A 288,358-nucleotide genomic window follows, 5' to 3' on the forward strand; every position below is an offset into this window, starting at 1 on the left:
AGATGGCAACTGACTGCAAGTGGTTTTAAACCTGGTCTCCATCTTCAAAACAATCATTTTATTTGAAACAAGACTGAAAGTTCATTGCACACGGTCACAACAATTTCAGTCCTGCTACCGCTGCATTTCCTTTCGTGACTGTAACATAAGAGATGATTGAGTGTAATGGAGTTATCCTCAAGTCAATGTAGGGAGCAGATTGGAATTGGACATAATTTTTTTCCTTTTTGTTTTAATCAGAAAGCCATGACAGTGGAAACCATCCTCATAGTAAACTTAGCAAACAAGTGAATATGTACATCGAACCTTTAAGCCAAATATTCTTTTCTGGAGGGGTTTTCAGACTATACTGCTTCAGCTTAGAAGTGACAGGTTGTTAGCAAATATCTATGAGATATTGCAGTGTAACTTTTAAAGTAATCTGTCTCATGGGGGATGAGCCAAAACAGACAGATGTGCTGGGCAAATTTCAAAAGATTTATACCAAAGGGGGGAAAAAAACAACACTGTCCTCCTTTTTAGGTTGTGACTTTGCAGCACACACTCCAATTTGTATTCTCCTCTGCTCTGAAGAGACATTCTTGGAAGAGAGGATGTTACTGAATCACAAGCCCAGCATGAGCATTTTGACAGCTTCTTAAAACTTTTCTTGGATTTTAAGCTTCTTTCTTATTATAAGTACTGATGTCAATGCAGCATAGCATGAGATAAGTTCAGCTGAACACATGATTAACTCAAAATATAGTGCATTGTATTTCAGCTTTTCAACAGGACACTGTAAGTCGGTCGAGATGAAGAAAGAGAAGGAAGAAAAAAATCCTAATAAAAAGAATTTAATCAAAGAGGAAACGTGGAGAGCGAGATGGTCCACGCGCTGTCTTCTCCATGTTCCACGGTTTCCTCTCTTCTCTTAAAAATAGAAAGGGAATTTTTCTCAGAATAATGGATAAGCTCATTGCAAGCTCCTGCCTCAGAAGTCTGCCCGGTTTATAAAGCTGCGAGGCGATTGACATGAACCACCCAAGAATGAACCTCAGGTGGCGAGGTGTTAGGCGAGCCTTTTAAAGCCATCGCCTGTGATAATGAGGCCATCTCCCACTGTCACGTTAGCTTAGCCCCACAGACAGGGAGACACAGAAAATTCATTCTTTAGATTATTTGCTCTGTTTGAAATTAATAAAGCGCTCCCATTTTTTATAACACCTAGCACACGCCCACTTTTATTCAGAGACATCACGTCAGCCATGAAGCCTGGAGTGAGACTAATGTGGAAGCACAAGAACGCCTACAAGACTCACAGTTGTCTCCTGCCTTGAGCTATTCCTTCTGGTTCAAATTCAGGGTCTCTTGTGGGGAAGAATTGAAGCTTTTCACAGGAAATCATGCCTGAAATTTTTAAACAAAAAAGGTTCTTTGATTTTGGTGAAAAAAAAAAAAGAAAAGAAAAGAAAAAAAGAAGCTAAATCATGATGTCATGCTTTGGGATAAACAGTGTAGAGAACGCATGTCATCCCCGCTCATTTCCACTATCATGAACCATTCTATAGAATCTGTCCCTCGCTGTCCTTTTTCAGTCAACTAAACAATTTCAGTGTCTTCTCTCTTGTCAGCATTTATCAGTGGCTTAACTCTCCTATACCCCTCGTCTGGATCTCTGTATGTGGGGCACTAAAACACGCGTCAGGGGCTGAAAGATATAAAGCCGATTCTTTCCAAGTGATGTCAGAGGACTGTATCCAAACCGTCTGGCAGAGTACACTAATATCCCCGTGCTGAGCAGCGTGGAGCTATTGAGCGCGACCATGCACATCGGTTTCACTCCAGTGCACTCAATGAGGCAAACCCACAGAACTGATGGGCAATGGGAGGGAAAGAGGGGAGAGGAAAGGAGTGTGAATGATTTGCTGCTCTTGCTAATGCACATTATTCATCATATAAACATAAAGTTTCTTTGAAAGAAAATCAGGGGGAGATTTGGCTTTGCTCGCCGATTCTCAGTCCTGAATGGGAATTGCGAAACGTGTTGCTGTCGAGGTAGCCAGTTGCAGCTGGATCACCTCTACCTGCAGGAATTTGTTCATTACTGGCCACACAAACCTCCTATCTAACGGTGTTCTCTTCCCCACAAACCCATTCTCTGGCTTTGAAAAACCATAAAAGTGTGTGTGAATCATCAGCCCCCAGTAACATTTGATGGACTGTTGGATTAAAGCCGGTGCAAGTGTCTGGAGGGACAAAGTAGAAATGGCAGGAGTGAGAAGCCAGTGTACCCAGTCATGATGCAATGTTCTCTCTCCTGCCACATTAACATCAGCTTGACTTACATGCAGTAAAAATGCAGCGCTGCAGCTTTCATTAGCACACTGAGGAAAGATTATGGCTCAGTGCAGAGCTATGAATTATGCAAGGGCTATGCACTGTGGTGCAGTTTACTGCGCACCCCCCCCCCCAATTTTCCCTGTTCATCTTAACATTAGGAACACACCCACTGAGTATTGTTCAAGCACACGCACAATGAATGCACAAGCATGCAAATTAAGCAAACAGGCTGCCACACAAACGCGAATGGAGTCATAATTTTGTTCTGAAAAGTGCAATAAAAGCAGTCACTGGTTCACACTCGATCCTAAAACAAGAACTGCTCATTCATGCTGTGAACTCTGGACTATAGAATCTGGTTAGGTAGGCAGGAAGACAGATAGTATTTTAGCTACAGCTGAGACCACAAGCATTTGGTCAACTTTAGGTTACTTTGCCTCTGATCGGTCATCTTTTATTCAGCTGGGTTAACAACAGTGTTCAGTTAATATTTAGAAATTCCAACAAATTTTCTACATAGACCCAAATCTTTCGGGATTCAAAATTTTACTGCAAATCTTTTTTTGTGTCAATGTGAGGCCCGTTCCCTGTAGATAAAGCAGAAAAAATGGAGTGGTACTTATATAACACTTTTCTACTCTAACCGAAAACTTTTTTTCTATATAACTCATTCACCCAATCATGAAAACATCCTCTTATTGCTTTTTATTCTGTGCCTAAACACTTTTTGTAACACTGATACAAATACATCAGGGTAACTGGATAGGATACTTTAACACCCAACATGGAGGAGCTGGTGATCAAACCACCCACTTTTCGTCTGATAGAAAACCTGCTCTACGTCCCGAGGTACAAACTCTCCTCCTGAGTTGTTCACTGCAACTCTCAGAATGAGGTCCAAAGAGATGTCGAGTCAAGTGAAGGAGGGCATCATTAGGCTGAAAAACTATAATAAATCTGATTGATCAACAATCTGGACCTGACTGTACAACCATTAGGGACATAACACCTCTGTAACGCACTGAATTCATGCTTGTTTGTAGTTTGCTACAGAATTATTACTTCTTTACTACTGGGAACAACTTGCAGACAAGTTTGCCAATTGCAACCAAAGCAAGAGCTTTGGGTTTTTTGGTGTATTGTGCAAGATTTTTTATAAGTTAAATAAGTTTATATACCTCTTTGCAACCAGTTTCACCTAGCAACTACCAGAAACCTCCAGCAACCACTCTCCAACCAGTTTGGGAATAGGCAGTTTTTCCTTGGTTGCCATGGGCTCACCTTCTGGTCTCTAAAGGTTTTATTTTTAAGTTCCACATACAAAGAATAACAGAACATCTCTGATAACTAATATACTGATCTCGATATAACCATTTAAGTCGTTTTGTCAACACAACATGTATAAGAGCACATGTTTATTCAGAGTTTATTAGTTTATTGTATCATTATAATACTGTAATACTTGTTCTGAACCGCTTCAATCTGTTCCAGAAACAGTGACCAAATTGTAATATTTAAAAGAAATAAAAATACTACTGAACTAATAAACTTAATGCATGATTACATGATATAAATAATATATATAAGGCTGAAACTCATTGAAAACCAAACAAAAATAATGAGAAATACAAAACTAACTCTCCCAGAACAGAGCCATGCCAACAAATATAAATGACAGAAACAACATTAATCTTTCTTTGTCTTCTGTTTGATAAGTATCTTATAACATCCATTGATTATTCTACATTAGATTTTTATTATTATTATTTTTCATTCACTAAAACTTGGATCATGATCTCAGAGGTTGTCTGACTGCTGCTGCAAACAGCACTGCGAGCAAATGGTTAGAAATCTGACTGCAGCTGGAGGTCTGTCTGTTCATAATATTTAGAGCTACACAGCAGATGGTGGACATGGCAGAACCAGCGATAAATAATATGATTAAAATCCAAAAACACCAACAACAGTGGCCATAACTGTTTAAAGTCATAAATTACAAACAATTAATGGGTGAAGAAATTTGTTTAGAACTTGCTATGTGCTTTATTTTCCAGCAGTGAAAAGAAAAGAATGATTGAATATGTACGTCTTTACCCACATAAGGTCGATCGGATGGATCAGGCAGTGTTTATTTGAATGCGTGGCCTCTGTGATCAAACATGCCATAATCCACCGCTGATGGACTAAACCCAATGAACCATAATCCTAAAAAGATGCACAAATACCTGCACGAACATATGAACCTTTTAGGTTAATGAATGTTGAGGATAATCAGCATGTATGGAAACTGTGGTGACTGAAGTGTCACAGCTGTACCTAAACCCTAACCAGGCCCTGCAATTACTGAATAAAATGGCTTGATTGCTAATGGCAGCTTCTTGTAAAATAATAGGAGAAACTCAGTGATAGTGTGCCACTGCAGGAATTATTTCATGATTTTTTTAAAAAGTCAAGGTATCTGCTCGTTTTTATGTAGAAGATGGTGGTGCTGCAGTGAGACTGGAGGTGGGTGAGCCCGACCTACACAATGTGCTGCTGCTGAAGTCAATGATGATGGAGAGAGGAAGGCCAAGATGCGTTGGGGAAGGTGAGGAGGAGAAGGTCTGAGAATAGCTTGCAGGCAGGAAATATTTTCTTGAGTCACAACTCATTTTTACTATTCTATGCTCTACTGTTTTACTTTATGTGTGTGAAAATGTGAAATAAGTGCAGCGATTTTTTGTAAATGTGCAAACATACATGGAAATACATAATGTAAGGCAGAGTTTGTACCATTCTAAAAAGCCTGAAAGTCAATAGTTGTTATTTTATAGTAACTTTCTGGCAGCCATCTTTCCACTGAGACTACTATGAGGCGTCAGTGAACAGTAGATGGATCAGCTTAACAGCCAGATCCATCTCTGAAAGCCCCGTATCAGATCTTTCTCCTTATTGTTAAAGGACACGACTTTTAGATACGGTTCATCTTTTGTGCGCCACTTGTCCAGTTTCCTCAAAAATGCTATTTAATGGCTGTCAACCTGTATTATCATTGACATCTTTTGTAGATTTACTAAAAGAGATTCTGGGTTTACTCAAAGTCCCTCAAGATAAAATGATACATAGTCCCATAAGAAACAATAATTGCTTCTTTGCTAAGTTGTTAGTAATATGTAGACACAACATCCTTGAATTAAGTGCCCTTGTTATGCTCAAAACTTTGAATTATCTCATGAAAGCATGGCAAGCTACTGCCCAAGACTATAAAAATACAGTGAAGTCTAGCTGCTGGAAAGGCAAATATAAAGGAATGTAGTGTGACTCAAGACTTTTGCACAGTACTGTAGTTACAGGAGAAAATTTGACTACTTGTCCATGCACAGAAAAACAACACAGGAGCCCAAATCCTCCAAAATCACAGGGTTAAAAAGAAGTGTTTTTAAAGAATTGCACCCTCTACTTTCTTGCACTCTGCTTTTCCTGTGCAATCACAGTTTGTGTAAGCGGGCATGGTTTTGAATGATGAGTTCTTCTTTTAATCAGTCCCTCTGTAAACCAGCAGTGAGTTGTTTACCCCTCTTTTAAGCCCTTGATACTAAATTAAAAACTGATTGTATTTTTCTTCTTAACAGCCTGCAAAGCTCTTGCTCTTTGTCCATCAGTCTTGTCGGTGCCTACTAAAAACCCTCAGGATCCTGTGTGACATGCATGTAAAATCATACTCATACATATAGAACACATGTGACTTGGCCGAGATAACCAGCAGGCTTCAAGCTGCTCATGATGTTGCTGCCACCATCATTTCCCATCACATATCGTCCTGATCTGCAGAAAGCATTGACAGGCTTCCTCAGATTTATCGCTCAGTCTGTTTCCATTGCAATTTTGTCATTTTCAGCAAATTTAACTGTGTTTTATGACTGCAGTTGTGATGGCAATAGAAAATAGAAACATAAAATAACTTGGTACCCCCCCCCCCCCCATTTACTTTGTCATGTCCTGCTGACCCCTCAGCTTCTGGCAGGCTGGCTGGTGTTGATTTTAGCCTGCAATCAATTCATTTTAATCACAATGGGCAGCGCAGGGAGCACGGGGAGCAACGCGCTAATTGATTGGCAGGTATTTGCATATACAGTACGCAACAAAATGTCACGACCGGCCTTGGTGATGACCTGTGTGGGCTGTTGGCAAAACAAACTGATGAAGGTAATTTATCATGCTGCTTGTGCTTTACTGAGCAGGGGCAGCCGCGCCCACTATTGTTAGCGTCGTCAGTCACCTGTCACGCTGTGGTGGCCACGGGGACAGGAAAGACGAGAGGAGTCAACAGAAGGGTGGGGGGTAGAGATGGAGATATAGAAGCTGAGAGGGAAGAGATGATGTGCTGTAAATAATACACACAGCTCCTTTATAGCTAGATGTAGCTTCAGTTTGAAAGCTATAGCCCAAATTAACATCTTCAGGGCCCCAGGTAAAAAAAAACAATCACTAACATAATTTAAGGATGTCCACTGTATTACTACAATATCAAATAAAAGATTGCCAGTCAGCATAGAAAAAAAGTGTTATGTGACAGGGTCTACTTATGGTTTTCATCAGAGAATTTAAATGATGAAACTACATAAACTCAGGGACGCTTCAGTCGACACCCCGTTTTATTCTTATGTTTATATTTTGATAAACATGTCACATACCACAAAGGTGGGTCACTTCTTACTTATCATTGTATTTGCAAACATAACCTGATGCTGACATTTGATCTACCAGATCAGTGTGTGCAGGTAGAAGAGATCACTTCCAGGTTGCTTAATGTAGCTAAAGGTGTGCCCCAGGGTTCAGTTCTAGGACCACTGCTATTTACCATTATATTTAAGCAATCTTGGTGATAATATTACAAGATGAAGCTTTCATTTTTATGCAGATAATATGGTAATGTACTCCTCTATCTTTTATAGCCAGGCTTTCTGTCAGCTGCAACCAGAGTTTAATGCATTTGTTTTAAATGCTGACAAAAATAAACTGGTAGTGTTTTTAAATTTAAAATAAAACCACTGAACCTTTTAATTATCATAGCTTTTAGACTGACCTAGTATCCCCAAATAAGTTAGGAATAAAAATTCCTAATTTACAGTGAAAAAGATTAACTTGAAACTGGGTATTTATTTTAGAATCACATCTATCCTTTGAGGCAAGAAAGATACATTTTGTTTCTACCTTTATGTCAGCCCTGAGAATTATTACAAACCTTCAAACCCTTACCCACAATTGTACTTTCTATGCTTAAGTTGAATGTTACTCGTTTTTATTTACAAAGGACATTCTTGGTCTGTTCCCATTTAAATTGTTGACTTTCATTCATCCAAAAAGTGGAAAGTTATTGTCTTTCCCAAAAATCGCCAATGTTTACGGCAAATCTGGAAAAACAGCACTTAAATTTACAACTCCATTCTTCTGCAATCAACTGCAACTTGTACATTTGTATTCTTATTTCGTATATCATTGCCATTTGTATTCAGACATGTGTTATTAGTCTATTCAAATACCAGTGATGATATTGCTGCCTGTCTTGGCCAAGACACACTGGTAAAAGACATTTTTAATCTTAATAATCATATTATCCTGGCTAAATAAAAGTTAAAAAACAAAAAGAAAATGCAATATGTATTGATTAGTTAGTTCCCTGGACAAATAGTATCCAGTGAACCCCATGACACTAGAACTGTTCCTTGTTTTTAGAGACAGTGTAACACTTCATCTTTTGTTGACAAGCGTCCATGAGAGATGCAGATTTTCAGCAGAAGAAATGTTATTCCCTCCTTCATTTCTTATAGGCTGCAAGAAATTTCAAAGCCATGTCTCTGTTCTATAGGCCTTTAAATAGCAGCACTAACCTAAAAGAAATAGCACAAATGCCTTGTAGGCTACTAGTTGACCTTATTTAACTCTGTGAGAGCTGCAGCTAAAGAATAAAGCTAAAAATGTCAAAAGAATACATGTAAGCAAAATATTATTTTAATGAAATGCATAAAGCTATAAAGATACATAGTTGTAAATACCACCTTCTACCATGCTTTAATTGTGCTTTAATTGTGGGGCAGGGATGTTGTTATGGATATTAAGTCCAAATATACATTTGGACTTAATATTAGTCCAATTAGGATAATTTGTGATTGTTCTAACCTTGGATAGCACTTTGGCTTTCCAAGATGTCTAAAGTACTATGTGAATATGTGTGAAAATGTGTGAAAAGGTGAATGTGGCTTGTAGTGTAAAGGACTATGAGTGGTCAGTAACAAAAGAAAATCTCTACGTGCTTCTGTTCTTTTTTTTGCTACCTTCCTTTGCTTGCTTTCACTGCAGCAACTCTGTAACATTGAGTTTTGTTATTGTGTTATTTCACTCCAAATTTATTTCACTGTTTAAATTAGCGGTGTGACTGAAACTAGTCCATATTTGAAAATATCATCTGGTTCAAACCCCATCCCTTTTTCACTGAACATGCTCTAAACTAGATTTGGTTTAAGCAAGCCTGGATTAAAATTATAATGAAACACTTAGCTTGACTGTTATTGTCAGGTGTAGTGAAGCCAGATAATTAAAAGAATGTGTTGAACCTGCTTTTCCCAGGTGAAATGGCTTATCAGATAAATAGATAGTAATATGTTTTGATACAGGCGTCATGTGCAACTGGAGAAAACCCAAATAACAAAGTAAAATCTTTTGGGTCTCTTGGTGGCCTGGGGTCCAATAATGGTTACCCACTTTTCACCAGTGGTAATCCCGCTTGGACCAAAGACCTGTCCAGTAAAAAACAGGAGGATGTTTTTATGAATATTGTTTTTGATCTTGAAGCTTAAACAGGTAAAATGCTGCTTCTTTGTGGGATCCTCGTGGAGTCAGCTAGTTTTGTAGTTATTATCAGAGTTATATCTTTGTCTGAGGATCGATACCACATTCTTAAAAGTGTTAAATGACTGATTGAGCAACTGGAATTTTCCAGTACAAATTTTCTCATTATGATGGCTTTCAGTGTCTTTTATCAGTTTTTGTGAATTTTTAGTTTTAAAACATAAAAAGTTGCAGTCCACTTGCTTACAAAGTGACATCGGCCTTTATAATTGTGTTTCAGGTTGCTAATTAAGAAACAGCAAAAATGATTATTTTCTACTTTGCAAAGCTCAAAGGTGCCTTGAACATCAAAGCCACATGTAAGCAGCCAGTTGCACCTCTGGCAACTAATCAGAATGTGATCTTAACAAGATTAATTGTGTGGCTCTATTCTGCTCTAAAAAGAAATAACTGCATGCTGTGACTCTGTTTAATGACAGTTAAGCACTAAATGCTACAATTTACTGAACTGGAAACATTTTTTTCTCCATATGTTCAGGTGAATGCGAAATTTTTGGCTGGTCTGCTGTGAGTCCAGCTGAGATTGTGTCCGCATCATTATTCTCCGTGTTATTACAACTGTACGGCGTCTGCTGAAATGCTCCAGTGTTCACTCTGCTTATAAGGTAAACATTTGGTCATCATCACCATAATTATGCCCAAATACAATTCCCCATGCGCAGCCTGAGCAGAAATATAGTTAGGGGGCTAACGGGAGCCAGTGCAACTCATTAATAGTGTGCCAGACTCACGGTGATAACACTGGACCCAATTCCTGAGAGAGGTTTTATTTTTTGACCAATTAGCTGCCTGAGCAACCTATTGGCCATGAAGTGATCTCTGCAGGGACTTTATCAGACCATGCTCTATTAAATCAGCTCTCTGGCTGAGCAGTTATGTACCATCACAGTGCTTAGAATGGCCGGATCTGATTGATGTCACTGCCAAATGCCAAGTAATAACGGCTGTTATTGTACATCTCCATTCTGCTGTTTCCTTATGGATGCAGCCATTGCTTTGTGCCATCTATGTGTACTTTCAGAAAAAGATACAATGGGTGCTTTTTGTGCATGCCTGTGTGATGGGCATTTTTCATTGATATGGCTAGTTGGAAAGATTATCATAATGCCCAAGGGTGGAAGCTGCTCTGAATTTGAAATACAATGTTAGAGTATTCAGAGTATGTCTTCAGGTGGGTCAAAAGGCCTGGCAATAAGTGCTGTATAATTTAGGCATGTGGGTAAGTAATCATAATGACTTTGCAAACCCGAGATGAACACATCCACTGACACAACTGAGTACCTGGAGGTTTGAGGAATTATTTTCTAAAGCACAATGAATGCTGTGAATACGCTTTGCATACACTCATTTAATCATTGAGTTCATCTTGTTTTAAACACAGGTCAGTTATATCTTTGGAAACAAAAGTGCTTTTGTTTTTGTGTTGTGTAGAAACAGAAAAGTGTTAGAAAGTGTCCTGAAAGGCCTGTTTGACTCAAATGCCTCTGAATTTAAGTATTTTCTTGAAATTACAGTTTACAATATAATAAGAGAAGACTTTAGCAGATATTTTCATTTGAGGAAGTCATTTTGAGTTACAAATTTTGCTGTATTTTTGTAGTTGGTACTGATTGACATTGAGTTTTAATTCAAGGGTGTCCACTTATCATCCCTTTATAAGACGAGACACTGAAGGTGAACTGTAGAGTTTTTGTTTTTTAAAAATATTAATTTAGAGTACAGTCAAGCTTTAACATGTGAATAGCATTTTTCTAAAGTTTTCTGAGTTGTATCTTTTAAATATAAAAATACAGAATTATCTAAATAAGTACATTTGTGCAACTTTTCAAACATTTTATGAATAGATATGCAAATCTTGGTGATAATATTGGGTTTTTTCACATGTTAGAGTCAAAGAATTTTAGAGAGGGAAATTTTGAAAATCTCTTTTTTTTATCACTCCAACTCAGACAATACTGTTCGCAGCCAGAAAAAGTTAGAATTCCCTCATGTTTTTTAGGAGAAAAATGTTCTACACTTCAGATTCTGAATGAGATCTGAACGGATCCCATTGCAAAAACTAAATCAAAATATAACCAGAAAATAGATTGAAGTGGAGCTGTGTGGCTCAGATTATGAGGAAAACTCATTTTCAAAGAATGCTCTTCAAATCTTTGTATTGCAAACACTGGGAATAAAAAAAAAAGATCCCTAGTTGATTACTCATATTAAGCCAATTATCTTTTCAAATGTAAACCTTTAAAATTGTATTTTTATACATGCAAATGAGGGATTGAGGGATGAGCAGAATCATCTGCAGCTCAACGTGGCAAAGACCAAGGAACTGATCGTGGACTTCAGGAAGACCAGGAAACACTTGACCCCTGTTTCAATCCAGGGGGTCAGTGTGGACATTGTGGAGGACTATAAATACCTTGGAGTACACATTGACAATAAACTGGACTGGGCTAAAAACACCACAGCACTTTACAGGAAGGGCCAGAGTCGTCTCTATTTTTTGAGGCGACTGAGGTCCTTCAACATCTGCCAGAAAATGCTGAGGATTTTCTATGAGTCTGTTGTGGCCAGTGCGATCCTCTATGCTGTTGCATGCTGGGGGAGCAGGCTGAGGGTCGCAGATGCCAACAGACTTAATAAACTAATCTGTAAGGCCAGCAATGTTGTGGGGATGGAGCTGGACTCCCTCAAGGTGGTGTCGGAGAGGCGGATGCTGTCCAAGATAAAGACAATGTTGGATAACACCTCCCACCCACTCCATGACATGCTGGTCAGTCACAGGAGCACGTTCAGTGAGAGACTGAGATTACCGAAAAGCACCACTGAACCACACAGGAAATCATTCCTGCCTGTGGCCATCTCCCTGTACAACGCATCCACTTAACACACTGTTTGCTGCTACAGCTACACATGTTTCTTTTCCAAATATTTATTTATAAGTGACTTATGTATGTATGTATGTATGTATATGTATATATTGTACTATTCTTAGTTAGCGTATTGTCTGTCTTGTCTTAATGTTGGTTTATAATGGAGCACTGTAACAAAAAATAATTTCCCCCAGGGATCAATAAAGTATTCTGATTCTGATTCTGATTCTGATTATGTCATTAAAACTGTACAAATTTGAACAAAATGTCCTGTGGAAGAAGAAAATAAACACATTCTTATCTGTTATGGGGATGTTAAGACAAAATAGCCCAAAATCTCAAACGTGTCCAGTGTATAAAATAGAATGTTTTTTCACTGTTGTGTCTGTACAGGATATTTTTAATCTGCCTATATAAATCCAATGTTTATGTTCATACACTAACAACTTTTTTTTAAACTTTCTAAGTTGTTGCAGCTATCACTGATGAACTGTCTTCATGCAGCTAGTGCTCATCATTTTTTTTTTTTATCTAACCTGATCAAGATTTGCTTCAATACATTTTTTTAATTCTTGGAATTTTCTTTATATGCTACATCGCAAAGTCATTTAAGTGAAGCTTAATTTGTAGTATTACATAAAATCTGTATCATAGTTAGGGTGTAGTTACATACTCTGTGCTGTAGCCTAAATGTAAGGTGAAAAGAAAGCCTTCCCAGAAATATAACTACACAGCCCACAACAACAGGGATTGGCCCCATTATTATTATTAGGCCGTGTAAATGTATATCTGTTAACAAAAAGGTAATGACTCTATTATCTATACCTATAACATGTTTTTTACATTTTCATGACTCTGAAAATCCCTGTATATGTTTATTCAAACAATTATGTCGGCAGCTAAAGTGAACGCAGGATTATGAATCAGATTTTAAGTTTTTAAGTATATATTTGAGTATTTAGTAACGCAAATATTTTAATCATACACTCCTTAGACTATGATGACCTGGATGACTGAGAACCTTCACAGACATATTGCGAATGTTTATCCTAAGTGTCAGTTTATGATATTTCAGTCATCTTAGATTGATCTCTAACTCTGATGATCTGTGTACCACACTTACTGGTGTTGCTCCTGCAGGTAACCAGAGCAGGGTACCAGCTGAAATGTAAAGAATTTAAAAAGTAATGTTAAACACAGACATCCAGGTGTTTATTTCTGCAATACAAACTTCACAGAGTTACTAAAAGCCGTGCTCACATTTTATGTTATGCCCATGGAAGTGTAATCAATGAAGAATGCTCGTGTACTTTGCAGCAGAGCTATTCCAAGTCTGGATAAATACCTTAAAGCTGCACTCTTCCCATTTTGTGTACAAGAGGTGATATTTTGGTCATTCGGTTCCTGTGTTGCATTAGTGGTTTTCTCACTCAGTCTGAATCACCTCAGCTCTTTGGTCAGAATCCAAAGCCAACACCAAAGCCAGTTCTTCTGGCTGCACAAACAACAAGCCAGCCTTGATCCTTCCATATGAAATGTTTTGCTGGCCGTACGAGGGCTTGGATGGGGTAAACATGTTAACACTGAGGCACAAATCGCACTGAGGGGAAAAGAGGTGTCTATATAACACATGTCAGATCTCATTTGCATTCGTAACCCACACTTGCTGTGGTTTGTGTCATGTGTAAGGCTGGACTTGGCACTTCTGAGGACAGGCAGTTCTAAACTGCTATCATTGTTGTGTTGGTCGTGTGAAAGCACACTGATCCCTCTGAGCAGGATGATAAAAATCTGTCACAGTTCCCTGCACGGAGGAGCCCATTGTTTTGAGGATTAAGGGGATTAAAGGCGGATGCTGGTGACTGAGGGGCTTGAGCTGTGTGACCCTTTCACTAATCATTACGAGACAGATACAGAGCACTCGAACTTTTAAAGCTCAAGATTGCATTGGATTATTAATTATTCATTGCTGCAGGAACAGTGTTAGAATTAAATAAATGTGGCAACAATTGGAAAAGTCCCTTAGCAAAGTGCAATGAGTGTCCAGAGTGGCTTTGCATAAAATTTATGAATGACTCATGAATGGGGCTCTTAATTTCCTCATATTAGCACCCAGTTTGTGTCATCAATAGTAGCTTCAGTCTGATCAACATGCTGACTTGTAACATGCCTCCCAAAGGGTCAGTGTGCATTGATGCTCAGCTGTAAGCCTACTTGCAATCTCATAATAAAAGTTTAGCACTGTGCTGTTGTGTTGCAGCCAGAATCACATGATTAGTTCATTACCAGGTCTCTGGAGAACTTCAAGACATGTTGAAGAGGTAATTTCTCCATTTAAATCAGCTGTGATGGATCAAGGACACATCTAAACCCTGCAGGGACACCGGCCCTCGTCGACTGGGATTGGGGACCCCTGGCTTATAGATACATACACTCTGTCATTTAATAAACCATCATCAGAAATACAGTGCTCGGATTCAAAAGATAGGGAGATAAGCATATTAATATAACTATAAATAGTATTTCATGTTGGAAATAGATGTGACAATCACTCTATCTGTACTTTTCATTATGCTAATACTGCGCCCTTGACTTGCATCTTGGCTCCTCCCAGCAAGGATATGAGAGAGATACAAAGAATAGAAGCAAAGAAGGAGGAACTGAAATTCAGGAATCGTTGCTAAGTGCTATGTGTGTGTGTATATATATGCCTGTAAAATGCAACAGGTATTTGTTCCTATAGATAAGACTAATTGCTACGTGTGAGACTGGGCCTTTGATATAATTTGACCTTTCCTCTGGAGGAAACGCATTCGTCAGTTCCTTTTGATTTGAGTCTGTCTGAGCCAGTATTTGTGTTTTAATGAAGAACATCAATGTGTTCAGCTTCAGTTATAAATCACTGAAGACCATCATAGACATAAAAATCTCTGTGAACAAAGTGGCTTGGATCACTGCCATAGTTGCCCTCTTGGGCTTCCTGTATCAAGTTAGCAGTTGAATTTTCAGTTCAGTTATTAATTTGTAGTTTTAATATGGTGCTTTAAAACCATGCATACATACATACAGCGCTCTGGATCTTCAGTAAGAGAAATGCTTTAAAATGGAAGTCTATTTAAACCTGGAACACTGAACCAGGCGATAAAACCCACCTACAAACTTGTACTTTGGTTTTCTCTGCAAGGTTTTGGGAACTAAGATGCACGACACGACAGAGCTCACTACTCACTAGCAACTAAACTATAAGCAGGACAGAGATTTCATCTGGTCACTCTTTTTTTTGCACCGCTACCTGATAAAATATCTTCTGGTATGTGTGGCACAGCAGAGAGGGAAACAAAATTACTTTGGCTCGGAAGTTTGGAGCCAGTGAACCATGTACAGGGAAGCAATTACACAGCTATAGAAAATGGCTAACCTTGGCCAATGAAGCACAGTGATACACAGACACCCCTACTGTAAATGACTGCTTGACAGTTGGGGCTGCTTTTAATTTTTCTAGCCTCTGCCATGTAAATGTTGGTAGTGGAAACCACCAGTTTAAAATTACTTGCTTTTCTCTTCTCAAAGAAACGCACATTTATATTATTGATATTTCTCGCCTCACTTTATGGCTGGTGAGGCAGAATTTTCACTCCTTTTCAGGCCAAACCAAGTTTCCTTTAAGCATTGCATTGTAATATTAGGTATGATCAATCATACCTAATATTATGTAATAAGATCATATTATTGTCTGAAAGAAATTCTACACAGCAGTGTGCTCCCTCATTCTCAGAGGTGGCAATATTAGTGTGTCTGCTATACTTATTAAAGCCTCGTGTGATTCAGGAACAATGTGGGACTGACTATCCAAACAGGAGAGATTATTGTGTTTTCTAACAAATCTATCATACCTTCTGTGTGACTTATAAGATTGATAGGAAATGAATCCCATCAGCTGGTTTTTGTGATTATAAGAGCATAGAGAAATCAAACCACACTCCTCTTGTATTTTCTGGCATTCTTCAACTAAAAACCCAGTAATAACCCAATGGTTATTATTAACTGTCTAATAAAAACTGTAAAATATCTGGAGCAGACACCTTTTTTTTTCTTTAGTCATTAAATAAAAACAAATGCACATAATAAAAAATTCTGAATTATAAAAAGGTTGTTAGAATGCCAAAGTAAATTTAACCTTCTTTAGACACATCCAGTTACAGGACACTCTCTCTTTTGAAGAGCTATAGAGTCAGTTTTAGAGCCACTGTGAGAAATCTGGTAAGTTTTTGGCAAATAAAATGATACAATTCAAAGCTATGCAATCAATCAGAATAAAAGAAAGAACAACAGAGTCGCCTCAGATGATTCTACTTTTACTGATATATTCATGAACGTTAACACAGGTAAGTTTTAATGACAAATTAACAATATTTAGCATAAACATAATGTAAAAAAGTATTTGTTTCATAAAGAATACAACATTTTAAGAGAAAACATCCTCACTTTGTTAAGCATGTGAAACATTTCCTGAACATGTTGGTCAGGCTATCCTGTCAAGTTAGGAGTCATAGTAAAACCTTCCCCAGCACTTATTAAAAGATTTACATAAATGAATGTTTGTATATATTTGAGTCTGTGTGTACTTTTTGTATTTCTGCCCTGTGCAGATTAGAGAAAATACAAAAACATTTCAAACTTAAACAAATAAACTTCAAAGATTTCATTAAAAGGCCCAAATTACCATGACTTTCATGCTCAAGTGTATGTAAACCTCTGACAACAACAGCATTTACATGCTGAAGTACTGTGAACAGAACTTTATTGACATCTGAATATCTGAACACATGACAAGGATTACCTAGACCATATACTTTCTTCTTAGCATTGGGATGGACCACTGTAGGACTGATTTGACAAATGAATACACTTGACATTATGTTGTACTAAACTGTCTATTAGATTTCACTAACAGAACACCAGACTGCTCCAGCAGGCAAAGTCACTACAGAATCAACTCAGCTTTATGTTCAGGAAGCAGATGCTCTATCTAATCTAGATTATGCTTTCTTTTTTTTTAAAATTGCATTTAAAGGTGCCCTGGGTGATCCTGAATTTTTCCTTAATATTTGCTGGTACAGACACTGAGTACCTCTCTGCTTGGCGTGTCCTACATTCTCCATATATTAATACCACTCCTGCATGCCATGAATCTTGTGTCCTTTGTCCTATAGTTTGATTCCAAAGATGAACATTCCAGGTCTGCTGTTACTAGCCAAGACAGATCACGTGCTGCTTAAAAGAGAATAAAACCTGGCTTTCAGCCAAACACATCAGCTACGCAGCCACTGACGTACATCATTTCCCTCTCTCAGGGCACATTGCTTACATGCATAACCTTCAGATTTACATTTCCTCACCGAAGGATTACTCGAAATAAACATGTCTCATGCGGCAGGGTGGGAAAACTCTATAAGCTACCTCTATTTGGTATCACAATATGTCATAAGTGAGCCAAAATTTCTTTCCATTGTCTGTCAGCAAGGAGGATGACAGTGATTTTAGATGATGATCATGTAACATAATGGACTCATATCAACAGCAGATGTGTTTTTTCAGAGTAATGGCTTTGTTCTTTTTCTGTTTGAAAGATGAAAAACTATCTAAAAGTCACTTTGATCAGTGCATGCTACACTCTCCCACATTGTCAGGATTGGTTATGGTTCCATTGTAGAAGCACTGCTGGGTAAAGATGACATGGGGCATGACTGATGGTTGGCATGACATGCAGACAGCTCGGAAGCTATCTGGAAAGATGTTTCTGAGGTAAGCGGGCTTTGAGCTTTAGTACAGTGATTTACTTTGTTTGGAATCAGCAGGGTGACAAAGGAGAGGGGACACTTGGCTGATCAAAAGTTATGGCAGACTGCATCAGTTGATGCATTTGTTTAAATAACTATCAGACTAGAAGCTACGGTCCACTTCTCAGCACTGATACCACTACGGAAACTCACTCCACATTTATGTGTAGTTTTACATTTTCATTTTTAGATTTTCTTATCCTCTTAAGAAGCTGTGAGGTTTTCATAATATGCTTGCCTGAGTAACAATGTAATACACTTATCTAAGCACTGTGTGTTTCTGTAGGACTATCAGTCTCTTGTTGTGGAGGGATTTTGGACCACTTTTCTTTACAATCTTTACAAGATTGATTTAGTTCATTGAGGCCCTGCCACAGCATTTCAGGCAGGTTGAGGTCTGGACTTTGGACCATTGCAACACTTTGATTCTTTTCTTTTTCAGCCGTTCTGTTGTATATGTATTGGCATGCTTGGGATCATTATTCACTGCTGAGTAATTGTTGGGATAGGACCCTGTTTCAGACAAGCTTTAACACTCAGTCAGATGGTTTCACATGTGACTCTAAAACACTACAGAGGACTTCATGGTTGACTACAAGGTGACTACAAGGTCCCATGGCTGCAAATCATTACCCCTCTACCATTGTGCTTGATAACTGGTATGAGGTGTTTGTGCTAATGTGCTGTCAAAGGCGATTTCCAACAGGGTAATCAGGACCCAGGAAACAGAATGGAGGAGGGGTCCAGTCTTCATCACTGGGCCTCTCCACCTTATTCACTGGGTTTGGTTAAAGTTGGACACAGGACTGCATACACTCATGTAAAAACGTTCTTCTCCACATGAGTGTATAAGTGTTCTCAAAAGAAGATGCTGAAATAGTAATTTGGCCTAAGAGGTTATCAGGAGCAGAGCAGAACACTAGTTAACCTTTGTCAGCCTGCATTTTTTCAGAAACCTTACCAAGTACAATTCTTGGGGCTTTGCATTAATAATATATTTACTATTAGCGTTCGTATAAAAATAAATGTAGATAGATGTGGCATTAAAGCAGGCCTTTTTTCAGAGAATCATATTGACTTTGATACAGTAAGAAAAGGACCACATCAAAAAAAACATAGGAAATCGGAAGATCAACTGACTGCTGTGAGAGTGCTGTGACTGTCAGCCCTTTGTCCGACAGACTCCAGCTCCTGCACGTTGGATGGCAGCTGCTGATGATAGTTCTGGTTCTGTTCTGGGGACCCTGTCTGACCTGGTGTGTCACTCTAACAAGAACCTGCAGCAGGTGGAGGACTGGTTCATGTGCTGAGTCTCCAATGTCTACAGAGCAAAACAAGGACTGCCAGCTTCAGCACACAGTGGTGTAGTTTTAGTTTGATGATGGGGATGAGAAACTCCATGGAGAGACAGCTGATTTTTGCTCCATTATTTATTTTCATAAAGTATATATGCTATGATTTATTAATGTATATAAGAACATGTGGGTGTGCCTTCATTTGTGGTCATACCCTCATGCAAATGGATTACTGTGTTTTCTTTTTAAGACATCAGAGGACCTGATTGAGATGGTGGGCGAGGCGGTTCTGGCACATCTACAGCTGCTCGCTAGCTGGAAGAAGTCCTTACCCTTGAGCTACCTGAATAAGAATTAACGTGTAATTTAACAAAAGGATTAACGAATACTTAGCTGTCATCAAGCTGCAGTTACTCTCTATTTTGAAGATGTCCAATAAGAGCAGCTATTACTGATTAAAGACTGAAAATCATGTAATAGGAACTCTTTGGCAAAAATGTTGTTTTTCACCCATTTGGCAAGAGAGGTATGGCTAATTCACTGCCACATTAATAATAGTTTTTAATAAAATAAATTAAAGAGAGAAAAATCTGTGCTTGTAGAAAAAAAGCTTTTTTAGTTTCAAAAAGAATTGACTGAAAAATGATCAAATTATTTAAATTCTGTGACCTGAATTTCTTGATACTTCACATCTGCTTATTTGGCTTTCATTTGCAAAGCCATTGTTGTCACAAGCACATGCCACTGTGGTTGGCATGGCTGTTTAAAAAGATAAAACATGATATATGTGAGTGAATAAACAACATTTTTAAGCATCGTGTGCATGGATGCAATTGAATTTAATGCCTGCTTGGAATCAGGAATTGTTGAAGTAAAATGTAACTGTCTTTAAAGAGTTTTAGATGCACTTTCACCTCTACTTTGAGGGCACGGAGTCCTTCAGGTGGTGTCATTGTGACTAGCACCACCAGCAGCCCTGCTGTGAATTGTGTTGTTGGAGGGTCATGTCCTCCTTTAGGTCTCCCAGCATCCTCCCAGCGCGAATTCCCCTCCTTCTTGTGTGAAGCTGTTAGTGTGCTAATCGCTTCAGCCACACTCTATTATCAAGGTGCAGTGTGCCTCTAGTAAATGCAGTCCCTCACTTATCACCTGGTCTTTTGGGATAGTTTGAATAAGTTGATGACAGCTGCAGAAAAGTATAAAGGAGTTGTGGTCTCCATCATACATAGACGCTACACTGATGAATCAGCAAACAGTGAGCACACATCAAATATTTTTACTCATACCAAACAACATTTTTGTTTTGTCTCAGTAGACAAAAGATGTGACACCAGTTTGCTATTGGTGTCCTTCTAATGTAAAGGATGTACGACTATAACCTCTGTCTTTTAGAAAAACAAAACATGTTCCAAACTTTATCAAAAGCTGAAATGTAACAGTCAAAGACCCATCATTGAATCATATCTGACCTGCTGCTGGGCCCCACCTTTTCCCTTTTTTATGCTGCTGGGATTGTGGTTACAGAGCATATCAATTAGCGCTTCATACTGTATTTGAAGGGCTACTTGGCCATCAAAATGGTTCACCTTACAATACAAACATGCTAAATATACAAGGAAGCACAGAGAATTGGAGAAAACAGAGGGGGAAAGCTTCAATATCTCACCTGAAATAGCAATCTACGCCAAGCCATTGTTTTTGGAAGCTCTAGTCATGTCAGAGTTGTTGTCTGTGGTTGATAAAAATTGTGCAGACTTGTGGGTCTGGGTTCGAGATTCCTTCAAGGTGTACCTAGCTATACCTGCCAGGCTTAGGTCTCTCAGCTTCAAGCTGGATACAGCTATAAGCTAGCCCCATGTCATCCCACTCCAATACCTTAGTTCCTCAACTTTCACAGTTTAAAGAGTGGGCCTACTAAGCCTCCAATGCAAGAGCCATAAGAACTTCCCAGCCTATAACAGCATCTGTGTTGGCTAGCCTCTGGTCTGTGTTAGCCTCTGTCGCTTTCTACTCCTAAGTTATACCTCTTGGCTGACATTCACAAAAATATGTTTTTGTCCCTTTTGGCTAGTCTGTGCCAGACGGGTTCAGAAGTCCCAGCCTCCATCGCCAGCTCCTTGCTCCATCCCGAAAGAGCTGTTTGTACCAGCCACCTTCCTTGATCCTGGAGGGTCTTTACCTTCACCACCTCTGGATGAGGTCCATCTGCTCAACTCATCTCTTTTTGGCCAAAGAGGGTTTCTGCTTATACTGGTGCCCCCAGTCCTGCCTCTAGTCTGTCTTACGGAGAGGCAATACTTGCTGTCTACCTGAATTCTTCAACACACCAGCAAAAATCACATAAAAGCCTCTGGGCTTTACACCCAAGATGTAAATTTCTTCTGTACTCCAGCTGGTTGTTCACTACTGAAACACCATCCAAGCAAATCTGTTCCGAAAACACTGATTTGCGACGACAATTTATTTACATCGCATTTCACATACATTTGTATTTTGTTTATATTCACGTGCATGTTTGTTAGGATTATTATGAATACAGTGCTTGGATTCATCGACTTCTAACTGAAGATTAAAAAAAGCCCAGCTAACCTGCCTGCTCTCCTTTCCTTTCACTGCATATATGAAAAACCATAAATGACATTTGAAGAACATGCAGGCCTTGCTCTGCTCTGCCTTATTGCTTTAGCCAAATGGAATTACAGTCATATAATCATAAAAAAAGAAGGCAATCAGAAGTCAAAGTGACTGAAAAGTACACATCTGGGCAGATAAGAAAAACATTTTACATATAGGCCTGAGATTTCCTATATTGCTACCAGACTGCAGCAGAGATATTATGGTGATCGTTGTGATATTGGATCTCTGTGCACTGTTATTTTGTCAAATGAACACTCCAAGCCCTGTGACTTTCTCCTATCGAATTAGACTAAAACACATATATTACACTGAATGAACAGTCAACTATTGTCCAAAATGTCCTTAGGATGGAGAACTTGGGGCTTCACTCAAACAGTCACAAAAAATTTACAGCATTAATGACGAATATGAAATTTCATGCACCAAAAAACAAATGAAGAAACGTATGTGGGATTGCAAAGAGGAATCTCAAAGAGGAACACAGACGGCCTGTCATTCTCACAGCAGATACAAAGCAGCCATTAAAGTTTGCCTGATGGGCTGCTCTTTTCCATAAGCTATTTAAAACAAAATGTAGGCAATCACTTCTGTGCAGTGACATAAGACTTAGCATGGAAATGACGAGATCATGCAAGAATGTTCTTTTGAAGTAATTATGGTGGTGAAATGCTGAAATAGAGTTGTCAAGCTCCTGACCCCATTATGGCTTCAAATTTCTTAACAAAGTTTCAGCCCTTTGAAATGCACTGAATAATAATGACGCTGTGATTTAAAGTGCTTTGCCTTTGCTCTTGGGACTATTGACAGTTGTAGAAGCAGAATTTACAGACTTCTAGTGAAGCAAAGAGCTCACACTGCAGCCCTGGGTCTGTTTTTATTGAGCTATTCCCTCCATTTTTACATTTGTGTTCCTGCCCATGTGTAAAGTAACATGTTTTTAATCATAAAAAATGATTACACACCTGTGCGTGTGCATGTGTGCACAAAAACAGACAATGTATGTGTTTATTGTGTAACTGAAACATTTCTAAATGTCTAGTCTTTCCACCAATGATAATTTTGTGACAGTGCTGCAGATATTAAAGAAATTACAACTTGCACTGTTTATGAATGCTAGCCATCTAATGAGGTTCAATTAGAACAATATTTAATCATGTCACCTTTAAGAACATGTTTTTAGATGACTGTCTGAGTCATACCTCATTTGATTGTCATTCACGCGGTAATTGTGAAATTTAAGTTATGTATTCGTAAATCGTAGTATTTCCATCAATCCATTTTCTTCCACTTACGCAATTCAGGATCGAGGTTAGGCATGCTCTGGACCGTTCTCCAGTCTGTTGCAGATCTAACACAAAGAAACAGAAAACCATTCACACTCATATTTTCACCTATGGCCAATCAATAATCACCAGTTAGCCTAACATGTATGCATGTCTCTGGGAGGAAGAAAGAACACATCATCTCAACACAGAAAGGCCTCAACCAGTGCATTTGAAGCCAGGAACTTGTGACTGTGAGGCAACAGTGCTGACAAATACACCACTGCACTACCTGGTAGTGGTTATGTTTGTAAAAATATATTACAGTTATTTAATATAAAAACTAATTTCAATACTGAAATCAGCCTTTAGTCAGCCTCCACAGGTCCCATGCCTTGTGCTCCTGCTCAGCACCAACATATGGTGCCAGAAAATGCTGTTTTCCCTTTTTATTTGAACTTATTAAGACCAGGTAATTTAGTCCGGATGGACGAGCAGAAGGTGAGGGCACAGGGAGTCATGGCAATGTGGACAAAGGCTGTTTTGCCACAGGTTGGGAGTATGGAATTCAGATCACTATAGTTAGCCTGATAAATATTCAGTCAGGACTCAGAACCTGAATTAAACTTTAACCTGATCATAATTTATATTCTAAGGACTTGGTGGATATAGGGTTTTAGTATTTATAACTATGTATGAGTTTGCAGAGTTATATAACTGAAGACCATTATTTTTATTTAACAATGTTTAGAACACAGCTTAAAGACTTTTTTCCTCTTAGACAGTGTAGAATATATGAATACAATTAAACTTCAACTGTAACTTTACTAAACCATGTCCACATGAAATGACATTGTGGAAATGTCAATCAATTTGATATTGCTAAATGATATCACCACTTAATATAATTGCATACAGGGACGGTAGAAAAATGTTTACATCCTCTTTAAATTCTAAGGTCATATCAGGCCATCATAAAACTCATCAGGTCCTTAGCAGGTCTTAAAATTAAGTAAATACAACTTCTGAGTCAACTTCAGACTAACAGCAGAACATGACATGCCATATTACAGCATTTCATTATTTATTTAACAAAAATTAAGCCAAAGTGCAGAAACACTGTTTAAAAAACAAATTGCAGCCATACTGCTGGGCACCTTGCAGTCACTGAGTTGATGATGAACACGTCTGTATACCAAAGTATTCTAGACTCAAATGTGAGACCATCTGTCAAACCGCTAAAGCTTGGCTCAAACTGGTTTTTCAGGACAAATACAGGACAATAACCCCAAGTACAGCAGCAATTCCACTACAGAGTGGCTGAAATGGGAAAGAATCAACGTGCTGCAGTGGTCCAGTCAAAAATTCAAAATATGTTCCCTCTCATATCCCAAAAGGTTGATTCTGTTCATCTGGAGACTTCTTCAAGCTGAGATTGATCTCACAGCCCATTTTTCATTCAGTGGGCCAGTTTTAGTCATTGTGCAAATGTACTGTTTATAAGGTTGGGGAAACCTGCAGTCAGCTGAGACTGAAGAAGTCGCTTGGATGACTGATGAAACGTTTCTCCCACTGAAAACACTACATCCAGATGAACAGAATCAACCTTTTGGGATTTACTTACCTGGATGATTATGCATGCATCAAGACATTTCCTCATACCTTTTGAATTATATTGTGCTCAAAGATAATTTGGAATATTTACAAAAAGTACTCCAAGCATATTTATATTTCTCAGATTTAAGCAATATTGTCATATTTGTTTTCTTTTCTTTCTGTGAGTGGGCAATTACTGTTCATCCTGAAAGATGGCATTTTCAGCAAGCAAAGTGTGCCTCCGGAAACATTATCTACATTAACAGTTTATTTTAGTGGCAGTGCTTCTAGTTAAAATAAGTTTTTTTTTTCTCTAGCTTAGTTTTTATCTAACAATCCAGACCATATATAAAATATATTATGAAAAACTAATAAAAAGTCAAGATACCTGAATTATCCTAATATTAGAGAGGGAACTTTCCCATGTTCCACCAGACTTACATGTTACATGTTAATAAGTAATAACAAAGCTGACAGTTTTAAACCAGGAACCCTCTTGCTCTGATGTGAAACCACTAACCACTTGCCCAGTATGCAACATGTAAATTCCATCAGAACATTAAACTTATAATAAACCTTTTTTCATTTAACCTTTTCATATTCTTGACTTCCTGTGCAACAAATTTGAAGTAGCATGCTTATCTTCCCTCCTCATAATTTACACACTGTGTTGCCATTTTCATACTATTCAGACCTGAGATTAGAGGATTGTGCTGCAAATGTGTGTATATTTTGTCTCTTTAGTTTAATTTTAGTGTAGTTTAAAATGTATGTGTGACAAAATTGCGTGGTTGTTAGCTACCTTAATACTTCAATTTCACATGTTACACTTAGGCTTTTAAATGAAAACAATGTAAGTTTAAAACAAACAACAGAATTAGAATGAAAACAACGGAATTAACATGAAAACGATGGAATTAGAATGTACAGAACAGAGTTTGAATCAAAACAATGGAATTTGAATGAAAACAACAGAATTTGAATGAAAACAATGGAAGTTTAAAACAAACAACAGAATTACAATGAAAATGACGGAATTTTAATGAAAAAAACAGAATTTGAAAAAAAAGAGTAGAATTAGAATGAAAACAAAGCATTTGAATGAAAACTACGGAATTTCAATAAAAAGAACGGAATTAGAATGGAATGAATAGAATTTTTTTTTTTTTTTTTTTTTTTTTTTTCTAAATGACATCAGAAACAGCAGTATGCGACATTACGTGATGGCAGAGCTTCAGTTCATCCTTTGTCATTTTTTTTTTTTTTTTTTTTAAATAAATAGGACAGGGGGAATGAATGAGAGAGAGAGGGGGAGAGAAAGAAAGAAAACCAAAGGGGAGAAGAGACGGTGAGAAGGGGGGGGAAGAGAGAGAAAAAAAAAACTCCTGGGTCACCTGTATGGAGAAAAAAAACAAACAAACAAACAAACAAAAACAAACAGAGGAGACAGCAAACAACAAAGAGCAACATCATAATAGAGAAAACAAAGCACCATCACAATAAACTAGCTAGTCATAGATATCAGTATTTACTAAGTAATAAACGATATTGTGCAGCACGCAAGATAGACAGCGCACAGTGTGCTTTGAGGCAGCAGCCAAGAAAGCTTTAGTCCGCGTCTGTGAATACCCATGTGTGCATACCTGTGTGGATCAGCATGCTTGCATTCCAAAGGTTTCTCCATGTAATGATCTGCTAGGGAGTGTGGGGGGGCCACAGCCCCGTCCTCCAGGGTGTGAAGCGGGTATGGAGGAGATCAAAACTCCAGACATCCAGAGGCCCCCAGAACACAAGAGACCATGGAAGACCAACAGAGGGGCAGCCGCGCCACTGTCCCAGTAAGAGCTGAGGAGAGTCCCAGATGAGGGCTCGCCCAGCAGCCGCGGAGCAGAAGTCAGGGGGAGTTGCAGTGACGCGCCCGTGAGCTCCGCCGGCCCCCAGCTGCGCCTGAGTGACCGAGCCCTAGGCCGAGAGGCCGGGGGCACCCCACCTCCAAAGGGGCCCGAGCGAGCCCCAGGCCCCAGGCCCCGACAAGCGGCCGCCAAGGAGTGAGCCGGTGTGTACCCGGGCGCCCACCCCCAGACACAAAGAACCACCAACACACCGACACCTGAGGGAGTCCGCCACCGGCAGGGGAAGTGGTGGTGGGTGGAGATAGGCCTCCAAACCTTGGAGGGCCTGAGGTGAATAGAATTTGAATGAAAACAATGGAATTAGAATGAACAGAACAGAATTTGAATGAAAACAATGGAATTTAAATAAAAAGAACGGAATTTGAATGAAATGAATAGAATTTGAATGAAAACAACGGAATTTGAATGTACAGAACAGAGTTTGAATGAAAACAATGGAATTTGAATGAAAACAACAGAATTTGAATGTAAACAACAGAGATTGAATGAAAACAATGGAATTTGAATGAAAACAACAGAATTTGAATGAAAACAATGGAAGTTTAAAACAAACAACAGAATTACAATGAAAATGACGGAATTTTAATGAAAAAAACAGAATTTGAATAAAAAGAGTAGAATTAGAATGAAAACAAAAGCATTTGAATGAAAACTACGGAATTTCAATAAAAAGAACGGAATTAGAATGGAATGAATAGAATTTGAATGAAAACAATGGAATTAGAATGAACAGAACAGAATTTGAATGAAAACAATGGAATTTGAATGAAAACAACAGAATTTGAATGAAAACAATGGAATTTAAATAAAAAGAACGGAATTAGAATGAAATGAATAGAATTTGAATGAAAACAACGGAATTAGAATGTACAGAACAGAGTTTGAATGAAAACAATGGAATTTGAATGAAAACAACGGAATTTGAATGTACAGAACAGAGATTGAATGAAAACAACGGAATTAGAATGTACAGAACAGAGTTTGAATGAAAACAATGGAATTTGAATGAAAACAACAGAATTTGAATAAAAAGAGTAGAATTAGAATGAAAACAAAAGCATTTGAATGAAAACAATGGAATTTAAATAAAAAGAACGTAATTAGAATGAAATGAATAGAATTTGAATGAAAACAATGGAATTAGAATGAACAGAACAGAATTTGAATGAAAACAATGGAATTAGAATGTACAGAACAGAGTTTGAATGAAAACAATGGAATTTGAATGAAAACAACAGAATTTGAATGAAAACAATGGCATTAACATGAAAATGACGGAATTTTAATGAAAACAACAGAATTTGAATAAAAAGAGTAGAATTAGACTGAAAACAACGGAATTAGAATGTACAGAACAGAGTTTGAATGAAAACAACGGAATTAGAATGTACAGAACAGAGTTTGAATGAAAACAAAAGCATTTGAATGAAAACAACAGAATTTCAATAAAACGAATGGAATTAGAATGAAATGAATAGAATTTGAATGAAAACAATGGAATTAGAATGAAAACAATGGAAGTTTAAAACAAACAACAGAATTAGAATGAAAACAACGGAATTAACATGAAAACGATGGAATTTTAATGAAAACAACAGAATTTGAATAAAAAGAATAGAATTAGAATGAAAACAAAAGCATTTGAATGAAAACAACGGAATTTCAATAAAAAGAACGGAATTAGAATTAAATGAATAGAATTTGAATGAAAACAACGGAATTAGAATGAACAGAACAGAGTTTGAATGAAAACAATGGAATTTGAATGAAAACAACAGAATTTGAATGTACAGAACAGAGATTGAATGAAAACAACAGAATTTGAATGAAAACAATGGAATTTGAATGAAAACAACAGAATTTGAATGTACAGAACAGAGATTGAATGAAAACAACGGAATTAGAATGTACAGAACAGAGTTTGAATGAAAACAATGGAATTTGAATGAAAACAACAGAATTTGAATGAAAACAATGGAATTAGAATGAACAGAACAGAATTTGAATGAAAACAATGGAATTTGAATGAAAACAACAGAATTTGAATGAAAACAATGGAATTTAAATAAAAAGAACGGAATTAGAATGAAATGAATAGAATTTGAATGAAAACAACGGAATTAGAATGTACAGAACAGAGTTTGAATGAAAACAATGGAATTTGAATGAAAACAACGGAATTTGAATGTACAGAACAGAGATTGAATGAAAACAACGGAATTAGAATGTACAGAACAGAGTTTGAATGAAAACAATGGAATTTGAATGAAAACAACAGAATTTGAATAAAAAGAGTAGAATTAGAATGAAAACAAAAGCATTTGAATGAAAACAATGGAATTTAAATAAAAAGAACGTAATTAGAATGAAATGAATAGAATTAGAATGAAAACAATGGAATTAGAATGAACAGAACAGAATTTGAATGAAAACAACGAAATTAGAATGTACAGAACAGAGTTTGAATGAAAACAATGGAATTTGAATGAAAACAACAGAATTTGAATGAAAACAATGGCATTAACATGAAAATGACGGAATTTTAATGAAAACAACAGAATTTGAATAAAAAGAGTAGAATTAGACTGAAAACAACGGAATTAGAATGTACAGAACAGAGTTTGAATGAAAACAACGGAATTAGAATGTACAGAACAGAGTTTGAATGAAAACAAAAGCATTTGAATGAAAACAACAGAATTTCAATAAAACGAATGGAATTAGAGTGAAATGAATAGAATTTGAATGAAAACAACGGAATTAGAATGAAAACAATGGAAGTTTAAAACAAACAACAGAATTAGAATGAAAACAACGGAATTAACATGAAAACGATGGAATTTTAATGAAAACAACAGAATTTGAATAAAAAGAATAGAATTAGAATGAAAACAAAAGCATTTGAATGAAAACAACGGAATTTCAATAAAAAGAACGGAATTAGAATTAAATGAATAGAATTTGAATGAAAACAACGGAATTAGAATGAACAGAACAGAGTTTGAATGAAAACAACAGAATGTGAATGAAAACAATGGAATTTGAATGAAAACAACAGAATTTGAATGTACAGAACAGAGATTGAATGAAAACAACGGAATTAGAATGTACAGAACAGAGTTTGAATGAAAACAATGGAATTTGAATGAAAACAACAGAATTTGAATGAAAACAATGGAATTAACATGAAAACGACGGAATTTTAATGAAAACAACAGAATTTGAATAAAAAGAGTAGAATTAGAATGAAAACAACGGAATTAGAATGAACAGAACAGAATTTGAATCAAAACAATGGAATTTGAATGAAAACAACAGAATTTAAAGTGGGCTGGAACAATCTGGAACATGCCATCACCTTTAGTTAATGAGTAATTACATCTGATAGGCAGGCTAATGTCACGGTCCGCTGTGACAGACCGTGCGGTGGTGTGTATGGTGGACCCAGGTGCGAACACAGGTGAGCAGGCGGGAGTGAACTTTAAACAAAAGCGAGCCTTTATTGTGGCTGATGACAAGGTATACAAATACAGCAGGGATAGCGTGGCTAAACGGAAACCTAAACTGGGAATAACTAAGGTAAAGCTACGACTAAGAATACAATAGACCAGGCGTGGAAACACAGAGGGTGGAAACACAGACGACGCGACGCAGACTACATGAAACACAGAGACTAAATACACATGAGGAATGATCAGGGGAAGTGGCCACACATGGGAACGCAGCTGACACACATGAACTTAACGACAGGACAGGAGGAGTGAAACTGAATACACTGACAGTGAATGCAGGCCTACAAAGTAAAACAGGAAACATGGAAATTAGACATAACAAGAACTAAACACAACCACGCAGACAGGACTCATGACCCAGGGAAACTTAGTACAGGGGAGATGACATAACTGACAGCAAGAACTTGACAGTACAAGACGCACAGACATAAACACACGAAGGGCAAGGGAGACTTAATGCAAGGGTAATAAATACAAATGGCTGGACTACCTTAAAGAACCTAAACAAACAATAAACATCAAAATAGGCTAAACATAACACACTGGGTCACACGACCCAGGACCATGACAGCTAATGCATTTTACTAGCAAATTTGTTATTTTCTGTATCTCGCATTGCTGCCAGAGACGGAATGGCAATACTTGACAGGTAATAAGAAAATAGCAACACCCCACTGCCAGCTTACACCTTGAACACATCTGTTTTCTTTACATTCCTGTGATCTGTTTGTTGTGCAGATGTATATAAAGTTTCAGTGTCAGTACTTCAGCATCTAGCTAGCTACAGAAGCAAATTGAACATAAATAGTAATGTTTATTAAGTGACAGATAAGCCTAATGTAATTACTACATTTACCAAGGAGTAAAAAAAATGTTACTGGACACCCTGATTGACATGAAAATACTAGGCATGCTAGATAAATGCTAGAGCAGGGTTAACCGCTTAGTTTGCTGTATTGTGATAAAGTTTCCGATATCAATCCATTCATGATGCTGAATAGGTTCTCTCAATGAATTTTGCATTTTTAAACCAGCTTTATAGTGTCTAGCAGCTGGAAATCATACATAAAGCATGCAGAACATCTGCTTATATCTTGTTGAATTCAAATCGCTAAATCCACAAAGAGCAGCAGCGCAGATCATCTGTACACAAAGAAGACTCTACTGAAGCTCACTGAACAAATGATTATGTGACACCAGATAAGTCTTTACCTCACACTGCACTGCTACACCTGCTCTTAGGGTTTTCCCACCTACCCCTGGTTACGTTACTGCTTCACACACAAATATAAAGTGAATCCAGAAACAGATTAGTTTTTTAAAGCATTACCCGCAGCTCTGTTTGCCTTTATGTTCGTTTTTATTGTTTTGTTTTCCCAGCATCACTTTGCATTATTGACATTTATTCCATGAATGTTAAACTGTAAGGCTGGCAATATGTTTTCTGCTTTTGCCATTAGTAAACCTTGCATTTCTATCTTCTAGTGGTATACATTATAGTGACAACTGATCACAATTGAAAGACCAAATGAAGAGGCTATACTCATCCTGAAATTTAATACAGTATGCATTGAAAAACAGCAGGTGATTTTACTTACATTGAAGTGGTGATAAATCGTCTGCTGCTGCCACCGGCAAATGTTGTCTTGAGCCAATAAAATAATCCAAATTTGATTATTTCTCTGACTTTGAGTAATATAGTTTATATTGGTTGCAGTTTTGCAGTGATCAGTAATACAACCAAGGCAATTTAGAAGAAGAAGTTTCAGGACAAATCTATTGTTCCTAGAAAAAGGAGAGCCGGCGCTGTGACATTATTTACGATGGAGCTGCTCTGCAATGTGACGTGCTAGATGTTTTAAATAACCAGACAACTGAACGACTCTAATAACCAAATAAAAAGCCGACTGTTATCTTGAGTTATGTTGAAGGATGGAGCCTCGTGCCCCTCTACTATTATGTCTGGGCTCCATGTCATCAATCCTGCCCATAGCATTAAATCCTGGCCAGGATCTATGAACCCCTATTGGTATTGGATTTCAGGTCAGCTATGAAACCCTCAGTCAAAGCTTTAAAACATCATCTTTGTCTTAATCCACTGATCGATCGGTCTGACAGGTTGAAATAACACAATAAAGTAGATTTAGTGGTCAAACAATCGGGGGCACGTCATACTTCAGAATAAAGGATGGCGCGTGGTGAATTGGAAAAAGGAGTAAAACTCTATCCCGAACAAAAGGGAATGCCCCAAATTAGTCCACAGCACCACTGAAAACTGCAATGCACAATGTTTACTAGGAAAGCAATTAATAAAAGAAAAAACAAGATCTAATGCAGCAAAAGCAACAAAAGATTGTGAGTCCTAGAGACACAACAAAAATGTGTTTTTACAAAACCCCGATACTGATTTTTTTCTTTCTAATAGTGTATCCTCATTTGTCCTGAGCAGATGACAGTAAATACATTTCCAGAATAGGTGTTCCATCACATCTATAGCCAATTATGTTAAAAATGTGTTGTATTATAGAGGGATTAATAAATAATTCTGTATAAGACTTACTTTACATAATTTGCAGTCGTGTTTTTTAGCTGATTAATGCCAGCACACTTCAATTCAATTTGGAATTTACAGAAATCTACTGTATGTATCATTTTCCTCTAAAGAAGGGGTGTGAATGGGTCGGGGCAATATTGAAGGAGCGGCTCTTTTTTTATTCAGTGGTGGGTAAGAGTATATTTGTGCCCTAAGGTCACACAGAGTGGCACTTGGGCTGATCAAAGAGAAAATTGGACCAACCAATAGGGGCTTTTTGGACCACTCCAGTGCCCATCTGGTGTGACATTCAAAAATGAGGCATGGAAGTGTTCCACTGGGGCACAGACATATCCCCCAAAAAAAGGCAGTTTGGCAGTCATTTTAAAAAGCAGTGGCTGCTGTGATGAGTCCATTATGCTTACTACGTTAAATGAACTTGGGGCCTGGAGTAGTTAATCTCAGACTTCCAGCTTGGTCCAGTGTGTCCAACCAGTGCCAGATAGCCAGAAACAAACATCTTAGAGCACTCTGCAATATGGACCATGTGAGAAATGACAGAAGTAAAAGGCTTTTAAACAGGTCGACAGGCCTTTATTTCTATTTTGCACCTGTATTTCCCACAGCAGAGGAGTAATTGACCATAGTTACATTACAAATTAGTTGGCCAATTTAATGAAAACTCAAGTTGAGCAAAGAATTTAACAAGAGAACAAAATAAGACAAATAACTGATTATCTCCAGCTTAGACATAATGATCCAAAACTAAATACAGTGAGGAAACAGTTATGCATTGAGGCAATATAGCAGAGCCCCTGACAGCATAGTCTCTATAGTCGGCTCATCACCATGGGTGAAAATACACTGCTCATTATCAGGAACAGCAACTCTTGCCTATATATTCAGTAGCTCTTTCCACCCCAATGAAATGACAGATTGAGCGCCGCTATGTTCATTTAATACTGAATTGGTGTTATATAATAGTTTTTTCTATAAAAGTGTGAAAATAAATGTAGATATATTAAGAGAATGCATCTGCCCTCTATTTAAAATCAATATATCCTTCAATGTATCCTTGAAATATCAGGCAAAACTCCCTTTCGTAATACCACACTTGGCACTTTCCCCCAGGATCTTGACCGTAAAAGGAGTTCAAAAGGATTTTTAATGGTTTGGAAGACAGGGGTAAAATGCAGTCTAGGGGGTGAGAAATAAATTAGTAAATCATGGCTTAGCTGAGGTTTAGCAGGTTTATTCTGTAGCATTCTAAAGTAAGTATTCACTATTAATACTGATTTTATTTATATTATTTGTATTTGACAAATATTATTTTCTCATTCTACTGTTATTTGATTGATATCAGAACAAGTTTTCAATAAGTTTATTAGATGTTAAAGAAACTCGTCAGCATCATGGACAATCCATACCACCCCATGTATGCCTCACAGTTTGGTCACCATAGCACACACAGCAAAAGGCTCAGTCCCCCAAGGTGCAGACTTACACACTACAGGGGGTCTTTTCTGCCTGTGGCTATTAGACTGTACATCTCCTCCCTGTTCTGTAAGGGGTCAGAGCGACATTTAAATACAGTTTAAACCTCGACACACGCATAACACCATTTCACAACACTGTACTGTTACCATCTGTTGTTTACCACACAGGAGGATTACATTATCATCAGTAATTTGTTCGTTTTCTTTCACCCACCTCATCGGGTGAAATTAATATCGTTATTAATGTCGTGCAATTTTCTTCGTATTTGCACTATTATTCTCACATGTGAGATACTGTACATACTGGCCTTTACATTTAGATTCTTACTGTTTTCTTTTATAATCTGCATCATGTTATTGAATAGTTTTACTATATTCTGTTGTTTTAAATTTATTTTCTTCTATAAGTCAGAGGTCAAGCTTCTCAGCTTGAGAAGGATGGAGTGCCCACTCCAGGGTATCGCAGTGTCATTTTCATGAACGAGGGAAGGAAGGAGTGCCAGAGTGACAGGCAGATTGGTGCAGCGACTCCAGTGAGCAAATGCTGCACCGGTCTGTTGTGGTGAAGTGAGGTGGGTGTTCAAGCAAAGTTGCTTGCTTACCGGTTGCTCTATGATCGCACCACGAGTTCTGTTTAGTGACCAACAGAATAAGATGGATACAAGTGGCAGAAAAGAGTTTCTGCCGAATGGAGTCTGGGCTTTCTTTAACAGCAAAGGTGAGGAACTTGGTCAATCGGGAGCGACTCAAAGTAAAGCCGCTGCTCATCTTTTTCAAAAGGAGCCAATTGATATAGTTGAGCTCTTTCAGGCATGTCCCACTGGGGGGGGCAGACTCAGGACACACGGGGGAGATTATGCCTCTCAGTTTGCTTAGGAGCACCTCAGTGTCCCTAACAGAAGAGTTGGAGAGAGGGCTGGGGAGACCGCACTGAGGGCATCTCTGCTTAGAATCCTTCCAAACCAACCTGGAACCGCATAAGTGACAAAAGATGGATGGATGGACAGACGGATGGAGCAAGCTCCAGAGGTACAGCGCTACCAATTAGAAGGTTGTTGGTTCAATCGCCAGCTGCTGCAGTCTGGATATCCTTAGGGAAGAAGACACTAACTCCATGTTACTCTCTTATGCATCCATTTGAGAGTGTGAGTATGTGTGAATGTTCCATAAAAAGCACTTAAGCAGTGAATGAAGCTTGTTGTACAAAGCATTTTGAGTGCTCAGGTAGTGTAGAAAGGCAATACATGAGAACCAGTCATTTACCATTTACCTGTCAATGGATGGATAGACATTGTGCCAAAGGCTGCTTTGATTCTAGTTGCTTTTACTGTTGCTCAAAGCCTCCTTGAATTACCAGCAGCAATGCTGTCAGCTTAATTTGAAATAATCCCACAAACAGTATTGTTAAACATTTCACACTCAACAAAGCGTTTTACCTGTGAAAGAACACAAACAAGATTATCTGAGGAGTAAGTCTACTGTTAACAGTAAAAAGCTATCGCTCTTCTGTGCCGACTCGATGGCTTCCAGGTAAAATTACCTTGACACGTAAGCTGGCATAGATGTACTGCCCAGGGAGACATATTGAAACTGTAACCCAAATGTTTCTTTGTATAAATTACACTTCATGACAAACTGCCACTGCTGATAAAGACCCATTTAAATGTATAGAGGGACATCATGGGGGAAAAAAATGCCACTGGGAGGTTAGAAAACTTGTGCTATCAGGATGGTTCCCCTGAGGCCAGTAAGAAGCTGAACCACGGTGTTCTCTCCATGAAGCCTATTGTTAGTCTAATGAACAGACAGAACTTGATTAAAACATTTCAAACATCATTTGGCCCACAATGCAGTGTCGAGAGGCTCCCCCGCAGAGCACACTTAACACCCCGATGATCTGAGGCAGGAGGCCTCTTACCCTCACTCAAAGGTGAGCCCACAAATCACTGTAATGCATTCAGCAGGGGTCTCTCTCGTCTTCTCTGGTTCCCCTTCTCCTTCTCTTTGCCGCTCGCAACGCTCGTCGTTAAAAATTCATTAGACACTGTTTGTATCGCCTCCTCAAGGATGTCACCCTTGATGGCCAACTGTGTAGGAAAAGGTAGTTTCCGCAGGCCGGAGGGGATTGATGGAGCTCCCAGTGTGCGCCGAGGTACACTCCGTGGCTTTGATGTATGCGTCAGATCACCGTGTTAGAGACATGCTCAGCGTTTGAATGAGACACACAAGAGGTTTAGAGCATGACCACAGACTGTGACCTCTGCGAGTTTAACTGCTGTTAGAGCTCTTATACCCAAAGTGCACTTGTGGAATGTTTGAATAGCTGTCATTTTTGAATTACTTACTTGCAGTTGTTGTGGCGTGCAGTGTCGTATGTATTGTGAACTTCCAGGTAAGTAACTGACAGTTCTAAAAATGATAATAATAAAAATAACGGCAAATATGAAATGTTTGCGAATTAATGCAGAGGCAGGGAAAGTAAGTCGAGGAGTTGTGGGGATGAGAGCAGCGTGAAGTAGAACAGATGGGTAGCAGAGTGAATGACGGGGAGATTGACAAACTATTTTAAAAATAACCCGAAAGCATCCTTTTCTTAAACTCAAAAACAAATCTCATCTGCTTCTCCACAGCCTCACACTTTGTATAAATGACCTTTTAGTTAATTGATGAGAATTGCAATGAGCTTTCATGCACAACCATGCACTATATTAAGATATTTATTAACTTTCCTATAATGGGGTTATAGCTTATAATCTATTGGCCATTTGTGATTTGACACAAATAATTTGATCAGAATAGATGCTAATAAGTGCATTGGTGCAAACAATGAATGTGGCACCACTAGAGATGTTTGAAATGATCATCAGCACAACTTTCCTTCAGCAACAACTTTATTAATATTTATTAAATAATAATAATAATAGCAATAATGGCATACACATATTTTCCTAGAATGGTCAGCCCTTTTGTGTTATTGAGATTGTCCTTTCAGTTTCAGAGTTAATGATGACACTTTTAGTCCCCCACACTTACTTTGATAGCATCTAAATTTTCCACATAATTTTCTTACATGGGTATAATGTAAAATGTTAAATTCAATGGAATCTAATTAAAGGACATTTACTTGATTGGTACAGCTTTAGTTTATACTAAGCATATTTTCCAAAATGATTAATTATCTGAAAAATAGTTGCATTTTATTTAAGATTATTGCTTCCTCTTAATGAGGGGCAAAGAGTCTATGTTTTAGTGTGGCATTGCTCTTGTTTAAAGCCATTGAATTTACAATATAACTAAACACTTATCATGCTTTTAAACTAGGGGTGTCAAACTCATTTTAGATCGTGGGCCATATGCAGCTCATTTTGACTTTCAGTGGGACTAGTAAAATCACACCACAAATGTGTAAAGAAAAAAAAGTTCTGGTACTTCAAAATATAAAGTTTTTGTTAATTTACAGAAAATATCAGTGGGTCAGATTGAAGTCTTTACGAGGTTGATTCTGATCCCTTGTGTTTGACACCCCTGTTCAAAACGTTAATGCTAGTATAAACCTGTGGGCCAGTTTGGAATGCATTTTCTATTCTCAAAACTTTTTTTTTCTATTTCAACTTTTCTTCCAACTGGCAAGTTGTCATTTGACAGATGTCAAAAATTGTCAGCCCTGACATAAAAGTTCTGTAGTATGTATTTTATTTTGAGAAGCTGAATTTACCTGCTTTACAGTTCCCTTCCCTCCTGTTCCCGCTTTCATTTATTGCCACCCCTTAGCATATAATTTATTCAAGGCTCAGCATTTAGCAAACGTAATCCTCTCTGCTGATGCTTTTAGGACTGCATACTGTACAGTAATTGTATAAAAGAGCAAAAGCGGGGTTTCAGGCACTCTGATAATCACCTACTCTTTGCCAAGAGCACACCAAAGGTAGTGTGGAAAATGGACGGGGAGAAAAAAGAAGTAAAGAAGCCAAAAAACCTTGACACAGGAGAATCAGCTGTCTATTGGACCGGTGAGCCGGGTCAGGCCGATAGGAGCTTGGCCAGCACGGTCGGTGCACTCAGACTCAGTCCTGTCCTGCAGCTCTGTTGCAGGTCCCCAGCCATAATGGAATCTGACAGGATGTAAATGAGTTTTTAAAAGAGCTGGTGAAAGCTGGTCATTTTTCTCATTTAGTGGTCCAGTGTGTTGGCTAGGTCCCCAGCTGTCACCCTGCATCCCTGCCTTTCCATGGATACGGAGAAGCACTCAGCGTACAGTAGCAAACCTGGATCACTCAAACCAAAGAGAGCGTTAGAAGGATGCATTTCACACTTTTCAGGTCTTTTTTTTCTTTCTTTCTTTTTGCTCCTGAATAGAAAGTTGCACAGCATGATGGTTTACAACTTTTTTTTTTTTTTGTGGCTTAACTCCAGCTTTTATCCAAAGAAATGTTCCTTTAAACCACTGATTGCGAGCAAGAGATTTAAAAATTCACTTTTGTAAAATAGCATTAGCTTGAAAAAAGCTAACACTTACTAAAGTAAAAATACTAATAAACACTAATAATAATACTCTAGGAAAAAAAAATGTCAATAAATGTTTTATTCATTAGTTTATTTTAAGCTGTTAGTTTTTGCTCATTTTAGTATTTGTCTTTAGCTATTTACAATTCTTGATCACTTTAAGCTAACTAAACTATCAGTTTTGGTTTTTTGACCTAATATTTGATTTCAATAACTTAATTACTTTGTAATTCATTAATGTAATATAAATTTTGTTTTGATATAAATCCCTATAGCTCATGTCAAAGCATCATAATCAGATTTGAATCTGGACTTTGATTAGTGTGGTCTACTTGCAGGTGTGTTTTTGGTTTCATTGTACCGCTGCAGCTGAAGTGTGCTTGAGCTTTGCAGCAAAAACTGATGACTGGACATTTTCCTTCTCCCAGAATTTTCTTTTAGAGAGCAGAATTCATGTTTCCATCAGTTGCAAGTCAGGCATATCCTGAAGCAGCAGACCAGCTCCATACCATCTCCATGTTTGACTGTTGGTATGATTTTTTTTAATGCTGTTTTAGTTTTAGATTAATTGGACATTTTAGCTGTTTTTATGTAGCTATTTCAAGGAAATTACACCATTACGCTAAATTACTTTAACATTAATAACGTATTTCAACCATTATTTAGATCTTCCACCCCTATTAAATACAGAAGAATCCCCTTAGGACCAAGTACTTGGGAGACACTGGCATAGCGGACTTTGTTAGAGACTTCAAAGATTTCCTCACATCCTATGAAGTCAGACGTAAACATTGCTTCTAAGATGATTACAGGTGTCTGCATTTTAATGAGGAATTATATTACCAAACATGTTTATGCAATTAACTGTGCCACAACAAAATGATCAAAAAACAACTTCTGTAAGGTCTTCACATTAATACATAGTGCAGCCACTTTACGCAGATGCTCTCAGGGCTGCTCAGCAACACCACTGCAGCATTAATGAACAGTGATAAGGACTACAGGCAGTTAGTTAGAGTTAAATGGAGCTTGAACACCCAGCTGACAATGAACCATCTACCACAGAGAGGTTGATCGGGGGGCGTAACAGCAGAGCTCGGGCCCGAAGCACCGGAGCTTAACCTCAGACTATACATGTCAAACTCCACACAGGGGCAAGGCGGTCAATGCGGCAAAAGGTGAGAGGAGCACTACTGCTGGATAGATACACTAATTAAGGTTCTGACGTGAAATGTGTCAGGCTTGGTTCTTCTTCTGGTAAGTGAGCTGATTTTAGAAGCAGTTTCGTGTTTCATACAAGGCTTTTTGAATGAAGGGCCTCAATTATTAGTTGCATTGATTCCACAGGAAATGATTGATGTGATTGCACAAGCTTAACATTAATGCTGTGCATCTTCTTTTCACCTACACTTCTACAAGCTGGGCACTAGCTTTGCCTTCCTGCTGTTTGGTGCAAAGCAGATGGTGGACAGTGTGTTTATCTGAGCTTCTTCAGTGACAACAGCTGCTTGCTGTGGCAGGAAATGGAGGTGCTGTAGTTTAAAGAATAAAAGACACAATCTTTGTATTTTTCTTCTGTACAGGGAAGTTTATATTTTTTTTACAGGTCCTTCATTTTCAGAGACTCACATGTGGGTGGACAAAATAGAATAATCTTTTAAGTTATTTTTAATGCTTCAATGAGAATAATTTGAAATTAATGACTGCCTAAAGTCGAGAACACACATTCTAGACTTCCTTCCTTCCTTGTGTCTTTCCTTGAGGTGCTCTCCCAGGTCTTTACTGAAGCCAGCTTCATTTGATGCTTGTTTGTAGGTTTTTGTGCATTCAGTTTTGTCTTTAGTAACTAAAAAAATCATGCTCTACTGATCTGAGATCGGACGATGGACTTGGCCATTGAATAATATCCAATGTCTTGAGAAACACTTGGGTTTCTTTTGAAGGGTGGTTTAGGTGATTGTCCATTTGCACTATGAACCGTCATGCAATACGTTTTGCAACATTTGGCTAAATCTTTACCTGTACACTTCAGAATTCATCCTGGTACTCTTATCAGCTTCACATCATCAATAAACATTGCCAGCCATATATGCCCATGCAGTATGGGCATGTATGGCTGTTTCAAATCATGAGCTGTTACTTTCCTTTTTCAGTAATCTGCTATTACTGTCATTCTGGTACAAGTTAATCTTAGTTTCATCTGTCCAAGAATTTTTTTCTTCCAGAACTGTGCAGTCTCTTTTAGCTGTTTTCTACCAAAGTCTGATCTGGCCTTTCTGTTCTGAGTGTAAGCAGTATTGTTGTAAATCCTATGTATTTCTATTAATGGCTGTGTCTCTTGATTGCAAACTTTGACAAAGATGCACCTACCTCGAGTTTTCTTAGCTTAGTTAAATGTACAGAGGTCATTTTTTCCACTTTAGTTGTCTTCAATAGTCCTCCAGGTGTACAGGGAGTGCAGAATTATTAGGCAAATGAGTATTTTTTCCAGTTCATCCTCTTCATGCATGTTGTCTTACTCCAAGCTGTATAGGCTCGAAAGCCTACTACCAATTAAGCATATTAGGTGATGTGCATCTCTGTAATGAGAAGGGGTGTGGTCTAATGACATCAACACCCTATATCAGGTGTGCATAATTATTAGGCAACGTCCTTTCCTTTGGCAAAATGGGTCAAAAGAAGGACTTGACAGGCTCAGAAAAGTCAAAACTAGTGAGATATCTTGCAGAGGGATGCAGCAGTCTCAAAATTGCAAAGCTTCTGAAGCGTGATCATCGAACAATCAAGCGTTTCATTCAAAATAGTCAACAGGGTCGCAAGAAGCGTGTGGAAAAACCAAGGCGCAAAATAACTGCCCATGAACTGAGAAAAGTCAAGCATGCAGCTGCCAAGATGCCACTTGCCACCAGTTTGGCCATATTTCAGAGCTGCAACATCACTGGAGTGCCCAAAAACACAAGGTGTGCAATACTCAGAGACATGGCCAAGGTAAGAAAGGCTGAAAGACGACCACCACTGAACAAGACACACAAGCTGAAACGTCAAGACTGGGCCAAGAAATATCTCAAGACTGGTTTTTCTAAGGTTTTATGGACTGATGAAATGAGAGTGAGTCTTGATGGGCCAGATGGATGGGCCCGTGGCTGGATTGGTAAAGGGCAGAGAGCTCCAGTCCGACTCAGACACCAGCAAGGTGGAGGTGGAGTACTGGTTTGGGCTGGTATCATCAAAGATGAGCTTGTGGGGCCTTTTCGGGTTGAGGATGGAGTCAAGCTCAACTCCCAGTCCTACTGCCAGTTTCTGGAAGACACCTTCTTCAAGCAGTGGTACAGGAAGAAGTCTGCATCCTTCAAGAAAAACATGATTTTCATGCAGGACAAGGCTCCATCACACGCGTCCAAGTACTCCACAGCGTGGCTGGCAAGAAAGGGTATAAAAGAAGAAAAACTAATGACATGGCCTCCTTGTTCACCTGATCTGAACCCCATTGAGAACCTGTGGTCCATCATCAAATGTGAGATTTACAAGGAGGGAAAACAGTACACCTCTCTGAACAGTGTCTGGGAGGCTTGGGTTGCTGCTGCACGCAATGTTGATGGTGAACAGATCAAAACACTGACAGAATCCATGGATGGCAGGCTTTTGAGTGTCCTTGCAAAGAAAGGTGGCTATATTGGTCGCTGATTTGTTTTTGTTTTGTTTTTGAATGTCAGAAATGTATATTTGTGAATGTGGAGATGTTATATTGGTTTCACTGGTAAAAATAAATAATTGAAATGGGTATATATTTGTTTTTTGTTAAGTTGCCTAATAATTATGCACAGTAATAGTCACCTGCACACACAGATATCCCCCTAAAATAGCTAAAACTAAAAACAAACTAAAAACTACTTCCAAAAACATTCAGCTTTGATATTAATGAGTTTTTTGGGTTCATTGAGAACATGGTTGTTGTTCAATAATAAAATTATTCCTCAAAAATACAACTTGCCTAATAATTCTGCACTCCCTGTATTTGTATTGCTGATCTGGACAGTGTCTTTGTTCTTTTTAAAAATGAACTAGATTTTTGGTTTGGTTTGGTTTCCATAATTTGGTTGTACTTGTACATTGATGGCTTCCCTGACTTGCATCAACATCGTTTTGGACCTCATATCCAGTGAACAGTTATTAAATGTTCAATACTTAGAATCAACTTTAGATCTTGTATCAGCTTCTCTGAAATAACAAGGGAACAGGACTCACCTGACTATGGAACTGTTTGCCAGTGCATTGTTGAATTGCTCTAAAAAATGGAGTTAAAGATGAATTCAATTCCTAAACTGTTAAGTAATTTTACCTTGAATAAAGCTGAAAGTCTTCAATCAAATCTTGATTGTTGGATTTTAAATGCATTAATTAATTACCTAAAAGAGGTTAAAAGACTAGAGACATACAGAAAACTGACTTTGAACTAACACTATGACTTAGATCACATTTCTTTAAAAAAAACCAGCAGCTTTACAGTATTAACGCTAAATATGTTGTGCTTCCAATTAACAACATTTTTCTCAATTACCGAGGCAATAAAAAAGGAAAAACCTCCATAAACTGGCTATTAAATAAAAGGAAATTACAGATTAATTATCTTATACCCACATGGCTCTCGTTTAATCGTTTTCTTTATGTAGCAAATATGTCACCTACGGAGGTAATGTTATGTCTCTTGTTGCTCTAACCTTGACAGATTATTGGCCAAGCTGAGAAAACGCAAACTGTTTTATGGGTTGAAAATATTGGCAGGGGAAAGCATCCTTGTGAGGTAAGCAGCTGTGTTGGCCATATTGTGTATTGATCTGCCCTGTGCTGTGAGAGCTGCACTTAATTAGATTTATATTGTAAACAAAGACTCACAGTATGAAATTTGAATTAGCAGGTAAATGTTATCCATCAAAGCAAATAATAATATTTTGTGCTGTGCGATGCAGTATTGGTATTTAGAAGATTTATCTGTGCTGTAAAAGGAGGGAGAATCTTTTACCCTGAGGGTTTACTGCAGGCTGTGGAGCGGCATGTAGCCCACATACTCTTTCCCTCTTCTCTGCAGGCGTTGCTCTCCGAAGAAACTACTGCTTGACATCAACTGACAAACAGTAGCGTGCAGGAATTCAAACAAAGTGGCACGTGTTCTCATATTCAACGAGAAAAAAAGCACATGCACATATTTGAAGCTAAAAAAGTGGGCCGACTTACCTAAGGCATGGATACACTCACTCTATAATATTTGCCCCAATTTGACTCACTAATTGTGTTTTTATACTCCGACGAGCTCTTTTGTGACAGTACCTGCTTATAGTTGTTGCTCCAGGAAACCCCACATTGTCCTGTCTTAATCAAATTAAACCATGTAAAGGCATGACTCCAAATGGTGTCAAAAAAAAGAAGAAACAACAACAACAAAAACCCCTCAAGGATATGGAGCAGATTATTGGAATTCAATCTTGTGTAATTGTACACATCTCCCCCACCAGTTGAGAATTTTTTTTAAATAGTCCCTTTGAGGTCTTGATTCCTGCTCCTGGTATTCCTCTTTGCAATGAGTCACACAGTGTGGTGCACAGGATGATCCAGCCAGATCACTGCCTTAACTCTCAGAGTAAAAGTCAAGTATGGGGGTGCCGAATGGTTCAAAGTCGGATTTAACGAGTAAAGACCTTCCCTTCTCCCTGTTTATCTTGGAATCAAAAGACTTTGTTTCCTGCATGAAGTCTGAAAGGATTCTGATGGATTTACGCTTCTTGTTTGAGGAGATTCCCGCACATTCCCAGAGGCGCACTGTAGGATGCAACAGATACTTGAACCAAATACCTTCATATACCTAAAGTTTCTTATAGTCCCTCTATTTATATTTACATCTGAAGAGCCGTTGATGTATATCTGCTTCTAACATCACTGCAGAAGCGACATGTTGTGCACAGTATAGCTTAGCTTGCAGTGTTTTCAATCTTTGCCAGGTTGCAGAGAGGTAATGAGCAACTTCCAAGTAGCTTGACAATAGTGTGGCAAATGGTAGGCCTGTTGAACCCTTTTCACTACTAGAAGACCTTTTATAATTAACCTCATCTTCATTGATTTTGTTTAGTAAAATCACATTGTTTAAGATTTAGATTTCACCTTTTGCAATAAAACATTATTTCCATGTATTGAACTATTAACTATTAAATTAAACTTAATAGTTTAGATTAAGATATTTTCAGAATCAAATGCATTATTATTTTGTTATGCTTTTAAGGAAAAATTATGTTATCTCTGCAGTTTGTGTTTTTCATATATGCAAAAGAAACATTTTAACTTTAAGCACATAAACATTAGAAAGCATTAGAGGTACAACACATTGTTTTCAGAGGACAGAGAGATCTTATTTGGACCTTTAAATGTGCTATAGTTTTACCACAGGGAACCATAAATTGTACAAAAACCCATATTGAACATGCATCATGTTGCTGTGCAAATTGCTATTTCCAATCGAAACCTAACAAAGCCACAACCTTAGATCATAATAATGCTGTCAATATTACTGTGTCAACAGCCCCTTGAGCCCTAATCATCATTGTACAAAGCAATTTTCTGGAATTGCGTTAATTGCTCGCTCAAATATTGCCTCAAAGTCACATTTTCTGTCTTTCTTAAAACCTATTGCATCAATCATGTTAAAAGGTCTTTAAAGCTGAATAAATGATATAACTGTTAACTGATTGTATTTGTATATTAACATTATTAGAAAAATTCTCAACTTTTTCTTGAGGTTCCTCAAACAGTTTTAAAGGGGACAGTGGAGATCTTACTTACCTCCAACATGATAAATGTAAAGTGACTGTTCAAAATGTTTTTTTTTTTCAAACATGTGTTTCACTTTCATTTTCAACAGCAAATACTGTATGTGTATAGATGTATATATATTGTATATATAAGTGGTCAAAGCCTTTAATGGTCCACATTACATTTTGTGTTGGTGATGGCTTGTTGAAAACATGGTTGTAATTAACCGTCAGTAACTAAGAGGATGTTTGTGATGCACTTTAAAGGGTAGTGTAGTGTGGTTTCAAGGGGATCCTGATAGATATTTCATTGATATAAACAAGTTCTACCAGTTGATTGAGATGCTAATTAATTTTTATCTGCTGGCTTGAGAGATGTGGATACCCAAGTTTGTGAACGTGATAACTCGAGAAAGAAAGGACGTAGGAGTTTCAAATTGATACCAAAGGTGTACCTACTGAAACTCTCAGACGGGTTTGAATATCAATAACCACGACCTCCAGGTCAAGCTCAGAGGTCAAGCTTTCTGAAAATCTTCTGAATGCATAACTCATGAAGGAAGTCACCTAGGATTTTGAAATTGATACCAAAGGTGTATCTATTAGGAGGCTAAGGGTACCAATATTTGAAAAAATGTTTCTTTAAACAATTATTTTTACAGGTTCTTGAACTGTGCACTATTTTTTATAGAGCTAAATATTTTTTAAAAAGAACTATCAACCCGCAGCTTGATAGTTACACAGTAAGCATCTGATCAGCTGAAACTCCTGTTAGTTGAAACTATTTTTTATGCTTTATTTAGGCTACACAATATCAGTGATACTGTGGCCTATGAAGTGTAAATTTAAATATAGACACCACAGTGCATGGGGCATAGGCTAATGTGCATCACAGTCCATTGTTATATCTCAAAATGAACGAAAGCCAGTGCTGAATTAGGGATGTCTCACAACATCCTTACAGAAAGACTGCCATACCAGAATTTGGGGGGGATTTACCAGTATGAGCACAGAACATACCACCATTCTGTCAGAGTTTTTTCTACCTCCGAGCTGTGTACAACTGTAGACATGGCAAGCCGAAGAAGAAACGATATTGCCAGCGCAGCTAGATGGAAGTGTGAATTGGAGTAAAACAAGACAGTTTGTGCCTCCTTCCTGATGACATCCCACATGTCTTATAATATGGCAGGCATGATTAATCTGAGAACAATATGTGGTGTGTTATGTCTCACAGTCGGCGAAAAGGCAACATTGCATGACTCTATAATCACCTGGTTTTGACACAGTGTCCATGGTAGCACACAAAAATATTCTGTAGTCTAAAGCTATCATTAGAAGCACCGGTGACTTAACTCTAACCTAGGTTAGAGTTAATATATGACATTATAATATACAACATTAATATATATCTCACAAGCAGAAGGTACCCAAGAGGTACTGAGCTTCAGCGGCTCAGACTGCATTCATGGATCAGGTCAACCTCAACCCCAAACCATGCTCACTTAGTGCCTGTTTACCCGGGCCAATCATCACCCCATATGTGGCATACAGAAAAGGTGTTCAGTATCATAGTCTTCAACCTCTGCAGTATCCATCCCCAGTCTCTGCTCAATCTTTTTTTAATGAAATGAAATGAAAGTGGCTCTGGGCAAATGCTAGTATTGTTGGTTCTGAAATAAGGCCTTCATTTTAAATTACTTTTTTTCACTTCTCAAACGCTGAACTTCTTATTTTTAGTAGAATTTCGTCTGCGATGTGATGATTTGAGTTTATTCTCAGATCTATGCTTCACACACTGTACTTTTTTTTTTTTTTTTAACCACAGGCTACCGGAAGTAGGATTTAAATGGTCATCCATCTCTACGAAAAAACTATATTTGAATCACTTATTCTTAACATTGAACCTTTTTCATTTTCAGATCTTTTATCCTCCTATACTTTATGACTGCATTTGATTTTGGACTTTATATCCATGTATGCTGTCCTAACAAGGCTATGGTAGCTTGTACACTCTCATCCTGTGGTCTCCAGAACTGCTGAATGTTTGTGCAGAAAACACGGCCCTACCACAGCTTCCTCGCTTTTCATTTGCCTGCTCTAACTCTGTGTCTTCTGCTGCTTCCAAGCTTGGGGTTGAAGAGCTCACCGCTTCCTTCAGCACATCCTTTTCATATATATCGGACTTGGCTTCACGGCTTAAAATTAGATGCCCTACTGTAGGTTTAAAGTCAGGCCTTGTAGAGTGATTCTGTTAGGAGCGTCAGGAAATCTGAGTCAGATGGAGGAAGGATAAGCTCCAAGTATAATGGAGATTTTAAAACCTTGCTTTCTTAGATTTCTAGATGGATCTGCAAAGCTGGGATTTTTTTTTACAGGTTCGGTTTAAAAAAGTTAACATAAACCAAAGTTTTTGTTTCATACGACAAATTCTATCCTAAGTCATAATCCTAAAAAAAATCCTGAAATATACATATTAAAAAAAGAATTTGGGGATTTCTTTCTTAATAAGGTTTAAAGTATTAAAGCAACTGCTTTAACCTATTGAGTTAATCCCTTTGTTTATCAGCTGGGTACTGAGGATTTTGAAGCTGTTTCCTTTTCCCATTTCTTAGACTTGGTTTCTCACATGACATTTTCCACTTTGGTAAAAGATTCTCTTCCATTTTGGTCTGTTAAAGAAACTTTTGACATGAAAGGCTGTGATGTTCTCACAAATGCAAGCTTAGCTCCTATGTGTGTTAAGCATGCAGTAGTCCAGCCAAGCCTAATTTGGAAGTGAATGTTCTGAGCAGTTATCGCCCTCTATCAAAACTTTTGGCTGAAGTTCTAGAAAAAGTCATTTTTAATCAACCATCCTTTCTAGACAAGTACAATATCTGTGAGTCCTTTCAATTAGGTTTCAGGGCCTTTCACAGTTCTGAGTCTGTTCTTTTCAAAGCAACAAAGGCTATTCTGCTTGATGCTGATTCTAGTGGTTGTTACATCTTAGTTCTGATTTGACACTGCTGATCACGATTTACTCATTAAGCGCCTGGAACACTATGTAGGAGTCAAGAGTTTGGCGCTTAACTGGTTTTAATCTTATATGGAACTCACGACTTTTGCAGTTAACTTTGGAAAGTCACTGCTTCAGAATCTGGGTCTATCTGTGGGCCTGTTCTTTATTTCCTTGTACATGCTCCTGCATCAAGATAACATATTTTTTCATTGCCATGCAGATGATTTGCAACTGGATTTACCTTTGAATCTTATAAATCACGGTTGCATGTGAAGGCTCAATGCATCTTGGATATAAAAAGTCCAAAACAGACGTCATATTGTTTGGCCCTCTATTATTAACCGAGAGGTTGAAAGATAACTGGGTATCTTTAGTTTTATTAAAATGTAGGTTAACAACCCTGGGATTATCATTGACACCAATTTGAAATTGAACAACCAAGTCAATGCTGTGGTCAAGAGCAGACTATAATCTTCTTTAGATCTGGAAAGGCTCATGCATGCACTTTTTTTTTCATTTAGTCTGTGTTACGGCAGACTAGCAGCCTAGCAGGGTCTCCTCCTGAAATTGCCCATGTGGGTGTGTCCTACTATCTCCCGCTGCCTTAAATGCCATCTTCTTTTTGCACATCTGACTCCCATCAGCAATTAAAAGCACTTAAGGCCAGAGAAAGGTGAGCTCTAGTGCCAGAGAGCAATGTTAGTGGTTGCAGAATGGTTGGGAATATAACAGTCTGGACCATTGTAATACACTGTATACTCTTGTTAGTCAATTATCTCTAGCTTCTTAACAGAAGGAAACTTCAACTGATTGTTGAACTGTTGCTGAACGATAGTTTGTTGTGTTGTGAAATTTTCAGAAACACTTGTTTTTTAAAATTATAAAGCACTTTGGTTTTAAATGTGCTATAAAAAAATATTTACTTACTTTCTTACAATAACATGATGTGTGTAAAATCTGCAGTTTAATATTAGGAAAAGATATAAATCTCTGGTAGGATTATGCTAGGAAGAGGATGTGAGTGTAAAAAAAAAATATTGCAAGTCTAAATAAAGATGTATCTGCTGTGGTGACCTGTTGTGAATCAGTGTGGGTCTTAAAAAACTAGCTAACAATGGAAATACATAAATAGTCACTTGTAGCACCTCAGTGAGTGACTGAACTTCTGATTAAAAACTTAACAATGTTTACAAGAAACTATGAGTTATTTACAATGCACACTGTATTATCAGCTCAGACTAAATTCTACTGTTGGATTGGCCAGGTCACTGGGCTATATGGGAGCTTTCCCTCATGACTGACAAGTTTGGTGGACAAAGCAGCGTGCTTTTTATTTGCAGTCTAAGCATCTGAAACTGTTTCATAAACTACATTTTTCAGACATGCTGTAGTTCTTTAGAGAGATATTTGGAGACTTGCAAAGTTAAGATAACAAACACTGGAAAAACTGGAAAGTTTGGCTGATTGCTTTGGGGTTTTTTGTGGCTTTGCAAACAAAAATGATGAGCATGCGTTACACTGGAGAGCAGGAAAATTAGATCCAAGCACAAGAGCTCACTTGAGCATTTGGAAAAACATTGAGGTGTGAACAGAAGACGTGATTACTTGTCCACTTTTGGCTGGCTCATCTGAAACCCATGTTAACGCCAGGCGAGAGCTGGCTTTGACTCCCTTTGTTGTTTATACTGAATTTCTTAGGACTTTACCCTGGAAACAATCTAACTATAAATCCTCTGAATCACCTGGGAAGGAAAAGGAAACTTTAATTTTTTTCATACCTTCTCTGGTGCCAGAAACAAATACATTCATTAGAAAAGACCAGAATAAGATCAATTAAAGTTCTTGTTGATGACCTTGAACATCAAGAGCATCTAAGTTTGCAGGGGACATTTCTTGTCATATATTTATTCTTAAAATATTTCATGATATAAAATGTATGTAAATGACCGATACTCCTGCAGTGCTTCCTCTTTCCTTCTCTCCTCACCGTATTCATCGCCATCGGAGAGAAGCTGGATTTGTGCAAAAAAAGAAAAAGAAAGAAAAAATAAAAACAAAAAGAAACACAGGCACAAAATAAATTAAGAGATCAGAACCCATAGAGAGGAAATGAGTCAGTATTCCACACCGTGTACAATACAATATCATAGCAAATTAGCAGATTTCAATGGCTTCCACTGACTACCATAGATTTACAATGTTCAGTTGGCTGCACATCAGTCCTTAATAAATTGTGTCACTTTCCTTTTTTTTCATTAATGGTTCGGATAGATAGTGACTTGTAGATGACCATGAAAAGAAAGCGGCTACTGAGGTGTGAACAGAAAACCTGGGACTACGAGCCAGCAGTAATGAGAACAACAGCATTTGTTCACATCCTACTAAACTGCCATTGTGATCACATTTTAAGTCCAATAAGCTTCTCTACAAAGGTACAACATATAAAACTGTTAAATATATAACTTTTTAGGGCCTTTCAAAATACATTTAATGACTTTTCTTTACGCCTTCTTTTCAGACTTAACAGCATTTAATACTCTCTGTAGATAATTATCATTTCTCTGGTAATGATTTGCACTCCGTATCCATGATCAACACGACAATTCTTCCTGTAAGCTGTCCCAACTGTAGCTACTGAAAAATGCAAATCAGATTTTTTTTTTTCTGTTTTTTTTGTTGTTGTTTTTTTTTTTTTTGATACACAGTTATACGTATGTAGTACCTATATCTCCAGTTCCAAAATACAGTGGTGAGCTTAGTCTGCGAAAAAATGTCCGTAAAGTTTGAAAAGTACTCCTTTGATTGTGTTCGGCACATACGCCGCCAGCTGCAAAGGTTCGTTTGTGCACTGAGTCTCTGTGGGGGCAGTCGTTGGTCGGTGGCGACACTCAAAGCATGTTAACAACGTTTCCGTGTGTCTTTGCCAGATGGTCCTCTCTGTCATAATGATCATATTTGTTGTTTTGCTCTTTGGTCTATAAAAATATGGGAGGTTTACTCCAGCAGAAGGCCTATTCACAGCAGAGTGCGCTCGGTTCGGTTTTTACGGCCTCGCGAGCTGGTCTGAGAAGCGTCACATTGTGTTCTGTAATGACCCCGTCTTCACCCTGGAACTCCTGCACTAGAGTCTAGGAGAGAGATGTGGGAAATCCCGTATTAAAAGCAGTTAGCAGCTCCAAACAGTGGACTTCCAGTGAGGCAAAAAAAAACAAAACATTCATGGGATTTTAAGGTGTCCGAACCTCCGTGGCATGAGCATGTGCTGCTAAATTCACAGAGCAGGCAGATAACAGTGGAGAGGAGGTGGATACAACGTGTTGACCCAACGACAGATAGCAGGAGGGAGCAGTCAGAAACCCGCGGTGGCCAGTCACAGGAAACAGGAAGTGTTTTATAGTAAGTTTGCCCAGTGTCACAGGGAGAGATGACTCCCTCAAACAATCACTCCCTGGTTTTCCCGTCTCTGGCTGTGTTACGAGACCTGTGAATCAACAAGAACAAAGCAAACATGAGAGAACTGTTTTAGCACTCAGTCACAGTCATGCTCAGCTCCACAGAGAAATGTCTGAGGATGTGTTGTATCAAAAACATTTTGGCTCAAATATTTTCACTTCTATAGCCAGCAGAAAGAAAATGACAGAAAATATATTGTCTTTTTAAATACAATTCACATATGTGACGTTGGCTTTTTATTTGCAACAGGAATGTTCTTTTTCATTCAAATAAGCACTGTCATCTCATTTTAAAGTTTGCAATCTGCTTATTCACTTGTTTGCCAAGAGTTGCATGACAAGACTGATAATACTTGTGTATATAGAGTACTGTGCACAAGTCTTAAGTCAGATCTTAATTCTATATATTTTGCCAGGAAAACATGTGCAGACAAACATGGAAATACTGTATTCAAAGCCAAAACTCTGCAATCTTAAAAGTCAATATTTGGTATCACCCTCTTTATTCTTCAACCTGAGTGCTGTTATGCAAGCTTCCTTGTCAATTCTTTAAATAGTTTTCAGGAATAGTTCTCCAGGATTCTTGAAGGACATTCAAAGGTTTTCTCTGGATGTTGGCTGCCTTTTGTTCCTATGAAAATGATCCCAAACTACTTCAGTAATTTTGAGGTCTGGGCTCTAGGGAGGCCAATTCATGACTGATGCCGTTCTATTGCATGTTGTTCTATCCAGGTATGGCTTCTTGCATGGTCTGTGTCTTTGTGATCGTATTCATGCTGAAAAGAGTCTGGTTCTTGTGTAATTTTCTTAAGTTGGAAAAACAAAAAACATTCCTTTGAAAATGGTCAGGTCCAAGGGCTGGGCTGAAAATGTCTTAAAAAGCAGCCAATATCCAAAGAAAATCCTTCAGAAATGCTGGAGAACTATTGCTCGAGACCACTTTCAAAAATCACAAGAAAGTTGGTTTCTTTGGGAGCAAAATATGGAGAAATAAGGGCTGTAGCTTGGTTTACGATTAATTCAGCTTATCAAAAAGACTACGCAGAATTAAATGATTAGCCTTGCAGTTTCCAAATATTAACGGTCACATACAAACATCTCAAAATCTCATTAATTAATAAATATATAAAAATGACATTCTACCATTTGGAGCTATTTCATTATTATAGTGATCTTTAGGGACATTTGACATAATTGTTTTCTTTCTAAGATAAGCTAGCAAGGCTTACATTTGGTCCATTCGAAAAACAGAGCAGAGCAAACTGTTCCTTTCCTTCTCCGCCATAATGTTAAAAATAAAACAACGCTAAGTGGCTACTCTTGAAGCACCCTTTAACAAAACCATACGAGAGAGGCATCTCACTGAAATTTCAGCAGCAAAGCTGATAGGGATCATTCTCAGTATGCCAGTCTATTCTCCTAAAGAAAAAAAATATTTTTTTGCAGCCATTGTGTTGACATAAGCATCACACATGACTATTGCTCCATGCCAGACTTAGATGTTAATTACAGGATTGTATGAGAGCTTTACGAGTCAAATATTTAGAACTCTTCAGGGGATATAACCCAGTAACAAAACAAGTCTCACAGTGCAGACACTGAAAAACAATTAATCTAGCAGCAGAAAGACAAATCTCGGAGCCTCCTCACCATCTGGCCCCCGCCAGTCACACAGCCAACTTGATAGAGGTGCTGATGCCTTCCAAGACATTGCCACTGAAGCTTAATTCATAATAATGAACTCTTGATGATTTCACAGGGTGCAAATTACCATGAAAGGGGCAGGTGTTGAACGGGGTTCTAGCATGTATCACAGATGACAATGTCTTATGCTCTGGGAATAATAAACATCTCAGTGAGCTCGGGCTTTAATGGAGATAATGTCGTGGTTTTGTTGGAGCTGGGCATGGAATGACCCAAAGGTTTACTTGGTTAAAGCAGGGCCATGACTTTGCTAACTGCTTGACTGTGATGCCTGGCCAAAACAGGTGTTTAATCCTAGCATAATAAGCACAGTTTCTCTCTGTGCCTCCTAGAGGGCACACAGAGACTACAGCTCAGTAGTAAAAAGCCACAGGTAAAATGGAAGGAGGATAAATTAGTCGCACAAAGATGTGGAAGAAAAGAAATACAATGCAAGTGATTTCAAGCAGACACAGCATATAGACACGGTCTTGTTTTATTCAAGCCACATAGTGTGTGTCTACCATGGTGGATTTTTGTTTTTTAATATCGTCTTTATGTTTTGTTTTGTTTTTTGCTCCCTCTTTTTCTTTCACAGCCACACTGTTGCGAACAGCTTCTCATAAATCTCCCGCGCAAATCTCGTCTCAGGGAAACGCAAGCCTTCCCATTTAAAAACAGCAGCGAATGTCAGACGAATATGAGATGAATCTGCCCCGTGAATAACATTCACAGGCCTTGGGTGATTATTACTTAGAGTTTATCAGGAAGCAGCTACGCAGACAGCGAGCAAATACTTTACACTCTGGTGCAGAGTAGAGGGAAACATTATGCAGCGGTTCTCTGGCTATTGAACATGCCGGGCAAACGTTTAGGACGGTGGCCTTGCTCTTCGAGTAAGAACGAGAATTGGACTTTCGATTGAGACTGATAACTGCTGGGGGTGTCATAGTAACAGAAGGGAGCATCGTGCACTGAATCCATCTGTGTTAATGTGTAATTTGTGCAGCATTTCTCTTCTTATGGAGCAAGCGGACAAACCACTCGATACTTATCGATACGCGCCCGGCAGCTTTTGATCGAGGATGCGGAAAACATTTGATTTCAGGGACGGTACAGACTGCTTCCTGTCTCGAGGCCACAGCTGAAGCACTTTAATGCAACAAAAATGAGAATGTGCATACATGTGGCAGTGGTTTTCGTTTGCGTCGCACTGCTCTAAATAAAAGCATTTTTGCGAGTTGGAAGTATTGAAAGCGAATGCACCTGGACATACGGCCCTGGCTTGACATTTCTTCTCTGTCTGAACTCTTGCTGACTTTCCTCGAAATGTCACGGCCATGTGACCCACGAGGGAACAAGTCGGTGGGTGCACATGAAAGAAAATTGATCCACTTTGCCTATCCGCACTCTTCATCGAGGCGCTGTTTGCTGGGAATAATGCAAAATCTCAAGAGGACCCAGCGGATTAATTGATGTGTTTTTGTACATTCGCTCGTTCCACAGTGCATCTGCTTTTGGATCTCCTGCTCGTTTCTAACGCTCGTCTCTGCGCTCACCCTTTAACGTTAAGTCTTGTGCAGCTGAGCCCGCGCTCTCTCTTCAGATTTTAGCAGGCGAGCGGCACAACATGATTCCAGATGAATATTCATAAGTGAACTTGTTGGCTAGGAATGATCCACAGGTTAATAAGGGATGGGAAATCGCTCATTACATGCTGTGAAGTTGGATAATGCCTGAAGCAGATGCTGAGATCAAAATACATGAACATGTATGCATGCGCCTCCAGACACTAGGCCCCATTCCACATTAGGAAAGAGTTCAAAGCTATGTGTTATGTCATTATCAGCCCTTTCATACAGCATTTCTTCAGAACATCAAAGCAAACACAGTTCACTATCGGCATTCTACAATATGATCAGAACTTAATGCTCAAGAGTGGAGTATTAGAACAGATTTAACCACGGTGGCATCAGGCTGGTGACAATGTTGCCAACGTGTTCTTCAATACTTTTATGCATCGACTACAGCTGCTCATAAAGCTACTGCGTTGCGTGGCTCTGTGTGAGATCAGCTGCTTGCAGGCAATGCAGAATCGCCTTCCTTCAGAATATATATTAAAGGATCAAATGTTTAAATCCAATCTCAGATGGCCTCTTCTGTGAGTAAATAGACAATAATCTCTTTGATGCACTGTGCAGAGACCCAAGTTCACCACACACATTCCACCCCTTTTCTATTTATAGCTCCAAATCTACTGAAGACTTGCTGTCTGGAGTGAAAAGCAGCAGGATCACATTTTCCCTCAAAAGCAAATTATAGCATGGGCCATAAACACTGACAGTATTGACCAAAAGAAGAGCCTGTTTCTCAAAGACTCCACAAAAGTGGCCGTTTTTATGACTTTGGCCTTATCCCTTTTTTATATTGCTGTACCTTAAATTTATTACATGGCCACTCTCTATTTCCCGATCACTATTTATTAATATCAGAGTCTGTCTGGCGCCTTGTTTTATTTAAGTGCACAGCCACCATCTGACACAAGACTTTAAAACAATATACAAGGCATGCCAATAAAGCAGGCTGAGAATACACTGAGGGGGGTTTGCTGCACACATGGATTTTCTCTGGTTAAACACACACCAGGGAAATTGTCAGCTTATGGTAAAATACATAAGCCAAACAAGGATATCAAACAAGCAGACGCTCGCTTAAATTGTATCAGGATTTATGAGAGTCTATGCTTCCTGCTGTTTGTGTGTTCTGCTAAAGCTGAAAGATGCGGTCTTAGTGTTGTAATGAGTTCATAATGTTGGTTGTAATGACTTTCATACACTTTTAAGACATTTGACCGTGAGCAACAGGCAAGATCAGTTTCCTCTGTAAGGTCATGTGGAAAGTTACCTTCATTACAAGATGTTATAAAACAGAGCCCGACAGATATATCAGCAGGACTGACACATCGGCCGATATTTTTATTTGCCGATACGTTGGTATCGGCATTTGTAGCTGTTGATTGGGCAGTTATAATGTACAAATGATATATATTTAAGCTTGTACACATTAGATCCTCACTTTGACTCTGGGATGAGACACATTCAGTATGGGGTTGGATTAAGAAGGCCATCTGATTTAAGAAATCTCCTCAATCGAATATGCACAGCTAATAATAGTTTTTATTTTTATTAAGGACTCATAAATAACTGTACCAAATATATGACAAATGTGTGTATATATGTGTGTCTGTTTATATTTAATGATGTGAATGTGGAAAAAAAGATGAAAATATAAACGAGTATATCAGATCTTTATCTTTTTTCTAATCACCAAGTCTCAGTATCGGTCTCAAAAATCCTATATCAGTCAGGCTCTAGTCATACATTTAAGGATTTCTTGATTCTAATTCAAGGGATTTGTCTTGTACCTTACTGCCTTCACAAGGCTCTTGGTGCTCTGTAGCTGCTTGTGTTGCTTCCTGCCTTTGAGGCCAAGGTAAGGGCGGAGCTGTTGTAATGGTGGTGGTGGTGGTAGCTGGAAATTGGCTGTCTGTCAAGGGGTCATCAATGCTTTCCATAGTGCAAGAGTGTCGAGGGGGACTCTTGTCACGTCATAGAGCCTGAGGGGAGAAAGGGACAGGGGAAGGCGGTATGGTTATAAAGCTCAGTTTCATTTCTATTTCTGTTTTTTTCTAGATTTAGACACAGTCACAGTACCGCCACCACCACTACCACCATTACCAAATTTATCTTTTTAAGGTGTCGCGGAAATGTGCCCGTTTGGATTTGTCTAAACATGGAGAGCTATTCTGTGAATGTGCTGGGCACTGATGCTGTGTTACTTGTGTTCCAGTTAAATATAGGAGTGTGGGAGTTGAATAGGGTCTGATTCTGCGTAACAGTAGCCCACATGGAAGGAAAATAGAAAACAGCCCTGTGTTTCTCCAGTGACTTCTTAAATATGCTATAAATGTAAAGCACTGATTCATTCATGATTCATTTTTCTGAAATAATTTGTAAATTGTTGTCCTTTACTTAAAATAATAAGCTGGATAGGAATTTATAAGTATCAGGCCTGCTGCAGCGTTTCCACCACTTTAGTCCAGATTAAAGTATCTCAGAAACTATTGCATACATTATTGTTTATTCTGGTGTAAATTCTTACAGTCCCAGAGTTAGGAGACTGGTGATTATGGTAAACAACTGTTTTATTCCTGCAATGCAAGTTCGTTCCTTTTCCAAGGGCATCAAATATCTTTTTTATAAATAAGCCTGTGGTATCTAATAGTTAGAAATTGCTTGCTCAAATACACATGGTTACAAAACGACCCCTGGGATCACATTTAAATGCAACATAACCAAGTAGATTTTGGAGTTTTAGTGTGTAAACCTTACACTGAGTAAAACAGCAGTGTTGGGTAAGTTACTTTAAATTAGTAACTTAGTTACATTACTAGTTACTTCTATCAAAAGTAACTCAGTTACTTCAAGTTACTCGTTACTTTCAGAGTAACTAGTTACTAGGGAAAGTAACTTTGGTTTTACTCAGAATTCTCTTGTTAATGTGTTGCTTCCATAACTTTGCCAGTCTTCTAGCTTGCTTACTTGCCACAAGTGCACTGTGCCACCTACCAATAGAAAGGAAAAAATAATGTGCACATTTCCACGAGAGAAATCCCACACCTGATTCTATCCTAGCCTGCTTTTTACATCCAACACAAAAACTGCAGTCATGGTGCTTTCGATTGTACTCAGAACTCGGAAATTCTGCCTTCTGAATAGGAAGATGTAGGTAACACCAGACTGCAGATGAGCTGCATACAGAGCTGGACTGGGACAAAAAAATCGCCCCGGCATTTTGACTAGAGACCGGCCGCCATTATAGGAAAAATCATAAAGCGTATTTCCTTGTGCCCCCCTTTCCCTTTTAATGCCCTACATGGACCCCTGGCAACACTTTGCTAGATCCGCCCCTGCACAGTTACCAGCTGTCAGCTACTTAGAAAAGGATCCTGGTGTTATTTGTCTCTCAGAAACAGTTCATAACTTCCCTTCAACTCATTCATGTCACCTAAAAGGTAAACCTGTTTCTCCATCACAGCTCTGATGATTCAGTAAGGACATCTCCTGGTTTCATCTTCATGTTTCCCTCTCATCACATAACCAAACCGACATCATGACCAGCTGTTGGACCAGCAGGTTTACAGCTGTGGCTCCAGCAAACATCAGCTGATAGTAGAAAGTAATATTAAATAAATTCTAACAACAGCTGATCAAGCTTAAAAGTGCTGCTGTTGTTTCGCGCGACATCTGCTGGTTTCCTCTTTCTGGCGCAAAGTGGGCGATAAATAAACAAGAGAGAAAAGCCGATCAGCTGATCATTGATCAGTTTCATGATTGAAGTAGAATCAGGAGAGAGAGAGGGTGAGAGGATGAGAGAAGAAGAGGCAGCTGTGCAGCGTAAACACAGAATAACTCCAGCTTTGTGTCTTTTTCATTGTAGCTGAAATCCAGGACAAACTGTTCCTTTTCACCTAAATACGAAACGCATGATATTTTCTCTGAATACAAGACGATTCTGTTTTTTATGGGACGGTTGGCAACTCTAATAATTAACCTTATGAACAAAATAAAGTTCAACATCAGTAACATAGCACCCACCCAGCTTTATAGAAACTCCGTCATGCTAGCTAGCACGCAGTACGAAAAAGTCAGCACAACGAAAATAAACTCCAACTAAACTTGGTTCATATCTGACCCAGATGGACTGCAGGTTATAACTTCTTACCTGAAGTTCAGTTCACCTGACTCTCTCGGACCAGCGGCTGCTTCGGGTCTCTGCTCCTGCCTCCCTTTTCCTTCATCCACCTGCTGGCCTCCACCACTTGCTAATGTTACTGAATCTGTGGAAGCTCCGCAATGCCGCCACACAAAGTAACGAATAACGAGCCTATTTAAATCCCAGTAACGAGTAACGCGTTCCCGGTTTTGGCATAATAACTAGTTACCGTGCTCGTTACCACAATAATAACGTAGTTACTGTAACGCATTACTTAATAACGCGTTAGTCCCAACACTGTAAAACAGTGAGTGGAGACTGTGACACAGCCAAAATTACTGCAACTTGGTGCCTTTGAAATTATTGCTTTGAAAATGGGGACCAGGTCTGTGACCGTCCAATGACAGCTTTAAAGAAACAGTGCTATCAGTCAGGGAATGAATTAGGTCAAGTTGGTAGTTACATGCAATCTGTTTGTGATTAACTGTGACAAATTGGCAAAATTTTCAAATATATTGTTGTCTACATAAACAGAAATTTATAAAAACTACATTACATTCAGAGTCCAGAATACAACTGAGTGAGATGATTTTTCTTTTGTAAAGAGACGTGTTCAATTCCATTCAATACCATTGGGGCGATCGTGGCTCAAGAGTTGGGAGTTCCCCTTGTAATCGGAAGGTTGCCGGTTCGAGCCCCGGCTCAGACAGTCTCGGTCGTTGTGTCCTTGGGCAAGACACTTCACCCGTTGCCTACTGGTGGTGGTCAGAGGGCCCGGTGGCGTCAGTGTCCGGCAGCCTCGCCTCTGTCAGTGCGCCCCAGGGTGGCTGTGGCTACAATGTAGCTTGCCATCACCAGTGTGTGAATGTGTGTGTGAATGGGTGGATGACTGGATATGTAAAGCGCTTTGGGGTCCTTAGGGACTAGTAAAAGCGCTATATAAATACAGGCCATTTACCATTTTATTTATATAACAGATCCCTCAATATGTTTTTTATTGTAAGGTGAAGACCCTACAATAATACAGAAAAAATCCCAACAATCAAACGACACTGATCCTCTCTGAGCAAACACTTGGCGAGAGTGGAAAGGAAAAACTCCCTTTTACCACAAAGAAACGTCCAACAGAACCAGGCTCAGGGAGGGGCAGCCATCTATCAGGGGTGTGGGGAGGAAGACATGATAAAACACTAATTGCAAGATTGTGCATTTCTTTGAGTTGCCAGGGACTCTGACATGACATACGTTAACAATGGATGTACTGCTTGGCCCTGATAACCTAAATCTGCATCATTTCTAATGGGCAGCAGGGGGCCACGTTTTAATTTTTCTTGTACTGTTGGCAAAAAGACTACCGGCTTACTGGATCTGCAACCTCATTAAACAGTTCTCTGATAAATTCATGGAATTAGTTGCAAATTTTTTTGAAAATAACACCATTTCAGCTTGTCATGTCCAGTTTCAAGATACCGAGATTGTGACAGCTCACCTTGAAGATTCCACAATTAACAGAATTTAATTAACCAGCAGGTATATTATAGCACCCTTAGTTAAGAAGATATTGGCAGTTCAAGCAGGTTAAAGCTTTCACAGGTAATATCTCACTGAGAGGACTGATGAAGCTTACACTGCTTTCAGTAATCTCCAGTAACAACTGCTTATCTTGACAGTTTAAAAAAGAACAAAATTCTCCCATAGCCTTATTTGGTAAATGCTTTGCCTCAAAGCTGAAAACATGAATAAGTTTCTCTTTCACTGTTTGAAAAGGAGAAACATGCTTTTCTGAGATCAGAGGTAATACACTATACTTGACTTGGGTGTGAGTGTGCCCATGTTTTGTCCTTGTATGAGTGCGTTTGTTGTTTCCTTCATTTCGGAATACACCTGCACCTCTTGGGACTTGAAACTGTTTGGAGTGCAAACATAAGCCAGCTATCACGCTGCGCTTCATGGAATCAGTTTCCACTTTTGGCCACATGGAAATGTTGGAAACTATAGAAAAGGGAGCAGGGTTGAAATTCAGAATGAAATAAAACAGGTAATCTTTCACTGGGCAGCAGAGGCTTTGGGTTTAGGCAACAGTGGGTCAGATCAATCCCACAAGCTCACAGGGAGTTGATAAGAACAGAGAAAGAGAGACTTTCTTGTTCTTTAAGTCAGTTCCTCTTGCCTCTCACTGTTTATAGTCCCAACATTATTCCCAGCTTCCCAAAATGGAGGATTTAGTATTCTCCAAGCCAATGCAATGTGCTGACTTGGCTCCCTCCAGAAGGAAGTTGGCAGACAGAGCTAATGGTTAGCAGCAACAGAGTTTCTTTCTCTTTCTCTCTTTCTTTTGGCCTGTCTGTGGTGGCCAAGCAGCTGTCTTCTTAGTGGTGATTCTGTTCAACTCACTGTTGGATGTGGCTGGAGGGCCCAGAGGGATCAATTACCACGGTCGATACCAACCCAGAACCACAGGGGGATGGGGTGAGGGGGGACATGGTGATGGTGGAGGCGTTGGGGGATACCTTAAGGCCCGGCTTGAACTGCATCCACAGAAAGATTGAGAAGAAGGAGATGGAAAAGAAGTGATGGCGGGGGCAAAGCACCAGTCGAAAAAGCTTTTTCATACTCAACTGAACACACTTGCCATCACTGGCAGGAATACAAATGTGTAAATACAGAGGACGCTTACAGGCGTCCTGTGTAAGCGTCCTTACTGGGAGATCAACTAGTGCAAACCCACCCATTTGTAGCCGGAGATATTTATGGCAGGATGTCCTAAACCACGTATGCATTTGAATTTCCCACGCAGAACCCTGACGAAGTTCAAAAAATATGCACACGCAAGAGCTCATATTATCAAATATTGTGATATTCTCTCTTTCCTTGAAGAGGCTGAAGTAACTGCTCTTCCCAACTGTGTTTTGTCTCCTCTCCTCTCCCCAGTGAAAAAGTCTTGATTACAGTAATCACAGTCTTTCTCTCAGTAGGTGCCACTTGTGCTCATAGCTCTCTGCTCAACGCCTAAATACCCCAATCAGGATCGTCCTAATGAAACATATGATTAAGACTTAGTTAGACAACTGAGGATTTTTAGCCATTCCAGTTTTTTTTTTTTTCACTGCTTCCTGCAATGTCTGAAATTGTGGCGCTCTTTAGTCCTTTTTCACGATAACAAGAGCTCTTTTTGTGACTTGCTGTGTAATATTCACTTGAAAATACCGGCTAAGCGGCCTGGCTGTTGGATTTTGTGCAATTATAACCTTCCAAAGCTACTTTGGAAGTGACTGTCCCTGTGTGTGAACTTAACGGGTACTCGAGGGTTTAACAAGAGCATCCGCTTGACTCAAACCAACTTAAAATGACTTAATGTTCTACGATTCTTTACGTCTGACTGGCTCAAATCTCTCTCTCTCTCTCTTTCACTCATGCTGCTCTTTTCTTCTCCTGCGCTGCTTTTCTGCCTCTGTTTTGAATTGTTCCTCTTATCAGGCTGTCACAAAAGCTGGCAGATAACCTGAGGTGATTTTGCTTTTCTCCTCTAACAGCGTACTCGCTCTGCCTCGTTCTCGCCGAGCTCCCCGCGTCGGCACACGCAGAGAGAGATAGCTCCTTGCGCTGATTCATCTGCCAGTCTAAAATGGTGGAGGGCATGATGCAGAGCATCCTCCTCTCTGGAGAGAGACAGCAGTAGGCCTTTCAGCGAGAGAAGAAGGTATGGAAGATGACTGCTGAGACTACATATCGTTCCGCTAAAAGAGAGGCCCTTTGCAAAGACAGCATTTCACTGTGGTAACTGTGATAAAATGTATGTTCAAACCTTTTAGCATCATGCAGTGTGGAAAGTATTCCGGTACAGTCAAATTAACCCCTCACTGCTGCTAAAGCGTTTCTTTATCTAGCCATTTTTCCCCAGCCCTTTCTTGATACCACGGAAAGCTATGACCAGGATACTGCACACAGAATGAGATCTTTGCAGTACACTAAAGCTAAAATTGAATTTATTGGTTAATATCTTACATGTGCCAGATCTTTTTACACATCTGGCTAAATTGAGAATAAAATAAAAGACAATTAATGTTAATAGGATGGTTTCATACATGACTGACAGAAGCAATATGCCTCATTAAAAAGTCAGCAGCTGGTGATTGATGTATAAACCATTAAAAACCATGAAAAAAGCATGGTTTATAATTTGAATTAGAGTTGTATGCAGTGTCATGTACAACCTCCGTTCCAAAAAAGCATAGGCGGAGCCATATTTACCACTGCGGACAAAAGTCTGTAAATGTCTGCGAACTGAAGAGACCAATTGCTGAACCTCTGGTACACGAACGTTGTCATATTATTGTCTGATACAGGATTCTAACAGCTCAACAGTCCTTTCATTTTCAATTAGTGAAAGGTTTGGACTGCAGGCACCCGAGTTCAGCACCCAGATTCTTGCCATGCTGTTGTAATAGATGTGGTTTAACATTGTCTTCTGGATGGAAGTAATATGTTGCCTAAAACCCATATATATACTTTTCAGGATATTCTTGGAACTGTAGCTGTAATTCAAATTGTGATTGGAATAGTACTCTTTCTAACATAACTAACTTAAATGTTTAGTAATGAAAAACATATTATTTGAACAAGTAGCAGAATGGGTAGATTTACACTGGATTTGTATTTTCTGTATTATCAATTGTTACAAAACCATTTTCACCCAGGAGCTCTGCACCGTATCAGGAGAATGAAGTCAGCACATTGTCCGAATGTTTACTTTCTCGGCACATAACATGAGCAATGCTCTGTTCAGGTAAGGCTAGAGTGCTGCGTGGATAGAGCATGCAGGAGGGAGCACGTGAGCACACAGTAGCTTGTTGTAATTCTCTGCACGGTTACTCGCTGTAACCTTACCTGGACACAAATGTACATCACACGGACAAGGGAGACTGCAGATTTAACAGTATGACAATACGGTTATTAGATAAGAAAACTGAATTAAATGCCCTGTGCTGCTATTTATATTCTAAACTTTGTTGGCAAGTGTGTGAGGCCAATCAGCAGGGAGATGTGTATAAACTCAGCCATATTAAAAAGCCAGTGCACAGAATGAATGAGCTAGTCATTTGCCAGCACAGTAAAACATTTTGTCACATCAGTTATGTTTTGGCAGATCATTCTCAACTAAAGCTGATGTAAGTGCATATTTATCGCCTTACATTCGTGTGGATATGCTACATATATTGGCAGATGCAATAATATCCTGAGGTAACAGGAAAAAAAAACAAGGTGATGACGAATATGCGGCTCATCAGTGCAGTCGAGTAAATCTCCGGGGAGCTTGTTTACAGTCTTAGAGCTTATTTTTGTAGAATTTCATATTCTGTTAGGTCACTCCTTCAGAGGAGAAACTTGTCATTGTTATCAATGAGAAACCTGATTCTGAAATAAATGATATGCTGGAGCTTCACAGCTCTACCTCTGCTTGATATGCGTCCTATTCAGCTGTGGTTAGAGTGCAACGCTGCTAAAAGTAACCTCCCTCAAAAAACGTCACTGTCAACACCGAGCTACGCACATATCAATCTTCATACGTTTCATCTGGAGCCGGCCTCTGAGAAATCCATACTGTAGTTTTATTGACAGGAACAACTGTGTACTCTCCAAAGCAGGGTCAGAGTAAGATAAATGCCTGGAGAGAGAGGGGATGAGGGGGAGGATGAGAGGAAAAACCGAAAAGAGAAAACGCCTGAATGCCTGGGAACGAGACAGGCGGCAGGCGAGGAAGTTATTTTTACTCCGAAGCACATCAAACGGTGACCGCTGAGATGAGTGACGTTGTGTAGGTCGAGAGAGGACGCGCGGCATTACGTCTAATCTTCCTTGCAACTCACGCTGCTGTGTTGCCGAGTAAAGTTAGAGAGGAGGTCAGCGGCGTCACCCTGAACAACAAGCCCCTCCCTCCCCCAAACCCTCTGGTTGACAGAGAAAACACAAACTCCCAAACATTTGACCAATACACGCAAACTGCCTTTTGACATTTGTTCAAAATAACCCTTTATGGGGTTACGGGGGCTGAGTCAGATTGACTTGGCTTAGTCAAATACCCATGAGGGATATGTCTGTTTGTCTGCATTGATGTTTTGGGGTTTTTTCGCACAAACACCTGATGGACAGGTCAGACATGCTCACTGGACCGTGCACAGCTAACAGTCAACCTTGGGCAACAGTGGGGCGGCTGTAGTTTGGGTTTAACCTTGAAAAGCCTCAGGGAAGGCGCTATTTGTTCAAAGTTAAACATGGAAGGGAGTAAATGGTTTTTATTTTTGTGAGTGATTCCCCTTTGGGTGAGCAGATAACAAGAGGTTATTGTCATTTTTGGGCTTGCTAGAATTGCCCTTAAACTTAAGCCTGAGAAGTAAAGGTAATTTTAGAGATTTCTCCATGTGACTGAGTTTGAAGGTGTTGAAAAAATTCATACATTTTAAGAAGAGTTTTAAACAATGACCTGAGTCTGCTTGTTGCCAGTTATTATACTCCCTGACAGTGAAAGCTGGTAGAACCCACGTAAACACACACACACACACACGCGGACTGGCACAGATGAGTGCGCATAGCTGTCCAGCCATTTGACTGGCTGTCACCAAGTTTAAAGTAGCCAATGAAGCACGCACGAAATACCTGTCACATCCTGCAGATGAGAACTACATTGAGTGACATCCTGAGCAGGATAAGAAAAGTACATGTAGGCCAGAGCATGCAGGGCTACCCTGTGCAACAAAGTAGGGGTACATGGTCACGGATACCAGTATGGAAAACCCACAATAGCAGTCATCAGTTAGAGCCCGTTAGCATGCAAGCCTGAATGCACATGCCATTAGCCTTTTGGTCACACTGTGAGCACCAAGATTTGCAACACCTCATACAATATTTTATCTGACACGTATAATAAATGTTACAGCTACAGTGTGTGCATGCAGCATGTGTGTGGGATAACCTGCCCAGATAACAAGCTGCACTGTAGCTGGAACTTGTAACGGCTGTCACCGCAGTCTCCGCAACTGGGTTAACGTTCGGGTTTGTGTCTGGGCACGGGGAGACGCACATGACTCACAACACAGGAAGGAAACCTGATAGCAAACCATGCAGCATTTTTATATTTTATGCATTCTGTATTTACATGTTTGTTTTCTCGACAGGAAGGAATAAACAAGTTAGTCAGCTGATGACTAAATCATGACAGATGCATTAATGATACACCACTGGTCCTCAGTGTTCACGCATTGACATTCACAGATAGGGCAGTTATGTGTGTGTGTACGAGTGTGTGTGTGTTGCGTAACATGTTTCTCAAGCGAGACCTCTTTAATTGCCACAGTATAGACTCCGTGCATACAGGCGGGAGAGCAACAGTGTTTATGCTTCTTGTAAAGCAGATGTGGGGGTTGAAATCAATGGGAGGATGGTGTTTGTTGGGTAAGGAGGAGAAAGGAGGGGTGGAATAGAGGGTGAAGTGGAGAGGAGGAGACTTGGAGAGCTGGATGCAGTGGTGTAGAGGACAGGCGGGTGAATGAATTGGTGTCATCTTAGCTAGTAGAAGCCGTGGCTTCCCATCTGCTGCCATCATTAACAGTAAGAGCGTCCCTAATTTAAGCTAATTGCTGACATCGAGGAAGTAAACAAAGCGCGTTCAGTTTGGAGATGAGCTGAAGACAAGGAGGGTGAAAAGAAACATTTTCAGGAGGCTGTGAAATGGTTCCAGACTGCACTTGAAATCTTGTCAAGTACAGTCTTGAAAGAGGTGCTGAAACAGAGCTTAAATGGCTATGCTAAACAGGGCTACATCATTTTTTTCAAATAAGCAACAAGGATGATAAATTCATTTTCTTGCATTACCTAAGTGCGTTGTTTAGAGCTGCACTAATGAATATTTATATAATGTATACAATATATTATGAACGGTCCGTTTATAATACAAAAGATTGTTGCCTGTAATGACTATCTATCTTGCCTCCCTGCAATTTTTTCCTTAGCTTAATGTATCATTTTAGCATCTTTCAACTCAGTGTTCAGAGACCATAGTGTTGGGTAACATTTATAGTATATTCCAGTTACCTACTCTGTATAAATATATTAAATGTTTTCCACATTAATTTAAAATATGCCAAAATGACTGTATGAATACAAGTTATTGTTTATCTGCCATTTGAAAGAGCTATGAAACTATGAAATAATACTGTTTTTTGAAAAACATTTTTGTCATTCCATGAGCTAGCTGAAAGTGAACAAAAAAGGCTAACAAATATGAAATTGCAAAGATATGTTAGTATTTTTTTTATATAATGTTTATCTGTGCAGACAGTACAAAAAATCTGATAAGGCAATATATGTTTAGAAACTTCCTTTACTTTAGCCAACATGGCTTAAGTAAAGCATGGTTTCAGTATCCTTTGCTAATGTTAGCTGTATTGTATTTTGTAGTATGTTAATTTCTCAGGGACCATGTACAAGAACTGCTTCTTGTAATCTTCTACAAGAAGACATGCCTTGTACTACATTTAACTATTAGCTGATTTTAATCCTACTAGCTAATTTTCTTCCTACTTGCTAATCGTACTAGTAAGTTACTGTAGTTAGCGATGCAAAATTACTCTCTTTTTTTTCTGAGTGATTTGTATTTTACTTTAATGCAACCTGCATTCTGTCAAAATGCTTCAGCTTTATTTATAGAAATATGGTAGAGTAAAACATCTGGGTATCTCACTTCCGACAAATGCTTGCACCACAGTAACTACTGCTATCACTTTACCGGTGTCCATACATGTGTCCATAGGTCAGTTTTCTATTCAGCAGCTTATGTAAACTCAGTTCTAAGCTGTACAGGTAGCATCTTTGAATGCTTTTTCTTTTCTTCATTTTTTTGTTTGTTTTCTTGCACAAACAACTGACACAGTGCACAGTCAATAGAGAAACTTAAAATGTGTCTGTAACTGTAAAATCCAAAGGAATACTCTTATTGGCCACTTTATTAGCTATCCCTGTTATATTGCTCGCTAATGCAAATATCTAATCTACTAATCATATATTAGCAATTCAATGCATTTAGGTAGGTAGGTGGACACTGTATAGACCACCTGTTGGAGCATCAGATTGTGGAAGAAAGGTGATTTAAGAGGCTTTGAACTTGTTTGTTTGCTGTTTTGTTGGTGCTGGCACTTTCTAATGCAACCATCTCTAGGATTTACAGAAAATCCCAAAATGATGAGACAAAAAAATCTAGTGAGCAGCAGTTCTCTGGGTTAAGCTTTTCTGGGTTAAGGCAGCAGTTACTCAAAAAACCAGTTGTTACAACCGAGGTATGTACATCACACAACATGTTGAACCCTGAACCAGATGGGCTGCAAGCAGCAGAGGACTACACCAGTTTTTGTGTTAAGTAGATTGACTGACAGAATGTATAACATTATATAACATTTTTTTATATTCTTTAAATCCATGAAAAAGCGTTGTAAAATTGAAACTTCAAGTGTTTCACATTGAAAATCCAGATTCTTAAAGGGTTCTGAAGTAGCCCAATCACTGTCTAATGTCAATAACAGTAAAAATGTTTCAAGCCAAATAACTGAGGCTGAAAACAGTGATTTGAAATGGCTTTGCTATGCTTGCAGATCAGAGCTTTTATTGAGAACAAAGCTGTACTGTACAGGGTGGGCCATTTATATGGATACACCGTAATAAAATGGGAATGGTTGGTGATGTTAAAGTCCTGTTTGTGGCACATTAGTATATGTGAGGGGCAAACTCCTCAAGATGGGTGGTGACCATGGTGGCCATTTAGAAGTCGGCCATCTTGGATACAACTTTTGTTTTTTCAATAGGAAGAAGGCCATGTGACACATCAAACTTATTGGTAATGTCACAAGAAAAACAATGGTGTGCTTGGTTTCAATGTAACTTTATTCTTTCATGAGTTATTTACAAGTTTCTCTTTGTTCACAGCCATTGACATGTCGAAGAGGTTAACACGTGAGGACGTCAGGTGCGGATCGAAATTGTGTTGATATCTGGTGAACGCAGTAACCGGGTTATTGCAGCAGATTTCCATGCAAGACACCCTACGAGACCACCGATCTCCCATGCTACAGTTAGCAAACTGCTTGCTGAGTTTCGTGAAACTGGCTCAGTGTTGGATTTGTCAAAATGTGGACGCAAGAAAACTGTCACTAATGAAGAAACATCAGTGGCTGTCCTAGCTTCATTCAGCAAGAGCCCACAGCGTAGCACTTGCCGCATGTCACTGGAGAGTGGCATTAGTCGAACATCCCTTCGGCGGGTATTAGCTATTCACAAATGGCACCCTTACAAACTCCAGCTACTGCAGCATCTCAACGAGGATGACCCAGATCGGCGCACAGCATTTGCAGAATGGGCAAAACAAAAATTGGAACAGGACCCTCAGTTCACACAGAAGATTTTGTTCAGTGATGAGGCAAACTTTTATGTGAATGGTGAAGTTAACAAACAAAACCACCGCTATTGGTCTGACACTAATCCACATTGGATGGATCCCTCCAAGACTGTTGGAACAACAAAAGTGATGGTTTGGTGTGGTATATGGGGTACAAAGATAGTGGGTCCATTCTTCATCAATGGAAACCTCAAGGTTGCTGGATATTTGAAATTGCTACATGATGATGTGTTTCCCTCTTTATGCACCTAAGCTGGCACGTTCCCTGAGTTTTTCCAGCAAGACGGTGCACCACCACATTGTGGGTGCCAGGTCCGAGCATTCCTAGATGAACAGTTTCCTGGAAAGTGGATTGGTCGTCGTGGGCCAGTTGAATGGCCCCCAAGGTCTCCCGATCTGACCCCCTTAGACTTTTATCTTTGGGGTCATCTGAAGACAATTGTCTATGGTGTGAAGATACGAGATGTGCGGCTCCTGAAACTACAGATAATTGATGCCTGTGCTGGCATTTCTCCAACGGTGTTGCGATTAGTGTGTCAAGAGAGGGAGAAGAGGGTTGCATTGACAATCCAACACAATGGGCAGCACATTGAACACATTTTACAAGTGGTCAGAAACTTGTAAATAACTCATGAAAGAATAAAGTTACGTTGAAAACAAGCACACCATTGCTTTTCTTGTGACATTACCAATACGTTTGATGTGTCACATGGCCCTCTTCCTATTGAAAAAACAAAAGTTGTATCCAAGATGGCCGACTTCTAAATGGCCACCATGGTCACCACCCATCATGAGGAGTTTGTCCCCTCACATATACTAATGTGCCACAAACAGGACTTTAATACCACCAACCATTCCCAAGTTATTACGGTGTTATTACGGTAAATGGCCCACCCTGTACAATGAGTCAGCTTGTCAAAAAGCTCTCTTAACCTTTACTTTTTAATTACTGTTATTTTGTTTTAAAAAAGCATCCTTGGTTTGGTTGTACACTTCAGTTGGTTTTCTAAGCACATCGACCAGCTTGTGAGTGGTTTTGTGTAACCTGAGACACTAAAAGAGAGCCTGAACTCACCGTAGTGGTTTTAACTCGGCCTCCGGGCTGCGTACAAGTCCAGCCAGATCTATTGACTAACAGGTCGCAACCCTCGTCCTCCAAACATGGCACCATCTCACACCATTGCTTTTTCCGAACAATACCAGCTGCGGAGGAGACACAGAGAGAAAAAGAGTGATTAGGAGAGTGACCTGGGGGGGTTGGGGGGTGAAATAAACAGATGAAGAGAAATGATAGGGAGAAGTCAATGCAAAGATGTAACGATTAAGACAGAAGAAGAGCGGGTCGGGGAATGACAGATGGAGGAAGACAGATACGGGCAAAGTTATAACAGGATTGAAAAATGATGGAAAAGCAGAGATGTGAAAAAAATGTAGAAATATAAATGGAAAAAAGAAGGAGCAATGTGGTGGTGGTGGGGTGAGAGATGAGATGTGGAGGTAGATGAAGAGCAATGAAGTAAAGGGACAATTGAGAGGTATGAACGCAGACGATGACAGTGAGAGATGAGGGAAAGATGGGGAGAATCAGACAGATGGAGTGAAATGGAGAGAGCTGTGATCAGTCAGGTAAATAAAATCAAACATCTCAAATGATATTTAGGAGGCTTTACAGCCATCTTGCCTTCAGCAACATTTCAACCAGGATGATATATTTTGTTAGCACGCCACCTAAATTTTTACCACAAGGGATTTAAAAAACAAAATAAAAACAATTCATATGTTAAATACAGTTGGAACAATCTGGGACATTCAGTGCACATTTTGTCATAGCTGTATGACAAATGTTTTTCCAGCACTGCTCTGCTTTATTGAAGTTTCAGACTCCAGTTAGTTAGTTTCTACTCGTCTCTCAAAAGCAATAGGATTCAGCCCATTACATAGAGGCTGAACACGTACTAGGCTTCACTGACAGACTGAGACACAGTGACAAGACTGATAAATGTATTGACAACTGAAGCAGGCTTCTGTCAATTCAAAGAGAGTGTTGTTGGAGGTGCAATGTATTCTTTCACCTGCACTTACGCTGGCATAGGTTCCCAGTCATCCCTGTCTTTAGTGCTTGAGTTGAAGGCAAATAGCATCTTATTTTAATTCTACTTTTTCTAGTGAATATTGGAGATTTTTTGTTTGTTTTGGACATTCTTAATATATTTTGTGTCCCAAAAAGGGGCAGTACTGCTGCTCACTGCTTTGAGCAGGTCCTTGTTGCATTGCAGGCATTGTGTGTTACACTGTCACACTATTTGGCTATCTATCCACAGTAATGTGAAAAGAAATGTTGTGTTTTTTTGCTTGGAAAATACAAGACAAATACAGAGTTTGTTCAATTCTAATAGTCAACACTCAGTGTGACCACCTGTTTTTCAGTTTTATTGTCTTTTCCTTTAAATAGTCTTCAGAATATTTCTCCAGGCTTCTTAAAAGACATTCAAAGCTCTTCTTTGGATGTTGGCTACCTTTTGTTCTGTTCTCTGTCAAGATGATCCCACAATGCTTCAACAATGTTGAAATCCCGGCTCTAGGAAGACCAATCAATGATTGACTATTTAAATTTGTGTTTTATTATCCAGGCTGAAATGCAGCCCCAAACATGACGGCACCTCCACCGTGTTTTGCAGATGATTGTAGACACTCACTGGTGTTACTCTCTTGAGCTCCTCCGTACATACTGATGAAGGTATGTGGATTTATCACTCTATAAGACCTGTTTCCAACAATTTTCAGATCAGTCCTTGTATAATTTTGCATATTTTAGATTTTTCATGAATGGCTGCTTGGCAGCCACCTTACACTGAGGTCATTTCTTATGAGGCTGACAAGCTGAAGGGCCAGATGTGTCTCTCAGATCCTGTGTCAGGTCTTTGCTGGATATTTTTTCCCTTTTCTTAAGGACATGGCTTTCAGGTCCAGTTCATCTGCTGTAGATAGTACTATATCACTTTTGTCCTCCACTTGTTCAGTTTCCTCAGATTTCTTTTATTAAGGGCACATTGCACACCATACTGAGTTATGCCAAGTTTTGGAATCACCTTGTTGGAGCTAAAATATTATTATTATGCCTGTCAAACTGTGTTATCATCGGTATCATTTTCTGTAGATTTAAATAAAGAAATCAGAAACAAATTATGTGATTTTGCCACAGACTGGTTGTAACAAAGTATCTAAAGATACAATTTGGAATTGGTTCTTTGCTCAGTTTTTCTGTTATGTATGGATGCGTCTCTTTTTTGTGCTTGAATAGGTCAGTTTTATGTAGCTTAAAGATTAAAAATACATTCCTCTGAAAATGTTCAAAAAAGCAGATAATGTCCAAAGAAAAAGTTTAGAAAGCTGGAGAAGTGTTGCTCAAAACCACTTTAAGATATTGCACGACAGTCTGACTCACTGGAAGGAAAACATAATGAAATGGGTGGCTAGAGATATTTGCGCAGTACTTTTAAAATTCGGATTAAATGGTTTTTCATCACAAAAGAACCCCGTAATTGTATTTATCCTGACGTACAAACACGGCCATCCAATAGGTAATTTTAATATCTGCAGTTTTCAATTGTAAATAAGCTTCCGTTCAGGGGTTCAGCCTATTTCTTACTGAGTTTTCGACTGTAAGTCATCCATCATATAGCCCCACTAAGTTATCAGGAGTCTTTATTGTCTTCAGCTGCAGCAGAAGTTTGTGAGTTATAGAAAATCAGACAAGATATATGCAGCTAGCTGCTTTCTGTGACAGGCCATGCTGCAGAATGAATCATCAATAAGCATCATCAAAGGATCACAAATTTACATTAAACTCGTGGCTTTGGAAAAGAGCCTCTATGATAACATATTAGCACCAGATTGCATAATAGCAGCCCGGATGAATTTACTGAATATTAAATGAGTAAATGAATGAATATTTCATTTTCATGTCTGGCATTTACATGTCCCATCCCTTACTAATGTGTTATTCAGACACGTTACCTAACAACAAACCAAACATGACATGTTAACCACCATCGTGCAACATCGGAATCACCCAGACATGCACATAAATGTAAACAAATGTAAACATAAACAAAAGGCTACCACAGATAACGCTCTAGGAGATATTTCATTATGGAAATCCAACAAATATACATGCACATAAACACAGGCCCCTAAACCTAAAGCATAATACATGTGACATCTGCATGTACTCGTGACAACCATTTCAACCATTTGTGTGTGTGTGTGTATATATATATATATATATATATATATATTAGGGGTGCAACGATATTCGTATCGATATTGAACCGTTCGATACGATATATGTATCGAACAATACAACATTTGTAATTTATTTTATCAACTTTCCTTCTGACGATGCTGTCTGTGTTGAGCGCTCAGCGAATCTGCGTTCGACTACTCCGCCTAGGCTGCACTGTCGAGCGCAGATCCACTGAGCGCTCAACACAGACAGCATAGTCAGGAGGAAGAGCGCAGGGCAAGCTAGCGAGACAGAAGTTAAGCTCTCCTTGCAAGATGGACCTCCCCCACCCTCATTCAGATCTGGCGTTTGGAATTATTTTGGTTTTCATGTGACGTATGACCCTGAAGGTAAGCGAGTCATGGACTAAAGTAAAACAGTATGTTGGATGTGCCATGCAATGCTTAATTACATTGGTGTGAACTAGTGTGTTAGCGCAGTTAGCTCGTTAACGTGTTGGCCGTCTAGCCCCATGCACGGGGCGATCGGCGGTAGCTCGTTAACGGAGATTTGCCGTGTTGTGGCGTTAAGGTCATTTCAACGAGATTAACCTGAAAGCACTAGTGGGAACACAACGAATATGACTGCACATTTACGCCGACATCATCCTAGTGCAAAGACAAAAACAACAAGCATGCTACTAACTTTAGCCGAGTCATTTAGACAGCTGTTAGCACGTGATTCTCCTTATGCTGCTGAGAATATAGCCCAGAAGAAGCGGATAGTATAGCTTTTATTTTGGAAAGAGACATTTCTCTGTAATAAACTCTCTTTTCCAAAGATGAGTGATTCCTCAATCAGATACAGGGCTCGCAATATCGCTAGCCCGACGTCCTGGGGCTAGCGATCTTTCCAGTCGGGCTACAAAAATCTCTCTGCCCTGCCCGTCGGGCTATTGTAGGAAAAATATATGTCAATGCTTTTGCATTCTTTCAGAAATGTAGCTGGGTAATTATGTCATTGGCATTGGTGAGCCACTGTCAATATGTGACATATTGAAATCGCGTTTGAATTTGCGCTTGTTTTTTTGCTTTCACTTTGCAATGACAGCACTGATCTGTGAGTGATGATAATTTGTGCACCAATTCCTCTGACATCGTCTTATTAATCGTTAGCTTACTATGCAAACATGACAAGTGAAATCTCCCGCAGCAAGCTTAAACATGTGAGAGGTTGATCGCGCAGAGAATCGCTGAGCTTATGTGAGTCCGTGTGTAAAAGTAGCAGTATATATATTTTAGTTCTGCTGAGCCAAATAAGACAGGTCGGGGTGAAGAAGTGACAGCCAAAGAAAAGCTTACCACAAAACGGAGAAGTTATGACAAATGAGACTATAAGGCAAAAAGAAAGTGCAGCTTTATGGTTTCATGGACAAAAGAATTTCTGTGGCTGCAATATGACGAGCTAAATAACCAGGGCTGCACATAAGTGGTCCGCAGGTGCGCATTCGCTGTCAAAATAAAAAACGCGCACAAGGGTTAGGGTTAAATTTAAAAACTGTACTTTTGAGTTAAAATATATATTTATAATTTTAATAAATGACAAATTAAAAAGGCATGAACATTTTTTTGTATCGAAAAAATATCGAACCGTGACACCAAAGTATCGAACCGAACCGTGAATTTTGTGTATCGTTGCACCCCTATATATATATATATATATATATATATATATATATATATATATATATATATATATATATATATATGATATTCTGTAACTCTGTAACTTCTGTCGGTGCTGTGCTTTTGGAAACCGAATTTCCCAGAGGAACCCACCCGAGGGATTACCGTAATAAAGTCTTATCTTATCTTATCTTATCTTATCTTCAAATTTCATCCATCTACGCAACATCGTCGGAAGCATGTTTCCTTTCCTGTGTTTTAGAAAGATATTAAGAAAGTGGAAAAACGCAGTCAAAATGACATCAAATTGAAGCTGCATTCCCAATCGCAACTCCAATCAGGAACATGAACTTTTTAAACAACATTTGTCATAAACTGTGATGTAAAGGACAATTTGAAATCTGTTTAACTCAAAACGTGAAAATATCCGGTGACATTAAACGTGCCCCGTGCGGATTTCCTTATAAACAAACATTATTATTGTAAACAAAAGCTTGACAAGATTTCTCAAAAATAATGGCTGCTGGAGGAAAAATAGATAATAAAAGAAAAAAACAAACAAACTAAGGGTCATTATGTATGTGGTGCAATAGGTTGCTTTTACAAACCCCTTTAAAGATAAGGTGTTTAATCAAGGCCTCGTGGTTTGGCTTGGCTCTCAATCTTTACAACTGAAAAACTGTGTTTGAGAAAAAATATTAAAGGATGAAAACCATGCAACACACATCCACATGAACATGTAAATCAGAGCCACAAAAATGAAAAGGAGATGAACTGAGACAGATAGATGAGAATGGATGAAGACAAAGTAGAGGAAGAGCGTATCTAGATAACATTCTTGACCATTACAGGATATGGGCGAGATAAAGTAAGAAGGATACATTCATACTCATATCAGTATGCATTTATGGATTGAAAATTGTATTCTTTAATGGGTAACAGTGAAACCTAGAATGAATTGTAGTGCAAACATACATCATATTTTTTTCACGGCGTATTCGCTGTCTTATAAAACGGGTGGGAATTGTGCTCGCTTCCATATCTATAAATTTTCCCGAAGGGCACCTTCAGTAGCTGTAATAACCTCGCATGCAAATCATCGGCAAGCATGCTTCTCGATGTTAATACCTTATCGCCATAAACAATATTTATATAGCAATCAATCTATAGAATATGCATACCTTATCGAGCACTACATTGCCAAATAACGCAAGTACCGTGAACAAGGTGTCAGCTCAGTAAAACGGGAGCTTCAAATTGACATCCGTGTGAAGCATTGTTATTATTGAGTGCGTTTTGCTGACATGCTGCTTCAGGTTGAATTACTTGGCGCTACTGCATTTCGCCTCAAGGCTAGCTGCACCCAAGGAATATAATCTATGTTTAACTTCACTATTTTTACTTCAGGGACAAAGTTTCACAAGGCAAAAGAAAGCAATTTCAAACAGTTCAAAATCTGAAACCTATTAAAAACTGTCAGCATATGTGCATAAGCGCATTGCCCTGTCATTCTGCGGAAGATGCATTTCAAAAGTTATTGTTGCAGTTTGCCTGTTAAACAGTTCACTGGCTATCAATCTCTAGACATCTAGAAGTGCTAAGTATCTGTAAGATCAGTATTGTTGATCCTCCTTAAAGCCTCCCTGCATCCCTGCCCAGTTCAGTAGGCTTTGAAATGAAGTGCTTGTCATATGGTGTCTGAAACCACACTATCCTGATTATTTCTCATGTCACAAGTGGACAGTGGTGACTGACAATGTTGGTCATTTTTGGTTGGTCATAATCTCTGCATCAGGCATAAGCTGAACTTTTCTGTTTTTTCAAACACCATTTCTTAGTTCTTAATTCCATCACTGTTCACATGTACAAATGAGCGAAGAACCCGGAGTCCCTTTATGTAAAGCTTTTCCAAAGGTTTGTGCTGTTATTCCCACTGGAACAATTACTGAATCTCAGCTTGTCACAAAATAAGCTATAAAAACGGACGTGATTAGAGGAACACTTCTTACAAACTAGTAACTTTGAAGAATTCCCTGGCCTTCACATCTTCTCTAACAAGCTTTTCCTTACAGGTGTTCCTAAGAGATGTAATTTATATCCTTTATGTTTTACATGCACATAGTTCACATGAACTGCAACAGGTGTCGTCTCTCCATTTTGCACATTGATATTATACTATTACTCATATTTTGGGGGCAGCGGTGGCTCAGGTGATAGAGCTGGTCATCAACCAATCGGAAGGTCAGTGGCTTGAATTTTGGCTTTGCCTGCCCGTTTGCCACAGCATCCTCGCGCACAATACTGTACCCTAAGTTGTGTCTGATGCTTTCAGAGTGTCAGTTTATGTGTAAATGTTAGATAAAAGTGTTTAGGTATAGATACAAGATATGAATGTGTGTATAATATTGGTTACCTGAGACTTCCAGTAGAAAGAGCTTTGAGTGCTACTATTGCTGGATATTTCAAAATCTTTTCTTTTAGATCTATTTTGACATGTTTTAAATTTGGTTTTGGCTGTCCGATTCCAAAAGTTTCTTCTTTTTTTCAGCTATTCCTCGATGGACATGCGAAAGTTGGGTTCAAGTTCATATAATATTAAAATGTCCACTCCAGCTTCAGCTTGCTGGCAGATGGGCTCATATAATCTTTCATTTAATGAAAGATTCATTGTTGACTCCGACCTCCCTAGTCCCCGAGGCAGCAAAGCAACCCCAAACCATAGCATTTTTAACTACCATCCTTCACAGTCTCCACAGGCATCCTCAGCTTCTTTCTTCTGTTTTTCTGAAGGCCTGAGAGAGCTCTTTAGATCATGGTAGAGCACAAACTTCAATAGGAAAAAGGGTACAAAATCCTGGATTGTAATAAATCAGACAGGTTCCACCTGTTACTCTGTAAAAGAGCTCAAATATTATGAATGTAATAAATAGATGGGTGTGCTAACTCTGTCCATGTGTTTATTTGGTTTTGTGTAATTATACTGAAGACGCCATCTTTATATGTTGACAGCGTTCCAAAGATAAATGGCGACAAGCTTTTGTCTCAGCTACCTGTTGCCGTGACCCTACAATAGTCTGAATTAGCATCCCAGCCGCTCCTTTTAACAGCTGCATTCTTCAAGTTCAAAGTTCAAGGAAATTCTTGAGTCTAACAAGTATTTTCAACATTTTTCTCAAGAAAACCTCCAAAACAAACATTCTAAATTGCATTGTACTTCCATGCGTGGGCAATAAAAAGTTTTCTATTTCTACCCTAACATGCTCTGTCCGAAATACAAAACATTTGTTTTCCTTTTAATACTACTAACCTAATCTGTTTAAGATTTTTAAATATAGTCTTTTGTGGAATAATGTCCTTGTGTGATGTTTTTGTACTCACAGTTTATGTGTGAGTACAAAAACTTCTGAACTATAAACAGAACTACTCGGCAGCAGTAAGTGTAATGTAGCAGAAATGATGTAAAGCAAGCCTTTGAAGATGCAAAGGGGAAAATTAAAGGACATATTGTAAACAAACTATTCACTTGGGTGAAGCGAAAATCATGTCAGATGTAATAGCTCGAGGCCTGGCAGTGCTCTCAAGAGTTTCTTTTTTCTTCTTCCTTTTGTTATTTAATCCATTACTGTGAATCTGTCTAATGAATGTTGTCATCAAGGTCACTAAACAATTCACAAACAGGTTTTGTTTAACTTCTGAATTACCATCCAGTAGGGTGACCCTCAGCTGATGAAGATGTATCGTGATGTCTGGTAAATATCAGTAATGAGGGAATGAGTGCTGTTATATATGCGCGTGTACAAGTGGTATATTACAAGTGTCATTTTTGACAGCAAGAACTATAAAACAGCTCCATCAGTGATGACAGTCGACAGATAAGTTATCACACTTGTGTCAGATGAATGATGTTAAGATTTAATAATGAAGCCACAGAGACATTTCAGGTTGACATAACAGATTTCCAGCTGGTTTTGAAGTGTGATTAATGGAGATTTGTCCTATTGACTTTTTAAGTGAAAATAATCACCATTTAACATCCTTTTTGCATTTTTTAAAAATATTACCAGTAGGTCAAAAAGCCAAAAAACTCCACCAAATATCACCGGTTTTCATTAATTACAGTCACTAACGTTTAGCATTATAACTTGCAGGTTCCTGTGATTCGGAATTAAAAATTGTAAAAGCCCTTTTGTATGACTTTGAGCAGCTGGACTTGAACAGTTACGCATAAATGTTTGTAACCCGAACCTCTCTAGATGCTGTGAGATGTATTTGACCTAAACTTCTTCAGCTACATCCTTATTCTTAAGATAAGACAACCTTTGTTAGTACCAGTATCTATCTACACAAAAAATAGCAATAATGCTATCAGTTAACTTTGTCTATAAGTAAATTTATCTCTATTTATGTATTTTGTGTATAAGCGCCATCAAATGGCAAGAAAGTTTTTAACGGTAACTGATACAAAATAATACAAAAAGAAAAAGCAGCTGAACAATTGTTTGCAATGTTATCAGAAGTGCCTCAATGATACATGATCACTATTTTATTTTTAAATGCCAAAGGTATCATTAGTACAGTTACCATGACACCCTAAAATTTGAGATGCACCAGTTCAGTTCCACTGCGATAATGATACCACAGCTTTAGCTATATGTGGACACTGAACACCAGCTTTAATAAGATGCATTCCTCACTGTGAGGAAGACACTGAGAATATTTTTTATGTGCAAAGCAAAATTAGGATTGGCCTAAATCACTGCTTTCCTGACAATCAATGACAACGGGTCTAAAAAAACCATTACCTGTGAAAACCCTGTGTATTCCACCCAGGGTTTTGAGTTTTCTCGTGTTTTTGTCATTTTGTATTATTAATTATGTTTAAGACTTTGTTAGTCTTAAGTTTATTCTATAGTACCTAGGTTGTTCTGTTTAGCTTTTGTTTATTAGATTCCCCTTGTGCCCTCTGCGTGCCTGTGTTTATGTGCTTGTACTGTATGAGTTCTTGTGCCTTGTTTCCCCTCCTTGTGTTTTATTCCGTCATGTTTATCCATGTTTCCCCCGCCCGTCATGTCTGCTCTCTCTCCCTCGTGTTCCCGCTCCCTCTCATCTGCCTCTCCTCCACTCCTCCATCATGATCCTCCATGTCCTGTCTTATTGTGAAGGTCTCGTTTTTTCATGTTCATTCTGTTCAGTTTTGCTTCCCCTCTCTTGTTATGGTTATTCGTGTAAGATGTGCTATCCTTCTGTGTATTTATGTCAGCGTCTTCCTCTGTCCTGTGTCGCAATCTCCCTCATACCCATCTGTGTGTTCTGGTCCTAGTTTAGTCTCTAGTGTTCCCAGTTTAGTTTTCTGATTTTCCTTCTGTCCAGCCATAAAACTGATTTAGAGTTTACTTTTTGCCTGCCTGTCGAGTCTGCATTTGTGTCCAATCCTGCCGGATCCACACACAGATCAGTTATTTAAATTGTTTCACTTCAGCTCATTGTGAAAGTCATTGCTGCATATCGTTGTAATTTATGTTTGTGTTGCTTTCTGTTATCCTTGTCAGTGCACCTCGCCATACTTGCGCCAATGATATGGAGCATATCAAGAGGAACAGTTGGTGTAGCAAGCATGAAAAACCTCCAAACTGATGACTCACTGCTGCTTCCATTGCTGATGTATTGTATAGAGAAGACAGAACATCATAGTCTATATTGACAAAAGAACTGTGCCACCTGCGCATTACACCTACGTGGAAACCTGTGCCATAAAGCTCCAGGCTCTCGGTGTTAGTGCTGATGTTAATGCCAGAGATTTGTTACTCTGTAGTTATTATAATTATTGAGAAGAGCGCTGCCATTCTGTTACTTTGCACAGTCTGCTACTTCATGGCTGAGTTGCTAAACCACAGGAAACAGATTTGTTGCAATTGTGCCATCCTATTAGAGTACCACACTCAGGTTCACAAAACTCTTTAAAATGAACCATTCTTTGACAAATGTATATAAAGGCAGACTGCATGGCTAGGTGTTTGATGGCAAGGAGACAGAAAATACCTGAAATCAAAATTAAGAGGAGTCGCTCAACAATTTTGTTCGTAAATGGCCTGTGGCGCTTTAAAAAGTGTAGAACAGAATTGAATAAATCAGCTCCAGCTGTCACTGATACCTGTCAGCTTTTTGAATTTCAAAGGCAGAGTTAGTGCAAGATGCATCAGCATTTATTTTCAATTTTGAGTTTTAAAGAAAAACTATAAAGAAAAACATCCAGCAACCATTTATAATGAGAAATCATAAACCATAAAGTTGGGTGAAAAAACGTTCTTCACATTTGGTCTTGCATGACTAACTAAACTGATCTCCCTTGCATAGTGACCCTGTTACCATTCAACCATATTACTGCTCTGATATGGCGCTGGTGTGAGGGCAGTGGCTTATGTTGAAACTTATTAGATTCAGGGGTGATAAAAACATCCCACACATGAAAAGCGGGCAGGCATGGACAGAAATAAATACACACATAAAGGTTTCAAGCTATGCACATGTCAGGGAACATATCAGCCTCGGTTTCATCAGCGGAAGATAAGACGTAGAGAGGGGAGAACATTATTAAACCCTCCATAGGACACTTATCTTCCCACCAAATGGTAGATCACACTCATGTCAACAGCCAGCATCTTGCCCTAATAAATTCTGTCTAACGCCAAGCCTGAGATGACAGGAGAAAGATGGGCTTGTGTCTGTGTATGTCAGAGAGAGAGAGAGAGAGAGTGGGAGAGAGGGGAAAGAAATACAGCAAGAAAAATGACGAAAAAGAAAGAAGACCTAAAGACACATCCAGTCGGATATAATAAATGTAGTTCAGCATGCTATGGTACTAAGATAAGAAGATGGACTAAGATAATTGCAAGCTGTACAGATCAGATATGGTCTGAGGGGGTAGCAGAATCAGCAGAGTGTCAAAGGCTGCTGATGCTGGACACCAGATATGGCTGGGCTGCACTTTACTATTATTTTTTTTTAGAAAAGTGGAATTTCCAAAACATTTAAACACATGTATGTGGAAAAAATAAACATAACATAGTTACTGTGGCTGGTAGCAGAGGACACAAACCTCTACCCTGTTTGCCACATAACTGTAGTTCTTCTTATTCTTATGAGTTGATTTGGTGTGAGTTGCCCAGTTTTTGAGCTGTTGGCCATAGAGATGTCTGACCTCTGTTGAATATAAAGGAAGTAATTGGCACTTGCCTTTGTGGTGTTCAAAGTACCAAAAAACCCTACATATGAAAAATTCTGTAGTAATATCTCGCAAGACCCAGTTACTCCAAAAACATAAAATCCACAAAGCACTTGTGGAAACACCATCAAAGATGAGATCTTGTTACAATGTCAGGACTACAGGAAACATTACCTTCTACATGGACATATGGCTGCTGTGGCTAATTTGGTGGAAACAAGATTTTAACATGAAACTGCTCACTAGAGTCCCAGTTTTTTTAAATTTGGAAATTGGAATATATTGTTGATATTTTGAGCACCACATTTACTTCCATTATATTCAAGAGAAGGCAGACAGACAGTTCTAGAGCTATCACCAACTTTCTGACAAGGCAATTGAATGTTATCGAGACCTGCCACAACACCAACCTGAAACCTGTGCGAGTGCATTTTTTTAAACTTGTTAGCATCAACTGACATATCAAAATAAGAGCAAGATCTTTTGCCACCTAGTAAAGGAACTGCAGGTTGTGATGTGAAACCCTCATTGTAAGCATTTCGACCATCATCTTATGCGCTCATTGGTGCTTATCTTATTATCAAAGTGGGTTGCTTACTTTTGTTCAGGTTATATGAATATGTAAAAGCAAGGTTGCTAAGCACTTGTCTGGATTCTGAGTGTAAGCACTAAAACTGAACTTCTGTGTATATAGATAACAACAGATTTGTGATTTTCACTGTTTTAATCGCTGTATTATCACAAACAGATTGCACGCAATTACCAAATTTACCCCATTAAATTGCAGACTAACTCTTACTGATCTTGTTTTAACACTGTTTTGATGTCAATTGGCTGCAAATGGTTGCAGTCCTGCTCCCTCTCTTCGAAGAGGAAACGAGATTTCAAGTTCATTGCAAGAATGTAGTATCTTATTATGGTTTTGTATTTCTCTATAATGTAAAACAGTCTACCTCTAACATTATTTCTCAGCTCTGTACTCAAAGCCTTTTTAATGCCTCCTTCCACTGCAAAAATGCATATACAGAGTGTATCAAAAAGAATTACTCGATTTCAAAGTGCTTTCATTCCACAGCTGTTCCCTAGTAACAATCAAAAAATGTACTGTTAGAAAGACCGGATTTGTGAGTTTCATGTGGTTGCTGGTAGGTAGTGTAACAGCGTCCAGAGGGCGACACATGAGTGCTTGATAACATTCAAAGTTTTGTATGTAAAACTTTATATTCAGTCATGTATCTTAATCTTTATCTTATTACTGCAAGCTTCTATGCCCATTACTTAAAAAAAAAAAAAAAAAAAAAAAAAAAAATATATATATATATATATATATATATATATATATACATATAAATATACATATACACACATACAGTGGGGCAAAAAAGTATTTAGTCAGCCACCGATTGTGCAAGTTCCCCCACTTAAAATGATGACAGAGGTCAGTAATTTGCACCAGAGGTACACTTCAACTGTGAGAGACAGAATGTGAAAAAAAATCCATGAATCCACATGGTAGGATTTGTAAAGAATTTATTCGTAAATCAGGGTGGAAAATAAGTATTTGGTCACCTCAAACAAGGAAAATCTCTGGCTCTCACAGACCTGTAACGTCTTCTGTAAGAAGCTTTTCTGTCCCCCACTCGTTACCTGTATGAATGGCACCTGTTTGAACTCATCATCTGTATAAAAGACACCTGTCCACAGCCTCAAACAGTCAGACTCCAAACTCCGCCATGGCCAAGACCAAAGAGCTTTCGAAGGACACCAGGAAAAGTATTGTAGACCTGCACCAGACTGGAAAGAGTGAATCTACAATAGGCAAGCAGCTTGGTGTGAAAAAATCAACTGTGGGAGCAATCATCAGAAAATGGAAGACATACAAGACCACTGATAATCTCCCTCGATCTGGGGCTCCACGCAAGATCTCATCCCGTGGGGTCAAAATGATCATGAGAACGGTGAGCAAAGATCCCAGAACCACACGGGGGCACCTGGTGAATGACCTGCAGAGAGCTGGGACCAAAGTAACAAAGCTCACCATCAGTAACACACTACAACGGCAGGGAATCAAATCCCGCAGTGCCAGACGTGTTCCGCTGCTGAAGCCAGTGCATGTCCAGGCCCGTCTGAAGTTTGCCAGAGAGCACATGGATGATACAGCAGGGGATTGGGAGAATGTCATGTGGTCAGATGAAACCAAAGTAGAACTTTTTGATATAAACTCAACTCGTCGTGTTTGGAGGAAGAAGAATACTGAGTTGCATCCCAAGAACACCATACCTACTGTGAAGCATGGGGGTGGAAACATCATGCTATGGGGCTGTTTTTCTGCCAAGGGGACAGGACGACTGATCCGTGTTAAGGACAGAATGAATGGGGCCATGTATCGTGAGATTTTGAGCCAAAACCTCCTTCCATCAGTGAGAACTTTGAAGATGAAACGAGGCTGGGTCTTCCAACATGACAATGATCCAAAACACACCGCCCGGGCAACAAAGGAGTGGCTCCGTAAGAAGCATTTGAAAGTCCTGGAGTGGCCTAGCCAGTCTCCAGACCTCAACCCCATAGAAAATCTGTGGCGGGAGTTGAAAGTCCGTGTTGCTCGGCGACAGCCCCAAAACATCACTGCTCTCGAGAAGATCTGCATGGAGGAATGGGCCAAAATACCAGCTACTGTATGTGCAAACCTGGTAAAGACCTATAGTAAACGTTTGACCTCTGTTATTGCCAACAAAGGTTATGTTACAAAGTATTGAGTTGTATTTTTGTTATTGACCAAATACTTATTTTCCACCCTGATTTACGAATAAATTCTTTACAAATCCTACCATGTGGATTCATGGATTTTTTTTTTCACATTCTGTCTCTCACAGTTGAAGTGTACCTCTGGTGCAAATTACTGACCTGTCATCATTTTAGGTGGGGGAACTTGCACAATCGGTGGCTGACTAAATACTTTTTTGCCCCACTGTATATGTATATATATATGTATAGCCCTTTAAAATCGGATTATTCTTTTTGATACACCTTGCATATTGAAATAATTGCCACACACTTGCCATGACTATTGCCTTCTAACTGCTTGAACTAACAACCACTACTCAGGTAGTTAAATCTCCTGCTTGCTCTTAGACAGAAACAAATCAACATCAGCACTACAATGAGGTGTTTGCAAAATAGAGCTCTGACACTTTCTCTGTCAACTGGCTGCCATTTCTGCTCACCTTTGCCACTCTAATGCATCAGCACACAGCCCAGGCCTCCCTATACTCTGTAATGGTAAGTCAAGTAGCCCTTTAAGCAAATTCACTGTGTCTTCATTTCACAGAGGAGTGCTGGGAATCTGTCAAGGGTTTCTCCTTGTGTACCTTTTCTCACGGCAAGTGTGTGAATTTCTCTATGGCACATGAAAGCACCCGAGCACGTGGGCACACATAAAAGCAAGGCTGATCCAGGTATCTTAAAACCAACAATTTAAGATAACTCTGTGTTGCGCTTCATTTGAATTTCCACCGTGTACGTATGCAAGCTCGCCCACAGAGACACACAACCCCACACAGTAATCTCTTTGCTGACATGTCAGGCAACAAAGTCAAACAAAAGATGGCTGGAAGAAGCCCAACTGAGCGCCATTAAAACTCTGAGATTTGCTTTCATCATGGAAATCCCCTCCTGTGTCTCCTTTTACAGTGGATCATCTATCTGGATAATTAACTGTACTATCTGACCTGCCGTGGTAGGCAGACGTTCCTTAAAACTGAATCGAGCCTAGCTGGAATTAGGAGGTGGCCCAGCAGCATGTGAGAGAAAAACCCAATGCAAAGAAAATAAATCCCTGCGCTTTGTAATTAGCCACCATCTCTTTATCTGCCTTTTCTTCTGCTCACAACTGTTCTCCTCTCGGCTAATTTTCCCTCGTCTTGTCTTTTTCCCTTCCGCCCTCCTTCACCCTCATCTGTACCTTCCTCACAACCTTTGTTTTCTCTTTTTTGCACTTTATAGCTGCCCTCTTTTTATGCTTTTTTTATACCCCCCATCTCATCTCTTCCTCCTCTCTTTTTTTCTCCCTTCACCTCCTTTCCTTCCTTAGCTTGTTCTTTTCCAGTCTATTGCCTTGCCTGATTTTCATAAGATTATTCCACCCGTTTGGCTGCCTTGATGAGTATCTGCGCACTAAAAGCTGTCAAGCCCTTTTTAAAAAGCCAGAGTTTTTTTTTCTCCCCCCTCTTTTTTCAATGAAGTGAATTTGTGTCCCAAATAGCTCCTCTGCACTCATGAAACTTCAAGAGGCAGAAATAATGAGATAGCATGCTGACTGACATTTCCAGACCTTGGCCCTGTGTCTGTGTGCACGCATGTATGTCTGTGTGGGTGTCTTGAATTTTTTTTCCCCCATGTATTTGTGTGCGTAACAGAAATTCACCTAATAATCGCCGACCACCACAAATACAGCCTACAGTCGTCTGATGTGCTTCTTTTTTGTGCACTTGAGACAAACGTATGAAACAGACCTTTTAATTTTTTTGAGCGGGGCAGGGTAAAAAAGACAAAGAAAAATGAAACTGAAGTTTAAATGACATATTCACTGCTCAAATTTCAAAAACTGAGATAGCTGCTTCCTCTGTCGTTTAATGTGCTAAATGAACATCTTTAATGCGAAAAGATATTACCCTGTTACAACTGGATTCTCTTTAATAGACTGGGATGCTCTGAAATTAATGTTAGATTCTCAGTTTTAAAATGAAAGTCATTTTTTTTCTGTGTTTTACCACCCTCACCAAAAAGCTGCCTTTGGGTAACTAAAAACACAAAAGTTTGGCTTAGAAGTCTGCTTCAATTAAGTGAGATAAATTCAGCAAAGGAATTTTTCGCCTTTGTGGGGAAAATACTTGTAGCTAATTGCCAAGACTTGGATGAAAAGAGAGAAACTGTTCTCATGTCTAACCTTTACGTAGAGAGATTGGATTCTCATAACTGAGCTTAGCAAAAAGACTTCAAAAGGAAGGAAACTGCTAGCCCAACTGTTTAAAGGTAATAAAACCCAGAATTGAATGAAAGCGTCGCCAACATTTTAATATAACATGTTTGCTCCGCTCTATTAAGGAAGTCATATCACCTGGTCAAGAAGTAACTCTTCTTATAACCTTTGGTAAGGCCACAAAGGTTTGGATGTATTGACACTGTACTGTGTTTAGATTACGCTAATTTCCAAGGTTCATGCTAACATAATACATCTGGAATCTGGTGGAGTTTTTCTGCTATATCTATCTATCTCAATAAATAGAGATATGATATAATATCGCATGACGCCAATGCCAAATAATAATAATAATAATAATGGATACTTTATTGATCCCCATGGGGAAATTACTTGTTTTTCTCTGCATTTGACCCATTCACTCAGTGAAGCAGTGGGCAGCCCACTAAGCAGTGTGTAGGGACAGTACCTTGCTCAGGGGTACCTCAGGGTAGCCGTTAAGTGGATTCGAACCGCCGACCTTCCGATCATGGGGCGACCACTTTACCTACTGAGCTATCCCTGTGCTATCCCTGCCCCCATCCCCCCAAATATGGTCACTAGTAGATTGTCCCGGTCTCCTGTAGTTTGCTTGAAAAACACTCACTGTTCATTCACTGTTTCCATACCACTATCAACAAGCAGCTGGCAAGTGTTTGCATACATGTCAAACTTTTCTAGCAAACTTTGGGCAACTGCATTAATCTGCTAGTGGCCAAAACAATTGCAAGGTTTTTGATGCAGAACCATATACCTCCTTGTTACCAATTTCCCTTAGCAACAACTTGGAGAACATGTACTTTTGCCTAATGACCTGTGACTGCCGGGGGTCACTGACCCATTTCTAGCTCTGTGTGAATGGGCCTTTAGTAGACAAGTCCCATGCATACAGCTGAGGAGCACACATTTCATTAATGAAAATACTGTACAGTATTTCTCTAAATTCTGCTAGAATGTAAAACAAAAATGTGGATATAAATATGTGTTTTTTTGTAACTATGAAATTCATACATCTTGAAGTATATTTTATATCTGTCAGTTTATTTATTGGGCTATATGATATTACATTTCATTTATATACCACATAAACAACAAGCAGATTTTTATACTAAATGTGCTTCACAAACACAGACAAACAGTACACACAGAGGTATATTTGTATAACAGACTCTGAAGACAAAATTTAAAAATGGAAACAAGTTCAAACACAGTTTAAAACCTGAGAATCATGACACTGAGAAACTTTCTTTGTTTCCCTCATGTCCAAATGTCTCAACTGTCTGGTTGCCACATTGTTGCTTCCAGCTTCATTCTGCTTTCCATGCATACTATTTATGCTAGGTACCATTGTTGTGCATAACTGGCAGGTTGTGCGGCGTACCATTGCTCGGGGCTTTTTTTCTCCTGTGCATGTGTGTGTGTGTGTGTGTGTGTGTGTGTGTGTGTGTGTGTGTGTGTGTGTGTGTGTGTGTGTGTACTGGCCACCAGGTACTGCCGATATCGTTCTTTCACAGATGTACTCTGACATTTCCTCACAGCTGAACGCCAACGGCAACCCAAGATTTGTGGACACACACACACAAAGAAGGAGAGCCCAAAGGCACTGCGAGCCAGAGGAGAAAATGTCAATGTGAACAGGATCTGTGTGAAAGAGATCATTTAACACCACTGTCTACAGAGACACCGGTACATCAGCTGTGAACTGTAAACGCCTGACACGCACACACCTGGAAGCAGCTTATGATCACAAACTACTTATTCAATATAGCCAGTAATTCCATTGCATTTCATATTTAGGCCAAAAGTGACCAAAAATAATCAGACAGACAAGCAAAAACACAGAAAGCTGTGTATTTGATTCACACGGTTTAGTTATCATTTCAAGTTCCATTATTAGAAAGAAAAAACTGTGGTTACAAGAAGGAAGAATGGAAGAGAAGACACATTTAGTCTACGTGGGGCCTCCTGTAAGAGAAGTGAAATTTGGGTTTTGTCTTATGCCTTTAGATTTAGAAAGCTTCAAAGCAGGGATGTCAAACTCTTTTCATATTGTGGGACACATACATTTTGATCTCGTGTGTGCCAGACCAGTGAAACTCTTCTTTCTGTCAGCATGAAGAAGTTTAACTACATATTTAATACCTGAGATATTTTAATATCAGAAAAATAAGTGCTATTTCAAAAATACATCTAAGTTTTTCTACATGATTATGAAAATCTGCTTTGGGCTTAAATTATAGGAAATAAAAGTGTAAAATTACAGAAAAAGTTCTGTTAGCTCCTGTAATTATAAAAAGAAATTTTTGTCCATTGGCAGAATATGGGTTTAAAATTTTTTTTTTCTTTTACTGTTAATGTTCTGTAAAAATTTTACATTTCTTCAATAGAAACTTCAAACTTTCTGTTTTTTAATTGCTCATCTATTAGTTTTTTACTTTGGTTCATTATGAATGACCATGGTTTTACCATGTTATGGTCTAACATTTATGTCCTCCAAAACCATCAAGTGAGCCAGACTGTAATCTTCGGCGGGCCATTTCTGGCCACTGGGCTTTATGTTTGACACCCCTGCTTCAAAGAGTTGCTAAACCCACTTTTATGAGGTGTCAGTTCAAGTGTGTCAAGGAGTGCTTGAATATACCACAGAGGTGAGGATGATGGCAGTAATGTAGCCAGTACCGTAGCCGAGTGGCTTCTGTGACTAAACTTTAAAGCATTTTTATGAATATGTAAACAAAGCAAGATTTGTTCAAGTTAAAATGGAGTGTTAAATTACTCTTTGTGTTACAAGAAACCAATATGTTTTGCTCTTCACACAATGCAGAATAAACCCTTCATTATTCTCATTCTTTTTTATTATCTCAGCTGCCTGCTGTTTGTTTTTTGGATGCTCGCTTCCTTGCATGATGTACCAACACTGAACTGCTGTCTGACAGAAGCAACTTAAAGCAAAGTGGAGGGAAAAGAAAAGAAAAAAACACTGTTTGCTTATACTGCCATTATCAGCAGCTGAGTGAACAGGTCGTAAACAATGCAAAGAGCACGGAGATTGTGACAAACACACAAGCGCGTCAGCACCGTGGCACAGCGCTGTAATGACGGGTTATGATGACAGTCGTGATGGTGATGTGGCCGACGGTAATGAAGGTGACTACGTTGAAGCTGATGATGAATGACATCGTGGCATACTTAGTCTAAAGTAGAACAATGGCTCGGGGCTGCAAGCAGAAATAAACATACTGACATAATTAGTTTGCACACGTATAGTATGCCTGCTGTTAACCGCTCATGTGTGTGCTGATGTATGAGAAAGGTGCATGTATGAGTATGTTAATGGGAGCTAATGCATGCTCCAGGATTCATATGAGGAGGCCTTAAAGTCTTGTAACACAGAGTTTGTTCAGCTGGTGGAGGCCCCGGACCCTCATGATGCCTCTTCTCCTTCCTGGATGTTGATGATTCTTGTCTATTTAGCCTTATTGACCTCTACATCCAAACTAATCCGCCTGAAATTATGCATAACCTTTTACTTGGCAGAGCTCCCCATAAATCTGTTTATTCCCTGTTTGCTCCCTTACAAAAGCCCACTAAACAAATTCCAATTAAGCAAAACAGCAATACAGCATGAATGATAATTCAACTCAGTGCAGTCCCCAAAGCAGATAAAAGCATAATAATTGCTGTTATGTGTAAGTCAGCTTACAAAGACTGTCGAATTTCCCTTGAATGTGGTTAGTCTAATTATTTTAGGTCATTTGCTTTTTCTTTTTTTTTTTGCCTTTTTCGTGACTAGTGATATCACACTAATGTGTGGCCCTTTTGTGCATCCTTGTGCATGTATGAATAATACTTGTGCCGCATGGTCGTATTGCAAGCTCACGCACACACGGTTCTTTCTCTTTCATGCCTTCTTACAAATGTACTCCACTTACATATGAAAATAATGTGTTTCTATAGTAATATATTGTAGTCGGGTTTGCTGTCATGCCGCTGAATGAATCCGAGCCCCCAGCGGACACCTAAGGTGATGAATGAGAAGCAAAACAAATGCGAGCAGTAGCTTATGATGTACGAAAAAAAATGTAATTTAACAAAGTATGAGAATAAAAGCCACCTTTGTTTCTAGTTGGATGTTTTTATTGTTGAGCATCAGGAGGAAGTGCTTGCATTGGTATTAAGTTTCCAAAGATGATGCGGCATAAGGAGAAGAGAGAGTCAACGTAAAGCTGGTATCACTTACACACAGCTACAGCGTGGGGCTGAATCAAACGAGCATCCTGCCAATCCCGTGTGCGTAGGAAGTTAAATCTGAATTCAGCATGTGAAGTGCAGCAGCGCAGGAAAATTACTGCTGAGCAAAAATAATTAGAACATGCGCACTGACTGCATTTTTACTACTTTAGAGCACTTTATGTATCTGGTTGTATACATCACGTTTTACAGGGAAAGAAAATTCATGCTGATGATGTAGAGCTCTCAAAAACTCATTTATCAAATGTGATATAAATGGCATTACAGGGTTAAGTCATTACCTGCAACTCTTTTATCCTTTTTTTTAAAAGTAAAGTTTAAAAACTTTAAGAATCAAGATACTTCCATTACTTTTTTTTGCCACCAGCTAAGATCTCATTGCTTATTCAGCTTCTACATTGTATGATAATTTAGTAATTAGAGCAAGGAAACAAAATAAAATAATAATGGATTATGCAATGTGTTGAGCCAGAAATACTTCCCCCTTCTTAAGATAAGGGAAACTGGAAATGTGTCAGGCATTAATCTTAAAGCTTTGATTTTGGAAGGTAAAATAAAAAGACAAACTGGAGGAGGAACGACTTTAAATGTTATCAGCAAAATGTAAAAACAGGTAACACAGGTCGTTTGAGTCAATTTGACACCACTAGCCATTGTTTGGGTTTCCTTCTTCCATTTCTATTGCTGAACTATTCCTTTTTTCATGTCAAAAGGACTGAAAATTACCTTCATTTTCCCAAACTCTGTGTAAGAGAAGCACTTTTTCGATGTATTTCCCAGCACTTGTTGTTGTTATTGTTATTTAATTTATTTAATGCTGCCTCTGAGTGTACTCTTGCTCGTTGTTCTGATGATTAATTTCATTTTTTTTAAAGGCACTTTTCTTTCTGCAGTAACAAAGACTAATCAGGCTTCATTATCCTACCTACTTTCAAAGCTGTATTTTTCCCCCCACCTCACTCTCTTTCATAAGAGGGTTTCACTCAATAAGGCAGTCTGTGTTATTAATTTCTTTTGACAAACGGGAAGAAAAAAAGGAGTTCTTTTACTCACAGAGCACGTAAAATGAGGGGAAAAAAATGTAAGAAACAGGAGCATTTTTTTATATTTTGTTTCCATACAATTAAAATGTGTTGGCTTAAATCTATGAGATTTTTCTCTATGTTAAATATTAAAACACACATTCGTTTTTTTAAACTTCGCATTATACAACAAAGTAACGTAGACATCGGCTGGTTACTCCAGTTGATCCAGTGTGCACCAGGTGTCCTTCACTTGGTCGCACATGTGCATTTCAAAGGATAAACGCTCCAAATATATCTGTCCTGGTGCTCTGAATTTCTAAGACCTTCTCCATTAAGTGTGAGCGATAACAGGGCCCCAGCTGTGCATTCTGCCACCACCACCACCACCGCTCCAAAGACACAGGGAGAAAGTGAGGAGGAGGGGGTTGAACTGATTGTTCCCCCCTTCTCCATCCCCACCCCAGCGGTCTTGACCCAGTTAAGATGGTTCTGTGACTGATAACCGATGTAGAGGCCGTCAGACAAGCTTTATTGAGACAATAAATGAGCCGGGACTCTAGTTGCACCGCAAGGAACATTAGTTATGTATTTAGAGTACTGCTTGGCTGAGCCCTGTATCCATCCTCCTCTCTGTTCCATCCTCCCTCTCTCTCTCCTTCCCGCTCCCTATTCTCCACTCCTCTTCTGTCCTCTGATGTCTGATGTCATTTCCTCCCAACCTGGCATGGCAGCTTCATCAGGAAGCAATCTAGTTCTCACTCCTACACAATTCCTCCACCCCCGCACCCTCGCCCTCACTCCTTGCCAGAAAAGTGCTGAGTTACAGATCAAAATCTGGCCAATCTGCCTCTCCTCTTGATTCTATCTTTCTTTTTCTTCTTTTTTTTCCCGTTTTTTTGTATCAAACTGCCAAGTTTAGATTAACACCAGAACTTTCCAACTTCAATTTTTGATGCATTTCTACCTCACATTCCCTCCGTCATTGTCTCTCTACAGCAGGTCGGTGAAAGTGATAACTGGTATGGTGCAGTTTTGGGCTAAAAGGAAGAGGTTATGCCTGCAGTGGCGGAAACTCTGTGGCTAGAGAAAAGTCTGATATCCACGCACCCATGTCTGAAGCTGTATCCACAGAGGAAGCGAGTCCCTCGTTGTGCATTGCTTTGAAGCTGACAGTTGGTCACTAGTGGACATTCCAGCCGCCTTGCCTATAATGTATTTAATACTCTGCCATATGTCAGTCATCTGCATCCTGTGCTCCCAGTGGTAGTCTCTACAATTGCCCGCTTTGAAGTTGAGAAAAGTTAGGATCTGTAGTCACTTGAAGTTGGAGAATTAGCCTTCTGGTGGTCATCATGTTGCTGCGAATCACTTCCTGTGCGAATCCAGGTTTACTCTAGGCTTTTTGTACTAAGTTACTTCAAAAATGTGTACCAATGAGGTACATTTAAGATATTTTTATATAACTTTACTGAATTATCATCAATGATTTGAGAAAAATCCCAATCTTTCCAGTTTACACTGTTGAATTGTTAACCAAGTATTATTTACCTATATGCAACTGAACAAAAAATAATAATAAATAACCCAAAAAGCATCTCCTCATAAAACTCTTGTTTCTTGAAAAAAATGTTTTTGCAAGTCTGCAAAACTGCTCAGGCAAAGCATATTTCATGTGTTTCATGTGCTCCTCGAATAGCCAGCTGTTCTTTCAATAGTATAGGTTTCTATAGAGCAACCTACTAATAGGACCCTAAAAAATCCTCTAAAACACATCTTTCTATCTTAGCTTTTAATTAGTGTAACAATACTGTGATTTCCTTTGTTTTTTTATTCATTCAGATTTTTGTTGCTGTTCTTTTTCTTTGTTTAAAATTAGTGTTAGTATTCAAAAATACACTTTTGTTCCTCATTTTTTCCTCACTCCTGTGAGTGCTTTAATCAGTCCTATTAACCAGCTTGAATTACTCCCACTTCATAACTTGTGCTCTATTGATACATTTTGATTAACTGATTTTGGTCATATTTCCTCTGACAGATGGAAACATCAAATCTTTAAGCACCAGTATGAACACTGTTCCATTTCCCCGTTTCTACTTGCTCCTCTGATTAACACATTAAAACAAAAAGGCAATCCAACCTATCTCCTACTAATAATGCATAATGGTGAAGAACACCACACAGTGCAATTCCCTATTTAGATACCCATACACATACGAGGGGATGTTTTGTGTGTGCAGGAATGCATACAGTACATAAACACAACAACCCTATTTTAACCGTCTTGTGTGTGAAACGGCCAATAAAGTAATCTCCTTTACAAAAGCTCATTGATGTTAATGAGCAGTGTTATAAAGACATGAAAGAATACAGTGGTGATTGCGGGGCTTGTGCATTTTGTCATTTCTCTGGACATACAATCCACCAGTAACTATCACAATTAAACGCACTTGTTAGACAATGTTGTCTTATAATTGCATTTCACAATGAAATTAGGTTATAGAATCACCCTCTTGTTCCGGCCGCACAAAGTAGGTTCTTGTAATGTTTGTGTGCGGGCAACTGCATTTAGTAAGCGTGGCTAAGGGTTGTGGAGTTTCTAACTTGACATTTCCAAAGGATCAGCGAGGATCAATCGCAAAGGTCAGTGAAACAATAACCTCCGGCTTGTTGTGACGACTGGTAGAGGAATTGTGCCCGTGTCTGCACTGCTGAGCTCCTGATGCTGTAACAGTATATTTTCCATCTGCATCGATCAAGAACTGAGCTGCAAGCTGTGGCCATTATATTATGAAACAAATGCACCTCGAACTTAAATAATCCCACTTTGTTCAAGCGCAACCAACGGATACACATCCAGGATTAAGAATTAGAACTGTATCCTACAGTAGATTCGACCTATCGCTGTATTTTGTCTTGTCTTCCTCCTCTCAGCCCCTCCCTCCTTCTGCTGGACATTTCTTCCTGTTAAAAGGGAGTTATTCCTTCCCACTGTCCCCAAATTGCATGCTCGTAGGGGGGTCATCTGATTGTTGGAGTCTCTTTATTACTGGAAGGTCTTTACCTTACAATAATAAGCACCGTGAGGTTACTGTTGTTGTGATTTGGCGCTATATAAATAAAATTGAATTGAACTGAATTGAATCTTTCTTCATTCAAGTTCAGTTCCTCCCAGACTCACCGTTTTTTGTAGCATTACGTGGAACCAAGCAGAGCATCAAAGCACTCAACCTAACAACAGGGTTGCACTTGGAGTACTGTAGTGGGCGTTGAGCAGCCAGGAGAGCTGCCAGTTAGCGGCAAGCGGCAACAGTAAACCTTGGAGACCCCAGCCATTATGAAGTCCATCATGCACGCTGAGGGGGCATTGTGCACCTCAGATTGTAAACAACAAATCGATAGCTCATTTGTCATTTTGTTTGGAAGGAAACATGTTTCTTTCTTCTTCTTTTTTTTTTCTTTTTTTTTTGCAGGGAGATATCCACTTTTCCAATCCAAATGAACCAATCAATCTCAGCTCTCCCCTGAGGCCTCCCTGCCACTGAGCAGGGTGAGGATGGAGCAAGAAAACCACTCCGTCTCCCTTTCCTCACTCACTTCTTTCCCCGTGTCTTATCTCCTCCCTCTGTTCATTTCCTTCCCTCTCTTGCTAATACTTGCTCGGGCTCAAACGCATCTTTCTGTCTGTTTTTGCTCTCTGAGTGTGTTTCTTCGGTCTTTCTACACCACCACCCACGTTGTGTTCTCGTGCTGCATTTGTAATGCAGAGAGAAGAGGAGGAGGAGAAAGATTGGAGAGGAGAATGGGTTCTACTGTTCCGCACTGATGGTATTTTGTGTTTAAGTGGGGGGGCAGAATGTTCCTGCCAGAGTGCTGCTGATGCTGAACGGGACTGGCAGGTGGATTATACCTTGTGCTGCTTTGTCCCTGGACAAATTTAAAGGCAGCCCAACAACTAGGCACCATGGGAGAATGTAGGTACAAGGGAGGTTTAGACTCTCTTTCTCCCCCTCTGCTTTTTTTCCTTTCTTTTTTCCCCTATGACCATTCCCCTTTTATTACAAGCTCTCTGGCAGCTTTATTTTATTTCACACAATTTTTCACACATATATAATAACACCCATTTTGGCCCTTTAGCTTCACTTCTTCCAATGCTAAATGACATTCCACTTACAGTCCTGAGCATCTGCTTGGCTATCTACAAAAGAGTGTGCGGGGGCTGAGATCAAGTGGCAGTATATGAACTGATAGTGATGAGCAGCAATGAGCAAGCTGAAACACTCACTCCAAAGCGAGCGCAATGCATCAAGTGTTAAACATTTCATAAATCCATACTCACAAAATGCCTGCCAACATGGTTTACATAAATCTATTTGTGTTATGAAACTACATGAAATTACCCAATAAAAAGTAGCAAAATACCACAAATTAACTGTAAATAAAGCATTCAATAGTTCACTAACGCACTGATGTCCCTTACTTATATTAGGACTTAATCTCACATGCCTAAAGACTCGTCTGTGGCCCTCTGGCAGCCATAGTTCTCTCGGGAAAAATGTGTTCCAGATGGTTTGCTAGGAGTTGTGCGACAGTGTTCGGTGTTGTTACGTAATTCAAATTAGTCGCAAGGAGGGTGCTGCCCCAAAATCTCTTTGCGGTCATGGTCACCGACTTAACTGCAGACACATGCCAACTACTTGGCAGAGAGTAGGGAAACTAAAAAGCGTGACAGAAACCTGGGTCGGAGAACACTAGCTTTCAAAGTAAAGTTTGAAATGTGTTTGTTTAGAAGTAAATGCACAACTTTTACTTTGACGGCATCACACATTTTACAGTTTAAACTACCTTTTGGTGATTAGCAGATTTGCAGATAAATTTCACCAAGTGACTCCCAGCAACTTTCAGCAAACACTCACCAACTGGTTGGGGAACATTTGGGAACAAGTTGGTTTCTAGGTCTATGTGACTGAGGCCTTTTACTGGGCAGGCTCTTGGCATATCTACTGCTCTGTTCTCTTTATGGCCACAATCCCATTAAGCCAACTTTCCCCTGACTGACTGCCCCTCATAAACAGAGGGTTGCCATTTATAGACTGCCATGTTCACTACACGACTGCAGTATGATTTTTGCAGTATGATGTTTCTCCAAATAAAATCCTATTAAAAAATAATTGAGAAGAGAAGGGTATGTAGATGAAGTGAATTCCTGGCAGTCTCCTAAATCTCGTAAATAAGTAGCAAGAAGTTTGAATAAAAGAATACAGTTGAACAAAGGAACACAACTGTAAAAACCACTAACACAAACATTTTACCGAGACAAGGAGTGATACTTAAGGTCAGCGGTTTGCTGAGCGTGAAAATTGTTAACTAAATTATGACTTTTGGAATTTTCACTGAATTTGGGAAGGATTCAGCTGCTTATCTACAAGAACGGATGACATCATGAGAACGGTTGTCTGAACTAATAATTTCCCCAGAGCTTTCAGATTCAAGCTCTGGGGAATCAGTCTGAATCATTGTGTTCCAAATGACAAGTACATTACCCATAGTCTGCCACATCACACCAAAGTAAGGTGCTTCTGTCAGTAACGGCTGTTTTGTTTCTTTCTAATGACAGCAGACTCAATATGGAAAAACTGAGTCTAATTGTTAAAATTGCACATATTTCTGAATACCTCCCAGCTTTTCATCTGTTTTGAAAATGTCTGGTTCCCCTAAATGTGAATGCTGTCAGCATGTGCATGTGCTTCTTTGCACAAAAGAAAGGATGGAAAATGGGATGTTTTTAAAAAAAATTAAATAAAAGTATATATATATATATATATATATATATATATATATATATATATATAATGGATTTGTTTTTACTGGTCAAACTGGGCAATCATCAATTATTAGAATCCATAATTTGATAGACATCTATGAAAATAAATCAGCAACATAAAAATAGATTTCCAGTCATTAACGAACTATTTTTTCTAACTTTAATATCTTAGGTTAACTTCAGCAAAAGTTATTTTCTTATCTTATTTATCATTATTTTTATTTGTCTTATTCTTACCAGTATTAAAGTGACATGCTAATGGGTTAGGTAATTATTTTTCTTCTTCTCCTTAACAAGCTGCAAAGAGATTGCTTTAAGTGCATCTAAATCATGAGATAAATAAAAAGCCCGCTACGTTTTAATAATGCTTTTACTTTAAAAGCCAAACTTTTAATTTAATTAATGAGAAAGTGCTAATGTATTTTTCAAATTTCTATTTATGAATCTACAGATCTGCTTTGATAAATTAAAAGGAAAACCTAATGGCAATGAGTGACGCATAGCTGGCAGCTTCTGTCGTGAGTATTCTGGAAAAGGTAAGCGCTTTCAGAAAACCTGAACTCAAAAGTGTACTGAAACTTTATTTTTTTAATGACACCTATACTTTTCTTGCTGTTAGTCCTGTCTATCACTGCTCATGTCCTGTACATATGCAGCAACACACACACACACACACACACACACACACACACACACACACACACACACACACACACACACACACACACACACACACACACACACACACACACACACCAGCTGTAATGAAATCTTTCCAAAAAGTCAGTTCCCAGTAGGTAACAGAGGTTATGGAAAAAGGACAGCTTCAAATGTGTGATTAAATACATGACGACCAAACACCAAAGGACGATTTATCACTTCATACCTGAGTCTGTGCTGGCTTTAATGTGAGCCAACAGCTGTGTTCACCAGATTTATTGTAAACAAAATAATTTCTACCCTGCTCTCCTTTACTTTGATTTGCTCTCTTGCCCTTGATTTCTCTCTTTCAAACAAACACACAGACACACACACACTGCAAAATTTTCCCTCTCCATCTTTATCAGTCAGTGTAAGTCCAGCCTCTGGTGACTTGCTCCCTCTGGGCTTTGTGTAACTCTCCATATTGACTTTGTCCTGTCTCAGGAGATGATCTTGTCTCCCATAGGAATCCCACTTCTCATGCACATGCAACCTTGCGCATATCGCAGACACATACACATATAAACACACTAAGTGTACGTCTGTGTAAATTCACCATATCAATGATCAAAATAGCCTTTTAACTGTGTGAGGCTATAGTTATAGTAATAACCTGCATCATAGCATCAGCACTTAACGGTAAATTTAAATGCAAAAATAAATAGCCATACTATATTGGTCATCTGAGCACAGTTTACATCAGTGGCACAATTTTCTAACATGATCCTGTAAGTACTATATATATATGTATATACTGTATATCAACCAACAAAGTAAAGCAATAAAAAAATAACTAAAAATTACATTTGAAATGATCTGCATTTACAATCGTCCTTTGTGCATTTGAGAAAATTACTCAGAATAATTTTCACTAACATATAGAAACGAGTATTTTGTTCAGGTGCAAGTGGCTATCATCTCTAAATCTCCTTTATATTTTTTTTATATTTAATAAAAATAAGTAACTGAAAAAAGATTTCAAAACTCCAAAAGCAAACAAGGAAGCTCATTAGCATTGCTGAGTCATTAGCAAGCTGAGAAGTTTTCCCTTCACTGTGCCTATTTCCACCTGACATTTAAGTCTCCGTGCACACCATCATGTCCAATAAATAACACTACTAAGAGCAAAAACTAAAGAATAAAGCTCTGTTAGTAAATTATCTAGCTAGCAGTCACTTAGTAATCTCATTAGTGTACCTCTGTCACTAATGGGACAATAGGTTCAATCGTTTCATTCTAAACGTGTCCATTTCTGGCTTAGAACTCTCTGGAAAATGAAAAAGGTTAAACAAAAATTAAAAGCTGCAACACAGTTAATAAGCTAAGGCCAGATACTGCGGCAAGGTCAGCTCGTCAACGCTTCGTCAACAAGCTATTTATTCGAACAGAGCACAGCTGTGGTCAGAACTGTATTTTATAACCCCAAATAAAGAAGGAATGGATATAAGAGGCCACTGTGTCCCAATGTGTGCAATTTATTTATTTATTTTTCATTTCACTGACATTGCTGCTATCGCCTCCACCACCTCCAGCGTGGACACAAAGCTCATCATCAGCATATATCCCATCGCTATGCAAATGAGTTTATTAATATAAATGAGTGTAATTAGTGCCAGTGATGAGGAGGTGGAGCTTTTGTTACACTCATTAACTCCATCCTACACAGCTGGACTCCATATGATAATATAAGACCTGCTTAACCATACCCCTTTTTGTGACTTTATTCCTGTGCTCTTGTACTATTGAATGAATAATTCCTGTCCTTAAATAAAACACTATAATTATTGTAATGTGTTAGGCTACTTTCAAAGCAGCCCATCTCAAATTAAATCACAATTAACAGTATTTGTTGGCTAGTTTTTTAATCAGTGCATGAAAAGAGGGTAATTAATGAGCTACAAAGTTTCAAACAAGGTATTTCTTTTCATTCAGGGTATATTGTTAGCTATTCTAACATTTAAAAGTCTTGCAAATCGTATGTTGGACAGAGCAAAGAAAAGCATAGTGAAGGTCACTCTCTCAAAAAGTGAAAGGGCAAGGAGATTTAAAAGATAGAAGTACGAGAAGACTGTACATGTTTTAGTATTCCCCGTGTGCGATGTAGGGTGTAGGTGTTGGATGTGAAGCCATTTTGGATAGATAAGAAAAGATGCAAGCGATATTGATCAATTCTCCAACAGTGCTCAGTGAATAGTCTGAGCTGTCCTGGTGCTGTTGAAGCTGAAAACAGTTACATAGTTTAATTCCCTTCCCTGTATCCCGAAACCTGTTAATATGTGACTGCTTTTAAGGCGCTTGGTTTGAATAGCAATGCTGATATTCCTTGTGTGAAAGAAAAGAAAATACAAAATGCACACTGAAATTTCAGCTAGCCAAGTTAATTACATCAAAATACTTGTTCAACCTATTAACTGAAATGCTTTTGGTCTCATTCAAAAATCTCTGTGGGTATTTTAGTTTCTCCAAACATTTGTTTGCTAATGTTCATTTTGAGTAGCTAGCATAAATAAATGTCTCATAACTTTTTATAAATTGGTGTGATTACCAAAACCTTGTAATATGATACTAGCTACTGATCACAGCTAGAATTTTAAGAAGGCTCTGTCAACTTCATAGGAATTATGGCTTTTATTTCTTCCCTTCACAACTAAGAGTAGTGAGGATTTTCTATGATACAGTAATTCAGGTGTAGTCTGCAGGTGTAAACAGTCACTGAAGGATGTCTGGAATTAAAAACCGGCAGGACTCTGTTTCCTGAGGCCTGCAATTTTATATTACAGCTCTTCTCCAATCAACAAAAACTTTGGTTTAGGCAGAACAAAAGCAAAGCCTGTGAGAACGTTCAGACAAAATGCAATGAAAGTAATAGGCAATTTTGAAGTAGTATCAAGGAATGGCCAGACTGGGGACAGAAAACTTCATAACTTCATACAGAAGGGCACTTTGATAAGTTCATAACTTATCATCACTTTCACAACTGTAGCCTGTTGATCACCAGAGTACATAAAACCAACTTTTGGCAAAAACCCATCTTGGTACACAACACTTCTCAGCAGCCCTGGCCTTTAAAGTGCTATAGCCACGCTAAAGTGCTCATACAAAGTGTTGTTCCCCTTGGGACCAAACCTCTGGCCTCAGTCTAGACTCAGAAAGATTTGCAGGGAGAAAGGTTTGCTTGCCTGCGGGCATGCTTGCAACACACAATAACCTGATGTGAGCCTTTACCTCTTCCTCTTCCATCTATCAATCGGGACGTGCCCTCTGCTCCCTCAAATCAGTCTAGCCTGGTCCCATTACGCCAGAGTTTATCCATTTTTCAAGGAAAAAGTAGCAGTTGCTGTTTTTGTTTGTTTAGAGAGGAAACTTTGGTTTGCAACCTGTAACCTTGAGAGTGAAAAATATTTTCAAGTAATTACAGTTTCAATCTTCATTTAAACTATTTCTCATGCTTACTTCTTTTTAGTAAGGGTTACGAAAATGCACTTCTCCAAAGCGAGAGGTGTGAACATCAAGTCAACAAAGTGACAACAAATTAGCTGATGTACTATGAAATGGGCAACTTGTCCAGGTCTACATGACACCAATTAACTATTTTAACTTTTTATAATGATAATACTATGTTTACTGTACATTGCCACGTGCAACACACACACACACACACACACACCTGTTGTCTTCTTCCATTCTCATTCTATCTCTCTGTCTCTGTTTTCCTGGCGATCACCTCCTCCTTTTCCTCCTTTCAGTGCCTATTAGCAGTACACAGCAGCACAGTTTTGCTCCCAGATGAGTGTTGAAGCACTAATGAAGTAGAGCTCAGAGAGCTTTTCTCAGAAAAAAGCACTTGTGGGATGTGTCCACTTAGAAAAGGAATACATATTTTTCTATCTCAAAAAAAAAAAAAAATAATGAAAGTAAGAAATTCCCTGAATACTCGCTTCGTCAGTTGTGAAGGGTAGTGGGCCCTCCACTGGTGGGGACAGCCTGGCTTCTTTTAGCTCCAACCAAAGTTTAGCTCATAAATTCGCTGTGACTGTGTGCGGCTGCTACAGGTAACCTTCAGACTACCTTAAGACGATCTGCAATTTTTTAATGTTCAATCTGCTTAACAATGGCCATGGTCATCCCATCTTTTTCATTTTCCTCCATCATGCCTGTCATTCATTTTTGAAGTACCCCATCCACCAGCTAGCTTACTTTGGGAGAGACTATTAGCCCCAGCAACAAGGGGAGAAAGGGTGAGATGGAATACAGACTACTATATTCTACCAATTATATTATTTTCTTATGATAAATCAAAATGGGCTTCTGTACACATTTTCTAATGGAAATGGTAGAACAGACACATATGTCTGTTCTACCTTATGAATCCTCTTTTCTATACTAGCTTGTTTGTCAGTTGGCAAAGTGGCTATTTTGTCCTTGGAAATCATCACAGCTGTTTACTCACCAGTTTGAATTTGTTGGCTTAGCTCCACATCCACATGTTAAAAGTGATGTCAGGAGATTTTTAATCCACACTAACATCAAGACGGACAACTGAATAAAAATAACAGAATTAGTCAAAGTAATGCATATGGATACGGGGAATCATGTGGATTACTGGATGGAATAGAGTGCCAAGATGGGAACATCAAAGCAGTTCGCGTATGCCAAAATACATAATGGCAAATAAAGTTGGCTTGTATAAATTATTCTAATAGAAGAAAGATTAGGAGCTACAGAAGTTAACAAAAAGAAATAAGAATATATAAGATGAGAATATAGTCTGAGTTTGGCGTATGCTCTGAGCTCATCATTCATTTAAAACAGCATCCAAACATTTTTTTCTTTGTTTCCTAAATTTTCAAATGTTCTAGAGTAATATGCATTTACTGGTCTTTCATTAGTTTTTTATTAATTTTGAGCTCAAAGGTGTCAAACTGTTGTTTAGCAACAATGCAAGTAGATTCAGACTTTCGTCACATTCGTAAATAATCAAACTTCTGATAAAAATTCCAGTAAGGTTATAAGAAACCACCCATCAATCACAATCCACACAGCATTACTGCTACACAGCATTAGGCCAAAGATAAACAATCACTAAAGGCGCAATGGCTCACTGGCCAGGTCGCAGCCCCAGGAGAGAGGTCTGCTGAATGAGCGAGTGTGTTATTCACTGGCAGAAATTTTAGTGTCATCTGAAAGTCAGACATAGATTTGAGAGACATTTGCAGACAGTAAAGTTAAGACAACAAACACTGGAAATATTGGAAAGCCTGATTTTTCTTGATTGCATCGCTGCTTGGCCATTTTTAAGCACAGCTGGGATTCTCGGCCTGCATCTTTGGCCGGCTTTTCCCCTGCTGCATCACACATGTTGGGAAGTGATGAGTACATATTCCCTGGAGCCTCCAGGTGGATGCTGGGGTGCTGGAGATAGTTTTAGATCGCAAAAGGAAGGTGTGTTTGGTATATTACATGAGGAGGATTTGTGTATGTGTGTTGGCGAGATGCAGTGCAGCTTGGGTTGCGTGAGTGACCTAGCTCACACCATTCATTAGTTTTACTCCTGATGTGCCCTCCAGATATACTCTATGAGAGTCAAAACAAAGTGTACGCTAGATGTCAGGTTAGAAAAGCAGCTCTGTTGTTAAAAGAGAGACTGCTGCTTCAATTAGTCTAAAAAGCACAATTACACCAGCGCAAATGTACTGCTACAGAGGAGAAGAGCACTTCAAAAGACACTAGTGATTTGAGCTTATTCTTTAGTCACGAATGGAGTGTATAAGTAAACAGAAAATGTAAAGTACATTTCACATCACACACAAGCGTCCCCCTCAATGAGATGGCGAAGTCTGCTGTATTTCTGCACAATGACATTCTGACACCTACATACGGTAAATACCTCAGCTCTTGCCCTTACCTCTCTGAGCGGATTATTAATACAGAAGGACACTTTGTAGCTAACTTAATCAGATGAAGTGAGGCAGGGAATGAAAGGCAACGAAAAAGAGGTGGAGAGAGCGAGAACGCTTGTGAGATGGCGAAAAAGTGTCAGAGAGGGAGAGAGCGCACAACACATTAGTCCACATATGATTTATTCCCCCCTCTAGGTGAAGGAGACACCATTTGTTTTCATTTGCCTTTATTTTTATCCCAGATTCATCTTGCCTTCACATGCCTGTCACCACTGCACTAATATTATTTTGACCATGTGATGTCCCATAACTGGCTCTTATAAAAATTGCCCCCACGCGACAGCAGAGGATGACGCATGGAGAGAGAAAGGGGGGAGGGGTTTCCGTTTTAATTTGTTGATCTGATTTCATTCTTTGTGGTTTTTTGCACAGAGATTAAAAGGTTCGCTGGACAGGAATGTGTGAAGGGTGGGGATAATAATATCTGTCCCCCAGAACATCCGCACAAATGCACACAGACACACATTTGAAATGTGTTTGCATTTAACAGAAGCCCTGGCTTTTTCTTTTTTTTATTATTATTACTGGCAAGGTGAGCCAGTTGTGCTCCAACCCAAGGACAAAGACAACTGTGACCACAGTCCCCTCCTCGCGGGGCTTTGCAGAACAATTAGAAGAGCGTGGAGGGTGACTGCAGCTGTATTTCAGGACAGCATACACACACACAAGAACACACACACACACACAAGAACACAGTGCATGTATAAGCGCAGGTACAACGTTGATGCAAGTTAAAAGGTGTGATAAGTAAAATTCCTAATACGTATGAATTAAAATTAATCTCTATTAATCAATATGGGGGCAGGTAACATTTTAACAGGAATGTTTATTTTAATAATAACAAACCTTATTTTTAAAAGAACAACACACCATGGATGTATTCAAAGAGCCGTAGTGAAAAAAACTTCCACGGGTCATCACAATGCTAAACTAAAATAGTACTCCTCTGTCACACAGATAACCAAGTCTGTCATATTTCTGTAATGTGTCAAAAAGTGGTGAGGCTATAAAGATAAGGGGATACAGCAAGGAACGTGGAATGTCCTAACCTGAAGCAATTTAGGGAAAGGAAGGTTCATGTAGCTCCAGTACTTGTACGAGAGCAGCCTAGTTGTAGGGATCCAATGGTAACAATGACTCTTTTTCACTGGAGGGTCTCTAGCGAGGTGTTCGTACCGCTGCCAACGAGTGGAAAAGGGAGAAATCTACAATTTAAGAATTAATAAGCAAGACTGAGTGATGCAACAGCAAGACATTCTACATACAAATAATATATTATTTTCAGCAACGATAAATCATTCCTATCCATACATGATGTGCTATAGTTAGATTCTCTTAATAAACAGTGCGTTGTTCTCAAATGTCAGATTGTTACAGGACACTTTGGTGTCCAGTTTGCTGTTCCAACTGAAATCATCAGAGACAAATTTGGCTTCAGTTTGTACATTAACTTTATAAATACAAAGATATTACTGTGGGTGTATTTTCTGTGTATACATTTATGCGCAATATACTATTATTGAATTCATTTTGTGTTTGATCTTTGAAATGTTAATTACATTTGTAGATGATAAGTCTGTTCTTTTTTTTTTGGGGGGGGGGGAACATTTTTCATGCTGGCTGGGTAACTTTGAGAATCTCAAGTTTCAATATTGAATATCCAGCAGTCAGAACAGGCAACGCTGAATCCAACTAAAACTGGTGGCAAAAGACAAAAGTAGATGTAGTGACACTGTGATTAATGATGGCAGTAATAACACCAGCTTGCATCAATTAGTAAATCCTGTTGTTGCTCTAACGGTAGAGCCCAGCTGTTTTATCAGCGGGCTGATATTAGCTATTTTCCAATATCGATATCACTGAAATGAATGAGAATATCTGAGGTGTAAATCAGCAATTATCTCTACCCATGGGGTGGCTGTAGCTCAGGCAGTAGGGCAGGTCATCTACTGATTGGAAGGTTGGTGGTTTGATTCCTGGCTTCCCCTAGTCTGCATGCCAAATATCCTTGGGCAAGATATTAACCCCAAATTGCTCTCCGATGCATCCATCAGAGTATGAATGTGTGTGAATGTTACTTAGAAAGCACTTAGAACAATGTGCTTGTGCGAATGGGTGAATGCACAAGTTGTGTAAAGCGCTTTGAGTGCTCAGAAGAGTAGAAAAGCGCTGTATAAGAACCAGTCCATTTACCATGTTGTAAAAATCCTAATATCATCCTATCATCTAATATTTAACGCTGAAAGGGGGAATACATTTTCTAAAACAATACTGTACTAGTTTTTTTCTGGTCCCCTCCCAACATGACATATATGTCCATTAAATAGCAACTCACTAGGTGATGTCCAGAAGACAATGTATGTGGTTTAAAAAAATTCTGCCATGTTTCTGGAAAATTAACCAATGTGACTGCCTAGAGCTGAGACCATGAAGCAGACTTCCTGTAGATTTGCTTCTACTGCCATCGCCCCCAAAAACCTTTTTCCTAGACCAGGGGTGGGGAGCTCCAGGCCTCAAGGGCCAGTGTCCTACAGGCTTTAGATATCACCCTGGGACAACACACCTGAATCAAATGATTAGAGAACTTCAACACATGTTTAGGAGGTAATTTAGCCATTTAAATCAGCTGTGTTGGATCAAGGACACATCTAAAACCTGCAGGACACCGGCCTGTGAGGCCTGGAGATGGACACCCCTGATCTAATTTAAACAAACCAAAAAATAAGAATCAAATAGTGCTGTTGTCTAACAATTTGGGGTCTTTTAACTTGTATTGAACTTTAATTGGATACATGGAATATAGACAAATGATTACAAATGTTGTGAAAATATTATCATAGATAATTAAGATGATTTGGGTGTGACTTAAACTGTTTTTATACAAACAATGCTACCCCAAAGGGCCTAACTCCCATTGTAACAAAAACAAGCAATGTTCTTAATATGCTAATATTTCTGTTTTGGCCAGCCAAGTATCCAGCAGGGACTCCAACAAGTTAATGGTCCCCACCAAAAAGTATTCGGGGCACAAAACCCCAATGCAAAACAGAGTGTTAAGATTAAACAAACACCATATGTTAATTAGTGAGCTTAAGAAGTGCTGATGGGCAGATTTTGTTCGCTTTACACAGATCTAGACTAGCTGTGTCGCTTTTATCCCCTTTGTCTTAAGCTAAGCTAACCGGCTGCTGAGACCATATTAACCTTGCCGGCATAAGATGGTCTTCTTATCCGACTCTTGGTAAAGAAGTAGATTAAATGCTCAGAAATTTCAAACATGGTTTAAAAGGGAAGAAAACTATGCATGTGGAAACTGTTTGCTTTTCTAGTAACAGTAAGTCATTGTCTTCATGCCTTCCATACCGAGTCCTTGCATTCAGATTGTGCGCCCATCCAGCAGAGTGCACCCAGCTGCACAGCAATTACAGGTGGGTTTGAAACGGTACACAACGAGACGCATACATTATTAAATGAACCCGTGTTCAGATGAAATTGCTAAGCCAGCCAATAAAGGTAAATTACCAAAGACAAAACGCGGCGGCGAGGAAGAGCGAGGGCCCTCCCCGAAATTGCATTGCATTAATGAACAACATCATTTCTGAAAATGGAGAGGAAACACACAGTTTCACCTATCAGCATGAGACAGAGCAAGGGAAAGAGGGGGAAGAGAGAGTGAGATGGAACACAACATTGACTACCTAATTATGCATTTTATCATTTCAGTCACAATAGAGTGCCTCCTTTCTTTAGTTGCCCAGTGTACTCGTGCAGCTGTTCCTTCACTGCTTTAATGAGGAAGATAAAGAACAATCACAACCGTGTTATATTAACATCCACTGACCACCAAATTGCTTCCTGCTGCAGCATCTCATACACACAAACACATCACTTCCCAATCATGTACAGGCCGCATAGTCACAGTCCCCTCATTTGAGCATAAACCGAATTTGGTTCATGTTGTTTTTGTCCATCAGTAAAGCCTGTGAGAGACAAAAATTACCCACACGAGTTTAATAATATTATATAAGGCAGAGGGTATTTGCTTTCCCTCTGTGGTTGTTTGTGTTTTGACACTGTAGGAATACAGGCTGTTACACATGACCTCCTGTTTTTCTTCTTCCATTGGCTTTCCCTTCACGTCCCTGACAGTCAAAGCTAGCACAGATCCTTGACTCTCTGGTGGAGCTGTAATATCATGTTGCCGGTCTATCAGATTGTGTCCATCCATCCGCTCATCCATCTGCCCAACCATCCATTCATCCAGGAAGACAATCACCCTTTTCCTTTTGGCTCTTAAAAAGAAAAGAATAAAAAAATAATAACTGTAATCACAAGGTAGAGCTGAAAGGAAGATAAGTGGCTGCAGGAGGGAGGAGGAGATGTACACTGCAGGGCTCTGACACCCGTCATATGGAATCAGCACCTCATGAGTAATGGGGGTTAAAAAGGGAAAAGCGCTTTCTCTCTCAGTGCCAGATGGGCTCGTGTGTGCTGAGTGAGAGCTGTGAGTGACTGAGGGAGTGAATGAGTGAGTGAACAGTTGCATCCCTTCTTAGCAGTCCTTCTCCGTCAACAGCAGAAATCAAATAGCACGGGGGACGCGAAGGCTGACCGGCCCTACCTCGTCTGAGCTTCCGTCGAGAACTGGCAGGAAAAGACGCTTTACAATCCAGCAAGAGAATTACTGAAGAACAAGCTGTCTTTTTACATAGTGTATCTTAATGTTTGCCAAAAAGCGGGGGGGAAATTAACATCTGCTTATGAGAGATTGTGGCATTTGCTGGAGTTCTTGATGATGTCTAAAATGCTCGTAGATGACAAAGTGGTTTGTTTTTCTCCCTGAGACGGTTTCAGGTAAATAACTAAACACCTTTTTAACCCATGTAGATTTAGGAAAATTAAGTACACTGAATTTATTACATTTTTCTCTTGAGGCAACTTCTAAAGAATTCCAGTTCCTATCTTGTTAGTTTATAGGATTGTTTCCCAACCGCTGTGCCGCAGCACGTAGGTGTGCCGTGAGAAATGATCAGGTGTGGAAGATTATCTGGTTCCACCTGATTAGTACTCTAGCGACCTACGTGAGTAACGGGCAGACCAATTACATTCTCTTCCACTAGAGGGCAGTACAACTATCTGCTCTAATTAAATGGGTTGCCAATTGCCAGTAAAACAGAAGACTAAGAAGAAATTAAATAATAGTCATGCTGTGAGTGAGACAAGGAAAATTAGTCAATCTGACCTGAGTCCTGGAGAAAATTCCGACCCAGATGAAGAAAGCAAAAAAGGTATACCGTGGACAAACTGAGCTAATTCCGCTCTGCCTGATGCGCGGGGAAAAGTTATCAATATGCTTTTTGTGACATTTTTGTTTGGTGCTGTGCCATGTGATTTTTCTAATGTGAAATATGTGCTGTGGCTCCAAAAGATTGGGAAACACTGGTTTATAATACATTATCAAGAGCTCATCCCCCATGACCCTGAATTGGCTAAATAAAAGAGAATGGATAGATCAAAATTTCATATTTACAAAATCCATATCCATACAAAATATCTCATGAAAACATGTTATGTATGCATATAGCAAGAAAAATCTTATCACTTAAAGACATGCTATACTTGTTTATTCTATCCAGAAGCCAAAGATCTTTGGTTACTGAGACTCAGACCTTGTGCAGGAATACAGCAGAATATAAGAACCAAGTATAATGTAAAAAAAAGTTAGAGTTGTTAACTCTGAGTTTTTTTCAATTTGTCTCATGGCCTAAACTTTTTTTTTTTTTAATTGCAGTAAAATATATGTATATGTTTTGACAGTTTGATGTTGCTAATAAAGATCTATAGTCATATAAACGTCAAAGCATTTTCAAATTTGTGATGCATTTTTGCATCATATTTATATATTTTTGACACTTTTTACAGCTAATACATTATTATATCTCATATTTCATACTTTGTTCAAGGTTGCATTATAAAAAATATAAAACAAATGATGACCGTCTCATGCTCTGTTTTTTAACAGTGTTCCTGAGAGGCCCATCACATGCAAAATCATGGGAAAACCCCCCAAACATAGGTGCTTAACCATTATTCACAGTGTTTCAGCAGTAGTTAAGTCTACAGACTCGTTTTAACACCCTCACCATCCTGTAAATGTGGCATGTGCCCCAAGAGGGTCTGTAGAAGCAGTAATTATTTATTAATTGTTCATAGCCTGAGCAGGCATAGCCCCTTGGACATGCGTTCACAGCGGGGGGAACTTTTCTCTTCCAATTAGCCCAGTGAGGTGGAGATGGTGAGAGCACGGGCCATCAACCACGATGGTGCCCGTGCACAGACTTGTGGGAGATGTGAAGGAGAGGCGGCGAGCGTTTAGGAAGGCACACCATGTTGTGTGCAGCCAAAAGAATACATCAGTGTCCTCGCCATCCTTTGGTGTTATGACTAGCGTCAGGGCTCAAGGTGTAAAGAAAAAATAGACTGAAAATGGCGGCAAAAGAGCAGAAGCAGACTGTATTAATCCATGCATCTGTGTGCTTTTATACATATAAGTGAAGTTACTGTATGTGAGGTCTGTGTTAGTCTGTGTTCCATGTGTGTGTTCTCAGAGGATGTAAAAGACAAGGTGGGAGTGAGTTACAGCGGAGGCTGAGACATATTAGCTCTTGAGGATTTATGAGGCTGAGATGTTAGGATGACTCTGATGGGCTCACCAAGTGATTGGTGTGCTGGCCTTGCTAAGAATTCGCTTTATGAAGAGCTCTGTAATACTTCAACACAAGAGCCTGATGGCTCATTTGAAAGCCAGACAGAGCACATGAAGGCAATCCACCAAGCCAACATCCCTCTTCATGAACACTTAGCGCAGAGTTGATCTTCAGCTGAATGATTTGGCATCAAATCAGCATAGACCTTAACAAGAGTTATTTTTTTCTCCCCTCATCCTGAACCAAAATTAATGGTGACTCACTGTTGCTTGGGTAACATAAGATTTCTGCGTCAAAAATGCCACGAGACGAGGAAAAAAAAAGAGTTGAAATTATGGATGGTTTTAGGTGATTGCGAGTTACATTTTTAATGTGGCTACCTTTCATTTCACACGTACATGCTTATCAAGCATTTTAAACCAATCTTCACTGTCTTCTTTCTTTTGACCTGGATTAATTATAATAAAACACAGAGACTGCAGCCCATGGTGTCCAACAATAGGGCATCAATAATGCCTGACGTTATCAACATCTCAGAACCTTGGAACACCTGGGTCCACTTGATCACACTGAAGGCGTAGATTTATGAACGCAGAGTGCAATGGGTTCTGGGCAGAAGGGATACATGGATAATGCAGCTTCATCAGGAGAGACCGTAATGGCTTGCAAGAATGCATTATGGCATCAGCATAAGCTATATCATCTGGGATATTGAAGATATGCAATCGATGTAATTATACATGCCCACGCACACACATCTAGTGCACTACTTTTTTATGTTTGGCTGCATTAATATCCATCATCTGCAATAACAAAAACAAACTACACATCTGTTTATGCAAAAGTTTAAAGGCTTTGCTGTAAATGTGGCAAAAATTTTGAAATGACATTACACGAATTTTACCTGCTTATGTTGATTCATGTAAAAATGACTTTTATAATAACATGTGACCCTTTTATGATTCCATAAAAAGCTAACAAAGACATTCTGTCTGCTTAAAAGGTTTTTATTTTAAAAATACTGCTAATGTACACGATCATATCACACATTCATAATATGTGAGTGTGTCATCATTTATTAAGAAATACAAAACCAGGACATTTTTTAAATAACTGTGAAAAATGAATGCGCCTTATTGGGCAATTCAACAGGGAAGAGGCTACAAAGCGACATAATGCAAGGTTAATAGATGGGAAACTTACTGTAACTATGCCACAGAATGAAAGCCAGAGCTCAACACTTTGCATTATTTTTATGCTAATGTTCGCCACTCGTCAGCTTTTTCACCCCACGGGGGAAAACACAAGCTTTCTTTGTATTATATTTCTGCTTGTCATACTGCAAAACACAAACCAGTTCATGATGTGTGTGTGTGTGCGCGTGCATAAACTCACAAAGAAGCTGTTTTGATAGCAGTCGCTCTTGGGGGAAGAGAGCTCCGCAGTAATATTTTCCAAAAATTCAGAGTGCCCAAGAAACGGGAAAAACAGGAGGAAAGTATTAAACAAAACAAAAAAAAAGGACAATGCTCATTTGGGAATTTTTTTGTTCTCGTTCTCTTTTATAGCCTGCAAAACCGATGGCTTGACAGTTGGAGCAACTTGCTTGGATAATGTTTGAAGAGTGTTGGGGAAGAAAGATGCTGCTATTTTTAGCTCTCACTCAATACTTTTCATTCTGAGTTTCTTAGAGTTCCTGTCCCATGAACAAAAAAAGCAGTGAGAATATAGAATTCACAACAATGGTCAGTGTCAAAGTGCCTCATTATTGCAGAAAAGAAAACTGTAGCAGCTGATGTAAGTAACACTTGCAGTTTTACCTTCAGTATAAAACTCAGAAATCAGTCAGATGTGGCCATTTGTGTTTCTTTGCCATTTTTCTCACGTTCCCTTTTATTTTCTCCGTTTTTCATTATTCAGTTGTATCTTTTTCAGTAGTTGTTGTTTGGTGAATGCATTTTCCAGTATTACAGGCCACGAGATGCTAATGGGTCCTTCACAATGGACAGTGTTGGGAAGGTTACTTTTAAAATGTATTCCATTACAGAATACAGAATACATGCCCCAAAATGTATTCTGTAACGTATTCCGTTACGTTACTCAATGACAGTAACGTATTCTGAATACTTTGGATTACTTAATATATTATCATGCTGTTTACAACAACGTGAATGTACTATTGCTGTGTGATTTATTACTATTACTGAAGGTCCGCGACTCCGAACTGTAGTAAAGGGACCTCTGACTAATACAGCGGGGTCCCTGTCGGCTCGTAGCCGAAAAATAGCTTTACTTTGTTGTGTGGGTCAACTTTTCTTGCGAGAGACAGAGAGAGGCGTTGAAAGGCTGCTCCAACGGAACTTATTGTTTTCGGAGGAAAACACGAACACGGTGTACAGTCGAGTCTTAATAGCTTGGCTGAAGTGGTTATTATTATATTTACATGCTTCCAGCTCCCGTTTTTCCTCGATGACAACTCCTACCTTTTCACTCCCCTTTTTCTCTCTCCCTCCTCGCGCTCACAGACCCATAACGTGCAACACGGACTACACTGCCCATGATGCTACATTCTTTAGAGCTATGCTTGTAGCATTCTGCCTGTTAGCTTAGCACAACAACAACAACAACAACAACAACGAAAAGGCGCTCTCTCACCCAGGAAACACACAGTCGCAGAGAGAGAGAGAGAGAGCGTCGCCCTGTAACCATGGCAACCGTAACGCTGCCGCCTGGAACAAAAGAACGTAGCTGTCAAACAAAACCCAAACAGTCCTGACAAAATGAAACAGGAAAGTACCGCAGTGTAATCCATTTATTTCAACAAAGTAACTGTATTCTGAATACCACCTTTTTAAACGGTAACTGTAACGGAATGCAGTTACTCATATTTTGTATTTTAAATACGTAACGGCGGTACATGTATTCCGTTACTCCCCAACACTGACAATGGATTCACACCACATATGATACATGATACAGAGTGGCTCAGTATACAAAAGACTGATGTCAAAATGAAAATATACAATGTGGATGTACTGTTTTTCTCCTTTCTTTTTTAATAAAAAATGAAAGTGTCAGCAAGGAAAACTGTGGATTCTGTATATCCATTACTATAGTATTGTTATTTGAAGTTAATATTTTAGTGCATATTGGATGATGAATGGGAGATTTCTGCAAAAGAAAAATACATTTTGTTAATAGCACCAATACTGTCAATAAGAAAATCCAGGAAGCAAACGGGAAGCAGACTGGAGGGTTTGCATGTACTGGGTATTATTGGTACATAAAAAGAATCATGCAGTTCGTGTCCCACTGCAGTTAGTAGGCTACAGCCTCTAAGCCAGCACACCCAAGGAGAAGCATCCCACCCCAGGCTGCAGTCCCCATCTGCCTGCCCTTTTTCACTCCTCTCCCTTTGACAAGACTGCAGCCCATGGTGTTCAGTCGTTGCTATACTTGTGCACATCAGAAACAGAAAATTAAAAAAAAGGGAAAAATAGAAAGAGTGATATTACAATTGCACTGCTGGGCCATTCCAGTCTCTGTGCCCCTAGACAGTACTGTGGTAGTGGCTAGCTTGCTAACTGGCTACAGGAGATGACATGACATGTTTTCCCAACAGACTGTGATTCCCTCCTTTCCTCTCTGGATCAAATCAAACCAGTGTGCTGATGCAGTATGATTGGAGCTGTGGTACTATTTAATAGCCCAGAGACTGAGTCTGACGCATACTGTTGTCTCTATCACTGACTGATTCACTGGAACAATTCCTCATATGCAAGCTACCCGGGGAAGTGAGTCTAGTGGGAAGAGTCATTTTTGAAGCTTGCAATGCAGCTTAGTGAAATGACAATGCAACCTGTATTTTAGAAGTGGTGGAAAAAGTATTTATTTAGATTAAAAACAGTAGTACAAAAAAATAGGAACAGTATTTTTAAAAAATGATTGTAGTTTAATCTGTCTTAACACATTTACATTTCTTAATATAACATATATATAAAGTTAATTAGAACATTCAATAATGTTTTTTTAAAAAATGTGTCTTTAATCAATCTGGAAAAAAAACGGACTCTATCCTAACACTACCATTAACACTATCCAGAATTCGAAGCCAGCCAGAAGCCAGCAGCCTCGGTATTAGCAAAAGCTCAGATGAGTTAAAATTCAGTGACTGGAATTAATAAACAGACTGGGAAAAATGTGAGTAAATGACATTTATTTTGTCATATAAATCTTTTCCACCTGCTTTTGATTTTTGAGGTAAAATATGTTAGGTAACAGTGAAGCACATAGCATCTTTTTATTATCCGTACCTCTTTCAATCGGCAGAGTGCTTTATTTTCAGTTGACAGAAAATCCTGCAGTCTTTGCAGAGTTTCATAATTTCTTTTATTAAGAAAATAAAATTTTTCATGAAAGAAAAGGTTATTTTTACTTGTAAATGCTGCCAGTTACAGTTCTTGGAATCTGCAAAAACCAGTATTTCCAAGGCAATACTGAAAAAACTGGAAATCGGAATGAGTCAAGAAAATTAGTGCATCTCTATAAAACAGTGGAGACATCTGACCAGTGTGCAAAGTAATGTTGCTCTTTAACTATATATAGCAAGGTAATGTGTCCACAGTCGAGTCACAGTTTACATTAAATCCATTATGTGAATTTAACAATTACAGTAAGTAAGTAGACATAAAAAAACGTGAATGTTACAGGTAATTTTAAAAAATCTTCTGGGATTAATAAAATATTCTGAAATACAAAACCACCAAAAAAAAAATTTATTATTCCAGGTCATTCATCAAAAGTGCACTTTTTATGAAATATTTTAGCTGTGCGCTGTGTTGTTGAACAACCCTGTCGCCAATACACTGGAACCTGAAAAAGTAGATTTTAAAAAGTGTTTCTTGTTGTGTTCTAATACATTTTTGACCATTAAATTGAAACTACTCACTCCTAAGAAACATAAGACTTCACTCACACTAATGTCAAGCAACTTTTAAAATCAGGGTGGAATGTAAAATGGCTTGTGAAACTCAACGATGATGTAGTTATATAGAAATAAGGACAGAAATTTTGAAGTTTTTCTTGTACTGGTTAGTGGGACACGCTCATTCTAGTCTGAAAAGATTGGAAAAAATGTCAGCTTATATCAAAGAGGACTGACGTTTGGTCTAGCCATGATGTTAGCACACGGCTCGATCATGTCACTCACTGTTTCTGCAATTCCAGGCTAAATAGGTTTCCGAAAGAGGTTTGCACATTTATTGTTGGACATAACAGTATATGCTTGAATTGAATCAATGTCATCATTTCAGCCAAACAAAATCAAACACAAGCACATTCACCTGAGGCAGGGGCTCCCTGCTGAGCTACCACTGTTACCACCACCACACTCCACCTGTAACAAGCTCCTCCAAGTCTCTGGCTCACTCTGTAGCCCCCTCACGCCTGCAGCAAGTCTGGGTAGGTAACATTGTTTCTCTCTAATAGTATCTCTTGGTCTCTCAGCCTCATAAAAAGAATTATTATCAGCTCTCTTAAAAATCATCAAGCACAGATGTAAAAAGGCTCAAGAGCATGAAATTGTAGCTACTAAAGGGTGTACTTATGCAACACTAGGGTGTGATTCAGGCCTCAAATAGCCAGAGCCATTGAAGAAAGACACTATTGCAGAGCGTGACAGAGACAATTGAAAAAAAAAGCAAAGAGGAGAAGAAGAGGGAAAGAACAAAATGTGAAATGGAAAGGGTCAGAGAAAGACAGCATTTTATGCCACATATGTAATTCTGCAGGGTTTTGTTTTATTTTCTCAAAGCACGTTCCCTTACTGACTCGTGCATCAAACAGCGCGACAACAGAAAGCTTATCATGTTGACGGCTTATCTCCTACTTTCACCTCCTCAAAGCAATAAACACACACAGAGCAAGTGGAAGATGGGAAATGCACAACAACAGAGGATGGCTCTTCAGGATCAATGCCACTACAGCTTTCCCTGTCTTTTTTTTTTTTAATCTTCCAGGTCCCGTCCGAGAAACAGAAACAGTCTAAGGCTGTTGACGGAGCTATGGATTATCCTGTATGCATGGAATGACCGATGTGAACAGAGTCTGAAGCATGAAGGACACCGATCGTGTCAGCCAAGGCAAAGGCATATTACAACAGAGCGCAGACCTCAAGGACTCAAGTAGATTAAAACTGATTGAAATCCCATTTGTGGCATTTGTGGTCTGTTCTGTCAGCATCCCTCCCCGCCCGTCACCCTCCACCCGCTCTCTTTTTCAATGTTCCCAAAGTGAGCCGAGTGTGAGTCTGAATATAAAACAAATAAGATTGCATTTGTGGAGACAAGCGCCTCAAATTTGCATGGCAATAATATCAAGCTGTGAGATTTTGTAATATGAACAGCAATAAAGAAGTGTGTGTTTGTGTGTGCTTGAGCGCTTGTGTGTCTGTGTATGGGTGTCAGTTTTTTGACAGGAAACAACGTGACATTATGGAAGGAAACTGATAAATCACTATCTGACAGAAAAATATGTACACAGATGTGCATCTGCGTACGGGCATGCTCGAAACCAAACATTCAATTCAGTCACACGTGCATGTACACACACCTTTAACCAAATACAAAAACGCACCATCATGCGTTTAAAATGCTTGATGCTTTTATTTTAGTTAGCAGAAGATTTCAAATCTGAGGTTATTTAGGGGATTTAGGGATTATTATGTAGGCTGTTTTATTATGTTGTTTAAAGCTTTATAATGGCTTGCAGGAGGCACTGCCTGCAAAGTCCCCTGTGTGCAGCAATTGCCACATATTGCATGCAAAATCATCAGCTGTGTGTTAATTTTAATTATTTTAAGATCATAGTAAAATCCTCCTGCACAGATGCGGGTATATGCTGTTTACCTGCAAAATGAACCACTAAACCTACATGCAGATACATACCTTGCTTTTGTGGATTTACTATAAGTTGTTACATTTACTGCAGGCCTATCCTCTCTAATTTGTGGAGGAGGATAGATCTGAGTCTACAGTACATAACACTGATTGCAGAATTTTTACATCTATAGCTACAGTATGAAGAAGAAACAGGAAGACTGAGGGGAAAATCATCACACTTTACATAGGTAGGAATTCTAGTTTATTTTAGTTGCAAAAGCAAAAATGCAGTAAAGCCTAGAGCTTTCAACAGAGTACTTAATTGCTTAATGGTTAAATAAATTATGCATATAGGATAAGTAATTACACACCTAAAAACAATGGTAAAAACAGCTTCTTCATGCTTTGTGTTGAGCACTTCGAATTGAAATGTGCTTTGAAAAGAAAAAAAGTTCCATGACACAGTGTTCCCTGTTAATGTATGTAGCGCATATGCACACTATCGGTCTTCTTTTTTTTTTTTCAGTAGTTGGTTATACCTGGCATCCACCTCCACGGGTCTCTTGAGGCAAGCTGATAAGCTTAAGCTCTCTTCAATAAGAGTCATATCTAGCCTACACAAAATGCCACCATGCGCCATGGAGTCCACGTTGTGACAAATACTTCCTGATGTTATCAAGATACTGAGGATTTATGAAACATGCATACCGCTTATTTAATGGCAAAAGTGAAGTGCCTCCACAGCGCGAGCGGTTATGTCAATAAGATCGGAACTTCCTTGAAACGAAACACGCGCAGCTCAGTGTGAAGCAGTTTAGCCACAGGAAGAAAATGATTTTGGAGAAAGACCAGATTTCGAATGTCATGTTGACTCCTGTCTGCTGAACAAATTGGTATTAACGTTCAGTTCATTTAAACACGGTTCAAAGCCGTCTCTTCATGAGATCAGCAGGTAAAAAACAGTCAAACAGAGCACTGAGGATATGTAGCTCCTCTAACCAGGCATACAACTGTGAAGGCACAGTTGAAAAACAGGCAAAACAAGACATCCACAGTTACAGTTCACTGCAGGTCTTTCTTGATAATAGAGCCATTTGTTCTGCCTTCACCTGAGCACACAACCTCCCCTCCCTCAATGTGTAGAGGCCACATCATGAGAGAGAGTAAAAGGCCATGGGGCTGCAGTGAAGATACCTCATTTCTTAAAATTCTTTGAGATGTAATGGAGCCAGAATGGTGATAACGAGAAAAAGCTTCGAGATGACCAAGCTCAAGCTTCCCCTCGTTAAATAAATGTATGCGAAGATGTCTGGGCAACAACTAATGAGCCCTTTTCTACTGTAAACAACCATTAAGTTTCTTTTCTTTGTAATGATCATTTCTCTCCCTTTTGGCTGTCCATTGAAAACTATGCATTTACCATCTGAAAACACATTGTGAGCACTTAGCATTTAGGGGATGTTTTAGTTTAGTTATGCTGATATTTTGGAGAGCTTTTTGCAAGGTGAGGATTCTTAATCTTTTATTCAGGAAATGCAGAGATTATGTGTTGTATCTCAGTAATAAAAAGTTCAGTTATGTCAAGATTTGTAATAACAACGCTTACAGTGATGACTTCCCACTTGAAATATGAATGTTAGCATTTTTCTTCGTGTAATTGCTGCAGCTGACTTTGCTATTTCTATGCTACTGAGCTCAGTGAAACACAGTTGGCTTTTTACTCAACTGGATAAGGAAACTACTGCCCGACTATATAGGATTGTAAGGACCAATATCTGGTGATGTAAAAATCTGATGTATCAGCCAAACTTCTTTTCTTCAGAAACACAAAATATTAAAACATTTCTCCAACATTTGTATGCATAGTTATTTATGGGTCCTTACTAAGATGATTTAACAATGCAGTTCATATTTGATGTCAACATGAAAGTTGCAGACGATCTTCTGGCAGACAAAATATGCAAAATCAACACTTGTAACATTGTTAACCAATGTTTCTAACATCTTTTTATATTTTTATTAATCAGCTATTGCAAATTGCTTGTCAAATAGCTAATATCGGTTCTGCTTATATCATGTAGCTACTTGTATTTGTTTAGAATAACTGTCTCTAAGTCTCTGACAGTCAACATTAAGAATTCCTTCATCTGCAAGATGTCTGCACGTATTACACTCTCCCAGAACATTTCAGTGTATTTAGATTTTTGCATCACCGTAGAGTGACAGAAATTTACATGACCACTAAATAGCCTCCACTCGGGGCATTTTCCAGAGTTTGGCTTTATCTTGTGCAACTGTATAAAATGTTCTCTTTTTTTGAAATTGCAGCTCATATCAGCAGATAACCACAGATGCCGACTTCAAATTGCTTGATCTAAAGATGACAGTCTTATTATTTTGGATCTTATTATTAGGATAAAGCAGCCTGAGAAATTAAGCAAGCACTCACATTTAGAGAGCTTAAAGCAGCTTTCATTTTTGCTTCCAAATGACAAATGTTGCTTTTCTTCTCTATTAATAATATCAATAACAATAAGAACTCTGGTTGGACTAAAACTGACATTATTACACAGGAAGTGCCACTCTTCCATGAAAAATAAGTCCATCTGTTGGTGAGGGATTTAGAAACACCCCTGGAGCTTCTTCTTCTTTTTTTTTTTTTTAAAGATGAAACAGAAAAAAAGATTTAGTGCAGGTTTTACTAACATAAAGAAAGCCCTGTGATCCACTTTGCTCCACACTGTAGGTTTATCCACCTTAAGCCCTAACTAAAAAACAGCGAAAATCTAGCTGCCCCGAGACTGTTGATGCAGTTTTCTACGCTTGGATATGGCTTAATTTTACATTCAATTTTCTTTACATGCTTCAAGGAAAACACAATTCAATGTAAAAGCCAAACAACCCGGAGGAAAATCGTGTTCATGTCTGAGTAGTTTTCACTCTTAATGACAGCAAAGCTAAGTCAGAATCTACCCCTGCCCCTCTCTCTTACCGTCCACACAGGCGGGTCTAGCTCTTGTAGTTCCAGCGATCTGGCCCTTCTTACAGGCACAGCGGGCCGTCTGCCTGGCGATGGTCCGCCGTGGTTGGCTGCTGTCCCTGTCCAGCGTCACAATCTCACATGTCCCCGCTGCCAGCTGGCCTGGAAATGACATTGCACCACAGGACACGAGGTCAGAAAGATGAAATCATAAACAGGGCAAAATAAATGACTCTGTCTCTTCTGTTAAATTTGTGTTATGTTGTATGTTCAGCAGTGTAGAACTTTTTTTTAAATCCTTGGTAGCTCAGCTGACAGGGCAGCAGGTTAACAATAGCTAATTTGTAGTGTCAGGTCTTATGAGAACAACTAGTGCATGTGTGCATTCTGAAATGTCCTTATCTTTAGCAAAGACTCTAGACACATTAATATGCATGCTAAGATCATTTAACCTCAGAAAGGTAAGACTCATTGTGCTGTACCGGTTGTATCCTGGAAAGTAGATGCTTTATTCCCCTGCTGAAGTACAGGCAGGTGTGATTTCAGTGCTGGGTTTAATAAAAGCTAGAGAGGAGTAAGAGCAAGGTTCAATGATGGAGCACATCCAGGTTCTTCTATTTACATTTACAAGACAGAGCACCGGCCTTGGTGAAAGTGTGCACCTCTTGATGTCCTTTTAATTGCTCACGAATTCAACTTTCTTTTTCTAAGAGACGCTGCGGTGTCTAACTTGAATAAACAGATTGGAGATGTGAAAGGGCTAGATGAAAAATCTACTTTCCTTTAACTGATTTTAACCACATCAGCAGGAATACCATTTTTGCCTCTTTCACCGTGAAAGCGATTTGCGTTCATTAAGGTTTGACAGGCCTGAGATCCTTAGCCCTCGACATCTCCACTGGAACCGCTCACAAGCCAGCAGAGGGACACTGTAATGGGGCTGACTTTAAAAGACAATGGTGGAGAAATTACTTTTAAATTTCAGCCACCTAAAGACTACCCATGAGCTATTTCCCATTAAGGGCCACATCCAATCAGTGCACCTCTTTGAAGGTAATGTTCCCATTACCCATGAATAAAACGCATGAATACTGATGAACTTTGTAATTGCTGCCAAGCCCCACTGTCTTACACACAGACATATCCTTCCATGTATTCAATCAGGCGACCTTTGGCCTTGTAGCTGGGCCCTTGCTGCTCGCAAATTAACCTTTGTCTGTGTGTGGAGGCCCTCGGATGCCATCTTGGAGAGGCTTATCGGGATCTAATTGTGATTGGCAAGAGGATGGAAGTTGTGATTAAATCTGGACTTGAGTCGCGAACACTTGGGTGGCTAGCTTAATGAACTGAGCGGCGAGGGGTCACACCCAGGGTAATGGGGATCTATCAGGATTCATCCACATGCAGGTACCTGCGGTGGCCATGGTCACACACACTGAGAACACGGCTGTGTGCATATAATATTTAGCTTGCTATACTCTTACATGTGCTATTTGAATAATATGTCTATGGATATAGGTTTGCATGTGTTCAGTACCTTCAAACGTTGATTAAGTAGCATTATGCTGCACTTTAATTAATATATTTATATAAGAAGACAGATATTCAAAAATTAATTGATGTAACAAAACGTTGTCTCTGAGAATTAGACAGAGCTGTAGTGTTTTAGCAATGGGTAAGGGTTCAGACACATGGATCCGTTACTCAAGCAAATTCCTGGAATTAATCTTCTCACTGGTGATACCTGAAACAACACACCCCTACCAGTCACGGACATTCTTCAGTTTAATAGTTTAACCTTTTAATAATTTAATTATTCTTCTTTTGTTTCACATTTTTGTGTGTTTTGCTGACACCAAAAAATTATATCCCAAACGAGTGAAAACAAGCTTAAAACATCTCCTGACATATTTTCTGCTGAAACAGGCCAAATTATTTTGGCAGAAGTGCTACTTCTGTCCAAAATGTCAGAAACACAGTGTGAAAAATGCTTTGCAAAACTACTGCGACTGCTTCCAAGGAGCTGGCAGGTCACTGATAAACGAATGCAGAATTAGCTAACCCACTTGGAAAAGTAACACAAATTTGGTATTTGCCCAGGCAGATGCATTTGATGGTTCACTTGTCAAATATAGGGTCAAAGTAAAAGTACTGTACTCCAATAAATGTCAAATTAAGTACCAGATCAAAGTGGCCAATTATTTCAACTACTTTATCGATGTAATTAAGAACAGCACCCATCATTACCCATGTCCACCTATATTGTCTGTGTGTCTGCTTGTGTGTGCATGCAGCCAGTTACCAGGCGTTATTGGTATACAATTTATTATATCTATAAATACAACTCTACAAAGAAGACAGGAGACGTGATTAGAGATGTGCAGAAAGATAAATTAACACAAGATGCCTTTGCTCAGAAAGGCATGCCAACAAAATTCACTGTCTGAAATGTTTTGCAGTGAGATGAAGCGCCCCTTCCCCATCGAAACACATACACACACACACACACACACACACACACACACACACACACACACACACACACACACACACACACACACTTGCTCTTCTTCTCTTTCATGCCTTCTTACTTAACATACCTCTTGCATCTATTCTATCTTTAATGCCTGATGTCGGATAATGATGTCTGAACTGCTGTATGTGTATTTACATCTATGCGCATCTTAATGCTACTCACTGCCTTCTTCCTGCTTCCTCTTTTGGAACTCTTCCATCGCAAGACGCTGGACAGACTGTTTAGATCTGTCTTATGCAATCTTGTGAATCACTGTGCCACCGAGTTACCATGTGCGAAGTCAACAAGTTCAGAGACTGTGGCTGATTTGACGCTGCGATCCTCTGTTGTTGGTCTATTTTGAGTCGATGGAGCTCATTAATTGACTATGTTTCATCAAACAGGGGTCTTGCTCTTGCCGCCACAGCTGTAGCTGTCAGGAAACTGAATTAATATCTGTTTTATGTTGTTGTCTTGCCGTGTAAAGTATACTACTTCTTGGTATGACGATGAATCTTCACATTTTAAACTGAGGTTAAAACGAAACAGTTCCTTACTCACATTATGAAGCTAAATAGGACAGAGAAAAATATTTCATGTTTTATTTAAATGTATATTTTTGAGCTGCTGACACTGATCTTAACTGTTGGATTATATACCTTTAAAACTTTGAAACAGACCTTTAAACTGGTCAGGAATTGCTTGGCAACAACTGGTCGCTAGGATAAAATGAGTAGTCCTTGAGCAGCTTCAAGGACTTCAAGTGTTTGCTGGAGGTTGCTAAAACTGATGACTAAAGCTTGATTTAGACTTCCCACTTAGACTGTGGCAAACCAACTTACATACTAACTGCAAGCTCTTTTTATTCCTACAGTGCAACTTTCCACACCATTTAATTTGTTGTGGTATGCGTCGACGAGACGTGTAGTTACATTTCTCAGGAGGTGCATTTCAGGTTGCATAGAAGCTTGCAGCATAAATTTAAAGGGGTTAAAGCGTAAGTTACAACTTAGATCTGACACATTCATATGTAAGCCCCAATCACACATGGAGTAAAGACCGGTCAGTAACTCCACGGTAACCACTGGTTGCCAAGAAAAAAATGTGTATCCCCCAAATCTAAAATTCTTTGCTGTTGCTAGGTGACATTGGCCAAAACGAGCTAGTTGAAGTTGCTAGTTGTACTGAAAACCTTGCAATTGTTTTGGTTGCTAGCAGTTTGTCATGGTCAGCCTTAGTTTATATGGAAGACGCAGGCTTGTCTCCAAACTCTTGCCAACTACGAACCGCTAACAGTCCAGCACAAATCAGAAACACACACTGCTCACTTTCTAAAACATTTTGGTTTCAACGTAAGGCACAACCTTTACTTTGAAGATTAATGGTTTCCATTATCAAATTGTGTTGCAGTTTGTTCAAGTTTCATTACAGCTCACTGGTTAGTTAGCAAATCTATGTAGACAAGTTGCCATTTTCAATCCAACAATAGGCACCCCAGCAATCTGCTTGCGACCAAAGCAATCACAAGGATGTTTTTGTGCGCAGTACCTTTTATGTGACAAGCAAACATTCACCAACTGACCGGGAAATACACATTTTTCCAGGGGGTAGTTGATGAGTATCTAGGCTTGTGTGACTGAGGCCTTGAATTGAAATTGTCAAATTATTCAACGGGTTGAATTTCTGTGCACGTTTGAACACATTTTATGGCTGTAAAACTCAAAAACAATTTCACTTTTAAATTGAAGTGTAACAAATGTGTTTCATGGAGTTTGGTCAATGTTAAGATAATTCATCCATGCCAGCTGACGCAAGACTTTAATGAGAAGAGTTAAAAGCCATTATACACACGCTAACATGCTTAGAAAGCAGTTTGATGTTGGCCAGGTATTATATTCACCTTCTTCATTCATCATATTAGATGTTAACCAGTTAGCACTAACACCAGAAACACAGCTCCACAGGTATGTCCACAGTAAGTAATTAATCCTTAATAATAACAAATATCTTCCTCAGATTTCACAGCAGTCCATAACTAAACCAGTAATAAAATGTAAAAATATGGTCCAACTTTCGAATTCTTGCAATAAATTCTAAATCAAATTTCCGCAAGCATCCTTAATATGCTACTAAAAATGATAATAAAAAGTTAATACTAAAAATGTATCTGGGTTGCCATCCTGAGGAATTTGTTTCTGCAGACAGTTTTACAGACAGAAAGATATTTGTTTGATAGTTGGGGGGAATCTCACAGAAGTCTTTAGGGAAATGCCAAAACAAGTTCTAAATGCAAGTGTTCTAGGTGTTTCAGTTTTTCCAGATAATATGTAAGAGAACTTGAAGACAAGCTGGTCTCTATCTCCCAATAACGTGGGAGTTGACTTCATTGCTTCTTTTCTAAAACAAATTGCTCCAAGCGTCCCTGTGGCTCTGCCTCCAGAACACAGTGCCAAGGATAGGACAGACTCTGCCACTGTGAAACACAGCAAAGCTAAACAAACAAAGAATAAAAAAAATGAACCGAACCAAATCTCCCCAACACAACAAAGTATCCCTCCTCCCACTGGTCCTGGGGGATCTGCAGAAAAAGTTGAAATGTTAGAGGATACACAGCTCCGATAAGGCTCTCTCACCACAGCATAACTGCACATTTGGTCCACAACACAAACTCTGTATTTCTCAGAATTAATATGAAATATCATTGTTCATTTACAATTTATTACATGCACTGATGCAGTCTTTTCACAATCATCCCATGAAGAAAATGGACCGTGACGAGAGGAAGCTGTAATCCCCTTTTTGGGGATAGCCACATAAACAGTGGAGAAAAAAAATCAGAAACTGGAAGGAATCCTTAGAAAGAAGCCCAAAGCTTGTACTAGTAGTGCTATGATTCATCATCAACCTTATCGGCTCCTGTTGTTGAGCAGTTGTCAACTTGGCCAGCCAAATGCCTGATTAAAATGTATGTGTGGCCACCCTAGAGTGAAATGAAGGCTCTGACTGTGGCAGAAGATGAATGTGACACAGTGTATGACTTAATGCAATGTAATGTTATTGACATGCTCCTGTGTCTTATTATTCCTTTTCCCGCTATTCAGCACATTAAAATTGCACAGCCATACAGGGCTATTTGACAAATGTCCAGCATGGCATTGCAGGAAGACTTGACTCGACCCCTGCTGCTTGCATCTTTTGCTTTGCGTCTTTTTCAGAAGGTGCTTTTTCATTCATTTTTTAAAAATATATTATTTTTTGTCTTGTTTTCCTGCTCAAGAGACCCAAACGCAAGAAAAAGCTACTTCTAAGAATCTGCTGATCTGAATGTCTAAGATATTTATAAATGTGTGGTTAAGGCTTGCTATGAACGGTTGGTATAGTTTGGTTGCTGTTTTTTTTCTCTTCTTCTTCTTCTTTCTTGGTCCTTTGAAAATCTAAAGTGTGTTAGACTCATGCTGAGATTGCATACTGTGCTAAACAAGAAGCTGCTATTACTGAACCATTTTTGAGTGTCCTCGTAAATGCAGCACAAAAACACATTCTGACATGACATTTACTGAGATACTGAAGTGCGGTCTAACCGAATGAGTTTTTAATTAGCCCTCATTTTCCAGTAATACTTATGGCAGCGTACATAAGAAAGATGAGTCCTCCCATGCAAAAAATAGTTGCAAAATGTCTCTGGATGGTAAATGAACACCACGGCACACATTTGAAGTAGTAAATGAAATTCAGCCATTTAACAATGGCGGTGCAACAAACAAATTATAAATGGGATGTACATGGGGATAAAACCTTAACTGCTCACAGTGGCATATGAGAAAAGATGGTCCCATCAATTACTAATGCAAACACAATTAGCATTTTTTTTAATCATTATTATTACTATTATTATTATTATTGGGATTTTTTTTAAAGCAAACTAATACATGCTGCCTCAAATAACATGCTGCATCATGTTTCAGGTATTATAAACTGATTGTAAATTATATATAGCACCTTTCAAGATAAATATCATAAAGTGCCTTACAGCACAAAAATATTAGTCTACAGAGTTTGCATATTTATATCCAAATATCTGTTTATAAAGAAGGTATAATTAGCTTAGGAACCAGAATAATTTGATCTCATTTTAAGCGCTGATTGACTGGAAGGTAGGCTTGTGATTGTACTATAATAACAGGATACAGGAACAGATAGATATAATTGGAAGCCCACTTTTTAATGCACAAAATATGTAAAGCTTATCCTTAAAAATATTTAGTCACATTTAAATTTCAAAGACAATCATTGGGACGATGTTATTGGACACATTTAGCGGCAAAGCAATAGTCTTGAAAACTGTATTAGGAGGAGATAACAGGAGCATTGTAGTTCTTTAGAGTCGCCACACATTTGCTGTCATTTGAACCAACCAAGTGACTACCATCAGCATCTGTGGAGCCCTGTGATCTCACTAGCATGGCTAAAATTATGCTGTGTAAGGGGAAGAACCTTAAATGCTGAAATATATACATGCAGTATTGATTTGTGTATTAAGCAAACATTGTTGTAATTGTGTCTCCAAGGAGCCAAGTCACTTGTGTATATTGTGCAGCTGTGAAGCAATTACAACAGTGCTAACACGCAGATATGCAATACATGTAATGTTTAAACAAAAAATTATTTTTCACATACTCATCATTTAAGCTAGTTGGAGACTGCCATTTCTGTTCGGAGAACTCACAGTGTGAGTGTGAAACATTGCCAGGCTTAAATACTATATCACTACAGCTGTTTGGATCGAGACAAAAGAGTCCAGCGCCAACATTGCAAGTCTATACGCTGTTTTAGCCAAATGTAGCATTAGTAGAACCTTGGTGTCATCATCCTACCCTAAAGCCTGATGGGCTAGCTTTTAAACAAATCCTTTTAACAAGCCTAATCAAGGCTTGAAGAGCAAGTTGAACAGCATGTGGTGTGACGGGAAGGAGAGCAGAGCAGACGATATTACAGCTTCAGGTAAAAAGCAGAAAGCTGATGGAGTGTCAGAATGAAAGACATATTTAAAAAAATAAAAATAAAAAAACAACAATCATTTTATGTTTTAAGTGAAAGGGTTTTAGCTTAGCAAGCATAACATAACGCATCTGCTCAGCTAACATGTTTAGCTAAGCTAGTTAGCTTGGCTCAACAAACATACAAGATCAAGGCATACAGCCTGATCCTCTCCAAAATCGTCCAGCAACTTCCACCTTACTAACCAGCATGACACATGCTGTATTTCCTCTAAAACAATCCACTGTCTTTAGAATCTAAATAATCTATTCTAAATTATTACCTATTATCAATTCTAAAAACAATACTGTAAACCATAGTTTCTGATTGGCGTGGAGCATATTAGCATAGTAGTCAATTAACTTTAATAAAAACAGAGATACACTTACTATTATTTTATTTGATTAATAGAATATAATTGTTGGAAGGTAGATTTCATTATCTTTTATAAAAACAAATCTTGTTAGGTTGCTCCATCTCCGGTTAAACTAATCTAAACTAATCTCCTAGTTTCTTTTTACTTTTTCCTAAGGGCAGCTGATATCTTGAACTACTTTTTGACTTGCTCTGGATACTTAATTAAAATAAACTCAGAAAAATCTAACTGATTGACACACACACACACACACACACACACACACACACACACACTAGACTAGAGTGACCAAAAACTCATAAAAAGTTAGCCTTGGAATTATTAATACCTCGTCTATGCTGCCATGAGTCAGAGAAAGTTCTGGAGACAATTCTCATCGGAGCGCTTCTTCATCATGCAGAGAGAGAGTGAGGGAGAAAAAGAACTGTAGCTTGGCCGATCTATTTTGGGTGAAGCAAGCTTGTATGAGTGCTTCACTTGCTTTGAGGAAGTGGAAGTGATTTGATTTTTCTTTGCTGCGTTTTCCCCTAAAATGTTCAGGCAAAGAAGCAGTCGCACTGAGGCACAAACACACACACTAAAACATACAATTATGCATGAAAGAATATAAGCAGATAATGCAGCACACAAACTATTGCCAAGGATATAACCATGAGACAGACTTCTATCGTCCTCTCTGTCTTTCTTACATACAGTATGTGCACTCAGACATACTTAACTGAATATTGCCATGCAACCATAACGAAAATTTAAGTAAGTCGAGCCTCTGCTCTGCACAAATCTCATGAAGATAAATTTTCTGCTCCTAGTTCTCAATTTCTAAAATTTCCAGCACAAGATAATAAGCATAAAAAGAGCTGCTTTTAATTCCAGTCAGTCTCTCAGTGATGACCCATGTGCTAATCAGTACAAGTTAGTATATTAATTTACAAAAGTGAAATGGCAAACATGGTCCACATTATACTAGGTAAATATTAACAGTTAACATTTACACTGGGAATGTGTCACACAGATGTCACATCAGAGCTGCCTCTCTCCTGCATAGGGTGGCTGATTAGAAGTTGTGACCCATTTCTCTTAAAAAAGAAAAAAGCCATACATTTGTCATGCTTTTCGATATTCACATATAAGAAATATTAAAAATAAGCAACACAAAAAATGTTTCTCTCTGACAAAAAAAGCTATAACATCTGCCGCATATATTAAAACAACCCAGTACAAGAAGGTTTATAAGATTTGCAAACCACTGCATTCTTTTCATTTAAGTTTTACACAATGTTTCCACACAAAGGGTGTGGGCTCAAATCCACAATCTGGCTGTGTTGTGTTTACATGTTCTTCCTGTGTCTATGTGGGTTCTCTCTGAGGAACTCTCACTTGTTTTTCTCACAGTTCAAAGACATGCAGATACAGGAGTTAGGTTAATTTGTGACTTTGAATTGCCCACGAGTCTGAATAGTTTTCTGTGAGAGCCTGGAAACGGTTTCTCATAGGGTGATCCTGAATTGGATAAGCAGAAGAAAAGTGGTGGATGGACAAAGTTCCAACTGCTTTGGAATTGGGTCTGTATAATTTAAATTAAAAAAAAAAAAAGTTAAAAAAAAAAAAGCAACTGTGGCTTGTGGGGACATGAGTTTTAGACCCGCACAATGGAGAACGTTTGGCTGAAATGGTTTCTCACTTTGTTCAAGAAAACTAACAGTAGCACCAGCTACCCTGAGCAACCGGAAGACATTGGAAGCTAATGATATCCCTTGAATTAGCTCACCTAAGTAAACCTTACAAAGGCTCTCTTTCTCTCATCTTGTCTCTAGCTTCACCAAACAGTGAATGACTTTGAGCTTTTAGGAAGAGGCGAATGTGTACTGAAAAGGAAAAGAAAAAAAAGGAAGATTTGTAATGAAAATGAATACAAAAAATACAACTAGTTTAATTCTGACTATATTTTATGGACTAAAGTACTGTAAATAGGCAGGGCCACAACTCTTAATCTTTCAGTTCAGGTGTTTTCAGTCCCACCGTGTCACTGGTGTATTAAACTCAAGGTTCTAGCCATGAAGTTTGCCTTTACAGTAGGGCTGGGCTATATGATCTAAAATCAAAATCACATTCACATGGACATTTTCCCTTGATTTCAGTGCATGTGTATTATTATCACACGTACACACATATATTTTTCTTGCACTCAGGGTTCACTAGGTACAGTATGCTAAAATACTAAAGCTGGAATTTTTATTATTTATTTATTGGTAATATGATTGGGCTCAAAGCTTTTTAACAGCTTAGTAGTATTGATTTCAGTTACTGAAACTATTAATCACACAGTTGTTTGTTGTCCGTTTTTGTCTTTCTGTTTGATGTTGTCTTTACTAAAACCAAAAACAGTGTCCAAATAATGGACACAGGATTTGTATTTGCTCCAGTTGCTACCTAGACCATGTATGTAACATCATATACAGTAATACATTTAAAGGGAACAGTGCATAATGGTAAGTACATAACTTTTGTCTATATACTGTAATTTAATGCTGTTTAAAATTTGATTACTCATTATGGCAAATGAGGCTTGCCTCCATCATATTTGGGTTCAAATACACCCTTTCATAACATTACAAATTATTAAAAGTCAGACATTTGAGTAGAATTTAGTAGAAAAACTGCTTAAATCTACCACTATTTCCACTCTCGCTCCATGACCTTCTTCCACGCAGTAATCACAGCTTTTCCAAAATGGCTTCCAGAGTGTGTCAATGTAAAAATGCTACCTTGGTTTTATGGTTTATGTGGAGATAGAAGTACACTATGATAATAAAGTAGAAGTCTTGATGACAGTTTTGTTTATTTTGTTTGTTTGTTTTTACCCCTTTTAACATTTTTTTCTAAATTCAGCAAAAAGTGGTAATTTATTTTTACAAAACAAAGATGTGATAAATCAGTTTATTGCTAGAAAAAATCAGACATTTCACAATCTTACTGAGGTCCCATTCCAAGTACAGTAAGATACAAATGAAATGCTTTTCTTCTATTAACTACATAATGAAGCAGGGACCCCCTTTTCCTACTGTGACCTTGTGTAAAGCCCATAAAGAATGGTGTTTCCCTAGAGGCACCCTCTTTTCCCCAGTGTTAGTGTTTAAGAATAATGAACTCTGCTTAATAACAGGTTGTTGGTGCGAAACAATGAATGACCATCAATTAAAATGGAGGGGGGGAAAAAGTAAAACAAATAAGACACTGTAAGCCTCGATATCACCGGAAAGTTCATGTGCTTACACACATGCTGCTACTTCACTAAAGCAGTAAAGCACATTTTTTCTCGCCCTGAGGATACGTCACAACAGGGCAATGATGTTCAGGTGAAATCCCTTAAATCTTGCTATGGTTTAGCAGACTATAGACCCAGAACATGTCAAAGTCCAATCATTTCTGTCGTTCTGTTCCCCTCGGGGAAGCATCTAATGTCAGACAGCGTTAGTCTCCTGATTAGATCTGGAATGTATGCTTTAATATAGTATCTATAACTAAGTGTGTTTGGTAAGAGCTTATATACATTTTGCACATGCATGTATTCCATGGACTACAGTTGTCATATTACTGGGTCGTCTTTGTTACTGCACTTCATTTTCCTATATAAAAATGTTCTCTAGCCCCCTTATTTATATTCTCTCACTGACATGGACAGAGGCCCTCGCTAGGGCGCTAGGGATATTCACGATTTATAACCTGTCTTCCCCAACAAAATATCAGTTGAACAAAAGCCCTTTTTTGAAAAACTCTTTATCCAAACTTCAAAAAGGTGCACTCGTGCAGATGTTTTGCATTCCGTACAAAGCACCGACACATTTTTGAACGTGACGTGAAGAAGAATGTGGACCTACAGTGAAAGGAGAAAACAAAAACTAACCTTCTGAGTCACAGTCACAACATACGAAAAAGTAATGGATTCATGTTTCTGCATCAGGGTGCCACAAAGTCTTTGTAGTGCTGCTGGAAGTGCTTCCAGTGCTGTGATGCAACTCAAAAATGTAACTGCAGAACAGAAAGTATGATTAGTCAACTGGAGGTGTTTGTATTTGCCCCTTTATGTCTCTAATTCAGACAAAAACTCTATTTGTTGTGGATTAAAACGCAACACAAAGTGAGCTAATGTCTGCTGCTCTTGATAATCTTAGACAATGTTATATTTTGTGATCTCGCAAAGCCATTTCGAGGGCTTCTCAGTGATTGTCACAACCATTAAGTGGCTACAAAACTGGAAGCACAATTATTTCAAGTAGGCTTTATAATTAATGTGAAGGACTTCTTGGCATAATCTGTTAATGTCTGCGAAGGAAAGAAAATGTGTGAAGTCAGGAATTTTTGGCATTTATGTGCTTGCATTTCTGTCTTGGGCTATATATATGGAATACACTTAAACAAACGTGCCATAACTAAATAATGCTTGAACTTAGCTTTAATTGTCATAATATAACTATAAACACTTTTACTATTGGTGTATTACACACATGCTAAAAAGACAGTTGAGAGTTAGCTAGAAATTAGCTGTAAGTATGTGCAGCACTACATGCTGATATTATGGATGTCACTAGAACCAATGCTTATGGCAGTTTTTGATACTAAAATTCTGTGAATGCAGTGATACTTGTCTTATGCTCCCTACTTGGAACATAGGCAAAATAACTAGGTCTCAGAAATATTCGTAACATCCATCTTTCCTTAATCAGGGCCGGATATCCAGTCTCAGCAGAGAAGCCCAGACCTCCCTCACTCCAGCCACCTCCTCCAGCTTGCCTGGCGTTCTCAGGCCAGCCTAGAGGTATAATCTCTCCAGCATGTCCTGGGTCTGCCCCGGGGCCTTCTGCCAGTGGGACATGCCTGCAACACCTCAACTGGCTCCTTTCGATGTTGAGGAGCAGCGGCTCTACTCTGGCTGAACTTCTCCCCCTATCTCTAAGGGAGAGGCCAGCCACCCTTCGGAGGAAGCTAATTTTTGCCGCTTGTATCCGCGCTCTCGTTCTTTCAGTCACTACCCACAGCTTGTGACCAAAGGTGAGGGCAGGGATGTAGATCGACCGTTTTCCCCTCAGCGAATCGCTACCTTATCGTGGTGGTAGGGGTTTGTGTGTCCCAGGGATCACAGGGGCTATATTGTCAGGGGTCTTCTGCCCCCTGGTAGGGTCTCCCATGGCAAATTGGTCCTGGGTGAGGGACCAGACAAAGAGTGATTCAGAAGACCCCTATGAGTAGAACATCAAGGGAACAGTTCACCCTGCCCTGGATAGGGTTACCAGTGCCTCGCCCTGGACCCAGGCCCAGCCCGACACAGCCCGGAAAAGGGACATAGGCCCATTCTCCTGCAAATATTGGTACTTGGATACTAATTAATATTAAAAATTAATATTGGATTAGCTACTCATTTGAAGGGCAGGCACACAGGCCCTCCACTCACTAGTAGCTGAATACACATTAGTAGCACAGTGAACTTGGTAAAATGACTTAAAAACGGAGACCCTTGTCCTTATGAAGAATTTCATACGGTCAGCAAATCTCCAATTTCAGCAAAACTAAACTTTTAAACAATTATTTAAACATGTATTAACCTGGCCGATGCACATGGCAACGTTGGTTAATGTTGAAGCTAGCCAGCAAGTTTTACCAATTCTGCAAATCCATAAGATAGCTAATGTTAATTTAACAGGATAACATGATTACTTATGTCTCAGACTGAAGCAGCCTACCATACAACTCTTATTTGATCAGCACTGAACACAAAGTACCAAGTCACCAGAAATACAGGAAATAAACACTGACATAGCTCAATACGCTTGTACCAACTACGTACTTTTTTTTACAGCACATCTTTATTTTGCATTTTTCTTCACTCTGTGGTTTTGAAAATGATATTGAGTATCATATATGTCCTGTGTATAGGTATCAAGTTTAAAATTCTAGTGTTGTAATAACCCTACTGGATATTGCAGTTTAATCTTCAATTACACATACCACCACATCTAAAGCTTTAAAAGTGGAATCACCATTTTACCAACAAATAATATAACATAATCTAATAATTATGTTATATCAAGTGAAAAGAATGTAATTTTATATATTATCAGCCCAAGGTCACCTCCTTGTTGTTACATTATGTCAAAACTCAAAGCTAAACTTCATTGTTTGAAAAAAAAATCAAAAATTCAAAGTGACTTATGTTTCCAGGGAAGTAGAAGTTTCAGAACAAAAATGTTTAATCTCACATGAATCATCCATCTACTGCACACTGCGGTGGCGATCAACAGGTGACACTCAGCTATAAATAACTCCCTTCCTACAGGGGAATCTAAAGCAGAAGCAACCTCGACAAAGACACATAAATATAAATGAACTTGGAGTTTGTTAAGTGAAAAGTGAAACAGGCTGGTCACACATCCACATTCGCTCCTATGGATCCCATCCATTCCTAATCCCCCACCTGAACTACAGTATTCAGCTCAGTTATCTCAATTCTCTGAGGCTTTATAGGCTGCTTAAGTATTAACGAGAAAGCACGGTTCTTTCCACAACGTTTTATCTTCTTTCAGTTAAATTGAAGATGTAAAGATGATCAATCATGTAATATCTTTCACAGCACACTGAGACAACCTAAAAATGATATAATGGTAATATAATAATAAAATCTGTTTTATATAGTGTGATGGTATTGATGTTAATTGAAAAGTTAAAGTCGCATTTCATGACGGCAGGAGTGTGCAGTCTGGGCACTGGTGTATGGGAGTGGCAGGGTGCATGGCTCCTTTCACTTCGGCTTGATCAGCATGCAGGCTGGGATGTTGGGGAGAGCGGTGATTGAATACAGAGGCTGCAGGCCTCAGCACTGCCTTTAATCTCTACTCCCCATTTAAGTTGGCCTCTGTGTTGCCGCTCTGCTGAGGCTCAGCTGGAGCATAAAGACACCAACGCGCACAAACAAACACATACACACTGCCACATCTGCCAGCCCTCTCTCAGTCCCATCTGTCTTCTGGTATGTCCATCTTTGTGTTTTCGCGTGTCCCTATCTCTGATCAACTGTTTCTCTTTTTTCATCCACCTTTTGGTACTCTGACTGTGTTTGCCCTCCATTTTCAGTTTGTAAGTTAATCAGAATATATATATAGATACCAAACTGTTGCGGAGTCCCTAGTGTAATAATTTACCTTCCAGGTCTTATGTGTTAGTCCATGTGAACTAACACATAATACCTGGAGCACCATGCATTTTATTTTATTGCCCAATAGGGAACACAACAGACTGTATTTAATAAGTGGTGTAACCATACTGAATGAGTTTAGTTACAGTTATCTGTAACAGTAAACCAGTACTCCCGTGTCCTCATCATTTTTACTGTGTGTGTTGGGGGATGGGGGGGGGGTGTTATGAGCAAGGTAGGCATGTGTTGCGATTGCAGTCGGCATTATACTGAACAAGGAAGTAAAAGCTGCAGAAAACAGGACTTGTTAAAAAAATGGCTTGTTTGTGAGTTCTTATTAATTCTGTTCCTGTATTTCAGGGTGAGCAGAGAAAACAGAAAAGTCAGGTCGGTAGATCCGCAAAAACCCTATTTATCATGACTAGTTATCAGTGAAAAAACAGCCAGAGCGCTCTTTTGTTTGTTTCTACCTCCTTTTTTTTGGCATACCAAATCTCCGACATTGGAACAACTGGCATTTTTTTCAGGTTTCATGAAAAGGCTATTTTACCATGTGATGAACACATTTATCCATATTTGCAAGTATTGTTGAAGGCACTGACAATTTGGAGAAAAAAATTATTTAACAGGCCTTGGAAAATATTGTTCACAAACCCTTAAAAGCAAAAAAATCAAATCAAATAAATCCATATTTTGTATTAGCTAGTGTAGTGCCAGAGCCTGTTTGAGGTGCATGTGAAAATCCAGTTTGCTGAAGATGGTGACCGAAGCAAGCATTGGGAGAGGATAACTGTTCTTGAGCATTTTTAATTATTTAGCAGAGAGTCAATATATGAAGAGGCAACGCTGTACTTCTTTCACAAAAGGAAGGAAACGACCCCAGGGAGTACAACACTACAGTATAGTGCAACACGGGGAATGGAACAGTGTCCTCATGTTTAGACAGACAAAAAATAAAATAACAAGCTTGCAAAACCAGTAAAGTGAAGACCTGGCAATATATTGCTTCTTGCTGAGGAATCTCCACAAAATAATATCAACAAAACAAATAAGAAAAAACAGATGGAGAAAATGCAAAGTTTGGGCTCGGAGAACTCAGAAGATACTCATCCAAAGTAGCCCCTGTGATGGACAGGATATGCCGTTAGCTGCAGGAAGTTGGCAGCCGCACCAGGCTGAAAGTTAATATTTTTGTCTCCCTGAGGGAAAAAAAACGAGACTGTAAGCACAACTTGGGATAAAGGAGACGAAAACAGAGGGGCGCAACCCATCAGAGCCTCCACTCTCACTGATGGGTCCCAGCTTTTGGCTGCTTTTCAGGTGAACTGCTCCAGCATCAATAAGCAATGAAAGTGAGGCTGAAGGTGATTGCCGCATGAAAATTTCAGAACGGGCCCGCTTTTTTGACATGGTTTGAATGAAACTGTGTGGAGAATCAAAATGAAAATCAGTGAGAAATCTACTTCAAAGTATTTGCAGAGTGGTGCGTCTTCTGCATTTACGTGCTTAAATATAGCCTCAGGCGTAAATGTTGGAATGTCTGCCGACCAGCCGGAGTATTACCTAGAGTGAAACAAACAAACAAACAACGGCTCTACAACTCCGTTTATGACTAACACAAGCATTTCCAGGTAATATTTTTTGTGCAAGTCGTTTTTGCTGTTGGTATTTAGGGAAACCGTATTATCGAGATACAAGCACAAATATTCATTGTACTCACAGCCAATAAACACAATACTTTTTTAAATGCAAGTGTGAAAGTAGTAGACTTTCTATTGTCTGTGTTAATCTTGAATATGAGGGAGTAGAGTTTTATTGGAGCAGTTGTGTTAATGTTAACAACATCCACCAAGATCTTCAAGGTCAACTTAATGATTTATTGGTTGAAAATTGACAGAAATCCTTATAATGTGGACACTATGATTCTTGCAAGTAGGGTGTGTATTGTCAACGTATAGAGGGTAATGTATGAAGATTTAAAATATTATCTCACATTTGACCTCTGACATGTCCTTCAAGGTCAGAAGTCTGGTCTAAAGGACAAAGTGATAATAATTCCACATGAAGTTATTTAAGACTATGTTTCTTACTGCCATTGTTTGTATTGTCAACATTTAGGCATATAGGGAGTGGTATATGGGGATTCTAAATATCATGTGATTTTGGATCCCTAGGTCGAACTTTCATAAATTGTTTTTAATTTTTAAAATCAAAATGTGTTATATCTACAAACAGTCAAGAGAGGAATGCTGCCTAGTTACTTAGAAACAAACTGTAACATAATAAACTCACCATATTCATGTCTATTTACATATCAATACTTGTTATTCATCACCTACTCCTACATAATGTCTGTGTCATCAAAGTTAACAACTGTCATACAATCCCTTATCTGATTTTTACTGCACTACAAACTTTTTAAAATAGGCTTAAACAGAACAGAGAATACAACATGAATATATAAAAAATACAGAACTATTGCTTTTTTATTGCAAGTTGGGGTTTTTTGAACAAAGAAAAACTCTTTTAGGTCTAGGGAATGATCATTTTCCAAACTGCATACTGCAAATTACACTTGCCCCTAAAATTTATTTTGATGCTAGGGGGTCTTTTACAATCAAACATTGTTTTATGAGTTTGGAGAGCCTATCCTGGCTACCATGGGGCGACAGGCGGGGTACACCCTGGACAGGTTGCCAGTCTGACAGTCTGCAGGGATAACACAAAGAGATAGACATGGCCCCAGCCATACCACCATGGTGCCCTGTGTCAGGTACAAATGCTGGAAAACATGTATCTAAAAGGTGTTGTGGCAGATCAGCAGTATTTGACCCATGGGGGGGAAAAAGACAATTCAACAAATGTTGCGATTGTATGTAAAAGCCAATTTTAAAGGTTTTCCTGCTGAAACGCTGGAAGATTATAGCATTTTCAACCAGCACATGAAACTAGTGTTAGCTCAATAAATAATTAACTACAGCACTGCAGCTGGCAGAGTCTGATGCTGCTGATTTGAAAATGGACTGTTTTGGCTACATCTGTCTGAAATCAATGGACCGTAGTTTCAGAGTGTGAAGATTTTCAAGTAATAAAAGCCATTCTACAATGCACAGGCATAGAAAGAGACCTGGGAACGGGGGGAGTGGGGAAGTTGGGAAAATGTCAGTTGCCAGATGTCTCCAACTGTTTCATTATGTACCAAGAAACCCCCTATATGTTGTGCCTGATTAGCAGCTCACCCAATTATCACTGTGCAACATTAGGGTGCCAATAAGTGCCAGGAAGCCGTTAAATAAGCCTACAGCTTTCACTTTATTCAGCCCTCAAAGTTTGCAATTTGCATTTTTCGGTGCATGTCACCATGTCTGGGTGTAAGAGCAGGAGGGAAACGAGAGAAAGTTGATGAACAGAGAGGGAAGGCAAGTGAGAGATGCTGAGAAGAAAAAAGCAGCAGATGAAAATGAGAGTACAATCAAGTAAAAATCACAAAAGAGAGACTGAAAATAGGTAAAAGAAAATAACTGAGTGATTTGTGCCATGACCTAAGTTATTCAGTGAGATTTATCTCTCCTCGCCACTCCACCGTACCTCCCTACCAGATGAGCCGAATAAAGACAATTCCCTCAGCTGAACAAAAGGTCTTTTCTTAATCATCCCAATAATGCTGCTGACAGCTGACTGACTGACAATGAGACAAATACACAGAACATGAAGCTCGTCTCATGTCGGACCATTGTAAAGAGGGGCTTTCATTCATGTACACACATGCTACATTTCCCCAGAGCTGCTCGTGAGTGACTGCAACAGTTTTTGGCGTGTTGGAAAGTGGAAAACCCGGTGTCAGAAATGTCATCTGAATGAAAGACAAAGAAAAAAAGAAGAAGAAAGTAATTTGTCCCTCCAACTTTTCTCTTCATTTCAAATGTTTTTCAGATGAATAATTTGGTGTCCTTGTGATGATTGCTGAGAAGAGTTTTGTGTGATTGATGCTTTCAGATGCAGGGACAAGCTGTCATTTTGTCATAGTCTCACAACACGTCCGTATCATGCTGGTACAATAGAAAATCAGGCCATGAGGACTAGCTCTTTGAGTGACTGTTAAGTGATTTTCTTTTACACAGAAAAACCTGCACATTGATGAAAAGAGCAAGAGATAACATTTTAAAATAAAAAGGAATTTAAATGCACTGACTAAAAGAGTGAAAAAGTGTCATTTCACATCACTAGATGCTGCATGATTTTTATTTGAAAGGCTGATAATAATAATAGGTTTTGAGAAAGAAGAAATTACTTTATCGTAGCTCAGTAAAGTAATGCCACTAGTATATGCTGAAACACACAATTTAACTGGGCATCTGAGTAGGCATTATTTAATTTTGTGTTACAGCAGGTCTGTAAATCGTCACAGAGTCCCTGGGTAATTAGCACATACAATGATAACTAACAATAATCATGTGATCAGTTCACCAGAACTCATACTTATGATACCTTTCATATCGAAATTCTGAAAAAAACAATGGCATTTGTTTTGTTTCAGTAACATTGGTAACATAGACGTCATGTGTACCAAGGTTGCAGTTCTGACGGGCACAGCATACACATACTCGGGATGGGCAGATTGATTCAAATATCAATAGTATTGATGCCAACACTGGTACAGGTGTTAAACCGATACTAGAATGATAGAACTGATATTTTAGTTTTTATTTTATTGATTGTAGTTTTCGATTTTCAAATTTGCCTCATATATGAACTATAAAGAATACATTTTAAAAATGTCTTAACGAAATGTTTATAGCATATTTAAAAAGCAGAAGTTGAACCAAACTCTTTAACACATTTAAAAAACCTAGTTTCAAAATAAATAAAAAGCTGAAAGTTCCTTTTTTTTGTGTGTTAATTGTGTGAAAAGTAAAAACCACAGTGATTTAGTTAGGTATTGAATTGTTCAAATTTGGCTAATTAAATATGCTTCTCATACATCATGACACTGCTCTCCTGTATCGGGATCAGCAATACTGGCCCTACATTTACTGGGTGTAAAATCGATACTAAAATTTGCAGTACTGCACATTTAGCATACTGAAAAAGGACTTAGGATGGCCACAAATACAGGAGTTATTGATAAGAAAGGCAATATAAGGTGAGTATGGAAGCTCTTTGCATTTCAGTCAGATGACCAAGGGGTGATAATCGATTCACAAAAGGAAATATCCAAACACTGCTATCATACTTTTCAGACCAAGGGAGAAAATACAAATACATAAAAGCGCTATACAAATGCAGGCCATTTACCATTTACCATTACTGTGTGACGTATCATTACTTTCAAAGAACTCAAGTTAAGTAAGTTTCACGATGCAGCAGCAACATTCAAATTCTTATTCTTATCATGTTATCCTGAAAAACAACTGATAAGTTTTTTTAAGACAACTGGTATTACAGGTATTCTATTCGATTCGATTCAATTAACTACTTAAGCTAACATCATGTAACTCCTGTAAACCATGTAGAATGATGTCCGTAAGCTACTTGGCAACCATCCTAATAATTCAGTCTGTGTTCTGTTAACAAAACATAATATGAATATTTTCTGTTTGTTATTTAGAGAAATCCCATTTTTGTAATGTTACTTTTTTCTTTTTTAAATAAAGGAATTCTTTGCCCTGTGATCTTTTACCTTTGCTTTCTTTTGGTATTTGTAACTGCTGAATTTATGGTATCGTGACATCCCAAGCTACAGCTACATTGTCATTGGCTGCCCTTATTCAAGTCTGAGCACGGGTTAAAACACAAGGTCCCAAAACTACATCTCTATGAGACTGGTAGAAGCTCCAGGGCCATCAGCCAGTGACAGAGCCAAGATACAAATATTGTAATATGTCCTAGTATATGCACCGATAGAGATCAAATGAAGGAATGATTTGGCCTCTGTCTATAATCAAAGAAAGTGATGGGCTCAAGTTGACCTAATGGCTCTACAGATAAATAAGCCCTTAAGCCTCCAAAATTATCTGTAACACTGCTGCTTATGCAGATCAAGCATATCACCCCCATTAAAACCCTGCAGCACTTCCAGAGCAGCAGTACTTGTGCTAACGATTTCCACTAATGTTTGCACTTATCATATATTGTATGTATCACAACATTTCATTTTCACTGTATGTGCACATTCTTCTAAATTGCAAGTCACATCTTAACTGTTACATAGTACAAGTAACATGCAATGAGAAGGACGCTGCTATCTTCGGTGCATTTGTGTATTTAAGGTCTCTGGTGTAAAAGATTCATTTGTAACATATAAAAGCTAAAATGTTTCTATTAAAATGTGTTATGGACATGTAATTATACTTTATGGCTCATAAACATGGCAAATGACTGCGTAGTACATAATACTTTCTATGTTAGAGACTGGGGTAACATAGAAGTGCAAGAATGAAATCTAACAGCATATTAACCATCACGAGGGAAAAAGACCATTAATAGAGGAATTCTCCCAAGGCCATTTTTTGCACAGCATATATAATTGGGTTACTTAGCAGTTACCGCAACCTCATAAGCCCAGCCATTTTGTTCAGCTAAGCTTGAGTCATCAGGTTTTCTAAAAGGGGCTCATTTGTCTGGGATATAACTGTCCCCACATGTTGTGAGAGTTTAAATAAAAAGTTTGATGCCAAAAGAATGATAGGGTGTTGTAATATCCAAGTGGTGCTTAGCACATGGGTATAAATGCCCTGAGTCATAAGGTCCAGATTTTCAAAACCCTTAAAACATGGGATTCCTCTACTCTCTTTAAGAGTGTTTTCTCTCACTCTTTGTGTAAAAAAAAAAAAAAAAGAAAAGTGGACCAGTGGCTTATAGTTGTAGTTTTCTATCTCTACAGGACTATCTGAAGTGCTGCGAGTTGGCTTCTTGATAACACACTTTACACCATGTAGTGATCATTACTCTAAAAGACAAAGACATGAAGATAAAGGTTAAAAGTGGAGCATTGCTTAATATAAGGTTTTAAATGTCACTTTGGGTGTCATATTTAAATGCCATGTGAATGTCTGTGCAGTAAGGCGGAATTCACTGTATACTTTTGAAAATATACTGTAGCAAACACTTGTAAGTAATGAAAAAATGACAAGATCCTGACAACCTCTTCTTGTGTCTGACAACCTAACATTCCTCTAATGCTGCTTTCTGCATCTGCCATCAATCTGCCATCAAATTATTCATCTAGAGAATAACTGAAGTGAATAAAAGAAAGGAACAAAAGGAAAAACAACCCTCACCTTTTGTTTTTTAATCTCATGATGCATCCAAACATACTTTTCCCCCCTTCTGTCTAATTTCCATAAGAATCAGAGGAGAAGGTGTCAGACAGGCCAATGTGAATGCTACGTTTTCACTGCACCACATTTGACTGCGCAAAAATAAATCTGATAGAGGTTTATAGTCGAATGCACACGCGACTGGTAACAAAAAACTAAATTTGACATACGTAATGCTGATCAACAAAAGCTGTTAAAAGTTATTACAGAGCTCGTGACTTCACCCCATGAAATACAATAAGTTTTGTTTTGGTTGTAAAAAATAAAAAATAAAGCAAAGGTGATGTATATCTTATTTGCATGGTAATATGTCATTTATTGCTCTGTAATCATGATGTATGTGTGCCATCTCTGGAAAATAAACCTATCAAAAGTTCTTACTCTGCTCATTTTTCATTTTCAACTACACGCCTCTGGACAATTTTTGAACGAAAGAAAGAAAAAAATCTCGACTGGGAACTACCTCAGTGAAGGCCGCCGCATTGTCGGAGGGAAACTTCTGTTCCCATAATTCTCCTTCAAGACATGCAAATACATCATCTTTTCCAAAACTCCCCACCCATTGCCACAAACTGCAGCAAAAAACAAGCACATAAAAAGGCAAACTGTGTCTTATATTTCACTATTCTGGCAGGGGAAGCTGTTTGGCCAGACATTTGCTCATGAATATTTAGGTGGTGGTGTTATGAATATGCATTAGAATGCCGGAGGAGCACTATCAGCACACAGATTTATGAGCTAGTGTAAGAGATAATGATAAAGGAGGAGCTAACCTGGCTACTGGTATGACAAACAGAATGCACATGGAGAAACACAGGGAACCGTATCCGTGTTTAAGGACAGAAACAGATCTGCCTCACAGTGATTAGGGAAAAAAAGAAAATAACAATAATAGTAATTTAATAAGACATATTACAGCAAAACGTCTGAAGCTAATGGCCTAAATATGTATTACAGGTATATTACAGGTTTTAAAGGTCTGTGTAAATACACGAGTAAGGCAATTTTTTATCATTTGCTAATGTGTATACTTTTTTTTGGAAAGTATACACATTAAAGTGAGGTTCAAATATTTTTCTTCTTTTTTGATTAAAGAATTTTTACAGCCTCAATCAATCAGTAAATTCATCAACAAAAAGTCAAGATTGCACATGATTTTAGAAATATAAATGGAAAGTTTTGTTTGTGTAAGTGCTACTGAAGTTGATAATCTCATTTTGAGAAAATTGCATTTGCATATTACATAAATATATATAATTTTATGGGGGGAGGGTTATTATAACATCTAAGAAAATGATTATTTTCATAATTACATTACATTTTGTGTGTGTATTTAAATGTTAAGGTTTCATATATTCAAATTAATTTGTATAAATGTTTAATAGAAAAAGAGGAAAATAAACAATTGAAGCTGTATTTTCCTGTTAGCATTACAGAATTTATACACTTTTACTGTAAAATGTATAAATCCAGTTAACTGAGCTAAACTGTCACTAGGATAAAAATGTAAAATGGCATTTCTGTTATTTCAGGTTGCAACTGAGAAGTTTGTTTCTTCTCTGCCCCTGGGGTATATACTTAGAAGCATAGCATTGCAATCTTTTTTTTTAATCTGTGCAATGCTGTACCTGCATGTGGTGCTTCTTAGAAAGCATCGCCTGATAACACCCCATACTGGCCACCCAGTGGTTGCAGAGATACCGCAATCTTTTGCCTCGGGTGCAGAAAGGCCAGGAAAAAAGAGAAAGGATGCATACAGAAGAATTCAGAAACAGCTAGAAATGTTCCCTGCAGAACTGAGGTGAAGATTGGCATGGACGCCATACTGGAACCTGCACGATACTATTTCAGAGTAGAAAGAAGGCCTTCTTGCGTGCAGTTATAATCTTATTTGGGCAGTGAAAGCACAGCAGTTAATTGCAAATATATTCCTTGCACTATTACTGAGCACGCTGGGTCATTGTAAAATAAACAAAATGCAAATTTTATAACCATTTTTATGACAATTCTTTGGCAACATTACAAGCAATCCTGACTTAATATTAACTTTGAATATTGAGGTTATGCGTTTCAATAAACTCCATAGGGACACAATAAAAATCATCAGAAAATGTGTGACATAGCTAATTAAAATATTGCTCTGAAGGGGAAAAGAACTTAATTTCTCATGCATGTGAGTCACTGTGAAATTATTTTACTGAACTTATGTAACCTTGTCAGAGGCAGCTCATTTAAACCCACCACCTCCACGACCGTTACACTGTCAGAGGAATTAAGATTTGCTTTGCACAGAAAAAACCCAATCTTTTTAAAGAATGCTGACTAATCATGAGAGCAATATAAAATAAAATAGTACTATAGCACTCAAGTCCAGTCTGAGTTCTCTAACATTTTTGTCTATCATCACAGACTTTGATTCCTCTTTAGTGTTTTTGGCCTTGGATTTCATCGGTTTAAATGAAAAACATGTAACAGTATCCTAAAATATTACAAATGCATCACATAATGGGTTAATTGATGACCCTACCCTGAAAACATCAGTGATAAACAAATAAATAAACAGGACGTCACATGCATTTATTGAACATCCCGCCAGGCAAGGGCTAAAGGTTAGCCACAGCCCAGCCTGTGTTATGATTCAGACTTGACCTTATTGGGAACTGGTTATGATTTGACCTCATAGCTGTTTGTATTTGGAAAGTTCCTCCAGCCATATCAGAAATTTACCCTTACATTTATTGTTTGCTAATAGGTACACTTAAAAAATGAGCAGCTTTGTGGTTTAAAAGCTAACACATTTGCCCTACATGAGTCAAAGCTTGGGTTTAAGTGGGGGAGCAGACACAATCCCATTGTGCAAAATCAAACATGACAATTTACCTGCTGTGGCCACTCACTGGAAAATAAGAGGCCAGCTTAAAGTACTTTGATACTATTTTAAATTCAGAATTAAGATTATCCACAAATTCCTCTAAGTACCAATTTCTACAACACAGTGTGAAGACCGTGAAAGCTCCATAAAGCTCCACCAATTGTTCCACTCTTACTACAAAAATCAAAGAAATAAAATCTTGTTTTTAGACATGTTTAGGGTGTGTGGAAAGCAAATTTTTAATATTTCATATTTCTTGAAGTTTAAAAGTCAAACATGAGGTGAGCCACATATTTGTGTGGGGACCAATTTACTAGTTACTCAAAATATTTTGTGTTACGCTAACTTATGATACATTTAAATTTGATGCATAATACTACTGTATATGCTACATGATTTTCTTTTTATCAATGTATTTGTTTTTATTGGTATACTTTATTTCTATGGGAGATCACCTCCAAAATATGAAATTACCTCAGCATAAAGAGATAATTCTGATTTTAAATGACAGCGCTTGGAAACGAGTTTGATCACTTCAGTTCCCTTCCCCACAGAAAGACAAAGATCGCCAGTGAAGCGGTACAATCTGATTATAGTATCATCATGATACTGCTGCATTATGACAAAAAAAATTAGTTTGCCTTGAATTTAGTGATGGATTGGAGAGATTTAAGTGTAGCAATCAGGTGTTTTTAGTAGCTCTTTATAGAAATCAGACACTTATATATGCAGCTTTCTCTACCGTACATATTTTACACTTTTAAATGGCCCATTATTTATAGTGGGGGGGGGGGGGGAAACCCCTCTGATAACCACTGGCAGACTCACAGTGTTATCATATAGGTGATTGGCTAACTCCCATGTGTAGACACAAAGTTACTGTGTAAACCTGCATACTGCAGAAAAATACATAATTTTCTTCAACAAAACCCAGAGTCCTAAATGCACATACAAATAAGATACGAGGAGGACAATAACTTCCATTGCAGCATGGAGCTGTGTTCCCTGCAGACGCGCAGCCTTCCACAATAAGTGGATGAGGAAGAGCTGATAGTTTGGCACAGTTGCTGCTTTTCAAAGCTAACAAAGTCTTTGTGGCAGTCACAAAGGTAGTGCCTGGCAATTGACTCCTGCAAAAAAAAAAAAGTATTTAAAAAAAAACTGCCTTTGAGAGTAGAAAGTAGGAGAGATACAGGAAGGGAAAGAAAAAATGCATTGTATATCACAGCAAGTGGTGACACATTGTTGGGGCTTTGGGAGTTTAAGAGTGCACTGCCTCCTTTGTTGTAGCTCTTCTCGGAGGACTTGAACATATCGACGTCCGGGGTTTTTTTCCCCTCGTTGCAACCTGAATTCTCATCCTGCACTCTGCTCCTGCAGAAGAAACTGAACTGCTTCCTGTACAATGACAGCTCTTTGCATGACAAAGGAGAAGCAAATGGGGGAACCTGGAAAAAGGAGGGAAAAAAGATGGAAGCGTGTCAAGTACGTAGAGGAAGTTTTTGCCTTTGTGAAAATGTGCGAGCGTTCGTGCATCTGCATGTCCACACGTGTGCGCGTCGGTACAAAAGCCAGCGAGCCAGAGCTGAAGCACAGACAGTCAATGTGCTTTAATGGAGACTATGTGCTCACTGCGGCACGGCGTATGTGATAAATTATTCATTGGCTACAACACCAGAGCTATCATCGGCTCTGTTATTATCACAAACCGATGGTCAGCTGTTGCTTTAAAAGGCAATGGAGAGGGGGGGAAAGTTTAACTTTGTAGAAAATGCTCCACGACAGTACAGGACAGGGGGGTTACACCTTGTTAGGCTGTGTTGATCAGCTTACAGGGTATGAAAAGTTGTGAACAGAGGGAGTGATGATAGGGTTACAGCTCCCCTGATCTCTCACAGATGTCTTGTTTCCCTCCTTTTATCCCTCTCTTCTTAATCATTCCCAGACACATGCAAGGCTCGCCCTGCAGTTTTCTCTCTGTCCATTTCATTTTATATGGCGTCCCTCTGTCCTTGCATTCATCTCACCCTACATCCCTTCTCTGGATGTCCCTTTCTGTCACCACAGCCACCCCACCCCCTGCCAATGCTCCTTCTTGCTCCCACAACCCCTATTTCTGTCTCTATCTCCACGGAGGAGGTGCCAGAGCAGCGTAATTGGTATTCAGGCTCTGTCAGAGTCAATGCAGAGCCCTGTTAGCAGAATAAGAGAGGAAACATCCTTATCTGGATTTCCACAGTAACCAGAGGGTGGGTGGATGGGTGGGTGGGGGGGGGTTCAGCTTCACTCGCTGCTCTTATTATATTTTATTTCTATATTCCTTTTTTTTTTGTTGTTGTTGTTTTCCATCTTGTTTTCTCTCATCGTCCTCCCCCTGCTGTCTGTGCTAATTATTGACTGGCTGTGTTGCAGGCTCCTAAGCGCACACGCACGCACGTACACCCTTAATAGGAATTCACACATTGACTGGAGTTTGTAATCGCACACAACTGCACAGAGGAAGCACAGAAGAACTACAACCTGTGTGTGCAGACACACTTGCACAGACATTACACAACCCTGATACAGCCCGCTGGCACAACCACATCTGCATCTACTACACTTATTACACACACAGACTCTCCCTCTCTCTCTACTCTCACTGTGTCCTCTCTGTCTCCTCTCAATTCCAGAGGGCTACACTACAAGACACATGTACTTGCACAGCACCATTATGGGGCTATTTTGAGGATGCTGAGTGAGTGCACCGAGCTCTTGAACTACACAAACGACTGCATCTCTCTGCACACTGTAAAATGTAACTGTAGCTTAAATGAGTAAGGAAATAATATTTATAATGTGTTTATAATGATTATGAAAACAAAATCATGAAATCAAATCAGCTCAGGGTGTGAAAGCCAGTTTTGGCGACTGAAATTTGAGTTTTACTGAAGACTCAAAATAAATAATTGAATAAAAGAAAATAAATACATGCCCAAGCTTCTTTTTACAGACAGTGTTGTTAGTTTGTATGTCACTTAGAGTGTCTGATCAGGTTTTGAGACTGATGAAAATGCAGACAGACACCGGGATCGATGCAGTGTTAACGTGTTTCACCTTTGACCTTAGTGGAAAGATGACGTCACACAGGCTGGTTAGCGGTACATTCATTCTCTTTTGAGTGCTTTCTTAAAATTTAGTCCTATCATTGAATCATGGACTTAACGACAAAGAAATCAACTGCCACCTCGCAAACACATTTTCATAGAAAGAATTCAAATCTTAATTCTGACCAAATTTCACACAAATGTCTGACAGGATATAAACTGATGTGGTACTTTTAGCTGCTCCCTTAATTCCCAAGATTTAACCCTAACCCTCTGAGGACAGATCCACATGTTTGATTTGGCATAGACTTCATGCCAGATGCCCTTCCTGATAAAATAGCTAGACTTGGGACCAGCGTTAGTACACTAGCTACCTCCCCCGGGTATCTTTCACATGCAAATGTGTTAACCACTACACCGCGAAGCCACCATTTTTTGCAAAAAGCACTTATTTGACCTTTATTCAACCCCAAAACTCAGGAAAAGAAGAGGAAATTCAGAATATATTTCTTATTTGGTCTAACATGACACTAAGTTTGGGTGCCATCTAAGACTTTGGACAAACATGGTTGGAAACTGCACCTTGACTAGTTTGACAGAGGCAGTAATTCTAGCTTTTCCCATGGTGATCACTAAGGATTATTTAAAAGTGTAGCTCACATTGAGTTCAAGAAAAGAGCTGTTCGACTTGAATGTACTACTCACAAAGAATCAATACAAAATACTATTAATCAGATTGTTTTCTTTGATCTACCTTTTAACAGCTGATTTCTAAACAATGGCATTGCCAACAGTGTCCAGTGCCTCAATCGCGACCTCAAATTTGATAGTAGTCTTACTATTGCTTTATTTTACTGAAACTTACTGACTACTGTTGTCCTGCTCAACCATGTGTACCAGCAGAATGCAGGTTTTTCAAGTTGTTTGTAAAGTAAAGCTGTTTATTTGGCCTTGCACCATATATCTCCTTTCTCTACCTGTAGCAAAATGTTTAGTTTGTCTTTCTGAAGCAAGAACTGTTTCTCTCTCTGCTACTTCGCTTCCCCCTTACACACAAACCCAACAGAGTTTCTTTGTTTTGCTTTGCCAAGAAATAAGTGGGCACAATATAGAAAAGATGGGAAAAAAAGGAGGAGAAAGGATTAAAAGACTGGATTCAGCCTCAGTGGGAGACTATTCAAAGCCAGTGTGCAGATTCTCTAAGTGTGAAAGAGTGGACACCATGCAGACTATGTTCAACATGCAGTGATAAAAAAAGAAACAAAAAAGAGACAAGTGAGCGAAATACAACAACCTGCAGAGCCCGTCTCACATCCAATAGTTGTTGTGAGCATCTCAACAAATTAATTGGATCTACTTGTGATAAAAAAAAAAAATCAGAGGGCAACAGAACATATGTTTTGTTCCTTATAATCAAAAGCTGCGTATTGCTATAAGAGAAGACCAACTAGCCTAAATGAAGAATAAACAATTCCCGAACAAATGTATATATAGATACATTAAAACTGGTATGAAATCTATGTACAACATTAGTGACTTACATACCAAATAAGAAAACTAAAGTACATCAGTATTCAGTTTATTAACTTTATATTTATTTTGTATATTATTACAGCATAAAAGAACTGCAGTTCAATCATTGTTTTCGGTTTTCCTACCGTCTCTTTTCAGTGGCCTAATCCGACCTCTAGAAGCTCCACTGTTTCTTTGATGTAGTGATTTGAGTTGCTTTCCAGTTACTCAAAAAAACAATAAGGAAAGTAGAAGATCTGCACTGCGTTGTTCTCATTTTTCACGGAAGCAGCCAAATGCAATAAGACTACATTGATGGAAGAATCATTTTAAGAATACTAAAATGTTATCGATTACACACATAGTAACTGTGAAAGATGACACACTAACCGATATTAAGACATATAAGGAATGTTGTTACACCCTAAGTATCATTTAGCAAATAATCCACATACATAAATTCATTATATAATGCAAAATGCTACAACACATGCGAATATGTCGGGACTTCCAGTGCTGAATACCAAAATGTACCGATGACAAATCTTAATTTTACCAATTTATTTTTACATGACGGTTGACATACCTCGTTTTTAGCCCATCTGCAGTGACTCCCTGGGGCATTGACAGAAAACAAATAATCTATTTAAAAAGCCTACACATTGAATTTAAAAAAAATTTAAGTTTATGTCTACCCCTCTTCACTTTACAATTATAATTTTGACTTCATAATTGTTCTGTTTTTTTAGATATGTAAGTATGAGTAAATAACGCAAAATGTCCTTCCTTTTTTTGTTCTATAATGTCATAAATGTAATAAAAACACGACATCGCTGTCATAAAAATGCAAAGTTAAGGTAAAAAATTATCCCAAATGTATTTTATATGTTTTATACTCAAAAGGCTGTGCAAGCTTCAGTAGATTCAAGATTCAACTCTCTTTACCGTCATTATGCAAGCTCGATGAAATTATGGCAATATTTCCTCACATAATAAATAATATAATCAAACCAACATAAATATGAATACAAAATGCAATATACTAATATGTGTATATATCAAAAGTATAACGTTTTTACCCATTATGCCCAGCAATACTGAACCTAAGAATATTGGAGGGTAATGGATACTTTATGGTTCTATATGGATGTTTTTGGTCCAAACTTGGCCTTTCAATACAGAAGGTTCCTGATCCCTGGGTTATGATTTACTTTTTCCAGTATCTTTGGAGATTAATTGATTGTACTTTTACTAATGTGCTATTTTAATTGCAATACTTTTGTATTTTTAATATTACTTGAAAGATCTGAACACTTCCACTTTGTTTAATAACAAGATACAAACTTTTTAAAAACATTTTTTATTATTATTATTCCAATGTTCCAGTTTGTCTTTTCAAAATGTTCCAGGGTACAGCTTTTGACTCTTTCTGTTGTCAGAAAGTTTAAATTGTGCACATCAAACTTCAACGCACGGTAAGGTGTGACATGTTTTCTCCTAAAGTTAGGACAGGGACAAATCTCTTAAATGACAAACCTCGGTGCTCTCTGTTGACAGAAAACAGAACTCTCAGACATCATTGAGAAAATTAATTAATCCTCAGCTGTGTTGAGGCAAACGTTGGGAGAGAAACTACATATAATTTGGATGATATCCTCTCTCTCTCTTAGCATTGGTGCAGGTTACTAGCACAACCAATCCCTGTCTGCCATTACCTGAGTTGCCATGGTAACCCTCCCCCAAAAAGAATTTATTTCAGGAAGCAACCCATCGGCAACAACCTGTGACTCTCTCTCTGTCGCTCTCATTCTTTCTCTCCTCCTCCTCCGTCTCGTCATCGCGCTACCCTTTTTACTCCTTTCACACACTTCCTGCTCCTCTCCTCTCAAGCTGTCTGTCTACATATGGTGTCCTATACTTTCTTCCTCCGCCTCGCTCCCTTTCTGCATTTTATCTGACTGTCCCCTTCCTCCTCATTTGCTGTCATAGTCTGTCCATATTCAGCCACTGGGTTAGTTCATTTGTAGCTACCACCAGAGGAAATGGTGCATCAGGCTCCTTCACTAGGTTGTTATCTGTACTCATGGCTGGAGCTCCGTGTGTTTGAGGGAAAAGTACAGCGTCTGTACACGCGTGTGTTTTGCATGCATTCAGAAGTGCAACTGTGTGTGTGTGTGTGTGTGTGTGTGTGTGTGTGTGTGTGTGTGTGTGTGTGTGTGTGTGTGTGCGTGCATGGGTGCTCGTGTGTGTAACCGTTTGTGCCAATTATTTCATTACCGGCTGACAGATTTCTCTTTCCACTATTACCGCTCCCCTAGCCACAGGCACCAGCACAAACCCCAGCAGTCACAGACACACAAACACACACACACACACAAGCTAGCACACAGCAACCAGTTAAAGTCCATCAATTAAGAAGGCAATTTGCTCAAGTGGTTCCACCTGGGCTAAAAGGCAGGTGGGTGGCTATGCTCTGTTTACCTATCAGACACTATTAGGGCCGGGATGTTGCTGGTTTTACTTCTGTCCTGCTTCCATGATGTCAGCTCTGCCTTTTTTTTTTTTGGTCTGCCTTTATGTCTTATAGGCTGTGTATGTTTGTGTGTGTGTGTGTATGACTGAACGGGAGATTATGTCAAGTGTTCGTGATAACTGGAATGCACTGTATCTGTCAATGAGTGGCAACCAAATGACAGATGATGCTAACATTTTGTGGATGCGGTGCGCGTGTGTGTATGCATGTTATGTGTCAGGTTATGAAGCCGCTGACATCTAGAAGTGGTAGCTGACGCCGCTCTGTCCACACACATCCCCCGTCTTTGACAAGATTTCATCAGCAATACCTCGAAGTGTGTGTGTGTGTGTGTGTGCTGTTATTTTTGTGAGTGCTTCATTGTGGACTGTGTGCGTGCGTGTGTGTGGCCTCTGCAGCAATATTTCATCCTTTCTGGAGTCCCCTAAGAACCTGCGGCACTCTGTGTGAGTGTGTGTGTTTGTGGCGGTGTATGCATATGTATTCATGGCTACCTCTGTGTCTTTGTGGGTGTGTGGGTGTGCATGTGTGTGCGTGCGCACATCTACACTCGCTCCAAGCATTTATTCACTATCATGGAGAACAGCACGTGTGTGTGCGTTCTGAATGTATGATGAAACTTCACACGCACAGAGGCACACACGCACCATGCCACACACTCACACAGTCTGTTTGATAAATTAGACTTGGAGCTACAGGAATTTGCTTTGCAATGAACTAAGGCAGCCACGAGATAGTCCATACAGTCTGTCAAGCTCCGGTGTATACTTGCAGCCCCTGCGTATGCATATGCTTGCGTTTGTATTTGTCACCCTACCTCTGCATGTTAACTTAACATGTGCCGATGCCTGTGGCCTCGACGTTTATCTGCAAGAAACGGAGAGACCGCGTGTTTACATACCGACCTCGCCATACAAAGCGCTCAGAGGCACAACAGAAAGCACGCTCAGGAGGTAAACCGCACCGACAGGACCTACATGTCAATGCTTCCTCTCTCCGTTCATTTGATTTCAGGCAAGGGCGTTCTGTTTCCTGCATCCCACAAGCCCCATTTCCTTTCTCATTGGATGTGGTATTATCCTTGGGCTTATGTGGCAGAGTACAAGATATAATTTATTGTCTGTTCAGCAAGGCAAATGTGCAAACCTGGCATATTTCATTTGCTGAACATATCATTATTAAAATATGATTCCCCCCCACCTCCTTTTTTTTGTTTCGCACTGTGTGGAGAAATGATATCTGGGGGAGATCTGATTCTTGGCCTCACTGTGAATTTCTTGCCACTAATATATATAAAACATCGGAGGATGGGCAACCTCTGTGTGAGGAGGGGAGACTGGCGAAGTCAGTGTTACGAAAGGGGAAAGCACAGTGGTAAAAGAGTCAGACACATCGATGGATATCAATGCATACCAAGTAGAAAAATGTGCATTACTTCTCAGATGATGAAACACCAGGTTTGGGAAAGCAGTGAACCTCCTTGCCCTGCTTAATACATACATACAATCTGAGTTCAGACAGCTACGAAGTCCAGGCTGCTTTAGCACCCATAGCAGCAAATACCCAGCATGCCTTGTAAATGACTGTGTACACAGCGTGTATACTATATATGCATTATTTTTACGTGAAGAATGCGCCTTTAAACATTCCCCAGCAGCAGCACTGTAAAGCAACAACACGCCATGGAAGAAAGCTTTCTGTATTCATGAGTTTGGTTTTAACAGTCCCTGCAGGTACAATAATGAAGTTCCTTTCTCCCATGTGGAATGGACCGTAATGATTGTGATGAAGCAGAATTGCTGGCTGGTTTCCTTTTTTTTTTCTTTCTCCCCCCCTCGCTGCTGTTGTATTGACAGAGCTGTAAACATAAGCATAAAACTATATGTCGCAACGATGTAACTGTAAAAAAGAACTATTAACAGATGCAAAGAGCAAGGCCAAGCCTGGAAAAAGATGCAAAAACAGGCTTCAGTGGTTGTTTGAGTGCCCTATTTGAAGTCTATTCTCTGATATACAACACCTTTGCAAAAAGGTTCAAACATAAAAACGGAAAATGTGAATAAAAACAGAAACATTTTGTGAACTGTTATTAGATTTAGGTATTTATGTAGAAGGAACACATAAAAAGTTGAAATTGAGACATTTTACTGTGTTTTTTTAATAGAAGGGCAAAAGGCTGAAAAAGTTATGTAACGTTTAAAAATACCTGGTGCAACATGTCACAACAAGTTAGCTTAATTAGTAATACAATTAGGCAAATAAACAGCTTCCCAGAGGCTGAATCTTTCAGAGGATAGGGTTTTACAATGCTGTGAAAGACTGTGTGGGTCAGTTCCACAAACACTTCCTTTCTGGACCTTGCCTCTTTTCGGATGGCCTGAAATGAAGTAGAAGTCTGTCCTGTGGTCGGAATAATCAAAATGTGAAATTCTGTTTGAAAATCATGCATGCTACATCCTCCAGCACAGAATCTGCCTTTTTACTATATGATACATACAGGTTTTGGAGTGCCACATGCTGCCATCCAGACGTCGTTTTGAGTGTTGGGCATGGTTTACTAAGCTCAGTGGGACAACTTTGAAATACATTCTGCTTCACTAGTGTGGTAGATGTTGTTTATATGCTAAAAATGGGTCAATTTTGCCTGTTACTAGGTGGTTGCCAGGCATGTATAATTCAGATTTTGTGAATATGAGATGTTGTTGTCATGAAATAAAATGACACAATGCTATTAGAAGGTTTTAAAGGTGCATAAGTGCTAAAAACAGGCTAAGTCTCTTGATAGGTGGCTGATTGCTCAACTCCTGATAGCGTAGGCGGAGCTTGTAGACAAAGTAACAAACACACAGGCAGAGAGAGATTTATTGTGTAATAGTAAGATATCCTAAATGAAACAGCGGAGGCTATGAACAACTAAACAAGAGTGGGGACATTGAAGTTTCTCAACTACAGAAATTGTTCTGATTTTCCAAATAAGAAAACCCAGAGAAGGTTGTTTTAAAAAGACATGTTGAGAAACTATGGTAAATGTGCACCCAAATGAAAAACAGATCTATTTGTTCAAAAACCAGCAACTTCCTGATTACATTATTTGATACAGTTTCTGTTTACTATTATCTAAATATGGTTTTAAATATTATATATTATATTTTAATTATATTTTTGTTTTATTGTATTATTATTATTGACATTTTACTACTTAAAAAATCAGGATTACAATTGAAAAAGCCCAAATTGTTTAATTTTTATCAGCTGAAGATAATTCTCTTTATAAGTTATAAGTTAGCTACACTGTGTAATGGAGTGGCAACAGGTTCCTTCTGCATTTAAAATGCTTCACAACTGGAACAACAAAGACAGTTCCAATGAGTAAACAAGCTAAAGCATGCAATGATTTGAATAATGTTATTCAAGCAACCTGCTGGATTACAGTTTGACACCGCAATGCTTGCCCGCTACATCAATTATGTCAATGATGATCACCGTACGAGCAGAAAACCTGATGACTTATCTTGCTTCGTTGCATGACTAACATCCATGTCAGCACCTTTTTCGCCGCATGCTTTAATGCCATTAGAAGATAAATGAGTGGCGCTGCTTGTTATGACCCGTAATGATATGGTTTGTCCTTTACAGTGAGCTAAACCCATTTTCTTCTACTGCGTAAGAACGGGAATAGGAATTGGAACCCCACAAGCAATCTATTCAAGGGTGCAACAAGCTAAGGGGATGTGACGTGCCAATGTTTTTTAGTGATTTTCATTATGTGTCATTCTATTCTAATTCATTTTCAATTGGACCATAAGAGCTGCTGCCGTAAGCAGTATAAAAAGCAAGAATGAACGAGGGAGGATCTTGTTTAGCTGCAAGACATCCTGAGAAAGAAAATAATGATCTTTATGAAATTGCTTTAGACACAATCTGACAGCCGAGACAAAGCAAGTGGCTGGCCCTGTTCGAATCGATAAAGCCTCCATTAGTTTTCTAAAGAGTAACATGCAATTTGTTTCGGTGGAGCAGCATAGCATCAGTAATATTCTGCCCCTTTGACACAAAAAGCTAATGCACTATAGCCCGCCTAATGTCAGATTAAACCTACATTTCTGTCAGATGGAAATGGAAAAACGGTTAGAACGCAGCGGATCCATAAAGCATGACCAAGTCTGTTATCGCAGACACCAAATTTGTGTCACAATGGCCTTGGGGGCCAAGCTTTCGTGAAGACAGAAAAAAACCCTAGTTTCACAATCCATTGACTGAATGACTGTGATCTCACGCACACAGAAGATCAAACTTCTTAAGCAGCTATCGATCGACTAGATGAACAGAGGCACGGTGATTGATCCAACCTCGGGATGACCTCATCGCTACCTTTGACACAGCAGGAAGGCACAAATAGAAAAGGCAGAAGGGTAAGCACACTTCTCACCCATCATTTCCTAAAGAATGTGTGGATGTATCACTCTCAAGCACCCTGGTGGTCAGGGAATCAATAGTCTGGAGAGTTGGCCTATGAATAAAATGGACAGGCTCAGTTCCCCTAAATCAGCACTCTTTCAGCTCGCACAGTATATCCTGATGAATCCACTGACTCGGGTTAGATCATCCAAGGGGCGGGACCAGCTTCTCTTTGAGAGATGATCATGATGGACATGTTGCCAGTGTTGCAAGAACAGACCCACAGGAATCCGCCCTCCTCTAAGGAAAATGCTGATCTGAGAGGATAGACAAATGGCTCTGCTTGCCTCTAACGTCTCAAACTACTGGCCCTCCTTCTTCTTGTCCTACTCCTCAGTTTGGGTGTCTACTGCCAAACACTCCACCATTTACTTTCATTTTATGCGCGTGCAAATGCACCCATGATTAATTTATACAGCCAAGCTCTATCAGATCGAAGTGACCAGGAGACATTCTGGACGAGGTTTTAATCAAAGACGCAGCCACAGTTATTTAAACTGCTCAGCTCCTTTATGCTGTTTGCCACTTTTTACAGCCAAGAGGAGCACAACCTAACAATCTGTGCTCTGTGGCTTCCTGATCTGTGCCACAATTTAATATGTGTGGCACACTTTTTTTTAAATCACCATCATCTTTATTACACTAATGTGCTTGGAAGATGTCGCATTGCATGTCCTTGCTGATCCAAGGTTTTACAGAATAGCTCAAATCTATGTCTTCAAGCTTGGTTTGGTAGGGCCTTGGGGAGTTTTATACGGCACTTCATGGGTGGAAGGGCACGAATGAAGTGTGTAAGGGTGATGTCTTTCTGACATCGCTATTTCCAAAGGCCGCTGAGTGTTTCCAGTAAAAAATAACGGAACACTAGGAGGATCCCCACAGCCAGCTTTTTATTAGAAAAGCCAACGCCAATCGTCCCACAGCTCTGCCAAAAGGCAATCAATAGGACTTTTGGAAAACTGGGTGCAATAGTGCACACTTTTTACTGTCCCACAATCAATAGGAACTGTGAAGAACAGTGCCATGAGCAAACACACAAACAGATGAAAAGTGGCCCTGGACACAAGGCACAAGGGGCTTGTTTGGGACCAGGCTTAGATTACCTTGAAAAAACCACCACAGGCTTCTGCTGCAACTGTGATTGACTCACAGAAGTGATTTAATTAACAAACCCCTTAACTAATGAATCAATTAAGCAATTGATTAATGCGTGCCACCCCTATGGATTACAGCTGATACTGACCATTAAAGATAAATTGTGTTCAATTTAGAGCAGTTTACAGCAGATTACATTCAGACAGACTTTTACCTACGTACCCCTTGGCTGTGAGGGATTTGAAATCACCGAGGATTTGCCAAGTAAAACACGGTGATTGTGACATTGCTTCTGTATGCTGAAGGAGTATTACTGCAGCATTAAATACATGCATATTATCTTTATCTCAGTTGAGTCCTAAAGCTGTGCTGCAGGGCTAAGTTCCCTAAAATCCTTCCTTTCTGCAGATTAATAATAGATGCTTAAAAAAAGGAAGAAATACTTAATGACTGCACCTCTGCTGCTGGATCTCAAAATCACATTCGAGTGGGAGCTCGTGCAGCAGTTCGCCCTGGCCTCCACTCTAATTAGACCATCGGCAGGTTTTAGATGCAGGTGATAGCTGGAAAAGCGGCTACGCCTCTTAAAGGCCGTGCCTAGCACGCATTGTGCATTCTGCTACAGTGGCACAAACAGAATTAATATTCAGATGGAGAAATGAGACACGACATCCGCAGATGGCACGACGAAATTGAATACTTGTACTGAAATCTCTGCAGTGATAGGAGGAAACTGGAGGACAAAATAGTACGAAAAGTGGAGGGAAAAATAATAACTGCCGATATAAACAGCAGTTGTGGAGCAGATCTTTAGTATGTTACATAACCATCTACTGTTTGACAACTCTGGCACATAAAACCGATCACGCTAGGATTTCTTTTAGTCATGCAATCAGTTTAATTTGAGCAAAAGAGCTCGACGTAAGAGACAGCGATGTCCTGTGTTTCAGGCAGTGACGTGAGTTTTGAGCACATAACCCCCGACTGCAGACTCCCGGTTTGTTCATATGTTTATTATTACACTATTACACCCTCTCTTTTTCATCTGGTGTCCTAAGTGACAGGGCTCCCCTTCCTTCATGGGCCACGTGCGTGCATGACACTGCGAGTTTGCCACCACTTGACCCGAATCTGCCTGAGGCTGCTCCGAGCTGAGCCTCCACAGCACAGGATGTCATTCTAATCCACATCTTTTTGTTTGGAAAAAAAAGAGGATACCCTGCACTGTGCTTTTTAGAGCACCTGCTGTAAATGATTTTGGTTGTCTGACATTGAGTGCAGTGCATTCACACAGACACACACACACTGTATATCTGTCACTTTGGTCCATTATGGCTCACTCTGTGGTTTTACCTGAAGATCAATAACTGCAGTTGTTAGGCAGCCTGGTGGTCTGTCTGAGGGAGGTGGAGGACGGAGAGAGGCCACTGGGCTGTGCAGACATGAGGTTTTTGGGAGCGCTTCACCTACTCAGCTCCTCAGTGTCACAGAGACGTTTAATATTTCATCTTTTCAAGACGTATTCATTTAAAAAAAAGATTAAATAAAAATAAATGGTTCATGTGGGTATGCTTGCAAACGAATGCGCATCTAAGATCATTCCAATCAGAGGTCTCAAACATAAGGTCCGGGGACCAGAATTGGCCAACCTGACGCACATCTTTGGAAAATGCGACATCAATTTCTGAATTTCATAGCTTTCATAGTTTTTCCCTCCTGGTGAAGATCCACTGCCATTCATACTACACCAAGGCACTTAAGTGATAGATAAGCAATAACAGTTAAAATGCAGAAAAGTTCCTGTTTTTTTTCACTGTGTGCTGCAGATTTTTTGTTTTTACAATGAAGCCACAGAAAAAGCAAAAGGATAGGACATTTTTTGCCAATTAATGTGAAGTACTCTCTTATACCTGTAATAACCATACATTTTTCTGCAATTTTATAAATTCATGCTGACAAACTTCTTTCATTTAGCACTGCAGCATTTCTTTATCATGTAGAAAACCACACAATGAAAGCTACTGTTAAAACTGCACTTCTTCATATGTTTTTAATTAAATGGAATTAAATGATGTGTAATCAAACGTCTTTCTCCTGACAGACGCTGGTTTGGCCAACTTGAAATCAGAGTGGGATGCATGTGTCCCACGATGCTTATAAGTTTTGGGAAAACAACCTTCTATATGGCGCCATCCATGACATAGTTACAACGATGAGAAAATGCAAACTAATCATTCAAGATTATTCAAATTTGTCTTTAAGGTTTTATTGACTCTTAAAGCATCCTCATGAACACTTGAGAGAATTTTCAATAAAGCCACTAAGCTGCGTTCTGGTACACCTTCACAATGTTACTCCAATATTGAGAGCGAACAGGCCACTGGTGTTTTAAAGATGCTGCTCTTTTTAGCTTTAAAAGCACACCAAAGATATAACCGTAGCATATTATGCAGGCCATTTTATTACAGTGACTAACGCGTTATTTCCAGAACAAAACCTTTCACGTGCCTCGATGGTCCCAGACTCGCCGGGGGATTTCTGCACCAGGAGCTGTTCTGCGAACCTGTCGGACCCTCTATTGCCATGTGACAAATATCTCAGCCAATAAAGAGCGAAACGGGATTCGCTTCATTGTGTGAATTATTGAAGTGGACAGTGTGAGAAATTTATGGCCCAAAATTCATCCACATTCCGAGCGCAAAATACGTTTCCAATCCCAAACCCAAGCCTCTCTGCGAGCCGAGATCCTGTGCCACATTATGCAAGAGGGCTGACGCAACGGGGTGTACAACCCCCCAACCTCAAATGCATATTTCTGCTCATAGTGTGTTCAGCTTCCTAACAAGCTGACACAGAGCTGACGTATTCTTTCTCCATGAGCCCAAATCACCATCTTCAATCTGTAGTTTGCAAGCTCACAATCACTGATATGAAAATAACTCTCTTGTTGACAGGCTACCTTAAATAATATACCACCTGCATGCACATCTGTACCGCCAGCTTCAGCGTCCTCACGCACTGAAGCACAGAGGAGGCGATCAATCCGGCACATGATAGAGAGGAGACTAAAAATACTTCTCCACCCCCCCACCCCCCTGCTTTCTTTTGTTCTAATTCACACTAAAAGATGGTAGTGTTGGACAACCCCAATGTTCTTAATGAAAGAATATGCAGGCTGAGACTAAACGGCCTCTGTTCTTTTTTAGGTCCCTTGTGCATGCCTTTCATTATCCTCATTCCCAAAAGACTGTCGCTAATGCACTCCTTTGAATTCATTTTATCAGTTCGTATTATTAGGCCTCAGAGCAGGGTTTGACCTTGGCCATTCTTGTAGCCTAAAGTGAGCATATTCTCACCACTTCTCTCCCTCCGTCTCTCTGTGCCACATTTCAATAAAGCCCAAACCGAAATTAAATGTGGCCTCTTGCCAGAGAGTGACCAGCAGACTTCTCCCCCCCGAAAACTTAAAAGCTATTCTGTGTCAAGTTAGAAAGCACAGAAAAACACGGGCTTAAGGGAACAACACCTCAGCGTAAAAAGCACAACATGATACCGGCAAACAACTCGGCAGTGAAGGTCAAAAATATTGTCTTGCCAGTCAACAAGCTTAACAATGCTGATGGCCCGAATCTAATAAGATCCCATCGCATCAACACGGCCGCAAGCAGCACTTTTTTGTACTGTTAGGTGGCCACACAATCCTCTTTTTGACCTCTCTGTAAGGCCAGTGTGCCACAGTAAATTAAAACTACAAAGGGTGGCTTTGGGACATGTGCCAGTACAGAATCCTCAACTCCCCTTGCTTCAAATTTTTTGGCTGACAGACCTATTTCTCACCCCTCGCTCCCTTTACTTCACTATGGCTGGACATACTCCTACCCAGAAGCAGTCATGGACTCACCACGGTGAGGGAAGTGCTTGCTACTGCTTGACCCGAATATCTGCCCTGGGCTGGAGGCAGCGAGGGCATGGCGAGCCATTCCAAGCCTTCGCTTTTCAACAATCACCACAAAGGAAAACTCGTGACCGTTCCTAAGTGCCAAACAGACCCTGCTCGCCCCGGGGTATACATGTGTAAGGGTAGTATTAAGAGCTGTTTTACGTGCCAGCTTTATGCAGTGCAGTAATTCCCCCAGCTTACACCATTTGACTTTCATAAGGAGTTTGAGCAGTAAGTGTGCTCAACCTCTGCATGAAAGTCTCCCCGCAGACAGATGTGATTTGTGTATATCGCGGTGTACTGTAGGTGGAATTAATGACCGGTTACACGGAACAATCTCCCACGCTGAGACATCGGCTAAGTTGTGATTCATTAAAGCATTAACAGCTGAATGTCAGCAAATGGAACTCAATTAATTAGCACCCCCCCCCCCCCCTCCCAACAAAAACCCCAGCTGCACCAACTTCCCACAATGCAGCCATATCTGCAGGCTGTGCATCCAGACAGCATGTCAGCAATGACAGACACACAGCAGCCAGAGCAACAGAGAAGCTGAGAGTTGTGTGACCGAGGGTCTGCATTGGAATTGTACCCGACTTTCGACTCCAAGAAAGGAGGTCTGAAAACACAATATAAAGGCGAATGGAACGACATTAGAACCGCTTGACCTCAATGTTACCCTAAAGCTAGACTCTAGTGCCATCTATTGAAAACGCTTACAACAAATCAGTATCTCCATTCAGTCAACTGCTTTTGGTGGTACTTTTTTTCACCCCCTCTTCCTTGAGCACAATTCTTCCTTCTCCTCTGGCATTCAATACTGGTTAATCGAACATATTCGGGTTGATTACTTGTTGATGAGCAGAGATGCAGAAATGCAGGTGGGATAGGAATCACAGCAGCGCTTGTGCGCCTCATGAATTTGCTTTTGTGCAAACTGGATTGGATTCTTTTTTCTTTTTTTCTGTATCGGAGCCACTTAAGAAAATTGGATATTTGATCATGTTTGAATATGTATATATACATATTTGTATTATTATTATTTTATTTTTATTATTTTTTTATTTTTTTGCGGAAAACTTCACATAAACTACACGGCAGAGGATAGCTCGGTAACAGATCAGATTGAGGGGGTAAATCGGTGGAGTTCGGTGTGATTACCTTCTTTGAGCAGGCGGGAGTGGATAAGGAGAATGAGAAAGCAGCAGATCGCCGCTCCGGTCAGTGCCCACGCAACTCTGAGCAGCTGCATCCTGGCGTGGGAAGGTTTTGTGGCGGACCGAGACAGCCGTGCAAGCGGGAGAGAGAGATAGACGCACACTCCACCTCAGCTCACAGACACGCACTGACTCATATTCTGTTGGCCATGGAATGCAGCTTTCGTGCAAATAAAAAAATAAAAAAAAATAAATAATAAAAAAAAATCCCCACTTGATAGTCCGCTTTAGATGTGACACAGAAGGAAGGAGGATGGGATTCCGCAAAAATAAGCGCGCTCGCTTCGTCGCCGGTGCGTCAGAGTGATTTCCAAACAGAGGGGTGATTAACCCCAAATCACAGCCTGAGCGGCTGGCATCTTTCCTCACACCACTTCTTCTGCTTCTTTTGCTCCTTCAGGGGTCTCTCGCCGGCTTCACGGGAGTGTCGGTCACGACGGGTACGGGAGAGCGGGCTGCACCCCTCGGTGTGTCTCCGTCTATGAGTGCGCACGGCGGTCCACGGCGATGCGGCGCGCAGATGATGATCACCGCTCTCCGCTGCATGTTACGCACATCTCTCCCACTGCCTGAGAGACAGAGGCGAACACTGCCAACCAAGTCGCTTCACAGCCTCTCTCTCTGTCTCTCTCTCGTTTTCCCTCTCTCTCTCTCTCTCCCTCTCTCGCTCTCTCTCTCTCTGTCGCGCTGTCTCTTTCTCCCACTTTTTCGCCATATCGCTCGGCCGATCCGTCACTTTCTCTCTACCCCCCGCCCCCACTCTACCTCTCAATCCCCGACCCCCTATTCCTCCAGTCCAGTGCAACTCTTGGCATTTTACGCACGAGAACGATACAGTTTCATAAACTATGCATCTCCAGGATATTCCCCGTTCTGAAAACACCCCCATTCAAAATCTAAGATTAAGAGGCGCTGTGGTCAGCAATCCCCCCCCCCCCGCCTTCTCTGCTCAGATTCTTCCCATCAACCTTCCCATGCATCCTCCCATCAATCATGTAGCAGATTAATAAGAAACAGTTGCGGCCAGGCATGTGGGAACATCTTACTTTCTGTCCCTCATACGTGATTCACTGTTCCCCCCCCCCCCCCTCTGCTTAGCTCCAGGTTACGTCACAACTCTCCAAATAATCTCCTCGGGGTACAAAGCAGGAGACATGGTAGTGCTCTAAGAAAAAAAAGACGCTAGCCTCCACGAATAAATAAATAAATAATAGTGATCCGAGGATATTTTCTGGCTAATGAAGAAATTTAAAAGTGCTGATTTTAGTTTTGGAGCCTGTACAAATCTTTTTCTTCTTCTTCTTCTTCTTCTTCTTCTTCTTTTTTAAATGCACAGGAAATTAGTCGAACCATATTAGTCGAACCTTTTAGATATTGGAACAGGCAACAGGTTTGGCTAGTTGGCTCAGCCTCGTGTTTTTTTTTTTATTAATCATTCACCGCCCCCCCACATACCCAACAGCAAACCTATGACAGGTGCAGCCTAAATTTCCTCTGATTAAAACAATCTAAACAGCTGATACTGTTGCAATTTCTTAACAAAAAATACATTTAGTGCTCTTTTCATCATTCGAGCTTTGAATGGGTATCATGATCACGGGAATGAAAGCAATCCAGCTGGAGGAGGACCAAGGCTGAATGGCCACACAATGGCACGTGTAATCCTTTACCCTAACCCCCTCTGCACAGCACAAAAAGCACTGCCATTGTTTCAGTTCGTGTGTTGTCGCATTCTGCTTTTCGAGGCTCGACCGATGTGGGACTTGCCGAGTGATGTGAAATGTGAAATAAATATTCATTCATTTATTTATCCACTGAAGTTTAGTCTGCCATTTGGGAGAGAGCGTGGCCAGTCTGCACACAATAACCCATATGGCCGCTCAAGTGATCACAGCATCTGAAAGCAGCGTCTCCTCCTTGGGGTGATTGTACGTTCCGTTCCCTGCATCTGTGTATTTATAATTGAATCACAATGATACGGCGGGAGAAGTGACAGTGCCACTCAAACCAGAAAACCGTTATTCCAGTGTCAATAAGGTTGGCCCCTGCAGTTACTGCTACTAATTAGCTGATAACAGTCTCCGTTGGCTGAAATGTGTGCCAGACTCTCTGTGTGTGTCTTACCACATGCGTGTTTTTCTTTCCCTACACCTCCCAGCCTCGTCAACTGAAGCCGTGATCCATCCATCTACTCCATGGAAAGCAATTAACAGAGACTTGACCTCGACATGGATTTGGGCTGAGGAGGCCGAATGTGTGCCCATGACTGTGTGGGTGTACAAAGCCGCCATTGTCATCGGCGGACTCTACAAGTCTATACTTCCTGGAAAGAGCAAAAGTGGCTAAATCTAACTGTGTGTCAAGTTTGACAGCTGGATGTTCCGAGACAGAGTGATGGTTTGATCTGTCAGAGGAAACCAATTACAGCTGTTCACGAGGTTGCCATCTTTATGCAACCCTGAGATCTCGCCTCACACGTTTGAACCACACGCACCAACATCCACCATATGTACAGCGCTAAGAACATCTTCTTTTTTCTTTTCTTTTTTTTCACTACCAGTTTAAGGTGGCACCAGCAAAATATTTAGAACATGAAAAGAATTCAGCTGCGCAGCTTTCACATCAACCAACAATTAGGCTTTTGTGTTATTTATAAAGTAGAAATGTGCTTCTCCACAAACTCTGGAGCGAGCAGCCGAGGCTTGAGCTCACTCACTCATCACGGAACAGCATCTGCAGGCAGTGCATCCATTTGTACAGTGCGTACAGTAACTCAAATAAAACAGCGACAATGTTGATGGAGTTCTGCTTCCTTCACATGTCTATCCCTTTTTTCAATTTTTTCTGTCAAGTTTTCTAAAACCCCAAGAGTTACAGGAGTTTATGAATATATAAAGCAGTTCAAGTAAGTTTTCACATGTACAATTATATTTAGGCTACTCATGGTTAATGTTGTATTATGTGAGATATCTTCGTCTAGTCAGAGATGCTGTTTTCATTAGCGCGCAGAAGCTGTGCTGGATCCTAGGTAAAGCTCTACTTTCCACGTTTTAAAAATCCTATGGCACATGGACATCGATGCCAGCAGTGATTGTGTTCATTTTCCAAACATCACTGCAGCATATCTGCCAGAAAACAACCTGGATTAAGATCTGCTAAAACACCTGACGCCCGTGGTGAGGGAGGGCATATTTTAAACATTGTGCAAGGATATGACAAGATTTTTTTAGGCTTAAAAAAAAAGAAAAGAAATATGCATATGATCTCTTACACAGATGTCATTGTCATTCAAACTGCACCTTTTATCTCCAGGACTTATTGTAAACAATAGTGTTAGCGGAGGAGAGAGATATTTAAGTCAAAGGCTAATGTTTTGTTGACCCGTCCATCTACCCCAGAGGAAACAGCTACTGCAAAACTGATATTTTATTTCCTCTAATCAAAATGTCTACTGCAGATTACCCTAAACGTTTCTTTTATTGGACATCATCAGAAATGTTTCTTAAAAAATTTATGAATCTCCTCCTCAACCCGTAAACTTAAACTTTGTATGTAAATTGGTGGAGTTCTGCTTTAAATTGGATTTCTGTATTGTTTTTCCTTTTTCTTCTGGCCTAGAAAACGTTGCACATTTAAAAAAGCAAAATTACCATAAAGCTTTGTAATAAAACACACTAAACCAATATGAGCAAATATAGTATATTATCTTTGTCTCCAACAGAAAAGCATTCAAAGGCACAAGCTAATTTATAGTATACATGATTATTACTTACTAATGAGCTTACTGCCAGGGGTTTCACACTATGCTTAGCAGTTCTCCTATAATTAAAAAAATATACTTAATACACTCACATATAGACATTTATACACAGACAGAGTATAAACTGTAAGGATCACTATCTTGTGTAACAGTTTCATCTCTGAACTTTAACTTTGTCACCCAGCACACAGGGTCTCTTTTTTTTTTTTTGCGCTACTTCCTTAGGGATCAACTGTTCTGTCTAGACACTATTATAAATCCCTGTTAGGCAGTTTCTTGCATTATATGCAACTTCTTTTCTATATTACAAAGAGATAGCAAAAATATTTTGAGATAAGTTTTGGAATACTGAAATCTCCTTTTTTTTGTAAATTATTAAACAATTTCCTTCCTCTCTATCCTCACATCACCCACCTACACTGCTGCCACGTCTCCTCTCTCACTTTCTCCTTCTCTATATTGCCACCTCCTCACTGCTATGCTTTTCCTTGCCAAGAGCCAGGAGAGGCGTTACTTGCTTTGTCCTCTGTACAGGTCAATGGCTGTATGCCAAACAGAGCCCATGCCAATAAAAGCCATGAGTAATGGGCTAAAACTTCTACATTCGCTGTGTTTCCCATTATTTCCCATGGCCAATAAATCTGAAGAAGGGCTTAATCAGAGGGAAAAGCTGGAACATACGGCCCATGCCCAGTAGGGTGTTCAACACAAGGATTCTTACAGTTTAATCAGAGATAAAAGTTGAGGTGGCAGCCACCAATAAGGCTTTGCTTGTGACCCACTTTGTCTTCTGACAGGTGGAGCCATTATTGTTTCGGGAGATGAACACACTGCTGCTGTCATGCAACAAAGCTGCCTCTGGGCCTCTGAGATCAGGTCGAGTCTTAATAGAGTCCCCGAAGAACCTAATAGACAGGTAATTGAATAAATGTTGCAAAATTCATGAATTGCTCAGTGAAAAACCAAAGTTTCAAGGCAGAATAGGGCAGTCTAATATGTCTGTCAGCATTTTAAACAGCATGCCAACCAAAAGTGACAGAGCCAAAAAAGATTCTTGCTGAAAAGAGGATATCTTTCTACACAGTCACTAGGATGGTTATCATTATTATTCACAATTACATAGCTATGCTGTAACACCTTATTCATAGCATGGCACATCAATCCCACTTGCACACTTACACTACAAAGGAACTGTTGGGTTTGCTTGTATTCTGCAAAACCTATCCATCTATCTATCGATGAAAATTCTGCTCTTGGCCAACATATTAAACCATAAAAACTGCACTTCATGGATCACTCAGTGTGTGACAATGTGCGATTGATTGATTGATTGATTGATTGATTGATTGATTGATTGATTGATTGATTGATTGATTGATTGATTGATTGATTGATTGGAACACATTTCTCCATGGACATGAGTGTGAATGGACGAACAAGGCTTGAAGTGTAAAAAAGTTGGAGTGGTCATCAAGACTAGAAAAGCACCATATAAATTCCTGCTCGAGATGGACTGGAGGGCTCCTCACATGTTTTGGAATCAGACACAGCTTTTCCAAAGAAACAAAAATCACCCTATAATGAAAAAGCACTTTTAAGATTTTGTTCAAATAAAAACAGAAAAGCCGCTACGTGTTTCACATTGCTTACTGTCAGTCACACTGACACTTGGGGAAAGAATCCAACCATCTATCAAGAAGTTACCTGTGAAAAGACCCCACCTTAGATATCTGTCCTGTTTTTGTCTTAATATTTGTGAAGCATTCGTTAGGGAGATGTCAATTAATTTTCCACACCATGAAGTTTGTGTGTTTTTAGTAAACATGTCTAATTTCACTCATTATGCAACTCATGAGGATATCCAAACATCTGAGGTATAAAAAAAATACTTTAATTACTTTTCCTTTTCTAATTCACTTCTGTACTTGGAGAACACACTCCTTGCTGAGCCTAATAAAAAAAAAACTCTTTCAGTGGTTTACAGAGCATGCACATTTTTTTTGAGCGTTCTGTCAAGGTTTTCTGCCTACTTTCCATTGCAGTCAATAATTGAGTAACCTGACAGGAGTATTTTATTCAGCTGCACATTTTTTAGTCATTGCATGTATTGCTTCTCTTAGAATTTCATCTCTTTAGGAGCTTTTATGAAGACAGTATGCAAGGAAAATGAGCCACGTTCGACCCACATAGAAATCATTATATGTTGTAATGTGATACAGGAAATGGCATATTGATGGTTTAATCTAAACATCTTAAACGTTTAACATGATTTTAATTAGAAACGATGTCACCCACACAACTAAGTTTTAACAGTATTCATGATTAAAACTCACGCACAACATATTTAATTAAGTTGTGTTACCGGAAGCCTGACATAGTGATGGACTCATTCTCTTGAGGCCTCTACTAAGCTTCTTACATTTCCTGTAATGAGATGAGAAAAACAGGCAACGAAAAGGTATCTCTATTGTCACCTCCTCCCAGTTGTTCCCGGTCAGATCCAGGTGTAATTCTGGTTCATCCAGCTGTGTGTGTCAGACACTAAAACACATGAAAGCCTGTTTTTCCAATAGTAAAATTTTCATAGTTATTACCACAGTAAGGGTGTTAAATAGATACATGAGTTGATTCAATTCAATGTTTTTTATAGCCCCAAATCACAACAACAGTCGCCTCACAGCGCTTTATGTTATAAGGTAAAGACCCTACAATAATACAGAGAAAACCACAAAAATCAAACAAACGAGTGTGAGCAAGCACTTGGTGACAGTGGGAAGGAAAAACTCCTTTTAACAAGAAGAGACCTACAGCAGAAGCAGGCACACGGAGGGGCAGCCATAAATTAAAACTGAAGTTGATTCAGTCCAGTAAACCGAACTCCAGTTATAAAATGGCACTTTCTTGAACACTCTAGAAGAAAAGGTAAATCATGCTTAATATTTGGGGTAATATAGTAATATTTATGTTGTGTATAAACTCCTGCAAGTGCTAATGGTGCTTTCTTTTAGCTTACAATGTTTCCTTAACGCAATTATGTAACATTGTGTTCAATAAACTGAATGACAGCGCAGACTGAAGCGCTCTAACAACAGCAACAACAAAACCATCTTTGGTTTACAGTTTAGTTACTGCCCAGTTATCTTGAAATTAAATGGCAAATGAAAGCAACAGCTTTGATAATTAAATATTTAACACAAAAGTATCAACAGCACCAAACACAAGTGTATCTAGCAAGTGTTTTAATTGTCCACAGGGAGAGTTGTTGGTAATGATACCCAGGAGACAGATTAAAAACCAAATGTGCCTGTGTCACCATTAACGGTTATTAGGATCTGGTATTCCACCTGTTTTGTTTTGGATCTATTTTAGAAGGGTTTCCATTGTGCACATACAATGTAGGTAACCTGGTCTTACACAAATAACAGACACATAAAAAAGACAAATAAAATCAGGATAAACATGAGTGACAACTCCGTGACTTCTGTTTCTACTACAGTACTTGCTTTTTTTTAATGGATGTGTAAATATCATTGGGATTGCCTTTAAAAATTGAAATCTTCATAAAACTAAGCTCTATTTCCACTGAATAATTATTAGTTAGGAAACTGTAGGAAGTCTTAGTGGTCATCACCTTTGTCAAATTTAAAAGTAGTCCCATGCAAAGCAGCACGTCTGCAGTTTGAGGTTGTTGGCAAGGTTTTTTTTTGGTTTTGTTCTGGTTGTCTTCCAAATTATGGAGCTTATAAGTGATTAAAACTGAAATTCTAAGTGAAAGTTTGGAAAGCATTGGGTAATCTAATGTCAACATAGACAACACGGAGACCCACTGCATGACGAGCAAGTTCAGCTCCACCAGAAAGCCCACATGATAGAGAACATTTTGTTTTCTTTCTGCAGACTTAACAGATATTTCAAAGCAATCTATTTTTCATTATTAGTGACCAGTAAGTTTCTAAAACACATCTGTCATCATATTAGTAATTAAAAAAAACAGTTTAAGCTGCATAGTCTCGTTTCTTTTAATCAAATTCACACATGAAAGCTTGAACATGTTTGGAAATCAGACTCTTAAACAGCACAGCACAAGTGGCACTACACAATATACAGCAGTTTCCAATATATAAATTAAATTGACAGCATTATTAACTGTCTTAATCTGTTTCAGTTTTTAGCCAAAAAAGTGCCATCACTGCTAAACTGTTGTAATTACCGAGTCCAGGAACGGCAGCTCACATCAGTGTCAACACAAAGATCTCTCTGGGGCGGACTTCAGTTCACTTTCAACATGAGCACTTTCGGAGGATAGCTGACTTCATCATTTAAATATTGATCAACTTTTGTAATGAGGATGTCATATTCAATCTGTTACCGTGTAATTAAAAATCAATATTCTATCAACTTTAAATGAACCGCTCTTTCTGTGTTATTCTCGATTGACTGAAAGAAAGTTAATTGACTTGAGTCTCAATTTTCACATCAATCTTCCACGTGGCGAACATCGTCGCTGGTTTTAAATGTGGTCAAAATATCCTGTTGGTGCATTTCGGAACACATCACTGAGTCTCTGGCGGGGAGGCAGAGAATAATGGATGAGCTCTCAGCATACAACAGCCCATTCACCTTATCCATAGGCAAAATGAAAATCCTCCTGCAATATGTGTCTTATTCTGTATACATATCAGTCCAGTAAATTTGTAGTAACTACACTGATTTTGCATTGTAAAATTACGTCAAATCTGTTTTTTATGTGTTTTGGATCATTACTGGATTCTTATATAGTATTTCAATGCGTCTAAAGTACATTGTGAATAAATGATGCACAGCTGGCTGCTACAGGATGAAAAGCAATACAACGGAAATTGAAAAGCAGCAATAGCATTAAAGCAGGGGAGGCTGTGGCCTCTCTGGCCAGGACAAAATTCAATTGTGAAAATAGAGTAGATAATGATAATATTTGGTAGCAGCATTGTCTGGCACGAGTGAAAAAATAAAAATAAAAAAAAATAAAGAGCTCCGCTCACTAGATTGCTGTAACCTTGAATATCACCCTGGGAGAAAGGCATTTGAAAAGAAATGTGATTATTAGATGACGGCACGCAGAGAGAAAGAAACTGAAAAGAGAGGGAGCCAGAATGGAGCAAGATGTCCACACAAAAAAGGGGAAAAAAGGGTCAGACATTTAAAAAAAAAAAAAAAGTCTACCAGGGCACGAGGAGGAGAGCGAGTAAAGCATATGGAGTGACATGAAGGGTGAGATGATTCACAGTTTTGCAGCGACACTTCAGTAGAAAGCCAGACACTAACACAGTCTGCCTGTCACCACAGGCTGCTGATGGACACACAATATTGGATTCATACACCGGCTCTTCACTCAGATGCAGTTCCTCACTGTAGACACCTAGCCTTCAATTAAACAGTCAAGAGACCTGTTCAGAGGTCTTGTCACAGAAACTAATATGCTTGTCTGTGGTTTCAGAATAGCAAAGGGTACATAAAAAGATTTAGCATCTGAAATACTAAACTTAATCTCCACAAAATGAATAGCTAATGCATTCTTGCTCGAGTAGAGCCCGACCAATACCTCGACAGGGCAATATATGAGCCGATAATGGCTGTTTGTTGATATATCTGTATTTACATTTATAAAGGCTGATAACTCGAAATGTAAAAAATAAAGAACGCATGGGAGAAACACCCTTCAGCCAAGTTACGAGTGTTGATGTTGCATATTTGAGTCCACCAGAGAGCACTGTGCAACTGCCCTGTTGGCAAAATATGTGCTTGGAGCACCACAAGCACAACAGGCAGCTGATCTTGTTGTAACAGTAAAACAAGAACATTTTTGAAATGCATTGTCATACTGTACTGTCTTGGTAAGGCTTCAATATATGAAAAAAAAAAAAAAGAAATCAGGAAAGGAAATTTGTTACTTATACTTAAAAAAAACATATCAGTTGGGATCTATACTCAATTGTAACTAAAAAGACTATGAAAATACCCCCAGAGGTTTTGTGACGATCCCCAAACTCCCCCCACTTACTTATAAAAGACTCACTCTCTTTCTTAACCCAATCACATTATCAGTGACATGTTACCAACAACATCCTTGACCTGTTTCCAATTGAGTTGTAAGATGTGAGCCTGTATTTTTCAATTCTAAAAATCTTGGTTGAATTACAGTATTTTTGTGAAGCATGCATTAGAAATGATCAGAATAACCAAGCCTATACAGAAGTTGTTCTAGGCAACGCAAGACGTTGAAAGAAGCTGGTATGGTCCTTCAAAAAGAGGCCTTAGACTGGCAGACAAATATTTTGAATACTTCATTGACAGGATAGTTTAGAAGACTGTAACAGAAAGGAAAAAAGACTGACAGCATATAGTGAGAAAAAAGGGAAATACAAAGGCAACAAGACAGAAAGCTATGAGAGAAAGGAGGCAGAAACATGTTGACAGACACAAAGAAACAAAAGCAGATAAAGTAAGCGAAAATGAGGAAGATGACAAACACTGTAAAGACAGAGCCCGTCCTCTGGCCTCTTCAGGGCTCAAACTCCCTCTGACAGCTTTAAAAAGACAGGGGATCAACACTGATTCCAACCGGGCTTTGTCTCTTTACCCCATGAAAATATGGCCTGGAATCCCATTATCCCCGGCTATAGAGATGTAAGAGCTCCATCTTCATCTCTTATTCCACAGCGCAGAGGGTATGGCACCACCTGCATTGTATATTGAAGCTGTAGCCTTAAAAAATGCTCTCACCCATTCTCGTAGACTCAAGAGGCTTTTTAGTTGAAGGGCAAATAGAAGCAGAGCAGAGGATGGATGACACACATTTTGAGCCACAGCCATATTCACAGTGTTCCGTAACTTTGGCATACCAGTGAACACCGTAAACTCAATTTTCACGGGAGTAACGTACAAGAGTTGAGCGCTCACACACACGCGCATATTTAGTCCCACGTGTTTTATGTCGCTTTTACACACAAACACAGAGATCACTTTGAGAATTGAGCCGGTGACAGGAGCTAGATTTGATTTTATCCCCTCTCTGCCTTCTCGGCTCTCCTTAGGGTTGTCGCACAAACAATCTCCCAGCAGCAGAAGTAGATATGAGATTAGTTTTGTGGGGTGTTGGCAAGTGCCACATGTTGGCTCTGCAACCTGTGTCTCTCTCTCTCTCTCTCATACTTGTGTGTGTGTTTGTTGTGTGCGTATGTGTGTGAAGGGAAGAAAGGAGTGAGTGATCACACATACACACACATGAATTTATAGATCAGTGATCCCGCCCAGATGTACAGCATCGCACAAGGTTGCATCCAGTCATGAGTCAAAGGCAGCTTCTAACATATTCATCAGCACATCTCTCCTACACAGACCCACATATACATACAGCATTTATGGACGCGCACACACATACACACACGCTCACTGATAATCATCTTCCTGTGTCGCTGCCAAGGGCACGGATGTCTGTTCTTGCTTTCATTGCAGGGACTGATCCATGAAGGAGTCAAGGCGGAGTCAAATGTTTCCTTTGATATGGCACACACACACAAACACACACACACCTATCGGTGCATGAAGGTGCTAGTTTTACATGAACAACGGGGAGTGGTGAGAGCGTCATACTGTTGGCGTGGCTAAGATCTGCTGGGTGATTAAAAAAAGAAGAGGGTTGTTAATTGAACATGTACAAGTGGTGAACAGAGAGAGAGAAAGAGACTGATTAACCAAAAAAGAGAGGACGGCAGACTGCTTAGGAAGAGAAGGAGAGGAAAGGCAGCGTATGTCATGGAAGCTTACTCAAGAAGAGCGCTATCAAGCAAAGCCTCGACTCTGATCACTCATGTGTTTGCATCTAAAGTAGGCCCAAAATGCTTAGAGGCAAATGGCAATGTTTCACAGCAGCACTGGGCATTTACATATTTATCCACCAACAATATTCTGCCCACAAATGCACTTTTTTTTCCTTTCCTTTTCTTTCTTTCTTTCTTTTTATTTATTTATTTATTTTACCCACGTTTGCTTTATTTATTGATTGATTTAAGCTTGGTAAGCATTTAAAAAAATGTATAAAATGAGCTGAGACCTGAATTTCTCTCCATCTGGAGGGAATTTACATTCCAACCACCTCACACCCTACACATAACTCCTTCCTGTATCTCAGCAAATCCTGCACACTCACAGAAACACTATGGGATGCTCCAAACTAAAATAAATAAATTTTAAAAAAAAATCAGTCCACATGCACACAAATAAGCCTGCACACCTTAAAATCCCCAACACAGCGATCTTACACACACACACATTCAGTCAGTGGACTGCTTGGCTGGTGCTGGGCAGTGTTGGGAAAAGGAGGTGGAAAAGGAGGAGGAGGCTCCATCTGTGCAGGAAAGTTGGGTGCCTGGCAGCCTCCTCTGGCCGCTCAGCCATCCATCCGTCCCATCCATCCCTCCTTCCCTCAACCCGACCGCTAACCCCCCTACCCCCACCCCCCACATTTGCTCCTACTCTCCTCCCCCCCTCTATCTTCTCCCCTGAACCACAAACATTTCCATCCTGCTTCCTTTCATGTGAAGAGCGGAAGTGTGGCTGGCATCCACTGCTGTTGTTTGATACAGTGGCCGCATGATGTCTGACTGCCTGCTTGGCTGCCACACACACACACACACACACACACACACACACACACACACACACACACACACACACACACACACACACACACACACACACACACACACACACACACACACACACGGGCAGCTTGCACTGGCTTCATGTGCTACCGTGGAACAAGCAGAAAGCTTCTTTTGTGGACAGGAAGACACTGACTGGTCTAATGTCAAACACTAAAAATCAGTGTTTGTCAAAAAGGGTTTGGCAAGTATGTAACCCAGCCATTCAAAGTTACAGAAAACAACCACACAGTCCATACTGTACATGAATACACAGCAACTGACATCTAGAAACCAGTTTATTTTCCAAAACATGAATCATAATGAATCCTGATTGATGCAGGGATCTACTGACTTTTGGTCTGGCATGAAATATTCACATATCACATAAAATAATAACAAATGTAGAGCTGCAAGACAGTTTCAGAAGGGCTTCAAGCCCTACTTTGTTAGGCTAATAAGAAAAATGTAGCATGTTAACAGTGTCTGTGTTGCACTGTGTATTGCTTACAAAATATGCACACAAACTGTGATATTTGCCATATGTTAATTACCACATGTAAAACATTTTTAACATCTTGTCTTGAATGTTAAAAAAGTATCAGCCTTTATTAAGTGTTTAAGTGGCAAGTTTCTATGAAAAAAGGCAATCTACGTTTCCAATTAATGGACTATAGAAATAGTATCATGACATAAATAAGAAAAAAACAAACGTATTCTGAGACTGACAGATCGCAGCATCGGGTATCTGTGACAACAGTAAGAGCTATGAGGTCTGATCTGTTCGGTTCTCAGCTGTGAATATCTAACGGTGGTCAGTTCAGTCGACAGTGATATAAAAGTGCCATCAACGGAGCCTCCCCTGTCAGCTTGTCAGGCTCTCTTTCTTTGTTAGATCTAACGTTTGTTGCAAAATTTTCATCGCTCTTATAGTGATGTAAGGAGCTGTTGATTTACCTGACCCTTGTCTGCTCTGGCCTGTGTGCGAGTGAGTAGATGCTGACCTTGTGAAACAGCGAGCAGAGGAGGAGAGGACAGAGAGTAGTGTGACTGTAAGTGACTTGTAGTATTGTCGAGACTCGATGATGTGAAAGGGAATAGATGCGTGCACATAAATAAATAAATACGATTTTTTTAATGGTAAATGTTTGCCTTGTTCCTGGTGTTGATGTCGTCTTAAGTAACAAATATCTCTTAATTTAACTAATGTGTAAAGGCTGATGCCGCCTCACACATGATTGGCTGATTCTTAGTGACAGTGAAAAACAGCCTATTAATTGAAGATGGATGGCAAATTCCTTCTTGAGACAACAAAAAGCAGGATCAGCATATCACTAGTTATTTCATGCCTCTATTGACAATAATATAATTTCAAATATATTTTTTCCATGCTTTCAAACTGTATATTTTCTACAGTCACTTTGTAATGCTTTTTTCGAATCATCAACTGCATTTACTTTTTTAGAAGCAGCCTATATTGAATCGCACGACCTGCTCTACCCTAACTGTCTAAGTACTAAGTGGTGAGAATGGATTTATTCACAGTTAATATTCAATATTTAATTATATGAAAATGTATTGCACAATATCTAATGTACTCATCTACTAAGCATGCTGGGGTCACCAGTCTATGAGTACTGCAGTGGAGGAGCTTTACAGGACTGGACTAATCTCCACAACACTGGAGAATAATAGACATGAAATATATTATGTTGGAGAGTTTTAATACTCCTATTTGATGTATACTATATTGTGTATATTAGTCTGAGTATCGCTGCTGGAAAATTACAGTCCTACCTTAAATGTCAGTGCAACGGCTTCTTGAAGCAAAGGCCTTAAAAGTTTCCTTGGTGCATCGAAAATCAGTAACTGACTGTGTTATTTACAATTCATGCCACAAGCTTGCCTTAATGCCTATCAAGTTCTTCCCCTGGGGAACTGACGAAGGTCCATAATGAAAGTGACTAACCTGTGATTTACCAAGCCCCGGGGTAAACATCTGCTGCCTGTCATCTGGACTGCTTACAAGACGCAACTATTTACATGGGCCTTACTGGTGGAGCGGCATTAAAAAAGGGGGGGGAAAGTGCAAGAATTTGTGATTCCTCAGCAAGTTCTTGCTGCTACCCTGCCAACCTCATCACCACACCCTTATGTGCCTTGGTGGGATGTAAGGAAAGTCAGCAAGGGGGTGGAGGGGTGGGGTTTATTACCCACCGCCCTTCCTCTTTCTGTTCCCTCCATCACATCATGCCTCTCAATCACTTGGCAGGCAGGAGGAGATGGAGGATAAAGACAGGTTGATGAGTTGTACAAGAGGAGAGACAAATACAAATGAAAGCAAATTAAAGAGGGGAACAAACAGGAAATAGTCATGGATAGAAGAGAATGAAATGTGAGGTTGAGCATACAAGGAGATAAAGAAAACATAAGTGGTTCCAGTATACACTTTCTGAAGGAAATGGTACTATTGTAACATGGCCACGGTTAAGAGTGCATTTTTAGAGAGATGAGGAAAAAAGGGAAGATGTTGTTGGGTTTTTGGGGGGAGGGCAGGGGATTTGTGCTGGGTACCAGACCGTGAAAAACAAGGTTCAGCCTACCATCTCCAAACCAGTAATTTCTGCACAAAAGAATGACAGCACCTACAAACCAGATGGCACTTAAACATTTGTTTCTTTCACATTCTCCTTGCATATTTGTGACCGTTGTTTCTCACTGTTCTCTGCAAACTCCAAATAAACACATCTACCATGTGAGCCCAGCCTTGCCTTTATACCCCTTGTCACACTCCCTCTTGTCCCTTCACAGCTAATAGTGGAAGATAGAATGAAGGAGGGCTGCCATGAACATATCGATAATAGGCAACTCCTGCAGTATTACCATTGCCTCTGCCAAGCCGCTGGCTAATGGAGCACACAGTCAACAGTAGGAGTAGTGGTGGCTGGGAGGAAGGGAGAGTCGAAGAGACCAATTTTGATGAAGTCCCTTTCAAAGCTCAGCACTGAGTTGAAAGCATCTCTCTCTTCATTGATTCTCTTTTGATTTCTGCCCTCCCCTACCCCTTTTTCTTTCCGTTTAACTCTCTTGCACTCTTGAATTGTCATTCCCACTAAGTTCTGTCTTTATTTATGTGTCTGTCTTCCCCTCTCTCTTAATCTTTTCAGCCGTCCACAGCGCAATCAATCTCCGTGTCCATTGACGTGTATAACAAACACCTGTCAGCTTGCGGCCAGATAAGCAAAGCAAGACATTTCGAGGAAGTGAGCTAATAGCTGAACCCGAGCCACAGGCGTCAGGACATAATCCGCATTGCCATGAGCAAAGTGACATCCACATTTAGTTAGATTAAAGCTAATCAATTAGTACATGCAATCTTCAAAAACATAAATTAAATTAATCCCAATAAATTGAGCTCAAATCCTTAGCTTTCTCCCCTCTAGGCAAAATCCAATAATTATAATTGTCAATTTGCAAATGGAGAGGCCGAGAAGTATTTAAATCATGTAGGAAAAACACTTGACAGAGGGCTAATTAATTAAACTATTTCAACAACTTGTTTGCAACTGTTTAGTTGAAAAGACGGTCTGTGTGTGGCGCCTAAAATATGAGACAAGCATGTGAAGAAAAAGCCAGTCCATTAGTTATCGGACAATGGCACTTTTTTTTGTCATTTTGTCTCTGTGGATTTTGAATTAGGAATTTAAATATTTGATGAACATTTTTTGCAGTAAATGACTCCCTAAAATCTAGAACTCGTGGGCATCCCCAAATCCTGCGATTCCTCCTGCTCGGTTAGACTTTCACTGCCACAGCTTTGAGCTGCCTGTGTGTTTGTAGGTCGCTGCTTTCAGTTTTGTCCTCAGTAACTGAAAAGCTGCTCTACTGGGGTGAGATCAGGTGACTGACTTATCCCATTTCTTTGCCTTCAGAAACTCTTGGGTTGCTTTTGCAGTATGCTTTGGGTCACTATTCATTTGCACTGTGAAGTGCGTCTGATCAGTTTTAAAGCATTTGGCTGAATCTGAGCAGAGAGTACAGCCATGTACTCTTCAGAACCCGGTTCCACTCAATGCCTTACATGTCCATGCCATAATATTGCATCCACCAAGTCTGACAGACAGTGTGCTTCAGCTCATGAGCCGTTTCCCTCGTTCTCCATACTATTCTATTCCCTTCATTCAGGGACAAGTTAATTTTGTCCACAAAGTTTTTTTCCCCAGAACTGTACAGGTTCTTGTAATCTGGCTTTCCACTTCTTGATTGTACACTCTGACAATGATATGCCTACCTCCTCAAGGCTGGTCTTCACTTGTGAAGAAAATGTAAAGGCAGTTTTGATAACTAAGGAAAGTATTCTGTGATCATCCACTTTAGCTGTCTTTCACAGTCTTCCTGGCCTTATGCATTCACTAAGCTGGTCAGCTCATTCCGTCTTTTAAAGAATGGAGCGGATTGTAGATTCAGCCTCTTGGATAGGTTTATATTGATTTTTCAGCTTAACGATATCATCCTTAACTTGCATCGACATCTCTTTGGGTTTCATATTGAGACTTCCACTGAACCAAATGAGAGTTCAGCACTTGGAATAAACTCCAGATCTTTTGTTTGCTTAATTTGTCTTGAAATAATGAGGGAACAGGCTGCACTTGGCCAAGAAGCTGCCTGTCATCCAATTACTTTTGAGACATTTGAACTGAAGATGTTAAGGTCTATGAGTTTGACTCTGAGTCCTTCTGTTTGTCATGTTGAGGTTTTCTGTATTTTTTTATAATCGTAGCTAATAGTTACTATCTAACTAATTTTTATTTATGTGTTCCTTTGTTACCTTAGCAAGTATTAATACTATGAAGAGTTCTAGTCATTGATGTTCTGGATATATAGACTCTGCTTGTGTTACAGTTATGTTGACTTCTTGTGTATGCTACGTCCCTTGTGCTTCCTTGTCAAGTCTACCTCCCTATGTTAGGTATGTCCTTCTTATTTTACCTTTCTTTTAATTTGCTACTCCTTTGTCGCTTGTACTTTGTCTTGCTGTCATTGATTAGTTTCACCCATAGCCCCGACTCACCTCTATTTACCTGCCTCCTGTGCTCATATTTCTTTGTGTCGTGGCCTTAGTGGGTTTTGCTTCATTTTTTGAGATACCAACAACAAAAAGTAATTTTTTTGTTTCATTTTTAAGCCTCTCTGTAAGTCCTGCAGGTATTTCCTACATCTTGAAAATACTGTGACAGAAAATGAAGGTTGGACAATCCTAAACAGTTATGGCGAGACGGAAAGTCTGCATTTCAATCTCACCTCTGATGTAGAAACCTGAACCTCACTGTGTTCGTTAAACCTCCACACCAAATCAAATCTCTAAAAAATATATATTCTTGCATTACCTGTGTGTGTGTGTGTGTGTGTGTGTGTGTGTGTGTGTGTGTGTGTGTGTGTGTGTGTGTGTGTGTGTGTGTGTGTGTGTGTGTGTGTGTGTGTGTAGAAAGTAATGACCTTAACACTAGAGTCCTTGGATCATGTCTTGGAACAGGAAGGGACCACCCCCAAGTTATGCATAAACTCGCTGGTTTAAAATTGTTTTTTTTTAATCGACACTATCAGTATTCCTTTTAAAAACAATGGTTATTGGTCACCCCGGCCCAGCAGACGCAAGGTATGATGACAAGAAGAAAATAAGTCAACAATACAATCCACTTTCATTTTTTTGATCACTAACAGCTGCCTAATTACATAACTAGTACAACAGAGTTTACTCAATAATTTATTTACTGTTGCTCCTTCCAGATATGTTTTGGTGCAAACCAGTTGCAAAGAAAAGCCATCTGGCTCTTTAGTTGCAGAAATCCAACTTTGTTTACCAGCTGTTTGGTGTCAGGTAGGTACCATACTCTTGGTTTTTAGAGTTTTTTTTCACTTAAAGCAGGTTGGATATGTGCAAAGCTGCGAGAGAGAATAGAAACAACTAAAAATTCTACAGCACTCTTAAACTGAGGTGCTAATTATCTGTGTTACTTATATGTATATATATATATATATATATATATATATATATATATACATACATATATATATCTATATACATATATATATATATATAGATATACATACATAGCTGTTGTAATAGTGTCTGTTTGACACTATGACATCCCATTCTAAATCCATTGGGTTTAATAAGATGTCAGCCCACACTTTGCAGCTATAACAGCTTCAAGTCTTCTAGGAAGGCTTTCTTTAAGGTTAGGAGTGTGTTTGTGGGACGTTTTGACCGTTCTTCCAGAAGCACATTTGTGAGGTCAGATACCCATATCGAATGAGAAGGCCTGGTTCACAGTCTCTGCTCTAATTCATTCCAAAGATGTTTTATCAGGTTAAGATCAAGACTCTGTGCAGGCCAGTGAAGTTCTGCCACACCAAACTCGCTTATCCATCTCTTTATGGACTGCTTTGTGCACTGGTCTGTAGTTATGTTGGAACTGGAAGGCACCATCCCCAAACTGTTCCCACAAAGTTGGGTACACAAAAATGTCCAACAGGTCTTGGTATGCTGAAGCATTAAGAATTCCTTTCACAGGAACTAAAGAGTTGAACTGAATTCTGAAAAACAACCAGACAGCATAATCTCCCCAGCACCAAAATTTACATTTTGCAAAGTCAAACAATGCACTCAGATAAGTACTGCTCTCCTGGCAATCACCAAACCCAGACTCATCTATTGGATTTCCAGATGGAGAAATGTGATTTATCACTCAAGAGAAGGATGATCTGATATCCTCGTGTTGGTGTTGTTCCCAGACCATCATGAAAATGTTGTTCCAGGTTCAACATTGCAAGTGACCAATCACATTGTTGTGACGTTATTCCTTTGCGCGCCAAGCCATTCGTGCATTTATGAAATTCCAATGTTGCAAGGACAATATCAATTCTGCTTACTGTTTATTAAAGGGTTACGGTTAGGGTTAGGGTTAGGGTCAGGGTCCGTTGATCGGCGGACAGAGGCGGTTTCACGCAGCTTAAGTACAGTTTTTTGTTTTACGCCAGTTTTTCCCAAAGTCGCAAAAGTATGACGTCACAACATTCTGATTGGTCACTTGCAATGTTGATCCTGGAACAACATTTAGTATGATGATCTGGGAACAACACCAACACGAGGATATCAGATCAACCCTCAAGAGAACACGTCTTCACTGCGTCCTGTGGCGGTGTGCTTTAACACTACTACATCCAACTCTTTGCATTGCGCTTGGTGATTTAAATCCTGGATGCAGCTGCTCAGCCATGGAAAGCCACTGCATGAAGCTCTATGTGCACTGTTCTTGAGCTAGTTTGGAGGTTTCTCCTGAAAGGTGGTGCTCCTTATGTGGCCTACCACTTCACGGCTGAGTTGCTATAATTTACTATTGCTTCCACTTTGTCATAATACCACTAACAGTTGACTATAGAATATTTAGTAGCAAATAAATTTCACAACTGGACTTGTTACACAGGTGGCATCCCTTTCTTTCACAAATGCTTGTAGAAGCAGTCTCTATGTGTTTTCTTTTATACACCTGTGGCCATGAAAGTGACTGGAACACCTGAATTCAACGATTTGGATGGGTGAGTTTGAGAACTGTATGATGTTATAGATTTATCCACTAAAATCTGCAAAAATTGCATGCACGCTTTACAACATGTATTACAGAATGCATTTGCACTTATTTATCATAGCAAGCCATCTCTGTTATCCCTCTGTCAGTTACATTAACAGGATTAATTGTAGAAAAAAAGATTGGATTCTTTTGGTTTATTATTTAATCAGATCAGGTTGATTTATAAAACAGAGGGGATTTGACTGTAAAAGAAGGTTATTCTTTTAAAGTAGAAAAAGCAAAAGCAAAATCTCTCTTTCCCCATTACCTTGATTATGAAACAGCTAAAAAGAGTTGATTTGAACATCTAAGACCCACAGACTGAACTGATTAAGAGAAGTTGAATGAACTGTGGGTGCCTTAAAGGAGAAATTAAAGACCCCTAAAATCAATTGTAATTCTCTGGTGAACCTTAAGGCATACTGCTATCTATAATTGCTAGAATATGCAATACTTTTATATTGGGATTTGATCATGGACATGAAATAGAGAAGAATAGCAATATATAATAAGCATTTATTTTCTTGCTTTACACTTTTATCCCCCTCTTTTTCTGTCGGTCAGCCTCATCCCTCTTTTCTTGGCCCATCCCTGGATGCATGCTGGGAGCCGCGACCTGCTCCTTTATCAACACAGAGCCAGGTGCACTCTGGGAGCTTCCTGCTTGCCCTTTATCAGCACAGGCTACACAGATGTAGGTGTAGGTTTGTGTGCTTCTTGGTGGATATGCGCGCGTGTTTGTGTGTGTGCATGTCTGCCAGACACGGAGGCAGATCGTATTTTTTTTGGGTGCTCGATTGAGCGAGAGCAGATTGCGTGTCGGTGCCTGCATCGATGTGGATATGCGAATATGTGTGTATTTGTGTCCTGGCAAAGTGTGGATGTGTGTGAGAGAGAGAGCAGAGGGATCATATCCCAAGCCTCTCCCAGGGGACTCAGGGGGCCTATAACTTCAAAGGGCCATGAGGGCCAGCAACGCCAGCCTGTCCGCCAAGGGGGAAATCCTGTTGATGTGGCGGGGCCTGCCTTGGCAAGACTAGTAGCTAACGCCTGGCGTTCGCACAGACTGCCACCACCCATGCCGGTTTAAATCCCGAACCACACTGCGATCCTACAATCCCGTCGTGCCCCCCTTCCCTCTTCTCAGGCAAAAATATCCAAATTAGAGGGGAATGATATTTCAGGAAAAAAAATCACAGCTTTGATTTAAGACCTGAAAAGGGTAAAAAAAAAGGGCAGATTTAGTTTCTGATTCGACAATACATTCACTGTTAGTTATGATATTCTGCATGGTGGCTTCTTTCTGTCTTCGAGCTGCGCTCACAAAATGAGAAGCCCACTTTAACACCCCTAGTGTAGTCAACAAAAGAGAAGAAAGAAGGGGAAAAGCCTTAAGCCTTCAAAGTGGCTGACTGGGGAGACAGAGAGGGAAACAGCTTTGCCTTTAAAACGTTTTGAAACACTTTTATCTCATCAAGCTCGACTGATCACAAAGAAAATTGATCTGTACCAGGCAAAAGGTTCTTCAGTGCACTTTGTACTCCTCCGTGATTTGCTTGACAGGTTCCTGCTGAGGGACTTAGTTTTCAAAAGGGATTTTGATGAGGCTGAGGAATGATGTGGATGTGACGTTAATGTGTCGACTATTTTGAAATTGTTTTGATTTCGTAAAGACTGACTAGCTTTTAGGGTTTTTTTGGTCCGAAAATTATCTCCATTATCCTCTTTTGTTAAATACAACAATACACAGAAAGCATTGTTATATCTTCAGCCACTTTTATCGGACAGAGAAGAAAAGCATTTATGTCAAATGAACAGTCAAATATTGGCTTATTCCACTAGGCAGTAGAGTGCAATTTAAAGCAACTATATTTTGACAAACGCAGCTTGTGGTTTTACAACTAAGAAGGAAGGCATTCTTGGAAATACTGTAATATTTAAAGAGGTGAATGCAATGAGGCAATGAACCCTCCCCACACCCAAAGTGTTGTGTATATAATAGTATGACCCAGTAATGTCACGTAAGGGTTTGGATTTGGAGGGTCGGTGGACAGATCTGCATTATGTTTTGGGGAAAGAAAACCCATCTGTAAGCCTGAAATAAAAATGGCAAATAAAGCAGTTATGCTCCAGCACAGTCAAATGTGGTCAGTCATTGAGTCACATAGTCAAGGAGAAGGGAGACAGTGAACCCACTAAGTTAATATACCTTTGAATATCAGATGGCTTCTGGATTATTACAATTTTACTGCCAGGGGGGTCAATTGGGATTTACTCTAAATCTTGTCTCCGATTTTCTACCTCACTGTCATAAATATGCAAAGCACACAAGCACACTCTCAAGGCAAAAACCATGAAATGAAGTCTTTTCTATTTCCTTGCCTTCACCAGCCCCATCCTCTTCTGTCCTGCCCCATCTTCCCTCACTCTGCCCTGTAACCTCAGTCAGTGCATTATCTCAGGGACGCTGACATCAGCCATGTGGAGAGAAAGTGGCAGCTCTTGAAAGCAGAATGATATTATTAAGTGGAAACGCCTCAATTCTCGAATTAGCGTGTTTTTTCCTGTTCTCAATGGCTGAGGCAACTCAAAATATGCCGGTACCTCAAACACACCGTTGTAATTAACTGAATTTGGTTTATAAAGTTGTGGCAGGATCTCTCAGCCTTACAATGGACTCCATGTAATATCACCACATCTTAATTTTTTTGCTTTCGCAATCAGAGTACAGCAGGTGACTTGTAATGATAACGCTATCTAATAACGCAGGTGTTAAAAGTTCCATATCCAAGGCTTCAGCATAGCTGATGATTAATAACGCTTCATGGGCTTTTTAGGAGATTTATTCAGGAGGAAACTTGACAAATGTCTAAAGGCGCCTTCATCCTGCAATTTCTGTAATCTTATAAATTTATTCCAAGCCACACTGTGTGACATGGATCAAACAAACGTGGGTAAATAGTACCAACTGTATGATGCACTGCATCTACACTAGTGTGGTCATGATAACAGCTGGAGGATGCATCATACAAAAAAGATTCTGCTGCTGAAATTCAACTACATTTCCTTCTTTGTTGGAGTCCCAAACATGTTTTTTTCTTTCTTTTTTGCATTTATTACCACCATCATTTCTGTTTAGACTTGTTTTTGTTTTTCTGCTTTTCCTTGACAAATGCCAATGTGTGGCTGAGCAGCAATTACACTGTAAAAATTGTAATTTTATTCATGATGGCCATCTTTTGTTTGTGATCAGACAAAATCAAGAGTGAATGCCCATTTTAACGCCTTTTAAGGCTTTAGTCCAAATAAAATCAATTATTTTCCACCAAATCAGTCTGTTTGTGGTATTTTGGTGTCTTTACCATACAATTTCCCTGCTTTTCACTCATTCACACACTGACAGCAGTAGAGCTACCGTGTAAGGTTTTGGCTTATCATCAGAAGGAACTTTGGATCGAGTGTTTTGTCCAAAACAGACTTTCAGAGCATGATTAGTGGACAACAGGATCCACAAAGCAGACTACAGCCACGCTTCTCAAATAACCACCAGTGACGATGGTTTGTAGGAGGCATGGATGCAATTTCTCTCCCTCTCTATTCCTTTCTTCTTGCCTCCTCTGATTTGGATAAAGGAATAAATAAAAGAGAACTAGGGGAGTAGACACAGCTGTAATTGGAATTTTTACACATTTTGTCTCCATTTAAATCACATCAAAATTGCTTCCTGTGGCAGAGACTGATGTTTTGGACAGCAATTGTGTGATTTTAACAGCATGGCAAAGCAAAATTGTCTTCTTTTTTTTTTTTTGCTTTACCATAAAATAAAACGTTTTATTGCTCTGCTGCTGATGAAGACCTTTAACAGCAGCGAAACAACAGACAAAAAGGAAAAGGTAGTGGCAAGAATCAAGGAACTTGTGTGTTAAGCACTATCAAAAAAAGAAGCTTGCCTGAAAGTGGACTGCAAAATGACAGATATGAGGGCTGGGACAGGAAAGCGAAGGAAACAGAAGAAAGGAAAATGAAGGATAAAAGCATTCAAGCAAGGTATAATTTCCTATCCATAACCAAAAGTTCTCTACTTACCAAAAAGACTTATTCATTTTCATATGTACCAAACCTTGGGGCAGTACCTGTAAAACTAAAGCTTTTATAAGTATGGATGACTATAAACATGGCTCCAAGCAATCTTCAGAGGTGTAGGATCATTTGTATTTCATTGTCACCCTTTTTTCCACGGCTAACTCCCACTGAGTTGAGGAAAAGCCTATTAAGAGCAGTTTGTCTAAGAGTGCAGAGACTTAATATGCTTCAGTATTTCAAAATGCCCCTATACATGCCACCTACGCTCTCTCAAGGAAACCACTTATGAGTATTTTAATGCAATGCAGTGTGCGTGTGTTTTTATGTGAATGCATGTTTATGCATGCATTTCTTGAAAGAAGCTAAGAATGTATGCATACTGTAGTTGGAGCTGTAGCTTATGCTGTTGTTGCTCATGTTATAATAAGGTATGTGTGCTGTGGGAGTTATGTCATGTCTCTACATTTCTTTTTGCAAGAGTCTCCATTTGCTCTGCAGTGAAATGCAGGTGTATGTGAATTTTTTGTATTTGCCTTACTGTATTGCCAGCCGCTGTCACTCAGCCTATTAAAGCATTCACACACCGGATATTTTGTGCGTTAAAATACTTCTCTGACTCATCTATTCTTAATGCAGCCATTCACACCTACCGGGTAATTGAGCTGGACAAATGTTCAGCAGTTATCGCTGTGAGCCAAGCTCAATTTTTTTGGTGGGAAAAAACAGATCTGACCAGTCAGACCCCTGAATTTGGCAAAAAGTGTGCTCGTAGCTTAACTTGTGCTTAATAAATAGTAATGTTAGTTTACCTCAGACACAGAGCTAGATGCTCTCTAGGTCAATCGGCTCTCTGAATTGATTTTTCTGCCTCCCCAGACATGGCCCAAACTGTGCCAACAAGACCTCAAATTGCCCCACTAACATCCTGAAATATGTAGAAAAGCGGTTGTGACACAGCTTCAACTCCTGGATCAAACCATGAAATTCTCCCTGCTGCTTACTTCTCATGAGAACTGGATGAACCTAGAATCTCAGTTTCTTCCTTTAATTGTTTAGAAACATCAGGACCAGCTCATCATCACTTCCTGTCGGCTTCTTTTTTTTCACAGTTTGTCATTTGAGGATGAATTACACGACAAGTTTGAATCTAACTCACTTTTTTCACAGCTTTTTCAGTAAGTAATGGCCTTTACCCCACAGACCTCAGTGAGTGAGTATTGAAAGACCAGGTAGGTTTAGTTTGTTCAAACAATGAGGGTTAGTTTCTGGCAACAAATTTGCTAATTGTTTAATTTAAAACAAAACGTTTAAAACACGGAAAACATTTAAAGCTAAGTAATAATTTAAATGCACGAGTCAGACACACACAATAACAGTTTGCAAAGTTTGGCTAATCTTAGCAACACTAGTAGCAGTAGCCCTGGCTTCTTCTTGGTTACATCCACAACTTGCTGTGCATTATATGATTATAATCCACAGCAATCCATATAATCAATTTCATCTGGCTTCTGCTGTTTGGTTCCGGTTTAGTTTGACACAGAGGTATAAACTTTGGCCATATGTCTTTTCTTCAGTGGCCACAAAAAGGAGGGACTGTCAACCAATTTCCTGTTGGTAGGAGGATTGCAATGCTAACTAGCTAACGGTGGCAAACCGCACATTATATATGCTACGGTGTTGTTTAGTGTCTGTGTGTAAAAAACATTTTCAGAGTACAAGAATGTGTTGTCAGTTGCACAACAAGTATCAAATGTTCACAAACTGTTGTAGCTGCCGCGATATCTGTCATCATATGCAAATATTACACTACTTTGTCAAGGGTAATGTACTACACAAGCATGATGTAGCATACACAGTGTACGCCATGAATGTATACTACCTAAAGTATTCAAAATGAGATGCACAAATTCTCCCCTACTAGCTTGAAGGGCTTTTCAGAGGTGATGTGTCAACTTTATACCCGCCTCCCTTTTTTTGCCATTATTTTTTATGATGCAACCATTAAAAGGTTTTGGCACACACAGACACACACACCATTAATAGCACCATTAATATAGCAGCATTTAATGATCTTTGCCCAAGTGGGGATACAGGCTATGTTTTCTTTAAGCTAGCAAATAGCTAAGCTTTAATGCTTTGTCTTTCTTTTATATTGTGAAGCGCTCTGAACTTCACTCACATGAAATATAAAGCGTGTGCATATAATATATACACTCATCTTGCAGTATGCAAACCCATCACACACTAATGCCTTGACTGCTTCACCCTGGAGCCATCATTGCATTTCTGGCAGCACTGGTGGTCCCTTTCCACTTTCCTTTTACAACATCTAGGGCTATTCAATAAAGAAGCTTCGGGGAGCTCTGAGGAGCAGGACGGAAAAAATAGAGTGAGCATTCAATTCTGCCTGAATTATCCCAGGGTTTGTGTGCTCACCCTGATAAAAAAAAAAACAGAGAAGAAATCTATGGCTTATTTAAAGGCCACTGCGTTGTGCTCAAATCCGTCTCTCTCAAACAGGACCTAAATTTTGCATGCCCGTAAGGAAACAGCTTCTGCACTTTACAAGTAACATGGCACATTGTTAAGCGTGACACTACATGCTGGGATTTCTTGTTGAATTCGGAGGCCTATATGCTTGTACTACATCGGGAATGGGTGGCAGCCTGAATGTGACCATTGACGGAGTGCGTGTCCTCACACAAAGGTCGCGGCTTTCCGCTGAGAGCCCTCATTACTCCCAGTTTGTCAATAATGTGTCAGTTTAAACCCTTCTGAGTGCAAACTCTTAGCGTCAAGCAGACGATTTTTGGAGTATTAATGGACTTCAAGCGTGATATTCTGTTGTGGCGAGAAGGAGATTACAACTGCTGTGGGAGAAAGCCATTTGGCTCGTATTTTGCGAAAATCCTGTAAGCAGGGGGAAATTTGAGACAAAATTAAGGCACAATGGCTTCTAGAGATGACACAGCAGAGAAGGAGAGTAAGAAGGGAGGAAGGAGGGGGAGCGGGAGGAGACGGGATGAAACATTAAAATCAGATCTTTACAAGTAAAAGGGGAGCAAAAGGGAAAAAGAGCTTCCATCCTCACAGTTTACATTAAGTGGGGGAAAAACTGATGTATACCAGCAAACCTTGCATTTAATTAAGCAGGTCCCCTCAGCCTCTTTTTTTCTATTGGCGAGCCAGCATAATCATTTCATATATGCTGCGATATCATCTGCTTAATGTGCTATTTTACCATAAAGTTAAACCTGGGCGATAAATCTCGCTGTGCTCTCCATTAATAGATGCAGAGCCTCGCTGAATAATGTGTGCATTAGATTAGATGCACTACAGAAGTGAACCACCATGCAGTGAGAAATACTTCAAGTTAATCTCCCTTGGTGGTTCCCGAAGGATGAGAACTTAGTGCCCCTTCCCTTGGCTATAGGTGTAGTGTGGAGGAGGTGTGTGTGTGTATGTGTGTCTGCAAATGGGGAAAGGAGAAAGATTGAAAGATGGGCCGGAAGCCTGCATGTATATTCAAAGGCGTGTTTCCCTCGTAAGCTTCTGATAATTCATTTCAGTCGCACAATACATTCACACGCTCCGAGTTCACACCAGAAAACCTCAACAAAACCGCTTTCACGCACACACACTCCAGCCGGACATTCAGAATCGCATCACAATTCGTATTCATTCCGAGCACGGCGCAGGTTGAAATGCGGCTTTTCAAAGACATCAACACATTTTCTACTATATCTGCACAGTTAAGATTGGCCCCAGAGAACCCTTTGAATTTCTGACATTACATTCAGACCTCATTCTCTCCCCTTTCCTCCCTTAACATACTCCTGTTCCCTGATTTCCAGCATGCGTGAGGAGTGATTTGAGGTGACCTCGTTACAGAGGAGGACAATACAACAAAAGAACGGGGTTATGAAATCGAGGAATTCTATTTCCACCCTCCTGGCCATTCATCCCCCTGCAATAGTAGGAAGAGGATTCATTATTTGGTACCCTCTCTCCGCAGTCTTGTGAATTTGCATACTCTATGTAGATGGTTGAACGTAGTGTATGTCGGGCTATGTGTGTGCGTCATTCTCCTTAACTGTACTTGTGGGCATGAAGATAAAAGGTAGGTGGGGTTAAATTTGGTGGGAGGTAAAGGTAAACCTGCAGGATATTAGTGTAATAACAAACAGTGTAAGCTAGTGTGCTTGTTTGTGTGAAAATGACAAAAATGAAGACAGACTAGAAAAGTGACAGTGAGTCTGATGGTGTGTATAATTAGGTCTAAGTATATAAATGTATCCATCTGTGCCCCAAGTTTCCCCTTGAGCCCTAAACACCTACTTAATAACCGAATCATTGACGCTCTGCATTCCTGTGAGCTGTCGCCATCACAAGGGCGGGTGAAGTTCCTCGTGAGGGTCAGCGGACGTTCAGCCCTCTGGTCAAACGCTTAAAGCTGAATCAACTAAAGTGCAGACGTAAAAGCAAATGTCAACCCAGAGGCCCACAGGCCAGCGTGAGTCGAGTCAACAGCACAAAAATGGGCAGAGAGAGAGAAAAAAGAGAGAAAAAGGAAGAAAACTGAGAGAGAAAGTGAGTTTTGAGACAAATTACCTGCAGGTTTATAATTAAAGCTACCGTGACGCACATTGTTTAGTTCTGACTCCAATGCATAAGATAACACAAAGCAACAAACATGTATCAGATCCATTAATTATCTCTTTCATTATCCATTAGGAATCTTTTGGACAATTAGTCAAATTTCATGTACTTTTTTTGACCCTGTGACAGACTGGTGACTTTTCTTTGGTGTACCCGTGCCTCTAGTACTATGACAGCTGGGATAGGCTCCATCCCATCTGTGATCATTAACTGGATAAGTGTAAGAATGGATGGATCTAGTTCTTGAAGCTTTGAAGACAAAGGACAAAAACTATGGAAAAAGTATTAAAGATAAATAGCAATGAGAGAAAAGAGCACTTTAAGCAATTAAGGTTCTTACAAAAACTGCAATAAAAACAATTCAGAAGACACTTGCTGATTTTTGGATTTTGAGTATGGGTAATAAAATAAAATAACCATCATACATTTCTCATAATTGAAGCCAGATGCTCGCTTAATACAAATCTTTAAAGCTGCTTTAATTTAACTATTTAAGTAAAAAAAAAAAAACATTGTAATATAAAAGTAGCCACATTTTTGTAATGAAGTTGAAGAGAATTGTCATTAATCTTTCTCTTGGCTCAGATCATCAGTTGGCCAGCAGCTTTAGTTTTTGTCTTCAGTCTATCTCATTGCTTATATATGGTAAATGGCCTGTATTTGTATAGCGCTTTACTAGTCCCTAAGGACCCCAAAGCGCTTTACACAACCAGTCATCCACCCATTCAGACACTGGTGATGGCAAGCTACATTGGCAAGCTACATTGTAGCCACAGCCACCCTGGGGCGCACTGGCAGAGGCGAGGCTGCCGGACACTGGCCCTCTGACCACCACCAGTAGGCAACCGTTGCCTACTGGTGGTAGTCAGAGGGCCAGTGTCCGGCAGCCTGAGACTGTCCAAGCCGGGGCTCGAACCGGCAACCTTCCGATTACAAGGCGAACTCCCAACTCTTGAGCCACGATCACCCACTATATACAAGGGTCGCTGTGATAAGGCTGACTTCTTCTTTTTTTAAATTTGATTTCTAACACAGGTTAATGGGGCAGCTGAAGAGACCGATATATCACTAAGGATGCGATGGAGACAAAGTGCATAAAAGGGAGTGAATGATAATAGCAACGTAATTCTAAATTAATGCTGTTTGTTTTCATTTTCCCCAACTGGCCTAAAATGGTTTTTGTGTTGTACTATATTAAATATTGGCAGTGTTTCCCTTCAAAGAAAGATTAAAGTGTACATAGGGTCAAAACTGTCTAGATGGAGCCGAGGGGTGGAAGGGTTCGGGCTACTGTTAGCTGCTTTGACCAATAATTTTCTCTCTTTTTTTTCCCGGTTCAGTGGTCTCAGTATCTCGTCTCTGCTTTCCACAGATGATGTGGTTCTGTTGGTGTCATCGAGCCATGACCTCCAATTCACACTGGTGTGGTTTGCAGCCAAGTGTGAAGCACTTGAGATGAGAATTAGCACCTCCAAATCTGGGGCCATAATTCTCAATTGGCAAAAGGTGCCCACTTTGGGTCAGGAACAAATTGCTCCCCAAAGTGGAGAAGTTTAAGTGTCTTGGGGGTCTCATTCATAAGTGAGGAAAGAGTGGAGTGGGAGATTTACAGATGTCGGTTTATCAGTTTATCTCTGTCTCTATTCCTACCCTCACCTATAGTCCCGAGATGTGAGTAATGACCAAAAGAATGAGATTGTGGATACAAGTGGGAGAACTGACGTTTCCCCAACAGGTATCTGGGCTCCACATCAAAAGGAGTCAGGTGAGGTGGTTTGGGCATTTAACTACCATATTTCCTGAATTCCTCTTAAGTTGCATTTTTCAGGCATGTCCTAAAGTAGGGGTCTCCAACTCCAGGCCTCGAGGGCCGGTGTCCCCCAGGTTTTAGATCTCACCCTGGGTCAATACACCTGAATCAAATGATTCGTTCATTACCAGGCCTCTGGAGAACTGCAAGACATGTTGAGGAGGTAATTTAGCCATTTGAATCAGCTGTGTTGGATCAAGGACACATCTAAAAACTGCAGGACACCGGCCCTTGAGGCCTGGAGTTGGGGACCCCTGTCCTAAAGGGAGAAAGACTGGAATCAAATCCAGGATGGGCTGGCTTAGGAAGGACTGGATATTCAACTTGTAAAAGGGGGAAACATGCATCAGTGCACTTGACAGAGATGTTTAATATGCACTTATGTCCCAATTAAAATCTATTAAAACAACTGCTGTGAAAATGAATTCCAAGTTATTACATACCCCTCTGATGCAAAAGTGTTGAAATATTCTGTTTACTTTTTATCAGATTCATCAAAGCAATAATATGATGCCTCCGTCTCACTGCACATAAAACAGCAACAGCTGATGGCTGGTGATGACATGCCGTGTCAACAGGAAATGGAAAGAGAGCCACCCCACCTCTTCTGTGCCTTGTGTCTCTCACTTTGGTTTCCCTTGCTCTCAGACTCACGTGTCACTCCAGAAGCTGGGGAATTAGTTGGCGGTGGCGGAGGGGAGAGAGTGAATGCTACTACCGGCACCCATAAACTAGTTACATGTGCATGTTTGCGTATTGATATGCTGACAGTCTATGATCCAACAAAACATCTCCCTTCCCTCCCGCAGCCTCTGAACGCGAAGACGTACTTCAACATCGCCCAAGGATTTGTTAATTAGCTTGCCAACATCTGTCCTCTCTATGCAAGATGGGATTAGAATACAAAAAAAACCCAGAACACCCGTCGTATGATCACCACCTTTCCGCAACAGCACCCATAACAACAGATGTCAACCACCCTCCACCCCCACCGCAATAGCTGAGAGGTAAGGAGAATTTAAAAAAGAAATGACTCATTTTTTTTATGTGATCCCTCTTTAATTGACGTTAGCATGTTGTTGAATAATACATGCCCTTCTTTGGTAGAGTGCTGCAAAGTGATAAATTGTGTATGTGTGTTTGGGTGTAGGTGGGTATGAATGGGGGTACAAGCTACTTTGATGTGAAACTCATATCCTGCTTGTAATGTCGTCCAGGGGCCAAACGGAATTGATAAAGGGATAACTTTTGCTCTTACGGAATGATTATACTTATAATTAAGTTGTACGGGACAGATCCTACAGGAGATGAAGAGGAGGGTGAAATGGTGAGGAGTTCTCTCCATTCATTTTTTCTGTTGAAGCTTTGGGTACACAGAGCTCAATGTGGTCTCCCCAGACATTGACCAATGAAGTAATTACATTTATGTGAGTGTGTAGGATTGATTCATCAAACAACGCTTGCTACAGAAAGCTTCTGATTTAATTGGGGAGCGGATGACACATGCATCTTCCTGTGATAACAGATCATTTTTCATCAAAATGAAATCACCCCCCAGTATTATATATGGAATTCAGTACTGCCCTGAGTCAATGATATACAATTTGGTCTATAGCAATTACACAATTGCTATAGAGTTGCAATTATTCATGATTTGAGAGGTGCAGGAGGTACAGTGCCATTTGTTACTTGGTGGACACAACACCAAGTAACAAATCTGTAGAAATATCTCATTATTGATTTTTCAGCTGTTAATACAAAATGTACATATGCTCGTAATGTATGTGCAAAACGGTTACTGAAAATTTTCCCCTGCAATATGTACACCATAACATGTGACTGACAGCTACATGATTGGGGGGGGAAGACTCAAAATCCCAAGCCAATGGCAGTGGTTGAGAATGCTTACTAGATCCTAAATAAATAATATCACAGTGCAAAAACACTATTTTAACTCATTCACTGCCATTGACGTCTATAGCCGTCAATGGCAGTGAATGAGTCAATGGGTTTAACTCATTCACTGCCAATGGCTGGCAGTGAATGAGTTAATTTATAGGTTAACATGCTGCTTAAATAATCATAGGAATATTCATAGTCAAGTCAAGTCAGGAAGTGTACTTCAAAAGTTAAACTGCTCAGTGCAGCATTTTGCAGCTGTAGCTGGTTATTTTATGCACACCAGCAGTTGAAGATTCATTTTCTTCTTCTTACATGCTGGCACTCTACATGGGGTAACTGTTCAGTACAAAAGGTATTAATTCAATAATTACCCAATTAAAAAAAAAAAACAACTAATTGATTCTAATTGATTGGTATCAGTATAGACCAAAATTGATGTAACACAGTAATAAGGAGGAAAAAATAAAGGAAAACTGATTTAAAGGTTGAAATTAATAAAAGTAGTTTGGTAACTTAATGCAAACTACCAACATTGTTATTACCAAACATAATAATTGATAATTACATGGTAATATAATTACATAAGATCATCACAATATTTTTTTTAGCTTTTTTATTTCGAAACCTTTACCCCAACATTAACAAGTTATAGTGCTATCTAACCCAAATACAATAAAGCAATGACAAATAATAATTCTGAACTTTGTAAAGGTCAAATCCTTAAAATCTAATGTAATTTCATGTTTTTAAATCACTTAATCCATTTTTGAAGTTGTTCAGTCAATAAATTGACAAATATTTTGAGTTTTAAGCTGATCGATATTGTTTTTTATTATCTATAACAACGCTTTTCACAATCTCTTCATAGTTGTTGTGAGCAAATTTGAGATAAGTAAAAAGGTGAGATTAGTTTGGATAAGGAAAGGAGTACTTTGGGGGTCTTTACTGAGATATAACAGTGGAAACAAGACAGGAAAGCTGGGAGAGAGAGCAGAGGGTAGACATGCTGTAAATGGCTTTGGAGCAGATTTGAACTCGGGCCTCTGCCATAGCCTTGGGTCACTACACCGACATCAAGGCAAGGATTTCTGTCACTAAAACAATCTGTTAACTTTAACTGGTTTAAACAAAGTTACATATTTTACCTGCCCTTTAATATTCCCTGAACCTAACAACACAAACACATGAAGAATGGAGAGCTCAGCAATTACACCTTTTTACATTTATGTAGCAAAACTTTTCAAACAGTGAACAGTAAAATAGGAACTGAATTTTGCGGACGATTCAATGCAGACTGATAGTTTAGAAAGTAATTCATTCAGATTGTAAGATTTCAAATTTCTGCACCCATTTCAGCAGAATAAATGTAGATGATTTAAAGAACTTGGCTCCCGTTAAAGACACTATGAATGGTTGAGCAAAAATCACATTCACACAGGGGCCATCTGGTCAGCAATGGCCCTGAAATTATGCAGATTGTATCTTTTTCATGACTGACAATGTTCTGTTTTTTGCCTAAGATTACATTAGATGTTTTCTTCAGCGTTAGTCCAATATCGTATTAAATTATCAGAGTCAAAACGTGTCATTTGTGCATTTGTACCATCTGAATGCGTTCCCAGATGATATCTTACACGAATAGAACCCAGGGAAGAGTTAACAGCGTGAAATAAAAAGAAACCATGACTTTTAACTGAATGCAGTAAGCTGGCTGCCTACAGTACACTGGTCATGTCACATACAGTGAAATGTTGCCCATAGGATCTCTGCACAGATGTTGTAATGAGCTCTTCAAACCTAAAGAGGCAGACATAACTCGCATGTTATGCTGTCGCTACGACAATGGAAGGGTTTATCACTGACAGTGGCTTGTGGGGAGAGTGTGTGCACTGAGGAGTGGGGTGGGTGGGTGGGTGGGGGTAACTGAGATAGCAAAAGTGCATGAGAGAAATAAAAAAAAATCTCCTCCAGCATCCCATGCATGCATAAAGAGGCATGCTTCAGCATGTCTAGGGGTAACAGCAGGAGTTAGACTGCCGCAGCTCAGTGAACACTTTCAGGCAACATTTTCTACTGTATCCCTTGCAGCATTACTAACCTTCTGTCCCACCCCTCTGCCTCTCACACTCTTTTCTGAGTTTCCTCGCTTGCATCTCTGGCTCTCTAGCTCTGTCTTGCCCATCTCTCCCTCAGACTGTGTCACGAGGGTAAAGAGAAAAAAAAAGAAGACGGGGATCTCCTTTTACACGACAGGGCCCCAGAGGTGATGGCTGACAAAATAATCTAACTTGCACAAACCACAGCAGTGTATTTATTCATATTTCTAAAAAATAAAAAGACATCTCTGCAAGCAGCTAGTGCTGCATGAGTGTACTTCTAGACCAGATCATCAAAGTAGTATGGCTTTTGGAGTGTCTAGAGCACAATTTGGGGTCACAGAAGTGCAAGGCTCGCTAAAACGATCTGATATTAAGAGAAAATATATGAGGAAATTTATGCTTTAGCAATTTTTAGGAGACACCTGACACTTCCTTAGGTGGTTTAGTCTGAGTGAAACTGGCCAAACACAATATGCAAAGCAGTTGATACAAAAATGGCAGCCGTCAGCTTAGCATGCTCGTCATTGGGCACAAGACCTGGACAGCATAAGCAAACATGTATATGACAAGGTTTTTAGATTAGCAACTGGCTTAATTCAATGTAAATTTCGCCATGAAGTACTTGAGTAGTGGTGTAAAACTGTTTAGGCTTCTATTGCTTCCATCTTGATTGGTAATACTTACTTTGGTAATAATCAGAGCAAAAGAGAGAGATTCTGCCCATTTTTGAGCTCAGTGTTCAGGCAATGGCAATGTTCTGGAAGAAGTATATTGCAGAGGGACACACCTGTACAAGAGACAATTCTAGCTGGTGATGACTGGGGCCTAGGCTGTAAAGTGAGTACTCTAACTATACCATAAAATACCCATCAGTAGAGATGCCCCATCATTCTTCTGCTGTTCACACAACTGTTAAAAGGTAGAAAAATACATCTATCAAATTAACATCTTGCATTGAAATTTTGTTAAAGGTTCCAGGAAGCTTTAAGAGACTCACAAGAAGCTAAAACTGCAACAGCTACTTATTTCATCTGACTGCCTCGTCTCTTTCTAGGCAGAAACATCCTCTTGTGTTTTCTGTTTTACCTGCTGCTGTAATGTGGGGTCAGGATTATACACTGGTTTTTAAATCCTAACTAATGTAGACTCCATCATTCGCATTGCAAAAAGAAACTCCAGTGGGCAACTTTACTGAGTTTCCAAGCTCCAATGAAACTTGCTGCCTTCAGAATTTTATGTCACATCTCGAACATCTGTTGGATTAGAGAGTGGCGTTCTGACTGTAAATGAGTAACATCAAGCAAACAAGCACATTTATCACAGGAGAAATTTTTTTATATGTTACAGTTTAAAATAATAGCTGTACAGAGGATACAGCTATTTGGATGTTACCTTCTAATAACATCCTAACTAGAGAGACTTGTATCCCAGAGGACATGTGAAGCCATTTAGGAGCTGCCAAAAATCCAGTTCCACTAATGGCCGCTTCAGGCTGGCTCCAAAAGTGACTCAAAAACTCCAATGTCACAATGCCCAACTTCATGACAGAAATAAACATATTTACAGCCAACAAACAGGCCTTTATAGCTGATGTCTTACATCATGACAACTGTCGGGGGATTAATTTTTCACAACTTACCAGTTCAAATTACATTAAGATTGAAAGTTGGCCATTAGTAGGCTGGTAGCCCACCAGCGGGTGCCGTTATATTTTCCATTTAATGTAAAAAGAACGACAAGAAGAATGTGCTGCAGTTTTGTAAAGTGAAGAACTAGCGTTTTATTTACAACTTATGTCACACTAATTATCAGTTATCTTAGTTATCTGTGCAACGTACCCAAACAGTAGCAGTAATTTCTAACCAGGTTTGATAGCATTAGCTGACTGGTGTTAATTCTAGACTGCCATCTAAATGACAAAAGAATGGGAAACCAGTGGCTGATTGCACAGTGGCTATATTGAATAAATGGAAGAAAATGAATGGCTGAATGGCTGGATGTATGTATGGATGGATGGATGGATGGACAAACGGACTGATGGGAATAACTTGGGTAGCTGAGTAACTTTGTTGTAATAGAGGTGTCATGAATGCATAAATTAAATGAATAAACACCTGAAATCAGAACTTCTACTGGCTCAGTAAGTAGTGTAGCGCCATAGTGTACTGGGTTACATATTAGCTTGGCAAATAAAAGGTCACTGGTTCACTCTTTGCCAAATAAACCACTCCTCTTTGGGGCTGTGTCTGGAAAGGCATCTGGTGTAAAACTTTTCCAAATCAAATATATGGAGCTATGGAGTGTGTTTATACACCACTCTACATTTAATCACTAGTTATTATTCATCTCTGGCTCTCTTAAACAGCAACCAACCAACTGGTTGCAGCAGATGGCTGTCCCTACATGAGCCTGGTTCTGCTGGAAGTTTCTTCCTGTTAAAAGGGAGTTTTTCTGTCCCACTGTCACCAAATCGCTTGCTCATAGGAGGTCATATGATTGTTGGGGTTTTCATCTTTTTTCTCTGCGTTATTGTAAAGTCTTCACCTTAGAATATATAATGCGCCTTGAGACAATTGTTATTGGGATTTAGTGCTATTTAAATAAAATTGGAATTGAACCTGCTGTGGTGACTCCCTTGCAATACGGGAGCGGTTAAAAGTGGCTCCATTGGATCAGTTGTTAATGAGCTAAAATGATAACAGACATTCAGAATGTGGCAGTTCATATTGTTATTTGTGCTGAGGAGCATCCAGTTTAATATTCCTTCAGTAGACAAAGAGGGGTAATCTGGCAGCTTTTTGGTGGCATTTAATCAACTGCATAAAAGAAGAAAATGGAAATTGTTTTGACTGCAAAATAATTAGAGTAAATGTGTGCTATGACCCCCAAAAAGGACATGGAATGTAGAAATTCATTTTCATGGGTGACTTGGAGGTAAAAAACAAAACAAGAAAAACCAAAAAGGTTTTAGATCCATAAGTACATTTAGCTTTTTAACTGCATTGTTTTATTTATGTATTTGTCTATTCCATGATATGTTTGACTTATCTGGTTAGTAATACTTGCTGCTTCCGAGACTTCATATGTGCCTCAGGAAAGATTAAGGTTACCGCCTCGTAGGCACAGTGGTAGTTTTTCCATTAAAACAGGAAACCTTCCTCATCCACTGGGCTACACACGGTCTCAAATCAAATCTTTACTATATATTTCTTTTTCTCTCTGCAACAGCAGCTGCAGATCAGTTTGTTTCTGCATCCCAAAATGGTTGTTGGAGCAGCAACAAGCAACGCTGCAAGATAAATGAGGGCAAGCACAATGTAATTTCCATATCAATCATAGTGTCAGCAGCTTAGGTTGAGGAGAAGGAGAAAGGGAAAGAGGGAGGAATGGAACGATACAAGGAGAGGGAGAAAGGTAAAGGCTGAAAGTAAGAAAACAGATGCTTTTGTTGTTACATACATACTCCAGCTATTATTGAAATAAGCCATTTCAAACCAAGGGCCAAGTAATGCACCGTGGGGCACAGAGCGAAAACTCAGACCGACCGACTGACCGAGCCACCAGGTGTCTGACTGACAGACAATCCTTGAAACCATTTCAGAATCTCAACTGCCTCTCGCATGTGGGTGCCGACTGAGTGCAGCTGTCATTTAGATCATAAACGCCCCAAAGATTTATCTTCTAAAAACATTAACACTGAACTGTAGCCTTGATGTGGAGATGGTGTGGCTGACAAGCTGTGGGCATGAATGGAAGGAAAAGGAGGAAGAAAAGGACTAAGGGGAGGCCCTCAAGGCCCCATAACAAGTTCTCAAGAGTTGGGCTGGCGAAACTTTGCGCCGGTGTTATCTTGTTAAGCACGAGAGTCACTGAAGGACACCAGACAATTGATTGAACGGAGTTGACTTCAGCACAATTTCCTCTTCGTGGCGACATGCATCAACCAGGCCACGGGTCCCTATATTCTGCAGCTTAACTACCTCTCAGGCCTCCCACTGTGACAAATGGCTTCTGTCTCTTCTAATGTAATATTTGTTTCTACTTCTGAGAGCCTCTCGGCTACTCTGCGGCAAGTCTGTCTGCCGACTGCTTCATTGTGTTAGCTGACTTTATTCCCCAACCGGCTGTCAATTGGTGGACCGTCTGAGTGTTCTCGTCTGTCTGTCTTTTGTCTCATTGCTTGCGCGTCCTTCCCCCCCCCCCCTCTCCCAAGCTCTTTCTACTGCTCCCCCGTCAACCCCTTGCTCTCTCTGTCTCATGCTCACCATTTCTCTGTCTCCCATGTGCACTATGTCTATCTCGCTTCCTTCCCCTACTCTCTCATTCTCATTGCCTCCCTGCCATCCTGCTCCCTCTTTCCCTCTCTCTCTGAAATCTCCCTCCTCCCCCTATTCCTTTCTCCACTTTACCGCCATGTCTTTGCTCCAGATGCTAGCTGTCTCAGCTCCGTGGGCTGAGTCTCAGTGATGGGCCCCTGCAGGAATTCAAAGCACCATTCTGGCATTTTCTTCCAAGCAATTGCTTCTTGCAGTAATAAAGGGGAGTAGCTTTAGCATCTCTGTCTGAATGGGCTCACTAGCCCTAGGCAAAACAAGCACAAGTGCACATCCGCCAATCCTCTCGGGGCAGGAGCACATCGTGAGTCTCTGTCCGGATTTCGACCCAATTAAGCCATCTCACGCAATTTACAGAATTGGTTACAAAAAATGTACCATTAATCACATTTTCTCTGTCAAAAGCTCAGAATGAGGCTCCGGAATAAGAAAATCCGCATTTTTATTGTCACTGGAGAGCTGGATGAGAAGTTCACATTTGCATACCATGTACAATTATTATACACAAACAACCCTTTTCTTTGAGCTGTGACCTGTTGAGCCCTGCAGTCATACACCACTCATAACATGATATGTAAATATTGCACATGTGGTTTTAATGGTAATTAAAGTCACATCGACAGCAAATTAATTCACGATGGGACACGGAGCATTTAAGGTGCAATTAGCCATGGAGGCGGCTACGGTGATACTTTGCCTAACTGCAAACAGCAAACACTTTGCAATTTGTTTTCACATTAAGTAAATGTCACAGCATATTAGCATGCCATTATGACATCTATGTTTTCTTTTTTTCCCCCCTTTACACAGCAGAGTCTGGTTACAAAGGTGCAGGTGATGGAACAGAGAAAAAAGGAGAGTCTGTTAAAGATGAAGCAAGGAGACAAGGAAGAAGCTTTGATGAAACTTTTACTGCATCTCTGTGTAAACAACTTCACAAACTGTTGTAGCTGCTAACTGTTCTGGGGCCATGAAAGCAGCTTTGGAGGAACAGGTTGTTCTTACAAGTCAGCATCATCTTTGTATTTTGCTTGGATATTCAGTCACTACATGTTTGCAGCACACAGTGTATGTGCATATTTTTTGTATTTTGTATACCTAAAATCAATATTATTAACCAGAAGCCCAGAAATACACATCAATAATACCGGAAATAGAAGTACTGGGAATGTAACTGAGTGTTTACCTTCATTTGTGAGTTTTATGTCTAAAAGGCTTAAATAGAGTATTTACCTAAAAGGCCAGCATTCATTAATTCAGTGACGGTGTGGAAGAGCAATGCATCTGTTACTTCTAAGCAGTTCTGTTTGTTATGTGTGTTTTGATGTAAATCAACTGATTTTTTTTTCAAGTTTTTAAGAAAACGTTGGTTTGATGTTTTCCTTTAACAGAACTGAGCCTCTTCATGCAAGTAAATCTATGAAGTTCTACTAACGCACAGTACTAGCTTGAGTTAAATGCTAACAGTGGTTTGGTAATAGTAACAATATCCATTTTCACACATGCACCAGAGTTCTAAACATTTCTATACAAGTATTTTAGTATAGCCAGGTGTGAGTTGCAGCCCTTCTCTTTACCTGGGTGTTACTTATCCCGAATTATCAGGTATTACCTCTTGTGTGTAGCACCCATCCAGTTTATGGCTACAGCTTGCTAACCAAGCTTTTTACTGTTTAATGATAGCCTACTAATTCATTTAAAGAACAACTTCCGACAATGCCCTAGCCTTATTCTCCCTACATTCTCTGAAATTCAAATGTGATGTTAAGTACAGCATCTTAATTTAGTATGTTAACATGCTAATATTTGCTCATTAGCATACAGCTGAAGCTAATGAAAACACTATGTACTTTGGTACTCTAAATACCTGCAAAGTTAGCAGGTATTTAGAGTACAAAGTTTGTCTTTCCAAAATTGTAATAAGAGCCCACCCTTAGCTGCTAAAATATTTTGTTGTAGACCAAAGGGGTCACCTAAAGTGGATGCAACCAACTGCTTGAGTATTAGACTCCTATTGCTCCCCATAAAGTCACAGTTGAACCTAAGTAATACGTATATAAAATGAGCTTTACAAACTAGCAAATAAGCTATTAAATTCTGATTTATTAACAAGAGTATTTATGAAGTGGTATCACAGTCCCAAATGTGCAAACCTTTTTAAAACTTACAGGATGATAGATTGCCTTAGAGAGAGCCAAAAGTACTTACAGCACACCAAACAAAAACGTACTGATCATTTCCACACAGCAGATACCATCAATGAATTGACACAAGTGCTACACGTAAAACAGAACAAGGAAAAACAGAAAATACTGCCTGTGGCCATGCTGCCATATCCTTCCACACACTAAAAAAGTTTCCATATCCACTTAAAATTTTATACTCTAAGTTGCCAAAGCCTCAATATTAGTTCTTCGCCTTACTAAGCTCGACACTGCCGATAAGTAGTATGGTCATTACGTGATAACAGCAAACGCTCCTCCTCCCCTTCAAATGACACTCATCATGGTCTTTAAATTTTGCAAAGCTACCTTTTAAAAAGTTGCTCAAATATGCATGCGATCCCTGGCCCCATTTCCGGCGGTCCGTAATGTGGCTCTTTGCTTTCTCTGTGGAAAAACTCAACAAGTTGACTCTTTATGAATTTGCGTCCCCAGGCCATCTGCAAGCCTTTCTGCCGTTCCCTGACAGTGGCTGCTCTCTCTGCCTCCCTCCCTGCAGAGGAAGAAGCTCCAGGCTATGCTGAAAATAGGATAAGATATTAAAATAAGTGCGCGCGTTCACCTACAAGTTCTTGCGTCTTTTCTTTTTTTTCAGGTCAGTCAAGTCCTGTCTTCTCCGCTGGCAAACCAGCCTCGCAACAGCAACAGATTATGCGTGTGTGTGTGTGTGTGTGTGTGTGTGTGTGTGTGTGTGTGTGTGTGTGTGTGTGTGTGTGTGTGTGTGTGTGTGTGTGCACTTGAGCACATGTAAGCCTTGGCGAATCACCACAGTTAACAACCTATTGATACAGCTGCAGAAGTACAGCGACCCATAAACAAACAGGCAGGAAACACAGGATACCACGCTGAGCGACAGAGTGATGTGATGAGAATGGCTTTAAGCTTTCGAGCCTGACAGCAGGGGAATGCATGCACGTGTGTGTGTGTTTGTTTGTTTTTGTTTCTTTGTGTGTGTGTCTGACCTTTCAGCATTTTCTAAAGTCTGTATCTTTACAGGGTGGTCATGTATGTGCAAATACGTGATTGATGTTCCTGAACGACCTTGATGACGTTTCGCTCGTTTGTGTGCCCCGGTGTAACCTGCGTGCCTGCTTTGATGTTACGTTCATTACTGTCTCTGCTTTTCAGGGCAGAGATCTGAGTGTGCATGTGCCTGTGCCAGAGGTGTATGTACCTGCACGCAACATTGTATCCAAGGGTGGAATGAATCAGCAGTTGCTACATGCCTAAAAATGAAGGCTGCTATAAGAAAAGAGTTGTGCGTGACCTCTCTTCCTTTCTTCGTCTCTATCACTTCCTCCTCCTCGTTCTCTTGCTTCCAGTTTCTCTACTTGTTACTCTGTCTTACCTCGCTCTCTGCTGTCTCTGCCTCTCTCAGTGTGTTTGCAGTTCAGACCCAGACCACAGCCGTGTTACATTCCTTAGCCATCCCAAGCTAAGATTAGCATACTGATTAGCTACCCTTGTGGGCTCTCTCATCCTCCTTCCCCCGAGCTCACATGCAGGGCTACAGTCTCATGAATACATAATTGCGCCGTTGGCAAACAAATGCACGGCTGAGAGCTTCCAGATGAGGGAGCTAGTGCACAGAATACAATATTGTTTGTTGCTGTTGTCGTTGTTGTTGGTTTCTTTGTAATGTAATCAAAAGGTACTGGAGCATTCTGGTGTGATTAATGTTTCCAGTACCGACACGTACATTCCAAATACTTCAGTTGTTGACTTGTTTTTATTTATCTCTCCCTCTTTTACTTTTTTCTCCTCTCCTCATGTTTGTCTTCTCCTTTCAGTTTTGTTTTTTTTGCCACTTTCACCCTCTTGACCGTGGCTTCTATTTCACCCTCAGCAGGGTTTGTCTTTCCTTTACTGCTTTATATCTTTTGCCTTCATCCTTCCCCTTATACTCCCTTTTTTCCATCTCTTTCTTCTTGCCTCACTTGCTTTCCTTATCAAGGTATTAGAGGGGATATCAAGTCACCTGCTGCTCTCACCTTATTCGGTGCCTCTGCTTCTCTCTCTCTCTCTCTCTCTCTCTCTCTCTCTCTCTCTCTCTCTCTCTCTCTCTCTCTCTCTCTCTCTTTCTTCCCTCCACCCCGTGCCTCTCTCTGTTCTCTCTTCAATCTCTTCCTCTCACGAGGGCCTGGGAGAGGACAGCGTATCGTGTGAAGTTGGATGTTGATTCTAGGTGACAGGCACCATATGAGTCATAGCCATAATCACAGAGCTCCACCACCACCACCCTTTTGGCTGTAAAACACAGCAACAATGCAAAGCAAAAGTGCCCTTGGCACAGACATTAGCCATACATTACCAACCATCACACAAATGCATTTTCTAAGATGTAACACATTTTGTAAACACTTGAGAATTTTCTTTCTTATTTTGGTATCTATCTCAATAGATAGATAGATAGATAGATAGATAGATAGATAGATAGATAGATAGATAGATAGATAGATATGAAACCAGTGCTGAACTTTAGCAAAAACACTTCCAGTTCTATACAGGTCCATGGAAAACATCCTTTAAACTTGATCTCTGTAAACACTTTCCTGATGAGTTTTTGGTTCAGTCACTCATTTTGGATCATACTGAATGAAAAGTTAGATCTGTTCTGTAAATCTTGGTCATGCTATGTTTCAAACTGAAGTATTATCTGCAGTATGAAACTGCACACTCTTTGGTCGATAGCCAGTGAGCGGTTTCACAGTCAGACCTGCCCTTACTCGTCACATCTGAAAGATGAGAGTTGGTTGATTTTTCTGCAACAAAGATGGTGAGGGTGGAAACGCTCCTCTCAAGGCATTAAATAATCAGACTTTGGAAATTGGTAGGTCCACCTACCAATTTATGGGCTCAGATTATGAACTGATCCCATAATCTCATCTGGAAAGGATTCACTGAGGTCATAAATGAAGAAAGCCAAAGTGACATTTTCTGATAAACTTCTATACAACTTGGCATCTTTTGCAACCAGAGGAGATGCCCCCTGCAGGCCATTAGAAAAACTGCAGACTCTAGAAACTTCAGCATTGGCTTCATTTTTCAGTTATGCTGATTCTGTATGCATGTGAGTAACATGGACATCAATTTCTAGTAAAACTTGAAATCCTTTACAAACTGTGGACAATTTTTGTAAGAATATATATGAATAACTACCATGTGTGTATGTGATTATTACCATTTATATACACAAACCAATGGTTAATCATGTTTTATTGGTTTCTTTCTTAATTTTGAGTAGAAGGCTGTAGTAAAGCTGCCATTTAAAAAAAATATTAATCAGTAAATTGCTTGAAAACTGTCATTTTTCACACAAAATTGTCAAAGGTTTACGAGCTCCAGCTTCTAAAAACATGTCACCTGTCTTACATTAATGTATATTGATCTTGTAGTGAGAATGAATTGATCACTCTCACAAATATCATTATTGTCTTGAGATGCAGTCAATATGATAATGAATGCTTGGGTTGTAAAATAAACAACAATCAGAAGAGAAGAGAAGAGAAGAGAAGAGAAGAGAAGAGAAGAGAAGAGAAGAGAAGAGAAGAGAAGAGAAGAGAAGAGTCTGCTGAGAAAGCAGAGACTTCAGACAGAATAGCATAGAGGACATGCATTGGTCAGCTCAGCCCAGAGATCCACTGGTTTGAAACATCTGGTTAAAAAGAGGAAATGAATAAAAGAACAAGTGCTACAAAGAGTGGGGGGAAAACAACATAAAAATTTCAAGCAGAAGAAAGTTAAGCACAAAACAGCGACAAAGATAGACAAAAATGTAAAAAAGAAAAAGAAAAAAAAACCTCAAACAAACCCAGTGTGACCGGGACATCGGAGGACACATGAACAAAGTAGAGGGTAAGAAAAAATACAAAAAGTATAAAACAGAAATACTGCACTGTCGAGGAAGGTCAGAGTAAAAGGAAACCCACAAGAAGAAAGGCAAAGCTAACAGTGAAAGGGAGTTGTGCGATCTACAGAGCTGCAAGTTCAAATGTTTGGAAATTAACAACGAAAAAAAATGAAACGAGGAGCGAGAAGGGAGGAAATTACACAAAGTCGGCCCCGGCACTAGAGTTTAATAGACCAATAATGGTGGTAACAAAAATGAAATATACCCATAAGGCGGACTGTTGGACAAAAGGTACCAAATAACACAGTTTGAGCAGCGTGGAGTAAAGAGGTCATAAAAGAGGAAATCCAGGAATGATTATCACTCAGATTATTAAGTCTCTGAAGGCTCGCTGTGTTACTGGGTAAAAAGGTCGAGGTCCTTGCAAAAGGAAAAAGCAAGACTGCTGACTGAAACAAACATCCAAGTGTCGTGATTGGACACAAACGGAAGATCAATGGCACATGGCCGAAGGCACCATAAAAGAATAAAAAGCCCCCCCCCCAGAAGCTTTGGCTCTTATAAACTAAGCCTGTCATTGATTAACCTGAGGTCTGTGTGATTACAAAGCAAACTCAATCTTGTGTCCTTTGTAGAGAAGGAAAAAAAGGTAAAAAGGAAATGAACGAGCTGAGGTCGGTTCACATCGCTGTAAGGAAAACTCAGTACGATCACAGTACGAATCTGTTACAGCACCAGCATAGCTAATGCACTGGAGGACAGGGTGATTACATTAACCATTAGCTCAGCTGCTAATGAAATAACTTTTCCCTTTCCTCTTTTTTTCCATGAGCTTATCATGGCTATTGCACATAGCCTCCTTTTTTTTGTTCACACATAGCAGACTGAAGCTCTGTGTGCCAGCTGGATTTCTCCTCATAAGTGAGTCAGAGGCGGTTTGAGCGAGAGAAGGAAAGCAAGACGGAGAGAAGGTGTGAGGGTGCCAGGGAACAAGAAATGAAAAGACACCCATGGCCAGAGAAGTAGCCCAAAAGAGAGAGAGAGAGAGGAGCAAATTGCGTGTGTGTGTGTGTGTGTGTGTGTGTGCTTGTACTTGCATACATTTGCCTAATAAGGTTATCCTCAGGCACTCTTGAATTACTGCCTGGAGTACTATTTGTCCAACTAAAAAGGGTTTATTCATAAATTTAAAATAATAATAATAAGATTTGTACCTTTTAACATTATGTGAATTTGTTATGTATATCTTCTGGATTCTGTGTTTCAGAGATGACAGATGCATGACAGCCTGACCTCACTCAGTCAGTCTGAGAAGCTTTAAGAGATAGATGGGTGCGTGTGTGTGTGTTGAAGAGACAGATAGAATAAGAATTAACGGGAGTCACATGAGACTTAATTAGGCCTGTGGCGCACTCCTATTCCAAGCCAAAGAAAGTAGTTTCACAAGACAATGAGACACATTCCCCTGTTTTTTTATGAGAGAGGATTTGTGTGTGTGGTGGTGAGGGGCTTCTCTTGATTCTGCCTGTCTGCATACACAGGAGCAGGAAGGGGCTTTAAAGTGAGTATGTGCACGCGCAGCTGTGATCCCCGTGCGTGTTTTTCAATAGGGGGAAAAAAGAAGAATATGACACGTCGACAACTACTGAGATCAATACGCTAAGAGCGATTGCCAATACCACTCACATAATTTTGTTGTCAAAGCCTTCCCACATGGCACGGTCACCCACTGTGGGTGTGTGTGTGGTCAAAATAGAGAGCGTGTGACAGACAGAGAGAGGAGAGGAAAGCGGCAGGACTTACCGCAATAGAGAAGCAGCAGCGCTGTCAGGAGCAGCACAGCCCAGAAACTTGACGACATTCTCGGCCAGCGACTGGCATCTTTGCGTCTTCCCAACCTTGACACTGAAGCCATTGAAGAAAACAGCTAGAGCACTTCCTTCGTTATGGAGACAAGTTTTAAAAAAGGAAGAAGAAATAAAGAAAAAATAAAGAAGAAAAAAAGCGCTGACAGTAAATTCACAATCCAACTCGGTCTCTCACAGTGATCATATCTCCGCGTGTAATCCCACAAAAAGACATGTCAAGCTCGAGTAACTGATTAGGGGGTGGAAAAAACAAAAGAAAACAAAAGAAAAAAAAGAACTAATAACATAAGGAAAAAAAAGCAGTGATTTGCTCCACGGGGCGCAACAGAAAAGGTCACATCTTCCACAGAAAGCCCAGTTGGGGAAACAACGCAGCAGGTTTTAGATTCGCTCGGAAACAGAACTTGGTCCCTTTTTAGTTGTTCCAAGGTGTTTTAGCCTCAATTTCCGCCCCGTTTCAGTCAGGGTAAGCGGGGAGATTGCGCTGAGTTACTGCTAAAGTGTTCAATCATCTGTACCGCAGCGTCGTAAAAGCTCCTTTCACCTGTGGTAGGTTTCCCCGATTCTCTTCAGTCTCAGCAGCCCCGACACTGTAGCTCATAGACTGTGTTTAAAATATATATATGTAATTAAACAGGCTCTTATAAAATCCAGCGAACAAACGCCTGCCTGGATGAAAGAGGGTTGGTCATAAAAGAGAAAGAGAGATTGGGGGGGGGGGGGGGTCCTTCAAGCTCTCGGTTTGGGCACAGAGTGGATGAAGATCACAACATGCTTACAGAACGAACCGAAGGATGGAGAGTGGAGGGGGTAGAGGCAGACGGAGAGGGAAAAAGTGCGCACTGTGCGACTCCAAGTGTTTTTGCCTAAAGTGAAACATCCACATAATCGATATTACGTCAGGCAATAAGCCACTTGAGGTCGCGTCTTTTGCTGTTACGCCAAAGCAATCGCTTTGCGTCGTTAAATCGGCGTGAATTACAGCTTACAGTGTATCGATTTCACATACCCCGCTTTGATTTTTACCAATCAATCACGTCTGAAAACGTGAGATCGTCCCGCGAACGGTCGATATTTGTTCTGGAGCAAATGTGGGATTTGAACTATTTGGCAGTGACATCAAGATGAGTTTGTCCCATTTCAGCAATATATCGACACACAGGGGCGATACTAACAAAGTGATGATGTGGGGGTGTGAGGAGGAGGTGGGGGGGTCCGATATTTTTCTGCTTGTGCTGCTGTTTATGTGCTTCTCTGTGGTGGGGATTTTCCATACACATCATACAGTCATTATTAGTTAGAGGTCTCAGTGCATGCACAGCCTTTTTTTTAATCTTCTCAAAACGTCACTGAGCGTCTCTGGAAGAGCACAAGCTTCAGTTTGAAATAAATGGGTTTTATTGCCAGCATTGAGCATGGTGACGTTATCAGCTCATCGAACCATCTTAACCACAGTAACAGCGCCTCCTTTTTTTTCCTTGCCACACTGGTGTACTCCCATTAATACAATTATTTTTAAAAGTGGGGCGATGTTGTGTAATACTGGATATAAATGAACCCAGTGTCATTACATTGACCGAGAGACAGCCTATAAAGCACACTACGACCTGCAGCTTTTTAGTGTTGCATGCTATAATACAACACTGGTTTTCTACATAAAGATAGCTTTTAACCATCATTCAGCACATTAATCGGGACATGTTTAACTTAAACTTAGGTGTCATTGTTTAGTCATTACATGGCTAAATATTCTTGCAATCTCTCTGGAAGGACCTTTCAGTTTTCAGCACCACGGACAGCTCCACCATGTTTGGAACAGCTCCTTGGACAGCGAGGCAATGGAGCCTCAGCACCACAAATACCACCAGCCTGCCGGACACCACAGTGGCGCGTTGGTACCATGGACAGCGCCAAATGCTAAGCCCACAGAGCCACGCTGGTACCACGGACAGCGCCAGAGCCTGAAACTGTTCTGGCTGCTGGCAGCCTGAACGTGGAGGCCTCTACAGTACGTATTCACCTACCATGCGTGCTAATCCTGACGTCTGTGGCCACTGTATCTCACTGTCTTTAGGGTGAAAATATTCATCACTGTGAATTACGCTCCCATGAAGCCAAAAAGAGCAGCTCTCAATTCCAAAAATATCATTTATAAAGATTCCGAGCTTTGTTCGCTATACATTTCTGTTGTACCAGTGCACCAAAGTGTAATAAAACAGGTTGTAATTGAACAGTAAAGTTCAGTATGTGTCCTTAACAGTTCTTATAAACCCATATTCTAGAGGTTATAATGTTATTAATCTGAAATAACAGACATGCCTCACTTAACACTTAAGGCTGGTTCTAGCCCTCATAGACTCAGCCATGAAAACACAAAGTTTACCACAGGTACAGAAACAACTTTGGTCTTTACAGCGTCCCCTTAATAACATCATTTGTACCAAAGCGACTGTTTTAAATTTGTTATTAATTTATAATTGAACTTTCTGGAGTTTAAAAAAGCTTAAAAAGTTGGTATTTATTGGCAGATGCTAGCTACCTACCCAGGGTCACCTTCCACATTTTCACCATGTTTGTGGTAGTTGTTGGCTTTTTGGAGCATTTAAATGGAAATCTTAAAAAACAATATGGGCTGCTGTGAGATGCAACCTATCAAAGAGGTCTGTGCCATGAAAAAGTGCCACCAGAGTTTGTAAGAGTGTATAATAAGAAAAGTGAAAATGGAAAGATTCACACCTAAAAGTGACATAAAAATTTTTAATCCAGACACCCAAGGTCCATGGTTTGAACAAGTAATTCAATTTAATTTAATTCAATTTTCAGTACAATTAAATTAAATGTTATTTATATAGCCCCAGTTGCCTCAAGATGTTTTATATTGTAAGGTAAAGACCCTACATTGTTCAAATAAACCCCCCAAACTCACAGTTTTTAACAGAAAGAAACCTTCAGCAGAACCAGAGTCAGGCAGCGAGAGAGAGGCAAGATGGAAGGCAAACTATTGATAGAGAGCCAGAATTTAATATGGCTAATGATTAAATACAGTAGTGGTGTATAAACACAGAGGAAGTGAAAATATTTGAGTGAAGAAGTGCTTAGTGCATCATAGGAAGCCTCCATCAGCCAAGCCCTACTGCAGCGTGACTCCCAGCCCGAACTACATGCTTTATCAAAAAGCAAAGTTTTACATCTAGTGTTGCATCTGCTGAATCCAGGAACCACAGGTGAGCCCGGAGTCTGAGTGTGCTAAGTGCTAATAAGGTTCTATGAGGTCTTTAAGCTATAGTAATAAAGAGGCTTTATTTCAGGGGGCTGGTTGCATTAAAAATGCATCAACACATGTGGGTTTGCACCTTCTTCAGGCTGTAGGGAAAGTTTATGCTTCATTTTTGGTGACTGAAATCGTATTTTATATCTGTTACTGACCGGCAGATAGCACATCTGTGTGTACAGTTGCAGTTAGAATTTACTTCCATTTAGCAATCTCCATTCTAATCCAACATTAACAACTTTTGTCTTAAAAACACCCTGATGGTAGTTTCACAATGTAGAGTTAACCATTTTACCATAATGTCACAGTGACTACCCCCATCTTTTACATACAGTCTATGGCTTTCCTTAGCTGTGCTACTGTTGAACGCAAGAGCACACAAGAACAGGAACGTTACCTCCTACACAAATGCCAAAGCCTGCTTTGCACACACACACACGCATTAACTCAAACTCACACGTTTCTTGCAGCAAATCATGGAAGTAAGCATATATACATAATTCTCTGCTGCTCTCTCACACATTCTCACAGCCATTTGCTTCAGCTTGAATATAATGCATAAGCTGTGGCCTACATATGTTATCCTCTCCTTCACTTTTACGTAACATTTCTGCAACTCCAAACAGAAGGAAGTGCACGAGGCATAAAAAACACTGAGTGAGTTCTTGCTATTTCTTGTTACCCCTTCACTCCCCACAAAGGCTTCAAAATTGTACACAAAGGCTTACAGGCTCCTTTTTTTACTTTTTGGCTGTGAACCATAATAAAACATTATCTTATTCGCTCTTGACATGAGTCAGCATTGTGACACTGGTTCTGTTGCGTGCTAAGCGCTGGGATCTGGCCTATGTTGGAGTTCAAATGGATTCCAGAAATATGTGTAGAGTTTGAATGGTGCTTCAAAATGCAGATGGGGATTCTAAGAGAAACATCCGCACTTGGCAGTGAGCTCGCTGCCAAGTGCAGCAGCTTTGAAAAAAATCAGATAAACACACTCCTTTGGTAAAAGGATGATTCCCATCTTAACAGAAAGCTAAGGACTTCCGCAGCTGAGATGAGAGAAAGGATGAACCACAGAGGGGGTAATAAATGATACCTGTAGCCAAAGCACTACAGGCATATAACCAGTCTAAAAAGAGCTCTTTTCTATGCTTACATAATGCTTAATGATGCTTTTAAAGAGATATGGTATCCAAAGGCAATATCCAGTCGTGAATTAAGTATCACCTCCAGTTTTTTAAAATGAGCAATCACACCACATAAAATAAAATAAAAAAAGACAGCATTGCATAAAGCAGGGTCGGAGAATAAACTGAAGCAGCTTGGATATTTCAGAAACATCAAATGATTACAGACAGATAATGAATGGTCCTTAACTCACTCATGGGTACTGGAAAATGCAGTGCAGCGTTAATGAATTGTATTTGATGGCAGCTACACCTCTCATCAGAGTTTGCTTTTCAGTCATTTGGCAGCGGCACTGATAATAGAGGCTCTTCTGTCATTTATGGATCACCACAGCCTTGAGAGCTCATTGATGACCTGTGCTGCGGTAAAAGCGAATGCACAGGTGAAATCTTACCAGGGATGCCTGCACCCGTGACACCACAGACGACCAGGCTGAAAGAGCACTACAAGCCACTCTGTATATACTCAGGAAAGATTATTTAGAGAAAAGCGGCCAGATGTGGCACCGTGATTCTGCATGACACGCTCGCCTTTCACACTACGCTGAGTTCTGACAAAGGGCTTTCTTGGCTCAAGGAACCAGATGTCCGTAGGATGCACTAGCTTCCACACAACACTGGATCGATGGTAAGGTGCTCCAAGGATATGGTACAGTGTGGTGTCAAGGGGCCAGATGTGGTACAGCAAAAGCACAGAAAGAGAAAATACATTTTCTTCAAAATAAAAGTCCTACAGTTAAATTAGACAAAAATGTATATATATTAATCAATAAATTATGAGAATGTTTCTGAATGTTTCAAACCATTTACTCACATAATAATTCATGAATGGCTTTTTCATTTCTTCAGCTCAGAACACTTTGAGTCTCTGTTTCTTAATGCACTACTTTAGTCTTTGAATCTCAGTTTCCATGCCTCTTCTATTGATAAGTCTCCTGCTGCTGTTATGTAATTGATTTTTGGCAGTTGTCAACACCATGTTTTATTGATTTTGCAAGGATTGTACCACCCAGTGAAACCTTAATAAGACAAGGAGGAGGAAGAGGAGGAACTATACACAGTAGTTTAGTGATATTTTCAAGTATTAAAGCAGCAAAGTCACCAAATGACTGATTTTCAGGCTTTACAGGTGGCAAACTTCAGCTGGACAATGCAAGACGAATTTCTTAAAAGTATTTCTAGAATCAAGCAGAGGCGAGACACAGCGTTCTCCTTATAAATGATGTGATTTTGTGATGTGCCACAGCGGGGAGTCTAATTAAAGGTGCACGGCATGTGTGGTGGTCAGTGAGTTTACTGCAAGCATAACAAGCTGTGTCCCAGGAACTGAACCTTTAGTTGCATACACTTTAAACCCTGCCAAAACAAGATTTATTAGATATTACTTCAGAAAGCATTCACTCGTATTCTGTACTCGTACCTCAGAATTACAAAAGGGAAATGGCTGTTTAGGAGCAGGTTGGTTTAGGAATCAGGGAGTGGGAGATTGAACCAGTGAGGGCTTAATTAGATTTTAGGCCGTAAGGAGGTGTATGATTATAACCAAAATTTTGAAAGTAATGGCATTTCCTAATCAAAAGACTGTTGATGAATACGGGATTTTCTTTCATTAGGCTTGGCTTGTCACATAGCGCTATAGCGCGAACGGCGCAGCAGCCGTTATGTCAGTAATAGAAAACCTGCTGGTGAGCTTCTTCCTTTTTTCAGTGTTGTGCTGAGCTTTTCGCTGTGGGAGCGTCTGAGACCTGACCTTTCTCTATGCTTCTCACTTTGATCCGTCCAGACACAAGCTACTTCCTCCTTATTGGGCCACCGAGGAGGGCTTTGAACTTAGCTTGCCACTCAGTGATTTAAGCGAACATAGTCTTCTTATTGGTAGCGCAGCAGGCTCTCTCTGACTGTCATGGATTAGGAGAAATAGAGGGAACCAAGAAGACTTTTCAGCTTCCCGAATGTGTGCAAGACAGCGGTTCACCACAGAGAGCAGGGAAGAAAGAGATCTCAGATTTAATACTGGAGTTGAATGGCTTAATAGAGCCAGCTTGTTAATTGTTCAGTTGGCATAAATGTAACATTTCTTGTTTTTAGCTTTCAGCAACAGCAGCATCCTCTCACTTTTGCTTTCAGTGAATACATCAGTGAGTGACATAAATGCTTTGGAATATTGATATGAAGAACATATGGCTGGCTTTTTGTTTCATATGTACGCTTTAATAAAAAGCTGGAGTTACAAATAAAAAAGGCATGGTGATATCATGTAGTGCTTCCATTTAAGATTAGAGGATTAGATCTGTGATAGTCTACAGCATGGATGCCAGACTCATTTTACATTGTGGGCTGCATACCACCCGCTTTTAAACTTAAATGGTGTCGGCCAATGAAAATCGCCTTTTTGGCAATGTAAAGAGGTTTAATACATATTTAACCCCTGAGATATCTTAATATGAGAAAAAGAAGTGCAATTTCAACCTTACATCTCTCTCTTTTTTTTACATGATAAAGAGATGCTGCTGTGTTAAATCAAATACATCTGTCAGCACGACTCTTTGGGCATGAATTGTAAGAAATTAATGTTTAAAACTACTGTTCTATAATTATAAAAAAAATAAAGTTTTTGTCACTTAACAGAAAACATCCTTTCATTTACTTGTCTATTATTTAATTACTTTGATGTATCACAAATGGCCATGGGGGAGGTTTTTATGAGCAGGAAATCACGTAAAACTGATGATAATACAGTTAAAAGTCCAAAATTCAGCCCCACCTTTATATTTTCCAAAGTTGTCCAGTCGGCCATTTTGGAGTCTGTGCTTGGCCATTTCTGGCACCCAGAACTTATGTTTGACACCTTTTGTATGCAGCAGTTCTAAGAGCTCTGTAATGGTTTAAACGTTGCTACTTGAGATAGGTGCTAACAGCATCATATTAAGAGCAGTGCTCAAAGCGACGATGCTAATATGCTGCATTTATGTAGTGCTGGCAGAGTGTGAAGACTGGGATAATCTCACATTTTTCCAGCTTTAAAGTGCTTATGAATTATTACAAGATGGTTAGCCTTGTTGCTACCCCTATGGGATATCACTGAATTGTTTATCTATAGCACATTGCTTCAGGCACATTTTGCTTGTCATGCATATTTGTAAGTATTTTTAGAGTGAAAAGCATATTGTTTGGGTTACAATCAAGTTTTTCATAGTCAGTGCTGGTATCTTAATGCATAACATAAGCTTAATTGGCATGTTATTCATATAGCCTTTCAAGGGCTGGGCTTAACAATATTTTTAAGCTAACATTTTAAGAGGTCATATTTTCATATCAGCATTTTAAGCAATCTCAGTGATGAAAGGTTTAAGAATAATAACAACGAGCAGTTAGCTCAAACCACTGAATAACATCAAGGCTTATCAGCAAGATACTAGGCTATCTGAGTAGCGCAGATTAAATTAGCACTTTTGTTATTTTATAAGCCAACAATGTAATGTAATGGTAAAAATTGGGTTGCTGGACCACTGGTTGGTTTTGACATCCTGCTGTTAGCATCTACCTGCTGGATAAACATGAACATATTTTCCACAGGTTGGTTTTCCAGTGTTTACTACCAGAGCTACTACTAAGCTAATAGGCTTTGATACTGTAATTAGCTAGAAACACAAACTTAACATAAATACACATACACAAACCTTTCAAACTATAAGCTGAGGATCGTATTTTCAGTAAAAAAAAAAAATAGACGGCAGAAAGAGAAAAAACAGAGAGCAAAGGGTGCACAATTGCTGACAGCAAGAAGACTTAACTAAACGCAGTGCAAAATCAATATGATTCACTAAAAACATTTCAGTAACAATACATTCAATATTAAAATGAATTATTTTTGGTCAAATGATGCTTTAAGCGCTTTGTGCTATGACCTAAATATAAGTATTTAATTCTGCAGAGTCAAGTTAAGTTTCAAAACCTCACAGCCCATGTGTTTTTGCCCTCCGAGGCAGAGATTTGCAGAGCTGGAGCTTCCGCCGACTCCATCTCCGTTCGCTCTGGGCTGTTTGTCTGTCCCCTGCTTCTGACCCCTATCATGCTGGATCACAGATAATCACAACAGCGATAGACTGGATGCCCTATTTTTAAAAAAAAGTTGCCTTCTTCAATTTCCTCTTGGTTCCCCCTTGAGATACGACATTGCTAGTTATTTTTTTACCAAACTGCAGACAAAACTAACAGCATCTCTTTAATAGCCTTCCTCCTGCACTTGCATACATCTCTTTATGACTCCCCTTCCCCACAATCCTTGCTAAGTAGGATTTCACACGGCATCCGTCGCAGCTGGGCGCTGCAGGTAGCCGATTTGCATAGATTGTTCAAGAATTGTAATTGAATGGTGTGCTCTCAGAAATCTTGTCGGAAATCATTTTTTGTGTTGCTTTGTTGTGAGTATCGCTCTATTCACGGCAGATGAAAGAGGTTTTATTATCCCATTAAGGGGCCGATGTCGTGGTGACGCAATGGCCACCGCTTCCACTCAATGCCATGTTTAACTGGGGTGGGGAGGGAAAAAACTTTTTAATAGGATCCCCACAATGACAATTATCTTCAGGCAGTTCTCTTTCTTGTGAACGAGGTCCCATTAATTGCATTTACAGACTCTGAAATGAAGTATGGCGAATGCTTTAAGTCAACGACTCCCAACTAATTTGCATGGTAATGAATACATTTCACTGGGAATCTGAAATGATCCCACATGAGTTTTTCTGGAAGCAGTGCTATGAGATACTTGGAAGCAGAAGTCTGGGAATAAGAGGTGAGCGTGAAGCAAGGCTCTAATCAAAGCTATTGTGCGCATATTTCCCGTTGGTTTAAATCTGCCAGGCTCAGTATGAAGCCTGTAAAAGAGCCATTTATAGAAAGGGGAGCTGTGTCTCTTTACAGAAGAGCTAAATGATGGGCATTGTTCCGCCATAATAAGGCTGTGTCTCACTGCAAACAAATCCCTTTTTGTCGAGAACGTGATTGATTTCTAAACGGGTTGAGAACTTTCCGAATTAGATCACAAACGAGGCTGAAGATTAACGCGTGGAGTGGCGGAAGTGCTTTTCCATGTTCCATTCTCCTGTCATGCTTTGGGCTGTTTTGGGCAATCTGTGAGCTCATCATCCATATTCGATCAGGAAACGGCCACCTTGTTGTGTATTAGATCAGCACCCCAGACAGGCAGGCAGCAGCCTAATCTTTCTCCAATCCTTTCCTCCAGTCACCATTTGGCTTTAGCCAGCTCCTTCCCTCTCCTTCGCCCCTGCTTTCATCTCCAATCTGAGTTAACTTTTTAACCTGCTCTAGCACTGCGCTCAGGCCACCCTTTGCTCCCTCTCCATACTGTTTTTGCAACCCTTGTGCCCTCCTTCTTCCCCCAACTCTTCCCTCAGCACCAAACGCTCCCTTCAGACTGCCTCCATTTGTTGCCCTCCAGCACTGTTATGTCTTCGTGTCTCACGTCGGTTCTCTCCCCACAGCCTCATAGTGTCCACTACACTCCATTACATATTTTCTGTCAAATCCTACTCTGATGTCTGACATTCCAAAACTACGGACCTCTTTACAGCTGCAGTCTTTTTTGGCTTGGCCTGTGCTTTCTGCACATTCTTCTGCTTTCTTTGAATCTTTTTTTCCCCTCCTTCAACCTTGTGACTGAGAGGAGAGAAGCATGAAGGGCAGGAATCAGTATACTCAGGGAAAAAAAAGAAAACACAAATTGACAGGCCAGAATCCTCAGGGCGGCTTTATGGATTCTCGGCACAGCATTGAGCAAGAGGCTCATGCAGCCATGCGAGACAAGCCACTAGAAGGCTAAATATAAAATTACCCCGAAAGAGATCCGAGGATATGGAATATGTGTCTGTGATATCTAACAATCTCTGGTGGCTAGAATAGCAAATATACAGTAAACTCAGGGGACAAAAGCATGCAGGAGGAATTGGTATTTTGGTGGGGATTTCTTGTTTGTGTGGGTACATGCTGCAATGATTGGAAAGGGAAAGGAAAAGCTTGCAGGTGTGAGGATTTTACTTATTTTTCCAACTGGAATACAATAAAATCTAACCTTGCCAAGCTCTAACCTCTTCTTATATCATGCCAAAATTGTTTGACAGCCAAACAAATGTTAAAAAAAAGAATAAAGCGTGGCAAAACAAGCAGCCATACTATTGAGGGTAGCGCAAATTGGCCGGCTCCCAGCTGACTGAATAAAAATCTGGTTTGATCCAAGGGACAAGCAATGCCACAGAGCCCGTGTGTGTGTGTATGTGTGTGTGTATTAGCTGTGTAATGTGAAGAGGCGGAGGAGAGCACAGGGGAATCACTCCATAATCTACTCCACCATTCACAGTACCTTTCCCGCTCAGTCTATAATACCCTCAGATGGGTAGCAGTGCCCAGGCTCGTAGCTAGCCAGTGAGCTCTGGAGACAAAGTCCCATTCCGATGAAAAATGCCCGACTGCAAACAGTGCAGCAAAGATGCTCTCAAAAACACACACACACACACGCACAAGCACACACACACCCACGTAAGTAAACACAAAGTGTCTCTGTTTGGCTGTGAAGTAATTAGAGAAGGTTGAGTTGGTAAGTAGCGCTGTTGGCATATCAGTCTATAGAACAGATTCACATTTTTCTCTTGAATTACCTGCCAGTGGCTTCGTTTTTGCTTTCAACCACAGACACAATGCACTGGCAAGGCAGAGGGAATACATGACTGATGAGTGAGAGAGCAACAGATGATGGTTAAAGCAAAAAAAAGAAGGAAAAAAAAGGACGCACAAAGTCAAAACTTTGCGCTTCATATTCAGAGGAATGACAAGAGATTAAGTGAGCAGAAAGAACATTAAAAAAGAGCAAAGGAGCCACACAGTGTTTATTATCTGTCTTCTAATTATTAGAATGATTGATGACTGCTATCAAGCGTTTTTGTAGCATGAGAGATTATCCTAAAGAGTCTGGCTGTGAAGTTTGCCGAAGCTGCTGTTAAGGTTTGTTATGCGTGGATGATGACATTCAAACAGTGTCAGTCCAGATTTTTACAGTCGTGTCGTAACTGTAAGGACTACATGAGTCTACAGGAGACTGTAATGTGCAGAGAACAGTTTCATGTATCTGCATAGAAAATTACGGTCCTAAATGGCCTACTCTTAATGTGGGAACACACTGGTGTCACTGTCTCTTCTTTGCCAGTACAGTTTGTTTGCTTCCTGCTAAACTGGTTAAATGGGATTGAGTCACTGAGCTAAAATTTTACTATGTAGTCCTGGCAAAAAAAATAAATGAATCCTATAATAGTGCAATGGCGTTTGGAATCATCAATAATAAATTCAAAATTTATCAAAGACAGTTTTTAAAATATTTATATTTTTTTTCAGACCTTGTTGCTGACACTAAGTGCTATTTTCGATAATTATTTTTACTGCAGTGCCCAAAAACATTCTTATGTCAAAGTTTTTCAGGTCTGTAATGCTTTTTTCTTTTCACTTAGAAAGATGTACAGTTACTTATGCTAATAGTGCACAATTTAGCTAATTTTCATTGGGCCTTTTGCCCATTTAAGTTATAGAAAGATTGTTAGTAAACATAATCTAGGGTGTGGTCAGGTTGAGGAAGAATACATTGCGTTTTAGGCATGCTATTCACTAGTCAATAATATCACCATAATAAGCGAGCTGCCAGTTCCCCAGCTTTACCCTCCAGGCTAAATCTGTTTTAAACTTAAGAATTTAAAACAGTAGTCCACAATTACTGGCATGAGCTGCTTTTTAGGCCATGAGTTTTTCTGATTGTTGTGCACCACTTGATTTTTGTCATTTGGGCATGGCCGAGTTGACGCAAGTACCGCCATTTCAGTGATATATCTTGACAGATTATACAAACGGAGATGCTTACATCTTTGATTTCCTCTACTGCTATATTGGCACTGCTACAGAGGCTTTGTCTGAGTGGTGACAACTATCAGTTATATACCACAACTAATGCGGCTATAGGACAAACAAGGCATTACACTTGAGATTTTCTAATGATGAAACAAATACAAGGTTAAGCTAGTAGGTTTAGCTAGCTTGCTGCCAGAGCCACCAAACAAACAACAGAATTCCTTAGTTACCTCACTTTATGAAGAAACAAAGCATACATTACCACCCTGTCTGTAACATCTCTAATGCTAGCAGCAAACGTGTTAGCTAACACCCAGTTAACAGCATGCTAATCTGACAAGTCTGCTAAAAGGTAGTTAGGCCCCAGTGATTGAGTAGCCTACATTTTAGGATTAGATATTGTTCATGGTTAAAAATGCAGGCTTACAAAGGTTACTTTGAACATGCTTCAGAATTTGCATCTGCAAAACTGTTTCATATTTTTGTAATTCATCAATAAGACTTTAACTGAACAAACACACACATCCACACATGTGCAATAACACTAAGTGCAATAATCCTTTCTGGCATCGTTGTATTTTTACTCAGTTGTATATAGCATTCGTATTCTATTTTTATCTTATTGTATATTTTTATTCTATTTTATTCTACTGTATATAGTATATTATTTTATTCTATTCTGTACAGCTGTGTACTTTATTTATTCTTATTGTATTCTAATTTTTGCGTCATAACTTTTGCACTGTCCACTTCCTGCTGTGACAAAACAAATTTCCCACGTGTGGGACTAATAAAGGTTATCTTATCTTATCTTATATTCTGATTTGAAATTCAGTCAGTGTTGGGCACACAAATGTATCACTTGTGCAGCAGACGAGATATTTGCATTAATTACAGGGTCTGTGTCATAATCTCACCGAAGCGTGTAACATATTATCGACTCGACACGTCATTATTTTCAGATGCAAAATCCACCGGAGTGCTCTTAATCAAATGAACTCGTTAGAAAAGAGTTGCTTCCCGCTTATTGTTTTCCTTCGGTGACACCTGAAAAGGCACACGACGCCAGAGATATGATGTCAGATTCATTAGAGACATGTCATTTGTTTAGAGACAGTTGATTCAACAGTTCATTTGCTTGTATCTGGGTTTTTGTTTCACTTGAGTTGAGAATTTTCTTTCCTATTTTTCAGTAGAATAAGAGATGTTTCTGTCAGGCAGTGCCAACTTTCAGTCAAAAAAAAAAAATCACAGTAAATGTCTGATTTGTTCTGATTCCGCTGGTTCATTTAATGAACCAACTATTTCAACTGCAGCACAGGTACCCTAAATTGCCCCTGGCTGTACAACATTTTTACAAAGATCAATTGATTCACCCCTTTTAGACAATTAGTTAAAAAAGAGACGAAGAAAAATTGCTCCTATTTCCTTTTTTTTCTTGAGGGGTAGTTGATGCAATGCAGCACAGACTCCCAAAGGCAGGATAACTGCAATGCAACCCTGTCACTTACTTCTTCCTCACTTGTTTGTTTATACACTGATGAAGAGGACTTGGGATGAAGACTGTCATCCACGTTTCATTTCACCATCAGATGCAAGCTTCAGCAGGTTAGCACAGTTAAACTGACAGGACTGCAATCGTGTGTGTGTGTGTCCCTGAGCGAGGCTTTTCTCAATCTGTAGGTGGACAGCTGATAGGATTCTTCTTACACCTCACTTGGCCTTCTGAGTGAGCTCGCGTGGGTTTTATGTGTGTGCACCCAACAGTGCAGGTATGCTGATGGGTGCACAGTGTGCATACCTGACAGCCTACTTGTGTAGTAGTGTTTTTTTGTTGTTTTCTTGGCGAGGGGGGTGGGTATATGTCTGTGTGTGAGTTTGACTTTGTGTATACCTGTCAGACTGCGGATAGTTTCTGGGTGTGAAAAGGGACAGTCTACAGGCTGACAGCACACAGAGAGGAGCTGTTTGGGGGGCAAATATTGCCGATGTGTAAGGCTTCATGCTGGCAAAGTGGAGTGAAGGGCTGGAGCTGTCAGGTGTTTCTCTTTTTGCCTATCTGTCTTTTTCTGCCCTTCACAGCTCTTTCTCTAATTTTGTGTCAACATCGTCTTTTTTTTTCCCCCATCTCTCGCCACATGTCACCTTGCTTGTCTTGAATCAGCAGTGAGCTCTACCACTCCAGCTTTCTCTTCTACCTGAGCTACCTGAGGTAATTGCACATGAAGGATTTCTGACAAGTAAAAAAGAGGGGGGGGGGGGGGGGGATGGAGGCCTAATAAATTGTTACAATCTTAATCTGATATTTAAGGCAGTGTAATAAGGGGTGACTTTAAAATAAGGACTCCAGCCTGGCTTTTCAACCAGTATGTTTGAAAAATATCCTAAAATTAAAGCTGGCAGTCAGCAGTAGTGCTGTCATTTCACATCCAAAATAATAAGAAAGTGTGTCACTGTCCAAATACTTGAAGAGCTTACTTTGTAAAGCCTTTTTCTGAGCCAGGAACTCACAGTGGGAAGGAAGGGAAAGTGCTCCATTTTAATGCCATAACTCTCCTGGGCTCATGGATAGAAAAAGCACCCTAATCATTGCTCCACAGTTCTTACGCTCCTCACCGATCCCAAGCTTGAACACTTTAAATAAGTCAACCACACGTTTCCTTTAAACCCCTGCCTCAGTAATGAACTTTCATCTGTTTTCGTACAAGCCACCAAGAACAACACAAAAGGAATAACTACTCTCTTTGTTATTGTTTACTTTATTTTGCTAGTTTTTTGTCTTTTGTGTTTTCTAATTTTACAATCATCTCAACAATTGAGCTGGAAAATACACTTTGCGATACTATTGCATTTTCAAATTTTTTCAAATTTTCAAAAGATCTTTTTGTCACTAAGGGAATGTTTTCCTAGGGGGAATAAATGTATTATTTGAGTCTATTTTTGCGCGATCCATTTAATGCTTTGCAGCTTTTCTTTTCAATCTGAAATTTTAAAATGAATCTAAAGAAAAAAAAAAGATTTGAGACTTGTATTGTTATGTTTTCCCACCATCACTACACACACTGGCAATTCACCTTTTTTTTTTTTTTTTTTACATTTGGGTTGTTTAAAATATAAAAAAAATTAAAGCATGTACAAATGCATGTCAAACTGGAATATTTGGCATATACTTATCGATTCAACTAAAGATATGGGAGAAGCTGTGTGTTTTTGTGACAGGCTGCTAGGAACACATTTTATGAAGATAAGATTTATTAGAAAAATTAATTAATTCTTAGTTAAATTGTCTCATATGTGTAGACACAAGACAGGTACAGATGGTTTAACAAACACAAAAATAAAAAAATTACAAAAATAATTAAAAAGGTGAAAAAGCAGCCAATGTCCAGTCGAGGACACTTTACAAAATTACAAGAAAGCCTGGATCCATGGAAACAAAATATAAAGATATGAGAGGTGACATTTCCACAGTACTGTGGTTTCTGTTATAATGTCCTTTTAAAGGCTTTTTAAAATTTCCCATATCCTTTTGTTTTATCAAAGAAATAAATGAGTCAACAAACATTTTTCTAATTTTTTTATCAATCACTGACAGAATTATTAATCGCCACTGTGCCAAGCCATGTTTACTAAAAGTCTGCAACAACTAATTTTCAACTTTCCACGTAACTTTACATAAACTGTTGTTTTTTTTTAAAGTTAAAAAACATAAAAAGAGACTTTTCGGCACGATCACATTTATTTTCAATTTTAATGACTACATTTGTAACTGATATCAGCATTTTGTGTGCAATAGTTTTCTGTTTGACAGTGAATCATAGAATTGCCTTTTAATCCAGAATGTAAAGATTAAATATGTAGGAAATGTCTCCATAAGTGCTTCATGTACTCAGTTTTCTTCCTTAGGATGTATTACTTAGTTTAGAATCCGTTCTTTATTCATAAAATGGTTACAAATATGAGAAAAATGCACAGACTTTGCTTTAACCAATTACATGGCTTAGAAGCACAGTCACCTCCCAAAAGGCCCCGTTCAAAGCAAGAAAAAAATGTTCTTTATTTTTGGATTAGTGTTTGTAGGGGGTATGAAGCTCACTATCATATTAGCTATTCAGCTGATGAATCATCATAAGGTTATTTAAAAGGTGAATAATATTAGTTGCGATTCATTTACAGACTCAGTCACTCTACCTCTGATGTCTCTCATTAAACTTTCATTTGTTGATTGTAGGCATATAAGTGTAAAGCGATGCACCTCCCAGATTCTAATAACTTCCTTCCTAATAACTCCCAGATCTGTCGTTGTTCCCACAGGCAAGATCAGCAGTTGGTTATCACTAACAAAGCTTGTCCAGGTAACTGCATGTGGGTTGTTGAAACAGACATAAATAAAGTACTTTTCAACCTCCTTAAAGCTTTAAGCTTCAATTTTGCCGTTTTGCTAGTTTTAATTTTTACCAAGTGAGCACACCTCACTAAGTCAATCAAACTCTAATGCTACTTATTTTGTGGCATGAGCGATTTTTAATTTCAATTGGGCTTTAAAATAACATTTGGCCAGTTTGTAATCTTATTTCCATGTATTCATTGCCACAGTGGTTGGCTGTTTATAAATCCACTAAACATCAGCGTGGCAGCTTCGCTTTCTTTTGCCGACCACTGTTTTTTTTTCCATTTCTTTTTTCTCTTTTTTAATTGCCTTTTATTTGCTTGTTTTTTAACTCCCTCCCCATACCAGGGCAGCACATAAACACACAGCCGAAAAACAGCAACAGCAACCCAGAAACACAGTGCAGCCGCTGCCTTTCCAGCAGCAGCAGCAGCATAGTGGGCAGTTAATTTACTTAACAAGGCTTTTTGAAACAGAATTTAAAAAAACAAAACAAATGTTGCTGAATTAGAAAACAACAGCAGATTTACATCAACTTGATGTCCCTGGAGATTCACTAACTGGCTTCTATGGTAAGAAGATGACAGAGAATAGCAAACAGCACTTAACAGCAATGTGCCACAGGTTGGAATAAAGACAGCGGTATGAATACCAACACAGCTGGATATTTACATCAGCATCAGGAGCTGGAAGCTATGTTGTACAGGTGCAGCTAATTGGACTGATAAAGAGGAGCGTGATAACTGATCAGTTCCTGTGTAGGTAAGTGAGAGGAGTGGTAGCTCTGGGCTCATTTGATTAGATTAAATGAATAAAGAAGGTGTTTCCTTTTAGATTTAAGCTGATAGGACAATAAAAGGGAGCAGGAGTATATTTTAATTGAGGCTGGATTAGCCTACATTTGCTTTGTACTACCAAAAGTATTCACTCACCCATCCAAATCATTGAATTCAGGTGTTCCAATACCTCCATGGCAACAGGTGTAAAAGATCAAACACATATTCATGCAGACTGCTTGTATAAACATTTGTGAAAGAATGGGTCGCTCTCAGGAGCTCAGTGATTGGATGCCACTTTTCAACAAATCCAGTCATGAAATTTCTTTGCTTGTAAAAATGCCACAGTCAGCTGTCAGTGGTATTATTTTAAAAAAGTGGACGTGATCGGGAATGACAGCAACAGCCATGAAGTGGTAGACCATGTAAAATCACTCAGTGTGTTCTCTAGAGTGACGTATCATGCTTCTCTATCTGGTATCCTATGGATGAGTCTGAGTTTGGCAGGTAACAGTACTTATCTGACTGCATCGTGCCAAATGTAAAATTTGGTCGAGAGGGGTTATGGTGTGGGGTTGTTTTTCAGGAGTTGGGCTTGACCCCTTAGTTCCAGTGAATGGAACTCTAAATGCTTCAGCATACCAAGACATCTTGAACAATTTCATCCATCCAACTTTGTGGGAACAGTTTGAGGATGGCCACTTCCTGTTCCAAAATGACTGTGCACCAGTGCACAAAGCAAGTCCATAAAGACATGGACGAGCAAGTGTTTTATGGAAGAACTTGACTGGCCTGCACAGAGTCCTTCCCATAAACTTTGAAATTGTTTAGCTTTAAAGGGTGGGCTGACATCCTTTTGAACCCCACTGAATATGAATGGGATATCAGTTCATATACTTGTGATGGCAGACGGGTGAATACTCATCAGTATAGGGTGTACCATGTTCACATAATAAAGATGTGAAACAAAAACAGTACATTGTCAGTGGTCCAATTTCAGAGGTCACCACCCACTAAGCTGCTGGAAGCTCACTGTGGATTATTGGGTTTTGTCACTTGTGTGTATACTGTAATATTATGTTTCTTGAAATAGTGGGGAAAAAGTCTGCAAACTTTCACAAAGAACAACTATAAATGTCTGTGGCAAAATAACCCAATTTATTTATGGAGACTGAGATGTGTCTTCATTTGCTTTACAGTGATGTCCAAACTTTCATGTGAAATTTCTTCATTGTTAAAAAAAAGATTCCAGCGCAGGAGAAATCAGTCACATTTAAATATGTTGTGTTTTATGTATTTATTTATTTTCAGAGTCATAAAAGTTTTCAATCACTTGAGAGTTATGCAGTTTAAAAAAAATCTGCATAACTTAACAGACAAAAATTGCAACAGGAAAACAGTGGAGCACGAGATCAATCTATTTGTAAATGCACAACACTTAAATAATACATTTATTATTTATTATGTAGTTGATTGCTTCTTTGAGCTACCGCAGTCACAATGTTCTGGTACCACACATCCAGGCGTGTTCAAACAGAAATGTAATTTCACTGTCAGTGTGAGTTCTTTCAAAGTGTTTATGACTTTAATAGACCACAAGCACAATCTCAGTGGACACCGTTTTCATTTAACCTTAAAAAAAATTCTGTTATCTCATAGTTATGCAGCTATAACAACAAAAAAAATTTCCATAAATCTATACACTGATTATCAAGTATTTGTGTGTAATGACAGACCGTATGTGGGGACACACTGACAGTGTGCATTCATTTTTACATAAGATCAAATGCATATTAATACTTTCTACATCCGCCCAGGCTTCATCCCAGTTCAAATTTAAATCCGTATTAACAAAAATGACTTCAAAGCTGGACACATATGAACATTTTGAATAAAACAACTAAGGTGAAATTTGTTTCTGCTGTGTTCAGACCAAGTGAAGCTTAGCACCTAGCTTTAAGCATCTTTGCATAAGCTGGACTTTCTGAATCATATCATTTCTGACATGTGAAAATACAACTCTATATATAACCCCAATTTTCCACAATGTAGAATGTATACAAAGAGGAGTAACATTTCATAATTGGGTTTATTTCGCAACAGATCAGGAACATGACTGTGTATAAAAAAGAGCATCTTAGAGAGGCAGAGCTTCTCAAATGTAAAGATGGGCAGATGATCACCAATCTGAAAAAAAACTGAGTCTACAAGTTGTATAACAATTCCAGAATAATGCTCCTCAATGTGAAGAATAAATATCTCATCATCTACGGTGCATAAAATCATCAAAAGCTTCTGAAAATCTGGAGAAATCTCTGTGCGTGACAGATGATGCTGAAATATTGCTTCAATATTGGATGCCTGTGATCTTCAGGCCCCGAGGTACCACTGCAGTAAACACAGGTATGGTTTTCTCATGGAAATCACTGCATGGGCTCATGAGCACTTCCAGAAATCCCTGTCTGTGAAAACGCTTAAGCCGTAGCACCCACCAACGCAGGTTGAATGCTGCTGTCACCTTGGGGCCAAAAACTGTTCTGAGGCCAGACAGATAAAAATGTGAAATTCTTTTTTGGAAAACATGTAAATTGTCGCGGTCCGCTGGCCCTACTGGTTTGACTCGCCTTTTCTGTTGCCACCCGTTTGCTCTCTCTATCCTCTGCCGGTGTGAGTGTGTTCCAGAGTCGGAGTGTTTTTCCTGGGTCTCCCACACCTGAAACTCGTGGCTGATTGTGCACTTGTGCGCGGTTGAGCTAATTACGGCCTGGCTACGTAAGGCTGCAGTTGTCCCACAGTCTCTCCAGATCATTGCACCGCATGTGGTATCAAAACTTGGCTTCCTGGTCTGTTTGTGATTTGCTCTTGATAATTATTTAATCTTGAACTCACTTTGTCTCCTTTTGCTCAGATGCAGGTGCCATGAGAAATGCTTTGGAGAAACAAGTTGCGACGATGAACTTGCCGGCCCTCCTTCTTTGCCCACACATGGACCGCTCCTGTCAACACCTTGGAAACGTCTGTTTTCAATTCAGTGTACAAATACTTACTTTAAATTTGACCTCTGTGGTCCGTGCTTGAGCCCAGGGTTCATAAAATGTCCCAAATATAATTGTAATTAGAGTTATGAATTCTCATGTAACACCATCATGTAAATAAACTGTTTATTGTCGTCAAGATCATTAATAAAAATTTACAAAAACTGCTGTTTCTATGTTATTATGACTTTTTAAAAATTGAAACCCCAAATACTAGTTATAATCCCACATTCACCACTTAAATTAAGATCTTAGTAAAGACGCCTTTGCTTAGATTTACTTAGCTGTGTGTATTCTTATTGCTTTTGGACCTTAAAGCAATACAAGCGCTCTGTACACATACACACACAAACACTCTACCATCCACTCTAACACAATGTGGTCGACCACAGGCAAACAGCAGGGAAGTTGCAGAGTAATGGGACAATCCATCACCAGCTGCTGCATGCTGCTGCGTGGTCTTAGTCAAAGAGACCCACCCATGGAGACACCGAGGCAGCAGGCTGGAAGGAAGCAACTAGAAGGTAGTGATTTAGAGACCAGAGGTGATAACTGGTAAGTAGGAGGATGGGCAGGATGGCTAGAAATGATCATGAAAATGGTCAAGTGTGATGACTGCAAGAATATGAATGTGAATGCATGTTATACTAAGAAACGATGGCTGAATTCTGGTCCTTACTTTTAATAACATTTTGTCATGAAAGGACAAACTGAGCATTTTACAGAAGGCTCAGACTCTGTTCTGGGTTTCTTCTCTTTTGCCCCAACAAGAAACAACAAAACAAAAAGATGTTATTTTAAATATAAATGTTATCACTGACTGTGACTCATCCTCCCCCACAAAACCCAAAATCTACTTTAACCTTTAAATATCAAATAGATATTCGAATAGTGTTGTGGGAGCTGATTAACTGGATGTTTGTAGCTGTAACACTGTAGTTTAGACCAGACTGCATAATCAGCTGCAGATCATCTTGGAGTACAACCATCCATAGTTACCATGATAGACTTCCTATGACTTTATCATGTTGACACAGAACTCTTCACTACACCAGCAAGGTATGCGGTGAATCCAGGCTAACAGATATCAAGTTCAAGACTTCATGCTCCATGTGTCAGCCATTATTTAATGATGAGCGTGGATTGGCCATACGTAGTCCTTGTTTTGCTATCCTTACACATCCATACAGCAACTGTTTTGCTGCATCCAACCAAAGTGTGCTCCAAGCTTACAGAGCAGAAAGATATAGGTTACTCCAAAGCTGCTGTAGCTTCTATAACATTACAATACAAAGCCATCCATGTAATAGTGGTTTTCTGTTTGTGTAAGTCCAGAAGAAATTTAGTGGGGTAAATATGAAAACATAAAAAAGTCAACTTTTATATTTTTATATCCTCGTAAGTCTGACAGGCATTCTTTGGTGAGTGTAGTGTAGTGTCAGTAAGCCCAAATACTAAACATAGCAGTTGCTTTCTATCCTGTTCAATGTAATCCATAATTCAGTAGTAGAGAATGAAAATAAAATTCTGAAATGTAATTTTAAAACACACAACTAGTATTGTATTTTGGTATTCTGTTTGCTGGTAAGAGTAAGCGTTCTCTGTTAAGTATCATTATGTGCATCTAGGGCATAAATAGATTAGCACATAAACATACAAAAGCCCTATTTCTACAATCAGATCAAACATGTGCCCCATGCCACGAAACTAAAGGTAAGTCTAATCTACTCAGAAGCTGATATGCCTTGATCAAATTCAATCTAGAGCTCATTGAGACCTATGGGCTGGAGACATGTGGCCAAATCACCAAGGAAAATGAAATTAGACTAGATTTAATAGAGCTGTATCAGGCAATGAAGAGACTCATCATGAAATCAGTGCTCCATCCATCGTCCAAATGGAGACAGGTGATCAGCAAAGACGTGACCTACAGATGCAATTAACAAGAATTAAATGATCAGACGAGGAGAAAAATTCAAGGCATATTTGAACTTGTTGCATTTAAAAAGAAATGAAGAGAACAGTGCATCGAAATCAATGATCTGTTCGCCCATCAAAACAGGGTAAATGGGCACAGTGTAAAGGTCGCACATGCACAATTTGCTGGAACGCACAGAATATGCATACTCTTGACGATCTAAAGATAGCTGCGCAAGCACACACACAAAAACAGCTCTCACACAGTGATTTAACTCTCCTTACGCATTCATGCCACGAATGGCCAGATCGATTCCTAACCCGGGGATTCAATAGTAACCACATTAATCCACCACTGGGCACAGTCGGCGTGTCTACCAGACAGGCACTCAGTCAGCCACTCTGCTGCTTGGGATCAGTATTGGCTTAGAGAGGGACTCTGAGGGAGAGCAGGGGAGAGATGGGGATGAATGAATGACTGCAAGCCTCTCGAAAATGTCACTATGCTCACTCTGCCTGCCCTTTGCAAAGATGTCTGGTTGTGTGCACCATATCAAACAACTGTGGAAAGCAAAGTTCGCGCAATTAGTACACTGTTCGTGTTTTCTGCATTAGCCTGAAGGAGACAAGGAAGAACAGCAGTGTGACAACAAGCATTGTATGAGAACTGGCCAAACTTTAACTACTGCAGTATCAAAAGAGAGATTAGACGGAGTTATATTTTTATGTTCATGATCAAGAAAATAACTACACCAAAGAATTCTATTAGTTAACGTTCACTTTTAATTAGAGCCCAATTAATATATGAAAACAATATGTGAGAAACACCCTTCAACAGTGTAATGAGTGTTGAAGTTGCATTGTTTCTTCAGCAGAGGGCACTCTAAAACTTTACTGTCACCAACACGTGTTTGCAGAGCCACAAATACAACAACCTGCTGATCTCAGCAGAGTTGGACTATCTTAATAATGGGGCGATCGTGGCTCAAGAGTTGGGAGTTCGCCTTGTAATCGGAAGGTTGCCGGTTCGAGCCCCGGCTTGGACAGTCGCGGTCGTTGTGTTCTTGGGCAAGACACTTCACCCGTTGCCTACTGGTGGTGGTCAGAGGGCCCGGTGGCGCCAGTGTCCGGCAGCCTCGCCTCTGTCAGTGCGCCCCAGGGTGGCTGTGGCTACATTGTAGCTTGCCATCACCAGTGTGTGAATGTGTGTGTGAATGGGTGGATGACAGGTTGTGTAAAGCGCTTTGGGGTCCTTAGGGACTAGAAAAAGCGCTATACAAATACAGGCCATTTACCATTTAATAAGGGCTCATAAATAACTACACATAACAAATGTCAAAGGAACCAGTTTGTTTCCTTTACCCGAGAGAAAGAAAATATCAGTCAATATATCAACTTGTTAGATCACCAACTACTGGTATTGGTGTTGATCTTTCTATATTTAATGGTCAGCCATATTAATACCTCCATATCTTAGTCAGTGCCTGGTGAGTCGAGTGCACTGCATGCTGCTGTATTTATATAGTGCCATGTAAAAGTAATTGCCCCATTCCTGATTTTTTATTTTTTTTGTATATATGTTACACTTGGTCATGATGCAGGTCATTAAACGTATTTTACTATTAGACAAATATAATCAGAGTAGATACTAAATACCGTTTTTAAGTCATTTCATTTAAGGGGAAAAAAGCTATTCAAACCTATCGGTGCTGCGCTGATGCATTTATAATGACTGGAAATAAATATAAGCATGCTCCAATGGTCCTGACCTTAAGTCAGACAAACAATCTCAATTTGATTTGATTCAAAACTTTCACTAGGCAATTACAGTAAGTCAAGTCAAGTCAAGTCTTTGGTCAGCAGTGGTTTTTACCTCGGAACTCTTCCATGAATGTCATGGTCTCTTATTTTTGAATTATGAACTTTGACCCTAACTGAGGCAAGTGAAGCTCTCAGTTCTTTATATGTTATTCTGAGTTCTTTTGTGACCTCCTGGATGAGTTGTCAGTGCGCTCTTGAAGTGATTTTGATAGACCAGCCAGTCCTGGGAAGCTTTACCACCATTCAGAGTTTTCCTCATTTGTGGACAACATCTCTCTCTGCGGGTTGCTGGGTTGCTAAAACCTTAGAAATGACTTTGTAACAATTTCCAGATTGATAGATGTTGATGACTTTGTCTCTCATCTGTTCTTTGGTTTCTTTAGATCGTGGCATGATGTGTTACTTGATATTTTACCTTAGTCCACATTCTCCGATGGGTTATATGATTTCTTGATTCAATAAGTCTGGCAGTAATCAGGTGTGTGTGCGACTAAGGAAATGTAACTCAGCTTTCCAAAAAATAAAACGTGGTCAATCAAGGTTAATTCGTGATTTAACAATTTCTTTTTCACACCGGGCCAGGTAGGCTTGGGTATCTTATTTCCCTTAATAAAGGAAATCATTATTTAAAAGCTGCGTTTTTATTTTTTGTTTCTGTAACGCATTTTTTTCTTTAACACAGTAGACTATGGGGATTAGCTAGCTTTCAGTGTCAGCCTAAAGTGGCCATTCAAGGATGACCATTTTTGGCACTTCTGCGTTGGCATCGTTTTTCACCAAAGGTTGCTTCAGCTCAGTGCCAAAAACCCAGTTAGGGAATATTTGTGATATATTACTTCAGCAGACTTCTAAAGACTTACAGAATCTATACTGAGGGGGATCAAAGCGATTTTTTTTCTTTTTACCTCTCTGGAGCCTAACTGTCTCAGGCATTTTCTTTGTGTATCTACTGTTCTCCTTTGATTAAATCATGCAGCTAATTCTTTGCATGTTGTGTATCTGTTTGTGTCTCCGCTTCCACAAACCTGTTCAGGCCACCTGGTCGTGTTCTCAGGCAGACTGAATCTGCTCACTTCTGCTTCCAATAAAAGAAACTCCTTGGAATTCACAGACAATTTGAACAGTCATGCCAGCATGCAGGCTGTTGGCAAACTCCTTATTGGACCTATTACAGCAAACACTCATTTCCCTGACTAAATTCAAAGAAAACCCACTTTCCTGGAGAGTCCAATCCTCCTTCTCTCTCAGCCCTCATTTAGATCAAATATATTTTCTCTCTTTGGCCTAGTGGTAGTTCAATCAAGAAAGTGTGACACTGATGCTCAAACCTGACATGAATTGATAAAGCTTTCCTTTATGCTGCTGTCTACAACTTTTGTAGTTTTTACAACAATTACCATAAACTATTTTTATATTTTTTTGCCTCAGCAAACCATCACAATGGATTTTAAATCAAATGATCAACATATAATTTAAATGTGTCTTTAGTGGAACAAACATATTGTATTTATTGTTTAAAATTACAGTATTCCAGCGCCACAACGCGGTTCACCTTTTTTCACTTTATTTTTTTTTATATTTGACTTATTTTGGCAGTAAAATCATCATTTTATTCTCTAAAAAAGATTAACAGGGTTGCTGTTATTAATCTTTAAAACATTGCAGTATTTACTGTTACATTGTTTTATATTTCCATTTCTTGTGTTGTAAAGCACTTTGTGATTTTTATCTGTGAAAAGCACTAAATAAATAAATTGTACTTACTTACTTTTAATAGTATTTATAAGAATTTGGGGGGAAATGTTTATAAGAGTGTGGGGAGGATTTTTATGGCTTAAAATACATAAAAATAATAAAATAAACATATGGTTTCTACATATGGATTTTTTTCACCTATCACAGGGGTCCCAGAATATAACCCCGGAGATAATGGAGGGAATACTGTACAGCTAATTTTATACACAATCTCCCCTTTACAAAGACTCAAAACTATCTGCACAAACCCACATCATTTTAAACATAAGACTGTATCTAATTCTTGGCTTAAATTCATTTGCCTGAAATGACTATCTGAAGTCTAGTAACCATGGAAATGACCAAATAATATGTTTCCTTCCTTGAGATCCTCCTCTAAGTCTTTACTGCAGCCACCTTCAGCTGCTGCTTATTTAAGGATGTGTCTTCAGTTGATGAAAAGTGTGCTCTGCTAGGTTGAGATCAGGTGACTGACTTTATCCCTTTCATTTGCCTTGAGAAACTCTTTGATTGCTTTTGCAGTTTGCTTTGGGTCATTATCCGTTTGCAGTGCAAAGCCCAATCAGTGTTGCACCATTTGTCTGAATCTGAGCAGAGTTTATAGTCCTGTACACTTTAAAAGTCCACCTTCTGCTTCTATCAGGAGTCACATCATCACCGAACACTAGTGACCTTGGCAGTCTGCATACATGCGCATGCTATAACTTTTTCTCCACCATGTTTGGCAGATAACGTGGTACGATTCAGATCCCAAGCTGTCTCTCTCCTTCCCCATGTTTTTCTCTTCCCATCATTCTGCTACAGTTTAATCTTGGCTTGATCTGTTCAAGAAGTTTTGTTATTTATTTTGTGCTGGCTCTTTTTGATTTCTTCTGGCAAAATCTAATCTGTTCTTCCTGTTCTTGAGTGTAACCAGTAGTTTGCACCTGGTGGTGAACCCCCTGTATTTCCATTCATGGCGGCATCTCTTGATTGCAAACTTGCAAACAATGATACGCCCTCCTCCTCTAGGCAGTTCTTGACTTGATTATGTTGTGAAGGGGTTTTTCTTAACCAAGCACAGATTTCTTTCAGTGTTGCTGAGCTGCCCAGTACATTCCTTAAAAAAAAAAAAAAAAACAGATTGTTGATTTGGTTCCTAAATTGTTTTTTCCTGTTTTTTCTCTTGCTATTCAAGTTTTTCAACCTAATGATTAATTACATCTCTTTGAAGCTCAGAATGAGAACTCCATTGGAAAGTTAGAAAATGCAAGTTCAGAATTTTAAATCGATCCATTTTGTTGTTTATCTGCTCCATGTATCATGAAATAATGAGCCAACAGGCCTCACCAGACCATGAAAGTGGTCGTCTGTTAACTGTCCAATTACTTTAGAGTCTCTGAAAGAGGGGGTCTGTGCATAAAATGTCTGTGATTCCTCAAAGGTTTTAAAGCTGAAAGTCTGAACTTCAATCACATCATTGTTTGATTTGAAATTCATTGTGGTTGTACAGCAGCAAAATCACAAAATCTATATCTTATAGACCTGACAGAATGCCTTCAGATATCAATTTAAGAAAACCATTAGTACCACTATAATCATTTTTTTTTTGTTTCCCTTTTTGAGACACATAAAGAAAAATAAAAACTATTCCCCTTCCAAACACAAAGTACTGAATAGTTAAGAGTTTTTTTACCACTTGTGTTCATCTAAGAAATCTCCTGTATTTGTTGATGGTTTCTTTGATAGTGTGTCAGAGGATCATTTTGTGAATGACGTTACATCTTTTTTTCATTTTTGCTCTCCTCTACCTCTATCTCTTTGTCTCTCCTGCTTGTAGCCTTAGGATAGGAGCTTTTGAAAGGTTTTTTGTTACTGATTTGAATAAAGAGGCTTCAAAACACTGTTAAATGAATTTTGATCCCAGCACAAATTCAAGACAAACAAATGCTTTGAAATGGTTTTAAAGACACAAGCAAAGCTGCTGTACAGCATGGATTACACTCTCAGATCATCAGCTTTACCGATATGCATGAGTGGACTAAGTGTGCAAGCATGTGCACGTGACTTAGTTTGTGTGTAAGAAAGGATTTGTTTGTGTCTCTGGAGTCCTTTTACAACATGGAGGCTGCAGCTGTGCCCTATAGCTTTCTAAGAAAACAACCTCCATGCATAAGACTTATATACACCTGTCTCAGTGATCGGCCTTAGTATCGAATGGCTTTTCCCTCCCACTTCCAGCTCACTTCTTTTGTCTTTCCTCGGGGACTCTCACATTCTTAATTCACTATGTATGAAAAAATTTAATAGTGCAACTGCTTGGTGCATTCCACATCCCTAATCGATGCAGAGATGTAACGCAAACGGAAGACATTTCATGAATCACTTCCTTGATTCAATCTTATCATATCTAGAGACAAAGCCATGGTCACGACAGCACTGCTAATATGGAATAATGTTGTACTCCCTTGAAGCTAAGTAGCAGCTTTGCAGGTGTTTATTGAGATTAGAAATCAGCCTTCATTCTTCTAATGGCTTCAAACCACTTTGAAATTGGACTGAGTAATAAGCCTGGAGAATTTCATATTCAAACTCTAGTTTTAATTATAAATATTATATAATAAACAAAGGCTGTGGATTATGATAGAGATAATTTGTTGTCTTTAGGCTTATTAGTATGATCACAGCCCATTAGTGTGATCCAGAAACAACTGAACTTGAAACCACCATTGGGTGAGTAGATGTGGTGCACATGTTCCAAAAATTCCCCCAGCCTGGAAGACATATCAGCTTTGGTTAGATTTAGGTAATGATCAGGCTTTGGGTTGGAGTAAAATAAAACTTACTGTCATTGGTTAATATGTGTAATGTGCAATAATCTTTGTTATTGCAATAACAAACTATGCATGTGTCTCTTCTCCATTAAAATTAAAAACAAAAGAGAAGCGACTTGCAGTCATTTATCATGCTTTTTCACTCATTTTCAGTCCAGACCTCATACCTAATCATTTTAGACAATTTTTTTTGGCCTATGAATCAGTCTAATATAAAAAAAAAAGACGATCCATTGTGTCTATGCATAACAGACAACTTAGCAAGAACCAAATTTATATTCCATCTTTAGCAATTTTGTTACCAGCAGCCTGTTGCTCATACACATAATTTCTTTCTATTTAGTTGAGTATATGGAAAATATAATACTTTGACAGCAGGTATAAAATCATATTTTTACACCAACAAGGTGTAAAGACCCCAAAGACCTGTTAAAGCTCTAAACTTGGCATATGTCAGTGTAGTGCAGTGTGTAGAGGACAAAAGAAGATTAAAAAGTAGGACAAAATCCAGCAAAGACCTGACACAGGACCGTAATCCTTTGGTTGATTCATCGTTGTCGACTAAAAGAAATTGTCTTGATGGAGTGGTGGTTGTCCAGAAGCAATTCTTAAAGAAGGGAAACAGGCAAAGGCTGAGGCAGTGGCGTTCTGTCAGGACAAGCAAGGTAAGTAGTGCTTGCCTTGCCAGATCTAAAAGTAGACATAAACTAAAACATACCAAAGTAAAGCAGTCGTTTTTTCACAGACAGCGCTGTCATAAAGCTTCAAGTCTGTTATTTAATATGTGCTTTCAGCTTTTACATTACTGTCATCTCGTGGCTGTGGTCTCTCTGCAGAAAAACACTATATAAGCTGAAAGCTGCGCTAATTTTATCTCATGGCAAAGTCTCTGTCTCTGAGAGCGTTTCCTCCTCCCATTAACAGTGACTGGAGCTGGGCAAGCTGAGAGGACAGCAGCTAGTTTCTGGTCACATTGTGGATAAACCGTTGGCCTGTGACTGTAAACACGAGGCAAGCTGCTGCTGGTCTGCTTCAATCAGACCGGTTTCTGGTCACAACTCATATGTCGACACAGATAGCATTAACACATAAACAATAATAATAATGGATTGGATTTATATAGCGCTTTTCAAGGCACCCAAAGCGCTTTACAATACCACTATTCATTCACTCTCACATTCATACACTGGTGGAGGCAGCTACAGTTGCAGCCACAGCTGCCCTGGGGCAGACTGACAGAAGCGAGGCTGCCATATCACGCCATCGGCCCCTCTGGCCAACACCAGTAGGCAAATAGGGTAAAGTGTCTTGCCCAAGGACACAACGACCAGGACAGAGAGCCCAGGGATCAAACCGGCGACCTTCCGGTTACAGATGTGATTCCCAACCCCCTGAGCCACGGTCGCACAATCTTCTCTTAATTAGCATCATAACAGAGTTTCATCTTGGCCAACATGTGTGGTGTCTGAAAAAGATTTTAATAACTCCTTTAAATTTCCAGTTATTGATTTACGTGTCATTTTTGTAATATACATTGTGAATTTCCTCAAATGATGTTGCTTGAGTCAGCATAATTTGGGCGATGAAGACCACAAGTATAATAACAAATTTTTGTCAGACTTTGTTGTGTATGGCTGTGGAGTTAAAAGCAATAAGCGTACCAGATTTCTGTGATGTGCTGCTCGTCTTTGCTGGAGGTTAATGGCTTGAGGCTACATTAAACTGTTTGACTGTTTCAGGCAGGCTTACAGGTTTGCAATGCTAAACAGATGGAGTGCTATCAATTTTTTTTTTTTTTTTAGGTTGAAATTTCTACTTGCCTATATTTAATTTTGGACTAGATAAGTACAGAGCTGGTTGGAAATGTTCTCCGCTGCACATCTGAGTTCAGAGTAATTAATACAGTTAAACACGATAACATATTAAACTAACCTTGTTATCATGGCGCACCTTCTTAGAATCAAAATGTTAATACTGTCAGTGAGAACATGTCAAGGTCCTCACATTCAGCTTAAAGCACTCTTGCAGTTTAGTGCAGGCTCACAGAGCCAATAACACGGCTGTGAACTCTTGCTGATTATTTCAGCCTGTAATATATAAGTAACAATAAGATGGCAGTACCATGTGAACAAATCGTAATGTTTGAGTGAGCACATTACTGCACAGTAACTGCATGATAAAACTTTGAGTGAGGGAAAAAAACATATATACTTTTTTTTTCAAAGACATAAAAGAACTTGATTTGTTCTGGGGTATTATTATGATTTGTGTCTACTACTGACCACAGTTACAATGCAGGAAATAGTGCTTTGTTATCAATTTAGAAAATATATAACATTAAAAACATACAGGCATTGGTTGTGTGGGTGCAGATGCATGTGGTGTTCTTCTGTTTGACAATTTGATGACCGCTGTTATCTTAAATTGTCATATTTAGCTGATTCATGTGCATATAAAGTAAAGGATAACCACATTTGAGATGGAAAAGTGAAGGAATTTAGTTGATGCTTTCCCCTAGGATTCCTATCATAGTTGCTTGGTGTGATTGGTTCTAGCCCAGCGCTGCCTGGGCCCATTTAGATAATAAAATGGCCTGCAGTCTCGGGACTCATACATACAGATGCAAATGCAGCACATGCACACACAAATAGATGCAGATAGGAAGAAGGACAATATTTTCAGAGCCTTGTGTGCACAGGCACTGAAACACAGTCCAACAGGCACAAGCCTGCCTCATCCTAATTTGTGGATGTGTATGAACTGCACTGGAGGAAGGAAGGCAGCAGTAGAGTCATGGTGAACAATCTCTGATATGAGATTCTTCTCGAGATCAACTTACCAGGCAAGCAGACCACTGCTTCACCTTTGTAATAGTCTGGTGTTTAAAAAGTTGCAGAATATATACAGGCCTCCCCACTGGGAATGCAAGGCAGTCTTCTCTGTAAGAAGGTGAAAAGCATCACAGAGGTCTCATGAATCATTTTCAATCTTGTTAGGAGCTATATGCAATGACCTTTCTTGGTGTGTCTGTGTTTACCTGCCAGTTGCTGAGCCCATTGTGCAGTTTATAGGCCATGTAGCCCCTACACACTGTCAGCTGAGACTAAGGTCAGACTGAGTCATTTTCTAAACCACTGGGTGTGTGACTGGTCTCATGTGCTTACATACAGTACTGTACAGCAGCACGAATCATGCTCACATAAACCTTGCTGGTAAAGATGCAGGCTCAGGCTGCTGCACGAGCCTGCCGGCAGATCTGCGCCAACCTCTTGTTTGGAAACTTGCAGACCCTGCACTGATCAAAACAGCAGCAATGCACAACCATACGGTTTTTATAATATATTTTAGATTTGTACTTTCAAAACCGAACCCTGCCGAACAGAGAAGAACTTTTGATTTTACCATCTTACCTTTACCTTTAGTGTTGTTTGTGGTAGTGTGTAAATCAGTCATTCCAGGAAGTATGTTGCACACACAATAATTTCCATACCCACATGATTTTCTTTTCCAAAAATTGTGCGAATTTCTACTTATGTCACCATGTCTCCACAAGTACGGGATGCATTATACTTTATCAAAAATGCAACAATGTGGTAACTATTTTAATTGCTAAAACAGCATGCTAGGAAGTCATCGTTAGTATGTTAGCATCGCCTTTAGCTAAAGGCTGCTCAAGCGATTTTATGGCACAAATCAAGGGAAAAGTTATCACAGATTCACTCTGGGTGGTGTGAATGTCCTACCCTCACTCCCAACCGGTCATAGCAGATTAGGGCCCTTCCTGATCCTGTTCTCTCCTGTTAAAAAAGAGTTTTTCTTTCCCACGGTCATCAAGTTCTTGTTCATAGGGTGGTCTGATTGTTGGGGTTTTCTCTGTATTATTGTAAAGTCTTTTACTCACAGTATAACGCACCTTAAGATACTTATTATATTATTATATTATATTATATTGTAAAAAGAAAAGAAAAAAAGACTGCCGATATAGATGTTGTACTAATACTGAAGGAGCTGATTTACTGGCAGCTTAAAGCAAGTGCATAAATGGACCAGCCTTCAAATATGCACAAAGAATGAAATACAAAAAACAGCTTTACTGTCACTTAACACTTGTGGTTTTATATTTTCATACACAGGAGTAAGAACACTTGACCACTCTACTAGAATCCCTTGTTATTTTCCAGCATGGTTGAGCAGTTTCCCATAAGGCAAATGAACTGGCCTCGGTTGGAACACAAAGCAGCCTTAGATTTGGTACCGGCTGACATCCATTGGCAAAGAGGCTCAAAGGTTTTGCAGGCAAATGCTTACAAACAGCATTGGTGCAGACAAACACATATGTTCAGCCGCCTTTTCAAAAAGGATGCTGTTTTTGAATTGCATAAACAGAGATCATACATTTTAGTGATGAATACATTTGTCTGACATTTTGCTAAAAGCTTCGGATTGTGCCCAAAGGAACTCGTCGTAATGTTGTAATCAAAGCACTTGAAGAAGGCTTCTGCTCTGAAAATGTGAGTAATCACAAGAACAAGGCATTCTTCAAAGATGTAAGAATAGGCAATCGTCGTACGATATGAAAATGGCTCTGAAGTGTGATTCTATGATTTTTAGTGGACAATTTTTGTTAAATTGCTGCATGTTTATCTTTAGTTTGGGTACCTGGAGTTACAATCAAACCACTCAACCTGGAATTTTCAGCACTATGTTCCATCCACTTAGCACCAAAGATACCTTGTTACTGTCTTGAGTGACAGCTTGAAGCATCTGTGACCTCAGTGAATATGCATAACGCACACGCGTTATGCAACTTGTTTACAGCACCTGTCTTTATGATACCTTTGTATGTCTTTTTTAAAATTAACACACTGAACTTAATCCTCCTAAAACACTTGCAGAATATACCTAATTTACTTTAGAGAAGGAAACAGAAATGATGATAAATGTTCCTATGGCTGCCTTGCATTTACACAAACTGAAATGTATTGTGGTTAGACTCATGTCTCTGCAACTGCTGATTGCCTCTGAACCATGCAAAGGTCAATATCTCACCCCCATACTCAGGGTACGCTGGATGCACAATAACACAAGTCTTGGTTCAAACCAAGGCATGACCCAGTTCAGCTGAGTCATTTTGTTCAATACTATTAAACCTCCTGTTTACAAGATTAACATTGACCTGCTGTAAAAATGCTTTGACTTCTACTTGGAAGGCTTGACCTTAAGTTTCATTGAGATTTAGAAGCAATGGCAGTTCACGTTCACAGAATGGCCAACAGGAGAATAAGTGGTGCTTTAGCAAGAAGCCATATTGTTAGCTACAACTTGGCTACAGCGGACTACTGCCTCTGCAAAACTGAAATTTTCATTGTCAAAGAATTTTACATTGCTTCAATGCTGTAAATTACAAAAAAGATTCAAGTTTTAGTTAAAGATTTTTGAGGTCTCCAACATCTGCATTTCTCTGCTGGAATCATAGCTTCTTTTCTTACTTTTCCTCAGTTTTGTGGCCTTTGCCAGCGCCATCTTACCCTTCCAACCATACATACATTACAACATCACACGGGGAAGACAGGTCAGAGAGGTATAACAATGGAAAGATAAGGGAGAGGGAGAAAGTGCGACAGCCTCCGTCAAAAGTCAGGAAAAGAAATAAATTATGAATTACCAGTGATTTACTACAGTTATTGGAAAGCTAAGTTCAGTTTCACTAGCTGTCCAGGGCTGATTACTGATAACTTAAATAGAACCTGTCTGATATAAACCATACAAATATGTATATCTAATTCCTTTTCATGTACCTCCAAACATTGGCAGTTAAATTTAAACTGTCAAAGAAATTTACTGTCTCTACAAAATCTTTTAAAAATGAGCGTAAAACTTTTAAATGCATGCTTGAAAGAAACACAGCAGAGCAATAAGTGCAGAAATGGCACCATAAGCAGATTAGGAAAATATTTTATATGATGAAAACAAGCAATGGCGGAATCTGCAATTAGGAAAACTAAATTATTTTTTTGTATTAGCACAGCAGTATTTTGGCTGCACTGTATCATATAGAATACATTTGGGGATTGTTGTATGAATACAAAAAGAAATATACAGATTTCTAAGATGCGGCACAGTGGTTATGCAAAGAAAAATCTTATTTATTATTATTTTTAGTGTATTTGTGTACAGTGACTCAGTGTACACAAATACGCGTATACAGACACATACGCCTCTCACAAGCAGTTATTGTCATTATAAAATGGCCATTTTCATAATGGTCGAGGCGCTTAGGTCATCAGGGTTAGAGATAGTTTTTCATGATCAATTAGAAAGACTTGCAGACTTCCATTTAAAGCAGATGCTCTCTCTCCCTCTATTTCAGCCTGCTTTTCTTTTACTCGCACACACACAAACACACACCTGCTTTGAAGGCTTAGCAAGCTCCGTTTCAGTGTTGATGACTGAGGCAGCACAGGGAGCCTGATGACCATACTAATATAGCCAAGGCACTTATTAGCTTGTGCCTCTTTCGCTTTGTCTGCTCTGCAAACATACCGAGCCTGCTGAATCAGTTTGGATGAATGTGATGTGACTTCAAACTATAGTGTGTGTGTGTGTGTGTGTGTGTGTGTGTGTGTGTGTGTGTGTGTGTGTGTGAGAGAGAGAGAGAGAGAGAGAGAGAGAGAGCGATATGAGTGGATTAACCCAAGGCAGGTCAAAGCCTGCCCTCTCAAAGTATATCTTGTTTTCCATGGTCTGAAAAGGATGTTCGGATAGGGCAGCAAAGGTCTATGTCCTTCTGTCTGAATGTACATGTGTATTTGTGTGCATGTGTGTGTTTTTATGGATTTCTTTTTCTTGGTAGACGATAATGATGTAGGGGTTCAGACAAAGAGCCATAAAGCCCAAAATATAAAAACCCAAAGCTTATTTCCTGTTGCACTGTCTGCTTTTATCTAACTTTTCTTGATGACAAATTGCAAATGATTGCAGCACACTCTTATCAGATAGAAAAACTGAACTTAAGGTTAGTGGCCAAGTTAACAATAACTTCTTCCAATTCCCTAAAAACTCTGAATTGCACAATAAACAGGGCTGACAAACCCAAATCATCACACTTCCAACACCGTGCTTGATACCTGATGAGGTCTTTGAGTTGATTTTCTGTGTTTGATCATCAACACACATGCTTCAGATCTGCAAACTGACAAAACATCTGCTCCTTTAGAGGTGGACGCACTTGATTAGCGGCATTTTAGTGCACCTGGATGGTACTTACTGTCTTAATTCCTATGGAAGCAGTAAGGGTGTAGGCTACTTGATATTTCATGGGAAAGCATTATGAAATCTTTCTTTTTTCACATGACTGTACATAAAATTAAGCACAGCATTGGACCATGAGCCAGGCCATGAAGTCTAGCAAAGGCTGTAACCCCAATACATCAGCTGATATATCCTTCTATGCATCCAACTGGCAAACCTCATATAGGACATGCTATTAATATTGCTTAGCCTGTCTACCATGCTCCCACTGCACACCACTTTGCAATCCTTCTGCAAAGTGGTGCGCAGAGGTAGTTGTCTGTTGTTACTGTCCTGCACTTCCTTCTTTAATCTTTGGATAAATACACATGGAAGGCTGAGAAGAGCGCCCTCTGTGCCTCAAGCTTTCAAGGTATGTATGTGGAAGAGGTGGGAGGTTTAAGAAGCATCAATTCTTTAACTTAAATGTCTGAACCTGCTTTAAGAGTGGTCCCTTAATCACTTACCCTTTAGTAACCTTTGGTTTGTAAGTGAGACTTAGGTATCATTTAGTGTACTTATTTATATTTTTTAATTTATAAGCGACACGCAGATTTGTGACAATTTCAAAACTCAAGTCTTTCCAATAGCAAAATAAACCTCAAATTCACAGACATGAAAAGGGGGAAATACATTACTTACTACCTGCAGGGCCACAGTCTGCGATATCAGGAGGAAGCTCATTTCCGCCGCTTGTATCCGCGATCTCGTTCTTTCGGTCACTACCCACAGCTCGTGGCCATAGGTGAGGGTAGGGACGTAGATCGACCGGTAAATTGAGAGCTTCGCTCTTACACTCAGCTCCCTCTTCACCACGACGGACCGGTGCAGCGTCCGCATTACTGCAGCCGCAGCCCCAATCCGTCTGTCGATCTCCAGCTCCCTTCTCCCATCACTCGCGAACAAGACCCCGAGATACTTGAATTCCTCCACTTGGGCAGGAACTCATCCCCGACCCGGAGTGGGCACTCCACCCTTTTCCGGCTGAGAACCATGGCCTCAGATTTGGAGGTGCTGATCCTCATTCCCGCAGCTTCACACTCGGCTGCGAACCGTTCCAGTGCGAGCTGGAGGCCATCACCCGATGAAGCCAACAGATCCACATCATCCGCAAAAAGCAGAGATGAGATTCTGAGGCCACCAAAGTGAAAGCCCTCCGCCACTTGGCTGCGCCTAGAAATCCTGTCCATAAAAATTATTTATGTTAGTTATTTTTCAACTTGTAGTTCTAAGTTGGAAGATTATTGTGATATTGAAATATAAAAATAAAATCATATTTTATTATATTTTTCATCGCTCAAAATAAGCGTCATACTCGCGGAAGCCGGTGTACCCGCCGAGACGCCGTGTATTTACCGATACTTTCAACCCCAGGTAGGCCAAGTATGGATCTTCTGATCCACATTATGTCGGCAGCTGTTCTCCACCGTGAACTATGTTGAAAACAAACACCGCTCGCGCCTCACAGACGACAGCTTACAGTCCTGCGTAAAGATGAGTATGTAGGTTCAGGAGCAGAAGTCCCATTGTAAACATATCACGGCAGACCTGACGATGTTTGCATGAACATGCAGCATCTCTTTATTGAACACTTTTCACACACGGTTGCTATACGCACACAGCCGGCTGTATCTTTTCAGCTCACAGCCCGACACACACCAACACAACAGCATAGATGGCACAGACATTAAGGCGGCGAGGCGTGATTGTGGGTGCCGCTCAGGTGCGTCCGCCTCCCCTGCAGCGGCGCTGCAGACCCCGCCCCACCACACACATTAACCAGGTAAAATACATATTTAGGCAGAGTTTTGCAAATATCTATTTTTTTCATTTTTTAGCAGCATAGTGCTTTTTTTTCCCAATTATTTTTTAAAAGTCAGGTCAAGGCTCCAAAAGCCCAAAGACGATATAAGGATGGCGGCTCACAAGTTTTTGTTTGCTACATGGATCATTTTAGTTCAGCTGGGTGTCTTTCCTTTTGTTATATTTCTTTAAGAGTTCAAAATGTGTTAATTACATAAATAAAATGTAATTTTCTCTGTAGCACTTCATGGATTTCATAAGAAACACACCTTAGTTGTTCACACATAGCATAAAGGTAAAAAACAATATATGCAGTGTTATCTTCATTTTAGATGTCAAAGAGTATTTGTGGCTCCCAGTGTTTTCTTTTGTGTGGAAACCGGGTCCAAATGGCTCTTTGGATCTTAAAGGTTGCTGACCCCTGGTTTAATAGAATGATACTCGAAACATGTACCTGAGAATGACTAAATGAAGCTACTAGCTTGTTGGTCTCATACATTGTTGACTTAATGCACTGCTTTTTTTGTACATTTTAAACTACGCTGAAAGTTAAGCTCAAGTACAGAGCCATCGCTTGCTATAGCGTACTTTAAATCAACATATAGAGGAGAGTCAACAGTCAACGGTGGAGTTTTTAGTCTTCCTGACTTCTCGAACTTTGCATTATGTACAGTTAAGATGAGCGAACGCACCTGAATGCCACTAAATGGGTTAGAACTGATGCACAAAACAACCTAAACAAATTGTCCATGAATGTCACCTTTTTGCCACCAATGTCTGACCGTCCACTTCTTGTTGTGCCAAACAGCGATAGATTTAAAAATGCCTTAAGGTGATGGCACCCAGTGTTTATTAAGTCTTACAGCAGAATTCATTATCATTAGCCATGTATGCGCTGACACTGGATGTTTAATTAGCTGATCAAGATAATATTGTACTCTAAATGTGTGGCGCATCAAGTTATTGTCTCTAAGTGTGTGAGTGTGAGTGCGTGCTATATGTATGGCACTGAATTTTACATGTCCCATTAGCCTAATGAAGAAGACTAGAAATGGAAATGAGCAAGGAGAGATACAGGCACATCATTAGGAGACACATTTATGGTTTACAGTGGTATTAAACACTGACTTCCTTTTTAGCTCAGATTCATCAGCTTTGCCTTTCAGTTTGTAATACTTTAAGAAGAAACAGTTCATTTACAACGTTATGCTTTTGGTAAATCATCACTGACTTTGTTAAATGCATTTGCTGTTGTGTTGGAAAATAATATTCAATTAATGTTTTCACTTTTATGCATAATTCAGGCAAAAGGCTTAGCCACATCAATTCCCTGCCATCATAAACTGGAGTCTGTCGTGGTTTCTCCTGGCCTGCAGGTGTGGCACCTGGCTTTCTCTCTTTCTCCCCCCTCTGGCTGTTCCCTGTTTCTCTCTCCACACGGTCTCTGTGAGTATGGGTGGAGTCAGGGAACTCTCAGTGGCAGGCGTGCTTTTAGGAAACCCTGGGCAGGCGCATCTGTTTCTCATCCACAATACACCACTTGTTGTCAGGCTTTAACCCACTCATGTGATGGTGTAGTACAGACCTGTTGTATTTGCCTTTATGTCTCCTCCCTGATCCACTCTCACCTTTTTAACCGATCCAAAGACATAAGAAGTGGAAGCCCAAATCCTGAAGAACTGAATCGAATTCACTTTTCACAACATCAGTTGCCTTAATGTGCTTTATATTGTAAGATAAAAACACTTGGTGACAGTGGTAAGGAAAAAATCCCTTTTAACAGAAATCTCCTGCAGAATCAGCCTCAGGGAGAGTTGACAGTGCGCTCCAACCGGACATTTAAGGGAGGCCGGTACAATTAAGGGAGGATCTAGCCCTAACGATATGCTTTATCAAAAAGGAAGGTTTTCAGTCTAATTTTAAAGCTAGAGAGGGAGAGGGTGTCTGTCTCCTGATTCCAAACTGGGAGCTTGTTCCACAGAAGACAGGCCTGAAAACTGAAGGCTCTGCCTCCCATCCTACCTTTCAATAGCCTAGAGAGACAAACTGCTTCAACAATTACCTGAAGACCTGTGTACCCCAGAAAACTGCCCTCAAGCCCTACAACCTTTGAACCAGAGACTGGTCAAAAGAAGGCTTACCTGATCCAAATCCTTGCTGTAGTACCTGCAAATCTTCATCCAAGCATTATTCATGAAAAAGACTCAATTGTTTTACTTTGTCCTGTGTTTAAGTTTTGAATTTTCATATTTTTGTAATAAGTGTTATAATGATTCATATTATAAAAATTGAAACTCTGGCTAAACAAGAGAGCAGACTATTGATTTTGCTGAAAAACAACTACAACTCGGGGTTAAATAAGGCCTAGTAGGAGTTCAAATCTGTGATTTTTGTTTACGGCACAGTTTAAATAATGTAAAAGGCGCTCGTTCTTAGGAAAGAGTTTGTGCACTTTGGGTATCTGAAGACTAAAAACTGAATTAATCTTTGAGGATGTACCTGTAATAATGATTATTGAGCAAATCTCCTACATCTATGATCAATAACAATATTATTTGGGCTTGAACTTTCAGTTGTTCATGTGTGCACCTGAAAAATCCCACAACTGCTTTTACCTTTGAAGCTGCACCTCAGTCTCCTGCCTGCTAACTGTTATGTAAGGGGAACATTTTCATCTCCATATTTTGTTTCTTGAACTCTGAAAGAGTTGCTTTGCATGATTGTAGGTCACAAGAATAATTAATCATCTTATACTTCTACTGTAAAATACATACTATCCTCACTCCAACTGCACTTCAAATCGTTTTTTTCACTGTATACAGTAACCATCGCTGTATATTTTTTTGTTTCCTACTTTTGTTTTTCTAATATATCTCTCATTCATGTTTTCCTTTTCTTCCTGTATGTTCTGTAGCAAGTGAATTTTGCCAGTGTGGGATTAAATAAAGTTTATGGCTATGTCTCAGTTCATCAACTGTCTAAAGTTCTTTCAAACGATTATTCTTCTGATTGGCTCTTTGCAAACACAGATTGAAGAGTAGAAAAGTGTCTAAACCAAGTATTTAGAGCAGTCTTCTGATTGTTCAGAAGAAGTTATAGAAGAAAACTGCAGAGACAAAGCATCGCTGGTCAAAACTTTTTTTTCTTTAAGTACATATTCTTTTTAAATCCATTGCAGGACACCCGTTATTTTCTCAGTTGTCAATTGCCTTGCTGAGTGCTGTCATGCAGTGTAAAATTCATGGTCTAGTATGTCTATATGGCCAACCATAGAAGAATTCAGCAGCAATGTGTCGTGGTCCAAGTGTTGGCTCCCAAAAGCTCTTTCTCCAGTCCAGCTAACTATTTTGCCGCTGTCACCTGGCAATTATCCAGGTGGCAGCACCATGAGCACCAACCAAAGTTTTTAACATTTGAAGTTATTTATAAGTTGCCGCTGGGAAGTTCTTTAAAAACAGACTGAGCTGTAGCCACAGTACCAGACATGCAGAGAAAAGAAAGAGAAAACTGTCACCAGAATCAAACATTGGTGTCAGTAGACAGCAGAGCCTCCCACAGCTGGAAAAATATAGAGTATAATATCAGAAAATTACAGATTCAGATGTATTAGAGGTTTTTTTTAAATGGCAATATGTTTATTCAGTCACATAGAATCATATCGTTTTTCAGTCTGTGGACGGTGATGAGCACAGCTATATCTTGCCTTATCAATTTTTCACTTAAACTTGTAAGAACACAGCACTAGAAGCAGTCATAATATCTTCATGATTCCTCAACTGCCTGAGTTATACTTTCCTAGTAGGACTAAAATATTTAAAGGAAAAAGTGTCTACCATCAAAGCCATTTTTCATGTCTTATTTAGAAAGAAAGAAGTGATGGCCCCTCTCTTTTCACACCACAGTAATATCCTCCATCTTTTCTTGCAAAACTGTCACTGTGTCCACATGCATAATGATTAGTTCCAACCATGCATGAAACTACATTGAAGGGGATTGGGACAGCGGCCATGCTTGTCAGGGATAGACAAAGAATGGGTCCCATTAAAGAGATGAGCTTTGGCTTACACACACACACACACACACACACACACACACACTGCAACCCTTGTCTTCTAAAAATTAAGTTTACATACTGCATGACTGCCCAGTCTTTATTCTCATCCTTTCAACAGTCAAAGTCAACATCCACTTTTTTCTTTTACTATTTTCAAACCAGCAAATGGTGAAAATTTCCAAAATTACAGGTAAAATGACCTGTAATTTTCTATTTCTCAATACAGACAAATCTCAGAAACACATAATCTTACCAGATAATTTGTTTGGATGACATTACCTTGTCCTCTAGCACTACTGTGCAGTCATTTTGACAAGGATTTGTTATTTAAATCTCAGATAAAACAGGTTCCTGGTACTTAGATCTTTCGTATGCAATCTTTTTTAATATGAGGAAAATCCTGTCTTAGCATGATCTTGATGAACTAGTCCATGCACTTCCAAGCTGATCCAGTTATCCTCAAAGCTCTTTCAAAAGCCTTCTGGAACTAGAAACAGTGGTCATAGGGTATCTTCTGATTGCTTAGGTTCTCTGTCATGTTGTTGAGGCTTGACCTGACAATATGAATCAGCTTGAGACACCTAAAGTTATAAATGTTCCATCTAAATAAAATTGCATATTCCATTCACTTTCTTTCTTTCAGAGCCAGCTGCCAAAGGGCAATCAGGCGATCACAGAGCTTTCTATCTACAGATCTATCCATCTATTTACCTACCTACCCGCCCACCTACCTACCTATTCACCCATCCATCCATCCATAATATTTTGGCTGTAGGTGTGAATGGTCGTCTGTCTCTAAAATTCTATTTTCTTACAGGACTAAAGAAATGTGCCTTAGTAAGCTGCTAGAAAAGATTTGCTATATGCGCTGGACATCATTCTTTCAAGGATGTTCCCTCATTTAGTCTTTTGACAGTGGTGATGGAAAGTGCTAGCATGTCAGTCCAAACGTCTTCAAATGCGCTGAGATCTTATTAATCAAACTATTCAGTGACACACACACACACACACACACACACACACACACACACACACCCCGTGCCTTGTGGAAGGGAGCATTGTCATCCTGGAAGCAACCGCTCCCATCAGGATGGAAATGTTTCATCATAGGCTAAGGCTGATCCCTCTGAACTGCTCTGTATTGATCTGCAGTAACCCTTCCTTCTATAACTATACCAGTAGACCTAAACAGTGCCAGGAAAAATGCCCCCCACAGCATAAAACAGTCATCTGATCTGCTCAGTGTAAGGACCGGTGGTTCAGATTTTCCCTTTAATTAGCTGCCCCTCTGTAAGTATTAATGGCCATTTTTCACCAGTGCCTGAGGATATTGGTGGGATTTTTCTGCCAATTTTCAATCTTCAACTATTTCACCGGCACAGCGGTTGTTGGAAAAAATGACTAAGCCCTTTGAGGAAAGAAGGGACTGGATAACCTTGGACAAAATCCTTTAAAGGGACTCTTTATGTGGAGATGTGCTTTGAGGGGCAGGAACAGAGGCAAAGCTGCGGCCTATCGCCATCTGTTGATTTTAATGGAGCTCTCAGAGACCATATGTCAGCAGCAAGGCCTTGTGCTAAACATATTGCTGGAAGGGAGGTGAAAATGCTTGCTTTTTTTTTTTTTTTATTTGTCTGAAAAGGTGGCTCAAGTTCAAACAGAGAAAACAATATTGCAGCTTTTCAACATATGCATAGAATTTGGATTAGGATGTCATTACACCTTTTGAATAAAAGAGGCAACTATTCTTTGAACAGAATTGAATGCTTGAAAGCACAATAGTCCCCTTTTAATAGAATATTTCAACAGGTCTGCAATGTGATCCAGTGTAATGTCTGTCGCTCCACCTGCTCATTATGACCGGGTGGTGGTTGCTGTATACTTTTCCTCCAGGTTTATGATATTTACCTGCTACTCCAAAGCAAACTCACACTCTTAAGGAGTCTTAAGGACACACCTGTTCTTTCAATTTGATTTCAAAGAAGTTAAAGGAAATCATAAGACAACAATGTGCACATGGAGTCTCCACTTCATGGGATGTCAATAAATAAAGCTACTGTGCTACAGTGTTATCAGCTTGTTCCTTGCTGTTCTGTACATGCACATGCTTTGACCTCACAATATCTATTTTACACATTACCTGTCACTGTGTTACTGACTGCTAATTACCAATGTAGCTACACTTTACGTAGCTACACAAAAAAACGACAGTGTTTTGTGTGTGTTTGTGCTGTGGTACTGTGTACTGTGATTAAAGTAAGGTCTTGGTTATTTGGATTATTTTACATTTTCAGATATTGCAAATATTTCACATGTCAGAGTGCAGTCACAAAAGAAGATGTGTAATAGCAATGTTGGTCACTGTGCAAATCATAGTATTTAAACAATAATAGCTGCAATTGTAACACGTCCATGTTATGGAGGCATATTGGTGGTGTATACACCAATAATTACCCCATATTTTTTCTCTACACTTATCCCCCCCCCCCCCCCCCCCCCCCGCAATGGGGGCGTGGTATGAATTTTTTTTTTTAAAAAGAACGCTTGGACACTGCTAGCATACAGGACAGGTATTTTGACGGGACTCCCACACAAAGCAGAAGATGAAGCATCACCAAATATGTTTCCAAACCAACTTCCTTCCAAGCCAAAGATTAGAAAATATGATGAAGCATATGTTGCCTTTGACTTCACCTGCACAAGTGCCGAGGTAGGTCTACCCGGCAGAATTTGTTTTCGCTGCGTCGGGAGCGCGCGCTGGGCTGTCCAAATCACGGACAAACAGTATCCCAGATTTGTTGATGTTTTTGAACCCATTTTGCACAGAGAGGCATTTTTTTTGAAAAATGTATTGATAGCAATGTTGAATATTATTACACAGGAAAAAACAACTACACGTAAAATAATTACACTCTGACACCTCTGCCTTTCTAAATGAGGGACAGTAACTGTGTGTGTGTGTGTGTGTGTGTGTGTGTGTGTGTGTGTGTGTGTGTGTGTGTGTGTAAGCCTGTAAGAACTGCAGATAGTAAGATTAACAATAGCAGTATTTTGTCTCTATCCGCCATTGTAGAAATTCATCTTATCTAAACAATAATTTGGCGCACAGCGTGAAAAAAGGCGAACACCTTTGACGTTGCGTGACGAACTCTGTATTCCTCGTCCACACGTACACGCAAAAACTGAGTTTTCGAAATTCTCCAACCTGGCAGGAGTTTTTAAAAATCTCTGTTTTCGGTGATTCACAGTGTTTTGCCACATAAACCAATATCCTAAGATGATGACAGATGAAAAGTCAGAAATATCATATCATGCCATTTTTACTGGGCAAGCAGAGTAAGGAAGTATCAGACTGTTCCATGCTTGATGCCATATATAAAAGAAGAAGACAGCCCAAGAGGATTGAAAATACCACAAAGCAACAGAGAGGCTGGAGTGCTTCTTTTTGTGTCAATATCAAACAAAGAGGACACTGTGAGCGCGAAGAGGTAGATAACAAAGGTAAGTTTTTCAAAATTTTGGAAATGATTGAAAAGCATGATCCACTGGTACAGGAGGTATTAACGTATTACTTCTTCTCTCCAACAAAGACAATAAGAACTTCAAAGTGTGTACTTCATGCACGAGTTCTAATGTTTTTCAGTATAGAGTGGCCTCTTGGTGCTTTGGCAGTTAGTTTTATGTACCCACACTCGCTTTCACAAATGACAATCCACGAGATGACAGCAGGCGCACTAAGTGATTGTAGGCAGGATGAAAAGAAATGTACCCATTCATTTGCGTTTTGTGGTTAATGTGAATAATGGTTCAGTCTGAGTGAACACCACAACAAGCATGTGAGAAGTTTAGCGATAGAAAAGAGAAGACTTTTAGGAGTTGAGTAACAGAAAGAATAAACTACAAAAGCACAGGTGCCAGATAACTCCCACAGCAAGTGGGATTTAAGTTTTCTGATCCAATAAACAACCTATCATATTATTCCCCAGGGGTGTGTTTTGTTCCCAAGTCCCCCTCCTCCTTCAGGTCCAATATTTACATTACATTAGAAAGCATGTCTTGTAAATTAACGAGCAGAAGGTTGCAATTAAAGACGCTATGCAGCATCTGTCTTTTCAGCTCCTAAAGAAGAAACAGTTGGAACTGGGGCCGATATGCCAAGTGTGCTCTTCCAGGCTGTCTCCCTTTTTAAGTTGTGGGTCTATAAACGGTGGCAGGTGTTATGGTCATACTCTTTTCATACAGTGCTGGAACTTGTCTTAAATGGCAGCTGCTGACTTGTGGTGTAAATGTAGTTTTTTGTTTGTTTCTTTATTGACAGAAAGCAACTGATTTATTTTTAGAGAAAGGTTTGGTAATGTTCAAAGGGTAATACAATCCTGTGTGGATTTGTCTCTGTGGGAGAGAGCGAGCAACCAAACACGAGATCAGCTGAGTGGGAGTGAGACTGAAGAAGTGGAGATTGAAGTGTGCTGGAATTAAAAAAACAGACTTATTTTAAGAGTCCATCTGCATACAGTTTACCGGTGCAAGTAACGATAAAAAGTCACTATCATAAAAACACCAAATCACATACTTATTACTTTTCATATTTGATCATCATTTTATATTAAACTTGGACAGATGATGTAATTTGCTGTCCACTATCCTCCTACTCAGACAGGGATTTTTTCCTCTAATTGCACAGTCAGTATATTCCACTGTGATGATCCTCTCCATTTTTGACACTTCAGTTGCACACTCTGTACTAACCATAATGGATGGTATTGAAACTAGAAACAGATTTAAAAGCACATTCATGTGGTGATTGAAAAAGAAGTGCATTGTTAGCTGTTATACAGGAGTTTATGTAGGTTAAGAATTTGATGCATTGTGAGGAAAAAGATTGCATCACTACCTGTTTCTGTGATTGAAAAAATGCTTTTTTGCAGATTGTGCCCTGAAATGATCAGACACACAACATTTAAACTGCAGATGAAGTGATTAGCATTGATTATTTTTGCTGTGAATTACTGTTCCAAAGGGAATCTTTGAGTCCTGGCGTTCATGTGGCATAAACCACTCACCAACAATACTGCAGACCAAAAACGACCATTGTGGTAAAAGCACCCCCCAACGGCAGCAGCCTTCCCCAGCATGACAGTTCACCCTGCCAAACTGCAAACACTCTTCCAAAATGGAACAATGAAGATAGTAAAGGTCTACCCTGGCTTTCAGTCTCCCCAGATCCTGGTCAAATCAAGCATCAGCATATTTAAAATGTAGCCAATCTGCTTTTAGACTAGCTTTAGCCTTTAAATTTAGGGTGGTTCGGGAGGTACAGTGGGTTGTGTACCAACTGGAAGATTAGTGATTCAGTCCCAGGCACCTCCAGTGTGCATGATAAACAGTTGTCCCAATGCATCCATTTGAGTGTGAGTGTGGAGGAAAAAGCCTGTTGATTCAATTCAGTTCAGCTTCATTTATATAGTGCCAAATCACAACAAACATGTGATTTATATTATGAGGTAAAGACTCTACAATAAAGGAGAGAAAACCCCAACATACAAGACAATTAGTGCTCAGAGTAGCAACTGTAGTGTGGTCTCCATGACTCACTATGAAGTTGTAGAACCAACCATTTCTCACAACCCATCAACAAAAATCAGCTCATGTGCCAGACAGTAGCATTATTGCATCTGACCAATCACCAGGGGCCTGTAATATTTCAAACATCATACAAAAGTTCTTCCCAAAAAACTTTTTTTCAACCCTACTTAGTCCCATAATTACGTTCATAACATTGAAATGGATTATGACTCATACGTACACACATATAAACAATAAAGTTTTACGGTAGTTATTCTAAATATTGAGATAGGTGCTTAAAACTCAGAAGAAAAGTATAAACGCTTTATCCTATTAGCTTTTTTTCTCTACATTGCATGAAGCTTTCAAATTAGCACACTTGGCAGAGAACTCTTTTAATAGTGGAAAACTAACATTAGTGTTATCAGACTCAGCCAATTTATTCAAGTAATACACATGACATGAAACTCATTCATACATACATCTGGCATAAACTGACAACGACAGATAACCACTGAGTTATTTATCATCTTTCCCACTCCCTAAGAGTGCAACTCGGTGGCAGGACACAGCAGATTTGACTCTTGTCTATATATTTTTATATTTGTCTTGTGCAGACCATCCTGAGTTTTGCATGTGTGCCTGACAGCCAGAATACTTAAATCTCTTTCACAGAGCAAACCTGATTCAGATGTGACTATTCCCTCAATTTCCTCCTAAAAATGTGACAGTCCCAACCTGTCACGAAATGCAATTTCTGCCGCTTCAGAATCTGGGTATTTTACAGCAAAAGTGTCGTTTAAAACTGATTTTATGGCCCCTTTCACATTTGACAGCCCAGCTAGTTTAATGCAGATACCCAGAGCTGTCAATCCAAGCATGTTGTATGATACAGTGTGTCATTGCCCTGAGTGGAGGAAAAAACTGTTCACTATTCTTTTATCCTTTACAGATTTATTTCTATTCCAGATCATAGTGGGAATTCAGCAAGCAGAAGATAGAAGGCGAGGAAACAGCCTGGACAGCAGTGCTTGAATTAAGCCAAGTTTCACTAATTATACCTGCCAACCTGTGTGCTTTCTTATTTCCCTGCAAACCAGTAGCTGCTCATGAAACACCATTTATAACAGAACACCATCAAAATACACCAGGAATGAGTCCAATCTTTTCTCTGATCAAATTGACAATAATGAAAATACTGTATGCTCTTCAGTATCTCCCTGAATACTTATTATGTAAGGCAAAAGCTGCTGTGAGTAGTTGCTCTGCAGACATCAAAATTGCTATAGTATACAATAAAAAAAAAAATCAAGAAATGGAGAATATTCATATTCATATTCATTCAGAATATGCTGGCTATTAGTCGGTGAAATCAGTCTTACAGAAGGTGCTGCACCAAAAACCTTCTAATGATTGCTTTGCTTGTTAGCAGATTGCTGCAGGTCACCCATAGTTTGCATGAAAGAAACCAACTTGTCTGCAACTGTCACTAACCAAACACAGAGAGGTAGTATAGCTTGAGTGCAATGCATACTGGAAAAAGAGATCATTGACCTTCAGAATAAAAGTTGGGCACAACAGTTAAAGTTGATGGCTTAAGTGAGATTCCACATGTCTTTATTTAGACAGTGTATTTCCTTTTAACTGGCTACCTGTAGCCTTCATTAAATGAGAGCTGCAGGTACAAAGCTAAACTACATCTAATACACAGCCTAGGTGTAAAATAGGATACATAAATATTTTTTCAAAGAACTATGAGGTAGAGTTAGAGCATATTTTTTTCTGTTAATGCTGCTCGAAACCTAAGTATGATTAATTTCTTGTAACTACTATTAGTAATTTACAAAATCATGTCAGAAGGGAAATCAAGCTCATTGTTTAACATCAGTCAAACAGCTTGACGTGTGTATTGAACAAAGTCCATTTGCAGGAGACATAACATCAGAGTGCTCTTAGACCTTATTTCAAAAAAATCAATTCAAATCAGCTCTGCTCTGTTTATTTACTATTATTATTCTGCATGAACGAGAAAGCTGTTGAAGGGTTGCCACATATAAAGCTGAAAACCAGTGCTTAAACCTCTCTACATGTCAACATTTAAAATGTACTGTCGCCATTTTATTCATTAACCTGAATTAATAATACATTGTAAAAAATAAATTATGTATTGCTACTCACTTCTATAGCACAAATTGGACTTTAATTTGGATTTTTTTATGCTGTATCATTTATTAATCGTCAAAGGACTCATTTAAGTTCCTTCAACTCACTGGTTGGTATCTCATAACGTGCATTCCTGTCTCTGATACAGCAGGTATTGATTGCTGTAATAAAGGACTTTCAGACTACGAGTAGGCTACATGTATAACTGCCTGTGAGCACAATGACATTCTTTCTGCCCTCTTCCATGACCCATTCTCATGCTCTTGCTCTTAGATTGAGGTTATCTGTGAACAAATCGGCCGGTTCATATAGAAAATGAGATGGAAAATGTCGAGATGCACTCCGCCGTATGTGAAGGTTTTTGATTACAGAGGAATTTGTTCTGCAGGTTTAGATGAGACACAGCTCTAAAACACTGTGCACTGTGTCTTCAGAATCTTTCTGCCAGAGCTCAAGACAGCACACCTTCACTTTTCTTACTTTACCTAACAATGAAAGACATTAAATTTGAAAATTTATAAAGTGAAAAAAGCTGAAAATACCAGCGATGGTCCAACATGCAGCACATTATGCCGAAAAGACACGAGTACTGCTACAAACAAGTAATTCTTTCAGCTTCACAAAGAAATGACCTCCATCTTTTTTAAGTTCAACCACAGTTCTGTCAGATATGACACTGCGTGTCACTACAGAATAATCATGACTATTTTTCAATATGAAGTCATCTTGAAACAGTACTCACATAGCCGCAGCAGAGTGTTCCATGGCTCACAGTAGACCTTTGGGTGGGTGACTACACATGTAAACATGACTGTAAACCATGCATGTTCTGGTTGTTCCTGTTACTAAAATTCACTGGGGCCAGGTTTTTCTAAAGTAAGTAATTATCAAAACATATTTATTCTTTATTGTGAGGTATAAGACAAAATTAAAATGCTACTTCATGATGCAGACATAAAACACCAGACACTGAGACAGTAGAATAAATAAACATAGAATTAAAGCTGAATAAATAAAAATGTGAAAATTGGTACTGCTGTGTAGCACTGTTCCTAACTATTGCATAATGTTCATATTTCATGCCAGCACAATATGGTGTGGGTCAGTTTTCAGGGATAAAAAGTATATCGATACCAAATTTCAAACTACAGATCTATTTAGAATCTATAAATCCGATATTAATATATTGGTGATTAACTCTTAGTAATGTTTCAGATGGCTGCAAAAACTTATTTACTTCTACTATCTCACAAAATCATATTCTGTTTGCTTACATCTTATATTTTGATGAACAGTGATTTGTAAATTATAAAAATAGTAGGCTAAGCATGTGAACTCTGTGGTTTATAGCTATTCGTGGCAATTCAGTGTTTTGTTTTTTCCTTACAATGTTCACAGAAAAAAATCAAAGCATATTTTTACATTTATATTTACATTCGAAATAAAACAGCTAATTAATCAGTCACCCAGAGACATGAAAACATAACATCCATAATAGTTTAATCTATATTAAAGAAAGTAAAAATAGCAAGAACATCTGGCACTGGCACACTAACTGATTGTCTATAGAGTGCATTCATACTGTTTTATTCTATACTGTACTATTTATCTTTTTCAAGACTCCCCTATGAACCTCCAAAGACCAGACCATGTCTGTCTCTGCAGGAAATGTGTTGGGAACAGGGACAGTTTTCGTAACAGTCTCAAAGAGACCCTTGGCCCCATTTTAAAACACACACACACAGAGACATGGGATATGCAGACCCACCGTCCCATGCAGGTGGGTCTAAAATTCAGCATCCATCCAAATACATACACGTCAGACACAGAACAGACTCAATGTTTAAAAAAAATTGTTGTATCTGTACAAAAGTATAAAAACTATCCATTTGTACCACTGCCAAAAGTCCAGATAAGTCCTTGACTTGAACAGCTTGTAAGTGCTGATAATATTTATGTAGACTCAAATACCTTTCCTCTCCTAAAAAAAAACAAATAAACTAACTAAATCACCTTCCACTCCGGGCACCAGGCAGGTGAGCGGTCTCTGAGGTCTCTGTAGAAGCAAAAATACCAAAGACATCAAAAAGACGACCCCCATGCCACCCAGCATGACCTTTTCAGGTATCCACAATGCAGTGTGACCTCTGTAAGGAGAAGGTCAAAGATAAATAAAGATAACTCTGCTAATTTGACAAAACCAATTATTGTTGAAAAAATGAAACCCCAATTAAAATATTTCGTTTAAAAAATGTATTACAGTGCTGATAGTTTTCCTTTGGTTCAGACTAAAAGCTCTTTGAGAGGACGCTAAAAAATGTCCGTATGCAAGAGAAACCCTACATGAGTTCTCAGTTATTTTGTAGTGATTGGTCCCATTCTTCACACTTGCCACTTGGACTGTCAGAGCCTGATGTTAACTAACAGAACTTTCTAAGAATCCTTTTTACATGGAATTACAATATGAAGAGACCTCTGAGCAGTTAGCACAGACAGCTGGAATGACATGAACAAGGGTACTGTTCTAGGACGGGCTTGAAAAAAGTTTCTGACATTGTTTCCAAGGGAACCTGGAAAAAATGAATTTTGTTCTAATCGATCTCAAGTGTTTTCAAATTAGTCATGCTTGGTACAGCTGTTCTGAGTAATTTGTGCTGTTTTTTTAAACGAACGTGTAGAGTGGCTGATGTTGGTCCAACTGATGGTCTTAAAAAAAGAAAAGTTAACCACTAAAATATTCAGCAACTGTCAGCCCACATACACAGTACTTACTGTATTATCCTGTATATATTGTTAATGGTATATATATATGCGAGAACACACTGTATGCTTCCAGAGAAGCACTGGGTTTCATCAATCTCGTCACATTATTGTCACATGTGTGCACAGCACAGACACACACACTGTCCTCTGTGCTCACTTCCCTACTCTTGACTGAATGCTCAGTCTAGCTGTCTCCATGGGGACTGTCTCCTAGCTACACACTCACACACACTCAGTCATGCACATACTTGTCTCATCCCATCTCTCTCCCGGCTGATCAAAAGCAAAGACCTGTCAATCATATGCCCGCCCCTCCAATCTGGACTTTGTCCTTGGTTACAGAAGACAGTCATCCTCTTTCTTCCTGCCTCTCTATTGCTTTTCGGTTCATTCCCCCTTTCTCTCTCGCGTCTTTCTCAGCCACTCCAGCAGCCCTCTTTTATCAAAGCCAGTGAGGACAGCTGTCGGGCTGTGGATCTAAACAGCGGGCAGCCGTCATAGTAGGAGGTGAATTAATCTGCCCTGGCATTTTAAACCTTCGGGCCCTTCCCAAACATTATATGTTTGTGGCCCCCTGTATCTTCACTGGTTAATACACACACAACACCGATGTGGACAACGGCGGCGTTAAAATAACCTGTCATTAACTTGCGAACTGACAGGGCCATTTGCTCATTGGCTGTGACTTTAGCCTATGCATTCAGAGACGTGTAAAATAGTAACTGATCTCTTTGCAACAGATTTGGTTGCAGAACAATGTTTGTGCTGTTATGGGTGCATGTCTGATGCAGGGGCGTTAACACCTTTCTTATATCACCACTCTGAAGACCAATGAGCGTTGTCAACAGGTTTACTGACATTCAAAAGGGTAAAACTAAAAACGAGACAAAAAATACAGTCATGACATACATATGTGCAGCATAATATGCATTTATATACCACCTTGCTACTACATATGTCTAATTATGTAAACTTTTTAAACTACTACTGATGCTATCCCAGACGACCTCCAAAATCACAGGTAACTAGCTTAACAAAAGGACTAGCTTTGCAACCAAATACTGCATTAGCGGGCAACATATTGTACAAAAAACAAAGTTGCAACTTATACTTTAAGTATACGATACAACCATAAACAGAAGATGTGGACAGTAGTTTTTCCAACAGGACACCCTAAACTGTGACCTTGCCTGTTTTTCTTTAATTTGTCAAGTATACGCTGTGATAATGTTGGGTGTTTGTACTGAACATGGCCAAAGTTTCAAAACACAAAGGTAAGTGGATGTAAAAGTAATCCCTGTGAGACAAACCATCAGACTTTAGACTCTAAAGACTTCTCTACTCTTGCCTTGGATCTGCAAAGCTTAAATAAGACATCTTTCATATGTTCATTTGTATGTGCTTCTCCAAGGACTACCTGATCTATAAGCTTGCAAGGCTATTCTAGTGGAGTCCAAGAATACAACCATAGTGCAGGAAAAAGGCACCTCTTTAACACTTCTTCTGAAAGAGCGTTGTGTTTTTCAAAAGAATGACCATCCAGAAAGGAAATTTCCAACTTTCGTGTTGGTATGTTTGATGAACAGCTGTAGTTAGTTTGAACCACAACCACCACAACTACAGAGTTGCTACTGAGAGTTAAAACCATTCTGTTCTACCAGTCACATTTTACAGTCTAATCATGGTGCATAAAGGCTGAACAGTAAAAAGTGAGGCTGATATCAATAACACTATGCTTGAATTGTGTGCATCCATCATTCCTTGCAAATATAAGCAGTCCATCACTAACAATGAAAATAAAAACAGAAAAGCTATACAGAAAGATAATTAGAAAAGAAAATGCACTGAATGATAGTGCAGTAAAATAAACATAAGCAGTGTGTAAAACGTTTTGTTTAATCACAAACCTAAAGATTATGTCTATATCTGAGAACAGACTTTGCAATAAATGCATAAAAACTTTGGACTCCCCCCCCACTTACAAAGTCAGTGTTTGTATTCAGGCCAGCTCACAGCATCTAAACTGACACACTGACTGAAAAACCTCTCAGCAGGTTTACCACATTTAGAGTGAGAGGAGCTGGTGTTGCCTGCCAATCAGCTTGCTTTATTGTGACTGCTTCTAAGGGCTTGGCTTCAATCTTGATTGAATTCAACTAAATCATTTCAACTTGTAACTAAATCACACTTTTGCCATCAAGCCCATTGTTATTCTGAGGCACTGTGGATGACGTACAAATCACACACAAAGCTTTAATGTGAAATAAATTATGTGTGCAGTGTAACCATTCAAATAAAATAAAACTAAAAATCGTATTTGATTAATGAGTGTGTCATTAAACTACATAGTTTAGTTTAAGATACACAAGGCACTGTGATCAAAACAAAGCTTTATTTTATATTGTACTTTTATTTTTTTCACTGCAGTTCGTAGTCATTTACAACTAATTTCTCTAACAGTTTCCTCCACAGCAAACAATGCTTCAGTCTTTCCAGCAGGGTGCCATGCTGTGTGCCCTGCTTGAATCTAATATCTCAAAGAGCATTTATTTCTATGAAGTGTGTCATGTTGCTGATTTATCACCTTTCTGACCTTTACTCCTCGGACATCAATTACAAAACTCAAAAGCTCAAGAAATTGGCATATACACACACACGCACACATATATATATGTAGAAGAAAGAAACCGTAAACAGTAAAAAAAGTAATTTGTGTCACTATTATGTCACTAACAAAGCAGGACTTTTATCCTTTTCATACTTACCTAGGACTTAGCATATGTCTCTATGTGTAGCTTTCTAATTATGATTACTAGAGAAAGCTAATAAATAAAAAACAGTCTTTTTTTTTTAAATGTGGTCATTTCCTGCTTCTAAAAATCAACATGAAGCCAGAAAAAAAAACACTATTTTTGAGGATTAAAAAAAACTGTAAAAAATAAAATGTGTCTATTTATCTATCTTTACAATTTATGCTTTCCAAGAGTGCCACCTCTTGGAAAAAATACATTGATTAGTTATCATTAATTAAAAATATTTATATATTCTTAAGAATCCAATAGTGGGGGAAAAAAATCACTTGACCACTTTTGAAAGGTACCCACCCTCCCAATAGGGAAAAACGGCATAATAGAGATACCACGCAAGAGTATTTTTTTGTGAAATGTACACATTTTTCTTCTGGCTGCAGCTCACTGATTGAGCAAACTAGTGTGTCTCATTTGACTGGTCAGACAGATCCCTACAGTATGTTTCCAGCAAGTCTTATCTACATGAAGCTATAGGGGAACCATTATTCAAAGTCAGATCCTGGACTGGAGCTCCAAGCATGGAGCATGTTGCTCAGTATTCAGTTGGCTGGTTATCTGACAGAAGAATAGATTGCGGTCCAAATGAATAGATAATAGAGTCCAACAAGAAACATGAGAAACCTTTTGAGCCGCTAGAGTGAAAAAGAATTAGAACTACTTCACTATGTTTCAGCAGTGTATCGTCGGATTACAAAAACCATATTATTAAAATTATAACATGGCAAGCTGACTCAGTTTTCATTCCTCAGTGAGACAAGATGGTCCAACGTGATATTGAAGTAATTTATCACAACAAACACAGAAGGAGGTTTGTATTTGGCACCAATACATGTTTGGGGTTTTTTTTCCTGTGATTTGGGACCAAGTTATCTGACTCATGATCAAACTTTGCTGAGGTTATCTTGACTGGTTTTGGCAACTGTGTGGATGGAAACATCAATGGGGATTTGCAGGTAAAAATCTATGTGAGAACGTAAAGGGGTGAATGCAAAGACAGATAACCCTCATCGGGTATGGCTGCAGTTTCACTCAGAGCTTAAACACTAGCACTTTCTAAGATAGCCAGGTGGTTTTCATGGCTCAATCTTGATTGGACCTTAAAGACCCCCCCCCATCACATTAGAAGTGTGAACAACAGTGTGCTGGCCTTTTCCTTTTAAACAAGCTTTTGTTGCTTTGCCATGCATCAAGAACGTAATGTGCATATGGCTCGTTGCTGTTTTGGCACAAAGAGGCAAGTGTGACTTTTTCTGGCTGAAAATATTCAGAGGATAGAGAGCCCTATGGCTCTCTGGCTGGGGACTGTGATTGAGAAAGGCCAGCTGGCTTACTCCAGGTCTGGATGTGAACTGACAGGAGAAATATGGTCTTGGATATTGCCAGAAGGGAAGGGGGTTCTGGGAGAGATATCTTTTAGCTGAGGTTGGCCAACGACACACTCAACCATTCGTGGCTTAAAACACACGGATGGGTGAAATCACCCAGCTACATTTGAACTCAGTTCACCCTTCCCAAATGATATGAGCGGAGTACTCAGTTCTGCCATTGTCTGTGCAAACAAAGGAGATTTGAAGCCACTTGCAGAAATAGAGGCAGTAATGGTTTTATTTGCTGGTAAGAACAATAAATCACAACACATCAGGTGCAAAGAAGCACAAGCTTGCAGCAAAAACAACATATTTCAAGCTTAATTATTCTCCTCAGACATGCCGCTCGAGAGAGGAAACCTCATTAAAAGTTATTATACACCTCATGAACATGGGGCAAACAAGTCCAGGCAAAAGAGACTGGACTATTAACCCATGTTTTAATACAGTACCATTCCCCATTATTCCTTTTGTTGCTGTTTGTTATTTGCCCTTGAAACAGACACACAGTTATTGCCTCTTTCAATAACTGTTAGAAATAATGAAATACATTAGATCAATTACCACCTGTTGTGCATGAGGATAATGACACAGTGTATTATAACACTATAAAATAGCATTACCACTGCCATATTCATTGTAAACAAGAGTCACGTTCTTTGCATGCATTACTTGTGTGTTCCTCATATTCTACAGTAAAAACAAATTAATATTTTTGGATTTCCACGTATTTGGTAATGCTTTGCTTAGTCTGCTTTTTAAATAATATATCAGATAGACAGAAACATCCACATCTGGTCTTATGTAAATCGTTAAAATAAACTAGTTCTGATGGCTGGAACATTAGGATTTCTCACAGCGGGTGTTTAGGCAGTTTTCAAATCACACTTTGTAGCAACGTCCGCATCCCCCAAATGTAACTGCCTTGATTGAGTGCACTGACGTTAAGTTAAGAGAGCCTACGGATGATGAATTGGTGTTTCTGTGATTAAAAAATAATGCTCCATCACTGTGCTAATCATTTGCGATGCAAAAGTGGTTCTGACAAATGTGGTTGCCAGGCATGTCTGCTACTGCGTCAGTCCATTTAGCAGCATTTTTAGACGCATTTTAAATGTATTACGCTTCACGCAATGGTAAGCTCTTAAAAGCCCGGTTCCTCTTTGCTCCAGTTGCAGCAGACAGTCTGCAACACTGCACACTGCCATACCCATATGTAGGTGAGTATGCACCATTGGTTTCTTAAAGAGAAGTAAATGTATGCAATCAAGCAGGGTGAAAATGTTCAATCAACCCAAGACCTGCAATAATAGTCTGCTTTCTACCATATACCTCATAACATGGCTATTAAAAAAGTGTGCAGGAAAATGTGCCATCAGTTGCACTTGTTAGAAGTCACTGGATTTGTTTTTATTTTGCTGTATGTCTAAATGCTCATTTCTCTGTCTTGGTGTTCACCTGAACAATGCTTCCTTGCTGAGCTGTAGTGCAAAAAAGTAACAAATGGGGGATTTGGCTTGTCTGTTTCATTGTACTGAAGTTTGTCACTGTATTTAGAAAAATTTAGGAATTTTACAGAGGACTGTGGATTGCAGTTGGATTCACCTTGCATTGGACAAGGTGAATCACTTCTTATCAGATGTGTGAATAGAGTTTAAGACTGCTAAAACCGAAACAAGATAAACAAAAACATCTAATGCATCGTGCACAACAACTGCTCATTTTCTTGTGTTAACCCTGAGATAAACTGGCGACCTTTCTGGGTTGTACCCCAGCTTTTGTCCTGTGTTACAACCTGCCACAACCCTGAATTGGATATGCATAAGAGAATGGATGGATCTTCACTTTTATGTGACTTTTGATTAAAAGCCCAACGCTTTTGAGTATATGTCAGACAGTAAATATGCAATGTTGCAGTCCTTATTATTTCTTGTTTGCTACTTACTTTTCTCAAAGATCTACGGTTTTCTATACAATAAAATCATATTCAAAAGACTTTAGGCAAATTAGGAAATGAATTTTGTAATTTTAAAAAAAATTTACATCTTGAAGCCCTTCCAATATAGTATATTCTTCATTATAGTCACTGCTTCACTGTCTTTTTCTTGGCGAAATTTCCAAGGCAAGGCAAGTTTGTTTATATAGCACATTTCATACACAAGAGTAATTCAAAGTGCATTCTCCATCTGTCTGCTTTACATAATGCATTAATGCATTAAAGGGAGACAGAAAAACAAAGCAAATTAAAAGAAACACTTTTAGAGGAAATTATACATTTCAGAGCAGGGACAGAAACAGAGAAAAGGAGGGTAGTGTAGATTTTTTAAAGAATATTTAAGCTTTTAAAGAAACACTTTTAATGAGGACTTAAAGGTGGTCAAACTCTAACCACTAGAATATTGTTATAGCTCTGTGGTGTTCAGACAAGTGTTACACATGATTATTATTCCATCAGGTTGTCAGTTTACTGGTCAATCTATGTTACTACCCGCGCCTAACCTAATAAGCTTTAACTAAAAGAAAAGATGGCGTGAACAGGCAGCAGGATGTGAAGTTCAATCATTAGGAGAGGCTCAGATTAGAGCCACTGCTGGTTAAGGTGGTTCAAGCATCTGACACAGTGGCCTCTTTGGTGCTTCCTAGGTGAGGTGTTTCAGGCATGTCTAACCTAGCAGAGGCTCATGGTTAGACCTTGGACATGCTAGACATGTTATGTCTCTTCGGTGAATTGGGAATGGATAAGCATGCTGTTGAATCTGATGGTTAGGTAGAGAGTTCTTGTCAGCTCTGCTTAAAATTACCTGCCCTCAAATGGACGGACGGACTGACAGGTGGGTGGATGGATGGATGGATGGATGGATGGATGGATGGATGGCGTTCAGAATCAGAATCAGAATCGTGTTTATTGGCCAAGTATATGTGCAGACACATACATGGAATTTGGGTCCGGTGGATGGTGGCTCTCAAGCACAGCAATATAAATCACACACACACACACACACACACACACACACACACACACACACACACACACACACACACACACACGTGTCTATATACACACATTACACATACATACACAAAGCTGTGTAAACCAACTATAAATAACGAATCTAAACTTATATACATAAAATACAGAAATGAAATGAGGTGGAATGAATACTACAGAATGTACATAAGGTGCAGCTGCAGTCTGGCAGTGGGAGCAGTGTGACAGGTCAACTGTTAAGAAGGGAGATGGCGAGGGGAAAGAAACTGTTCCTATGTCGGGTGGTCCTGGTCTGCAGGCTTCTGTACCGTCTGCCAGAGGGCAGCAGATCAAAAAGTCTGTGTCCAGGGTGTGCAGGGTCTGTGATGATTTTCCCTGACCGTTTCCTGGTTCTTAAGAGATACAGATCCTGGATGGAGGGCAGGGGGGCGTCGATGATCCTTTCTGCTGCCCGTACAGTCCGCTGCAGTCTGCTCCTGTCCTGTTTAGTGGCTGCTCCATACCAGACTGTGATGGAGGAGCACAGGACAGACTCAATGACCGCAGTGTAGAACTGGATCAGCAGCTCCTGTGGAAGACTGTACTTCCCCAGTTGTCTCAGGAAGTACATCCTCTGCTGGGTCTTTTTGAGGATGGAGTTGATGTTGGTCTCCCACTTCAGGTCCTGGGAGATGGTTGTACCCAGGAACTTGAAGATCTTCACAGTCGACACAGGGCTCTCTGATATGGTGAGGGGGAGCAGACTTGAGGGATGTCTCCTGAAGTCCACTGTCATCTCTACAGTTTTAAGAGTGTTCAGCTCCAGATTGTGCTGACTGCACCAGAGTACCAGCCGCTCAACTTCCTGCCGGTATGCAGACTCATCACCATCCTGAATGAGGCCAATGACAGTGGTGTCATCTGCAAACTTTAGGAGTTTAACTGCCGAGTTCTAGGAGGTGCAGTCGTTAGTGTAGAGGGAGAACAGTAGTGGTGAGAGGACACATCCTTGAGGGGCACCAATACTGAGGGACCGAGTTTCAGAGGTGATCTCCCCCAGCCTCACTTGCTGCTCTCTGTCTGTCAGGAAGCTGGTGATCCACTGACAGGTGGCTGGTGACACGCTGAGCTGGGAGAGTTTGGAGGAGAGAAGTTCAGGCACTGCCGATAGAGTTCAACAGAAGTCAACTAACATGTGAAACAGACGTACAGATCGCAGGCAACAGTGTTCTTCTGGTAACCAAGGAAGAGAGGCTTTTTGCTGATCTGCCTTTTTTCCCTTTAAACTTATCATATAATTTATTGCCTAATGAAAGAGCTAATCCTCAAACAGCAACAGAAAAGGCAGCGATAGGCAGGACTTGTCCTCTGGTTGAAGGGCCAGATGCAGAGGTGTGGACTCGAGTCACATGACTTGGACTCGAGTCAGACTCGAGTCATTAATTTTATGACTTTAGACTTGACTTGAAAAAATGTTCTAAGACTTGTGACTTGACTTGGACTTTTACACCAATGACTTGGGACTTGAATTGGACTTGAACCGGTTTACTTGAAAAGACTTGATATTTTACCCCAAATATAAAATTTAACATGCATATTATATAGAGATTGAAAATGTGACGTCATTCACGGGTAGAACCGCAAAGGATTCTGGGAACTCGTGGCAAGCGGTACTAGCGCACGCAGGCTTTCAATTGAAATCAGTTACACAGCGATAAAAAGAAACACAAAAATGTCAAGAAGCTGTTGTATTATTAACTGCAATAGCCGGTCGCATGACAGCCACGGGAAGCCGACGGGTAAAGAGATCGGTTGTTATCGGATTACGTCGTTGAAGAGAAATTGTTCGAGCCATGTTTCGGAAGTAACAAAGAGGCGACTGGATGGCCTGGATTGCAGCCATTCAAAGACCAAATATAACGTCCCAGAACCCTCCAGCTCACAGGTTAGTCTGCTCCAAGCATTTACACGAAGGTCAGTGTTTTTTAGTAGTTAATGCGTCATTTTCATAACATAATTGGTGATATAGGTTACAAGCAAGTCTGGCGCTGAACAGAAATTGTCGTGCTATGCTCCTTTATTTATTGTGCATAAATAGTGAATTGTCCTGACACAATATTGCGTTTCGCTTCTGTTATTATGGTACATTGACAAAAACATATACTTTTATTCACAGGATAAAACAGGTTTGTATCACTAATTGCCCAGTACGATTACAGCATACAGTCTTATTGTCACTGCTACATTTCTGTGATGCTACCAGAAATTATTTCCACTGCTAATTAATTACCGTTGAGCTCAAAGGTCCTATTAATAAACGGTTAAGGAATGTGTATTTATGACGACGATTTGTGAGACTGGTAAACTTATGATACGTACGATGGTCTTTCGTTCTACACGGTACATTTCAAGGTCCTGCACCCATCCGTCGGTAAACTGTACCTGGGCTTGTTGCAGTGACCTGAAGTTACTAAACTTCACGAGTGTATGCGCTCACTCCAAGAACCGTATGATTATAAATATGCATATAAATATGCTAAGATGAGATAGCTGACTTCATCTAACTAGCAAATGTTTTCCAGGCTACGTTGGTGATGCAGTTTTTTTTAATGTGTATGATATTTTTGTCATGCGATTTTAAAGCTGGTCCTACAACCGCATCCAAGAATAACATGCAGCTTATCTCAGAACTGTCGGTGAAAATTATTCTAGGAGCTAGGTTTAATTGAGCTGCATTTTAAAGAGGTGCAATTTCACAATTTGTGTATATTTTCTAAGTTCACTATTTTGTCATGTGTTGAGAAAAACACAGATTTTAAAATTACATGGTCTAATATTTACATTTAGCATATAACTGCAACATTATTTTTTCGTTTTTGTTTTTTTTTTAAAGACTCGAAAGGACTTGAAATTCAAAGTTTCAGACTTGTGACTTGACTCGGACTTTTACACCAGTGACTTGAGACTCGACTCTGACTTGCCTGACATTACTTGAGACTTGACTTGAGACTTGAGGATAAAGACTTGAGACTTACTTGAGACTTGCAAAACAATGACTTGGTCCCACCTCTGGCCAGATGACTGTGCCATTCACCACTAATGACTGCATTTAATATTGAAGATTATAGATATTTTTCTGGATTCCAAGTTGGAAAACAATGTTCAGGTTGCATCTTTCAGTGGCAGTATGTGTCTCTAAACGGTTATGCTTTTCCTTAGTTTATCCCTACGGTTATCCTAACCTGTAAACACAAAGATTATCCTTACAGTACCACAATAGCTCCACAATATGAAAAGTTTAAAGTGAGACGGATGGATGTATGGATTCAGCTCAGTTTTAGTTATATAGTGCCAATTCACAAGAACAGTCAATTCAAAGTATTTTATGCTGCAAGGTAATGACCCCACTGTACAATATCAGAGAGATAACCCTAACAAGAGAATCCTCTGAGCAATCACTTAGCAACAGTGGGAAGGAAGAATGTCCTTTTAACAAGAAGAAATCACCAGAATAACCAGGCTCAGCAAGGGGGAGCCATCTGCCACCATCATTTATGATTAGAGAATGAGAATGAGAAGAGTATGCATGGACAGACAGAAAAAGGGAATTAGGAAAAATAAAAAAAAATATAAACATGTGTGACATGTGCAATACATCATCTTTTATCACTAGATTTATTTATCTCTTCTCAATGAATTTTTCTCTTCATCTGTCTTTACAGAATGATAAAAAATTGAGAACTTGTGTTTATTCTTGTTAAATATGCATAAACTGTAAGTATTCCAGCTCCGGTGCTGTACATACTTTTCAGTTTATAGAAACTAGAAATAGAAAACTAGGACTTTCTCATTGCTCTCGCATTACTTACCTCAGTTGCTGCCAAGATGTGTTTAGAGCCAACAGCCATTACAATATACACACACACTATCACTCCTGACATAGTTTTCATTATTCATATTTCATTCCTGATTTCCTGACAACTTCTGAGCTTGTCAGTCTGAATGATTTATTCATGCACGCTGCCAGTGGTTTGTGGGAACAGTTCACCTGTTTTAACCTTAATACTAACTGGCACTAGAAGCTACACAGATTAAATGGTTCATACAGTGCACTCTAATGGCGAAGAAATATGATAATCAATATTTAAATATCAATCCTACTGTGTCTGCACTAGGCAATGAATGGGCTTTCATTTACGTCCAATCGTGGGAAGGCTCTTCGCAGTGCTGCATTACTGTATAGACAAAGCTATCAATGGATGTTTTTTTTACCCATTATGCACATGGCGATTTAATACATACTATTATTCTTGCAGTGAAACATACCAAGCAGTGATCAAAATGGAGCCACTTCAAGAGTCTGTCTTTGTAAAACACATAAATGGTTGGCTGATCAACATCCTTCAACAGACCCCGCTTTATTGTACAATAATTCAGACTCATTGCCATGGATAAGAGGGTTTTACATAATGCCGCTTGCTATTCATTCCAAGAACAAAGTGGAGCCCCTCCTCATGTCTCACTCCCAAATCTGCGGGTGAGCTCGTGATTAATGTGTAATTGACTTGATGAATGGGTTTCCTATTTTGTGAATCCATCAAAACACTGCTTGATTAAGCGTCCTCTGCGACTCTGATTAAAAACCAGCAAGATCAGCTTCATTTAAACACAAGCACGGACCCATCATGTTTCAAAATCTGGTCACGCCCACTGATTATCTCCTTGCAATGTAGGGTAATCAATGCACGCGGAGGCTGGGGTATCGAGGGTTGACATAGTTGTGGTTGTAGGGGATACTTTGCAGGCGATGCGGTGGAGAGTCAGCCCAGTTTCAGCAATCAGTCATGCCAAAAGAAGCAGAATAGGATAGATAGGGGGCGGAGGAGGAGATGGATAGTGGAGGGTAAGAGTTTGAGAGGTGAGAATAAGATGGAATGGGATTCAGACACAGACAGGGGGAGATGGATACAGAAAGTAAAACAGTGAAGAAAGTTTGATAGGAAAAGCAAGGAGCGTGCAAGCAAGTGCATGTGTGAAGGTAGAGATGAAAAAGAGTCACTGACAGAAGAGATGATGAATACATGTGGATATACGGTAAGAGGTATTACGAACAGAAAGGCAGTCGAGACGCTACATATGACTCTCACCTCCTCACATCTTCTTTCTCTGAGAATCTATGCCTAGTCCTTAATTTCAGTTTGCAGCATGGTTGCAAAATGGTGTTTTCCAGGGTCTTACCTTCAGAGCTTGGAGTGGGAAAAAAAGATATGGCATAGCTGGCAACTTCAGTTTCCTGTAGTACAGCAAAGGTAGAATTTGAATTCAGTTTCACTGAGCCATATGGAGGTTGTTTTGAGGGCTCAATTCCCAAAGGGAGTTATGTTCTGTGATTGTGAAGAGAGCAGTGCCATCACTGTAAATAACAACCAGTGGGGTGTTATTTTTACATTTGATCACAGTGCAACAGGATAACAGGGATACAGTGTTTTCTCAGACAATGACTGGGGTCCTCATTTACATCAAGGACTGTATTTGAAGGCGGGCTGGAATTAGAGTCAGGCTTATGTCTGCAAGTCGCTCTGTTTCACTTGAGTAAGTGGTCATGTTCATGCAACGGTGGCTCATTCCCATTTGCTCTTTTGAATTTCCTGTCTTAAGCTGATTATATCAAAGCAAGCAATAGTTCACTAGCTTGGCACATAAATGAGATTGTTCTGAGTAACTTTATTCCTTTATCCCACTACACATACACCAACATCAAAACTGGGTTGGTCATCAAGCAACTATGTGCTGCAAGAGTGAGCAAATAAATAAAACAGACTAATTCACGGAACATCAAACCATATTTTTTTCTTAATGTTCAACCTTGCTACAACCCCCTCACCCAGGGTGCTAGATTACTATACAAACTCAAACTGTTTCAACTAAAAGTCTTTAGTGCTTTGGGGCATTTCATTTTTTTAACAAGGCTTTTATTTTGAAACATATATACACACACATGCAACAATCCGGTCGTTAAGTGATGACGTGACGAATCCTACTTCCGGGCCTAAAGTAGTCTGCGTTTAATATGGCTTTTGTGTTGTTAACATGTTTAATGTTATGTATTTTCTTCTATTTAATCTCAAAAAGCTCCTAAAACAGTCAGTGATCACTGTTGACCTCCCTCTGCTTTTATTACCGCTAATCATTTATTTAAGCTCAGTTTTTAAAACCTTAGGATGTAACTACAGCCCAGCCCATGCAGCAGTATATGAATGACTAACCTCGTATTGTGGATGGATTATCTCAGTTGTTCTCCTGGCTGAAGTTTGGTCCTTTTACAGCATCCTGCCATGCGATTACATTTGTTCCTGACCAACGAGAACACTCACGTTAACTTTTATCGAGTGGGAAAAAAAGTTAGCTGGTTTATATTATGCTAACATAGCTGTGTCGCTAGCGGTCACGTAGCACATCATTATATACAAGCTAGCCAAACTTCAGTAACCCTACAAACGTCACTGCTGTTTAGTTTTCTGTCTTCATTTATGTTGGAAGTGATAACAGAGCTGTACGTTTTAATTTGTTTCCAAAACCTCGCAGTCAGGACATGCTATATTGTATTTAGATAGAAGCTAACGAGCTAACTTCCTGCTAACTTCTAACTCCATTAAATGTCATAAATTCCGTTTTCATGGATGCCTGGATGTTAAACTCAATTGTTACACCTGGTAGAGCAGAACGCTGATCATTTTATTAAAGATGAAAGACTTTAGACAGTTTTTCAACTCAGTAATGCCATAGTGATCGTTTGATATATGGACCTGCAGCGGAGTTTAGGCCCAGACACGGCTAGTGACGTCAGACTTAATGACCAGATAGATAGAAGGGACCACTTTTTTTTTGACTCAAACTTTATTAGATTTTAATATTTTAAAAAAAAAACAGAAGATAACAGAATGGACCACTTTTAACCCACCATGTATTTGTGGGCTGGTCTTTATTCGTTTATGTTTAGTCCTGCCATTACCAGAGACTTGCCTTTTATTTAACAACCTTATAATATGGATCTTTCAGTTCTTCATCATTGATCTAGGTCCACTGGACTTTTGCTGAGCTGACAAGTCTGCAAGTAAACCCGTTTTATATTTGTAAGAGACTGCGTGATTACCAACAAAAATCCCATGTTGCATTTTTCTTATGTTTGCAATACATATTATCTTTAGTTTCTGTGATGTGAAAGCAAAGAAATAGGCTTTTTATCTTCTTTGACCGAGTGGGTGCACTGCATGCTGGCTGGGCACAGTTTCCATTCCACTTTGGCATACAAAATGGCACATGCCACTTAGGGAAACTTGAATTGATGAGTCCCTGTAGAAAGTAAACAAAATACTTATAATATAAACAGCATCAGGAACCATGCAGAACAGTTAACACTGTCCTGCTTCTATTATCTGGATCCTTGTTTTTTAAAATACGCGCTGAAGCTTGGAAAAGATTGAAGTTTTTAATTTAATATAGCAGTACAAATCCCATTGTCTATCCAGAGCCCCCTGAGCTGTCTTTCATACTACAATATATTGGCAAAAGTATTCACTCATCTGTCTTCACACAGATTTGAACTTGAGTGAGATCCCATTGTTAATCCATCGGGTTAAACATGATGTCAGTCCACCCTTTGCCGATATAACAGCTTCAACTTTTCTGGGAAGGCTTTCCACAAGGTTAGGAGTGTGTTTATGGGAATTTTTGAGCTTTCTTCCGTAAGGACATTCATGAACTCAGACACTAATGCCGGACAAGAAGACCTGGGTCGCAGTCTCTGCTCGAATTCATCACAAAGGTGTTATATCCAGAGGTGTGGACTCGAGTCACATGACTTGGACTCGAGTCAGACTCGAGTCATTAATTTTATGACTTTAGACTTGACTTGAAAAAATGTTCTAAGACTTGTGACTTGACTTGGACTTTTACACCAATGACTTGGGACTTGAATTGGACTTGAACCGGTTTACTTGAAAAGACTTGATATCTTACCCCAAATATAAAATTTAACATGCATATTATATAGAGATTGAAAATGTGACGTCATTCACGGGTAGAACCGCAAAGGATTCTGGGAACTCGTGGCAAGCGGTACTAGCGCACGCAGGCTTTCAATTAAAATCAGTTAAACAGCGATAAAAAGAAACACAAAAATGTCAAGAAGCCGTTGTATTATTAACTGCAATAGCCGGTCGCATGACAGCCACGGGAAGCTGACGGGTAAAGAGATCGGTTGTTATCGGATTACGTCGTTGAAGAGAAATTGTTCAAGCCATGTTTCCGAAGTAACAAAGACGCGACGGATGGCCTGGATTGCAGCCATTCAAAGATCAAATATAACGTCCCAGAACACTCCAGCTCACAGGTTAGTCTGCTCCAAGCATTTACACGAAGGTCAGTCTGCTGTTGTAGTTAATACGTCATTTTCATAACATAATTAGTGATATAGGTTACAAGCAAGTCTGGCGCTGAACAGAAATTGTCGCGCTATGCTCCTTTATTTATTGTGCATAAATAGTGAATTGTCCTGACACAATATTGCGTTTCGCTTGTGTTATTATGGTACATTGACAAAAACATATACTTTTATTCACAGGATAAAACAGGTTTTTTGTATCACTAATTGCCCAGTACGATTACAGCATACAATATTGTTGTCACTGCTACATTTCTGTAACGCTACCAGAAATTATTTCCACTACTAATTAATTACCGTTGAGCTCAAAGGTCCTATTAATAAACGGTTAAGGAATGTGTATTTATGACGACAATTTGTGACTGGTAAACTTATGATACGTACGATGGTTTTTCGTTCTACACGGTGCATTTCTTTTTTTTTTTTTTTTTTTTTTTTCTTTTTTTTTCTTCTAAATGACATCAGAAACAGCAGTATGCGACATTACGTGATGGCAGAGCTTCAGTTCATCCTTTGTCATTTTTTTTTTTTTTTTTTTTTTAAATAAATAGGACAGGGGGAATGAATGAGAGAGAGAGGGGGAGAGAAAGAAAGAAAACCAAAGGGGAGAAGAGACGGTGAGAAGGGGGGGGGAAGAGAGACAAAAAAAAAAAAAACAAACTCCTGGGTCACCTGTATGGAGAAAAAAAACAAACAAACAAAGAAACAAAAACAAACAGAGGAGACAGCAAACAACAAAGAGCAACATAATAATAGAGAAAACAAAGCACCATACCATCACAATAAACTAGCTAGTCATAGATATCAGTATTTACTAAGTAATAAACGATATTGTGCAGCACGCAAGATAGACAGCGCACAGTGTGCTTTGAGGCAGCAGCCAAGAAAGCTTTAGTCCGTGTCTGTGAATACCCATGTGTGCATACCTGTGTGGATCAGCATGCTTGCATTCCAAAGGTTTCTCCATGTAATGATCTGCTAGGGAGTGTGGGGGGGCCACAGGCCCGTCCTCCAGGGTGTGAAGCGGGTATGGAGGAGATCAAAACTCCAGACATCCAGAGGCCCCCAGAACACAAGAGACCATGGAAGACCAACAGAGGGGCAGCCGCGCCACTGTCCCAGTAAGAGCTGAGGAGAGTCCCAGATGAGGGCTCGCCCAGCAGCCGCGGAGCAGAAGCCAGGGGGAGTTGCAGTGACGCGCCCGTGAGCTCCGCCGGCCCCCAGCTGCGCCTGAGTGACCGAGCCCTAGGCCGAGAGGCCGGGGGCACCCCACCTCCAAAGGGGCCCGAGCGAGCCCCAGGCCCCAGGCCCCGACAAGCGGCCGCCAAGGAGTGAGCCGGTGTGTACCCGGACGCCCACCCCCAGACACAAAGAACCACCAACACACCGACACCTGAGGGAGTCCGCCACCGGCAGGGGAAGTGGTGGTGGGTGGAGATAGGCCTCCAAACCTTGGAGGGCCTGAGGTCTCCCCAGAGAGGTGGCGTCTGATACCCAACCTGACATATAGACACAGACATACAGGCACACACAGACACAAACATCCATTCCCACCCTCATGCTCTCATATGCACTCACTCCACACTCAACCAACGTGGAGACAGACATAAAGAGACGCTGTACACACGATCACACTCCCCAAGCGTACTCTACAAACCGGGTCTAGGTACCCTTGCCCCTGGAGGGGGGAATTGCACCCAGACCCAGGTGGTGTTACCCTTTTCCCTGCGGTGGGGAGAGGCAGACCACCCCGACTCCGCAGCAGCAGGGAGGCCCCACACCCCAGACCGCAGTCGGATGGCCAACTCCTCCTACTAGCCCTCCCGCTCCAGCAGGCCGCAGAGAATGGGGGTGGGAGAAGACTCCAAACCTCCCTCCACCCGCTCATTGTAGTGTTGATGCATATGTGTTCTAAGGTGCAATTAAAACCCAGGAGGGCATGGAGCTACCTGCCAAGGAGCAGCAGGTAAGCGCATAGTCCCTCCTGCTAACCCTCAATGACTAAGTGTATTTAAAATTGAGAGGTGGGCAACGACGTCAGGGGTGGGGTATACACCCTGATGGTGATTTGGACTCCGTGATTGTGCCCACCCCCAAGATCCTATATGTATGTGTAATGAGAGTGTGAATAATGTGAATGTCTAAGTTGTGGGATAAAATTGAGGCAGAGGCAGCCAGAAGGGGACGGGGGGGTAGCCTCCTCTGCACCCTGGTGACATACCCCCACTCCAAGGCCCTGCATGTGTGGGTGGTTGTGGAGGAGCGGGAAGAGGGAGGCAGCTGGAGATGGGGAGGGAAGGAAGGGAGGGGCAGGGTGCATTTCAAGGTCCTGCACCCATCCGTCGGTAAACTGTACCTGGGCTTGTTGCAGTGACCGGAAGTTACTAAACTTCATGAGTGTATGCACTCACTCCAAGAACCGTATGATTATAAATATGCATATAAATATGCTAAGATGAGATAGCTGACTTCATCTAACTAGCAAATGTTGTCCAGGCTACGTTGGTGATACAGTTTTTTTTAATGTGTATGATATTTTTGTCATGCGATTTTAAAGCTGGTCCTACAACCGCATCCAAGAATAACATGCAGCTTATCTCAGAACTGTCGGTGAAAATTATTCTTGGAGCTAGGTTTAATTGAGCTGCATTTTAAAGAGGTGCAATTTCACAATTTGTGTATATTTTCTAAGTTCACTATTTTGTCATGTGTTGAGAAAAACACAGATTTTAAAATTACATGGTCTAATATTTACATTTAGCATATAACTGCAACATTATTTTTTCATTTTTTTTTTTAAAGACTCGAAAGGACTTGAAATTCAAAGTTTCAGACTTGTGACTTGACTCGGACTTTTACACCAGTGACTTGAGACTCGACTCTGACTTGCCTGACATTACTTGAGACTTGACTTGAGACTTGAGGATAAAGACTTGAGACTTACTTGAGACTTGCAAAACAATGACTTGGTCCCACCTCTGGTTATATCGGGTTAAGTTCAGGACTCGGTGCAGGCCAGGCAAGTTCTTCCACACCAAATTCACTTATCCATGTCTTAATGGACTTTGCTTTGTGCACTGGTGTGCAGTCATGTTGGAACAGGAAGGGACCATCCCCAAACTGTTCCCACAAAGTTGGTAGCTTTAAAACTGTCCACAATGTCTTGGTATGTGGACGCATTAAGAGTTCCTTTCACTGGAACTAAGAGGCTGAGCCCAATGACTGAAAAACAACCGCACATCATAATCCCTCCTCCACCAAACTTTACACTTGGCACAATGCAGTCAGACAAGTGCTGTTCTTCTGGCAAACAGCAAACTCAGATTCGGCCATCAGATTGCCAGACGGAGAAGCGTTATTTATCATTCCACTGTTCTAGAGTCCAATGGCGGCGTACTTTACACCACTGCAAGATACACTGAAATGTCATGTAAGGTTGTCAGATATAAACACACATATAGATTTTGGCATATGGTAAATACCAGCAGCATATCTTATGGCTGCAAATTCAAGATCAGCACTCCTTTATGACAATAAGTAAATTTCATATTTTTATCAAATACATGAAGTGTTTTCAGTTTATCTGGTTTGTTTGTTTTTTTTAATCTATTGATAGTTTCTAAAAAGGATGTGTGTAAATCAAAAAGCAGCAATTTCTTGTTTCTAAACTGCACACAGATTGTAATTCATATTTTTTGGCAATGTTTAAAAGAGCGCTGAAAAGCCATCATTCAAGAAATGTAATCTTTGATTAGTAAAAAGCCCTTGTTGATGACAATATTATTTGTCTACAACAAAACGAGACTCATGCGTATCCCGGTTTCTCTAATTCATTCACTTTGTGGTCTACTCACCCAGTTTAGTTTCCGGAGCTTTGGAGATAATGAAACTTTGCCTCATCTCTGCATACAACAGCATTCATTAACAGTCAGAAGAGCATTAGCGGCAGAAAAGCGTTTCCCTCCTTTTTTCTCACCTCCCCTTCAGTTAGAGGTCTTATTTTCTTGGCAGCCATTAGTCATTCTCATGTTTTCCTGCCTCATCTCTAGTTGTTGATGCTGTTTTCATTTGAATTTCAACCTTTAATCTGACAAACTTCACAGCCCCTCTTTTGCTTTCAACTTCATTCTGTTTCTGCGCCTCTATTTTTACTCTTTTTTTTTTTTTTTTTTAAATTCCTTTTTCTCTCATACTCTCTTTTGGTCTATCATCCATTCTCTCGTCCCCACCACCCACAAACCACTACTCATACTGAACATCAAACAGAATCCATTTTCTCTGGAGAGCAGGAATAGTGCTTGATCTCTGTTTGACAGCTCACAAATGAGCCTGACCCCTTGTATACAGGACACACGTACTAAGATTCCCCACGCAACCACAAGTGAAGTGCGTTCGGGACCTTTGTCATCAAATGAGAGCTCAGCTGGCCTGTTTGCTTTCAGGCACATGGACCGATTGTGTTTCCCTGCTGAGGTGCAATTTCCCAGCAGTATGAACTCTGAACCTGTGGTATCAACTCTGACCCCCAGTGGTGGAATGGATGGGAGGAATGAAGAGGATAGTGGGTAAAACATGCAAAAACAAAACATTTAAATTATGTACGCCAACACTATACCTGCACACGCTGCATTTCACAGTTCAAATAGTGTAATCTGGGCACCAAACTGTAAAGGCATATGCACTGTACACTGTGCAAAAGCCAAATGGCTGCTCTCTGGGACTCTAAGTGTTTTAACCATTCCAGCGCACACACAGTATATCAAAAAGAGCCCTTATACTCTTTAGTGTAACTTTGCAATGCAATCTTCTGTGTAATTCAGGCCTCTTTTTTCCCACCACAGCACTAGTATCATTGGAGCTGTGTCACTGTGACATCGTTTCACTGTGCCTCCTGACACTAGGTTCACATGCATGAACAGGTCCCAATGCACTTCGGCGGTGTTGCAGTGAATGAAAAATTCATGGGGAACCCTGGCAAAAATCCAGATGCAGTTTCATCCCATAAATATTTATCTATGGGTTAACTATTGTGTTTGCAGTTGAGGAGGGTGAGGGAAAAGGAACAACGGGGGCAAAGAGGTCGCAACCCCAAATAAATTTCTTTTTTCCAGGCGAGTGACTAAAATAGTCCATCAGCTTAGATAGACTGCACCGAAAAAAAGTTTTTCTCAACTATTGTTCAAACGTTTCTACAACAGGTATTTTATGTGAGTGAAGAATTACTCAGCCATTATTTTATGAGCTAAAAGCAGATTAAATTGGTTATCCACACAGAGTTCAATTAGATTTTTTTTTTTTCATTTTACATCATTTTGACTTTGGAGTGTCTGTCAGACAAGCCAGATGGACAATTCAGACCCAAAGTATCACTCTTTAAATCTGAATTAGCTAAATCCTAATAATAGCATGCTTAGCACTTACATTTCAGATTTTTAGCAGCAATGAAGAATAATTAGTTACATTTAAAGGAAAGGCTAAGATTTCTTTTTTTAAAAACCTTTATACATGTTAAAGAACGACTGAATTAAAAAGTGAAGTTTTACTGAATTAACTAAACTAGTTAGTACACCATTTGGTGATACAGCCTAAGGTAAGCAGGTTAGCCATGCCTTCATCCTCCAAACACATCTTGCCTGAAAGCTAGAATTTGACAAACAGCTTGTGTACATCTTTAAATTTCCAAAGAATGATAACCAGAAGAAAAAAAAAGCAACACTAATGTGACTGAAATGACTGCAAAGTGAAAAAAATAATCCACACCTACAGTTCCCTCTAAGCCAATGTTCCCTCTAAGCTGCGCGCATGCGCAATTGCGCACTGTTGGCACGGTCTCTGCGCACAGAAAATCTGCATTGCGCACACAAAAAAAAAAAATCTAACCTGAATTGAAATTAAAATAAATTCGTTAGCAATTCTGTTTTGCAGTGTGAGTCAGTAAGTGACTGGCTGCTCCAGTATGGGATTAGAACAATGCCACCTTATCCCATAGTCCAGCCAATGATGCGATTCACATTCGTATATACGCAGCTAATCAACGTTGTTGACAGGCTATGACAGCGTCCTTATGTGCCGACACAGGTGTTTTAGCTAGCAAAGCAGCGTGGCTGATGTAGAGTGAAGTTACGTTAATGACAACGTGTACAACCATTGGAGATGTGAGCAGGACAGACGGAACAACTGACGGAAAATGTGTGGACTTTATACCAGTTTTTAAATTGTGTTGATAGGGCACGTAAAACCAGAGTTGTGATAAAAATATGCAATGTTTATTTTTTTTCCTGAATACTATCGTTGTTTATATTTATTGCAAGAAAAAACAGTAAAAACAGCGTTTTATAAGGAAAGTGCTCGAAAGTTCAGCTGGAGAAACCAGAGGAAAAGTCAGTGGATTTTAGTCTGGAATGATGAATCGACTCACCACATAAGACTTATTTGGACCAGGAAAAAAAATGCCAACAAGAACAGTCCATCAATATAAAAAAGCTTCCTGTCTCTTCCTGTGTTATGAAGTTCAGTAATCGAGTGTGAAGGACCTCGGCTAAGAAGACAACCACAGACCCAACACAGCAGGCCAACAGTTTAAGAGAAAAGAAATCATGTTAAAGCTCTGAGAGCATGACACAAAATATGTGGTCTGATGAAACGAAAATTGACCTTCAGACTGTGTTATGTCTGACAGAAACCCACCACACATACCTCATCATTCATCTAACATCAGCTTACTGTGATGCATGCAGGTGGAAGTCTCAGGCTGAGGCTGGGAGGCGGGTGGTTGTGCATCCTGTGATGACTGAAGGAGACAGAGACAGAGATGGGAAAGAAAATAGATTTTATATTGTTGATATGATTTAGATTCAATCAGGATCCTCTGTGTATGACACAAACCATACAACAAAATAAACAGTGGATAGTTGAGTACAAGAACTTAAAGGTCTGAGTTTTTCAAGCCAAAAATACAGATATGAATCTTACTAGGAGTCTGCACCATGCATTAAAATAGCTTCGCACAGATGCTTGTTGCTTGGCAGACGTGCAGTTTGTGGTCCACTTGCCATCTTATGTTTTTGGTTTTCATTTCCAGCACGTCATTATGCAGCTTTAAGTACAGACTGATGACTTATGAATCTCAAGCTGGCAAAACTCTTTACAATGAGACATGACAGACGGTGGAGAACTTGCAATATCATTTTTACTGATTTAACTATCTGTGTAATATATCTGCTTTAGTAGGTCATTAAAGGCAGTTTTGTAAATTAGTGAATATTTTGTGGCAATATTAGTAGCTGCATACACATAATTGCTTTAAAAGCTCAAACTGAATACCAGAATAAACTGGCCCAAAATGATTAGCATTTCATTTCATTGCAGAGGGGTAGACGTGCACTCTTCCACTTGTGAAAAATAGACCCTTCCATGCAGAACTAGTCCTCTGTGGGGAGTTTTTTTTTTTTAACGCTTTTAAATTTTTAAATTTAATGCTTTTTAAGAAGAGCAGCACAATAATGGCAGCTACTGCACTGAACAGAAGACAGATATCCATGTTTTTGGTGTTGATCGAGCAAATGTTAGCGAAGAGGAAGATGAATGAATCGTCAGTTTAAGCATGTTTCACATGTACAAGAAAACATAATGCATTAAAATCACGTCTAATATAAAGAGTTGACCCAAAATTGTCAGTTAGAATGATTTAAATTAGAAATAGAAAATATGTACATGAAAATACGAGAAATAGATCAAAGGCTAAAGATTGATACATAATAGCAGTTATGGTCCAGGCAGAAATATAGTATATAAGCAGCTATTAGATGTATTGTCATTCAGTTTAGTGCAGATATTTACTGCCCTGCTTACTGACTCCTAAAGACTTTTCTGTTGAGTGTGAACTTCTTTTGTGATGACTGTCACAGCCTATTTTATTTATAGCCTATCGC

At 39.5% G+C, this 288,358-nt stretch overlaps 1 protein-coding gene across 5 annotated transcripts; it reads right to left on the reverse strand.

The window, feature by feature from the left end:
* Window positions 1-50,204: 50,204 nt before the first annotated feature.
* On the reverse strand, window positions 50,205-213,013 carry tafa5a (TAFA chemokine like family member 5a). 5 transcript variants are annotated; one of them, XR_013902906.1, is made up of 6 exons: window positions 212,264-213,013; window positions 122,296-122,445; window positions 70,886-71,013; window positions 57,019-57,210; window positions 51,702-51,940; window positions 50,205-51,587 (listed from the first exon to the last, which is right to left on the reverse strand). XR_013902906.1 is itself a non-coding variant. In XM_026148094.2 (4 exons), the coding sequence occupies exons 1-4, from the start codon at window positions 212,373-212,375 to the stop codon at window positions 51,932-51,934; spliced, it is 399 nt and encodes a 132-aa protein (XP_026003879.1). In that variant the 5' UTR covers window positions 212,376-213,013; the 3' UTR covers window positions 50,205-51,931. The 5 variants fall into 5 exon arrangements, 2 of the variants coding, with proteins under 2 accessions (XP_026003879.1, XP_080148062.1); XR_013902905.1 differs by having other exon boundaries at window positions 50,205-51,940; XR_013902907.1 differs by lacking the exon at window positions 212,264-213,013 and adding an exon at window positions 165,374-166,410 and having other exon boundaries at window positions 50,205-51,940.
* Between the last annotated feature and the right edge of the window lie 75,345 nt (window positions 213,014-288,358).

This window comes from Astatotilapia calliptera, chromosome 17, assembly GCF_964374335.1.
Source record: "Astatotilapia calliptera chromosome 17, fAstCal68.1, whole genome shotgun sequence".
Classification (NCBI taxonomy): domain Eukaryota; kingdom Metazoa; phylum Chordata; class Actinopteri; order Cichliformes; family Cichlidae; genus Astatotilapia; species Astatotilapia calliptera.

Bases quoted from the DNA above. Each gene is read 5' to 3' on its own strand.
- tafa5a (XM_026148094.2), bottom strand. From the start codon at position 212,375: ATGGCTTCAGTGTCAAGGTTGGGAAGACGCAAAGATGCCAGTCGCTGG. The intron at 122,446-212,263 runs GTAAGTCCTGCC...TGTCATTTCCAG, and splicing joins GCTGCTGCTTCTCTATTGCG to GCCAGCTGGCAGCGGGGACA. The intron at 71,014-122,295 runs GTAAGAGAGAGG...TCTCCTCCGCAG, and splicing joins TAGACCCGCCTGTGTGGACG to CTGGTATTGTTCGGAAAAAG.